Source organism: Pelmatolapia mariae, linkage group LG12, assembly GCF_036321145.2.
Source record: "Pelmatolapia mariae isolate MD_Pm_ZW linkage group LG12, Pm_UMD_F_2, whole genome shotgun sequence".
In the NCBI taxonomy this organism is placed as follows: Eukaryota; Metazoa; Chordata; class Actinopteri; order Cichliformes; family Cichlidae; genus Pelmatolapia; species Pelmatolapia mariae.
The window spans coordinates 18,874,999-19,163,356 of record NC_086237.1 but is presented as its reverse complement, the minus strand read 5'-3'; the positions used below and the strand labels follow the sequence as shown (position 1 = coordinate 19,163,356).

The 288,358-nt window shown below is 40.5% G+C and overlaps 13 protein-coding genes, 1 long non-coding RNA gene and 3 other non-coding genes across 32 annotated transcripts in view; 6 read left to right on the top strand and 11 right to left on the bottom strand.

The window, feature by feature from the left end:
* Positions 1-21,208, bottom strand: part of LOC134638595 (multiple C2 and transmembrane domain-containing protein 1-like) — a 132,181-nt gene extending 110,973 nt beyond the window's left edge. For all 4 annotated transcript variants that reach the window (XM_063489327.1, XM_063489329.1, XM_063489328.1 and 1 more), the window contains exon 1: positions 20,466-21,208. In XM_063489327.1, coding sequence (XP_063345397.1) covers positions 20,466-20,999 — 534 coding nt within the window. In that variant the 5' untranslated portion in view covers positions 21,000-21,208. The remainder of the gene's footprint in view (positions 1-20,465) is intronic.
* A 2,582-nt stretch (positions 21,209-23,790) lies between these two features.
* Positions 23,791-25,050, bottom strand: LOC134639544 (uncharacterized). Its single transcript, XR_010095364.1, has 3 exons — positions 24,854-25,050; positions 23,969-24,017; positions 23,791-23,803 (listed from the first exon to the last, which is right to left on the bottom strand). It is a non-coding gene; the product is annotated as an uncharacterized LOC134639544 (long non-coding RNA).
* A 1,390-nt stretch (positions 25,051-26,440) lies between these two features.
* Positions 26,441-38,611, top strand: fam81b (family with sequence similarity 81 member B). The gene is made up of 8 exons (XM_063488762.1): positions 26,441-26,478; positions 26,985-27,192; positions 28,246-28,364; positions 29,740-29,869; positions 31,964-32,070; positions 34,228-34,363; positions 37,054-37,255; positions 38,481-38,611. The coding sequence occupies exons 1-8, from the start codon at positions 26,441-26,443 to the stop codon at positions 38,609-38,611; spliced, it is 1,071 nt and encodes a 356-aa protein (XP_063344832.1).
* Positions 38,612-39,167: 556 nt separating this feature from the next.
* trnaf-gaa (transfer RNA phenylalanine (anticodon GAA)) lies at positions 39,168-39,240 on the bottom strand. The gene has a single exon. It is a non-coding gene; the product is annotated as a tRNA-Phe (tRNA).
* Positions 39,241-39,581: 341 nt separating this feature from the next.
* On the bottom strand, positions 39,582-39,655 carry trnai-aau (transfer RNA isoleucine (anticodon AAU)). Its single transcript has one exon. It is a non-coding gene; the product is annotated as a tRNA-Ile (tRNA).
* A 41-nt stretch (positions 39,656-39,696) lies between these two features.
* On the top strand, positions 39,697-45,208 carry LOC134638240 (uncharacterized). Its single transcript, XM_063488760.1, has 3 exons — positions 39,697-39,770; positions 40,308-41,018; positions 44,436-45,208. Exons 2-3 carry the CDS (start codon positions 40,351-40,353, stop codon positions 45,115-45,117), a joined length of 1,350 nt encoding a protein of 449 aa, XP_063344830.1. The 5' UTR covers positions 39,697-39,770; positions 40,308-40,350; the 3' UTR covers positions 45,118-45,208.
* Positions 43,630-43,703, bottom strand: trnai-aau (transfer RNA isoleucine (anticodon AAU)). The gene has a single exon. It is a non-coding gene; the product is annotated as a tRNA-Ile (tRNA).
* A 124-nt stretch (positions 45,209-45,332) lies between the features above and the next one.
* Positions 45,333-60,741, bottom strand: skic3 (SKI3 subunit of superkiller complex). Its single transcript, XM_063489504.1, has 41 exons — positions 60,710-60,741; positions 58,875-58,971; positions 58,613-58,756; positions 58,269-58,360; positions 58,031-58,106; positions 57,789-57,935; positions 57,447-57,545; positions 57,188-57,296; positions 56,949-57,089; positions 56,735-56,833; positions 56,467-56,591; positions 56,202-56,288; positions 55,962-56,065; positions 55,686-55,812; positions 55,377-55,556; positions 55,112-55,236; positions 54,775-55,025; positions 54,531-54,633; positions 53,940-54,122; positions 53,660-53,798; positions 53,497-53,575; positions 52,922-52,983; positions 52,779-52,835; positions 52,616-52,684; positions 52,215-52,289; positions 51,845-51,986; positions 51,627-51,720; positions 51,422-51,499; positions 51,195-51,319; positions 50,975-51,098; positions 50,148-50,372; positions 49,862-49,934; positions 49,692-49,745; positions 49,357-49,468; positions 48,866-48,994; positions 48,642-48,766; positions 48,305-48,469; positions 47,561-47,713; positions 46,918-47,048; positions 45,795-45,918; positions 45,333-45,635 (listed from the first exon to the last, which is right to left on the bottom strand). Exons 2-41 carry the CDS (start codon positions 58,962-58,964, stop codon positions 45,558-45,560), a joined length of 4,695 nt encoding a protein of 1,564 aa, XP_063345574.1. The 5' UTR covers positions 58,965-58,971; positions 60,710-60,741; the 3' UTR covers positions 45,333-45,557.
* A 346-nt stretch (positions 60,742-61,087) lies between these two features.
* arsk (arylsulfatase family, member K) lies at positions 61,088-65,448 on the bottom strand. Of its 2 annotated transcripts, none has more exons than XM_063489707.1 (8): positions 65,195-65,448; positions 64,858-64,987; positions 64,603-64,762; positions 64,070-64,355; positions 63,798-63,969; positions 63,237-63,461; positions 62,622-62,837; positions 61,088-62,316 (listed from the first exon to the last, which is right to left on the bottom strand). In XM_063489707.1, the coding sequence occupies exons 1-8, from the start codon at positions 65,360-65,362 to the stop codon at positions 62,045-62,047; spliced, it is 1,629 nt and encodes a 542-aa protein (XP_063345777.1). In that variant the 5' UTR covers positions 65,363-65,448; the 3' UTR covers positions 61,088-62,044. The 2 variants fall into 2 exon arrangements, with proteins under 2 accessions (XP_063345777.1, XP_063345778.1); XM_063489708.1 differs by having other exon boundaries at positions 64,858-64,958.
* Positions 65,449-66,845: 1,397 nt separating this feature from the next.
* arrdc3a (arrestin domain containing 3a) lies at positions 66,846-74,645 on the top strand. 2 transcript variants are annotated; one of them, XM_063489006.1, is made up of 8 exons: positions 66,846-67,359; positions 69,263-69,344; positions 69,461-69,608; positions 69,912-70,014; positions 70,175-70,431; positions 71,033-71,189; positions 71,288-71,430; positions 71,528-74,645. In XM_063489006.1, exons 1-8 carry the CDS (start codon positions 67,080-67,082, stop codon positions 71,594-71,596), a joined length of 1,239 nt encoding a protein of 412 aa, XP_063345076.1. In that variant the 5' UTR covers positions 66,846-67,079; the 3' UTR covers positions 71,597-74,645. The 2 variants fall into 2 exon arrangements, with proteins under 2 accessions (XP_063345076.1, XP_063345077.1); XM_063489007.1 differs by having other exon boundaries at positions 67,248-67,359; positions 69,192-69,344.
* Positions 74,646-91,044: 16,399 nt separating this feature from the next.
* Positions 91,045-203,274, bottom strand: adgrv1 (adhesion G protein-coupled receptor V1). Of its 4 annotated transcripts, XM_063488944.1 has the most exons (96): positions 202,927-203,274; positions 190,417-190,604; positions 189,549-189,698; positions 187,091-187,186; positions 186,533-186,637; positions 186,116-186,229; positions 185,680-185,910; positions 185,196-185,533; positions 184,218-184,488; positions 182,799-183,125; positions 182,164-182,340; positions 181,772-181,995; positions 180,509-180,635; positions 179,692-179,877; positions 179,341-179,521; positions 178,798-178,961; positions 178,599-178,722; positions 178,242-178,502; positions 176,930-177,056; positions 176,522-176,745; positions 175,615-176,343; positions 172,508-172,881; positions 171,618-171,788; positions 170,511-170,691; positions 170,090-170,283; positions 169,858-169,987; positions 169,493-169,573; positions 168,834-168,973; positions 168,379-168,744; positions 167,968-168,211; positions 167,646-167,861; positions 167,336-167,551; positions 166,987-167,231; positions 166,690-166,871; positions 166,090-166,588; positions 165,643-165,949; positions 165,267-165,476; positions 164,714-164,844; positions 164,486-164,585; positions 164,186-164,365; positions 163,857-164,020; positions 163,504-163,591; positions 163,239-163,262; positions 162,431-162,509; positions 162,212-162,350; positions 161,911-162,052; positions 160,820-161,085; positions 160,463-160,638; positions 160,224-160,351; positions 159,901-160,082; positions 159,650-159,796; positions 159,462-159,542; positions 159,061-159,325; positions 158,266-158,388; positions 156,592-156,814; positions 156,250-156,454; positions 155,951-156,097; positions 155,595-155,850; positions 154,868-155,070; positions 154,213-154,389; positions 153,778-153,963; positions 153,512-153,691; positions 153,233-153,397; positions 152,997-153,117; positions 152,796-152,919; positions 152,569-152,707; positions 152,251-152,436; positions 151,925-152,160; positions 151,590-151,738; positions 151,260-151,458; positions 150,889-151,108; positions 150,560-150,799; positions 150,238-150,387; positions 149,902-150,122; positions 149,537-149,816; positions 149,261-149,404; positions 148,575-148,746; positions 148,164-148,305; positions 147,512-148,080; positions 147,125-147,388; positions 146,901-147,018; positions 146,624-146,795; positions 146,289-146,531; positions 144,621-145,028; positions 143,949-144,121; positions 143,565-143,811; positions 143,251-143,390; positions 142,225-142,385; positions 141,986-142,086; positions 122,750-122,866; positions 116,194-116,372; positions 111,142-111,299; positions 105,200-105,321; positions 98,361-98,546; positions 95,198-95,375; positions 91,045-91,475 (listed from the first exon to the last, which is right to left on the bottom strand). In XM_063488944.1, the coding sequence occupies exons 2-96, from the start codon at positions 190,600-190,602 to the stop codon at positions 91,357-91,359; spliced, it is 18,633 nt and encodes a 6,210-aa protein (XP_063345014.1). In that variant the 5' UTR covers positions 190,603-190,604; positions 202,927-203,274; the 3' UTR covers positions 91,045-91,356. The 4 variants fall into 4 exon arrangements, with proteins under 4 accessions (XP_063345014.1, XP_063345015.1, XP_063345016.1 ...); XM_063488945.1 differs by lacking the exon at positions 163,239-163,262; XM_063488946.1 differs by lacking the exon at positions 169,493-169,573 and having other exon boundaries at positions 202,927-203,273.
* Positions 203,275-205,364: 2,090 nt separating this feature from the next.
* On the top strand, positions 205,365-207,912 carry lysmd3 (LysM, putative peptidoglycan-binding, domain containing 3). Of its 2 annotated transcripts, none has more exons than XM_063489902.1 (3): positions 205,365-205,412; positions 206,401-206,676; positions 207,204-207,912. In XM_063489902.1, the coding sequence occupies exons 2-3, from the start codon at positions 206,410-206,412 to the stop codon at positions 207,903-207,905; spliced, it is 969 nt and encodes a 322-aa protein (XP_063345972.1). In that variant the 5' UTR covers positions 205,365-205,412; positions 206,401-206,409; the 3' UTR covers positions 207,906-207,912. The 2 variants fall into 2 exon arrangements, with proteins under 2 accessions (XP_063345972.1, XP_063345971.1); XM_063489901.1 differs by having other exon boundaries at positions 205,376-205,516.
* Positions 207,913-208,995: 1,083 nt separating this feature from the next.
* polr3g (polymerase (RNA) III (DNA directed) polypeptide G) lies at positions 208,996-213,138 on the bottom strand. Of its 3 annotated transcripts, XM_063489906.1 has the most exons (9): positions 212,659-212,804; positions 212,546-212,569; positions 212,246-212,377; positions 211,364-211,493; positions 209,686-209,751; positions 209,547-209,606; positions 209,396-209,457; positions 209,199-209,315; positions 208,996-209,105 (listed from the first exon to the last, which is right to left on the bottom strand). In XM_063489906.1, exons 3-9 carry the CDS (start codon positions 212,354-212,356, stop codon positions 209,016-209,018), a joined length of 636 nt encoding a protein of 211 aa, XP_063345976.1. In that variant the 5' UTR covers positions 212,357-212,377; positions 212,546-212,569; positions 212,659-212,804; the 3' UTR covers positions 208,996-209,015. The 3 variants fall into 3 exon arrangements, with proteins under 3 accessions (XP_063345976.1, XP_063345974.1, XP_063345975.1); XM_063489904.1 differs by lacking the exons at positions 212,546-212,569; positions 212,659-212,804 and adding an exon at positions 213,036-213,138; XM_063489905.1 differs by lacking the exon at positions 212,546-212,569.
* Positions 213,088-216,204, top strand: mblac2 (metallo-beta-lactamase domain containing 2). The gene is made up of 3 exons (XM_063489903.1): positions 213,088-213,529; positions 214,954-215,168; positions 215,453-216,204. Exons 1-3 carry the CDS (start codon positions 213,088-213,090, stop codon positions 215,624-215,626), a joined length of 831 nt encoding a protein of 276 aa, XP_063345973.1. The 3' UTR covers positions 215,627-216,204.
* Positions 216,205-216,563: 359 nt separating this feature from the next.
* Positions 216,564-271,387, bottom strand: rtkna (rhotekin a). 5 transcript variants are annotated; one of them, XM_063489568.1, is made up of 12 exons: positions 270,963-271,387; positions 227,781-228,042; positions 225,975-226,028; positions 223,524-223,641; positions 222,666-222,890; positions 222,409-222,503; positions 221,734-221,840; positions 221,407-221,541; positions 220,296-220,461; positions 220,057-220,161; positions 219,357-219,453; positions 218,943-219,052 (listed from the first exon to the last, which is right to left on the bottom strand). In XM_063489568.1, the coding sequence occupies exons 1-12, from the start codon at positions 271,071-271,073 to the stop codon at positions 219,046-219,048; spliced, it is 1,482 nt and encodes a 493-aa protein (XP_063345638.1). In that variant the 5' UTR covers positions 271,074-271,387; the 3' UTR covers positions 218,943-219,045. The 5 variants fall into 5 exon arrangements, with proteins under 5 accessions (XP_063345634.1, XP_063345635.1, XP_063345636.1 ...); XM_063489564.1 differs by lacking the exon at positions 219,357-219,453 and having other exon boundaries at positions 216,564-219,052; XM_063489565.1 differs by lacking the exon at positions 219,357-219,453 and having other exon boundaries at positions 216,565-219,052; positions 221,407-221,538; positions 270,963-271,386.
* Positions 271,388-275,138: 3,751 nt separating this feature from the next.
* smn1 (survival of motor neuron 1, telomeric) lies at positions 275,139-281,230 on the bottom strand. Its single transcript, XM_063489571.1, has 8 exons — positions 281,102-281,230; positions 280,307-280,378; positions 280,107-280,226; positions 278,263-278,454; positions 277,534-277,710; positions 275,820-275,894; positions 275,525-275,632; positions 275,139-275,287 (listed from the first exon to the last, which is right to left on the bottom strand). Exons 1-8 carry the CDS (start codon positions 281,147-281,149, stop codon positions 275,231-275,233), a joined length of 849 nt encoding a protein of 282 aa, XP_063345641.1. The 5' UTR covers positions 281,150-281,230; the 3' UTR covers positions 275,139-275,230.
* A 15-nt stretch (positions 281,231-281,245) lies between these two features.
* On the top strand, positions 281,246-287,473 carry hspb11 (heat shock protein, alpha-crystallin-related, b11). Its single transcript, XM_063489573.1, has 5 exons — positions 281,246-281,472; positions 284,010-284,116; positions 286,306-286,374; positions 286,458-286,501; positions 286,596-287,473. Exons 1-5 carry the CDS (start codon positions 281,381-281,383, stop codon positions 286,686-286,688), a joined length of 405 nt encoding a protein of 134 aa, XP_063345643.1. The 5' UTR covers positions 281,246-281,380; the 3' UTR covers positions 286,689-287,473.
* Positions 287,474-288,358: the final 885 nt, after the last annotated feature.

The window sequence follows — 288,358 nt, the reverse complement described above, 5'->3', positions numbered from 1 at the left end:
TAAATCCAAGGGGGAAATCCAGCATACGAAAATCAAGTAGGGAGAAAGAGAGAGAGAGATTTAAGTCACGACACAGGAAGGGCAGTAATGTTGCAAAGGGCATAGTCTAGCAAGCTAAGTTGAGTAGCCCCTGAGGCTGCCAACAAAGGAGGTTATCACACTGGGAGCCAGGCCAGGCACGATATATCCCCCCCAAGGGAAACTCTGTCTGCCCTGGATATACAGTAGATAGATTGGATTCATCATCTGTTTACTTTTGTCCTATCCGTGTCTTTGTCTGTCTTTCTCTGTCCTCCTGTGTGACTCCTTGACATTGCTCGGTTCATCACTTGCTGCTAACTCCTGCCGCCCTCCCGACTATGCCGATGTCGATTAGGTGCCAAACCTTCTGCCCCCCCACCCCCCACCCCACTGTCTCCGTTTTTTCTTTGAGCTGATCGTATCCTTGGACAGCATCTGTCACAGTCAGACATCTACATTTTTATTCAATACCAGAGAAATGTAAAGCCAAACTAACAGAAACTAGTCATTTGTTCACCCAAATTAGGAAACACAGGAGAAGGAAAACCCTGACCTTTGGATAAGTGGTTAAATCGCTTTATTTCCTACTCTAATGAAATCACATCATTTGAAATTGGGTTACTGATTATATACACAAAATGAATACACAATACTGTGTCACATGTTTAGGCACTAAAACATTAGTGTTAGAGTTACAATTAAAAATACAGTGTAATTTTAATGAAAGCTCTTTGCTCCTGGCAAAATTGTTTAATTTAGTCAACATTATAATGCATTTTCAAATAGTCTGATTAATTCAGCTTATGTACAGTGGGGGAAATAATTATTTGATCCTCTGCTGAATTTGTAAGTTTGCAAATAAATGAACAGTCTCTAATTTTTATGGTAAGTTCATTTTAATGGAGAGAGACAGAATATCAACTCAAAAATCCAGAATAAAAAGCACATGTTATGAATAATATTTGATCCCCAAGCAAAACATGACTTAGTACTTGTTGGAGAAATCTTTGTTGGCAAGCAGAGCAGTGAGATGTTTCTCGTAGTTGATCGCCAGGTTTGTACTCTTTTGGCCCACTCCTCTTTACAGAAACTCAGTAAATGGTTTAGGTTTCTTGGTTGCTACTTGGCAACTCAAAGCTTCAGCTTCTTCCACAGACTTTCTACGGGATTGAGGTCTGGAGACTGTTTAGGCCACTCCATGACCTTAACGTGCTTCTTCTTTAAGTATTCCTTTATTGCCTCTTTGGTATTTTTTGGGTCATTGCTGTGCTGGAAAAGGCTGTAGGGGATCAAATACTTATTTCACTCAACGACACATAAATCAATTCATAACAAATATGTAATATCTTTTTTTTAATGTTTGGTTGATATTCTGTCTCTCTCACCATTAAAATAAAACTGCCATAAAATAGATGTTTTCTGAACTTACAAATTTAGCATATTTTGACTAGAGATGCCCATTTTAATGCTAAAATCATGTGTTTGAACAGGCAATGTGTTTTCAGGGTAGCAGCATCTATTTGTTTTGTACAATTCATGTAAAGCTTAGCTCTGACGTGCTCAGAATCCTTGGTGCAAAGACTCCATTAATGAAAAGCTTTCATCCATTCATCCATCCATCTTCTACCACTTATCTGGGTTTGGGTCATGGGGGCAGCAGTCCAACAATCAAAATCAAGAAGTGGTGGGATGCCCATCCTCAACACTGTCAACAATGGCTGAGAAGAAACTGCTCTTGGCTGTCAATAAATGTGATCAGTGTTCAAGAAGACCTGAAAATGAATTTGGTTTCATACACTGCTTGTGGACACAGAACCTAACACTGTACTTTGGTAGCTCAATTGATTCTATCATGTAATATAAAATAGCTTATAATTACAATTCCTTTCTTCATCATTTCCTAAAAATCTTACAAAAATCTAAGCTATATTTGCATCATTCAGTCACTGTCGCATATTCCTCTCATACAGTATTACACACACAAACCGACACATTAAATAAACCTTGACATTAGAAGCAAAAGCAGGCAGAACAAAGAGCAGTGAAGTTGGCTTGGCATTACATGATACAAACTACAGAATGACTTTTGAAAAAGAAAGTCTCCTCCCAAACTCAAAAGTAATCTCTCTTGCATTTTCTTTCTCTATATTATCAAAACTATCTCGGCAATACTGTCCCTCATTGTTTCCATGTGTTTTTATGCAGTTGCCTGATGTTTCACATTTAAAGTGTGCAGAGACAATAGGTAACAAAGGTGAAGTTGTACCTTTCATGTTTTTGTGAGTCATATTTGAATTAATAAACAGGCAGCAGCGTGAGGCAACATGCTAAAATTCACATAAAGGCCACCGTTGTCATCACTAACAAACGTTTTGCTGAACGTTACATAGTGAACCTTTAAAAACAACTTTTTAAAAAAAGTTAAATGGTGCGAGCAGCTGAGCTGTCTGTGATTTTGAATCTGTCTGTGACTTGAGGGACTACTGGAATATAAAGTGTACCAGTTCACAATACAAATGGAAATAAAGGAATTTATTTTTCACAGATTTCCGAAAAGAGTCCTAAATTTAATTGAGGTAGTCCATGAATGAATTTCATGGCAAATAACAGATTTTATGTCTTGCTGAACTCTTTGTTCATGTTTCACTCTGAAACATTCTGTTCCCTTTGGGTGATTTCTAGTTTCTGCAGATACATCGTGACTGAGCTTTGTACATCCAGGTAAGACTGTACAGGCCACATGTTGCAAAGCACTGGTGTGTGGGTGAAATGCCTTTTCCTTATGTTCAATGTATGTATTTAATCTGAGGCTTCTCTTAATTTATCCACCTGTGGCTTTGCGTGGCTTGCAATGCCACTGCAGGTGAGATGGACGCACCTGCAAAAGCATCTACAATTGAGCCATCTCAAAAGCTGTAATGGGTCCTGTCTTGAGTGTTGTTGTTGGTATATTGAGCTGCCAGAGGGAGAGCTGCAGCTGCGTGTTGTAACTGCAACCGTATAAATAGTGTGTGAATAAACGATCCTGCAAAGCATGTTCATGTCGTTGGATCTGCCGTGGTCATTTACAGTGGTGCCAAAACCCAGGATGGGGGGCGCGGCAGACCGGGTGACATTTCAATGCTCTTCAGCATGCTTTATTTCACAGTTGCTGTTAAACATACACGAACGGCCCAGGATCACCATAAGACAGTCAGGATGCAGTTGCCTATTGTAAACAGTGCTATAAAAACTAAAAATACTAGTCCAGAAGGCAGCAAGCTTAGAACAGGACCAAAAAAGATGGCCAAGAGTACCGTCCACAAGTTTACATTTATCACATTTGGGGGAAACACTAGGAAAAATCTTGTTCAATTTGGTTTTGGAATAGTGCAACCTATGGACTACCTTAAATTGAATTAACTGAAGCCGGGCATTAACAGAGCACAGTTTTATCCGGCTTAACGCTTCAGCCCATAAATCGTCAGAGATATCCAAACCAGTGTCCCTTGTCCAAGCCTCTTTAATATGGCAAGAGGAGGTTGCCGAAGAAAAAAGGTTAACAAGCCGAGAGATTAAGTGTTTTGAGGTGGGAGGTTCGTTCATTATATTATAAAAGACATGCTGCATGGGGATAGTATCTAAATTCGAGAACGCTTGCTTGACATAATTCCTAATTTGTAAATACCGAAAGAAATGACTTGTAGGGAGATTGTACTTTGTCTGAAGTTGAGCAAAAGAGGCAAAATGATTGTCAATATAAAGATCTTTTATAGCAGTTAACCCTTTAACAGGCCATTGTTTGAAAGCAGCATCCATTGTACTAGGCTTAAAACTAGGATTATGGCAGATCGGGGCAAAGGTTGACAATTCCGGGAGGTTCAAGATTCTCTTAATTTGGTTCAATATTTTTACGGAGTTGCAAAGAATAAAGTCATCACATATACTAGTAGTAACCGATTTTGAAAATAAAATAGCTGGTAAGGATGCTCCAGTGTGCTCGATAGCGGTGCTAAGCTCCATTTCGAGCCATTTGGGGCTGGACCCACATCCCAAAGCATCACCAACTGTAGGCAGATTCCAAAAGACCCAGGCTCTAGCATTACAGGCCCATGTTTGAAAATTGGAAGGCCCAGACCACCCTCGTCTGTGGGCTTTTGCAAGTGAGACTTCGAGATGCGGGGGGGCTTGTAGGCCCAAACAAAAGGCATGATAATGGCATCCAATGCTTTGAAAAAGGAGGACCTGAGAAAAATAGGAACGTTCTGGAATAAGTACGTGAATTTAGGGAGCACAACCATTTTGATTATATTGATACGGCCAATCATTGAAAGTGGGAGAAGTTTCCATTTATCTATCATACACTTGAGCTCATCAATTAGAACCGAATAATTAAGCCTGAAGAGGAGTTTTGAGTTCCTAGGGATGTTAATACCCAGGTATGAAAAATAATCCTGGGAGACCTTAAAGGGCAAACTAGACAGGAAATCACGGCCCAGACCAGACGACAGCGGCATAAGAACAGACTTCTTCCAATTAATGGTGAACCCTGATAGGTGGCCAAAGCTGTCAATCAGTTTAAGAAGAGGAGGAAGGGAGATCTTTAAATCTGAAAGAGCCAATATGATATCATCTGCATACAGACCGATGGTGTACTCTGACGTACCACAATTTATACCAGAGATATGGGAATTGGCTCTGATGGCAATGGCCAGCGGCTCAAGAGCTAAAGCAAAAAGCGTTGGAGAGAGGCAACAACCCTGCCTGGTCCCACGGTGTAAGAGGAACGGGAGCGACCTCTCATGGTTGGTAAGGACCGAGGAACGAGGGCAAGCGTACAGCAACTTAACCATATTCAAAAATTTCGACCCAAAACCAAATTTGTCAAGAGTGGCAAACAAATAAGTCCATTCCACCTGATCAAAAGCCTGCTGGGCATCAAGTGAAATCACCGCAGAATTGGGCAGTGTCGTTGAGTACATTGCATCTAAGAGACATCTAGTATTTGAGAAAGAAAATCTATTGGGGATAAAACCCGATTGATCAGGATGAATTAAAGAGCCTATATGCTTATTTAACCGGTTGGTTAGGACTTTAGCGATTATTTTTTGGTCTGAGTTGAGAAGACTTAGGGGACGATAGGATGAAACGTTAGTTTCGTCTCGGTCTTTTTTCAGGAGGAGGCAAATATGGGCATCGTAGAAAGAATGAGGGAATGAGCCGTTTACCACTGAGCAATTTACCATCCGGAGCAGCAGGGGAGCAATAACATCAATATGTGTCTTATAAAACTCAATCCCAAAACCGTCCGGGCCACAAGCTTTACCGTTAGGAAAGGAGCAAACTGCAATTCTAATTTCCTCCAGCGTAAAGTCTGCATCGAGTGAGCCCCGTGCAACATCAGAAAGAGTTGGGATGTCTAAAGCATTAAGAAAATTAGTGATTTCAGTAACTGTGGCAGTGGTACCAGATGTACATAACTGACTATAAAAACTACGAAATCTGTCATTTATCTGTTTGTGATCAGACAGCAACTGGCCAGTTGAAGAGAGAATTCTGTGTATCGCCCTATCAGCTTGAATGCCCTTTAGCTGTCTGGAAAGCACCTTGTCAGCCTTTTCACCAAGCTCAAAATGCTTCTGTTTTAATCTGCGAATACAATTCATGACCTGCTCCCCTAACATGTGGTTGTAGTCATATCTCAATTTTAGAATGGTATTAAGTGTGTCATCAGCCCCAGTATCGCGATACTTCTCCTCCAACACAGCCAGCTCTGCCTCAATATTAGCACGCAACCTGAGTTTGTCCCTTTTCTGAGAAGCTTGATAAGCAATAATATGACCTCTAATAACGACTTTAAAGGACTCCCACAGAACTGAGTCCGAAACTACACCGTTATCATTGAATTGTAAAAATTCTGCAATTTTAGTAGATAGGTAATCCGTAAAAGAGACATTTAGATATAAAGAGGGGTTGAATTTCCAATTGTATTGGGAGGTGTAGAGGTTGGCATATAACCCTTTCACATAAAGCACTGACGTGAGCAACTAAACCGCACGAAAATAAAACACGAACTAAACATGACTAAACAAATATTATCAAATATTATCAAATTATCATCTAGTGGTTCAGTGGGTATATAGCTAGCAGCCTAGAAACGACATTTTCTTCTACTATGAAGACTGTATTTTTCCCCTTTAGGTTGTAAATATTCTCAGTTGCCCACTGTGATAAAAAAAAATAAAAATCCTTTCATGTCCTGGAAATAGCACACCCAAAATATTCCCAGTTTCTTTTCAGTATTATGGAACATACTTGGGGGATTTCCTGATGTAATAACTGTATATCACATTGTGATGCAGCTCAAGCCCACACATTAACCACAAATACATGCAAACAGATATATAGCAGGAAATGCAGGATATAGCGCAAAAGCTATTTTAATTTTGGGGGGGATGGGACGGGCTATTCCTCGTACAACCTGGGATTGTTCCCCCACACAGTGTGTCATCACAGCAGCCCACACTCCAGACCTGGAAAGAAGCCCACACTCCAGACCTGAGGTACTGTAGTAGCAAACCTTGCAAGTTTCAGCCAGTGATTCATCCTCCTTCATTGTAACAACACCCACATGCACACTCATACAGCCACATGGTTCTATTATAACCAGTAACTGGTCCCTTAGAAAGCTTTCTTATGATACTTAGGAATTCTTATTCAATTAAGAAAAAAAATGCTTATTCATGAACATTCCTGATGAAAACTGTCCATGCGCCAGGGTTAGGACATTATTTCTCATTGTATCCAAAATCCAGTTTCACAGAAGGCTACACGATCACTGTCTATTAGTATAGTCAGTGTAGTCAGCGTGAAAGCAATCCCAAAATATGAGATAAATTAAGATTTTGTGGGTTAATAGATAGATATGCCGGGTAAATTTCCTCCTTTAAACTAATGGTGTGTTCTGCTAATGTATTGGTTTGCAGATGAGTTTGATCATCAGGAGAGATTTCATTTTTAAAGCAGATAAAAAAGGCAGAGAGAAGGAGATGAACAGATGGCTGATGGCTGGAAAGTAACATTCCCAATTTACACACTGTGATTGACACTTCAGTAGCACTGTTAGGCAACAACAAAAAGACTTCCTCTCTCACTCTCTGCATCTACACACAGTAAATTATCACAGAGATTTCTGCCAAGTACATCTATCTTGTCACTGCACCGATTCATACACTATGGGTTTTTTTCGATGAATCTTTGTGATTCCTTTTCTATCGAATATAAATGTTTTTGTGTGTGTATTCTGCACTTTCATCGGGAAACATTTCAGTTATTTCCATATGAATTCAATTCTATGGATGAACTCGGCCTGATCGTATGCACCCAATAGCGGGCTTTGCTGTTTTCTTTTTGCAGCCTGCCTATATTATAAGACAGAACCCAACAGTATTAGATTCTGCACATAAACAGCATCATCTGTTGAGTGAACACACACAAAAGAGCTCGGTTTATGCTGTACGGCATATTGAAGGCCGACGCCAACCCATCTTGATGCGTCCATCTTTCTAAGGATGTGCGACTTTATACGCCAGGATAAAGATCACTAAGCTGGGTGGCGATGGATGCTTCATTCATGCTGAGTCATGATATTAGAGCAAAGCTGATCAATAATAAACATCCATCCACATGAACCTCAGTTAGAGGCTCTCAGGTGTGTAATTTGAAACCAGTGAACCACAGACTGTATTTAGGGAAATGTCAAACTACAAAACTCCTTTAAGTTGCATATGAGTGCAGACATCGCTCTTACAAAAAAACAAAAATGTAACCATACCCTCAAGCACTTTTTGTGTGAAGACCTCATTGAGGGCAAGTTTCACCAATACTGTAGGACCAGAAACAACTCTTGCGACTCACAATGGCACAAAACTCATCAGCCCTTCATCTGGACAAGCTAAAAATAAACGATAGAGAAGGAGTCCTAGTATTGCATTAATGCACTGAACTCACCCCTGATTTTGTGGAGCTCATGGATGAAAGAACGAGCAAACGGTCTAAAGTCTCCCACAGCAGCACAGCTCACAAAAGTTCATGGCGAGGGACAGAGAGCGGATCTGTGTGCGACTATTTGAAGATGTGTGCCAGGGTATTTGTGCTGCCCCCCCGTCCACTGTCTCAGTCAGCGTGTCAGCAGCAGTTGTGTATATAAATGGGTACAAGAATGCTCTAAGCTCATAAAGGGCATGCGGCACGCTAATGTGAGAACACTGAATTGGCACTATTGTGGATGCCAGTGTCTCACACTGAGGGTCTGCAACTGTCATGCTTCTTTTTTATACAAATTTACAAATAAGCAACAATTTCCTTAACATCTCTGATATAGTGTATACATATACAGACTAATGAGATGGCAAAGTAGAGCTTGATCAAAGGGTCAGGGAACAAAGAGTAAAATTAGATGAAAAGTATTGCTGTGGTACTGAAAGCCTTTTTTTAGTAACTGTGGGCTGTGGTCATAATCATGACTTAGAAATAGCAGCCACCTGTTGGTGCTGGAGATTCTGGCACAGCATAGAACGGCAGGCTGGTCTCTAATGGGAAACAATTTACACAATTTGTCCCATAGTGACAGAAGACCGGCAGAAATGGACAATCGCTATCATATTAAGTCTAGACATTGTAGTCCAGAGTTAGATCTATGCTGTTATTGTTCTGATTTCAATAAGTAACAACCAAAGCAAAAGTAAAACACCAGTATTAGTTAATATATTAATATTATATATTAATATTATTTTTGAAGATAAAATTATACGTATAATAGAACAACCTGCACTTTAACAAAGGACATTTGTTATTTTTATTGTTATTTGTCTAGGTTCATGACAACTGGCAAAAATGCTAGAGAACACGTTGCTAAGATCTGTCAATTTCAAATGTATACAAAAGAAAAATAGATATTTCTGAAGAAAGGTCAACTGCAGAGGTAAGTGTAAGTTATGCTTTATTCAATGGAAATGTTTATGCATCGCTAGTATTCTACAGTTTGGTGTAGAATAAAAATAATAAACTGGCATTCAATGCCAACAAATAAAGCACTCACTTGTTTTCCCTCACAGAATTTGGGATGGCGAAATCTTCAAGAAACACACGCTTGAGTTTCTCTAAACTCAGGTACTTTTTTTTGTATCTTGTTTTCAGCCAAAATCATATTTGCAAGAAAGAGCTAAATAATTACTTTATATAACCAATTCAAAAATGTAGCAATGAATCTCTGTTTTTAGTCATCGACTTTTTGTTTTCATTACTGGTCATTAGGAGAAATCCATCAGCAGCTGACAGGAGGTTCTGCATGACGTGGATCAGCACGATGGTAAAAAGACAAGTGGAGAAGCAAACTGCAGAACTGCGCAGAGAGTTTTCTCTCATGAATCAGGCCCTGAGAGAGGAGATGGCAGCTGAGCTTCAGGAACAGCTGAGAGAACTATTGTTAGAAGAAACAGACAAGACACCATTGTGCTGCAGCAAGCTGGGCTCGGACCTGAGGTTGGCATCGAGGTGGCAAAGGGAAATGGCGGGAGGATTCGAAAACACTGATGAAGACTACGAAGGTGGGGAGATACCAAAAACATTAGCCTTTTCTGAAACACACAATGACACAAACAGAATCTTCATATTGAGAAAAAGCCTGAAAGAGGAATCCTTAAAGATTTCATTGACCAGTGATTCCAGTGACACTGACTCAACAGAAAACAGAAACATCTCCAAAGATGTACAAGGGAAGCCAGACTCAGGTACATGCAAGCAACAGAAAAATCAGAGCTCTTCCTCAGATGTCACTCCTATCCGGGACAGCACCACTAATCCCTTCTGCACTACGCAAAGCTTCATTTCCAGTGAATTCAGCCATGAGAGTGAGGATGAAATGGTCCACGGAGATAGTGGAAAAGATGCTTTGATGATGGACAACCATTGGAAGGAATGGTTGGACAAGCAGGAAATGAAAGGATACAGCCACAAAAAAAAGCAAGTTAAAAGTCAAAACAATATGGAAAAACAGGGAACGGCAGCATCTGGTGTATCAGAGAAAAAAAAGGATCAAAACTTGAAAAGGGGTGACACTATGAAGAGATTTAAGACATATATCAGTGATGTCTTTAGCTCTCATTCATCGCATAAGTGGAAGAAGTTTGAAAATGAGGATGGAAGCTCATGAAAAACAAAAAACAAAAAAATAACTGATAAAAACTGAGCATACAATAAACTAACTTGTGCATTACGAGAATAGTCTCCAGCTTTGATTGATTTTTGTGTTGCAGAGCACATTAGTTTGATTTACAAGTTGGTAAGTGATAAAAAAAATGAGAGTAAACCTTTCTGGTGACCTTTTAGGCCACATAAAAGCAAAGTGCCTGCCTATAGATAACCTTTATCTGACATTCGACACCCTGAAAGGAAAACTAAACAACCTCTCACTGAATCAATAAAAGGCAACGTTATGTAAATGAATCTCTGGCCAAATGACTGCAATAAGTCTGTACTGTGATTTAACTTGATTGAAACAAAGTGGTCTTTACTGATACGTGTAAACAAACTTTTCTGTGATGAACAAGAATGCATTCATGCAGTGGATGAACTTTGAGCTGCAGATTTGCAGATATAACATAGGATAGGATGGCCCCAGTTTTTCCTTTTAGGCTAAATGAGAAAGTTTCATGACAGTTTAAATTCATTCTTATTTGTCAGATACAGTCACACAAGCACAAAACAACAGAAAATAACTTAAAGTATGCCATATATTACCTTATAATATATTATCATATATTACCTTAAAATGTTTGTTTAGTGATGTAGGTGTGCACTCCAGTGGTATTATAGTTTAGTTCAGTAAAACAGTCACAAAAGGAACAAATCAGAAAGCCATAGCAGCAGTAGTAGAAAAAACGTCTACCTTAAAAGAAAGGTTTTGTGTGTGTGAGTGTTTCTGTGTGTTTTAAGACTTTCTGCACTACAGTTTGTTACATCTACCAAGTGTATGGATTTTAACTGAGCTATTTTTTAAAGTTAGTTGTTCAGTGTCTGGCTCTTGGCTTACTTTAAGTCAGTTATTGCCCTCTATATTACCTCTTATTCACATCCTACTGCCTTCTCTGTTTTTAAATAAGAAATTTCAAGTTAGCAGTCGATATTTCACAGAGTGAGAGGAGTTCTCTTGAAATTCAAGTGTTTTCCAATATCTAAGAAGAATATTTATCAAGGGAAAAAGTTTAAATCAATCTGATAGCATCCCAGCTGCTTCAGAATTAAAACATAGAAGTGCGATACAGATTCCTTATTTGCTTTAAAAGGATACGGTACTTATACAGTCTGGAGAGTACGGACTGTAGTGATTTGTCGGTATATTTTTAGTATAATGAATTGCTTATGATCACGTGCATTCACTGAGCCAAGAAGCCTTGCTGTTCGCATGCTGTCAGTTTCCTCTTTTCTCTCCGGGGGGCCATGTCAGTTTTGTACCAGTAGGTGGCAATAAGTTACTTTCCAAGCTCCAGCAACATTTAGACGCAAGCTCAGCAAAATGAATCAGTCAGGACCTTAAATACAAACATACCCACAGGGAATTTTGACTCAAAAAATCAAAGTCAAAATGTATCTAATGCAGTAAAATTCAAGCAAAAAGTAGATATTAGCTACAGTATGTACAGCTGTTTGTGGGAGGAAAAACGTTTTCAAATCTTAGCAGAAAACCACTCAAGTAATCGCTTATTTTCCTTCCTACTTTTTATAACATTGCCAAATCATAATTAGGATGTAAGCATGTAGTGACTGGGTGGCTATTAAATGCACTAATTGTCTCAGTGAGTGTTAAGAGCTAGACAAACATAAATCTACAATTCATATCCCATTTGCTAAATATTTGTTTATTTTAAAACTACATGTGTAAATGCTTTCAGTAGGATTTCAACAAAAAATGATGTCACCATCTCTGTATAACACATTATATCTTGGTGTCACTGTTAGAGTGGCATCACTGTATGTGTGCATAACAACTGCTGGCAAGCTTTCAGTTGCCTTCAGTCATTTTCAGGAAACATCATCATCAACAACAACATCCGACCTCCTGGATTCTTTAACAGGCCCTCATGTGAAAAGAATATCTACCTCTGCTCAGCCACTATGAGATGCATCCTTCCACACCAATGTTTCAGGACAGCAGCGGTCACGTCTGTTCCATGTTGGGATGGAAACGCCAGAGCTTGAGCTGAGTTAACTTTAATCTGCTTACTTATGTTAATAAAGGAATTTTCACGTTTTCTTACTTGCTATGTTTGACCTATATGTGCCATGTAGGAAAATAGGATCGCATAGAAGTCTGCCAAGTCGAATGTTTGATCACATTCACAAAAGTGATATTGTTCTGTCGTGTGTTTTTATCTTAGGCTAAAACTCAGCCATTGCAATATTAGAAAGAAACCCCCAACAATCAGATGATCCCCCAGGAGCAAACACTTGGCAAAAGTGGGGAGGAAAAACTCCCTTTTAACAGGAAGAGACCCCTGGCAGACCCAGGCTCATCAGGTGCAGCTATCTGCCACGACCAGCTGAGGGGTTACGGTAAAGAGAAGCTAAGTGAGAGCATTAGGGAACAGGACAAAGCATTTTAAAGTGTGATTTTTCTTTAAGTATGTTCTACAAATATTAGAATAGTGAGTTTGTCAGCTACAGCACAGTACTGCAGTGTTTGAAATACTTTACATTTGCTTTGAATAAACTGAAAACCCAACACAATCTAGTGATGTATTTATGGATATTTTACAGTCCGACTACAACACTAGACTGAGGTTCTCATTTGTACTACTGCACAGCTAGTTGGCAGGTTTTCACAGCTAAAAGAGATGCAGTAAAAGTCGACAGAACAAGTTAAACTCTACATCAGCCCTTCAGTCAAGCAAATTCACTTCTATATTCTAGAGATTTTATCAAATATTGGGCCAAAAACCCCTAAAAGAGGCAGAGGCGAGGAAAAAGTGAAGTGGCTCTTTAAATAAATGACTCCCGCTGTAAATATTTTCCTGCCTCACTCTGACACTCTATTAACAGCTTTCTTTCAGTCTGTCTCTCTTGCTTTCTCTGGATCAATAAAGTGCCTTTTCAGATGATTGCAATGACTTCCCAAGAAACCCAGTGGGCAAACAAAGATGTTCTCCTAAGTTCAAGCACTGCAGATTACTTCATTCTAAAATCAGGCAATAGTCCACTCTACCTGCTCTATATTTTGTTCTTAAAGGGATTCATTATATTACTTCAGACGTATTTCAAGTGGTTTATAAATCGTTAATATGTTGCTGACATAACCCCAGTTATAGGGAGCACAAATACTCAGTATTTCAACTATTAAAATATAAATTTAAAAAAAAAAATGTCATTCTACAGTCATTTGAGAACTGCATTTATATTTCAAAATAATCATTATCATAAGGGCAATATCCACACCATGCATTAATAAGAAGGCAATCCAAACTGAAATGCCAGACACTTTTTTTTTTTTTTTACTTTATTTACTTTAGCTACTAAAGATCCAACATGGACCCTGATCAGCTGCAGAATAAAAAACACTTATGACTAGCTGACCAATGTGGCAGCTTAATCTATGCTACAAGGAAGCTCATTTACAAATATTCAATATCTCTTCCTCACCACAGAGGAAGTGGGGCCTGCATTGAGTTGCAAATAATCTGCATGTGATTAGCATGAAGAGCTGGGAAAAAAGAAATACACACACACAGCCTTTGGCCACAGTGTGTTGTTTTATCTGGTAAGAATGACCATACCCCACCTGTGTCATGTTACTGTTGTGTGCCCGCGTCTGTCCTTGCTTTCATCTTGTGCATTCAACCTTTTAAAAGCTGTCAGCTGGTAGGTTGTTAAATTTCAAAAGAGTTGAAGGTTAGAGGAAGACACATAAAGTAAGAGACACACAAGCTTTGATTGGCCTCTCAAACAAGGAAATGACTTTGATATTTTGTTAAATAAACCAAAACTTTCCAGATATTCACAAAATGGGCTATTGTGGCATGTCATGTGAAATTCGACTACCCCTACACACAAATCCCCTTCCTACACTGAACCTCTGCTTTGATCTGATGATGATTAATCTATGTGGGAGGGCATTAAGAGTTAGAAAGCTAATTCCCCAGCTCTATCCACCATTTACAGGCTGACCCGTCACTGCCTGCTCTCTCATCACTCTGATTGTCAATCATGTCTGCAACCACTTCTGGCTAATACAGTGTATATGCCAGATTACTGAATGCTACTGTACTTAAATGAGAGAGTTATTGTGAGAGAAACGCCAGAGCCACATCAATCACTTTGTCTCTCTTGTGTATTGGTGTCATTCAAGAAGGCACATCAGCACTTCTGATTCATTTAGCAGCATACACTGTTATGCTTAACCTTGTCACAAAAACACTCTGGCCTCAGAGCATTGAGCGAATGAGTGTGCATGCCTATATGTACCTGCGTTTAGTGTGTGTGTGTTCTTGTGTTTGAAACTGTGTGGCTGAGACTGCAGAGGGCAATGCTGGAGGGCAACACAGTGTCACAGCTCTGAGATCCCAGCTTGCAGTGCACAGACTGTTCTCCTGAGAAGCTGGGGTGGACTTTGAATTTGTCCTCGGAAATGTCTTGTGCTGGAAGAGTGTCGCTATCAGAGAGGATAACACTGAGGGCAGAGGAGATGAGAACTAGATCAAGGAGACAATTCAGGTAACATTATCTCTCAAGGACACAGAGAGGTGTAACAGAAGGAAAAAAAGCAGAACCAGAACAATTCTGACAGCTGCACAATACCTACATATTAATACTGAACAAACTGCTTATATTCAACCTCTAGCTGAAATGCTAAAATGCATCTTTTTAGTGTATTTTCAACTCTTCCACTCACTTTTTAATTGGTGTTGAATTTCTACTAGTATTATGAATAAATGACAAAAATATTGAAAGTCTAATAATTTACATAGCAACAAAACAAAAAATCCAACTAAAAAAGGCTACGTTGCTAACTGCATGAGCAGAAAGCAAGGAGACACCGTGCTGTCAGGTCACTGCTTCATAACGAGCGTAAGCGACAGCTAATGCTGACTCACATTCAAACATGTGGGCACTTAACACAGACAAACCTGAAGGGAAGGGCCTGGCCACAGGCTTTGGTTTCCAGTCCTTCATGAAACAATGCAAACCACTCAGCTGCACCTCAAACTCACATTAAATCTCATAAATGTTTCTTGTCTGCATATATGACCATAGTTCAGAATTTTCTGTGGCAGAAACACTAACACACTCCAGGCACTGCAAGACACTCAATCACAAAGTGGAGAAGTAAAACTCATCAACATTTCCAGATGGTGTCAGTCTTTTGTCAACGTGAAAATGTTTTGTGTTTTTTTCCCTCACTTCACAGTGCCAAGGCGTCTTTGCGGTCAGCATCAATCATGTGTCTGTTACAACCGATGATCCCCCCGGGCTGCAATGAATCCTGATTTAAGCTGCTGTCAAGACACTTTAAGAACGAGGCCATGGGCTGTTTCCAAGTGCCCGTGATTCTACTCTCACAACACTACTCAGAAGACGACCACTAGTCATGCACTTATTCCTACAGAACATCCAAACATAGCTCATTTCACAGTCGGTGCATTAGCAAATCAGGACAATAGGTAAAATTACCCCAGAGTTACAGTTTCTTATATTTCTGGACAAGATCAGTCTGCAAGATTTTGATTTTAGTTAGCTATTTGGAACAGCAAGCCAAATATCTAAAAAGATTGCCTAACTTACTTTTTAACACAACATGTAAAGTTAAGAACATTTTAAAGCACTTAAAAGATATGGTTAACATTATCTGACAGATTTCATCAATACAAATACCCGGAACATGTTTTACATCAGCTATATTAAGCAGTAAGCTGTGACGGCAGTCTCTGTGACACAAAAGCCCACTTCCATGGTTGGTAAGTGTTAAATATTTTAAAGTACTACATATGAGCTGAGCAGAGGAAAGGAGAGTGCAAAGAGAAAAAAGTCACGATGTAGTCTCTGGGTGTGACTGAGAACTGGAAGTAGAAGGAGCACTAAATCTGTGTGTCCACAAAAAGAGGCAAAGACTGTGTTTTAATGAAATATGTCTCAGTTGATCTCAGATTAACTGTTAAGTTTATATAGAGAGACTAACAAGTAAAACAAACTGACGGGAAAGCTTCAACATTTGTTTTAACCCACCACACCTGGATCACAAACTACTTTGGCCACAATACACAGAGTAACTTATTACAACTACAGTACAATACCATAGAGAGCAACACTTCAAGTGACATGAGAGATAAACATATGATGGATGCAGAATGATGGAGCTAAATGTAGTGTAAAAATAATTGTAAAAGCAACCTATGAGCAAGCATTTAGTGACCGTGGGAAGTAAGAACTCCCTTTTAATGGGAAGACACATGCAGCAGAGTTAGGCTATAGGTTGGGCAGCCATGTGCTACAACTGGTTTCGAGGGTGAGGGAAGAGAGAAGAGTAGGGAGGTCAGGATTAAAAATGTATTAGTACAAACTTGTGACATATACTTTTATCCCTACTTCACATTGAGAGCTAGTTTTCTCATAATAATACAAACAGACGGGCAAAAATTTATGATGCTTTATTTCTACAATGTCACTATGTTTTATTTTCACACAAGTGCACACTTTTAAGATTGCATTTTCCAAAGAGCTTTGTATACAAATTTCCTTTTAAATGGAAATCAAACAGCTGAATCATATGAGGACTACAAGCACTTTCTGAAAAAAAGAAATTTGGAGTAGACAAAACTAGGACGGTATCTAACTTCTTATTCTCAAAACATTAAAATGTATTCTTTGAGTTTTTAATCAGATGATTTGGGATTTTTTTTATTTGTTTCTAATTGCTCCATCTTATGTTTTACTTTCAGATCAGATTAGAGTACAATATACACAAATCCTGAGCCATACCAGTCAATATTATTATTTTGTACTTGACATCAGGCTTCTTGCCGCTCAGTCAGGTAATGAGTGAAAGGTTACTCTGCAAGACTGAAGGTTAGAAACATGGCCGCATCAGTCAAGGACTACTAAAGCAGATATCTATTAAAGGAAGGAAGAAGTTTAAAAAAAAGCGATGTAAGCACAAGTGTTTTCTGCTGTCTTTTGCTGTGACAAACAGGCAAAAGGCAGCAGAAATACCAACACGCTTGAAGTTAATGAGTTAGTTGACTTAGTGACTTAGTTAATGATGACCCATTTGCTTCAGTTCAAACACACATACATACAAGAAACATCTAAATCTATCAAACCCTATTAGGATATATACTCACTGATCCGTTCATTAGGTACAACTGCTGCACTGCTTGTTAATGCAAATATATGAATGACCAGTCACATACCAGCAACTAAGTGCATTTAGGAATGTAGACACAGTCAAGATAGAGTTTACAGAAAATGATTGAAAAGTCAACAGAAGGTCTCTGGGTAAAAACACCTTGTTGAATGAGAGGTCAGAGAAAAATGGTCACGCTGTTTCAAAGTGAAAGGCAACAGTAACTCAAATAACCACATGTTACGACCAAGGTGTGCTGACTTTTAGCTCTGAATGCACCACATGCTGAACCTTAAAGCAGATGGGCCACAGCAGCAGAAAACCACACCAAGTCACTCCAGTCAGCTAAGAACAGGAAACTGAGGCTACGGTTTGCACAGGATCCCCAAAATTAGACAACAGAAGATTAGAAAGACAGTGGCTGATCTTCATAAAAGCATTCTATCAATGGTTTAGGCTTCTGGTGGTGGTGTAATATTGAGGAGGATGTCTGAGACATTCTATGCATTTTAGTACCAGTGGAGCATCATTTAAACACCACAGCCTACCAGTGTACACACCACGTCCATTCCTTTATTACAACAATGTACCCATCTTTTCGTGGTTGCTTTCAACATATAACACACCATGTCACAGAGCTCAAATAATCTCAAGCTGGTTTCTTGTAGATAACAATGAGTTTACTGTGTTCAGCTGGTCTCCATGGCCTCCAGATCTCAATCCAATAGAGCACCTCTGTGATGTGACGAAACAGGAGTTTCACATCATGGATGTGCAGCCAACAAATCCACACCAACTGTCATGTCATGTTAATATGGACCAGAATCTCTGAGGAATGTTTGGAGCCCCATGTTGAATCTATGCCAAAAAGAATTAAGTCGATTGTGAAAGCAAAAGAGGGTCCAACCCAGTGAGTGTAGATGGAATGAAAGAGGAAAAAGTAAAATCACAACTCATAGATATGTTTAAAAAAATGTTTATGATGTAAAGGGCACTGAAACTTAATGTCACAAATATCAGTCATGTTTGACTGCAGCCACTGCGCACACATATAGAAAGACTTTCACAAACCTCTCCACTGCATTGAAAACAGCAAAGTTAAATGCACTTGAGCCAACAATGAAATTACTTACAGAGCTTGGCAGCAATCCCTTACATCTCTCACTTTCCAAATCAAATTGCAAAATGAATTTTCATGTTACACATTCTCTTATTTCATTTATGAAATGCTAGCTAGAATACTTATTCTAACAGTAAAAGTGCATGTTTTTAGTGTCACATTTTCTGTTGGCTGAGGAAACACAAATGCATCATCAAACCTGTGCAATCAGGGTGTATGCACAAAAATGCACGTGTAAATGCATGATGATGCAAAGCTAGATTATTTGTCAGTGTGTTTTTTGTTTTTAACAATTGTTCCCTCAGGTAGTAAAGAAGCAAACCTAATCCTACTTCATCTGTCCTCATCTCCTGTCTCTTCACTTGTTCCCATCTCATCTTAATCTGCTCTTTTCCCACTTCATATCATCTTATCTCATGTGGTTTCAACTCATCCCCTAGTCATGTCTCATTACCTGTAACCCCATTAGATCTGTCTTCATTACCTTTATTTCCTTTCATCACCCATCATCTCATGTTGCACTTTTTCCCATTCCTAGTTCCACTATTAGATCCAGATCATGCACTATGTACTCTATTTGGTATAGAGGTATACAGTAAAACTAATAAGACAGAACAATAATGCTGCACTATGACCTTGGAAGATTATGCCACTGCTTTCTTCTCGGGCAAAGGAAAGGGCCAACAAATGACCAAAAAAAAAACTTGGATAAAGATGGCAGCGATAGGAAGTAACTAATGCTTGAACGCGGCAACTTTATTTGGCAAAATGACATTTCTCCACATTATGTAACTGAAAGGCTTATTGACGAAGCTGTAAGATCAATTTCAATGAAGTCACTGCATTCTTTCATTTACCTCTATAGCTGATCATGGTGCACTTTTCCTATACAGATTTAATGGATAACAGAGCTTTTGCCAACCTCTGTAGGGAAAAGTGTGCTAATGTGCTTAATCACTTTCAGACAGCAATCTGGATGATGCTCAGAAAGTCTGGAGCACTTCAAAAATGATGAGATGAAAAGCTTTGGAGCAAGTGAAAGAAAATGCGCCTATATGATTTTATGCATGCTGTATCTTTAGTGTTGTTCTCATGATATTTAATATTATGACAACATAACTTGAAAATGACATTCCATTTTATTTGACTGAAACTGAAACTTAAAAACTTGAAGTTTTCTCTCTGATGTTTTGGGCTGAATGATTTTTGTGAATGCAATCGTTACTATTAGCCTTCATGCTTGCTGGCATATGGTTTCTCTTGGGGCACCCTGACTCAGCATGATGTGTGGTGTGGGAATATACCTGCCATCAATCTCCAGCAGTGCCGGTGGCTTTTGAGATGAACGTTTGACAACCAGCCACTTTTCATGAAAACAAAAAAGACAGGATGAACCTGTGAGCATGCATGGGCCTGTTGCAGCCTCTGTCTAAAGGCAAGGGCACTGAGACAGATGGTCGTGAGTCTAGGGGACAGTCCCTCTGGAAGAAACGTTTGTGCGCAGGCTAAACGAAGCCAATGGCATCAGAGCATGCTGTCTGTTTAAAAACCCTACCAGGAAAGACTTGAAACTGAAATCAGCTGATCTGCTCAACGTATATGGAGAAACTGTGATGGTAAAATGATACCAAACAAATTAGCTTGTAAGGTGGGCGGTTGTTTATGATCACCACATAAATCTACAACGAAACTGGATGTATATATCTAGCCAATACAGTCCTCGATGGTGGAGACAGTAAAGAAATCAGCGGACTGGAAACAGATGAGTGCATAGGGGCAGTGGGACATCGCATCAGCACAATCATGAAACTTGTCTCGTTTATTAAATTAGCAAATCAATAAAGTCTTGCCTGCTGTCTTCTATTTTCAGTCTTTGGGGGAAAAGAGGAAAAAGACAGTACGACAACAGAAAAGCTGCTATGTGCGTTTGGGACTACACGAGTCTTTACTCACAGAATCACTTGCGTTTTTACGCAGCTGCTCCTCCTCTCCCGTCACAGCGGCCGGGTCCACCACCAGCTTCTCGAAGCACGCTGAGCCGAGAGAGGAGCTCTTCTGCTGGTACACCATCAGCTGGGACATCGGGAGTTTTGGGCTTCCGTGCGCCGTGAGCTCTGGTTTGCTCCCCGTGGCCCCAGAAGCCGTGCCAAGAGGCTGTAGCAGAGGCTGTCCGCCGCTGCTGGTCCCAGGAACCGCATCGCTTCCGAGAGCTTTGTCTCCCTCAAAAGGTGCCGGGGTAGAGCAGCATAGGTTCGGCTGCGACGACGAAAATACCCGGTCCAGCTGTTTCTTTTTTCTCTTAAACATCCAAAGCCCCGATTCCTTCTTGCTGCCCTCCGCGCCCCCGGCACCACGACGCTCTGATCCCAGTTTCGGGCTCAGCCACGGCTTGGTTTTTTCCTGGAAATTCTTCCACATTCTCCGCTGGTAGGACAAGGACTCTTGCCCCTTGGCTGTGCTCTCGTGTTTCGGTGATTTTTGCTCCATTGTGCCTGTGCAGCAGCCAGCCAGCCTGAGCACACTCTGTGTAGTGGACGGATGTCACAGTTGGGCAGCTGCGGCTCGGGTGCACTTCCACTGATGATCAGTTTTTAGAGCGCCAAGAACGAAACGCGCTGTGCGACAATGAAGGAGGGTGTCAATCTTCCTGCGAACCTTGCAGAATGCCTCTGCAGACTACTCTGTAAATTTTTATGTCCCACTGTGCAGTGGGCTAGTTAGAAGGAAGGCAAGAATTCATGTAAGATATAAGATATCTCACCTCAGCGATGAAAGTTGGAGCACGTGCTGTGACTTCATCGCGATTGCATAAGAGATTTTAAAATTATTCGCCCGCTTTTCTTTGACTCTCGTCCACGGTGTTTAACCAGGGGTTAGGCAAACTTGCCCATTAATTATTGTATTCAAATGAAGGACGAAGGGTGCACCACGCCGCCCTCTGGCCAACCGTGTCACTTGACTGGGTAATCTGTATGCTGGTGATTGCATAACAGTACCCCACAGTGCCTCGTGGAGATGTTTATAATTTAATTGTGGGTCCCATGTCATTCCCATCTGAGTTTATATCTTTGTATTTCAGTACTTTATCATACGTGCATTTTTTTAACCCTCCACTTTTTTGACCTTGGAAAAGCAGTGCAGACAGAGACTTGATGTCCCTTTTGTCACATGAATGGTCTCGCGCTGTTTAAGCAAGTCTGGATATGTTTCACTGAATGTTATCACCCACGTGCAGCAGCGAGCAGGCATCACTGAGCAGCCTCCCCTCTCTCAGCTCTCTCTTTAGTTGCTGCGCTGATGTATAATAACTCATTACGTCTTCCACCCCCCGGCCCTTGTTTCAGCGCTGGCTGTTCTCTGCCCTCTTGTTTAACACTGTGTCCTCTCTCTCTTAGAAACAAACACACAGAGACAGTAAGAATGAAGTACACGGGTTAATCAGAAAATTATCATCAGTCTTTAGTGCTGTGCGATGAATTCGGGGATGGATTAGAGATTCAGGTTCTCTTTGCTTGAAATTTCTGTCATCTCCCAAAATGAAACATTTTCATTTACAGCTAACAGGATGGTGAAATGCTCTCAACATCTCTTTAAGTTAAGTAAATCGTGGTGTAAGCCAAACTGTCCCTTTCAGCTCCCAGGCTTTTCTATAGGGTTTCCATGGAAAACTGATGAGTCTGCTCTGAGAAGGCCTTTCCTCTTAATGACCCTGATCCCATTGATAAGAGACACACTGTGTGTGTGTAACAGAGAGGGAGAGAGATACATAGACATTTAAAAACCATGAAATATTTTATTTCATGAGTATAACTACATGTAATTCAGAGCCACTACACTGTAAAATCTAATTAGTTCCCAGAACTCAAAAAAATTATGGAAACTCGTTGCCTCAAAAAAATTGAGTAAAGCTTAGCTAAAAATGACTAAGTTAGGACAACTTATTTATTCTGAGTACTCTGTACAAGCTCATTTGTTCCCAGAACTCAAAAAAATTGGATCAAGTTTACGTAAGATGACCAAGTTAGGGCAACTTACTCATTTTGAGTACACTGTACAGCCGTGTTAGTTCCCAGAACTCAAAAAAATTATGGAAACTCGTTGCCTCAAAAAAACTAAGTAAAGCTTACTTAGGATGACTGTTAGGACAACTTATACATTGCAAGTCTGCAGTATTAAGAATAACTTGATATTTCTGACTTTCTGACAACACTAATTGTTTACCTACTGACAAACATTTCAAGTTCAACTAAATGAAAAAACAATTTGTGGTACCACGAATATGATTAAAAATAATTAACAACAATTTTTGTAATGATGTTAAAATGAGCCCAACTTTTATTTTCAAACACAACAAAGTACAACAGCCAACATACTGGACACTGTTCTGCTGAACAACAAACAATTATGTTGCCATCACTGTTATAATCTTACAATGAAACAAAGTCTCAGATGTAATTATTCTGAAAATAAGTTTAGGCCTACCACAAGTTTGTTTTGTACTTACATTACTTATATAATCAAAATAAAATATTTGTTGTTCTGTCACAAGTGCAGTCTCTAATTTAAACAACACATTTGTTTTTCATTCCAACACAGGAGCTGGAATGTTGTATTATTTTAAGGATGGCTTGTTTCCAGTCCAGGCATTACTGCCTGAATGACTGTCATGGATCGAGGTGATCCAAATGTAAGTGCAGAAGAAAGTCTTTAACTTCCCTTAAGTACAGTGGCAGTGGATGTGGGTTGGAGATGCAATGAGCTTGAACCTGCAGGCGACCATCTTCACTGACCACACCATCTGTGACGGAGGACTCATCTCTCCTGTTGTCCTGCAAGCAAACAATCATATTTTTTGGAACATGAACTTAATTGCTTTCTTAAACATTTTTTTCTGCATTTGGTATAAAACAGACTCCAATTTAGACAATCTCAGGCTCCCTCCCCACCGGAGAGGTGACATTCAATGTCTCAATTGTCAGTCTGCATAGCCGTGACCACCACCCAACATACAATAATGTCATGAAAGCATCATTTTAAAAAGGGCTATGCAAACATGGGCAATAACTTTCATTCTAATGATGTGCAAAATGATTTTGGGCACAAAACAAATTTTGCTGTTAGAAAACTTGCAGACTTCACTACATACAGTGTAGACCCTCTAAACTAAGTTTGGGGGATGTGATCTTTCAAGAAATGCAGACCAAACTGTTGTTGTTTGTTTACTTACACAGCATGTCTTGTAGAATTAACTGGAGTCACCAGCAACAGCATAGTGCAGTCATATCTCAAGTCTAATAACAGACAGGAAAAGATCAGTAAAGAAACAACTTCCCCAAACCAAAGCACAAACAAAACAATAAGTAAAACAGGCTGATCTAAAGTATGATTAAAGTTCAGCCTGATTAATATAAATGTCACTGACAGTTGCTAATATATTGGAAAACCAAAATACTTACCACTGAGTTGATGTCTTTCTGTCCAACAACAGGAGTGCTGGTCCCGAGCCTCAAAGACAGTAAGAAGCAAGCAGAGGGAGAAAAAACAGAACATATTTCAGAAACTGATTTGATCCTTAATGGCTGTGCAATCATTGTAACATAGAGTTTGCTTATGTTGTTAAATAAAGGCTAGATTTAACATTAATAGATGCAACAGATGTTCAAAAGCTGCCACAAAGCATGAAAAAATAGACGTCTCCGAAAACGTCGGAGCATTTTTGCAAATATGTGATGTCTTGATAAATCGAGCAGATATTTGAAATTCACACAGCTACATTCTTGCCTGAAAATATCTTAATATCTTATTTTGTGACCCAGAAAAAGTAATAAGTTTCTTAGCCGCGCTCCTTTTCCGCCATTGCCGCGCTTACAAGTACGCACAGGCTCCGACAACCGTGGCCGACAAATGCGATCCTCCTTTTCCCCAGACTACCCTTTCTGGGTCACAAAATAACATTTTAAGATATTTTCAGGCGAGAATGTAGCTGTGTAATGCTCAAATATCTACTTAATTTATCAAAATATCACATATTTGCAAAAGTGCTTCCACGTTTTCGGAGAGCTCTGTTATCCACACCCCACACCCACCCCACCCAGGCTGCACCTCCCAAAGAATTTTGCCTGGGCTCTTATCTCACTTATTTTTTCAAACAATCAACAGAAAATTTCACCGACATAGTTTTATGTAAGGTTTTTAAGGCTGTGGTGTTAATTTTTAAGTAACATGAGCCCAGCGGCAGCAGCAACGCTAGGCTAACACTAACTAGCTAGCAAGATTTTAAACCTGGTGCTAAACTAAGAGAAGCCACAAATCAGTTTGAATAAGAGTAAACATTTACTCACCAAGTCAGTGTATCAGGTAAAGATCCACAGCAATGACAACAATAATATCTTGAGCTGAAGCTTCTCCAGGTTTGCTCAACATATTCCATAACAAATGCACCATGAACATGCGGACTGATCCGCGAGGGAGGAGGACGGTAGTCACGTGGCATTTTCAAAACACATCTTTCATCCTTCCGCACTGAGAAGCAAAACTTCCAGCTTACTTAGTTTTTCTAAGTTAGGACAACTCAAATTAATCGAGTTTATCAGCGTTTTTGCATAAAAAGTACTGGTAACTTATTTAAATTGAGTTCTAATAACAAATTGATAAAAATTGAGTTCAGCCTATTTAATATTTTTAATTAAATACAATATTACATTTTACAGTGTACCACACTTGAAACACAGTGTATCCTGTGATTAAACGAAGCAGAGATCCGATCTGTTCACCTGAATCAAAATACTTAGTGTTAGGTTAAGCCTTTAAATTTAGTCTGTTTGCTATCATTGAGTATGCCTTGTACAAATTATCACATGTTGTGTTTCACAGGCTCAGTCTAGAACCTGACCTATCTGGTACAAGCGGTTCCTCGTTGTTGGTAGCCTCAATAAATTAAGGTTAAGTGCTTCACCGAAGAAGCCACACAGGATTGAGCTTGCTTTTTTATTTAATTTGAAGTGTTTCCAATCAAAAAAAACATGTCTGCCACCCTTGTTCCCACAGGAAAAAGCAAATCCAAACGATCCATGGGGGAGTCTGTCTTACTTATATCAGTGTAATAAAGGGATTCCGTGACTCTGGATTTTAATTAAATTACAGAGCATTTGTATTTGTACAGTCATTGCCCATCCTAAGCTTTATTTAAAGCTCTCCACGATAAGCATTTTCTGGCTTGTAGGACTAATAGAGAGGAGCTTTAATGATGCACTTTCGTGGTCCAGCGCAAAAGAGCCTGGATTAAACTGTATTTTAAACTATTAGCATAATACAGTAAGGCAAACTCCAGGGAACTGGAGTGTCAAATGCAATATTTGAAGGCAATACAAACTATCAAAGTTGTGATGAAAAATAACAGCAAAAAATTGAAAAAGGTATTAAGTTATCTCATTAACCGCTTTTTTAAAAGCTGGTGTTTTGAGGTATGTTGTCACGAGAACTGCTGCTAAGAAGGCTGACCAGTTTCTCAGCAACATTTCTACGAATTACAACTATGTTCACGCTTTCTGGTCATCAAATATTTTGCAGAGTTAAACTGCCTCGCCACATAGACAATGCATTTTTTTTTTGCAAGACTGTTCACACTGGCAGGCAGGCACACCCCCATGAAAGCAGACCACAGTTACCAAGTGACAACACAAACACATAATCTCTAAAGCTGGCTGAAGAACAGCACAGACCTGTGAGTATTCTTATATGACAAATAAAAAATTAGCAACATTTGTTTAACGTCTTTATCAAAATGATCAAAATGTCTCGTGATGCTCCCAGTGAAAGATAAAATATATAATATGCTTATTTTAGCAAAAAGAATTGATAAGGAGGATATTTGAGTGGAAACTATCACACTAATATATTTAATACATGTCTCTTTGTAGACAATAAGGATGTCTCATCATCAGTCTGACACACAGAGTCACACAAGGTAACCTTTCTCGTTCACATATCTGTATTCAGTGCATACATTCAGTATATTGCAGTCATTTACTTTTCACTTTCAATTTGTGTGGGTTGCTAATTCAGTTTAAAATCCGATCTGCGCTTAAGAGGTGAATAAGATGTGCGTCGACCGCTCGCTGATGGGATTGAATTAAGGTTGTGAACCTTTCTAACACCGCTGTGAATCAAACTGATAAAATTAATCCTTAATCCACAACAGCCTCAGACAGGTCCAACACAGCATGCACAGGGACATGAAGACAGAACCCAAGGGCATGAAAACCAGTGTACAACATTTCAATCCATCTTCATTCTCTCTCTTGGTAGATCAACTCTTTGTAGAATTGCACTTTAAAATGACTTTTTACTTCTTCAACATGACTTTGCAATATTTGCAACACATGTTTTTGCATCTTCTAAATACTAAAAACCCCAATAAAGAGCTTCTAAAACATTATAAGCTTGATATTTTTTGTTTACTTCCTGATTAAGGCCAGATGTCTTGGAAGGTCGTTTGAGGAGTCAGGATAGGCCGCTAGCTGTGCTGCTAGAACAAGCTCTCAGAATCAAAGAGGAGGTGACAGCTGGTCTGCAGTCCAGCCATGGCTCTGTCCAAATTGAGGCACTGTCCCGCAAGCTGTTGGAGAATCACATACTCACCATTACACGTATTGTTAAACAACTCAGCATGGGCATACAGGTATGCAAGGTGGTGGAAGTAAGTTGTGGAAAGTGCTGTTGCATGCATGTTTAGGTATTAAAGTATTGTGTAAGTCTTCTTCTTGTTTTGTGTGGAATATGCTGTACGTCTTATTAGGTGGGTGAAGTCAAGCGTATGTGCTGATTGTCTCCTTTTCTGGCTGTTCTCTTCTCCTTGTATCGTTTGATGTGCAGCACACCCACGCCGACTCATGCCCACAAACTCCCAGCTGATTTGATTACACCTGATAGAATGGTGCAGTGCTCAAATAAAGCCTACTTGACTTCTCGCCATCATCAGCTCATGCACATTTTGTCTGTATAAGCATAAAGTGATAATGTGCACAGTATGTGGTTAACTAAATACTCTCAAGTTTAAATTCTAACAGCTATTCTCCTGACAGTCAAGCAGAAGAACTGCAAAAGAGTACACGGATCTTAGTCTCGCGGAACAAGTGTGAGGGTGTTTGGAGTCATCTTTCACTGAGCAGAACATCAAACCACTCTCTGAGAGCTGCCTTACAGAAGTAGGGCACCGGAATGAAACATTCAGCTTCATTAGTGTATACCAAATGGGCCATTAGCATGATTAGAGGCTATCATCGTTTGAAATATTACATGAATGCCAACAAACTAATTAATCCTGCAAATCAAGAAGCAATCAACTAAGTAAAGGACTGAATACTTTGCAAAATCAAATGAAAGCCACATCACACAGTCACACTGTTTGCTTTCATGATAATGCCAGAGGGTAATCCATTTGATTTGAGGTTATTTTACACATGCAGCCTATACAGCGATCAGTCATGCAAGTGCACTGATGAAATTCTGCCAGTTTTAAGTGAGCTTTTGTAGCGAAGCACGTGTCGTTTGCATTTAATGTTTATCTTGATGGCATGGAATGCTGCATAATTAGTTCAAATCCGAAGCTTTCTGCTGGTACTTTCCAAACAAATTATGTACTTCCTCATCTGGTTTTTCACTTAATTTGCTGGGAAAACAGTCACATTTTTTTAAACAAATGTGAAACATGCTGTCTTTGTTCTGGGTAAAGGAATTAGAGAAAGAGATGGCCCAGCGGGACTCTGTCACCTCTGGAATGGCACACGCTGTTCAAAACATGGACCAGAAAAACACAGCTGGCGTCGGAGACCTGAGAGGAAGAGTAGCCAGGTAGGCACTGTGTGAGTCCTGAGTCAGACATTGTTTTCAAATGCTGAGGTAAAAACTGCACAGCAAGTGAAGGAAACAACAAGGCATTATTTAGATTCACTGGAGTGATCTGACGTCCCTCGCTGATACCCTGCGTGTTTTTCTCACTCACTAATGAAGTGAAATTGTTTAGCCTTCATTCTGTCTAGCAACTCTTCGCCATTGCATGACCTCAAATCAGTCCTGGCATACACACAGACACGCACATGCACAGATGCAATTATTTTGTTTCCACCTGGGTGAGGTTCCCAGGTTTAAATGCACTTTAGATACTGATTAGCACTTGCTCATTATTCTGTGATTCTGTGCACATCACACTTACTGCACTGGATTGCTGAAAAGTGTCTGTCATCCCACATACATTGTGATTGGCCTTTTGATGTGTAGTTGCCTAGACCTAATTATTTCTAACACTTCTGGCATCCACTGATCAGTGCATTTCATGTGTAAAGAGATAGAAGACAAAGATATGTCATTTACAAAGCAGGCATATCAGTGAGATTTCAGGGGGTGGAAATGGGGCTGATGCAGGGTCCAATAAAGAGAGAAGAAGAAAAACAACTGGTCAGTGTGATAGCCTCTTTCATGTTGTTCATAATTAATCAAGTAAGCTAAGGGCCAGTGGTTTTTGTGTTGGTTGGTACTGGTCAGTGAAGCCATTAAGAGAAGCACTGGACTGGTCTCCGGGGAAAAAACTCAAATTTCAGACCAATCGTTTATCACAAATATTTTAAAGACACGCACTCACACAGGCAGGCCCAATAAAGCCGTAAGAGAAAGCCTTAACAGGCTGACATCTTGAACCAAGCAATGAAAGGAAGGAAGCTGTACTGCCATGCTGATTAAAAGAGTTGCTGCAGTTGATACTTATCACTTCAACTGAATTCAAAGTTTGCTAAAAGCAACATTTTCCAAGTCAGAGGCTGTAAGTTGTGTTTTTGCAACGTCCTGATTGCTTTTGGTGATAAAGAGATTTCTCACTTAATTTATTCCCATAGTATTTTGGGGTGGGGGGTGTCTTCGTACCAGTGAGTCATTAGCCGATGCAAACAAGTGACCACTGAAATGTGTTCAGAGTAACTATCCTCACTGCTAAGGTTTACCAGAGCCTCTTCTTCTTATTTATTTCATAATCTCACCTTGCAAATTGATAACAGCAGCAGTGTAACATTTTTTCATTCTAATTTTGTGGTTCTAGTATAGAACTTCTTTTTTTTTTTTTTAGTCTTTTGCTCATCACTCTGTCTTCACACCTTCCCCAAACTCCCTCCAATCCCGTTTTTCTCATTCAGTGGTCTCTCACCAGCTCTCTGTTCTTCCCCACCTATTATCGCAGGTGTGATTCCAGCATTGCCAAGCTGAGCGCTGACGTGAGCTTCAGAGAGCAGCAGGTGATCAGACTGCAGAGGGAGGTTCGAGAGCTCAGCGAAGCTGTGAATGGACAGCTCAAAGAGCTGAAGGACAAGGTGGGGGAAAACGTATGCATGCTGACAAGGGTTTAGCAGAAAAGGAGTTAAGAGAGCAGTTGAGCAAAACTTTGCACTGTGTGCAAATCAGCTACTACACCAGTGCCCCAATGAGAGTTTTCACAAGTCATAAGTTAATATTGTAACAGGTATTTGCCATATTTAGGTTCTTTTTTTTGTCTCTGTGACATTCATGCCATCAAAAGCATTATTCTCCAGTACGATAGCATACTGGCGTGAACTGGCATTCATGATCATTACCCCTTGCATCTCCTCTATCTAAACACACGCTCAACACAATATTCATTCATTCATTTGAATTCTCTATTCCCAAACTAAAGGATAATGTACTGTTTTGTTATTATCATTATTATTATTTTTACATTTGTAGAGAGAGGTTGCATTTATTTGAAAGCTTGATGCATGGAAGGAATCATAATCTGGTAATTTAACAGTATTTACCCTCACTGTACACTTTATTAGGTACACCTCGCTAGTACTGGGTTGGGCCTCCTTTTGACTTCAGAGGTGCCTGAATTTTTTGTGGCATAGAAGCAAGGTGCAAGAAAACCTCCTTGGAGATTTTCGTCCATATTGACATGATAGTATTTCACGGTTGCTACAGATATGTCAGCTGCACATCCATGCTTTGAATCTCTTATTCTGCATCATACAAAAGGTGCTCTCCTGACTGTGGAGGCCAATATTCGCATAGGCTGTGGTGTCCAAACGATACTCATCTGGTACTAAGAGGCCCAAAGCAAACAAGAAAATACTTATTCATCATCACACCATCATCACCAGCAGTCTGAACTGCTGATACAAGGCGGGACAGATCCATCCTTTCATCCTGTTTGCGCCAAATGATGACCCTAACTTTTGAATACAGCAATTGCAGGTTCATCAGACCAGGCAACATCTTCAGTTGTGCAGTTTTGGTGAGTCCAGGCAAATTGTAGGTGGAGAGGTAATTGTAACTGGAGAGGTACATTTTGTGGTCTTCTGCTGCTGTAGCCCATCTGCTTCAATTTTTCATGTCCTGTGTTCAGAGATGAACTTCTGCATATCTTGGATATAGAAAGTGGTTATTTGACTTCAGGTTGCTTTCTCAGCAGCCTGAAGCTTTTAGACCATTCTCCTCTGACGCTTAGCATCAACAAGCCATTTTCACCCTAAGAACTGCCACTCACTGGATATTTTTCTCCTTTTCAGGTCATTGTAACCCTAACCCTAGAGAAGGTTGTGCAGGAAAATCCCAGTAGATCAGCAGTTTCTTAAACGACCAGGCCAACCTGGCACTAGCAATCATATCATGTTCAAAGTCGCTTAAATAACCTTTCATCCCAAATATTTAGTTTCAGCTCGTCATCTTGACCAGGTCCACATACTTAAATCCACTAAGTTAACAAGCAGTTAAACAGGTGTACCTAACAAAGTGGCCCAGTGAGTATATTTTGCTGTTTATCCGAGAGAGGATGGCTAGCTGAGCTGTGATGGGATGACATTTGGAGCTTACTGCTGCTGAGTGAGACTGACCTTATCAAACAAACTCAGAGGCTCAGTCATAACCAGAGTTTGAAAGAAAGAAATGAGATGGGAAATAAATTCAAATGGGATGTCAAGGTCGTCATAAAAAAGCTTTCACCCCACCCCCACCTACACCTCCCGCCCACACCCTACCTTTTTTGACAAGGTCAGCATTATAGAAAATATGAAAACCCTGGATTACGATAAGTATGTCACATATTATAATGCTTTTTACTTGACCTAAAGCAACCAAAAGTGCCTTCAACACTCTCGCTGATTCAGCCAGCCTTCAGTTGTGTTGGTGGTACGGGGTGGTAAATCACTGTGATGACAGCACATTAGCTGTGGGCCAGTGGTCAAGCGCCTACCATAAAAATAATTGAAAACGCATACAAAGTGGGTCACCGGTGTAACTCTCAGTCATGAGTGGCCACAGGAGTGGTGCATGGCACAGTCTGCTCAGCAAAGCAGAAAACACAAAGGGGTAAAGGTCAGAAACAAAGCTGACGATAAAAGACGCTCCAGCTTGGTATGACAGATTATGTTTGTGTGTTTTCTTGTCACCAGATTCATGTTGAGCTTAGAAGACTGGAGGCCTCACTGACAAAGTCTTCTAAGGACCTAAAACACTCGATGTCTGATCTGCGTAGACAAGTTAAGCTACTAGAAGACAAGTAAGACTGTTAATTATGCAACAAACCTAATGTTGTGGTACTAATGATTCCTGGAGACACCCAACACTGCACCAGGTCATTCCATGAATTTAGCTGCTGATCATGCATTTTCTGGCAGCTACTGTGAAAAGTTGACAACTTTCTTAGTTGATTTGCTTTTTAATAGTGTTCCTCAAAATACCAACATCAATTCTTACCTACAGCCATTCCCAACTATATTTACAGCTGCTCCAGGGCTACACATTCCCAAGCCATATTCACCCTGAAATATTAATGCAGGAGGCACAATAATGGTGAAAGCTTGTTGTCCATTTACTATTCCATCTGAGAAATAATGTCAGCTGGAAGCAATATATAAACATTTTAGAAACAGAGAGATGCGAATGATAGATATGTTCTATTTAATAATGTTGTACCTGCAATGGAAAGCAGCCCACTGATCATATTAGAGCCAAAAGAACAGATAAAAATAGGCGATTTTTGTGTTTCTGAAATGCGTCACAATAATAATGTTGAAAACAAGCAACAAAAAAAAAAGAGGCTTCCTTTATTTTATTTGGATTATAGATTTAATATATTATATATCCATCCACCCACCTAGGCTGTGCTTGACCATTGATGGATAGAGCTGAAAAAGATGAAACATACCAAGTGATGTTGTCTACACGTTACTCAACCTAATTTGTTTTTTTGTTTTTAAGTGGCCAGGTCATTTTTTGAAAGTAGGCACTGCTGATGTCAGAAAGATTTTTTTTTATTATTAATGTTCAGTCTACAAAGAGAGTTCATTAGATTTTGCATCCTGGATGTCATTGGTTCTTTTTGTTCTGACTGTCTCATGTATGACTACACTGAGCCACACTTGCTGGGAGATTTTCTTAGATGCAGTTTAGGCATTAAAGGCCTCATTAGTCTCAAGAAGGTAGTCAGTCAGGATGACCTTTGTTTTTAAAGTGATGAGATCAAGTGTCCGCTGGAGGTGGCGATGCAGGGACAGTTGGGCACTAGAGACCATGTCTGCAGATATAACAGAAAAAAACATCTGTTCTTTGAATTAAACGTGTGTTATTGTTGGCAAAAACAACAATACACCCCACAAAGATATTTTGAAATGAAATAAACATGCCAGACAAGGCCACAAGGACTTCAAATTAAAGGGCATCACAGACTGTCCCTTTACATTTACAAGCTGACTTTCAAATATGTGCAGACAAGTGCATTCTGAAAACTCATCTAACAAGAGCCAAGCCAACTGTCATGTTGTCTAGTGTCAACGTGAACGGCAGCTAGAATGATAACGGAGTGCAGTACTGTCGCATCTGTACAGAAAAAATGATTTGCAGCAGTGACACACAGGCGAGTGTCTACTGATTGTCTCAAGGACACTTTAGACAAGAGGAATAAGACTAAAGAAGGTCTCGAGGTACTTGCTTTTTGAGTCCTATAGTATTACACAGCCCACACAATATTTCATTCAGTTTGGTTGCAGCTTCCATCAGAAACATTTCAATACTGTTCATCAAATGAGAACCACATGCAGCTTTCAATGACCACCTCCCCATATATTACAAAGAGAGAAACATTTATGTGGTCCAAATACAAATACAGCATTCAGAGCTACAGAGGCACACAATGACCATCAAGCACTTTTTAACAGTTCGTGCAGATTCATGCACAAAATTTCCCACCACTGTTTTTCTCACTGCTGTTTTGGTATTTCTCAGTGGTGAGCTTGACGTGACGTTAAGCAAAACAAGAAGCACTGTTGCTGATGAAGTCTCACGTTTGATTACCAGACTGTGAAATTATGAAGACTGACTTTTTAACAGCTAAACCTAAAGCATGTTCCTTTTATAGTAAACTTACAGGTTACAAATTAGTAATTTAGTACTTTCATTCTCAATTACACAATCACACATTTTTACTTGAACGCTATTTAGTAGAAGTGGAAGTCCCAATAAAGCATTGGTTATCTAAATAGACACAAACTTTATTTCCTGTAGGGCTAAACTAGCAGAAAATAATTGCTATGTCCTTGAAAGTTGCAAGACTGTGTAAAGTTTTAGATCCTAAGACATTTATAATGAAAAGTCTTTACCTAAATGTAAAGAAGTAAAGCCTATTACAGTTCACTTTGTATTCATTGTGTCTTTGCAGGATGACAGGAGAACTTGACGAGGGCAAAGAGCAAAGAGCAAAATTGAGGACCTGGACAGAACAACAGCTCAAGAGCTCTCTCCAGTCACATGCCAAGGACAACCAGGAGCTGGTTTCACTATTACAAGACAAAATGGTGCAATATACATAATGGTTTAAAAATGTTTGACATGTACACTCACTGAAAACTTCATTAAGTACACATGTTCAATTCTACATATTTAGGTATATTGACAGAATGGGGAAGAAAGGTGATTCAGCTGACTTTGAACGTGGCGTGGTTGTCAGTGAACAGGAAATTGAGGCTACACTTTGCACAGCTCACTAAAAGCAGACAATAGGAGATTGAAAAAGTGTTGTGTGGTCTGGTGAGTCTCTCAAAGGGCCAAAAATGTGTCACACCATTGCACCACCACCACCCTGAACCACTGATACGAGACAGGATGGATATATGATTCGTGTTGTATACACCAAATTCTGCCCCATAAATCATGGATCCATCCTGTCTCGTATCAGTGGTTCAGGGTGGTGCTGGTGGTGCAATGGTGTGGCACACTTTTGGTAAACAGACATTCTGTACTCAAGTAGAAGTACAGATACCAGTGCTGAAAAATACTCCAGTAAAAGGTGAAGTTGAAGTAAGTTGAATTTTTCTAAACAAAGGTACTCAGCTTGAATCAGGTAAGTAGAACATAAGCAGAGAAAAAAGGGAAAATAAAAAATAGCTCTATTTTCTTTTGCCTAGATTGTAGAGGGTGACTTTGTCTCTAAACAGGAAAATTAGTAAGCAAGAGGTTAAAGGTAGGTTCAGTGTGTGGGAAACCCTAAAGTCAGTTGTAGTGGCTCAGCGTGGGGAAAAGAATCACAACTCACCTACAGTGGCTTGCAAAAGTATTCGGCCCCCTTGAACTTTTCCACATTTTGTCACATTACAGCCACAAACATGAATCAATTTTATTGGAATTCCACGTGAAAGACCAATACAAAGTGGTGTACACGTGAGAAGTGGAACGAAAATCATACATGATTCCAAACATTTTTTACAAATAAATAACTGCAAAGTGGGGTGTGCGTAATTATTCAGCCCCCTGACTCAATACTTTGTAGAACCACCTTTTGCTGCAATTACAGCTGCCAGTCTTTTAGGGTATGTCTCTACCAGCTTTGCACATCTAGAGAATGAAATTCTTGCCCATTCTTCTTTGTAAAACAGCTCCAGCTCAGTCAGATTAGATGGACAGCGTTTGTGAACAGCAGGTTTCAGATCTTGCAACAGATTCTCGATTGGATTTAGACACCAGACAGGTCAGGGATAAAGTTATTGAGAAATTTAAAGCAGGCTTAGGCAACAAAAAGATTTCCCAAGCCTTGAACATCCCACGGAGCACTGTTCAAGCGATCATTCAGAAATGGAAGGAGTATGGTACAACTGTAAACCTACCAAGACAAGGCCGTCCACCTAAACTCACAGGCCGAACAAGGAGAGCGCTGATCAGAAATGCAGCCAAGAGGCCCATGGTGACTCTGGACGAGCTGCAGAGATCTACAGCTCAGGTGGGGGAATCTGTCCATAGGACAACTATTAGTCGTGCACTGCACAAAGTTGGCCTTTATGGAAGAGTGGCAAGAAGAAAGCCATTGTTAACAGAAAACCATAAGAAGTCCTGTTTGCAGTTTGCCACAAGCCATGTGGGGGACACAGCAAACATGTGGAAGAAGGTGCTCTGGTCAGAGGAGACCAAAATGGAACTTTTTGGCCAAAATGCAAAACGCTATGTGTGGCGGAAAACTAACACTGCACATCACTCTGAACACACCATCCCCACTGTCAAATATGGTGGTGGCAGCATCATGCTCTGGGGGTGCTTCTCTTCAGCAGGGACAGGGAAGCTGGTCAGAGTTGATGGGAAGATGGATGGAGCCAAATACAGGGCAATCTTGGAAGAAAACCTCTTGGAGTCTGCAAAAGACTTGAGACTGGGGCGGAGCTTCACCTTCCAGCAGGACAACAACCCTAAACATAAAGCCAGGGCAACAATGGAATGGTTTAAAACAAAACATATCCATGTGTTAGAATGGCCCAGTCAAAGTCCAGATCTAAATCCAATCGAGAATCTGTGGCAAGATCTGAAAACTGCTGTTCACAAACGCTGTCCATCTAATCTGACTGAGCTGGAGCTGTTTTGCAAAGAAGAATGGGCAAGGATTTCAGTCTCTAGATGTGCAAAGCTGGTAGAGACATACCCTAAAAGACTGGCAGCTGTAATTGCAGCAAAAGGTGGTTCTACAAAGTATTGACTCAGGGGGCTGAATAATTACGCACACCCCACTTTTCAGTTATTTATTTGTAAAAAATGTTTGGAATCATGTATGATTTTCGTTCCACTTCTCACGTGTACACCACTTTGTATTGGTCTTTCACGTGGAATTCCAGTAAAACTGATTCATGTTTGTGGCTGTAATGTGACAAAATGTGGAAAAGTTCAAGGGGGCCGAATACTTTTGCAAGCTACTGTATTGAGAGCTCCAGTAGTCTATGATCAGCTGAAATGCTGCTCTTTGTGGATGGACACAACTGAATTCAACCAGATGTCAGGACGTGTTTCATGAGTTGTCCTGGCTGATTTCCATCCACTGCAGTGACAGTACACTGTTTACTCTACTTAAGTACAGTAACAAAGTATTTGTACTTTGTTACTTAATTACTTCCCACCTTTGCTATGATTTATTTATTAATTTTAGATGTTGTGGACTATAGTATGAAAATTATATAACTACGCTCCACCAAGTTTAAAAACTGAATTTTCATGTGTATGCTGCGCTTAGTTAGGGGCGGAGTCTAGATTGGCTGACTGCCTGCTTGCCCTGGAGGCACGTGTGGAGAAGTTTGACATCCAGCAGAACCAGGCTGACCGCAGTCGGCATGATCAGCTGAAACGCTCAGAAGACAAACTTAGCAGAAGAATAACCTTAGTGGAGAACAACCTTCATCAGGAGCTGCAGCTGCTCAAACAGCAGTACCACAAAGGTGGGTGATCACTGCTGGTAACTTGCTGTCATCAGAGAGCAAACACACATGTACTGCATGTTCTTCACCATGCACGTCAAGGAAAATAATGGACATGCGAGAGCAATTCACAAGAGTCTGAAAAATAGAAAGAAAAGAAAAAAGAAAAATACTTATAATAAGTAATCGTAAAATGAATGTAAGCGATTAACCCCACCAGTCAGCCAACATTTATTTTTACCACAAATGAGATGTTTATTGTTTCCTTTAATTACAGTAGTCACTGACTTGGTGTTGATATGTTAAACAGGAGTTCAGCTCGGATGCTTTCCAGCTCATCATGTGGTCTAATAATTGGCTGTACAACAGTAGCATAAAGGATCTTATCCTGCACATATGTAGTTACAACACAGCTAGTATGCTGCGAGCCAATCCACAGGAATAGGCAGTCACCTAGCTTGCCAAATACTCTAGCTCGTCTCCCTATCATGCTGCTGTTGACATCCATCCTCATCTCATTTCCCAGGATGCCTGACACTCCCTTCCTGACAGTCTCTCTCACTCCACAGCTCTTATTAAAGAGCAGACATATAGAAAAGTGCCCAAACTTCCCTCGGTAAATAAGACCATGGGTAAACTGATCTATGAATCACTACTCAGCCACTGCTAACAGCACTCCAGAGCCATTCATCCACTGTGCTATTTTAAGTGTGGGATGAAAAGAAAGAAGGAGATGGTATGAGAGAATAAATGCATAATTGATGAGAGTTGTAAATATTCGTGGCAAGAAAGACATTGAGTTATAGAGCTGGAAAGAGAAGATACTTAATATCTCAAAGGGAGCCTTTCAACCCCACAGTCTGTTACTTCCTAGAATACATTCTGTAATAAAAATGCATCAGCTCTATGTACTATTACATAATTAACTAGGTATTAAAAATATAGTAATGATTGGGAGCAATTAATCATAGAATAGGGGGGGGGGGGGGGGGGGGAGACCACAGGGACAGGAGACAGAGCAAGATGAAGGATGTCATTAAATCAAAAATAAAACACAAATATGACAGGTTGAATGCAGTACGCTTTTAGAATTAGTACTAGGATGGTTTTTAAAGACTGTTATGAGCACACAGGAGGAAAGTCCTTCCAGTACCATCATAGCACATCCCTCAATGACCTGAATTATTTTCACCTCAAATGCTTTATGTTCAGTGATGATTTATGCACCCTGCCTCTGTTTGAAAAGGGTTCCAGTCTGTGCATGATGCAATTGAATCACTGAGTCAGATATGTGACATCAAATCTCGCCTTGACAAGGAGAAGCTTGAGAAGGATATCAGCCACATCCGCAGCAAGGTGACGGAGCTCAAGTACTAGTGACATACGCTGAAAAGGAACTTGTTTTTTCTTGTCACACCTATCCTGAAGCAAAAGCTTGGATCAAAGGCTTGGAAGTAAAACCCTCTGGGTGTTACTACATTCATCTTTAAAAACAAAAAAACACTGCTGTTTTAACTGTATTTAATCTACCTGCTCTTTAAAAACCAGGTAAATGATCCAGTAAGTACTGTATATTAGCAAATCACAAAGAGCTGCTATTCACAGTAAGATACCTACCTTTTCACAACTCACTACATTTTTAACTTTGCAATGTTTTGACTGTAAAACATTTAAATACCATTGTACTTAAATGATATCACACTGATAAACCTGTGTATTTTGAATATTATTTTCGTATTATCTAATAAAGGATGTATTTTTTAAATATATAAATACCTTCTTGTTTCTGTAAACAGATGTCAGTGACTTTAATCTTTCAGACATCCTCAACTGCAAGAGTATTTATAGTATAATTATTCAGCTAGGACAGTAATGCTACAGTGTTTTGGGGTTATTGATCTCGTGATGGTGTTGAGGGACATATACAAAACATTGCCGAAACCCGGGATCGAACCAGGGACCTTTAGATCTTCAGTCTAACGCTCTCCCAACTGAGCTATTTCGGCCACACATACGCTAACAGGGAGGGGGACGCAGGGGCATTGGTGGGCCACGTGATGTGTTTGGCTAGTCATGATGTTCATTGTGCTCTTACGTTACCCTGCAATACTCCTTTATTAATCTCTAATGGTGTCACCGAACAGATATTAAAATAATGTTAAAAGCAACCATGATGAGACAGTCCGTCCTGCCTTACAGTAACTTATCGATTTTTGCTATTCTGCTCGGCCCATAACCAGGAATTTATATGAATTGATGATGTTGCGTCGGTGATCAGTCAGTGAAGCCCTCAATCTTTCAGAGGTCTGAAATCTGAAGGATAAAAAAAGAAAAGAAAAGAGGCTTGTGGCCCGTACGGGGATCGAACCCGCGACCTTGGCGTTATTAGCACCACGCTCTAACCAACTGAGCTAACCGGCCTACCGCTGATGGTAAAAAACACGTACCATTGAGTGACGTAATCAAACACCGTAAACGAAACCTACTGATCAGAAAGTTAAAGGACAAAAACAGGCAAAACTTCTCCGTATTTACGGTAAGGTTTACGTTTTTAACGTTAGTCAGCATTGAGCTAGATTGATAAAGTAGTTATGAGACAGCCTTTTTCTACATGGGGGTACATAATTATGCTGTAGAAGAAAGCTACGCTGACACGGGAGATTTAGTCTAAGAATATGAGGAAGGAATGAAGTACACTGGGAAGAGCAAGCTATGGAACGAAAAGCTATAAAAGAAATACAGCAAGATAGTCTTTAAATATACACAAAAAGAGCAAAATGTAAGGGAAGATGAAACAAAGGATGAAGAGGGCACATTAAACGTGAGAAATAATTGCACAGGTGTACAGTATGTGAATATGAACGTGAACATGAAAAATGAGAAACATTCAGGAAATGGTAGTTCTAAAAGTGTTTTAATGGAGTTCATGCTGTCATCTTTAGTTATTAGTAGTTAGTTAGCAGTGAGTTACTAGTAGTGAGCATAGTTATTAGCAGTGAGAATGATTTTTCCTTCTTCTTCTTGCTCCTTGCTCATCAAAATATACAAATTATTGCATTCTTGTGTTTCACAGCTGCAAATCTTCGTCATCCTCTGCAGGCCATTCTCATATCAGGATGTCGGTGCAATTCTATGGCTGGGAGGTGGTAGACGATGGTGCCTCTTTTACTGGTGTGTTGCTAGAGCCGTCGCAGAGACCTCAGAACCGGGGAGTCTACACTATGTACCATGGGACCAGCGTTGCCAGTGCACGTCTCATTATTGCAAATGGCTTTAATCAATCATCAAGTGGCATGCTGGGAAGGGGTGTCTATGTCAGCCGTGATAAGAAAAAAGCAGCCAGTTATCCAAAGAACTGCATCGCTTCAAACCGTGTGGTCCTCGAGCTGCGTGTACGCGTTGGCCGCGTCAAACGTATTGACAAGGACAACCATCCTATGCAGCTCACATGGCACGCACATGGCTACGACACTGCCTGGGTGCCCCCCAAATGTGGCATGATATCTGTGAAAAGCGGCATGGAGGAAGATTGTGTGTTTGATCCCAAAAGAGTGACTGTGGTGGCCATTGCAAATGCACCAGATACCATAAGGAAAGAGCTTCAGGAGCGTCTTGCAAAAACATCCAAAAAGTCTGGAAGAGGAGATGGTGATTCTGCTGATGTGTGTCCCCTTTGCAAGAGAAAGACACAGCAGGGCGCCCAACATATCAAGCAACAGTGCTGGAAGTGTGGGCAGAACCTCTGTATTCTTATGTCCAAGCACGTCTGTCCAGGAAGACCATGACAGTCCAGTAAGGTAGAAAAAACTGGATAGGCGATGTCCATGTGCCTGTTTATCAACTGATGTGTCATAGTAGGGCCAACAGCAGACAAGCTGACACAGCTGGTGCAATATTTTCCAATAGTTAATGCTGGATGTATCTTGTTTACTTTATTAAAACATAAATTTCGTATCCCGACTGTATCACTTTTACATTATTAGATTTTTATTCATGCTATTGTTATATGGAAACAAGAAAGGTGATCTGCTGTATTTACCAAAATAAAGGAAGAATTACAATAAATATCATTGTTGTCATATCAAAGTCCATAAACTGATGACTTCTAAGAATAAGAACTAGAACAGACATATTGGCTCTCTTCCACAGCATGTCTTTTATCCTACCTTCCTTCTCTCACCCCAAAAGGTTGCAGCAGATGGCCGCCCTCCCAGAGCCTGGTTCTGCCAGAGGTTTCTTCCTGTTAAAAGGGAGGTTTTCCTTCCCACTGTGGCTAAAGTGTTTGCTCATAGGGGGTCATATGGTTGTTGGGTTTTTCTCTGTATGTATTATTGTAGAGTTTTTAACTTACAATATAAAGCGACTTGAGGCGACTGTTGTTGGGATTTGGCGCTGTATAAATAAAATTGAATTGAATTGAATATTTTAAGTTTAAGTAATTTCCCATTTGTGTGTCACTAAGAGAAAGTCTTGGAAGCTGTGGCCGATAGGCAAAGCTGAAGACGTGGGGGGAAATCGTCATTTCAAGATAATAAGAAAAAACAGTTTTTCAAAGGTAAATGTCCTAACAGATGGTACAGAGCAATGAGAGTCATACAAAGTAAGAAGGAAGGAAAGGAGAAACTGCTGTACTATAGGATACTACAAGTGAAATCAACACAATATAAAAAGGTGACTTGGGTGGTTTTCTCAGATTTGCTAATCAAATCTCCACACAAGCCTCTCTGCTCTTTAATCCTCTGTTAACCTAACCTCAAATTTTCTGTAAGCTAGTGTGATTAAACATAAACTACTTTAGCAATGTACATGATGCAAACACAAAAATATGGTGCTTTTAGTGGTACATGTTCCAAAGCCATAGTGTATTTGGTCAGCAAAGTTACATAAAATACTGATCCTTCCCCATATAGTCAAGCCAACATTTATGTAACTCATATAGTTGACATAAAATATAGTACAGTAGCATTGATACAGTTATTTATAAAGAGACCAAATTGTTTAGTTTCAGAATTGTATCTAAGCAATGTACATTATCACTGGGACATTTGAGCGGAAACTCAGAAAATGTCACGTGACTCATAAAAACTAAACACCTGAGTAAGATTGACCTTCAGTGACTGTGACGGACAATTGATTATGGATAGAATTGTGGGATTGTCTAGTTTTGAGCTGGGCTCCAGATCATTGTGCTGTTTTGGGAGGAAATTTACTCCAGAGTCAAGCAGCATAAATCGAGTGGCTTTTCAAAATGGAGTGACACATTTCCTTGTTTTTACAATCACATAAGCACCACCAAACCATCACGCTTCCTTCACACTGATTAAAGATGGTCCCAGATATTTTTCTTTTTTCATAAGACAGAATCAATTTGATCAGTCTGAAATTAAATGTGGTCTAGTTGGAAATTACATGCAATCTGTTTCTGATAATAAAGTGTTGCTGTCTAAAGACAGAAATTCACATTTAACTATTACATTTGCACTCAGCAAGTTTCCTGCTCTACAAGAGTATAACCAGTAACATGTTTGGAAATTTGGCTGCATTTATAAATTAGACAGAAATTATTGGCAAACCTTTGACAATCTGTGATTGCAGCCAGCCCAAGTCAGACTGTGACTGTTTGCAGAAAGGTTGCCTCCTATTTGGCGGCCTGTGAAATTGCCTTGAGATAAAAAATAATCGTGTGTGTGTGCAACACAACAGCATTGTGACTGTGCTATTAGTTTGCTCTGAATGATCAGATACTTTGTTGAGCTAAGTGTGTGCACTGTTGGGTGGTTGATTTAATGAAACTGTACTTGGTTAAAATTATATCAGGATGGTGGTGAGCCCTCTTGGTGTCCCTGTATTGATATAATATTGCAATACTATGCTGTATTGATTCATTCCCTCTCCTTAATACGGTCACATTTTTAGTGCTGACATTAATTCAGGCTGGTGTTTTGCGGATACTGTTTAATGAAGCTGTCAGACTCCTGGGCTCTGTGGCATATGTTTCTTAATGTAGCGATAATGATGTACCTGTCTTTTTGCTCATTTACGTTATAGGGCCACCCACTTCACTTTGTATTCTAGCTAGATCCAGTTTATGCTGGTCTATTGCTGCTGCAATATTTGGATACCAAGTAACACTGGGCCCGATACTAAACCTATAACGGTATCTTATCCTATCAATCCTATCACAGTAGTATCAATCCAATACCAATACCAATGTTGGTATTAATATTGTTGATTTTTCCCCCAAACTTGGCAACAAGAAAGTTGCTCTACAAAGACTCAGTATACAAAAGCAATTTGTACTCGAGTCTAACCGTTTAAACGATAACGTAGCTAAAAATGATCATTGCTAAAAGCACTTTGAATGATTAAGAGTACAATATACGTGAAAAAGCTCGTGGCCCGTACGGGGATCGAACCCGCGACCTTGGCGTTATTAGCACCACGCTCTAACCAACTGAGCTAACCGGCCCGTGCAGGGCGTGACTTTGAGACCCTACATGACAGAACATCTGATAGGAAACTGAAAGTTAAGGGGAGGAGATTCCCTTTCTGAACCTGAACAGAAAGTGGAAGTTAAAGAGAACAGACGGCTCTTCACAAAAGGCTTTAACTTTGTGAACTTCAATCAGCCTAAACGACACAAGGTACAAATGTTTCGTTGTATTTATCGCGAGTAATCGGTACTCGGTTTTTATGACAAACCTTAAACTCCTACTGTGTTGAGTAAAAACCGGCTAACGCTAATTTAGCCAAATATTGTTTGATTTCTGCAGACAATGTTAGTTCTTTTCTGGGCATGTAAATACTCAGTACTGCCAAATTCGCTATATTATACAGTATGGTTTACAATATTAGGATACATTATGTAACTTTAACTGTAGATTTGACTTTAAGCAGCTGTCTTAAAGTCAAGGTTTGGGGGTTTTCAGCTATTTTTCCCCAATATAGACTACTTTTCGACGTAAACAAGGTACTTCTCTTGTCACATAGACTTATAAATTGAAATCTGTACAGCTAACAATGCAGTTGCTGTTGTCACAATTAACATCTGACCCAATCTGATTCACTGAGGTCAAAGTCCTGAGCTATGTGCAATAAACTGTATGCCCTGAACCTCTCCTGAATTTACTGTCATTACTGTTCATGCCTTACATGGTTTCTGGTCTTTGCAGGGCTTAAACAGCATCCATTTGTGAAGCAGGATGTCGCTACAGTTCTTTGGATGGGAGGTTACCTATGATGATGAGTCTCCCAGTGTGGAGCTGACAGCCTCCCAGGCACCCAAAGATAAGGGTGTCTACACCATGTACCATGGTACCAGCATTGCCAATGCACGTCTCATCCTTGCCAGTGGCTTTCAGCAGTCGCAGGGGGGCATGCTAGGAAAGGGTGTGTACGTCAGCCGTGATAAGAAAAAGGCAGAACGTTATCCATTGAACAACAGCCCTACAGACCGTGTGGTCCTCGAGTTACGCGTGCGTGTTGGCCGTGTCAAACGCATTGACAAGGACAACCATCCTATGCAGTACACTTGGAGCACGCAGGGATATGACACTGCTTGGGTACCCCCTAACTGTGGGATGAAAGCTGTGCCCAGCGGCCTGGAAGAGGACTGTGTGTTTGACCCCAAAAGAGTGACAGTCGTGGGCATTGCAAAGGCTCCACACAATGTGCAGACAGAACTTAAGGAGCTGGTGACTAAGAACATCAGCCATTCCAGCACAGTCCCAGGTGGAGTAGTGTATGGTGCTGCTGCTTTGGACGTGTGTTCACTATGCAAACGCAGGCAGCAGCAGTCTCCACACATCACGACACCATGCTGGGGCTGTGGGCAAAACATCTGTATTCTTATGAGCAAACATGTATGTCCAGTTAGAGTTTGAGAGTGAGTGACACGGATAGATTCACATATATGATCTGGCAGAGTGTCAGAAAAAAGCTCAAAAACTCATATGACTCAAAGTTTCTTCTGTTTCTTCCACTTTAGTGATGTCTGAATATTGTTTACAAAGTTTTATGTGAATTTTAAAAGTCACTGCTCATTCTAATTTACACTGCTGTCTTTTATAGTTTACATGCAATCAAGATGAGACAATCATTAGATATTGGGAAAATGTCTTTATTTAGCCTTGAATGTGGATGCGGTACCTGCATTTTAAGTACATTTTGAAATATGTGACAATCACAATTTCAACTTACTTATTAGATCATGTAAAGCCATTAAAGCCATAATTTAAAGACCCACTGCTAGTGGTGGTTTTTGTCTGGTGATAAACCTGCTAAGCAACTGATTTCATAAAGCATAAGGAGATGGATGCAAAGTTCAGGATGAAGAGTTGAGGACTGAATGAAACTCCAGTAATCTTTGATCTCTGTTCATTTTGGCATGTTGCAATAGGACCTGCAAAAAGAAGTGGTGGTAAACGATTACAAAGGCAAGCACACAAGAATAATCACTTTTAGTTTAACTATGTGTATGCTGTCAACATTTCCACAATCGTTTCTCCCAAACAAATGTTCCTAAGTGGTGTCTGTAGGAATGAGGTAGCTGCATGTTCACCTTCATGAGTTCCTCGTCGTTTTTGGCATGCAGGTGTCTCAGGAGATACCAACTGGCCACCTGCACCACTGTTGCTGGTATATCTTGAATGTAAACCAGCCTCTCCAGCAAGCGTCTTGTTTCCCTATAGAAGATACAGCAGACATGAACAAATGTATAACATGACTGCTATCCATTAGGCAGCCTGTTCCCATGTAAATGTTTTTCTTCCTTTTTTGGTTGCTTCCTTTACGGATCACCAAAGAGGATCATCTGCCTCCATCTTACCCTATCCCCAGCATCCTCCTCTGTTACACCAACCCTCTGCATGTCCTTCTTCACTACATTCATGAACTTTCTCTATTGTCTTCCCCTTTTTCTCCAGCCCCGCAGTTCATTATCCACACTAATGTATCCACTATCTCTACTCTGCCCATGTCCAAAGTATCTCAGCCATGCCTCTCCAACTTTGTCTCCAAAACACTCGACCTGAGCTATCCCTCTGGTGTCCATTCTGTTAAATCCCAATGAAAATCATAACATATTCAACTGCAGCTTGGACTCCTGTTTTTTTGTTGGGGCCTTTGTCCGTACATCATAGCAGGTCTAACTACTATCTGCTATCCTCGTGTCACAAATCACCCTGATACTTGTCTCCACCTGCTCCAACTTAGTCTGGCCTGATACTGTAATTATTATCTTTCTTCCATCAGTATTAACTAATATATACAACGTGAAATGAAAAGAGCTCCTGATACTGTGATTATGCTTGGCACAGAAGTTTCTGCAGCATTTCTCAAGGAATTTAGCCAGGTCATGGTTGGCATATTTGCTCAGCTCAGCATTCTCATGAATGTACTCTAATTAACTGTCCTGGCAGTCCTCTGAGGGTGACAGAATGCTATAATACTACCAGGACACAAAATGTTGCTTTGCAGTTCCAAAAGTACCAATATATTGAAAAGACAGATGGAAGCATGGATTTGAAGTTTTAAGAATCTTATGTTTCATTTAATCACTTAAGCCGTTAAATTAAACATCTACAGGGATAAAATCATTTGCATGGCTATGTGGGCTGACCAACAGCACTGCAACCTGCACCTCTATGTACGTAAATAAACTTAGCATAAGGAGCTGCACTGACCTAGCAGCCATCTTTGTCACAAACTGGAGCAGAGCCTGGAAAAGAAGGGCCACAGGGGATGAGTCCAGCTTCAAGACCTCAGTAGTAGCTTCCAGCACCAAGTCCTTCCAGTCATTTCCTGGGACACCCACCTTAGAAGTCAGATCACACATGGTTCAGAGAAAACTAGGAAAGAGAAATCTGCACAAAATAAATTCATCTAGTAAAGGTGTAATACGTCAAGCTATATTATTTCCAAACAACATGTGTAACACATGCAGTAACTTTCACAGGAGTCTTGGATACAAGCAAAAATCTCTATTTAGCAAGAGTTTCTTGTGAGCCACTTAGCCTTGGCTGCTCATCCTATGATTCATCAATCTTTTATCTCCTCTACCTTGAATCTGTCCTTACTTGACAGGGTTGTAAAAAGAGAGCCGACTCTGGCTTTTTGTGTGTATTCATGGAATTTTGGAATTTTTATGAAACACAACTGAGTCCTTATTGCTAAATGCTACCTCTGGAACAAATAAATACATTATTCCCTAAATAATGAAATATAACATTTTTTGTTTGTATTGCTACAGTATAATCCTGCTTTAATAGCTGTAATTTGACACCTTGAAATTGTAGATCCTGATTTGAATCCCAAACATATACTTACCATACAAGGCCCGAGAGCTAGCAGGGCTAGTCGAAGGAGGCTGGCTACCTGGCAGCTGTGCATGCCAAGCTGCGAGGCCAGCTGGAGACTCTGTCTGTAAGCCATGACCGCCTGAACCAGTAGGCCCTGGCTGCGATACACCTCAGCCAGCCACTGAGCAGAGGGGAGCAGAAGAACAGAGGATTCACAAAGTGAATGAAGATGATTTGGAACAGAAACAAGAATTCACTGAGTGACAGGTGGGGGACAAAATATGAGAGGATAAGCATAATTACTGTTTTAAGATACTAATATCTTCATCTAATCAAAAGATAACATGGCTAGAAGAATCCTTATAATTTTTCATTCTCCACATATATACTGTAACACGGTAGCACCAACTGCCACAATGTTCAAGGCTTTTGCTGCTACCCTGTTACTGGTAGCAACTACTTGATGTTAAGTGCAACAATTTGAGGTTTTCAAGTGAGGTAAAGAATGTTCAGTCTCAGTGAAAGCAAGAGAAAATTACAGTAGAGGAGAAAAATAACATAATTTTAGCATGAGAACAAAACTTTTTTTTCCAGTATGCTGTCTTATCTTCTTTTGACACATCTATGTGTCCATGTGAACAACATGGTTTAGCAGTATTCAAATTTACAATTAAAATACTGGCAATTGAAAGCAAAGAAGAGATCATCACTTAGTCACTCTAGCCTTGCTGGAGTACTTTAAATGGATAAGCAGGTAAATGTAAACGCTTACATGCCATGCCCCAAGGTTGGTAGGGTTCATCATCACAGCACTGCTGAGCTGCTCCAACACAGGCTCTGGGAGGACAGTACCACCATCAGTCATAAGGAGGCGCTGACACTGCACCTGCCTCAGTGATAGCATCACTGCTGCGTGCTCAGGGGACACATTCAAGACCTGTGATAAAGGTAAAACTCTGTGTCAAAGGTGGCAGAGTTAAATGGATTACCAGAATGGACAAGATTAGAAATGGCTATCTGAGGGACAGCTCAGCTCAGTGTACCTCAGAGTGTTTTGGAGACAAAGTTAGAAGTGTGCACACAGTGTGTGTGAGTCCCCAATATCCTACCTGTGTGCAAAGGACTTCTGCTTGCTCTAGCTGTCCCTCCAGCATGAGACCAGTCACTGCCTGTTGTAGTACCCATCCTTCCAGAGCCTGAGCTAGAGGCCGCTCTATTTCATCCACACTACGCACTGAGACACAAAACCGCAAAAAGGTGTTAGCTACACAGTCAAATACGCAGAGACAAGCACACAAATCGGGCGACAGTAAAAGAGCACCAGTGAGCATACCTTTCTCAGAAACCACTGACATAAGGGTCTGCTGCAGCGCTTGTCTGCGAGGAGCAGAACCAGAAAGATAACAGGAAGTGTTTTCGGTGTAACAAGCAGCCATTAATCCGGCCCACGTTGCTGGATCATCTAAAGTAGAGAGCAGAACGATGACTCAAATACGTATAAGCAAGTATTTCACACACCTGTGTTCTTCAATAAATGTCACATGCAAAACAGCCATTTTTCCGATGTGGGTAAGGTTACACTCCACAGATATAAATAAACATGAATAAACTTTCCTGGCAAGAAAAGGAAATGTATTTCTGCTCTATCCTATCAAAATATTTCCCGCATATACGACATAGTTCACTAGAACTGTACTAAATTACAGAATTTTAACAAGTTAAATGTATTTGTCATATTTTTGTATTTGTTGCATTTTCAGCTTTAAAAGACAATAAAAAGAATATCATGTTTATCATGTGTAATAAAATGATGTGTGTGTTTACCAGGACAGAGCAGCACAGCTCTCTGCATAGTCTTCAATGCATTCTTCTGACTGTCCTCTCCAGAGTGTCTGCCACTGGCCAGCTGGTTCACTCCACTGTACAACAACGCCCTCTGCAGTCACACAAGTTAAGTCAACTGTTTAACGTGCAAACAATGTGAATATATGGGTAAAATATACCTTTTGGATGTTTTGGTTGTTAAAACTTTTAAAATATATCTCTATAATGTACAAAAACTGAGGAAAATAAATTACTACTAAATTAAATGGGCCAGTTAGATTTTTTAAAAAGTTTACCGGAGAACACAACACATAAGATAAAAGTCACATTTTTACCTTTCCTTGGGTCATACTGGAGAGACAGGCAACATGGCCAGCTACTGCACCACCCTGTGAAATAAACAAGTGAAAAACATGAACCATAATGAACCAAATGTGTTTGAGCATATTTGATTTGTTAGGCTTAGCCTGCAGTGCATTATGTTTGTATATGTACACAGGCTTACATTTGCCTTTCTAGGGTAGTACTGTGGAACCACTCTGGACAGAAGCGCCCACAAAGAAGCATTTCCAGGATTGCTGTAAATAAATCAAGAAAACATGGAAAGTTGTTAAATTTATGATCTGTTGCTGCAGTGCCCAGGGTTGTTGCAGTTGTGGTTGACTGCTTTGTTTGATCACTAGAGTGTAGAATAAAATGCACATGTAACAGAGTACATACCAGCAAAATTATTTGTTTTTTGAGGTAAAGGCAAGCTTATCATTAATGCAAATTTCATTAAAGGGAAATACCTGTGCACAGCTCTTGAAACCTCTCTTGGCACTGCACTAAAATTCCCCTGCACAGCCAACAAGGTGCAGGTGAGTAGACATCGCTGCTCGATAGCACTCCCAGAGGCTGAACCTTGCTTTAGGAGCTCAGTAAGCGCAGCAGCAGCAAGTGTAGCATCACCGTTGGCCAGTCCGAGCGCACATAAACAAACCAGGGACTCTGAAATGGGTTCCTTTAACATCGAACTATGGGAACAAAAAGTAAAAACAAATAGTTTCAGCTTAAATTCAAGACTAGTACAAATATTATTTATTTCTATCTAACATTAGATGGTTTCAAAATGTTTCCCATGACATAATTAAATTGTTTTCTTGACAGTTTTCCTGAATAACAGCATATTTTAAAAGTAGACCTATCACACATATCAATTTTTGATTTATTTTTATGGTTTACACAGCCAGAGCTTATCTGTAGATACTGGGCACAGACTCCCAGTAGCGTGCAGATAAAAATAAAAAATAGGAATCATTTGTAGCAAGTCTAAACCTGAAAAATAACAGTATGTGCACAATAAAATAAGCTCTTCCAACCAAACTATACAGTACAATATAAGGAGATTCAAATGTTTTGTCCTCCAGGTTCAGCAATACTGGCAAGCAATAAGCTCTTTTTACAATCAACATTAAAACATAAAACAAAAACCAATAAAGCTTTGATCTATTTTTTTTTATACTAGAAAATATTGAAAATAAATGAACGATGGGAAAAACCAACATTATTTATTAAAATGACAGATAAATAGGACAACAAAACTAGTGCAATCCATAAAACACTCACTACAACTCACCATTTAAACAGCAGAGTCTTGGCTGAGTCTAGGTTACCCTGCTGGTGCTGCAGCAGGGCCAGAGCTGTCAGTATATAAGCCTTTTCCTTCTCACTAGAAGCCACAGCCAAGGCGCGTTCATAGGCTATAATATACACACACATGCAGCAGTTTATTCACAGCCCCTTTGACATGTAAACACATATGAAATCTCTTCACTTTGGTGTTTTCCAGTCCTTACCGCTGATGCTCTCTGAGATGAGTCCTGCCTTGCAGTAGGCCAGAGCCAACCCAACCAGGTCACTGAGCTCTTGCAGTGGAGTGGAATTATAAACATGCACAGCCTCCTCCCACTGACCTGAAGTGCTGGAAAAGCCAGAGTGGAACATAAAAAAGTGACATTTAGGATAAAAGATAAGCAATTTGAAAAAAATAGTTTAAGTATATCATAATGAGACAGCTGGTTACCACAATGCACGGCCATAGCTGCCCAGAGAAAATGCCAACTCTTCTGAAGAGGACATGGACTGAAGCAGTTCAACCGCTCTGAGGAAGCATATTGGATTGCAAAAGGTCAACTGAAAACCCAATATATATAACATTATGTTCCTTCTCGGTTATACTGCTTCATCAATTAGAAAGCAGAGACAGTCAGTGTATTTCAAATACATACCTCTGGTAAGCCTGTAAGGCCTGTCTCTTCAGCTGCAGATGCTCATTCAGATAGCCCAGCATAATGAAGGCATCAGGATCTGATTGAATCCTTTCTGAAAGAAATGCAAAAAAATATACAAATAACCAAAAAGTCTGCCAGTAACACATGCAAAGCTAAATGAAAACCACGACATCTGTGGATCCTGTGTGCAAATCAGTACGCAAGACATGATGTACCTGTGTACTTGCTGAGTGCCACCTGAGCAGCAGAGATGGCATTCATCTGCACGATGTTGTAACGGTACAGTTCTGAGTCTCTGTTGCTCTTATCCAGCAGCGTAGAGCAAACCCAGAAGGCATATCCTTTCACGCCTTCCATCTGACGGAGAAAGATGTCAGGATTGATAAGGAAAGACAGAAATGAAGGGAATATCGAGTCTGACAGAGCAAAGCAAAACATCATTTTGTGTTGTACCATGCCATCATTACTATATCCTTACAACTAAAAGGCTTGGAGCTTAAAACTAAGCACAGCGACTAAGAAAGGTGAAGCAAAGACTGTTATTATCTTGCTAATAAGTGGGTATTACAATAGCAGGTCACGCACATGTGTGCTGAGTTCAGTGGTGTGCCTGAAAAGATCCATGGTGTCATAGCTTCCCACGCGTTCTGCTATCAGCGCCTGGTAGGAGGACAAAGGATGAAACTATAATTTAGACAGATAAAGACAAAGAGGCCAAAAAAGTCACAGTGTTATGCCAGTACTTTCAGTGTAATCAAACGTTATGGAGCTCCCTCACCGAGCAATGATGTCTTTCACATTCCTTACTACTCCAAAAATACAGCCCAAGGAATAATTTTACCTCTCTCTGCTAGTTGTGGCTTTGAAAGTATATGCATTTATTAGAAATAGTATACATTCATCAGCTACAGTGAACCATTGCCTGTAATGTGATATTTTCTTGGCTTGGGGGCTTTCAAGTTATCAATAAATGCTGAGAGTGGTACCTGTCCGATCCAGCAGTTGACATAAAGTGGCTCCAAGGACTGAGCAATCTTGAAGGCCTCGTGTGCAAGCTAAAACAATGAATCCACATTTGAACAATGAAAATGTCATCCACCTATGATAAAAACAGAAGAAATATGTAGCATAAACCAAGTAATCACATACCTCTATATTTTCCTTCTTCAGATACAGGCTACCAAGGTTTGTCCAGGCCACAACATTCTGCAATGACATTTAAGAGTCACATAAAAACAGCAGAATATTTTCTAATAATTTATTAATCTCTACAGCAAATGTGCCGTATGTACATTAGGCTCAACTTGGATGGACTTGATGAAGCAATGCTGAGCCAGAGGATCGTTCTCAAGATCTGATGTGAGAAAAGAAGGAGAAAATATTTTGTTCTTTTTTGTAAAGATTGCTTAGAAGTATATAATTATTTATAATTGTAAAAAAGGAAAAGAAAGACTCTTTTAAAGTGAACTGCAAACTGCAAGGTTTTTCTTTATTATAAGAGGTTTTGTAAAAATGATTGCACCTTCCTGTAGACTAAAAATCTTGAGGTGACTTAAATGAAATGAAATTTATTTATAAGATTTGCTTTTCTTTTTTGCTTTTCTATTTTTGTAACTTAACAACATATATATCAAACTTAAGACCATTAAGTTGAGAGATCTTAGTACTCTTGTCAGAGAAATAAAGATATTTTTCAAATGCCACAACATTTTGACTCTTTTTATGTAGAAATAATAACAGGCAGAGCTTTCAACAGACTTCAGGGGGACAATGTTGTTTCATTCCTAAGTGCAAGAACAAGGGAAATAAAACAAGCTATACAGGCTTTTACTCTAAAAACATACCCGTTACCTGAGAATGTCGTTACCTTTGTTCATGGAAACAACTCCCAGGGCATTCCAGTAGCTGTGGTTGCTGCTGTCCATCATGATGGCTTTTTTTAAGCACTGCATAGAAAAAAAGACCATGAGATAGAGACCTCTTTCTGGAACAAACAATGCAAAGATGTTGTACAGGATTCGGCAAATAACCTGCTGGGACTTCTCTATGTCCATAGCTGGGGAGTTCTGGTCATTCTGTGTAAGGCTGGCCTGGTGATAATAGTTGAGCCCTAAGTCATACCAAAGACTGGCAACTTCAGGCATCAGCTTCAAAGCATGAGCATAGCACCTGTGGCAAAACATATCAGTTTCAATTTCTGCTTGGCCAACAGGGGCAGGTAGGATAAGCAATGTAAAAAAAGCACAAATATATAGTAACTGACTATTCTTATGCATTATCAGCCTTATAATGATATGATAATGGCCATACCTCTCACCGACTTTTAGTGTCTGGGCCTGGTTGAGCATTTGGCTCTCAGTGTTGGCATCTAAACCAGCAAGTAGGGCTGGCACTATAACCTTGGCTCTGTTTGGGGAGACGGTGCTAACTGCAGTGCAAGCATCGCCCAGCAGCTTCCACAAGCAGGAAAGGTCTGGTCGCAGCTGTACAGCTCTGGAGATCACAAAGTAAAGAATCTTAGAAAAAGACTAAGTGTGCTATGCATAATGTTCAGAACCACCAGATGTAGTATCGAGGAACAGCCCTACAGTAAACGCAATGGCAACACCATCCCCCGAGCTGCCCTTTCTTCTTGTTCTCAGCAATGTGTAGTGGAGCATACTGAAAGGAGCTCTTGACCAGCAACAAGATAAGTGTTGGAATAAAGTTACACTTGACAAATAATGTCAAGTGGTATAATAAATAGATTAGTCAATCAAATGTCAGTATATTCACTGCTAAAAGGACCATTACTCCACCATAGCTTCACTAGCAAGTACCTGTTTGCTGCTATAATAATATTACAGATGTCATATATAGAGCCTTTAGGGTTCGCGGGTTGAATGAGTGTGTTGTCATTACCTGAAGAGGTTCTGTATTGCTTGCTGAATGAGGTCAATGGCTCCTCCATCCCTGCAGTCCTGCATTAAACTTTTTGCCAGAGACAGCTGGCACTCCCCAAGACCTGAATAAAAGACCATGTTAAGTAAAATTAAATGCCCAGATTTAGACATATCACTCCCTGAAGGTGTGCAATAAAATGCCTAATAGATTACATTAAATCAAATAAAGTGCATCCAAAGGGTACAATGAAACATTCACTTACCTTTAAGAGCAGGGACATAGTCCTGCTTTGCTGTGATCAGCAAGTACTCTGCGACAGCCTCTTTGAACTTGCCCAGAGTCTGTTTGATTGCAGCAGCCTGGTAGACACTGTAGATGGAGCAGGGCTGAAGCTGATGGGCTTTACCAAAAGCTTTCAGAGCTGCTGTGAAGCTCCGGCGGTTTAGATATGCTTCACCTAAACACTCCCAACACACCCAGTCCTCTGGGTCTGCTCTTAAAGCGGCCTGCAGGCTAAAATTATAAATAAAATATTCAACAGCACTTATACACTTAGACCGTGGTAATAGATTTAGTTGTCTCAGATGTGTAAATCTTACTCCGCTATGGCCTGTTGATTTTCTCCAACTTTCAGGTAGTATAGGCCTCGTCTCATCCAGGCCCATTTAGCCGAGCCTGGAGTGGCTTTCTCTAACACAGACTGAAGAATGGCTAAGGCAGCGTCCTGTGTCAATCAGCAAAGAGAGAAAGAAGGCATAAAACGGGGGAAAAAACTTGTAAGGAGACTAAAGGCAATAGCAAGGAGCCAAACAAGACACCCGATTCTTAGAATTTGGTGACTTTTTCACCCCCAAGACAACTCACCATGTCTCCCTGCCCCATACTGAGATCCACCGAGGCAGCGCCAGACTCCACATCTTCACTGTCCAGCTGAAAGGCCTTTTTGTAGCAGCCTTGTGCACGGCCATAATCCTTTGCAATGTCCCTATAATAATGCCCCAGGTAGCGAAATACACAGCCAAGGTGTGGATCTAGCTTTGCAGCCTGAAAAGGGCAAACAAAGCTTTCAAACTAAAATGTCACTCACCTCTTATTTTCAAAGACTGACCCATTAGCACCTGAATTCACCTTTCCTACCACATACACAAAACTTTCAATAATAATTTCACAAACCTTCAGCAAATGTGTGTGAGCTTTGCTCCGGTCTTTACGGGTCTCTTCTCCCATGTCCCAGTAGAGCTGTCCAAGCAAAAAAAAATACTCTCCACAGTCTGGGCTCTGACTTGCAGCCTTTAGGAAACTACATAAAAAAAAAAAAAAAAAAAAACAGTTTGGTGGGATGAACCAAATTATTTTATGCCATGCAAATGGGCTCTTTTACATAAGTTTAAGACAGTAGACTTCCATAGAAAGTATGAATAAAAAAGATTTATTCGTCTTTTTTTTTACCTCTGCTCTGCCAGCTGCTTTTCACCTTTAGCCAAGTGCACCAGTCCTCTCAGAGCCAATCCTTGGGCTAGGTTTGGGTTGGAAGCCACCAGTTCTGATGACACCTATAAAGAACAGACTAGTTTAATGCAGGCCAGTTCATCATTACCAGACACATACTCCTCGTGTCCTGCAATCATAACATAACAGAAATATGTTGTTTTCATTGACAGAATCAGTAAGTATTCATTTAATTTCAACCTTAAGTGCTTGATCAGTCTGTCCTTTGTTAAGGTATGCACGTCCTTTAAGGGCTAACAGAACCGGGTCTTTTTCAGCTTCTGGAATCTAAAAAACAAACAGACACAGATGTGGCATTTCTTGTGATGTTATATCAACACTTACATCTTCTAACAATCTCCACAACAATTTTATGCACTAAATTAGACATACAAATATGCAAGAAAATTAAAAAACACTATAGCTATACAATGCTGTTTAAAGCGAGCATTTACCAACTCATTACCTGTTTAAATGTCTCCAAAGCCTGCTCTCCAGCTTTCTCTCCTCCACTTCTCACTAAAGCCTCTAGTTTTAGTCGAAGAAGTCTGATCCTCAGCTCCTTCTCTTCAGAGTCACATACATTCAAACCTAATAAAAAAGGACTCACACTGAAGTGTCTTTTTCAGGGATTAAAGACATTGATCTTTAAAGTCAGTGCTTAAGACCCTTTTTATTCACCCTCTTTTTAATTAAATACTGGTGATGTCTTGAGTGGACACAGTTAAATGTACCTTGTGAGCATGATGTAGCGCTGTCAGGGTATCTGTAAATTTTAAACTGGGCTTCAGCCAGACTGTACCATCCTGTAGTTGAGCTCATTTTCTTCAATCCTAACAAAAGTGGAGGAGACAGATAATGAATAAAAATTACCATCAAGAGCACATATTAAAGGATAAAATGTTAAGGTATGTTTTTTTTACATTGTTTGTTACTGTGACAACTCACCTTGTGTAAGGTCATCAATGGCATCTTTATACCTTCCTTCCAGCAATGCTTTTGTGCCCAGACACAAATGACCCAATCCACTGTCAGGGACCAGGTCCATGAGGCGGGAGAAAGAGCTAACTGCCTCCTCATTAAAGTTTCCTTTGGGGAAACGAGAAGAAGATACATATGACTCTGCCATTTATGAACATCCATTATGAGTACAAAAAGGCAAGGATTTTTTTATTTTTTTATTTTACCTGTTTTAAGGTAATGATGACAAAGAACCTCAAGAGGATAACTTTGGTTGGGGTAGAGGGAAATCATGGACTGACATGCTGCAGTCATTCTGGCTTCTTCTTGTGGTAGCTGCAGTAAGACCAGATTCATGATTAACAGGTCATTTTGAGAAGCATAACTACCTATAATGAGCTGGCCTTTTTGGATAAACATTTCCAGACTCTAATGATCCTCAAGTTTCTGTGATAGTTAGCTAGACATAAGAGAAGATGCACTTACTAGAGAAAGACATTTGACATAGTCAGCTGAGACCTTCCTGTGGTCCTCTCCTGGTACAGGATCGATGAGAACCAGAGCTTTCTCAAATGCTGTGATTAACTGATAAGCACAAAGACACCAAGAACAGCATTGATGTGTGTGCAGTAGGAAACACCATGAAGAATTTTGCTTCTCTTAATCAGTGGGTGGTTATGATATGTAGACGTTATGGCGAGCCAGCTGTAGCCAACCTATTACATTGGATTTTGTTAGAAGACATTGAATCTCAAGTACTGTAAAGTGTTTACATATAAAGGAAACATAATGTTGATGAGTTAAAAGTCCACATTTTGGAAGTCTTACATGCTGCTGAGTTTCACTATCCTGCTCCACCTCCTTAAGACAGTCTGAGAGGAGCTGGGTCATCTTTTGCAATAGCTGCACTAACTCCTTCTTATCCACGGGTTCTTCTTCCTTCAGCTGTATGAGTTGCAGCCAAACCCTGGCCAGCTGTTCACACACATAAACATAGTCACATGTGTTAAAAACATAAAACACACACATATGCAAAACAATCTATTTTCATTAGTCTTGAAACTGCATACCTTTAAATATTCTTTGTCAGACTCATAAATTTCTGTCAGTTTGTTGATCACCTCATAACATTTGTTTTTGTCTGAGCTGCGAATCGAGAACATGATGACAAATCAGTAACCTCATAATATTCTGCAAACTGTCACAGTGTATTAATTACTTTCAATTAGATTTTTTATTAATCATTATTTTTATCTGTTTTATATATTTATAGGAAACTTCAGGTAATATAATGTTTCCATATCTTACCTTGCATACAACTCAACAAGTTTCTGGTAGACATTAGGCAGCTCAACTTTGAAGTCCCACTGATCAGTCTTATCATATAAATTTGCCAAGCCCTTAAAGAAAAAAAAAATTTAGACTGTGCATTATTAACAGAGGACAGAGAGGAGAGAGGTATTTTATACGGGATGACATCCTGAGTAAAGATGAATCTATTTTTTAAAGAAAAAAAAATTCATAAGAGGCATGCACATTAAATCTGAAGTAATTTCAACTGGTTATTATTATCAAATTAACTGATCATAGTAGCGTAGTATTAAATGGCTAGAAAGGCCAGTTATCATTAACTAATACATTCTGTACCTTACCTGCCAAGCCAGCAGCTGCTCCGGCTCCAGCTCCACTGCCTTTTTATAGGCTGCCTGCGACTGATCCGGTTGATCCAGTTCACTGGCTGACAAGCCGATGAAGACCCAAGCATTGTAATTGTTTTTCTCAATTTTCAAAACAGTCTAAACCCACAACGCAGAGAGGAAGGTCAATTTTACATTTTTATTCCTAGTATGTCTGAGAAAAGCATATTACATTTTCAACTTACTGTTGTTTTAAAAAAAAATTGAGATACTTTACCTTGCAGTGTTTTAGAGCTTCTTTGAATTCTTTGTTTTTAATGGCCTCTCTGGCACTTTTCAGTGCAGCTTTCACTTCTTTATTAGACATCTTGTTGCTATGAAGAGACAACAAAGCAATACACCTTTCAAAAAAACAGAAAACTCTACACAATGATCAGATCTCAGTGGGGAAAAAAATCAATACAATTCAATTCAATTTTATTTATATAGAACCAAATCACTACTACAGTCACCTGTATAAGCTAGTTTTATAGATAAAGGTAAAGACCCTACAATAATACAGGGAAAACCCCAATAATTAGACAACCCACTGTGAGCAAGTACTTGGCAACAGTGGGAAGGAAAAACTCCGGTTTGACAAAAAATAATCATCTGGCAGAACCAGGCTCAGGGAGAAGCAGCCATCTGCTGGGACCGACTGGGGTTGAAGGAAGAAACACAGAAAAAGACACACTGCATTTGCAGTAATATGCATTGACTTTGCATTTCAGTCTGTGTGTATAGACACAGTGAAAAAGAAGTGAGGTCAGTGATTCGCAGAAAGCTGACCTCACTTCTGAGGTCTGCTTGCCTCCACCCCAGGGGAAAGGATCACATCTCTTGGGTCTGGGTGCCGTTTCCCTCTCTGGGGGCGAGGGTACCTGGTCCCGGGGTATAGAGTATGTTTGGGGAGTGTGATTGTGTGTACATGTCCATGTATGTCTATCCCTACGTTGGGTGAGTGCTGAGTGTTTGTATATGTGTGCATGAGGGTGGGAATGCATGTTTTTGTCTGTGTGTGCCTGTTTGTCTGTGTCTATATGTCAGGTCGGGTCTTAGACTCCACCTCCCTGGGAACACCCAGGCCCTCCAAAGTGTGGAGGCCTATCTCCCCTCACCACACTCCCTGCCGGTAACTGATGCCTTCAGGGGTTGGTGCATTGGTGGTTCTTGGTGTCCGGGGGTTGTGTTTAGTATGTTGCTTTGTTTGGTTTTTTTGCTTGTTTTCTCTTCTTTTTCTCTCAACAGGTGATCCAGGAGATTTTTTTTTCTTTGTCTTTGTAAGTGCCCTTTCTCACTGTCCCTTTTCCCTTCTGTTTTTCTTTTCCTTCCTCTCTTTCTTTCTCCCTTTCCTATCCCCCAGTCATGTCTGTCCCATCTGTAACAACTGAAAATAAAATAAATAATAACAACAAAGGTTGATCAAATGGACCAATACGGCAATGCCATGATGATCCATTTGGCAAAATAAATCCATTTGGTATCCTTGTTGGTCTTCAGACAACAATTCTGACGGCTAAAGAACCAAATGGGACAGACAAAAAAAAAAAAAGAAAAAGAAAAAGAAAAAAGAAAGCTCTTCAAAACCAACCTATATCTATTGCAGTGTAACTAAGCAAAGGCTCGGGGTCACTTGATCCAGCCCTAACTATAAGTGTTATCAAAACGTTTGAAGCATAAAATTTCTCTGCGTATTTGTATTAATATGGACTCGGTTGTGTGTTAGGAAAGAGATTATGCCACATAGTGATTCACTATATTGCAGGAGTCTGAAGTGAATTTCTATATACTGAATTTCCCAGAGGAACCTACCCAAGGGATTAATAAAGTTCTATCTATCTATCTATTTATATATATTAGTAGATGGTTGTCGGCTAATGCTGCTAGTGAGCAACATTAGCTTGAGCTGTGGGCTTGTTCCGATCATAAAATGCATATTTTAGAATGGAAGTAAATTTAGAACCATGATTTACACTTAATATTCAACTTTCTCAATTGGTCGAGTTAACTTTAACCCCTGTACCTTTTGAAAATGCGTAAAAATAAAAAAGCAATAAAAGTTGGACCACCTACTGTTTACATTGACAGCTTGCGTAGCCTTCTCCAGCTGACACGGAAATAGAAGAAAAGTAACGAGACTTGATTTTCAAAATAAAATTCAAAGCGGCGCTTCAGCTGGAAAACCTCTTCAATTGTTGAGCTTTGTTTACAGTCTGCTTTACATGCTATTGTCCACAGCCAACTACCAGTGCAGCGTGAGATTTGACTAGATTAAATAAAAGGAGAAGTAAAAGGTTCAATCATTTTTTAAGTCTGATCTGTAACTGAATAATTATTTATTAAACAATATTTTTAAAATCTCGTTTTTCAGGTTCTAGAGTATTGGTTTTTAAACTTTAAAGATGCAACTAGACAGATCTATTTTTTTTTCATGGTTTCTCATTTGTTTTTCTTTCACTGCAGAAAATGATCAAATAAAGGGTCGAATTTTTTTTTTTTACCTTTATTTTTGAAGCCTAAATTGTGCTCCAGTTGTTCTTATAGCCCAGTCATCATTGCCAGTTCACCATCACCAAATGCATGGAGTTTGAAGCAATAACAATAATAATGATAATAATATTTTTTGTCATTGCACATGTACAGTGAAATTGGATGTTATATTATCAATGCAGACATCTGAAAATGACTTACAAAAATGTCCAAAAAATTATGTAGGTATATAAAGAGTACAAATATACCTTAAAATTCACCATAAAAAAATTCTAAAAAGGTAAAGTAAACTGTACCTCATGCCACTGATACAACATGTTTTACATTCTGTGGGCAAACACTACATAGTTGATTCTCTTAGAAAAACATGCACAGTCCTAACAGCATTTAGTTTTTGGAGGAAAATTATTTATTCCTTCTGCCTGAAACTTCAGGGGAGCAGCATAGGGTAAGAGACAAGGTACACTCTGAACACCAATATGTAGGCACAACACATAAAGAGACAATCATTCACACTCACATTCAAACTTAATAGCAATTAACTGCATGTCTTTGGACTGTGCAAATTGTCCTCTGGGCTATGGACAATAATTAATTATAATTGATATTTTGGTTTAAATTACATCCTTTAAATTTAAATTTAAAGGACAATAGAAGTAATTTACACTACATTACAAAGAAAATCATGTAAAGTCCCTGAAACACTGGTGGAAATTTGTGTGAAGGGGACGATGTCAGAGATGTAGACTGAAGTGTGTCACACTGTGAGCCTAGGACATTTGTAGGTTATTCATCACTGTAACCACTGCAGTACTAACATGAGACACCGCAGAACAGATCAATGACTTACACAAAGATCCAAACTTTATCAAAGTGCAATTTCAATTTGTTCTAATAGTTACTAGACATAAAATATCACTAATAGCCATAGAGCCACTTGTCAATGGCTCTCTCATTGGCTAATGCATCTTTTTGCCAATCCACATGCCACCGGAGGTTACCAATGACTTGGCTATAGTTTCTCCCCAAGCTAAGGCGCCATGCACCGAATGCTTTTTTATTGTAGACGTGAACAGCTTCAGACACTTTTGGATAGTCCACGATGCTACGCAACAGCTTCTCCAGATTTGCTTGCACATCTGGGAATTTGTGAACCACATTGTGAAGTTCAGCCTTGTCCAGTGTAAGATCTGCAAAAGAAAAGCAGGAGAAAAAAAATTAAAGACACTGTTACGCCCCTCTGCAGCCCCTAATTGGCCACACCTAGTCAGGTGTGGATAAAAGCATACCTGAGGCGGACTTTCGAGAAACTCACTAGTCTTTGCCTTGATGGCACCAGCCATTTTAGCCAACCTGCTATGCCATTTTAAGATAAAACCTCTTCTCACTAACACTCTGGTATTCGTCTCCTTTTTTATGTTGCGGCTTTTGAGCCGGGTCGTAACAGACGCATACGAAGACAAGCTGAAGTTAGTGTTGGAAGCTTTAGGCTCACCAAAGAGTTGCGGGGAAACACTCAGGCCATCGGCGTACGTGATGTATTTCCACTGATCACTTCGCAGCATGTAAGTAGAGGCGTTGACGTTACAACCATGATATTCGCTGAATGCCCAGGCTCTCTGCTGTTGGTTAGAAAAAGCGGTGGACGTGGACAGCAGAGGAAGGAGGGACTGGCCACTTAGATTCCCTACTGCTGAAATCCCAGCAATCTCTGCAAAACATAAAAATGTGTCACAACTTTCAATTTGAAATAATCAAATCAATATTTACCACCGCTTTCATGTTGTTTTTATAGACAGTAGTCAGACAGCAGTGGCAGCACTGACAAAAAGGCAGGAGGCTGAATTGAGCACAGGTCAACTGGTTGGGAGACAAGATCAGAGAGGCAAGGCTGAGATGGTTTGGACATGTGCAGAGTGGATAAATGGAACAAAAGATCTCAAAGATGGAGCTGCTAGGTAAGGGAAAAAGAGGAAGACCACAGAGAAGGTTTGCGCATGTAGTGAAGAAGAACATGCAGAGGGCTGGTGTGAAAGAGGAGGATGTTAGGGAGAGGGTGAGATGAGGCAGAGGATCCACAACATCCTATGTTGTCTGTCTGCCTCCTTACCCAGCACAGTGGGATAGAGATCAACCAAAGATACAAGCTGGTTGACCTGCTGGCCAGAGATGAGGCCAGGCCCCATGATGAGAAGGGGAACGTGGGAACTTCCTTCAAACATCGACATCTTATAGAACTGCCGGTGCTCCATGGCCAGCTCCCCGTGGTCAGCCGTAAAGATCACGACTGTGTTGTTAAGCACGCCGGTCTCTCTCAATGCAGAAATCACTTGACCTGGTGAGACAGAGCATGTGGAAGATGGAGTAAGAGCCAATCCATTTTGGGATTTTCTGTGAATTCAATCAAAAAACTTTATTCAAACAGCAGAGAAAAGATAACAGTGCCACAGACAGTGTGTCTGTGAGGTTCATATGCTTTAACTCTCCACTTTTAAATCTTGTAAAAATTACGGTTTGTATCTTTTTTTTTTTCTACACTGCATTTGTAAGCTCAAAGAAAACACCATTCCAGGCATGTTTGGTTTTCTTCTTTAAGATCTCAAAACCATCTTTTGAGTCCAAAATAGCAGCTGTGAGACCAGACTGTAGCGAATTACTGCTGTCAACTAACCCAGCATGGCATCGGCTTCGGCACACATGGCGTAATAGAAGGCCCGAATGCTTTTGACTTCATCGTCGGTAAAAACACCGCTGCAGTTTTTGGTGACGGTGGAGTAGTAGTCAACAGGGTGCATGGCAGCCAAAGGCAACCATTTGGGAACAGAGATGAGGTCAGAATTCACCTGTGCGTAAGAAAAAAAACAAAAATTAGTTTCTCTCAGTGATTTTTTTTTTTTTGACACAAAGTGCAATAAAAAAAAAACAGAGATGGAAAAAGCATGCCTTTGTGAGCCAGTATGGCGACGTACGGAAGGTGGATCCCCCTGCAGTCGGCCCCAGGGATTCAGTCTTATACGGGTGAGGTAAATTGAGGCCAAGGTAAAGAGCGAAAGGCTCGGGTGTGGTGGACGCAGCTGTCTGGTGGATCCACTGTGTCGCCTTATCTGTGTTTTCCCAGTCTTTGCTCATGATCTTTACAGTCGACTTGTTCCCAACAAGTTCAGAAACAGGCCGGCCCTCTTGGCGCAGGAGGAACTGGACGTCTCGTGTCCATGCCTCAACTCGATTACTGCAACACATGTACAAAAACAGGAAGTGGAAAAAGGTGAAAGGCACTGTTTGGAAACAACTGCAAATGCACACAGACAGTCTGTTATTGCCACTAGCATTTTTTCCTTGTGTGATTGTGTGTGTGTGTGTGTGTGTCGGTGCATAATATTGATCTTAATTTGGGAAAAAAAAATAAGAAGAGGAAAGCAAAGGTTTTTTCCTACTGAGACCATGCTACACTTTAAACCTTACATTTACAACAGTACCTGACAGAGTGAGCCCCAGATGTATAATCCAGCTTGCCTATCATCTTGGTACGATACCCATTCTCCTTCAGCAAATCCATCCACGTGGTTGTGTTTGCATCTAAGCACTTGTAGTTGTTCCACGACTGAGTGAGGTGAACAAACTGACCGCTCCACATTGCTGAGAGCAAAGTTTAAGCAGCTGAATTACAACATGCAATTTTAAAAGAAAGTCAAAGTTGATTTTTTTTTCTAGAGGGCAAATATGTCGCTTACCTGCTCTGGAAGGGCAGCAGATGGGCGAGTTGGTGTAAGCATTAAGAAAGGTGGAGCCGAGCTGCCTGAGATAGTTTGTATATGGCAATTGTACAAGTTTGCTGCCAGGGTCAAAGGACAATCGACCATCCTCAAGAGACACACAAAGTCATATGAGGATCAAGATACACAGATGCAAGTTATACATAAAGATAACACGGAAATATTCAACCACAAAATATTAAGCATCTCTGCAATGCTGTTGAATTTTGATGGACAATACAGCTTTCTCATTCTGTTTTAACCTATTAAGAGTAACTATCTAGTAATAAAGCACTGAAATTTAAGTCATACTTACAAATGCATCACTCATCACCATCACAATGTTGGGTTTGGATGCTTTCTGGCAAATACTTTGACCACATTGCTGAGAAAGGAAAATGAAACCCAGCACTATTATGTTCATGACAGCTTCGTGTCCTCCTGAAGTTATCGACGTGAAAGAAAAGACTTGTCGGAAAAGCATCCGACTTTTATTAGTAGGCGACCACAAAGTTCCTGCTCGCCTACAAGCGCCTCAGCCTGATATGTTATACACATCCCGGTTACGCTTTCAAAATAAGAGGTTTCATTTTTGTTGACGTTCTAACTTGCATTAAAAACGGACTATTTATGCAAATATCACCGTTTTAGCGGAAAAAATCAAAAAAAAAATAAATTTAACATAAATCAAACCTACTGTCAGCAATTCTAACACCAGCAGGAGATGAGAAGAACTTAGCAGCAAGAACACAAATAATATCAACACCAATCTTACCTTAACCTGTCATTACAAAATGCCAACTGTAGAGGGCAGCATTTATCTAAGCATAAAAAGAGCTCGCCCACAAATTCGCACCACTGATGTATTCAAACTCCAAACCCCGAATTGGATAATCAAAAGATGTGTGGATGGAACTCTTAATCAAATACAATCTGTGTTTAATTAATTAGCGTCAATCTTTACAGAGACATATCGCAATTTCTGTGTAACTAACTATAACTGTAAAGGCTCTCGGAAAGATGGCTCTAGGTAGCATAACATTACGAAATGTTATCTTATACCCTGTAATTATTACTGAATTGAAATCAGAAGTTATGTCATTTGGCCCTCACTAGCTGTTGGTTGAACCAACAGTAAGTTGCAGTGACGTTCAACAGGTGATACTGCCGCCCACGCTGGGAACAACGACCGCCGCGAGGTGGCGTCTTGATCCTCAGAGTTGTTTATCTTTAAACTAGGACTTCAGCACAAGGATGATGTCTCCCGTGCCGTGGATTCATTTAATCTTTCCACAAAATAATAAGTTTGATTTACATGCGAATATATAAGAAGCTGGCTGGTATATTCACCTTAGATCTCTAGGCTAAACACTGTGAAACAATTCATACTATTCACAGTGCTGCAGGCATCATCCAACAAAATGGAGCTCTTCTTATTTTTGGTGATTGTGCACAGATGCAGACGCTGCAGTAAATCTGATAATGTGAAACTATTTGTGTGGATTACATCGCAGATGTAATGTGTGTGTGCACAGAGACCAAATGCCGATGCAGGGCTGGGGCTGTAGAGCTCTAGACCTATAAGAAGATTCATAACTGATGTATGAGCCATGAATCGTTGCTGCATCACATACCATAAAGCCAGGGCATCTGTAATTTCATTAAAATCGAAGGCCGGGAGGGTTACATTTCTTCTCTCATTCTTTGAATCAAAAGTCTAGAAATAAGTCTGGGTGATACTTTTTGTTAGATCTGTTCGTGTATTTTCAATAAATCGAATCAGATTTAAAGCCTCGCCTCTCAAACGATTTCTTTGTGTAGTCTTTCAGCTGTTTGACTTTACTTATCATCTGGTTGTGTGCCACACTTGTTCCAGAAGGCGGAAGGAGGGGGCAGTGAAGCCCCGCGCATGCGCCCAGAGGTTGTTTTTCCCCACACTGGCAGTCGTTTAAAGTGCGCTGAGCTACCGGGGTTTTCTTGTCTGACTGGAGACTAGCGAGCAGATAGGCAGATGATAACAGCATCAGTTGCTGTTACTAGATCTCAATGAACTGCCCTCGAAGAAGCCACTGATCGTGCCTGCTGCTTTTTGCAGAGGTGGTAAACTGATCAGTGTCCAGAAAAACGGCTCTATGAGATATTTCTTCATTGAGTCTTTTCTTTTTTTTAGTATTTCAAGGTCTGTGTAGCCTCTTTCCACCATGGTGCTAGGAAAGGTAAAGAGCTTCACAGTAAGCTATGACTGTCTCAATGACAGCAATGTCCCCGTTTTCTCGAGCGGGGACTGCGTCTCAGGGAGGGTGATCATCGAAGTCACCGGAGAAATCCGCGTGAAATCTCTCAAAATCCACGCGAAAGGATTTGCAAAAGTTCGTTGGACTGAATCGAGAAATGCTGGATCCAACACTGCCTACACGCAAAACTACACAGAAGAAGTGGAATATCTGAACCACAAAGACATCCTAATCGGACACGAGAGAGGTGAGAACTTGTTTTTTGATTTTATTTTCCTGCAGAAGTTCTTGCATCTCACTTGACCTGATGGGTGAGATGCTCTTAGTGGGCTCAGTGAAAGGTGTAGCTGAAGGATAACAAGAGTGATAGACACGATTAAAAAGTTGACCAACTTTCATAATGCTGCATTTTCTGACGGCGCTTGTATGTATGATGTTTTTACGCTCGTAACATACAGCTCCGTGGTTGCTTGTTTGTGTCAAGGTGTCAGAATGAATGACAGCAGCTCAGCTCGATGTATTTTTCGAAGTATTTAACGTCCAGCGTAAGATTTGTTTTGTTTTTGCTTCTCTTTATTAGCCCCAGAGAAATAAAGCACTGTTTAGAGTCTCTGTAAGTGTATTTCATTGCAGAACCACATCTTAAAGAGTGTTTCTTTGTAGCTTTTCTTAAGTTTCCCCCTATTGTTCAAAGCGGTTCAATCCTGTTCAGAAAACTGGACCGGGAGAGGCGGGGTAAAGACGCAAGCCCCTACCTCCGGCTGCCTGCCATTGGCTGCGATGTTCATCTGTGGCTGATGACATCATTACCCTGCAGACAGAAAATTCTGCAACTTTTCGGTGAAGGGGGGAAAAAAAGCTGTAAAATGTAGCTACCGGATGAAAGTACGTGCGGTTTGAAACGTATAAGGAGCTGCAGTGCTTGATACTTTGTTCCTATACTTATCCTTATGGTTAATCTCTTGGTAAACGTGTATTCTGCTGCTTATTATTTATACTAGGCGAAATGTTGTCATGTTATAGGGGTGTTTAGCGGTCTAACTGTGATTAACCAGCGGTCATATCTGTACTTTTATTTAGTGCATTTTTTCAAAAAAGGGGGAGGAAACCCAGACAGTTAAGGAAGGTAACATTTATACTGTTACGATAATAATAATAAAATATATATACTAGCTCAGCCCTTAAGCAAACATGATAACTCATAAAAATGATAGCGATAAAAAATAATTTTAATAAAATCTAAAGATTGTCGTTTAAAGTGGGGAAATTGCTGCAGTTGTTGTTCGGAGTAGGCTCTTTCATACGTTGTTGCCGTGTAGTAGGTAGGTACTGCGGCGTCGCACAGTGAATGCGTAATGAAGGCTGGGTGGCTGTGGGAAGCTGCTCGCTCCGGTTTAGGCCGGTCTCCTCCTGCTGGAGTCTGCCGTTTGAGTGACAGCTCTGCACTTGTTTACCACACGGCTGCTGCTGCTGCTTGGAGGGAGGAGGGAGGGAGTGCTGAGCTGGCAGAAGCGCACCCTAGCTGTCCACCTAGGTCTTTACAAAAAGCACTCTTTGTGTTTTAACTGAAAAAATATATATATATTCATGTATTGAAAAAAAAAGAAAATGCAGTTCGAGACTCGAAATTGTACAACCCTATCGAAAACTACATTTCATTCTTCTGCTGGGCAGTGAAATCCTAACACCGTTTCCTGTACTTGTGCCCGATTTAAAAAAAAAAAAGAAGTATTATTTATTTATTTTTAAAGCGCAGATTTAAGATTTTTGTCGAACCTCCACACAGCCCATAATAGCCTCAATGTATTAGCATCATACATTGGATCTCTTTGATTCACTTCTTTGTTCCTGGGAATAACACTAGAAGAAGGAAGGGAAAAGGGCTCCGTTTCTGACACCACCAAACAATCAACTTCTTTTACTTTCCTCTAAATATTGGTGTACTGTTTATCTCTCAATACATTAACATAATTTTTAAATCGGCCAGATATTATAGTAAATTCCTTTTTATTCTCTTTTTTCTCCCCCACCCTGTGTTTTTTTTTTGTTTTTGTTTTTTTTTTCTGGTATGACTTTCAGATGCCTTCGTAGAGCATTTTACGCAGGTATGGTATATATGTGTTTGGACTATTGTCCTCCTTGTTTTTCAGACGATGATAACTCTGAGGAAGGACTCACCACTATCCATTCAGGAAGACATGAGTATGCATTCAGCCTTGAGCTTCCACAGACGTAAGTGTTTCATAAATATTAGGAGACCTGCAGTTATTTTATTTTGGGTTTTTTTGGCTGTACTGTGATTATAACATTATTTCTCCCTTCTCTCCTGCTCTGCTCTTTTCCTGCAGACCTCTGGCTACCTCTTTCGAAGGGAAACATGGCAGCGTGCGCTATTGGGTAAAGGCGGAACTCCACAGGCCATGGCTCCTACCCATGAAGACCAAGAAAGAATTTACAGTCTTTGAGCACATTGACATCAACACTCCATTATTGCTGGTAAGCTCACGACTCAATTCGCTTGAACAGTGAATGAGCTTTTTAGCTGGTGATGGCACTGAATGAAGGAAATAAAAACGTAGTATGAGTCACTTAGGGCATAATTTTCCTAATTATGGGGAATTTCAGCAGGTTACACTGTACACACCCTGAATCATGGAAAAATAAATACAGAACAAGTGTTGAAAACATTTAGCTGCTATTCATTGTTATAACTATGGAGTAGCTGGTGTTTGATTGTCAATCTAGCTTTTATTGTGGCAAAAAATAATGTCTTTATTTTTTTCCCCCCACCTTCCCCAGTCACCACAGGCCGGCACAAAAGATAAGACACTTTGCTGTTGGTTCTGCACCTCAGGTCCTATTTCCCTAAGTGCCAAAATTGAGAGGAAAGGATACACCCCAGGTAAGAATAAGTGAATAATTAATAACTTTCTTAGCTATCTCGTAACCAGATAAGCAAGTGGAAGTCCCTGCAGCTTGTGCATTGATTAGCAAAAACACACCTGATAAATAAATGTAGATAAACTTCAGCTAACCTGCTTCCTGTCCTTTTAACTCCATAGGGGAGTCAATCCAGATTTTTGCTGAGATCGAGAACTGCTCATCACGCATGGTCGTGCCAAAGGCGGCCATCTACCAGACGCAGACCTTCTACGCCAAAGGGAAGATGAAGGAGGTCAAGCAGCTGGTGGCTAACCTGCGGGGAGAATCTCTGTCCTCCGGCAAAACAGAGACCTGGAACGGAAAGATGCTGAAGATCCCGCCAGTCTCCCCCTCCATCCTGGACTGCAGCATTATCAGAGTGGAGTACTCTCTCATGGTGAGCACAATAATGAGGCGTTTAGAGCACTTCCACATAATCTTTCAGTGTATATCCAGATATTGTAGATTTGGAAGCACAAGTCTTGCTACTTCCAATACACTCCCCTGACATAACCACCATTATTACTTGTTTTAAGTGCCATTCTGTTGTAGAAGTTATATTTCCTACTAAGTCAATATCTCTTCTGGTAAAGCACCTGGCTGACTCAGCTCACATTGCCAAAACTAGGCCTTGGATTGTACCAGTTGTTATCTCCACATGCAGCTAAGAGCATTAGCCCAGAATATCTGTGGCAGCACCTGCCATCAGGGTGCTTATACCTGCTTTACACCATGAACAGAAATGCTAGGTTGCTTATACCTTGTGTAAGCGACTGACCTCATGACTGTGACCCACATATTGTCAAACTAGTGCCTAACCCAGTCCTGGTTCGAGTACTTCTGAGAAGATAAAGGAGCCATATCATTTTGTGCTGACTGCTCAGCTCCAGAGCCTTTTATTAGCCCATTTACATTTTTTATAACCCTGTATGACATGTTATTTTATTTTATTTTTTGCATATGCTAAACTGTTGTGGTGTTCTCATGTCTGTGCTCAGGTGTATGTGGACATACCTGGGGCGATCAACCTGTCCCTGAACCTGCCTCTTGTCATCGGAACCATCCCTCTTCACCCATTTGGTTCCCGCACCTCCAGCGTCAGCAGCCAGTGCAGCATGAGCTGGCTGGGCATGGGTCTGCCTGAAAGGCCGGAAGGTACGTTTGATCTCATTGTCATGAAGCATCTTTTTCTATTTTAATCAAGGGATCATAATCGCAAGAATGCTGAAGTGTTGTTTCGTCTTCATTTGCAGCTCCTCCAAGCTACGCTGAAATTGTGACAGAAGAGCAGAGGCAGAACTGTCTGGATGTCCCAGCAGCCCGCGAGGAGCTGGACGGACCTCTCTTTGCCTATATTCATGAGTTCCGCTTCCAGCCCCCTCCTCTGTACTCTGAGGTAAGCACCAAATGGCAAATGACCTTCCTTTAGAGTCTCAAAAACAGTTTGTTTCCTTGAATAAACACCTTTTTTCCCCTCTTTTCCCCCATTCTAGATTGATCCTAACCCAGATCATGCCAGCCGTACAGAGGAGCGCAGACTTGATGCCTGCCCATCACGCTGAGGATATCCCAGCAATTCCCCTGAGATGTTTGGGGAAACTCAAAGAAGCCTAGCTGTAAGGCTCAGCTTTGATTATTTTCTCAGCTGACAGCATTCACAAAATGCTGTCGACAATAAGAGGAAAAACAAGAATATCCAACCAAAAAAACCAAACAAAAACGCGTGAGTCGGGTTGGACGAATCTGTTCCTGCCTTCCCTCAGCAAGAGAAATGGGAGTCACCAGTTCCGGGTGTCTTTCCTTTCCTGTGTCAGCTTGCTGAGGGTGACATATGTACAGATGAACATGTATCCATTCTGTATGCGAAGAGGGCGGGGTAAAAAAAAAAAAACCTCTAGTAGCGCGAGCCCTGGTGATGGTATTGACAATGACAATGACGATGACGAGGAAGAACCGCCACGGCTCAGCCTGCCAAGCTCCTCTTCACCCCTGACTCTTCTGTACCTGTGGCACATAAGGACTTAGCTCCTCTCACAAAGGACAGAACTTGTCATGTCCGTTCATCAGCAGAACTCACCTTAAGGAAATGGGATGAAGAGAAAAAGGTGTCACCACCGTAGTCCTGAAAGTAAGCTTTCAGCAGCAGCATCAGTCATCAAAAAAAAGCAAATACTAGGTCCTTCTGCCTCATTTATGGATTTGTTTTGCACATCTTGTTCTTTACTTGAGTTGTGTGGCCCTGTTTAATGAGAGTTTAAAAAATAATCACTAATAGTTTAGTTTCAGCCTTGCAACGCACCAGACTATGAGACTATAAGACTTTGATCTGCATCACTCTGAGCATCGCTGAGAGTAGGATTTGTTTTAAAAAAGAAAAAGAAAAAACAAAGACTGAAAAGTACAAGAACAATGCACTGAAATTGTTTAAGTTGTTTAAGAATTTTCATTTTCTTGTGACTAACAACAACCAGACAGTACTTGTACAACAGCTGCAGCACACTTAATCTCCATGTGGGAGCTTTCTTCTTTTCTCTCTCTCTCTCTCTCTCTTTTTTTTTTTTTTTTTAACTACGTTGCCTCCTAAGCTTGAATCTGTGGTTTCCCTCCTCTTGAGTTGAGCTTTTCTTGTTATTCTGTTCTTGTATTCGCTCCAGTCACAGAAAAGCTTGCAACAATTTTAGTTTTGTGGTGGCTCTGGATTTGGACTAGCAGGGTTGCAGACTTTTGCCACTCAATTTGAAGCTGACGGGAAAAGCGCTTGCTTGCGTGGGTGTGTGTGTATGTGTATAATTTGTGTGTGTGTGAGACATAAAGTGGTGCCCTATTGAGGGACTCACCCTAATTGTTTGCAGCCCCTCTACTCCTAATCTCAGGGCAAGCCAGGCTTGCATAACTGCCCGAATAGCACTGTCTCAGGTGGTCTTCTCACTTGTTAAAAGGGGGAAAAAGAGAGAGAAGATAATGTTTTGAGGTTTTTGTTTTAATTGCACTGCTTAGAAAAAATAATGAAGTTTTTGTTCACTACCAAAATGAGAGGCAGACCTGTAGAGGAGCGAGGCAGCTTTTTCTTTTTGAGACGAATCACATTCCCTTTTTGTCCTGCTGCACTTTCCCACTTCATCCATTACAGACTTTACCAGACCAGTGAAGCCAGGATGCTAATTCCAAAAAAAGAAGAAAAAGAAGGAAAAATGTTTTTGAAATAAGAAAGTAAAGCCGGCACAAATGAAATGCTGGGAATGTTGCTGAACTTCTGTTCATGCTGGTCAGAGCAAGTAGTAGTAGTCGTAGCAGTAGTAGTAGTAGTAAATTGAAATGAGTAATACATTGGTTTCCTAACTCATTCATGATAAAAGACCAGCTGTAACAGAGGTTCAGCATATTCAGGAAAAGATGACAAGCAGCACTTTAAAAAAAAAAAAAGAAAGAAAAAAAACACTAAATAAGAAAAAAATGTAGCATTCAGTGGTGAAGGTCTGGATTTAATAACTACTTGGTATTAACCATGTGTTAGAGGATTTTTAAGTAAAGTGGTGTTGTGTAGGACGCAAATGCATTATTCAGTCTTTTTAAGATTAGTAACTCTTTTTTTTTTCTTTCCCTAAGTTTACATTTCAAAACGTAGCTAAGGCAACTTTGTGTGTGTGCTCGGTGTGTGCATGCTCTTATCAAGATCCTGCTGGCAACTAACCATACAGCTTCTGACAGTGCTCAGCGAACTGCAGATTATTAAAGTGATCTTATCTTAGTGGCCTTGACACAGAAAGGACTTGATCATGATGCTTCATTTTTCAATGTCTCTGCAACTCTTGTTCTCGTTTCTCTTTGTTTAACACTTGTATGTTTTCAGACCTTTCCGTGGGTTTTTTTTTGTTGTTGAAATGGACAAAAAGGGAAGTGAGAAAAAAGACATTTAAAGCAAGGGTTGTTTTAAACAAAGAAACAAAAAAAAAAAAGACATCTTGGACAGGCCTTGATTGTGTCATATTTTTTTTTTCCTGAAGCTGATGAGGGTTGACTATTATCTTTTTCCATGTATTTCTGGGCATTGATAGGTTGGTTTTTATAATTTTAACAAACAACCTTTTGGGTTGGTCTCCCTGACCTGTCTGATCCCCTTCAGGCCAGGGAGTGGCAGCTGTTGATCAGCACCCTTCTCCCTTCAAGAAACATTTATGTAACCTGGGACAAAACACTTTCTTTTTGTGGTAACTAATGTACTTGTTTTGCGATTCTTTGTTGGGGGTTTTATCTTAGGGAAACTGAATCAAGCTACGCGGTAATGAATAAGCTTACATATTTGTTTCAGGTGGGTCAATTCCATAGTCCATTTGCTTGGGCCTCAGAGTAGTCCAGTGTCAAAACTAAGCTAAATTCCTGACCTGAAGAAGGCAGGAACTGAAATGTTCAGAGAGATGGGATGTAGGAGATGGGATCTGAAACATTTTAGAAACAAAGTGCAATATTACGCAAAGAATTTTCTTCATTTTCATTTTTTTTCCATCATGATGATGTATTGATATTCTATGAATATACTATGTTCTGAATGCTTTAACCTTTCGTCTAGTTCTTCCTCTTGATTTGAATAAACATTTGTTCTAAATTACACAACTGTGGTTCCTGTGTGTGTTTTCCCTCCAAAGCTGTACACGCAATAAGTGTAGGTCAATTGCACACTTGTTCACCTTTGCTGCGTTTCACTGACTGCCATCATATACAACTGATCACAACAAAGCATCCTCTAAATACAAAAGCAAATGTTGTTTAAATGACTAATCATTATCCAGTGCTTTACTTAAAAACAAAAATCTATACAAATGGGTCACAAGAGAATTACAAGCACACAGGCAGCCAACGTGCTGGATGCAGATCATCTCTTGAAAAGTAGTACAACACTGCCCCTAGAGGTGGTTTGAAGATAGCGCTGATCCTTGCTGGCAAAAGATGCAAGGTACTAAGAAGGACACTGAATGGCTCTTGATCACAAGTACTAAGATATTGGACGATGCACACATTTTGTGTTAAAACCAAAAACATTTGTGTTGATACAACTTCAAATTCCCTGTAATTTTTTATTTATTTATTTTTTATAAATACTGCAGTATTTGTTTGTTTGTTTTTTAGCCCAGTCTGTTCTGAAATAAGACATCAGTGTTAAAGTTTGCCAACATTAACTGGGCCTAGTTGTTTAAACTCAGGTAAATGTTTAACTTGTACAACTTGCAGCTTTCTAACTTTATAGAGCTGCTCTCTTGGTGGTTTGTCTACACATGACCTCTTTATTATGTTTAACAGTCTCTTTGCAGACCAGTAAGTCAATTTCATCCGTAATGTATCGACTTGCATTTTACGTCAGCCCAGTTTTTTACTGATTGATTTTTCTTTACAAACTATGTGCATGTGTGCACAAGTGAGCTCAGCAAATTCGATCCCGCCGGATGTGAAAGGATGTGTTGTAGGGCCTATTGTATTTGTCGCAAATCCAGCTGGAACAAGATGCACAAAAGATCTCACCGACACCAAGAACGTCGATGCTGTTGCAGAACTGGACCTCACAGTTTCTGATACTTCAAAGCTCTGTGACGCGCAGTAGAAACGGAGGAATGAAGGAACCGCTTTCAATTTTCTTTCCCAAAATTAACAAGGCAAATTCGAAGAGACAGCTCATCAACTTTTACTGGAAATGTTTGCAAAGTATTAGTTCAAGCCAGCCTCAGTGATGACTCAGCAGCCTGGCCAGCTTTGACCCAGGACTTCAGTTTTCTCTTTGTCTCCTCTTCTCAACCCTCAATCCCCCCTGGCCCCTTTTGACTTTTGTGGGCCCGGGCCTTTGTGGGTTTGTGACCCCTGTAGACTGGGGAGAAAAAAAGGAGGAGGGGATTACTAAGGGAAACCATAGATTGTGGCAGTGTGCATGCATGTGTGTGTGGTGAGAGTGTTGATTAGCAATTGCTGACACTACACAGGCCTCAGCTGTTTCCTCTCACAGGATAATCCCGCTACCCAGAAGCCCCCGTGTGATCCAGAGGTTCTCGGCAACCTGGTGTGACTAGGCATGTTCAGCGTGGACAGGGATGTTCGGGCTGAGGCCCCTGTAAGCCTGCCTGCCAGTGTCACATCATCATTGTGACATAATAGAAATGCAAACACACACACACACACGCTGGGGGGACTGGAACACGGCAGTGATGTGAACTCACACATTCTTATGAAACAATTGGACAGCCAGCATAGCCACAGGTCTGATAATGCAATGAAAGCACAGATCTGGGAATAGGCGTAAATGTATCTGAGAAACTCAAAATTGTGACCACTGTTTTTATAAAATGAGAGAGGTATTTCAGCATGATCCACACATTGATTTAGTATATTACAGACATGTATAATCTAAGCCATACGGTCTGACCTCTTGATGACACAGCCTGACCTCTGCAGCTGACAGATAGAACTGAGCTACTGTGTAGTTATCATTAAAGTGTACGCTTTTCTCTTAAGACAAACCCATTTTGCTACAGATAGACTCACAAATTCTGGCCTTTCTATATCACATTTGTAACTAGATAACCTTATTTGCTAAACTAGTTGCCATGTCACTGAACCATGCTCACATGAAGATTAAAACAGTACATTTTTCAGTGACAGAGGGATGCAGATATTCTGGAAGGATATAGAATTTTTAAAAGTATTTAGACGATACAGCCTGCATGAAAGTGAACATTAGCCAGCAGCTGTGATCTTAATCTAAATTCAGCCAGATCTCCACCTGCTTTTATTACTGGGCACAAAGAACGTAGCAAAGAAAGAGCTAGAAAGCCAGACTATTTTTCCACTTTACCTTCACAGAATGTGCTACATCAGACAGCCAAAAGCGAAGCAGCCACACGGTAGGACAAAGCTCTTAATTTCCTCGTTTACTATGCTGAGATTTTGCTTGATACAGCTCCAACATTAAAACAACCTGCCTACTTTTGGGCAGACCCACTTTGATGCTGTGAAAGCATCTCTGATACGCTGGATCTTGGTCATCTGTCTGGCAGTCCAGCATTGCCAGAGGATCTTTTGGATCCAGTTTGTCTCAGGGTCCATGGATTGGGGTTTTCCCAGGAGATTCACTCCACAGATTCCAGTCAAGTCTAGAAGCTTGACTGGGCTGGAATCTGTGCGGTTTGGAAAGGCAGCTGTCTTCAGGGAGTGCCGTTGCCATGGTGGATGTGTGCTTGGCTTGTAACTACATTTAGGTAGGAAGCCAGCACGTTAAAGTAACATTCACAGAAATGCGGGGAACAGAGTTTTGCTAGCAGAACTTTGCATTTTAACAGCACGACCAGACTTATCTGCTTCACCTGTCAGCAGGTTTAATCTTGTGGCAGATTGGTGAATATTAGGCTAAACCTCATGGGGACCTTTAGTCCTTGCATGAATGACATCAGTAAATGGATATTAAAAATTGCATGTATGTCAGCAGCAGCAGCTGCTGCGATTAAACAGTACATGTCAGTTGTCAGTTTTTAGCCTGATTGACTAAGTTAGTTGCTCCATGAAAGACAGATGTCAGATTCCTCGGCTAATCTCAGCCTCGAGTCTCCAGAGTCTGTTCTCACCTCACTGATCTGTCTGTTTATAGTAAGAAAACATAATTGTATTTTTTTTTTTTTTTTTTAAAGAATGAGCTGAAATTGACTGTGTCTGTGGCACCTCGGCCTTGACACATAGACCACAAATAATTTAAGATGATGGTGCTAATTGAAAATCCTTTTAAATGTTCTCAGTGGAGCTGCGTGGGCTGTTGTGGGTCTCCATGTTTAGTAAGGACAGGAACATGATAGCCAGAATTACAGTGGGCTATGTTCTTATGCCAAGACTCCCATCCCTGCCATACCAAAGTCCCAGCATGGTCAGCATTCCACCTCCAACCATCCTTCACACATACAGACACACACACACTGCACCCCAGTCCCCTGGCATGTTTGCAACTCATGTGCAGCGCCACAACTTTGCCATGCCATTAAGTAGGAAAGGTCCTGCACACTTTGTGCATCTCTTTGCCAGCACATCCTCAGAACTAATCATCAAAACAGGCTGATTATGAGTGACTCCCAAAAAGCTTTTTGTGGCAGCAATAGCTGAAATCACCAAAAAGTAGAGATCAAGTTCAGTGTGCTAAAGATTGACTGTGTCATTTTAATTGTGCCAACAGATAGTCTATGACCTAAAGAAGGGATTTTGAATCTATATATGCACTTGTGAATCCAGTTGTAAAGTGTCTTTTATATCAAGATGCTCAAATGACAGCTTGATTGCAGACTGCAGAAGAATAACAAAGCCAGTAGTGTTGGCCAGGTCACGAGGGGGAAAGAGTGACCCAGGGTTCATTTTGGACAGATTGTACTTGAACAAGTTCCCCTCCCCCGCTCTTTCTGTTTTTTTCCCAGCTTTTTGTGCATCCACGCTGTTTTCTTTCACTCTCGTAGTTTCCATTTTGAGTCTTAGCTCAACACCAGATGTGTTTGAAGTATTTGAAGAGGCCGTGACCGTCTGCAGAGGCCCAGACGGTCACGGCAACACTACATGAGATGGTACGATAACCATGTCGGAATGATTGATGACTTAGGGCACTCTACATGAAACTGAGGAGAAAAACAAAGTGAGCCTGACTTGAAATGCACTGCACAACATAAACTGAAGAGCTATACCACACAGGTCACATTGCTAAATTTTATCACCATGGTGAGCAATGCCGGGTGCTCTGCACTATTCTGGAGGCTTAAGCGGACTTCACCAGTGACACTCTACCCCCTCTGTTATGTCACCTAACACAGAGCGAGTGAAATTCTACTGTAGCCTGTAAAAGAACACTAAAAGGTTGCCATAAAACCAGCGACGATACTAGAGTTTATATCTTTGCATTAGGTGAAATGATGACATGTCTCTAATTTGCTGCTTAATAAAAAAGGAAATATCTGTAATCTCTTTCATAACTGTATTCAGTCAGGGAGGAAGCATAGAAGCATAAGATCTTTCTCAATAAAGCTGTTTTAACATCCTTTTTAATGTCTGATATGAAGTGCTGGTTAGTAAATCTGTAACATATAAAATGTGACTAATAGTACGCCACATCAAGCAGGAATTATGCAAGTTGAAATACAACTTCTTTCCGAAAGTCCTTGGCCCCCTTATGTTCTGTTTCAAGGGGGATGAGAGGTCAGGCTGAGGAGTGCTGTTTCACCACTTGTCTTATTTTACCCAGCTGGTCCCCCGGTGGAAGTTGCTCAGCTTCCTTTTTTAGCCACGGCTGACTCATAGCACAGCTCCCATCCCCCTTCTCTGCTCTTGTGCAAAGTCCCTGCTCAGCTTCATCTCTCTCTCTCTCTCTCCTCTCCCCACCCTCCTGTGTGTGTCTTGCTCCTAAAAAACAACAGGTACATCAGGGCACAGAGAAGGCGGGGCTGTCTGGTGGGCAGCCTGTCCGAGCCTTCCAGTCACTTCTCCATGTTATTCCACCCCTCTGCCTCCAAACATCCAATCTGTCACCTCTTCCCTACCCTTTGCCTCCCTCACCCCGTCTGTCCATCCCAGCACTTCTGTCCCTGCGCTGCCTGCTCCTCCTCTGCTCCTCTAATCTCCAACTTCTGCTGCCCTCCTCTTCACTGGATTCACATTCTTTCCAGGCAAATTATAAGCTGTCCTTTAAAATCCCGCCTGCAAAGCAAAAATGCTTGCCATGGTGATGACCTTTTATTTAAAAATAGCTTAAATGATACAGTCACCTCCCCAATTCTCTTTTTCTTTCTACCCCCTTTGTCCACTACTGCATACTATAACACTTTTATTGTGTGATATTTGCATACTGCATGGCGTCAGTTGTGTTGCTGTGTGCTTTATAAAATGTCACACTTAAGTGCTCTCCAACGTGGTGATAAAGCATGTGTTTGTGGATCAAAAGGCTCGAGCCTTTTTGGTTTGTTCTAGGCCACTCGTAACGTTGGGAACACAGTAGTATCCAAACATCGTGTGGCCTTTTTTTTCCTCTAACTGTACATACAGTGTATCCATCCATTTAGGACCCACTAGGTGATAGCTCAGTGATGTCCATAAAAGTCCTTATCAATGCTGTAAACAGGGCGAGTCTTACAATACATCTCCACAGGGGAAACTACAGATGTTTATAAGTCTGCAAGGGGCTTTCGAGTGGGTTTGTGGCTTGCAGATATACACAAAATGTATCAACTGAGGAGCTGTAGCGAAAAAGAACTAATATTGTATAAAAGTATGTCAGCTGGGCATTGAAAAATCTGTTTACTTCTAACACAGGCTATTGTTTCTTGGGCCAGCATTTCTATGTCCGGAGTAAAAGTTTCCAAGGATGCTGATAAGCTTGAAGTGCAAAGTTGCCTTGATGTTTTGAATCTATACTCACACACACACTTAAGACATCCTGCTGCACTCAAAAGATCATCATGGAGCTGTACTTCTAGAACAAAACAAGACACTCTTAACAACCCTCAGGATGAATATTCAACATATTAGCAGAAAAATACAATTATAAAACAGAGGCTTTTTTCATAAAGAGCTGGCCAATACTTCAACAGTTCAACAGTTTTATAAATCCCTCTGCCTGTCTTGTTGTAGAGAATAAACTAGTTCTTTAGAGGAGCTGCTTATTTGTTGTATTCTCTGCTGAGGGTTAACAGAGCTGCTTCCTGACACCTTGCAGGGATCAAGATGCTATTAATGGTGCACAACATCAAAAATCGCAGGACTTAAATTTCTTGTCCTTAAATTTGTTGCCAGGTATCCCGGGACTCCAGCTCGTGTTCCAGAAGTTTCCATCTGTCTGGTCTGAACTGGACTGGACAGTTGGCATTTCCCGAACCCATATTTTACTCCTCGGGTCAGACGGACAGACATGTACACAACATTGCCTGTCAGCCCAGCTGGTGTCTGTAAAGCTAAATCCAGGAGAACGGATAGGAATGGCCAGGTGGCTCAGACAGCCACACTGACACACACAGCCTTACACAAATGCAAGCAAAACACGTGCGTCATCATAAGAACGAGTGCATCCAAATTGTCCTCTAGCAACACTTTTGGCTGTGTCCAAATTACAATTTGATGAAAGCCACAAAGGATATCAATCATAACAAAGTGCGAGTTGATGAAATGTTAATGGGGTTTGAGCTGGCTCTATAATAACAAGGAACAGACCGGTGTCACATAACAGATAAATGACCTACAAGAAGTCATGATTATTAAACTTTTCCCCTCCCTGTTGCTGCTGTTGCACAAACATATTTATGCAGTGCCTTTTCTCCCTTACAGAGAAAGAAAAGCATTGCATACCTGTCCTTCAGAGATTCAGCAGCAGCAGCAGCAGTAGGCAGAAAACAACAAGTAAGGCTCTCGTTCTAATTATCATTTGAGATGATGTGAAATGATTGAGAGCTAAGCTAAATCTCCAGACAGAACCGTGAGGAGATGAGGGAGGATGCGGCTAAACTAATTCCTATAACTTTCTGAGATCTGTCAAACTTATGGAAGCTACTTTTCTTGTTGTGATTTATTAAGGCGGCGTATTGTATCCCGGCAAAATCCCATGATCTCAGTGGGTGCTCCTGTTAAAATAAAGATAAATCTCTGTTGACTTTCTTTCTCTTCTCCTCTGAACCAGAAACCACCGCTAAGGCATGAGGGTCCAGAGCTGGGCTATGGCTCCATGGTTCAGCCGACAGACCTCAGCCAATAGGATAAAGGGGACAAACAGCACTTACTTTTTTTTAAAATTTTTTAGCCATGCTGCCTCCTTCTTAAACATCTGGTTGCACACACACACACACACACACACACACACACACACACACACACACACACACACACACACACACACACACCCTGTTGTTCTTTCATGGCACAAATTAACCCCTGTGGATGGTGTGATTTATCTTTACTTTCAAGAAGTCAGCCTCACTAACTCTTTTTTTCTTGTTTTGTTTTGTATGGTTGCCTCAGAAGTGTGAAGTTAGATATTAGATTTCTTAAAGCAAAAAAAAGATTTTGCTTCTCTGTGCTCTAACTTTTTCTTCCTATAAGAGACAGGCACACACACACTACACACACACTCACATAAGAGTCACTTTAGGACAAGAGCAGCCTGGTCTGGTCTGCACCAGTTCCATGACTCATTTAATCATTTGGAGCGACTGCCCAGTGAAGAAAAAAAAAAAAAAACAGGGAAAACTAAAAGGTCTCTCTCATTTCATCTGAGTCAGTTTTTGGCAACTGAACGAGCGGAGCTGCAGTAGTCATTGCTGCAGAGAGCTTCGTTTATCATGACTGTGAGCTGAGCAGACAGGCAGGAATGTGTAGCACATAAGTCTGACCTCTGATCAGGTCACTCTCTGCTCGGCCCGTCCTGGTACCCGCTCCTGAGCGATGAGAATATCTGATACGGATCATTTATGAGGCGAGTCGTATTGTGTTGCTGTCCAACTTTTAAAACGCCCCGACACTGTAGCCACAATCTTCACAAACCTATTTCTGTATATGTTGTGGGAGTGCAACTGGGTCAGTGCAACACGAGAAAAGGTTATGTAACTGTCTACTAGCACAAGAGTTAAGCATCAGGTGAACTAAACACTCACTTCGCTTGCACAGTTCGTTAGCTGACTTGTCTTATCATAGGAATGACTTGAAAGTTGCTTCTGTTCTCAGCTACGGTCAGTGAAAATCAGTGAGGTGTGTAAGTGGATGGTTGTTAGCGCTGTCACCTCACAGAAAGAAGGCTCTGGGCTTGGATCCACAGGCTGGCCGGGGCCTTTCTGTGTCGGGTTTGATTGTTCTCCCAGTTTTCTCTGGGCGCTCCTCTCACAGTCTCACTAACATTTGCATGTTAGGTGTAAACTGGCCGTAGTTGTGAGTGTGAATGGTTGTCTGTCTCTTTGGGTTAAATCTGTAAATAGACTGTTGACCTGTCCATGGTGGATCGGATCTCTCGCCCTGTGACAGGAGGGATAGGCTGCAACCCCACTGTTATCCTAAGTGGAAGAAAATTGCTTTATGGATGGCCGCTGTAAGCAGACTGGGTGAAACTAACTGGGACTGCATATAAACGCCTGCAGCAACTGAGCAAAAGATTAATGAGACACACATAAGCTGATAAAGGGACTGAGCTGCTGAGGTAGTAAATGATTATTAAGAGACCAGCACCTTCATCTCGTAACCATGAAGATATGACAATATTTAGCTTACTGCTTAACACTGTTTACACAAACAGGAAGCGAATGAGTCGGGACGAGAATCAGAATAGTTCCGGTGGCAACAGTCTAACCAGCGGCACCAGCACCTGTTATTTTCTCATTTTATCGTTTTTATACAGTTTATGTAATAAGAACAATTTACATGCAAAAAAAGAAGAACAAGATAGCAAGAAGAACAACACATTTCTGATTAATTGTCCGCACAACAGACTGTCATCCTACCAAAATGACACTTTGCGTGAAGTTCTCTCTGTTGTTCTCAGTGCCTGCCAGCATGAAACAACAGGTGGGTGACTGCAAAAATGGTGACCCCCAAAGCATGCGGCATATAAAAAGATCGTCTTAACACGGAGTAAAACTTCCTGGTAAAGATGTTCGTGGTACCAGTCAAATATGTAACACCCACGTGACAGAGTTTGTGCTGGTTGATCTAGAGGACAGATCTTGGACTAAGAGCGTGTCGCTGAGTGCGAGTGACAGAACCAGAGGGACATACGGGCTGAATGGGAATAATAAAAAAGTTAACTTCTGTTCTGATTATGCCATTCCCTCTTATAACACTAACTCTGTTGTGTAACTCGGTCAGTCGGCTTCCTCCTCAATAAACCCTCGCGTCTTGCCCCGGCCGCCGTGAATCTGACATTTCACCACTGACGGGCAACAACAAACAATATTATTCTTGTGTGCAGTTGGAGCGTAACTGGGCTGGAGCAGCAACATGGCATGATACAGAACAGCCGGATCAAACCAGCTGAGTCTGGCTGGACACACACAGAGTTACACTGTGCCTGTCTCTCTGATGTGTGACTTCCGTTGGTTTCTAAAGGTCATTTGTCTCACACTCGGGTCACCACTAGTTTCCCTCGACGTCCCTTCATTCCAGCAGCTTTCTCTGTGCTTCTTCTCTGCTTTTCACGCAGTCTCCATCCTCTTACAGTCTAATATCAGTCAGGCGTGCCAACCTGGAAGCCCAAATTTCCCCTTATTGTATCTAGAATGTGATATTTATAGAGCGCTCACACGCTCACCGCTGAGGTCAGAAAATGCTCTTCCACCCTAGGCAAACTAGAATTGCTCGTTTCGGTGGCAAGGCCGTTTATCCTGATTAAGTCTCGACTGCCCTGGGATGAAATTAAAAACCTAGGAGGCTGGCATCATGTGTACTCTTTCTCTCCTTTGCTTCTGAAACGAGAAAAGTTGCCAACCTTATCACGTTTCTAGGCCAAAACTACAGCCAATCAGAGAGCCTCATGTGGAATGTTTGTGCTAGTCTGGATCAAATGGAGGACTTTAATGAGCACCCGGTTTGTGAAAATGTGAGCACAGTGGCCCTGATGTATTGTGAGTATGAGAGGAGTTACGAGAGTCAATGTGCTGACTTTTATATGGATGTCAACATGGATAAAAACATGCCTACGCACCCAGATCCCAGATATCGTGGCAGCCAAACAGCACAGTGAGAACAAGACAGAGTGACATGATATGAGAGTCCGGTTGGCTGTATACAGGCTCTGCCTTTACAACCACTTAATGGACACGATACCATGGACACTGTTAATAATAGCTATACAATAAAAAGTGATCAGAAACAGAAGCTGTGAAGTCTCCCCTGCTCTGAGCCACACAGCTTCTTTCAATCCGCCTGCTGTGGGAGTTTGCGGATGGGAGGTGTCGAGCCACGTCTCCTCTTTTGGCCGTTATTTTTCGGACTCCCTTAAAATACCACTTGCATTGAGCTGCTCACCAAACTAAGGGTGGTTGAAGAATTTTCCAAAAAGAGTGATCGCACCTTTGCTTCTTCTATTTTTGAAGGTTTCATCCAGCTTTTTTTTTTTCTTGGTTTGGATTGCTAAAAAAATGCCAGCAATATAACAGGAAGCATACTGTCTCAATATTGTAAAAAAATTACTTCAGATGTTTTCTTGTGGGTTGAGATATATCAGTAAGCTTGTACTTATCTGTATATACAATTTGACTTGCCTGACACCAGTTCCCACAGAGCTGCTGCCCTGGGCGCTTCCCATACATGCCAAATTGGAGCCAAAACTTTAAAGAATCACAAACAGACTGCTTGGTATCGTCGAGGCGTACTAGATTAATTTATTATCAGTCAAATACAGTTCTTGTCAGCCTTTTAGCTTGTTAGCTCATCGATTTTACTCCTGATTCCTTCTCCCTGCTGGCTTTTAAGATACTCACTGCAGAATTTTGGTGAAGCAATTACACAACGTTTAGGTACTGTTAGTGTTATTAATCCATCACAATTATGTCAGCAAACCGAGTAAAGCATTTCATAACGTTTCATTACAAGTTTCATGTAGCCAAGAGCTTAATGTTGTGTCTAGAAGATAAAGATTGATAGTGATTTTGTTGCCATATCTTCTGATGTTGATGCGGGCTGTGCTCCGTGGCTTGCTAATATTTGAAATGATTGAATACTCTAAGTTTTTTTTTTAAAAATCCTTCGAAACTAATCTACAAAACATTGCCACTGAATCCTTTTATTATAATGTACTGCGAATCTTATATAAAGGCAGTCTATTTACTTCAAGACTCGGCTGGAGAAGGTCAAAGTCTTCATCCAGGCGCCCAAGAATAAACACATACTCAAAGTTTTCAATCTCTGTGACACTGCTGGCACAGATGAGGCCACCGGATATCCTCCAGGAGCGGTTGATGATGTCAGAAACACCAGCGCCATGGTGTTGAGTGCCATGTAATTGACGGTACATGACAAGATGGTTTAAATCACTTCGGCTTGTTGATGAACAGAAAGAGAATCATGTTCTGATCTCGTTAAGGAAAAGGTCATTATTTTCCATCCTGCACGCGTGCACACATCCATGCGAATTGATGCAAGTGCTTGTTTGACTACTATCCTCATTGAGCTCATTGTCCGTTTCCTCCCACGGACACGTGCTGAGATGGATAGATAGCTTAAACATATGCAAACACGTGTGCTACAAGATCAGCGTGTCCTCGAGAGACATGTTTACGTTCAGCCTTGTGTGACTAACCGTGTGTCTTCTCTCCTTAAATGCAACTTTCCGTCGATGAGAAACTTCCGCTGACTCTGTTCTCTCCCTGTTTATCCTCTGTGGTGTGTTTCAGGGAAGGCTGACAGGAGCATGGGGAATGTGGTGGGAGAACAAGCCCCATGTGCGTAATACACAGATTCACACATGATTACTAACGGCATAAATCATCTGCAGCTGAACTCGTCTGGATTTTGAGGTTAGCGATGCAGGCAGTTGTGCTGGCTCTGCGTCTTCTCTGCCGAAAACTGAAAAAAGGGTCTGGGTTGAATCTTTTAGATGCTCTTATTATGAAGAGAAAACTTATGTTAACCCATCTGCTTCTTAACTTGATCCCATGTTGACTGCCTTACCTCTATAATCAACTTTCACAACTTTCAAATTACCTCTAAGCGAGTTATTGATTATCCAACAGACATCACTGTTGATTGAATTACACCTAAGACATAATATCTTAGGGATGCTTACAGCGATTAGATGTAATCTGACACTTTAAGACTTTCAGTGCACAGTTGTAGTAGACACAACAACTGTGCACTGTGGATTATGAGTTTTCCCTGCATGAACCTTAAATAATGACACAGCAGGTCATTTTAAGGGTAAAACCGGTGGCACAGGTCGACTTTGTGTGTTTTTTACTCCTCTGCTGTCTTCTCCTTTCACTCTCCCCACACTGTATTGTCTGGCTGCACTGATTTAAGCACCAGAGACTCTACTGTGAGGCTTTACTGTATGGGTGGGACTGGGTCATTATCCCATTGAAGTCTGATCTCAGGTGTTGCATGTACCAGTAAAATGTCAGACTTGATTATTCTCACCTGAACACCATATTTGTTCAGAGACCACAAAAGTGAGGAAACACGTGATGGAGGCACTGACGTTTATCATGTAGAGAAAAGAACAAAGAAAAGAGGTTAAAAACTGAAAGATCATGTTTCAGAAGTTTAAACCCTTCTCACTGAAATTAAAGATTACTGTTATTCCTAAGGACCGTTGCCATAACAAACGTTCGTCATTCAGAGCATATAAATACACACCACGCCATGTCCTATTGTCTGGTGATATAACTGTCCCGTGTCTTTTCTTTAGAAGGATATTGTGATATAGACTGTAGACAAAGGATGAATACACTCACTCTGATGTCACTCACTGGTTTGTGGAGTTGCATTTAAGCAGCTTTATGAAGTCACTATCATTTTATTTTTTGCAGGCAGAATTGACCATATTTGGAGGATGGGGTGGGGTGGTAAGTTATCAGGTAAAGCTCACAAGCCTGTTTAGTGAGGTGGATCCATACGCTGGATCACATAGACATGTATGCCTGCTGATTAGTGCTAACAAATTCAAGAATTTCACTCATTATTACTGGGTTACAGATAAGTGTGCCAAAAAAGAATTCCCCGACACTGTTGGCAGGAGGGATCCTTGTTTTCATGTTGTGTGTGCCAAATTCTGATCATACGTGAATGCTGTATCAGAAATTGAGATTCATCTGACCAAGCATATAAAACATTGTAATTCATACTAAATTAAGTATTCACAAAAGTTGAATTAACCATTTAATAAAGAGGATTACAAACATCATCCAAAACTTCCCGAATTCCTCATGTACAAGTCTCGAATAATGAGACAACATCTTATCTCAAAGCTCTCATAGTACCATATCAGCCCAATAGAGCACTTTGCTGTCAGACTGCTGGCTTGCCTGTGGTTCCTACAGTATTTAAAAGTAGAATGGGAGGCAGAGCCTTCAGGTTTCAGGTCCCTCTTCAGTGGAACCAGTTCCCAGTTTGGATTCAGGAGACAGACACCTTCTCTACTCTTAAGATTAGGCTTAAAACTTTCCTTTTTTACTCTATTTGTTTATACACCTCTCTGCATTTAATCATTAATTATTTTTAAACTCTGGCTTTCTTCCACAGTGTGTCTTTAGCCCTGTCTCCCTCCCATCAGGCCCAATCAAATGGTGCCTTTCCCTGAGGCTGGTTGTGCCAGAGGTTTCTGCCAGTTAACAGGGAGTTTCTCCTTCCCACTGTCGCCAAGTGTTTGCTTATAGGGCGTTGTCTGATTGTTGGGGTCTTCTTTGTAATTTTGTCTATTATTGTAGGGTCTTTACCTTGCAATATAAAGCACCTTGAAGTGAATGTTGTTGTGATTTAGCATTAAATACACAAAACTTAATTTGAATCTGTTAGTAAAATTAACTGCATTAACTGTATTAATAATACAATAGGAACTAGTAGGTGCCAACACCAAAAACATTGCCAAGAGGTCTAGTTCAGTGCCACATTAGCTGCCTGCTTCTTCCACCTGTCACTTTAAGTGGTCACACTTTAAGCCCTGAGTGAGTTATACAGTTGCATACCCCTGTACAGTTCTGCTGAAGATTTATAAACCATTTTCCCCTCTGCTATGCTCTAAACATGTTTATTGCATCTATATGTTATATTAACATGGGAATTTGCAAACAGACTCGCTTTCAGAGCAAGCCTCATGTGGCCATGTGTGGAATTGCATTTTTTGCTGCCAGTAAAGAAGAACTGAAGAAGCTTCTCGGATGAGAGGTGAAACGTCTTCAAGCAACTTAAAGAAGTCCAGACGCTTTTCTTTCCAAGCTCCTTAGACTATGATGACCTGGATGACTGAGAACCTTTACAGACATTTTGCTGCTAGTGGCTTCATTTTCCAGTGCAGGAAATTACCGATTGATACCGTGAAAGGCAGTTTTCTCCAGTTGTGACAGACCTTCCTTTGAGGATGCGGTGACTCACTGAGAGCTAAAGTCCCAATTCACCACTGGGGCATACATAGAGACAGACTGCAAGCGATCTGTGAATCAGCTGTTGCCTAGTTATCTGCTATCTAAAGACCAGAGGCTCAGGGGTGAGAAGAGACCAAGGACTCCAACATAAACATGTTTGTCTGCAGTCTGGCTGGTGGGTTGGGACATCATGCTGTCTGCTGTGGCTGTTTAATTACTTCCTCCCCCAGTTAAGCTCTGCTCATCTAATCTCAGACTCTGTGAAGCAGGCTTTTGGCAGCAAACTTATTACTTTTTATGGGGCACCAAATCAGCGCCTTACGAATCTGAAAATGTCTTGAGACATCCTGTGCTCAGGAACAAGCAACTCCACACTAACACATTTAATCAGCCTGAGCCTGAGCTACGGTTTTATGTCTAAAATCAGCACATGTACATGTAATCATATATTTAAAAATACTACAAAATATGCTATGTGCACTGGGACCGGAGTTACATCATTAGTATTTGTTGTAGCCTCCATAGCCCTAACATGCTCTTTCTTGTTTTGCTCACACTCTACCTCTCCAAGTATCACGAAATGTGGTAATCTTTGCATCTCTCTTGATGTTGCTAACAGGCAAACAATGCAGCTTACAGGACATATATTGGAAATATGTAATGTCAAATGTAAGCCAGGCAGCAATAATGCATGAATGGGTTGCATGTTAGACGCTTCCCTTAGAAGGGGGGGAAACAATAAAACAGGCCGATGGAAATGTAGATGACAATTAAAAGTTAACGGCACTATTACAGACTCAGCTGCTGCGGGAGAAAGCGATCCCCCAGAGCCACTGCCATTAAACTGCAGAGTACCATCTTGTTAAATGAAGCAATGACTTTTTTGCTCATTACAACGTGTTCCTTCAAATCCCACGAGTAAAGCCTCTCACTAATGTGAGAGGATCAATCTAAAGCACACGCCATGGGAAGAAAAGCAAAAAACAGAAAAAGCAATCAATAATAAAAAATATTGTCTTTCAAGTGAAAATGTCTGAGAAAACTTTTCCACCCATCATTATTGGAAACATTTGTTCACTTCTTTTCCCTCTGGGTCAAAATGCCACGGGGTTTCCAGCCATGCCATCTCACTCCAACAAGGAAAGCTGTACCAGCAGATATCATTTATAGATACCACAGTCACTTCCTGAATAAGGTAAACTATTTCATCAACACCAAGCTATCAGTTACTGTCAAGGTGGGACTTTATCTGGGAAGCTCATTAAGGTCAAAAGATGCACACTTCTTATTGCTGAAGCTCTCCTCTTATCAGCTGGGATCATGGCCACAATCAAGCTCCACCCATCCTGGAAGTTGTAATGAAGAAGGTGGATTGATGATTGTCACATTGTTCAAAATCCAAGCGTGTCTGCTGTCTCTTCTTTGTTTCCTCTTGCGAATCTCACACTTGTGCACTCCTATTTTGTAGTAACAGTCTCTTGTGCTGCCAACTTCCAAGAGCTAGGTTTAAACGTTGCGCTGATGAAGGACAAAAAAAGATTAAAAGGCAGAGCGAAGGTCAGGTAGATGACGGTTTCCAAGAAGTTGCCTGAATGTGGAGTATGTCTTTGTAGATTTACACTCACTGACTCTTTAGGGAGTATAGTTCGCACATTAGATTCAAATGTGACTGAATAGCTTGCATAGCTCAACCGTTACAGTACTGTGGATATTTGCTGCCTCATATTTTCACACACTCATTCTTCACTCAGTGCAGATACAAGCAGATCTCCCGAAGGTGTGGGATGAGTTTGTGAAATTCCTGCAGGGAGTTACATAATGACACAAATCCTTCCTTGTGAGAACGTGACCCCTGGGACCCCATAGTGAAAGACCCGCTCACTGGTAGCAAGCTGTCTCTTAGTGTTAAGTTATGAGACGTAAAAAGGAAATCAGAACATGCAAATACAATTCATGTGGTACATTATTTATTAACAAAGTTACACAGTCTACATTCTCTATCTTTGCCTAGGTCTCTACAGAAAAAATCCCCAAAACAAAATATACATTCAGAAATCAAGAGCGTTTAAAAAATAAATTTAGTAAAACATTTATTTGTATTTGTGAACACATGTACAGTAAAAATCCCATACAGTATCAAACATCTATATGAAAACAATCTATTCAAAAACTGTTTTAGTGCAAAGGATTTTACAATATAAAAATACTGTCTTGTAATCTTTATTTGTGATATGAAAAACAGAGGGACGTGGGATCTGTGTGAGGTGTGAAGGTTAGAGGTGTGTGTCGGCGATGGGGATACGCCGAAGCTCAACTATCTGGGAGTTGGTTACGCTCCCTCCGTCGTGGCTTCCTGGTATGGACTCGTTATCGCTGACATTAAGGCCAGTCCCTAAAAAGAAACAAAAACATTGCATTTTTTATCAAAAATACGATAAGCTGTATTTTTTTATGCATTCTATTCTGCAGTATATTCACATGCATTTTTCTTCTTATAGCGCTTAGTAAGTTAGAACGCCTAATACCCACTATAATCGGTCCTTATAGCGCAAATGATCTATTTTGCTCTATTATAAAATCATCCCTGCATGTCATGAACTCTGGGATATCAAGTCTGATCAGTCATGGTAATGAGACGTGAAGGGAACAGACTAACAGGCTTGGACTGGAAGCAGGTAGAGAAACAAAATAATTCATTATATGTTAATGGGTAAACAACGTAACTGCATGTTGGTAAAACATAATCAAAAATATGTTAATGATAAACAGATGCTTTTTAAAAATGCAAAACTGGACTTGTTTTTTTATAAACACTTGGGCTGCTACAGATTTTATCTGAATAAAAAACGTCATCAGACTTGTTCTTTTGTGCTTTGGTGACTTCTGGATGCTTTCAGCTTGACATACTTGAGAAGAGTTGGATAATGAGCGCCAATGTTGCTGGATTTGCACTGAAACTCACCTAGCGATGATTGCAAAATAAGATCCTTCAAACCTCCATCCTATGCCGTGTTAATGATCAGCTCTAAGTTGTACAAAACAGCACCGGGCGCAGGTGTGGAGATAAGAGAGTGCACCTCGATACGTGCTTAATGGTTCACGATCAAACAAAGTGCGAAGACCCAGATTACTGCAATACTTGCTGACCCCTGTCAGCTGGTACCCTATTATGTAATTATAATAAGAAAATTATCTTTACTGCTGACTGAGTGCTTGAGATTAGCCCAGGTTATAAGTTCAGCACGGCTGGTACGGGCAAAGAGAAGGTCAGGGAAAGTATGAAATCAAAGAATGTCCTTTGTGACTGGTGGAGCAAAAAATGATGATTTAATGGCAGAGTTAAAATGTAAACAGATAACATCAGCGCAGTATCGAGTTTCACGAAAACATCTTTTAACAGAATCAAAGTTTCAGATTTACGCTTCATCTTCCACACAGCAAAGATCAACTACAGGAACTTTTATTTACTTTTATTTTCTTGAGGCCATGCCAAAGATCTGGATAGAGCCAAACGCTTTGACTTAATTAAACCTTGCAAACTTCCCTCCTTACCACACTGAATAATATGACAGATTACTTCATAGACTGAGTTTGCTAAGGGGACCAATAAATTCCCTTTCATGTCTCTTGCATCCCGGAGGTTATTCAAAGTCAAACATCACAACAAATCAGGACAGCAGGTACTCTTCGAGAAACAGAGAGAGTGAAATGGAGAGTGACACAGACACAGTGGCTCTGCTTCACCCTGTCACCACACAAACAATAAGAGGATAAGAACCTCTCTCTCTGTCTAAGTTTTTAACTTTCACATAAATGCATTTATCAACGTGCCTGCTTTTAATTTGACTCTCCACAGCTACAAGTTTTGCTTTTAAGGGGTTTCTTCAGTATAGTGAAGTCTGGTGTGTTTTTCGAGACTGAAAAGTCAGGTATTGTATGACCCAAACAGAACAACCTTTCTCGCAAAGTCAGATAAAACTGCAGGACTGTAGCTTGCAATGCCGTGAAAGCTGCCAAAAGCCTGGCTTGTTGAAGAACTGTTAATGATTACTGTACTTCCTCTGAAAACTATTTCTCTTTCCCTGAACCCCAAGAGATTACCTGTGAAATTCAGTGTGACCTGCCACAGTCCCATTAACTTTGGAGTCTTATCAGGTTGGTCTATCTCGACCATGTATTTCTTATCCCTTCCAGAGTAATCGCGATTTAGAGGACCAGCCACTTATTCTTTCCATGACGTGACACCAAAGCTGTGAGAGATATTCTTGCTGCTGAAATAGTTAGCTGCTCATCAAGAGTCATTGTTATAGGTTGGGAATAACAATGACTGACGATGAGCTGAAAATGCAGATGGAACAGCCATATAGTTTTTCACCTCAACCAGAAGATTGTGAATCATTTGTGTGTTACTATAGTCTTTCTGCTGTATTTACTTTGCAATATAAGACACTGAAACAGTAGGTTTTTTACCTGTTAAATGGGTAACATATAGCTGACATATAGCCATACCATTTTGTAATGTCTTTTATATTACTGAGATTTAACACTAGCAGTTGACTGCATGATGTACACAAACTAAATTATTTCTCAGCTAAGACTTAGAAAAGCATCTAATACAATAATGACTATACAAATATACTTTTATATATATATTTCAGTCACGACTATCAGACTGTCTGCAGTGGATGACCTTGATTCATCAGACTGCCGATTTTTCAGGTGTGTGAAAATGGCTCATTTGGACACTGTGAAGCAAAGTCTCAATGATTTGAATAGCGTCTGTGTGTTTACACGAGCTGGTTGTGTATTGATGAGCAGGCTAGGCCCTCGGTTCATTAAACATGGATGGCAATAGAGGAAAAATGACAGCTGAGAGACTTAAGGTCAACAAATGAATGACAAAGCAGAAGTGATACTGGTGGATTAATGGATGCATTAGGCACTGTTAGATGCTTTATGTATGTACAGGGTATAATAATCACAAACACATGTACACACAGACACACACAGACACTCAAACACACCACACACACTGTGGCATTTAATCACAGGCTGATTTTTATCATCTCTCGTTCTCTGTTATCGTTCAATCTAAATTTTAGGAAGTCATAACATCTTTTTCTGCTTTTAGGCTACGGTCACACTTGGGGAAAGAAATGGTTGGCTACTGTTGCACAACCAAAATTATGGCGACTGTGTGCAATCAATTTTTGATCTCTATGCTTTTGAAATGGTTCCTTCAAAGATGTGGACCAGGTCTGAGTATGCTTGCAGTCAGACGCCATCTCCAAACTGACTTTGATGCATCAAGATGGTGATAAAACAGGGATATAATGGCAATAAGGTGGAGTCAGACTGCTATCAGTTTTAGACTAAACTGGGTCAAACTGGGTCAAACTGTTTTTGAAAAAAACAAAAAACAAAACAATTTTAACTGTGATCATTCTTAAATCTGCTGCTGTCTACATCAGAAATACAATGCTGTACCGGGCCCAGGGATGGATTTAGGCAGAATCTACGCATCAGGTGTGGCTATGTCAGCCACAGACTGGACCAGATGTAAACAGATGGTAATTTATAATTTATAAACTTATAAACACATAGATGTAAGCAACTGCAGGTTGGGGGTGCTGCATGCTTGGCCTCTGGCAAACCAGTTGCTAGAACTACCTGCAAGCACTCCCGGACATCAAAAAACTGGATCCAATCACTCCCCAGCCGTTAATTTTATCCTGGTCACACAGAGGCTGTTGTCCTGTTTTTACTGTAGTCTGACTGAGACCTACCACACAACTGGTGAAATTGGATTTATTTCTCAAGCATACTGTGTTTGTCCTTTTATGTCAAAATATTTAGTGCAGCAAAAACATGCCCTGCGCTGTGGTCACCTTTTGCACAGTTATGCATTTTATGTTTTTATAGAAAGTCCCTCCACAAATATGTTGACAGTGTTTTACACACTGAGCTGGAGCAAAAGTTTCTGACAAACCCAGCATGCTTAAGGTGAGGTCTGAAAACAGCTGATACCCAAAGGAATATTCAGTATCAAATTGTGTTTCTGACACTTGCTTCCTGTGTAATCTGTTGAAAGGTATGTAGTATAGTTCTCCTCACCTGTTTTTAAGGCAAATATAAGGTCGTCAAACTCCTGTGAATCCTCATCTGCAGTGACCAGGTTGGTGTTGATGAAGCCTCCCTCGGTGGTGTACGTCTCCATCACAGGACTGGGCTTAAACACACTGCTGGGCTGAATGCTAGGCCGCAGTGACGTTCGCTCCCAGTCTGCTGAAACCTGATAGATAAATGTGTATTTAAACAGACAAGCCCAAAAATCACAAAATATAACATAGAGTCCAAATAAGTTGGGATGCTGTGAAAATGCAAATAAAAACAGAAAGAAATAATTAGAAATTCTCAGAAATTGATATTTTATTCTTACTAAACATATCAAATGTTTAATCTGAGAAACTGTACAATTGGGTGATTTTTGAACACACACATAAAAAAGAGTTGGATCCCTCTTTTTTTAAACAACAACCTAACTGAGGAGACCAGGAGCTGGACCTTCGAGAGAGGAGTGTTGTCCCACTCTTGCTGCTCAACAGTCCTGGATCTATTTTGTCACAGTTTTCCTTTTATTGATGTTTTAAATGTTTTCAGGTTTGGACTGCAGACAGGCAAGTTCAGCACCTGGACTCTTCTACTATGAAGCCACGTTGTAATACGTGCAGTATGCAGTTTAGCATTGTCTTGGTGAAATAGGCCTAACATGAACATCTGGATGGAAGCATTAAAACCTGTATATACCTTTCAGCATTGTTGGTGCCTTTCTAGATACCAATGCCAAATCCACAGGCAATGCTGCATCCCAATACCATCAGAGAAGCAGAGTTTCCAGTGAGTGTTGACAAAAAGCTGGATGGTTCCTCTCCTCTTTAGTCTGGAGGATGCAGTGTCCGTGTTTTCCAAAAAGAATTTCCATTCGTCCGACCATTTGTTTTCTATGTTGCCTCAGTCCATTTTAAATGAGTTTTAGCCCAGACAAGAGGACACCCTTTCTAGATCATGCTCACATATTCTTCTTTATGACAGAGTTTTAACCTGCATTTGTGAATGGCACAGTGAACTGTGTTCACAGAAAATGATTAGCGGAACTGTTCCTGAGCCCAGGGCAGGGATTGCAGGGATTTCCATGACAGAATAAAACCTTTTTTTTAATGAAGTGTTGCCCGAGGCCCCAAAAATCACAGGAATCCAGTATTGATTTTTGGCCTTTTCTCTCATGGACAGAAATTCCTCCAGATTGATGATGAGATATCGACATCTTTTTCAGCAATTACCTGCAATACCTTAAACAGTTTTTTTTGCAGATTGGTGAACATCTGCCCGTCTTTACTTCTGAGAAACTCTGCCTCTCTAAGATGCTCTTTTTATACCCAGTTATTTCACAGACCTGTAGTCAGTTAACCTTATTAGCTGCAAATTGATCCTCCAGCTGTTTCTGTTTAGTACCACTTACATTTCCAGGTTTTTGTAGTGCCCATCCCATCTTTGAAGACATATTCCTGCAATCAAAGTCAAGTTAATCTAATATTATGCCTAAAATGGTACATTTTCTCAGTTTAAACATTTGATATGGTTTCTGTAGTGTTTTGTGAATAAAGTTTATGAAAGTTTATGAGCTGTAAAAAAACATGAATCTTTAAAGTAACAAAAAAAACAAAAAAAACCCAGGATAAACTGAGGTCAAACATATACTCACATATGCAAACAGTAATCATGACTGCGATGAATTTGGGTTATGTAGAGTGCATGGTGTCAAAGCACCCCAAAGAATTAAAGTCATCCCACAGGGTCAGAGTGGGTGCAAGGGGTGAAAGTGAGGTCAGTGTAGAGTTTCTTACTGAATCATACTAACAGCTAGACAAATGGCATCTTTGTCTGTATATATAGAGGGTTTTTTCGAGATGAATGTCCGTGCATTAACACAACAAATCACAGAAGTTACTAGAAAGAACAAAAGAAATGCAAAAGAGAGGAACCAGAAGATCTCTCTTCTATTTTGACCTGAAGAACCAGATTATTCCATTATCTCATCGTGTTTTCCATTGTATTAATTCATTATGAATGTCTCATCTGTCCATGGAAGTGCATAAACGTGCGTATGTGTTGTACAAGCTTCTCAGGCTTGCTGTGACCAGTACAGAGTGTACCGGTGAGGTGAATTAAGCACCACCAGGCACTTCAAATCTGTCACATCCACTTTGGAGGGCTGTAGTGATTAGATGAGGCCAATATGCTAGTCAGCACCTGCAATCTGTGTTCTTATACTTGTTACCTACTTTTTTTCCTTTTCTAATTTCCTTTCAAGCGGTCCATTTCACACACACACACACACACAAAAAATCCAGAATCTACCCCTAGTGCTGCTTTTCTCAGGGGTCTCTAACTGCACCTTTCTTTCTTGGGCTGTAACCAAATCTTTAAGAGGCGAGAGTGTGCTCTCATGAATAAAACAAGATTACTGGATTCCTACGTGTGGAGAGAGAGATCGAGAAAGAGAAAGGGAGGGTGGATTTCCCAGGGGAAAAGAAGCCCCCCCCCCACAACACCGACCCATCGCCACCCTTGTTTTTTTTTTTTCTCTGTCTTTCCCTCACACCAGCTCAGTCCTTATAGGGTATTCTCCAGAGTACGACAGGCAGAACTAGTGTAGCAGTGTGTTTGCGTAAAGCATGTTTTCTGTGCTTGCAAGCAATGCGCAAGTCTAACAGAAGGGTCACAAAATGAGTTGATGGGGCTGTTAGCAGGAGAATCAGTCTGAAAAATCTAAGTGAATGAGTATGAATGTGCTAGAAATGTAAACTAGACAACGGAGAATGGGCAAAAGAGCCGTGGGAAACAGAGTTACAGAAGAAAAAGCAGAAATAAGTTTAGTCTTAAAAACTAAATTTCACAGTAGTATGACACAGAAGTGTAATCCATGGTTGTGACTATGGTTTCTTCTCGTCATCACCACATCTGCCATTCAAATGCAAGATTTCTACACATTTCTGACAAACTCAACCACAAACTGTAATGGATGTGTGGTCAGAATGGGAGTTAAAGTCATCATCAGACCTCAACAGTCAGGATGGGGAGCAAAATCTTTTCAAAAGAGATGCCTGAAATGGGGATTTCTTAATCAGTAAATCTGTGTAACCAACTATTCCCATATGTCAGCCTTTGATTGCATAAGCGTGTCAATGTGATGACAATGTAAGCTCTGTATGTGTACCTCTTCCATGGCACTGATGAGATTTTGAGTTGATTTGCTGATGTCGCCTCCCACAGGGGTGGGTCCCATTCCCTGGTACATAGAATCTGGCCCATCCTGTCCACTCATCTCAACTGTGTAACTTGCTTTAGTTGGCCAACACAGCTGGTTGTGCATGATGAAGTACACAGCAAACACATACAAGCCCTGTAGAGAAAGCAGTGGGAAAAAAAATTCAACATTAGGAATAAGTTATGGCTCTGCTCTTCAGTATGATTAATCTGAAATCTGTAATACTGCTGGCTCAATCAATCTGCAGTGGCAGGCTTGGAGGCCGGCTAAGGGTAAAAGAACCAAATGAACCAAAAAAAGTGCGTCACAAATTCATTAGACCACCTATCATAAAAGCAAAAAGACATAAATATTTTAGAAATCTGTCAAAAGATAAAAAATTCTATAGCTATTCCTTTAACCCATTTTCTAAGAACACTCACAACATACTCATCAAACAAACCTAATTTTTCTATTCAAGAATGCAAGTAAATAACTGTACTTTTGGAGCTTAATTAAAAATAATAATGTACTTTACTATTTTTTTTCCAACTGTTTTGTAAAATAGTAAATTTGAAAATGCATGAATAATAAAATTAAATAGATTTTAGCATAAAAATATCATTTGGATTAAAGAGCTTGCACACACTGGTGGATTAACCATTACAGAGACATAAAAAATGATTTCAGTAATTACCAGAACTGTTGATTTAGATCAGCTGTGGATTAAACCTCACACTCAGTGGTAGTCTAATAGATTTGTTAAGCACTGTACATATTACATAAACATATGTGATATTAAATAATACTATACTCATTATTATTTTTGTGCAGCGTGTTGCTGTTGCATTCCGAATTAAACTTCTTTCACTTCTTTCAGCATGATTACTGAAGCATCACTTCACCACTGGGGCAGTGACATCATTGGCATACTGGTATTTCTGCCTCCTCCACTTCTTCATCATTACCAAATCTGCTTGGTCAACAGCACCAGGATGCGAATTACCCCAAAACACCAGGGCGTCAAATACCACGAATCCAGCCCACATTTCACAACACCCATCATCGGGCGATGATGGCAGCCACAGACAGAGACGGAACGCACAAGAGCGCAAACCACAAGCGTGTGTGAATACAGGCCAACACAGATCTATTAAAGACGTTTACACATGGGGAGAGAAAGTAAGTTTTTTGACACCATGGTAGAAAATAATGACTACAGTAATAAAATATGTTTAGGCAAAACCTGACGGACTGATTGTTTTATTGATAAAACCAAATGTAAACACTTTGCTTTTTTGTGAAAATAAATATCAATCTGTCAGTGTGTGTGTGTGTGTGCGTGTGTGTGTGTGTGTGCAACTCCCCAACTTATTCAAATCCTTAAATCAAACTTTGTGACATGAGGTTTGTGTCTGTAATTAAGCTTCAACTTTCCTGGCAGAGTAATCAACGTTACTCATGTATCTACAGTTTATTGACAGAACGGGATTATAAGCAGCCTGGATGGCCACAGTAAACATTAATAGGAAGGGAGCAGGAACAGTAAATCAGAACTGTGTGTTTATGGGGGCACTATAAAACTGGAATATCCAGATTATGAGAAGGAAAGAAAGCCTGCTTATAAGCTCACTGGAGACCTTGCAGGTTAAAAACAGTGCAGTATACTCTGCTGTTTTCTGACACAGTGACTTAAACAGATTGGTGAATCGTACACTGTGTTCCCATAAATTAGTGTGCCTTGTAGGTAATTGTGCATGAATTGCAAAATGAGAGCTTTAAACCATGTTCTTTAGTAAATGGCACACTTCATGGCTAGGAGCTAAGTTCAGTGTTATGTAAAGTCATAATGATGTCATGACCTTTTATTTGGATTTTCTGCGTATCACTTGAAGAAGGTAATTAGTCTTCCTTTGTGTGTTCACATGTAACATGGAACAGAAAGCAGCCAGGTGTGTATTCATATATGGGTGTGTGTGTCTCTATCCATGAGCATTTCTCCATTACAACAGCACTGTGGGTGATTAGCACAGATCATTAGCAAGCTGTGTGGCCTGAGGAACAGGCTTAACAGCCATAGGCAAGTTATGTAAGTGTTCCCTGATCGCTGAGTCCATGTCTTTGGAGATCGAAGGCAAAGTCCAAAATAGGACACTAAGGACGGGAAGGTGTTGTTGGGATGTGAGATGGACCGTGAGAAGGAGCATTTGATTGTGTTGGATTACAACCCTGTTTCAAAATCAGTTGGGGTGCTGAGCAAAATGTACATATGAAAGCAATGATTTGTATGACTGAAATCATAATGACCTTGACATTTAAAAGAAGACAAAGACAACATGGACAACAAAAACTCTTTAAATTGAAATATTTTCCCATTTTTAGGTGGAGGATTTAAGCTGTTCAACAGTTTGGTGCTCTCTTCACTGCATTGTTGTTTCATAATGTGCCAGCTTTTTTTCAATAGGTAACAGACCTGGACTGCAGGCAGGCTATTTTACAAAAGGGCCACACTGTTGTAATACAAATGTAGTTTGGTGGTGTCTTGTTGAAAGAAAACAGTTGCTGGATGGTAGCGTACATTAAGAGTTCCTTCAGATACTGGTAACTTATTCATGCTAGGTGCATTAACACCCTCATGCTGGCTTTTGAAATGTGTGCTGATAACAAAGTTGATGGTCCCTTTGTGTTCATCCTGGAGGAAGTGCAGGCATTCACAAAAAGAATCTCACATCACTGCCATTTGTGCCATTTTTGGCCTTCTCCTTTGTGTACAGAGATACCTTTGATATGCATAAAAAGGAGATGACAAAATCCTCAAATTCTTTTTAATTTCATATTTAGAAAGTTTATTCTCAATTTTTCAAATTATTTGCAGGGTTTATTTAAGCTGCTTCTCTTTTATGGTCTGTTTCCTAACATTTTCAAAACATGTTGCCCGCATCAACCTTAAAATGAATCAAAAACAATAAAATCTCATAGTTTGACATGTTGCCTTTGTGCTACTTTAAATTAATTATGGTGTTTAAATAATTTGCAAAGTTTTGAGTACAATTTTACACAGCATTCTCTTTTGGTCTTTTTAAGTATGGCGTTTAAAAGTAACAATAGCAACTAGCTAAAGAAATGTACTGCTTGTCAGGGGTAAGACAAAGGGAAAGATGATAAAATTAGAAAACTGAGTTAATTAAAAAAATAGCTCTCGAGTTTTCTGACTTCTTTCAAAGTGATTAAATATACTAAACTGCATCAACTGCAAAAAGTGCTGTGTCCACAGATTTTTCTGTGCTTTCTGTGCTAAAAGAAAAAGTGCTGTTTGGCTGTTGACCGAAACCCTAAATACTTCCAGGCTTCACACAGCTAATTGCCTACCGCCTTCTTTTCCATAAAAATATACACATATCCTGTGTCCTATTTTTAGCCAGTGCCAAGGTTGAATGTGCAAGTGGGGGTTGGATTGAATTGTAATGAAGCATGGTCCTGCTTCACAGCTGTGAGGCTTCTGACAGCACGGATACAGTGACGTAGTGTTTATCGGTACATCGAACGTGCGGGAGGAGATAATGAGGGGTTGTGCTGTTGTGATTTGATTATTGTCTTCTATTTCAGCATGATGTGACTGACAGCTGTATTATGTAAAAGGATGGATCAAAGGCTTGTAGAGAGAAAAGAAAACCCTGTGGCCTGTTGGCTAAAAAGTCACATTTTCCACAGTATAACTGCAAACATGTGATGTGTTTCACAGCTTGATTTTAACAAATACCCGGCTGGCAACAACAGGTTGTTTTTACAGCACCTAACCTAAGAGCAATGTGGGCTCTGCAACACACACTTGTGCACAGCTGTAACATCTGCAGCTGTTTAATGGTGTTCAGTAATCAGCAGTTAACATCAACAACACCAATGAGGTAAATATGGAAAATTCTCCTAATGGAAAATTCGCGGCATGAAGGAAACAAAAAAACAAAAAAACAAGTCTACTTGACTTTGCAGCAGAGATGCACAGCCTAACAAATTCCAAGCTCACGGCATTGAAAACCTATGGGAAGGATAAGATGTTCAAAAATGCACTGGAATAATAATACTGGCAGAATAAGGCAGTCCTGTAGCACCGTGTCCTGAAAAATATCTCAGTTTAATTTCTTTAGTTAACCTAAAAATATTCCATATGGGTATGACTTCACAAAATCATGAAACAAAAGTAATATTACTCTAGTTACCAAGTCATATCTGTTAAGAAATGTGACAATCATCATATTTTGTTAAATCTTGCTGTTGGAGTGTTTGTGACAGAGACATTTTTAGTCTTGTGTGTTAGTATCACATTTGCTTTCTTTAAACTTTACTTTCTTTTTTCGATTTAGTCCCTAATGGAAGTTCTGCAGTGACACAAAATGATCAATGAGTCCTCTCACAGCAACGCTTTTCCTCCATCAGCGCTAAACAAATTAAATGTGCTTTAAAAAAACACATAACCCAAATCTTGCATACAAATAAATATGATTACAGCCATGCTTGGTACATGGTTACAGCATCCTGACCTTTCTTTAGTGATGCTTTGTAGAAAGTGGGTCAGATGAGTTTGTTTACGCCTAATCAATATCCTTGGACACAATGTACCTTTGGGACTCCTTACCCGTTCCACTTTGATAAATCCCTACTTCTGGTACTTTTGGTGCAGACCCCAGAGGCTGCTGTTTTGGCTGGAACTTTGTATGAGGCACGACTGAAAATCAATTGCAGCAGTTCTTTTTTTTCAGATGATACAAAGTTTGATAGAACTTGTCCTATCTGAAGTCAAAGTTAAGCTACATGTAAGTTGCTGAAATACAAATAGGGTAGCACGAAGCTCTTTTTAGCTGTACTGTACGTCCCCACCAAAAAGCCCAAAAGTCCTCATTTAGAGAGCAAAAGTGTTATCAAACTACTAGTCATCTGCCAATTAGCGTAAAGAGGAGATTTTTTTGTACTATTGTGTGAACGCATGTATGTTTGTGTGACAGCAGACACTGGAGGATTGGATGCTAAGAACTTTGATACCTCAAGGGCCTAATGAAACCCAAGAACAAATCAAAGTATTGAGAGAGGAAACAAAGGCTATTAGTCTGAAATGTTTCTAAGTGAGAGGATTTTTACCCAGGTTAAAAGAAAAATAATCAGAAAAGCTTTTTAACGTAACACAAGCAGAACTGAGGAAATGTATTTAAAAACTTGTGCATGTAATTTAACAATCACAAGTTCATTTTAAATAAAATTAAACTAGCTATGTGATGTCACAGGGATGGACAAACTATTGCTGCTCATGAAGAAGTGTCGAGTGCGACAATGACCATTGCTGCTGACATCACTTCACTTCAGTCACTGGACTAACAGGAGATGTTTACTTTTGTTAAGCGCTGTTGTCTTTAGCATGTAGATGCTACATATCAACATTGGTTGTCACAGACCTCTTGTGGCACATGTTACAGGCACATGACATCTACCCGATCACTGCAAACATTTAGGGACTAGACAAGACAGAAAACAATCAATTGTGCAAAACTAAGCACAACTGATTCAGAAAGCTTCGTGGGCATCTTCTTAAAAAAACACATTATGCATTAAACACTTCTACAAAACTAAATCTTTGTGCCAGAAAATGTATGATTTAGTAGGTTAAGTAAAATTGACAGAAGACAATTTAAAGCCAAGTAATAAAACTACTGATTTGATGGAGCCACAGCTAAATCCTTAGTAACCAGAAGACAAAAGTTTTTTAAAAAATGTCTCAGTTACATGAGTAAGCATGCGTTTCCCTCACTAAGGACATAACTGAAGGCAGAAAAATCCACAAAAACTTGCACAATGTGTTCCAGAGTTCACGATGATATTGTTGCACAGGTTTTATATTTGATCATTAATGACAGTCCTCATTTTGTCCAGTTTCTTTTGAACAGGTGGAAATTGGTTATAGGGACTATATTTTTATTAAGCCTCTATATTGAAGCTCAGCATCTACACTTCCCATCCTTATTTCTTTTTTTGGAATCCGTAGTGGCGTGATGCAGAGGCATGCTTGTGAAAATGATCTCACTGTGCAAATATTTAAATATGTACTCGACTGCATTTAGTGGTAGAGTAATCTATCTTGCATTTGAAATATCTTTACTTAGCTACACTGACATCTGAAATACAGAACTGAGAGAAATAGAGGGAGTAAATAAACTATAAAAAGATACAAACAAAGGGACCAAGAAAAGACAAAAATACAAATGGAAAGTGGAGAGATGGACAAACATAGCAGTGAGAGGCTTTGGTGAGATCTGACACAGTGATAACCCTGCCTCTCTCTCTCCACGCCTGAGGCACTTCTTACTCTGCCTGTCAGATACAACAAAGCTGGCCTTCAAAGTGAATGGACTTCCCTTCATCATACCTCTCCACCCCTCAACCCACACACACACAAAGACACTTCCAGAAAAAGTTCCTAATGGAACCATTGAAATTAAAAACAACAACACTAAATAAACCTATGCATATTTATTCAAATATTGACATTCATATACTCTTACCGACTCTGCAGCATTCTCGAATTTTCAGCTACAGCAACATTTAGCTCAGAGAGTAGCTGAGATTAGAGATTAGATAGGTAAAAACAATATCTTTCATAAGAAAAATCAAACCTGGAGAAAGAGTACACATCAAGCTTGAAGATATAAAAAGAAGTGCTTTAACTTTATAACTTTTAACTGTACTCCAATTACAACAAGAAGAAAACATATGCACAAACAGGAAACAAACAAAAAAACAAACAGAAAAGTAAATGATCTCACCAGCAGGCAGTTAAAGATGACGTAGAGGATGAGCATCCACAGGTACCTGTAGCCCATATGGAGTCCTGCCCACAACCAAACGAGGGAGACGAGCAGAAACAGGTAGAGGACCAGCGGCACCTCTGGAGCACAAGATAACAACAGGAACAGAATGAAAACAATATCAGCACTGTTGTTCAAATATATATAAGCCAATACAATACATTATACATTACAGCTGAACTGAGATTCTAGAAAATATTTTATCTATATGACATTCATGCACTTATTAATTTGAAGATTATGTTAAAATGCATATTGCAGAATAACTACATGTACCGTACATTACATAGTAATTGATGGAGAATTAATATAGCTGCTGGTGTGTTATCATTTCTGTTTAGATTCTCTAGTTTCTTGATATGAAACTATATATGTTGTGGTGTAATACTCATTCTTCCAAAGCAAGGTCTGGTAAAAGAGGAGGAAGGGGATATGATTCAGGAGCTGTCTAATGAACCACATTTTACAACCCTAATACAACACTGATGCAGCGTTTCTGCTCCAACAGTTCTCTGACTTCCTGTGGTTTGCATGTGGATTTACGTGGACTCAGATTAGAGACTCAAGCAACAGCAAGGAGACATATAAGGGAGGGTAAAAAGCCACACTCTCATACTTGAGTATGCCAATAAGCACGCACGCACACAGGCTATCAGAGCTGTACTCTCTATCCAGGGCTTCATCCATTCAGCATTTGTGATGCCACTAATGCATTTAGGTGCCTAAGAAGGGCTGAAAATGATCTAAGAGACAGTGTGCACAATTCTTTTCTTTGTGCAAACAGGCAGCTGGTGTGTCAACATCTTCAGGCACATCAGATGTACTTTATATTTTAAGGGTGCAAAATAGATAGTCAAAATGGAGAAACATACGAATACTCGTCCTCATACGGAGGTCGAACATCACACATTCACCAAAGGGGGAACTATAGCTTCTGATATTTTATTTTAAACTGAACCAAACAAAAAACAACCCCCAAGTTCTGAGAGTCCCACTTTGACAAACCCTGTAACAACTGTACATTGACACAAAGTGTACTGATCTCACCAATACGACTAAAAAGTGCATATTTTTAAAGGTCTTCTTAGCATTTACTGCTTTTAGACTATAGCAGCTAGTCAACCTGCAGCCCACTAAGAGGAATACATCCTGTCACCTCAGACTTCAGGATGTGACAATTCAAGAGAAAAAAAAACACTGAAGTAGGGACAGACTTAAGATAATTAAGTAAGTATCCAGGGGTCCTTACAAAGCAGAGAACATTTTACAAAGGGAGTGCACTTCATTATTACTTGCACAAATAATTCTCTTAACCTGCTTGTTCTTGCTGTACAAAAATGGGAGGATATCTGTTAGCCTGCTAACCAACACAAGTGCAATGCACTAGTCAAATTTGGATGCTGTCAAAAGAATATTCAAAACATATCCACATTACCAGCACCACACCCATCCTGGCTGCTAAGTATGTTGCAAATGTGGGACCTCAAATAAATACACTAGGAGTGCTACCACCATGAAATTAAGAGTATTGCACCATAGTGATGAGTTTTGCTTTGTTCAGGCAAATACTAGCCTGACTCCTATTAATACTAGCTAATATGCTAAGATAAATGTCTTGAAGTAATTAAAACAGTGGAGGGATTAAAGCAGGGTGTGACAAGTGAGTACTGAGAAACTTAAGCCTGTAGTCAAATCATCAGCAGCTTGCAGTTGGCAAACAATACCGATTTACAGATATACAGATATATACAGATTTTTAGCTAAAATATGGCTATAACACATAAAGTACAGGGTTATTCAGTAAAGTCAAAGTCAGATTTATTCATATACCACATTTAAAAAAAACAACTGTTGACCAAAGTGCTGTACATTTAAAATAATCAAAGGAGATAAAAACACTGTCACTGTCACTGTCAACACATAGGAAGACATGACAAAATTTAAGAAAAGAAGCATAAAATGAGAAGATCTGAGTCAGAAAAAAGACAAATAAAAGTAGTACAAACTCATTCTGATTTAAAAGCAAAGGAATAAAGTGGGTTAACAAAAACAATGGGTTTTTAAACTGTCTAATGTTGGGGAGGTCCTGATGTGAGGGGGCAGTTTGTTTCACAGTTTAGGAGCAGTCACAGCAAAGGCCCGATCTCCTCTGTGCTTCAATCTGGACTTTAGGACAGCTAGGAGCATTTGATCCGCAGACCTCAATGATCTTGGAGGAGTGTACCAGTTCAAAAGATCAGAAAGGTATGAGGGTGCTAACCTGTGCAATGCCTTAAAAACGAATAATGAAATCTTAAAATCAATTTGAAAACTGACTGGAAGCCAGTGTAAGGATGCTAGTATGGGAGATATGTGGTCTCGCTTGCTCTGCCAGTTAGTAATCGTGCTGCAGTCGGCTAACTGATGACAGACTGACGTCTGAGTAAACACTCAGGTGTCAACAAAAATCGAGGCGAGATGAAATGAAGGCACGGCTAGCTCTCTCAAAGTCTCTGAAACAGAAGAATGGCTTCACTTTTGCAAGTAGCCGGAGATGAAAGAAACTGGTTTTGATTACAGTACTGATCTGTTTATGAAACATTAGATTAATAACTAACTCCACATTGCATTTTCAAAGAATGTAAAAGACATTTTCATTAGGCTCACAATACCTTTGATGCTGTGTATGTGTGTGTGTGTGTGTGTGTGTGTGTGTGTGTGTGTGTGTGTGTGTGTGTGTGTGTGTGTGTCTTGAAGTGAAAAGTGCAGGGTCACAGAAGATAAACATAATAAATTTTACAGCTACATGAGGCGTAAAAGCTGTTTTTACGATGATCTGAAGGGAACATCAGATTCAAAATTACACTGTTGAGTCACTCTCCTTACAGTCTGCATGAAAGGTGTTATGTAGGACAGAGTGTACAGTTCTCTTCACAAGTAGGATGGAAACACAGGACACGGGCCCAGGTTTGCACAAAAACCCCTCACTTAGGTGCCACATCCACCACACTGTCATTTCCACCCTGCTCTAACTTCTGCTCCTTATCACACAGTATTTTTATTTATTTAGCTCTATCATACTTTTTTAGTGCTTTCTTCGCTGTCGGCCTTGGTCACGGCCTCTGATGCATTATTATTTCACACTTCATCTCGGTTTGCCTTATGTGGACAAACTGTCTACAAACACGTGTAGGTTAAATAACAACTTTTTTCTATCTTCCGTCTATCAATTTCTATCATCTATCTTTCCCATTTCTTTCTTTCTCTCTCTCTCTGGCTTTAGTGTGTCTTGCACATCTGTCTCCATCTCCTCCCTCCCTGGTTAGACTTTTTCCAACCATGTAAGCACATTCCTGTCTGTGGACAGGGCAGAGCTCCCACAGTAAGAACAGGTTCCCAGAGCCGAGTTGAGACTAACTGCAAAATGCTGACTGACTGTTTGGCTTTGTACCACTAAGTAGAAGCAAAGAGCCTGTGTGGCTGTGCGTGTGTGTGTGTGTGTGTTCATATTATGTATAAGCAGACATGAATTCATATGCAATCCTCTGCAAAAGCTTTGTGTTTCAGTGAAGCTCGATGATGTCATGGCTATCTTTCTTTCTGTACAACAAACACACGCTGCTTTCCTCCACAGGCAAGCAGACAGGCTCAAGTTCAAATTTGACCAGAGCAGCGTTCTTGGTGTGAGAAGACAAACTGAGAAGTGAGCATGCACAGAAGGAAAACAACCAGAAAGAAACTCGAGATCGTGCTGACATTAAGGTCACAGAGAAGTCACCAGCTGTAATAACAACAAGCAGGAGTAAGCATGTGTTGAGTGCATCTAGTTACAGCTAGGAGTAACGACCAAAGGAAAAAAATAATACTAAAAACAAGACGATAAAAACAATCAGCTGTTAAAGTACAATGTCTAAATAAGGATGTGCATTTCAAGGCCATTACTAATGAAGATATAACAAATATAAGCACGTGTCTAGCATACAAATAAAGCAGCAACACAGACTCAAACACACAAAGTAAATAAAACAATATTAAGTAATTAAACATTATCCATCATTTATTTGTGTTTCCACGCTGCTGACCAATCAATGCTAAAAGTGGAGCCAGGGAACATTAAGTGCCATAAAACTGGAACAATAATAGTTATTCATTCAACCTAAAGTCTGGTCACTTGCGCAACACAAGAACATAAAGTCTTTCTAACACAAGATAAGGGTTCACTGTTGTGCTTCTGATATGCACTGTTGTACCTTTAGTTCGTTTATTATTATTCGCTGCCCTGCATTGGCAGAACTCCAGACTTTCTCAAATCTGTTGATTGGGAGGAACATAAATGAAAGCCCACCGACGCACTTCCTTGATTTCACTGACGTCAGAAGTTCTGCTATATTTCACACAACCCTGTGAATTTTACATGTGCGGTTCTCATAATCTTGCATGCACGCGCGCAGGCACGCAGGCACACAAACACACAGACAGACACAGATTAGCTGTTAGCTTATCTCATCAGTTGTTGCTTCACTAAGGAATTTGAAAACATGCACATGGCGTTCATTGTCAAAATAGCATCAGCAGTCCAGCAGGTTCTGCACGAATCTCAGCTGGCTGGGAAAGTCAAGGTTGAGTTTACTCTAAGTGCTTAATATGAATAGTTATTATTTGGATTACTGCAGAAGCACACACAGAGCCTGCAAGCAGTGGACAAATAATAGGGATAATTATTGATTGTCATGATTGTCATGCTGCTGCATAGTGCAGGGTTCAGTTCCTGTTGTTTTAAGTCAACTCATACAACCTTTAAGTAATTCCAGGAAATGAGCAGAAGGATAGCCTGTGTTTACAGCAATAAATATATTCTCCCATAATTGTTTTATTCTTCTTTGGACTTTAGACATGACAACAGTGGATGACACTGCAAACACTGCACAATGTGCACTAAAGTGTGTTTGTGTGCATGTTATGTTTATATGTGCATGTAGATATGTACAATTGTGTATGTATGTATATTATAGGTCAAAAGTTTAGGCTATTGTGAATCATCACACATTACAGTATCATATTTCAAACATAAATGTTTGTCCGATTTACTCTATTTTCTTTCGCTTTCCTCACAAAAAACTGCTCATGTGAAGTACAAATCCTACAGGCTGGCCTTTTGCCTCAGCCTGGTTTGTGAATGAGAAAGTACTGTTCCTTTTTGAATAATGCACACATACCTGCAACTCAGTAAAGCATCTACACTGCCTCAACACTCCTGCACAGTGTACAGGGCAAGCTGCTTGCCGGCTTTGTCACCGGAGAGCCTTGACTGAGCAAAACAAGCTAAAGCCTGCTGATTCCCACTGATGGCCATTGATTGCAGCCCCGATGATCAGCAAGTAAAGTGGTTTGGCTGGATCTTCATGTGTGGCCAAAGGGACTAACTGCACTGTATAAACAGAGCTGATTCATGCGGGTCATAAATCCATGATGGATGTGTGTGTGCAAACAAGAATTCAGAATAATCTACAAGTTGGAAATGTACAAGTTTGCATGCGTATTACTACACTGTACTGATGGGTGTTTTTGTGTGTGTTAGATAACTGAAAGTTTGCACTTTCTGCAAAAGCCCTGAATCAGTTTTTGTCTCCAGCAGACAGAGACAACAGCAGGGAGAGACAGCAAACTGGAAAATAGGGGATGAAAACTTCTGCCCAAAATAAGGGTATGTTGTTTGTAGTTTTGTTCCAGAGCGACATCCTAGTGGTGTTTGTACATGTCCACGAAAGAAAGAAATTGGGTGTGACTGAGTGTAAATGCAGATGTAACTCTCATGATCTCTTTGTGGTAAAAGCAAGTGGTAAAATAATCAAATCTCTGCTTATGCATACATTAATATATTTGTGTGTGTTTGTGTGCGTAGTCACATATTTGATTTCTACCTGTGCTGTTAGTCCGTCCGCGGTAAATGTCATCGTAGGCCTTCCACTGCTCAGTAACTTGGTAGACGTGGATGAATACAACCACCACAGCAACAAGACAGATGAGAGGCACCAGCACTGCCGTGCACAGAGCTACATAGATGTTTGGGATAAAGCACCTAGAAGATAAGAAAAATAAGATGAAAGAGATGAAAGACAGACTTACAAAACTTGTGATAAGCCATCTTGCAACTAGGAAAAAATCTGTAGTTGTCTGATGATTGCACTGAATTATTTTTACATTCTGTAAACAACTTCAAGTACTTGCAGCAACAAGCAGGTTCCCCAGAGGTTGAACATGCAACACTCTCAACCTATGAGCTGTTTCTTTTGACTGCAAGGTGACTGCACGGGTTATCTGGTGGGAGGCAACTTATCTGCAAACAGTCAGGGTCCAAATCACACCAACTGCAATTACTCTCAGACAGATTAGTGAAGGTTTGCAAATAACTGCTGTCTAATTTATAAAAGCAGACAGACTGGCGACATGTTGCAATTAACCTGAGTCAGTCTTTTCTAAGTACAACTTCTCTGCAACACATCTCTTTGGAGTGGGGGACTTGACATAGCTGGTTACCATCTGGTTGTATTGTAGTTATAGTCCTGTATAAGAGCAAAATGTTTCTCGTTTTGCAGTTAAATCATCATTTTGCAGCAACTATGTCACTATTTGTTATTTCTGTTTCTGTTGTGAGGTTCTGACTAGACTCTGAATATAAGCAGTTAATAAATATTTCTGTTTAATCTGAAATTCTGTGTTCATAGGTGGCAACAGATGCACATTTGTTTGCTTTTTTGTTTCTTATTTATAACAGTTCAGTGCTGTATTATGAAAAAGATTGCATTAAATTGCCAGCTTGACCCCATTCAGTTGCAAATTGCTGGCACACTGACTCTGTCATTCTGTCATTCAGTCTTCTTGCCATTTTATTCCCATTTTGACTCAGCAAAGTTGCTTTGAAGACAAAAATTGACTTCAAGTGGTTACTGACCTGGTCCGCATCTTTAAAGCAACTACTTCAAAGGTAAGACTGAGTGAGATTGCAAGTTCATTGCACACGGCTGCAATAATTTTGGCTGCTATTTCCAAACAGTGTTCCTTTGTGTCACCATAGCATAAAGAACACATCTATCTCACAGATAACTTCTGGAAAAACTGAACATATTAAACTGCTCTATATTTAATTTAATTTAATCATAACGCAACTCTTCTTTATACTTTGTTGCTTTGTGACACATCGGACACAACCACCGATAAATCCATCGGCAATTATAAGAATATATATCCATAGGGGTCATGTGATTTCCACTGTTCATCCTGTATAACAGGTAAAGAAGAACTTTCTTTGGAGAATTAGTAATACAATTTTTTTTTTAAATGTCAATAAAAAGTTGGTATTGTCAGTATTATTGTAAGTTATTTATTCACCAGGATATAGTTATGTATATTACTTCGTTAGAGTTATCCGATACTATGTCTTGCACTTTCCTTCTGTATATTACTGTACACTATTCTTATTGTATATATTGTATATCTTATATCTTATTCATCTGTTCCTCTGTCTCTCCTGCTGCTTTGAGCATGTACATGACAAAAGAATTTCCCTCGGGATAAATAAAGTTGTTCTTATTCTTATTATTCTTATTCTTATTATACAGTCTATCTCTATGCTGTTTTCCCGGTGAACCTCTTGAACTACCGTCTCAGGATCTTTCAGGCATGTTTATCTTTATTAAAGAAAACTGCGATTTTCCTCTGGGAAAATCAACATCCTTGATATTTGTTGCCAAACAACTAGAAAAACACTGATGTGACCTCAACCTTTTCACAAAACATATTCACGCTCTGGTTTGGTGGGAGCATCAAATCAGACAGGACTTCCGCATGTTTAAGTGATTACAGAAAAATAATTGGACCTATGCTAGTCACAACATAAGATGAGCTATGCCAAATAAAGCGCTGGATCACCCTGTCACAAAAAGACAGCCAGGCCCCTAGTCTAAATACAGTGGAAAATGGACAGCTGTACTGTTGGGGCCTTGTTAGGGGGATGACCTCTAACTATAGTGAAAGTCTCACAAGGCTGGGAAATCCCAGGGATTCCTGAATTGAATGAAAAAAACATTACCCAGGGGTCTAACTCACACATTTCTTGGCTTGAGGGAAAAGAAAGAAAGTGAATCATGCCTTTTATGGAGGGTTTTCATCCAAACGCTGCTGGGATTTTCTTTTAAATGTATACCACAGTAAGATCCTATGTTACCACTCTATGATAACAGTTTTACTTAAATCATGTGATCACAAGACCCAAAGTTTCGACGATGAAACTTGAGACTATAAAAGGGTCAAAATATTCATGAGTGTAATCAGTCTCAAACAAGACTCATTTAAAACAAAATTTAATGCTTTTGCTGAGCAGTTGTCCATGGGTGGTGAGAGAGGATTCAATGTTAAATTTGGCTTTTTGTTTTCTTCCTTTTAATCTAAAGATGCACCACATATGTCCCACAATGAAGATTAAAAAAACCACAGTGACATTACATTCACTCACTGCCTCATAATGTGATAACCATTAGAAGAGGGAATCCCTTAATATGCTCAATGCACATAGCTGGGGTTAAGTATAAACTGGTCTATATGAAAGATACAGTGGCTTGCAAAAGTATTCGGCCCCCTTGAACGTTTCCACATTTTGTCACATTACAGCCACAAACATGAATCAATTTTATTGGAATTCCACGTGAAAGACCAATACAAAGTGGTGTACACGTGAGAAGTGGAACGAAAATCATACATGATTCCAAACATTTTTTACAAATAAATAACTGCAAAGTGGGGTGTGCGTAATTATTCAGCCCCCTGAGTCAATACTTTGTAGAACCACCTTTTGCTGCAATTACAGCTGCCAGTCTTTTAGGGTATGTCTCTACCAGCTTTGCACATCTACAGACTGAAATCCTTTCCCATTCTTCTTTGCAAAACAGCTCCAGCTCAGTCAGATTAGATGGACAGCGTTTGTGAACAGCAGTTTCAGGACAACTATTAGTCGTGCACTGCACAAAGTTGGCCTTTATGGAAGAGCGGCAAGAAGAAAGCCATTGTTAACAGAAAACCATAAGAAGTCCCGTTTTCAGTTTGCCACAAGCCATGTGGGGGACACAGCAAACATGTGGAAGAAGGTGCTCTGGTCAGATGAGACCAAAATGGAACTTTTTGGCCAGAATGCAAAACGCTATGTGTGGCGGAAAACTAACACTGCACATCACTCTGAACACACCATCCCCACTGTCAAATATGGTGGTGGCAGCATCATGCTCTGGGGGTGCTTCTCTTCAGCAGGGACAGGGAAGCTGGTCAGAGTTGATGGGAAGATGAATGTGAGCCAAATACAGGGCAATCTTGGAAGAAAACCTCTTGGAGTCTGCAAAAGACGTGAGACTGGGGCGGAGGTTCACCTTCCAGCAGGACAACGACCCTAAACATAAAGCCAGGGCAACAATGGAATGGTTTAAAACAAAACATATCCATGTGTTAGAATGGCCCAGTCAAAGTCCAGATCTAAATCCAATCGAGAATCTGTGGCAAGATCTGAAAACTGCTGTTCACAAACGCTGTCCATCTAATCTGACTGAGCTGGAGCTGTTTTGCAAAGAAGAATGGGGAAGAATTTCAGTCGCTAGATGTGCAAAGCTGGTAGAGACATACCCTAAAAGACTGGCAGCTGTAATTGCAGCAAAAGGTGGTTCTACAAAGTATTGACTCAGGGGGCTGAATAATTACCCACACCCCACTTTTCAGGTATTTATTTGTAAAAAATGTTTGGAATCATGTATGATTTTCGTTCCACTTCTCAAGTGTACACCACTTTGTGTTGGTCTTTCACGTGGAATTGCAATAAAATTGATTCATGTTTGTGGCTGTAATGTGACAAAATGTGGAAAAGTTCAAGGGGGCCAAATACTTTTGCAAGCCACTGTATGTCCCAGCACAACGGTCACGATAGAGGCATGGAAATGGTAATGCAGTACTTTACACCGTTCTACACTTATTTATCCATAAATCTTCATATCTCTCTACTACAGCGTAAGTATAGTAGTGAAAAGCAAAAAGACAGAGTAAAAAAATGTGCTCCCATAAGCAATTAATATAAGAATGCAGTCTAAAAGATACAAAGTCTATTGACACAAGGTGTGAGCTTAACACTTTTGTATGCAAGCAAGGCGGAACTGAAACAAGTAGAGTGGTGAGAAAACAAGAGACTAGCTGTTAACACCGAAGAGGAGAGAGTGAAGGAGAGAAACAGAGCGAGAGAAGGAAAAGAAGTGAAAAGCTGCCTTATTTCCTCAAAGAGGAAGGTGTGCTCCTGGGAAACTGAATACTCCTCTATGTCCTTAAATCTCTCCTGTATGCACTCACTGTTTCACACTCCCATCCACAGGAAACACCCACAGATACTTGATCCCAAGGATAACAGGCACACCTTAGACCACTGACTTATTATAGATGTGGTTTAGGAGTTTCAGCTTCATACTTCTTTGACTATTATTGAACATTTGTTCACAAATGAAAGAGTGGAAGACGGATGCACATAAGAACACAGGCAACTCACCTGCGTTGGGACCTTTGTACGTGTTTTTTGTACACAGTGATTTCTTCTATTGTTTCTGTGCTTTAGGTAATTTAAGGGAAACAGCTATATAAGGCTCTGTATGGCGTGATTTCTCAAAGACTCCACCTCCGAGACTGAAGTTTTTCAGTGTGGGGAGAGGCATGCAAACAAACATGAGACGTGCATTTATTCAGTCATTTGATTGGGCAGGCTCACTGACTCTGTTTGCTCTACCTAGTCTGAAGTGGAATTTCCCTAAGCTTAAAAAAGAAACTGAAATCACTGTAAATGACTCATACCAGTTTAACAAATACTCTCCTAAGTGTACTTACAATTCACTGGATACATGCCATCAGTTCAAAAAGACCACTTGTGTGTGTATTTACATGTGTTGCTAACTCACACATCGCCTTGCACCAGTCCATATACTTCATGTATGGTCCATCCAAAGCCACCAAGTAACACGATGACCAGGACGATGATGACCAAAGCAGGAAGTCCCCACCCCAGGAGGAAGTAGAGCAGGTATCGGCGTTCTGTGTGCTCGTCATTCATCACGAGCACTTGCCAGAAGTTCACCGCCTGAGAAAACAGTTTGAGAAAACAACTTATTCACAGGGATATAAAAATAAAAAAGTAACTTTTACAGACTATGAAATGTATCTTAAACTTATCGCAGCACAATAAATAAAAGGGGGAGAAAAGGCTCAACATCTTCCCCTTTGATGATTTTTAAACCTTCCTCGGTTGTGTGCACATTTGGTCTTTATAGTCAGTAAAACACAAAAACACACAAGTATATCCATCTGCATATCACACCCAAAAATATCTATGTTTGCTTAGTTATCTAGAAGGCTTTCATAGTCGCATCTATCTGGTTTACTAAGCCATCCACTGTTGCATAACCGGCTTATGTGAACACCTGTTGACAGCAAGCAGACAATGTCTTATCCTCATGTGAAGCACACTAACACTTCATTTTCTCTTTCACATTTCGCTCATATATGGTGTGTTACGAACTGTTTTACAAGGTTTTTGCCATCTAACATACATAAAAAACAAAAGTCTATAAAGTATTACATTTGAACATGAAAAAAAGGAAATGCTATTAAAATTTATGCAACAGGTCAACAGCTGTAATGAATAACAGCTGATAATGTCTATCTGTTTGCAAGCACTCAAGCAGGACATTTGCACAGAGGAAGATGTGATGCAACTAATGACACAAGGTCAAATGATGTTGACCTCTCCCTATGATTACTCTGCTCAACCTCTACCGTAACAATATTGTATAATCACTGACCCAAAATGACCTTGCTTCATAACCACACCAACATGAACACAAACCCACAGACACAGATGCAGCAGATGCAGCAAACAAGACTGTAGGGTTCCCGTTGTGTAACAGCTCGACTCCCCTGAGATAATACAATGATGTCAGTCAGATTCAAGAAGTGTTATTCACTGGCTGTGAGAAAACTGCAGTCATTGTGGTACAGTAAAGGGATTATGGGCAACTTTGTGCTGAGCTGTTGTTTTGCAGTGGCTATATCACTCATGGAGCCACAATAATAGGTTGGCTCAATCTCACCGCAGAAAAAATGCAGTATTTTTTAAATATTTACTTCCAGTTATGTTTGATTGTGCAGATCATGTTGGGACTACTTCACCAAGCTTTGCGATATGAGCTATATTTAGTTTTCGCAGTGCAAATAAAGCCAAACCACTAGTTACCACTGAAGGTAAATACCAGTTGTAAATTGGGTTAAATAAGTCAAATGAACCATTGGTGTTGTATTAAAAGTCCCAAATGACTGGATGACTAATTGGCGAGGAAACAGGACAGGCATTATCACATAAAGATATTATTTAGCAAGCTAGAAATGTGTCATCCTGGCTGGCTGTTGGCTTCACTAGCTAGCTCAGGAAAAATCCCAGAAATCCTAATCCTGATGCCTTTAAGACTTTGTACACTTATTTAATAATGTGCAGATTTTTAGTAAGCTGATGTTAACTGCAAACCTCTGCATTCAACACATAGCTGCTCTGGACAGTGACCACATTATTGTGTGTTTTCTGGCTTTATGCCAGTGCATATTCCCCTGATCAGGTTTTGGACATGCCCGTTCTCACTACTCTCAATTACACACACTCACACTGCTGTTATTGATTCAGGTCTTTGTCATGCCCTGAGATGGGCTGCTGGCGCCCACTCATATCAGCCACTTATCTGAAAGCAGCTACCTGATATGAGGGAAACTTGAGTGGTGAGACATCACTGGGGTCAATACAGAGATGTTGGTGAGGATGGAAGGGTCTCAGTTCCCCGCATCAGTGAAAGCCAAGGTGGCGGTAATATTTTTCTTGTCAGCTACATTCACAGTTAGAGTTGACATTTATGAAATAACAAGATATTTTTTGAAGGGGTGTTAAAGAACAATGCCATGGTCTTGGCCTTTACGTTGTATTACTTTTCCTTCCTCTCTTCCTTTTGTCCTGCTTTGTTTGCCCGTCTTTTTTGAAATTGTGCTTCTAATGAATAACACTTCCTTACCTTTGTAACATACCTGCCTTTTCTATCACACATTCTGACTCTCTATTTAAATTCAACCTTAACGAACAGGGCATGTTATGAAAAAAACAAATCTGTGAGTGAGTATATAAATAAAACAACAAAAGCCTAAGTGTTTTTTCTTCATGCTTCATTAATCCTCCTGTTTGAATTCTTTACAGGGTGAATCACTGTTTGTGTCCTTCACTAGATCCAGTCAGCTGTTACCCTACTAACTACTACCATGTGTGTCTAAAACCAGCTTGCACGTCACAACCAATTTTATTTGAGCTCCAGATCTGCCCATCCAAATTCTAACACCGCTTAAGCCACATGAAAGCCTTCGGCCTGAGACTTTATCCCTTAAAATCTCCCAGAAGTCATAGTAAACAATCAGATATGAGAAAAAGCCCACTGCGTCCAACACGTACGCCGCTGCATGGTTCCAGTATTACCCTGCTGTGGTCAGCTTATTCCACAGCTAATCTTATAATACTTTACCAATAACATTATTACATGTTATGTTCTCTGTGTAAACACTGGTTATGTTCACGTACACATGTCACATGTTATAAAAGGTTGAAGACTGATGAGAACAAGGCAAATGTTATGCAAGAGAAGGACAACAGGTGGGAAAAGATGGGTAGATGGGGAAACTTTTACAGATGTTACCTATTGGTAACATGTGTCTTATGTGACGGTTTTTGTTACTGTGAATTCAGTTTGACTCATAATAGCATAAATTGTGATTCATGATGGTGATAAATCCCATTTCCCTTCTTAAAAAAACAAAAAATGACAACAACTGAGCCTGAGTCTTCAGCACACTCGTTATAGCGAGGACTGTCATCAAGTGGATTTAAGATTGTTTGGAAGAATTACACAACAAATACATATGTATGGCACAAACAAATAATATAGATAAAATTATTGTCTAATGTCTGTCAAATCTATTTAATCAGGTTATATTTCAAAAATTACAAATAAATAAACAAACATCCAAGGATTTCCTATATTACGCAACTACCTTTGTTTCTTTGCAGTTCAGGACTCGTTAGGAGGAGGATTACTTAGGAAAAGGGTTTATCACTGCAGCAGCAGCACTAAAGCTGCTGATGAAACCTCTCCCTGCATTCCTTTGCTATTGCAGCAGGTCATAAGTCATCAATAAACTTAAATTACAATTACAGTAGGTTAAGTTTTAATGCTGCAGGTTTCATACACCTTTCTATGCTTTGGCACAGATGTATGTTTACAGTCTTCATGTTCCTAAAAATCCTGGGTGGCTTTGGTGTTGACCAATATAATGCAAAGAAAGAAAAAAGAGAATAAGAAGGTCTTGTTAAGATGGAGCTGTTTAGGGTCCAGATGGGGTAAGGTATTATAAGGTGATCCTGGGCAAAGGGCATGCCAGTGCAGTGTACTGGTAACTTTATGACTGCCCCAGTAGATGTGGTAAAACAATCAGATTTCACTGCCTGTTCCACATAAACCAAATGCCATATGTATGAAATAAAAAGAAAGAATAGGAACCTTGGCAATGCCAAATTATGAGATAAAATAAGCAGGAGGAAGGTGGAGAATCATATTTAAACAGACAGCACAGAAGTCCCAAAGCACCTAAGCTCGGTCATTCTCAACCACAATTGGTTGCATGTCCCATTTTGACCTCGGCACTTCCAGGCAGTACTCGTGGCACAGATGTTTCTATATGCTATACCGGCAACTTGGTTATGGCATCCCATGCATACCCTGCCTGCTAGCATCTTTCACACTGCTGTTATGTGCTGGATTGCCTCAGGGGCATCTTTTTACAGCCTGCATCTGGGGTCTTGCTTGGTGTGGTAGATCCCAACTTCTATTTATGTTGTGCTCCGAGCTTGTTCCTGTGCTGCGATGATTAGTGCTTCTGTGCTGTCTTTCAGTCCAGCTTTGTCCAGCCACTGGTAGGATCTCTGGATCCAGCCACTTCTCCTTCTTCTATCTGCTGGTACATACTGTGCAGGGGCCTGTCCTTCCATGATGGTTATTCTCCTTCTCCACTTCTTTCTTTTGTTTCTACTGCCTGAGGTATTCACTAAGCACATGGTCTGTTGTGGACATTTTCCTGATGTACTTGTGGACGTTTGTTGTCTCATCTTGGACTGTGGTTCTGACACTGACTAGTCCTGGGCCTTCTTCCTTTTGCTTAGCGTAAAGTCTCACAGTGCAGGATCTGGGGTGAAACCCACCATATGTGGTCAGGAGCCTCCTTGTCTTCATGTCAGTGGCTTCTATTGCCTCCTTTGGCCAGTTTATTGTCCCAGCAGGGTATCTGATCATGGGCAGGGCATAGGTGTTGTTCTTCCCATTCAGCGGACTCCTCAGGACTCGCCTTACCCTCTGCAGGTACTTGGTGGTTACAGCTTTCTTAGGCGCCTCTTCGTGGTTCCCATTTGCCTGTGGGATTCCCAGGTACTTGTAGCTGTCCTCAGTGTCTGCAATGTTGCCTTCTGGTAGTGAGATCCCCTCAGTTCTGAGTATGTTCCATCTCCTTGTTACCATCTGCCTACACTCCAGTCCAAATGACATTCACATTCACATGTTATTACTATAGATCCTAGTGTTGTGGATCAGTGAATCGATGTGTCGTTCACTATTGGCATACAGCTTGATGTTATCCATGGCGCCTGATGATTGTTCTATTCCGTAGTGGGTATCTGTAGCCAATCTTGTCAATGATTGGGGGTTCAGGCTTATGCAGCACTAGTAGACACTTGATGGTGACATGTGCTATAGGCTTGAAGTTGGCCTCTAGTGTTGTTCACCACATCCCCATTGAGTTCCTGATGAAGGCTCCAAATTGTTTTGCCAATCTGGTATTCCTTGCCAATTCCTTTTTGTGCCCAGTTTATGTATTGAGCCATGTGCCACTATGATGTCTGACGTGAGCTTCCACATGGTACTGAGGCAGGTAGTTTGATGGGACTGGTCCTTTCTGGAGATCCTTGGGGATTAGGACTGTTTGGCCTTCGGTTAGCTATTCTGGGTGTCTCTCGTCAATTAGCAGAGTATGCCTTGGTTCTTTGGAGTGGTTTATTCCCCTGGCTTCTGTCTCTCTGGTATACCTCTTCAAGTGAGGTCAGCTGCTCTCGCACCTAACGCTCCTTCAGTCATACTTGGTACCCAGTCTTGGGTGACCTGACGTCCTTTCTCCCCCTTGCCGTAGCACATGTGTTGTACCTCATCAATCTTCAGTTGTAATAGCAGTCGCTTCTTCCAAATGTTGTTTACACAAATGCAAAAGGCAGTTACAGAAAGATACTTTTTTTTCCACTTGTCAGAAATCAAAAGTGTTATATATTTTTTTCTCCTCACATGTATCTAGTAGGGGTGCAACAATACTCGTATCAATATTGAACCGTTCGATACAGTGCTTTCGGTTCGGTACGCATGTGTATCGAACAATACAAAATTTTTAATTTATTTTATCAACTTTTCTTCTGACGATGCTGTCTGTGTTGAGAGCTCAGTGGATCTGCGTTCGACTTATCCGCCTAGGCTGCACTGTCGAGCGCAGATCCACTGAGTGCAGCGCAAGCTAGCGAGACAGAACATGGCAAATTGAACCTCCCCCACCCTCATTCAGATCTGGCGTTTGGAACTATCTTGGTTTTCATGTGAAGCATGACCTTGATGGTAAGCCCGTCATGGACAAAAGTAAAACAGTATGTCGGATGTGCCACGCAATGCTCAGTTACATTGGTGGGAACTACTGCGTTAGCACAGTTTGCTTGTTAACGTGTTGACGCCGTCCAGCCCCACGCACAGGGCGATCCGCGGTAGCTTGTTAATGGAGATTTGCCGTGTTGTGGCGTTAACGTCATTTCAACGAGATTAACGCTGACAGCACTAGTGGGAACACAATGAATATGACTGCACATTTACGCCGACATCATCCTAGTGCAAAGACAAGTGGAAGCAGACAAAAACAACAAGCACGCATGCTACAAACTTTACCCAAGTCATTTAGACAGCCGTTAGCACATGATTCTCCTTATGGGGACCTGATATGTTTAATATGCTGCTGAGAATATACCCCAGAAGAAGCGTATAGTATAGCTTTTATTTTGGAAAGAGCCATTTGTCTGTAATAAACTCTCTTTTCCAAAGATGAGTGATTTCTCGATCAGATAGATTTATTTTTTTATTACTTTGTTGTTTCAGCAACATTAAATTTAAAAACTGTACTTTTGAGTTAAAATATATATTTATAATTTTAATAAATGACAAATTAAAAAGGTATGAACATTTTTTGTATCGAAAAAATATCAAACTGTGACACCAAAGTATCGAACCGAACCAAACCGTGAATTTTGTGTATCGTTGCACCCCTAGTATCTAGTGTTCACTGTGAACCTATCATTACCTGTATGAGCATCCAGAAGAACTGACTGAGATGGAAATAATGAGAGAAAAGCGCCAGAGTAGCACAGCTGTCCTCTAAAAACACTTGGCCACGGAAAGCTGACACCAGGAAACAAATCTGCAGACAAACATGAAAAAAAGAGAAACACACATTTGAAATAGTTTAGTATTGTCTTTAACTCAACTTTTCATCCTTGTGACTATAAAGACAAAGCAACAAGTTTTCATTTCAGCTACTGCATATGCAGATTTTGCACAACACAGTCAGATTTTGCATGCCTGCCAAACTGACACCCACACAGGTTGAGTGCAGTGTCAGCAGTCCACATTGTGCATGAGGCCATTTATTGCCTGTTATATAGTGTATACATTTTTAAAGAAGACTGCAGGACTCTGATACGCACACCTCCCAAAGAGAGATATCCCATCCTGCAGACCTGTTACATCACCTTGCAGCAAGCTCTGAAGGCGGAAGGAAAAGTAAAAGCATCTACAACACTGATAAATATGTTTTGTCATATCGTCCCTTCATCCCACACGCACACAAAGAATGCAAAAATGTGTGGGTGATGCACGTTAAAAAAACAGCTTGTGGAAAGTGTGCATATGTGTGTGTGTGTGAGAGAGAGAGAGCAAGAGAAGGCAAAAGAGACAGCAGCAAAGGAGAGCGAGTTTCATAAGCATGAATGCATTGGGGCTAAAAATGCAATCTATATGATTAGAGGCAGGATTGTGTCGAAAACCCATGAGGGCAGCACAAAATACTGCTGCTCTGTTGTCCATCAGAAAGTTTTATTAACCTCTAGTGCCAAAGCAACCGGGTGATTGTTACATAACCTGCAGCCTGTCGGATCACTGCCAGTGCCATGGACTAGATAGGGGGTGAATGGACGACAGCAGGAGTTGAGAGTTGTGGGAAGAATGATAACTTGGTCTCAAGTGTTGCCTACATTTTACTCATTATTGTCAACAAACAAGTAGCAAAAACGGCTTTAGGTAATAAGAAAGGTGTCTGCTGAATAAATTTCAATTTTAACTAGCATCTAATCTTTGAGTAATTAGGTCTGACTTTAACAGTCACACTTTTTACAGATCGGATACCAGATACAGATATCTACCTCTCTGAAACACCTCAGTCTATACTGATACTACAATATGCATTATATATAGACTGTGAGCTTTAGTAAGCCAGTAGCACTCTGTGGTTTCATTGATTTTATCACGTCAGTCTGTACAGTTACCGTTTAAGCATGGTGAAACCTGTTTTCCAAACTCATCGACCCACAGCTTATACTTGTTGCCTTTTAGATGACACCACAAATACTGCATGTTTAAATAGGCTGATGTCATGCAGTCACTTCTCGAATGTCTATTCTTTATAGGTTTTCCACTGAAATTTTGGTAGGTCATATTTTCTAACTTTTTGTTAACCTAGGAAATCCCAAAATGTCTATTTCTGGATTTTCCAGCACTTCCCAACCCTGTCTGCATCCTCTTGCTGAGCGAGAGGAAAAGTCAGTCCCTATTTTAAGGAAACTAAGAATCATAAGTCACTTTCTCATTGGTACTCCAAGCCCTGGAGGGTGTGTATGTGGATAGGATGGCATAGGAAGGAAATTCGTGCATGAGCTACCTGGAATCATGCCTGAATCAACAAGCTGTTTGGGTAGCTTATGGGAAAAAACAGGGTTAGGTATTTTTAGCAGAGTTATGCTTATGTCGCCTAAAAGCAAAATGATGGGGGGAAATTACCAAATGCTTAAAATCTGCAAGATATAAAATCATGAGCCAACGTGATGTAGATATACACATTTGCAAACACACCAAGATTATAACCTTGAAAAACAAAGCAGAGTAACAATAAATACAAAACATTCTCTTTAATGTGTACTTCAGTTGATCAGCAGCTGTGATAGCACAGGTAATATTGTTTTCAAATTGAGTGTGTGAATTTGTATGCATCATCATGGCAAAATTGGAATAGATAACTTTTTTTTTTGTAAATAATTTAGCAGGTGTTTACATGTTGAGACATTGGAGCTGTGATTGTGTAGCTAAGATGCTGCTTTCACCATTTGTGTGGACAAATGATGGTTCAAGAGACACCACAGAGGTGATTCGAATATCTGGGAGAAAACTGCAAACATGCAAGATAAAGTCACAAAACTTCACAAGTACGTAGCTGGAATCGAAATAAACAACCTGCTGGGAGATGGGTGTGGCCTGACCATAGGTACTAAGCAAAAAGTGCCAGAGCAAGAAGGGCAAGAGTGACTAGAAAGTATAGTTACCTCATGTAATAACGTGAGGCCCAAGGCCTCACTGGCATCTTGGCTATGTTCATAGAGTTTCATGATTTTTTAGATCAGATTCTGTGTCCGTTTCATGCAATAATACAGCTTTGACCAATGAATCCACACAAGTTTACCATAGCCTTTTGTGAAATAGCTTAATAGTCGCAGGAAGTGAACCTAATGGCAGGCAGTGACAAAATGACAGGTACAGAGAAACAGCTATGTATGGGGGGAAAGGCAAAGGACTGAAATGAACATATGCAGTGCTTTGAACATGTAACTGCCTCTTAGAAATGCACGAGGCTCTGTGTTTGTGTTCTGTTCTTGTTCTCAACAACAGAAGCGAGGTAAAAGCAACCACTCTGAATAAGTTAAAGATTTGATTTGATTAGAACTCGTCTGTTTTTTATCTGCCTTGTCCAACAGGCATTCAGTAGGTAGTAGTATGGACAGATACACACAAGCACATGAAGAGCAGGCTCTCTTTTCTTGCTTTTGTTCTCACTCTATTGTTACCACTCAACAGGGACATAATAATACATCACACTTCATATCATGTGGTTGACAACTAACTTTTATGTAGGGCACTGAATCAAAGTTAGTTAAATCTGTCACGACTTGCTGTGGTTTTGAGTTTCTGAGGTGAGTTTTGATTCAATTTTGAGGCTCATATGTTTGAGTTTTGCTCCTTTTGTATCATCTGTTGTACTGCTGATAAATTTCCTTTATCTTCCTGGTCTGTGTATCTTCATTAAGTAATATTTATTTAATTCCCTTTTGTGTTCTGGTCTCATCTCTGTGTTTTTTGTCCTTCTGTACCACCTGTGTGAAGTTCGTCTCGCCTCCCCTTTCAGTTGTGTCTGTCTTCCTCTTTTATTTTGGTGATTATTGTTCTCCGTGTTTTTGTGTTAGGTTTCACTTCCTTCGGCTCGTTTTCCCGATTAGTATCAACTGTCCTTACACCTGTTTCATCTCCCCTCGTTACCTGTGTATGCGTATCTTGTCTGAGTCTCCCCTTGTCCTTTGTTTCATAATCTCTAGTGCTTGTGTGTTTTCTAGTTCCATGTTTCCCAGGAGATTCTTCGCGTTTGAATTGTCTGCGCCTGCTTAGCCACTGTCTATTTTGTATTTTAGGTGAAGAGTTCAGCATTAAAGCTGCTTTTTGAGTTCATGTTCTTTCTCCCAAGTCCTGCATTTGAATCCACATCTTGCCTCCCACACAGCCGCACCCTGATGCTTACAGTGTTTTAATCATTATGATTACTCCCCTTATTATGTGGCCAAAGAAGTTTTATTAAACTTGATGAGAGGAGTGATCATTTGGGTAGTAGTCACTGTTCAGATGGAAATCTTATAATGGGATTATAGCCAACTGTCAGAATGGTAATGAATCACTGGTTACATTAAACACAAACTATATTTATATTTTTTAATAGGATGCCTCTGTTACAGGGCTCAGTTTGTCATGGATAGCTATAACTAATTAGCTAAAGTTAGCAAAGAAGGTATGAATGTCATTGTTCAGTCCACTCGCAGTGTGACCTACCAATATGGAATAGGTTGGCAGAGTAAGGGGAAGTGACAGGTGTGGACGTGAAGTTTATCAGGTAGTTTATAAGCTACCGCTCTGCTTTTTGTCTCCAGGCTCTTTTTTTCCCTATTGTGTAACACACTGGGAGTCAACCTGTCTAGACCCTCAGGCTATAGACTTATTCACAGCCGACACTGGGAGGTGATACAGGACTCTAAATACAAGTCCTGTCAGTGAAGTCTGTGTTATATGTGTGCTTGCATGTTCTTGTGTCTGATAAAACAGGAATCACCAAAGCTCACACACATCCAGCTGTCCTGGTAATCGGTTGCCCCAGTATACAAAGATACAATTCAGGCATGCAGTTTTTTTCCACAACATAACTGAAAACAAGTAATATGAAAGAAAATTAGACAGAAAATAATACAGAAGCAGCTCTTCATCCACAGACTTTGTCATCAGACCAATGACGTTGAGCTTCAATAACTATTCATTCATCGCTTTGGCTAAATTTCCAAGAAATGTCAGAAAGCTCCCATTTGTTTTGTGGCCTAGAAGCACCCCATTCACTGCTGTTATTGTGCTTTGTTTTGTTCCTACTGTCTTGGGAATAATTTTACTTTCACTGGACAAGATGTAACCACATTTTTGTATTGTATAGGGGGCGATCGTGGCTCATGAGTTGGCAGTTCATCTTGTAATCAGAAGGTTGCCGGTTCGAGCCCCGGCTCCGACAGTCTCGGTCGTTGTGTCCTTGGGCAAGACACTTCACCCGTTGCCTACTGGTGGTGGTCAGAGGGCCCGGTGGCGCCAGTGTCCGGCAGCCTCGCCTCTGTCAGTGCGCCCCAGGGCAGCTGTGGCGCACTTTACACATTGGTGTAAAGCGCTTTGGGGTCCTTAGGGACTAAGTAAAACGCTATACAAATACAGGCCATTTACCATATTGTAACAAACTGGCATAAAAAAATAACTAAATGCCCTTTTTCATGAACTTTTCCTGGCAGTCTAAATGATACCGACAGCAACATCGTCAAGATAATGACAAAAGAACACATAATATACAGTGCAAAATGCCACCAAAAACACATATTTACTTGTTAACACGACAAAGGAGAAATCCTACAACATCAAACTGCACAGAGGCAAAATATTTAGGTGTTGTTGGCTGCAGCTCTAATACTCGCAGTGAGTGTGCAGCTGATCGATCGCCCTGTATGCTGAGCTAAGTGTACTAGGATGGCTAAAAATAGAATCTGCCATATGCATTACATCACTGATGGAGTGGGGTCTAAGCTGTCTGCCAGAGTATCCATCTCATACTGTGTCCCGAAACACTTAACCTCTGCGTTCCCCTGCTCCTCCACCTCCAGCTTTCCTCATCACATCTTTTTTTTTCCTTCTTCCCCCTTCTCCCACCCCATCTGCTGCTCCACCCTTCATCTCATCTCCCCCTCCTCTTCTCTCGCCTCCCTTCTCCTTCACCACCCCCTACTCTCTAACAGCTACCGGTCTGATCTAGCTGGCTCCAGCATCAGCCTGCACCCTGGGTGTTTCCTCTTATGCCTTTGTTCAGAAAGAGCTTAAAAAAAACAAAAGGGGAAAAGAAATATATAACGTTACCACTTCACTCTCATTTCCGTCATAATTTTCTCACTTACCGTGGACCAGTTTTATTTCTCTAATCGCAATCATTCATACCTCCTCATCTCACAAACACCTCAGAAACACCTTTCTAGAATATGCAGAATTGCATCAGAGTCTTTGCATGCTGCAGCCCCTCAATTCATGCACATGTGTTCTTTTAATGTGCTTATACATATAGTGCAGCCAGTTGCAAGAAACAGGTGACACAAAAGTGGCTGAGAGGTGGGTTAGTGGGCCAGTGTGTGTTGCAAAGAAGAAGAAGCAATTGAGCATTTGCTGACATGACACAGATTTATCAAAATACTGAAAATGATTCCTCCTACTGTCACATTTTCAGAGTAGCACTCTTGCTTTTTTTAAAAAAAAAAGAAACTATTTAAGTATTTTTGCAACTTAAAGCGTCTGTATGCAACTCACAAAATCACATATGCTCCCAACATATCTGATAATGATCAGCTATTTCAAGTGTGTTCGTGGCATGTCCAGTTGCTTAAGGTCTGAGGGAAAATTAAAGTTCACAGGTGTTTTGGGTTGAATCTTTGGTTGGGACATACTTGCTGAGCCAGCTGTTAGCAAATAAACACCCACCCTCTTTGTTCTGTTTCACATCCAAACAGCCACAACGCTGCAGCTACTTTTGCTTACGTGAGGACACACTGCAGTGCTGTAATTGGGTGTATGTGCTTGCACGAAACAGGAAGGGATGATATCAGGAGCGTCCACCGTGTATTTTGGGATCAACTGATATACTGTATTTCCAGAATAAACAATAGTCTGAGAGCCTGCAGGTCTCAGGCTTTCAGAGGCAGAGGTGATTCAGCAATAGGGGACAAACTCAAAAGCTGTCAACAAATTCACAGTGTCATTAGGGTCATTATTTAAAGTCTGGGGAATGTGGAAATCCAGGCTTATTTATGTTGTCTCTATGACTTTATGAAGCCTCACTCACACTACTCACACAGCTACCAGCAATAATGCTAACTCCTCCATACAGAGGACTCAATAGTACCACCCACATGAAGCAGTTTTAGCTGCATTCCTAACAGGCCTCCTCTTTCTTCTATTTAGTCTTCAGTCAAAGAGCCTCAGTACTGCTGGAAACTGAAGCTGCTTTTGATCTCAACAGGGCTACTTTAAAGAAGTCTCTTGAATTTGTTTCTTCAACATCTGGTGAGAGGAAATCTGGAGACCAGACAGAAAACTCTCTGCAAGCAATGGGACACACACACACACACACACACACACACACACACACACACACACACACACACACACACACACACATATTCATACACAGCTATAAAAACATTGTAACCAGCTGTTCAAGGTCAGCTCCCTAAGCTCACACACTCAATGGGTCTACTTTGCCCTACCACAAACCTCTGTGTGTCCCACAGTGCATTCATGATGTGGGTGTGATTCAGCCCTCAAACTGACTTCTTCAGTTTACTGCCATGGTTTGACCAGTAAAGACATTTGCTTTATGTTATTCAGCATAAACAGATGAAATGTCATACAGCAAAACATCAAGGAGGCTAAAATACAGGTCAAGTTGTGTTCTAGTCACAAATGTTGAGAAATTCTCTGTGTCGCACAAAGTCTACTACAATCATTCACATCTGATTATGACAACCCCACCATGAACAGTCTTTCCACGCTTACCTGCTTCTTCCAGATTAGCAATATTTCTATGGTTGGGGATAATTGCAAGTCTAACTACAGTGATCACAAAGCCTGCAGAAACCTACGCTGACCTTCTTAAGCTGTTTCATTCATTTCTGTCTAACAAGCCATTGATTAAGAAAACTGATTGATCTGGAGCAGTCCTCAGTGTGTGGCAATGGCTGGCTGTAAAGCCAATCAATTTGTGAAAACTCTGGATAAGATATTGCTTGCTCTATTCATGCTACTCCTGCCAGCATATCTATCATATACTCTGCTTTGGTGTCTCCCTTTGTAATTTAGACTTAATAAGACCAACTGCTGTGACATCATTCATTTAATAAAGTCTCAATTGGCCCTTTCTATCTAACTCAATAAATTATGACTAAACAGGTTGCTTGGACCTTCAACTTAATCTTCTAGTTGTAATTTAACTGGGGCCTCTTGCAATTTTTGCAAGGTACTTGCAGATTGCTAGGATATAAACAATATCTTGACTACACACTTTTTAACTGGCAGTTAAAATTCTGCCTAATGAGGAAAATTGTTTACAACTTACATTCCACAACAGGTGAATTCATTCAAAGAAAACTGAGATGAAAATGTGAGTCAAACATGTTCCCTCCTGTGCCTGTGAAGGATTTTCTGTGGGCTTCAAAAAGCTCTAGTCATAAAAATGAGCAGAGCTCAGGGAAGTCATTGATCAGAAACTTCATTCACCGCTGCTGTTGAACTTGGCTCTCATCATGGAGCTATAGTGACCCCTACAGGTTATTGTGATGAGGGTTTGGTTGCTCAGCCAAAGTTTGTAAGTCAGGGGTTATGTGTGCATATTGGGGGGGATTGGGTTAAATGAGTGGGTCACTTCTTAACAAGATTGCAAACATTTGTGTTTACATCACGTACGCCTGTCTGACCATTTCCATGATCCATGGACCATGGAACCCTTTTTTTTTTCCTTTCTTTTTTTTTAATAATATGAGTTTTCATCATTTAAAGCTCAAGTTATTAAATCATGTTCAGGAAAATACTGCAATTAGACACACATTACAAACAAACTGCCAAGGCAGACTGATTACAATCTCCTGGTAACCCAAGAACAAAAGGCCTTTATATAGATATGTCTCAGTCTTTTCAGGAAATATGCCGTTTCCTTCCTCAGTTCATTATTTTATGATTCACTGAGGAAGTTGGGTGGCTCACATTTTCTATTTCAGTCCATTGAGTTAGCAAAACAGAGCTTAGACTATCTATCACTATCTCTGTGTCTAGTTTCATTGCAGTTTGTAAAATCTACGACAGCTTTAAAGGACTCACAAAAATGTGCACTGTACAACGTGGCAGTGGCAGAACCATTACTGCAAGTATTATGTGCTATACGTGACAACAACAGGGAGACATCCTGCTCAACTCAACCTAGAAAACGTGTGCAAACATCATGCTGGAATGGCCTCAACAGTTTCGGTGTAAACGCTTCTCTAAACTTCCAATGTTCACTCAACTCAACATACAAAGCTCTGCCAAGACAAGCTGTCAAATTCCAAAAATAGAACAGGATATTGGGGACTTTGACAACTGTAGGCTCCCACTTTGTTTATCATTCACAGTGTCAACAGTCCTGATGGCAAACTGAATGACTCCACATAATCAGGTTAAAGGTGACTGGAGAGTTTAGCAAGTACATTTCTAATCATTGCATTTTAAATCAGCTTGCATTCACAACACTTTGGCCTTAAATTTAAAAGGAGCTTGCGTGACAGAAAAACATATTTACAGAAATGACAGTAACTGCAGAATAAAACAGGCCCTTGACTTACCTTGCCACAAGAGAGTCTATGCACAGACAGTTTATATAATACCTTTAACTGTTAAAGCAGGTAATGAATGTAAGTTTTAGGCAAGAAAGTTTTTAGAACTCAGTTTTACAGTTGTCCATAAGAATATGCTTCCAGGACTTATCACAATTATTTATCACAGTTTTTCAAAAAAAATAAAAAATAAATAAATCATATCCCATCACCTCAGAAATAACTGCTTTTGGGACTTGCTCTTGGATGCATCCCCTTTTTCACAGCTACCAGGCAGGCAACTGTAGAAAATGATCTACTGTGACTTTTAGCTTTATGTGTAAAAAATAGAAGTTCAGATGCTTCTAAGGTCACCATAGCCCACTTTCAGAAAAGAATTATATGTAACTTTCAGAGGCTACAAAGGTTAGACTCTCTGAACACAACATATGGTTAAACAACCACTAGAATTAATCAATTTGCAGTGCTACATATTAACAAATAAACAGGCACACATGCAGCTAGAAGATCAAAAACACAGATATGTAACGTCTATTAAACATATGCAAATGAAAAGTTAGTAGTACTTCTGCAGTGTAAATACAAACGAGCAGTAAGCTGTCTAGAGTGCAGTTTACTTTATCTGCACAAAAAGTCATCAGTGATGAAGATAATCAGGCTACAATACACAGCGGTGTGAAAAAGTGTTTGCCCCCTTCCTGATTTCCTGATTTACATATTTGTCACACTTACATGTTTCAGATCATCAAACTAATTTTAATGTTAGACAAAGATAACCTGGCTAAATACTAAATGCAGTTTTTAAATGATGATTTCATTGATTACGAGAGAAAAGTTATCCAAACTTAACCTGTCTCATTAAGTTTAAATCATTAAATCATGAATTAACTGTGACTAAGTTCAGCTTCAGTGAAAACACTCTGGCCTGATTACTGGCAGACCTGTTGAATCAAGTCCCAAATCCCTTAAATAGAACCTGTCTGACAAAATGAAGCAGGATAAAGGATCTCAAACAGCAACACATCCCCAATCTAAAGAAACGCCTGAGAAACAAAGTCACTGACATCTGTCAGTTTGGAAAGGGTTACAATGCAATATCTAAGGCTTTGGAACTCCAGTGAACCATGATGGGAGCCATTATACATAAATGGAAAAAACTTGGAACAGTGATGAAGCTTCCCAGGAATGACCGGCCGACCAAAATTACTCCAAGAGCACATCAACAACTTATCCAGGAGGTCAAAAAAGAACCCAGAACAACATTAAGCTTCTACATGTCTCACTTAAAGTCAGAGTTTATGATTCATCAATAAGAAAGAGACTGGGCAACAATGGCAGCCATGGGAGAGTTCAAGACAAAAACCACTGCTGACCAAAAGAGACACAAAGGCTCGTCTTACATTTGCTAAAAACATCTTGATCATCCACATTTTTGGGGGAAAATATTCTGTGAACTGTCGAGACAAAAGCTGAACTTTTTGGAAGGTTTGAGTCGCGTTGCATCTAGCATAAGAATAATATAGCATTTATATAACACATCCTACTAACAGTAAAATATGGTAGGTGGTAGAGTGGGAATGTTTTGCTGCCTCGGGACCTGGAAGACTTGTTGTGGTAAATCTAACCATGAATTCTGCTGTCTACCAAAACATCCTGAAGGAGAATTTCTGACTATCTGTTCATGAGCTCAAGCTGAAGCACACTTGGGTTCTGCAGCAGGACAATGATCCAAAACACACTTGCAAGTCCACCTCTGAATGGCTTAAGAAAAAAAAAGAAGAGTTCAGAGTGCCTTACTCAAACTTCTGACCTGAATCCAATTGAGATGCTGTGGCATGACCTTAAAAAGCTAGTTGATGCTCAAAAATTTTGCAAAGAAAATGCAGGAAAGAAAATAGACTGACGTCATTCATTTAAACAGGGCTGATTTTCATACTGTGGTGGCAGAAGGGAGATTTAGCCTGCGTGTTTCAGAGCCAGGGATAGAGAGTCTAATTATCACAAGTGGTTTATGTCTGAGAATCACTCACTCTTCTTTATCTGCAGTAGTGTGCTCGAATATAAACCCTAAGGAACAACATGTCAGCAGAAGTGTTGCATATCTGCTTAACCTTTGGGTTATTGTACAGGTGAGCTGAGCCTGTGTGCATTCTCATTAGCTTGTGTTTAATTTGCTGTTGTGGTAAAAATAAATGTTGTCTCCTGTGTGTACTCGGTACTCTGTCTTGAGGGTAATCCACAGCCTGCAGACTGTTTTGCTACATCTACATATACTGTCACTGTTTAAACTGATGAGTCACACCAGTTACACCCAGCCACCTTTAGAGGGTTAGACAGAAGAGACGGAGACAGAGTGAAACAGCCTTTTGCTGGTAATGTCACAGCTCCCAGCAAAGGCTACCAGCTGCCAGAATGATAAAGGGGACAAAGAACAGAAGAAGGGACACGACTCAGTATTTTGTCATGTAAAAGCGGTGAAAGAAGGGGAAAAAAATCAGAGAAACAGAAAAAACAGATGAACATAAGGAAATGAAGGTAAGAGAAAGTCAGGCAGTTGGCTATTACTGTACAATGTAGGCTCATTTTTCAATAACAGGTAAAGAGACACGGACACAATGAATAGTGAGCGTGTAGAAGAAAAATGCTGCTGACTTTAACAATAGATGGAAGAAATTAAGATAAGAGGAGCTAGGGAAACAAAGGCACAAGGTGTTCAAGTAGAGTATCTCCCAAAAGGCCTTCCTTACCCCTCCACTGTTCTGTCATGCACGCACACACACACACACAGGTACACACATACACACCGCGGCTCCTGCAACATGAGCATTTCCTGGAACCCATACACAAACGGTGACACAGGCCTCAGCTACTGACACTTATACCCTTAAATACCTTGTGTGCCATTTGCTCAACTTTGAGACAGTAATGCCTTTAATAGGGACACGCTGTGTTTTAACCTGTTATTGACTTTTTAATAACTGCACGTAACAATAACACCCTAAGATTTAGATATAAACTGTAAAAAATCAGAAACATTTGTCTGAGAGGGACAGGCTGGTAACCATTATGTTTTCTTGCTATTTTCCTTCTTTTGTGTTCTGATTTATAAACTCTTGTGGGTTTAAACACACAACAGGACAAGCTAGGCATGTACTCTGACGTCAACCAGAGAATCAGACCCTAAAAGACATTCAAAAACCCCCCAATGTTTACTGATTTAATGCTTAGTTGTTCATGACGGGAACAGATAAATTTCCTCAGGAAAAACAGAGTCTCAGAAATACTCATGCTGATCTTATGTTCTGTACAAAACCACGTCTTCCACTGCACATTTCATACGTCTCCCCTCCCTGAACACCTGAGAAACTGCATGCATTTGTTCAAACCCTACCCCTGCCCTCTCCCTCACCACATGCACATACACAGTGACGACAGACGGGAACTTTTAGGAATCTTGTCAGCAAGCACACAACTTCTGTATTCTCCTCAGAGATGGGAAATGACAGCAGTGGTTGTTGTGCAAGAGGAAAAAGAGTTAACGTAGTGTTTATGTGTGTGTGACTTTGTGCATGTGGATACAAGGGCAGACTTCTGAATGCTGGATTTGGTCCCAGAGCTAACAGGAAATCCTTTATAACCAGAAGTAAGAGTCACCTAAACACCTCCCATGTACTGGAATAAAGCAATGGCAACACAGGGGTAAACACTTTACTGAATGTGTGTGGGAATGTCTGTCTGAGACGTGGCGGTGGGCTGTTTAACCTCAAAGGAAGAGTAATTTAATAGTATTTTGTTTATATATATACACACACACACACACACATATATATACATATATATATATATATATATATATATATATATATATATATATATATATAGATAGATAGATAGATAGATAGATAGATAGTGAGAGATTTATTTTCCCGCATACAAAAACTGGTCGTGTGTTCAAGCATGCACACTTTTCCATTCCATTGTGTTTTTGACAAGTAAATATATATATCTAATATAAAAATTGATATTTTTGTCAATAATAGATAAATAAAATATAATTAAAAAAATTATGGGTTAATATCATAAATTAAAAAAAACTTGGGAATGTGAAATATCACTATTTAGTTACTTTAACTACAATGTATTGAAAGTAATTCTTAACCATCTTGGTCTTTAATTCAGATGGCCAAAGTTGTCCATTTCAGTAACATACAGTGCATGTGGAAACTGATGCTTTCAATATCATATCATGTCCTGTTTGGAAATAATCATAGTTTTAAGAAAGACTTTTTTGGCAACAGGAAAGAGAAAATGAGAAGCTGAAAGATGGGAAAAGGAGTGAAATGTGAAACAACCAACACCAATCTGGTTGTGCATTGCACAGTTTCCACCAAAACTTTCTGTTTCTACAGTTACTGACTTTTGTTTTAGCAAACTACTGACAGCAAGATACTTTTTTTTTTAAACAAATACACATTTCTGTAGTTTTACTACCGTATAAAACCACAGTGGATTTTAAATTGAACAATAAAAGTGTGACTGAAGTGCAGATTAAACAAAACTCAAATTTTTCATTTTAACTAACTATTTAAGAAGTACAGCATTGGTCCCCGTGTTTAGATGCTCGTAAATAAGTGGACAACACCAAACAATCATTATGCTTTCATTACATTGAGTATAAGAATTATTTTTAATATTTGGATTAAAAACCTTTGCATTTAATCACTGCCTAAAGTCTAGAACCCATGGACATCATCACCTATTGTGTTTCCTCTCTTGAGATGTTCAGCCACCTTCAGTTGCTGTTTGTTTTTGGATCTTCAGTTATGTATTTATATTTATGTATTTAACTGGAAAATAGGTTCTTGTTTAATTGCTGACACTGTCGGTAATAAGATCTGCTTAGAAAGAATATACAATTGATCAGGAATAGCCATGAAAACATACATATATTTTCACATTCTATTGCACAGAATGTACTTTATAATTATAGTTGTTCATTTAATTTCATTTTTGAAAGTCATTATCTATCATACTATCAGGATAAGACAAACTCCTAAACAAGTCTAACCATAGGGTAACAGGTCTTTCTCCATTTCTGCCCCGATCCTATGATAATCTCTTTCAAAATAAAATAAAGGACCAAAAAGTGCATATTCCAAAGCAAACAAAACCCTGAAAATTTCACTTTTCCTATTTAATGCCATTTAGTTTTCTTACTATTTATTTCATTTTTCCATCTCTAAGCATCTGGGCAATATCTGTCAATGTAAAAAAAAAAAATTGTGCATATACAACCAGTACTTATGTAGCACACTGTTAAATTTACACTCAGACAAAAACAGATAGACAGGCCGACACACCTACAGCGGATGTGACAAATTTTTATTTTCTTCTCAGTAGGAGTCCTGACGCAGTGGCCTTGACAGTGGCCACTGCCTGCAGGTGTCTTATTACTGACCCAGATAAGTTCCAACCTGTCTGACTATAAAACACCTTCAGCAAGATTTTGTGTCTGCAGTACTGCTGGATGAGTCCTCTTACCAACCCTATATATCTAAACGTATACAGTCTGAGCTTTATACATTTGAAAAAACCTCCCAGAAGATTAAGAAACACATATTAGGACACACATTACTCAAGATGTGATGCAGTAGTTTGTAGAAATCTGACTGACATTTTCTTCTCCTTTGAGATGGTAAACATCACATCACACAATCTGGATATAATATCATAGTAAACTTAAAAGTTTGTGCAATCTTCTCTTTTGTCTCAGTCCTGTTTGCTTCATCATCTGCCTCTCTTGCTTGTACCAGCACTGCTGTCTTAGTTTTCATGGTGATTTAGCAATTAAATGTCCTACCTCTGGTGCCCTTGGGTCTTTGGCATTTTCTAACTAAATACTAAAGAGGTAAAAAGCACGACAGCAAAAATACTGAGACAGTAATACAATTAAACTACACAAACTGAACCAGAAGGCTCCACTTTCTCATTTAGAAATATAATTTTGTTATTTGGCGTCACTAAACCTAATAACTTCAGTTGTGCAAGGCAGTGCCCCTCAGTGAGGTAAGACAACCCTGTACTTCCTGAATCTAGCTATATGCTCACACAAACAGGTCCAGAAGTCTTATAAATACAATGCAAATACAATTTTCTATAGTATATCATTGTCATATTATTAACACACAAGCTGCTAATTACTATAATTTGTCTAAATTCTGGCTTTATTTGATAGTGTTACGCTCCCTCTAGTGGTCACTGTTGGGTGACATAAGTTCAAATTCAGTCTTAGATGCTGGTGAAATGCAGCGAGTGTGCAATTAAGCATTTTTCTCTCAGTAAAGTTTAAAAAATATATTGTTGTGACTGTAAAATAAATTAATGCATTAACTATTAATGGTGGCTAGCACTGTGGTGTGGTGGTTAGCACTGTTGCTTCACACAGCAAGAAGGTCCAGAGTTCCACTCCACCATCTGGCCACCATCCGAGGACTTTCTGTGTGGGGTTTGCATGTTCTCCCACAGTCCAAAGACATCAAAGTAGTGGGGTTAGGTTAACTGGTAATTCTAAATTGTCCAAAGATGTGAATGTGCATGGTTATATGTGTTAGCCCTGCGTCAGATTGGCAACCTGTCCAGGGTGTACCCCGCCTCTCGCCCTATGAAAGCTCAGATATTCTCTAGCGCCCCCCTGAAAAGGATAAGGTTAAGCAAAGAGAATGGATGATGGATGGATGGATGGATGGATGGTTCTTTTGTAAATTGTTTTCTTGATTTAAAAGATTTGAATATGTTTAAGAAACTATCCTGCTTGCTCATGCTAGGTTGTTTGTATAGTTACAGTAAAAGGAAAAAAAGAACATCTTTTACATGTTTAGACAAGCACACCTAAACAACCAACAGATTTTCAGCCCCCAAAAATCTGTAAAGTAGAAAAATTAAACCCAATTAAAAATGATTGAGTTCATAAAGGAAACCGATCCAGTATTAAATATTTGTGAGGGAGAAAAGAATGGGACACTTAAACGAAACTAACCACTAAATGGTTCAGATAAGGGCTGATCATTCCTGCACGTTAAGTTGGAGTAAGCTTTGCCAATATTAATCATATGCTCATATCCCCCTAAACTCTGGAATGAGGAATGTACATGAGGTGGCTTTCCTCCCTACTGTGTGCTTCAAATCCCTCCAAAACATTTATTTTGGAGAAGGGTTACAACTTTGATCTCACGTTTGCTACATACTATCTTTATCCTTCTTCTCTGGCCATTCTTTGGTATGATACCTTACTCACTTAATGATTACAAGCCACCGTGGCCCAGATGCAGCAAAACAGACTTTCTTCTTACAGCCGCACAATTGTTTAGAAGTAATTAGGCGCTCCTTTATGGCCTCCCAGACTATTACACGCATCATTCTTATTGTGATCTTTGTTGTTTCAACTCTTCTTGTGAGGGTAGCAATAGTATTACATTAACTTGATTAGTACACAGTCTTTCTGACGGTATGATGGAGGAGGTCGAAATCTTCAGAAATGGTTCTGCAAACCTTTTCAGTCTCAAGATAATCAATTAACATTTTTCTGAAGTGCTTTCAAATCAAACCCATGATTCATTTTCTTGATTGTGTTATGAAGTTCAGACTTTCCGGAACATTCCAAAGATTTCCAAAGTCTAATATTTTTGACACATTTGGTTTACTTAGCTTTCTTTATCTTATTTTGTATCTTGTATCATAAAATAATGAAAAAGGTCAGTTGATATTTTAACTGATATTTATGTAGATATACAGAATATCTCAAAGTAGTCACAGACTTTTCTTCTGCAGCTGCTTTCTTCTACTGTGGCTGCTTATTTATTCATGTGATCAGTTGCATTTGATATCTTCTACTTGGACACACATGGTTTAGTTGTTTTAAAGTTTTTACAGTTTATTACACAATAAAGTTGATAGAATTTTCATGGAGAATGTACAATTTATCTTTTAAATTAATACATACTTACTGAAGTGTACCTGTAATATTAAAAGAGGTAGATACCAAACAGGTTTTTATTTCTATTCTGGGCTTAAACTGTATATTTAAGTCAAGTGTCAAGTCTTTATTTGGTCGCTCATGTTAGCTATCTGTCGAGTTTATACTGACTTGTCAGAGAAGCACTGAGAAACACGAGTAAATCTGACTCTAATTACAACAGAGTATTTCATTTAATGAATGTATTTCTTAGATTCATTCTCAATGTGTACATGAAAATTTCAGAAATATGCTAAAACCTTTGCCAAACAAATAAAAAAAACATTTAAAATCATGATTTTAAACAATGAAAATGATTACTTGCAAATCTTAAAAGATCAGCACAAGATTCTTTTGATACGCAGAGGATTAGAGAACAGTGGAATGGCTTTGAAATTGCTTGTGATAAGGAAAGCTAGATCCACCCAGTGCAACTGATTGGTCAGCAGATGGTAGTTTTATAAGCACTGGTCTGCTCCTAACTGCTACCTTGAAAAGCCAGGGTTGCCTCGCTAACCCCAAATCCTGCTTCGTCACTCAACTTACAGACTGTTTAAGAGAGGTGAAGTATTATGTAAGTTCTCTTCAGTGTACGGTAGCAGTTGCAGAGAGAAATTCATCAAACTGGCAGCTCAAATTTTCTCCACAGAGAGGGCAAACTCAGTGAATGATTACAGCCAACACAGATGGCATACCCTGCCTGCCAGAGGTGGTTGGAGTTGGATATGATCCTTCAAATCAGTGGTGAGGTGTGAGCTACAACCCACAAATATGGGAGACATTTGTGTTACTAATAACATCTGGCATCTATTCTGATATATATAAAAAGAAGAAAAATAGCACTGTCACTGTATCAGTTATAGCCACAGCTTGACCAAGAAAAGTTGAATATGAGCTTGCAAGAACAAAGCATCTCTCTCATTCTTTAAATGACAAGTTTGCAGAAGGATTAGATGAATGCAATTAACATTCTTGATTGACAGGTAGTATTTTGAACAAAAACAAACAGAAAAACAGAGTCCTCTTTGTGAATATGCAACATTCACAAAGAGTCCTCTTTGTGAATATGCAACATTTTCAAGACATTAAGTGGTAAATATTCTGACAGAACAATTATAAAAAGGACCCTCCTGGCAAATTGTTGAGGTAATTTGTTTATGTCCAAATACATGTGTCATCCAGTTTGTTGATAATTATTTAAAAATAACTCTAAAAGAAAAGAAAGAAAGAAAGAAATCAGACTGTCTAAAGAAATCTGCTCCAAGTGATTTATATAAGAAAAAGAGTTTTTTCAGCAAGCCACTTGACATACAAGATAAACTGAATAAGTGAAGACAAGATGTCGCTTGATCTATTTCAATTCAGCACATCCCACCCATCATTATCTCCGAAATACTTCAAGCACTAACAAAAGACCGCTTAAAGGCTACATTTTAACATCAGAACCTACAATCAGATAGGCCTTCAGCAAGCTTTTCACAGCTGGCTTTGTCTAAAAGGCTAGAAAAATGCAAACATTTCGAATCCCTAGACCAAAGTTAGACACACGCACTATCAAGGAAGAAGGCATTAATATACAGTAACATACAAACTAGGAAAGAGAACAGGGTGGAATTTTCCATCCAAAACCCTTTTAGGTTCAGGGGCTCTGCCTGGGCCATAAACGGGTCTACTCCAAGGTGGCTAGCCCCCAGGGACCTCTTTAGAAATGACTTGTGTTTGTCAACCAAAGAGAGGGGGACCAGTGGAAAATTACCAGTCCCGCACTCAGTCACGCAAGCACACATGCACACACACAAACACACACACTTGATCAGGACCACCTGTAGCCGCATATCTATCTCTCTCAATGGTTATGTGACAGCTTGCGTTTTTAATGGGTGAGGGTGCGGGGGGCATGGTTGCGTTGTCAGGACGCACCAACCCGCAAACTACGCAAACGATGACACTGGATGATGTTCGCATCCATGCACATTTCCAAGAAAATATCTGCGACATGTCTAGCGTGCGACATGTGACTGTGGGTGTGTGAGTGAGTGCACAGTGAGCAGCTTTAAAATGCTCTAAGCAAATGAATCCATGTATGAGTGCTGTGTTAACGTTCGCAACCCACATATATCTAATATGCTGGTCTACTGGAGCACAGAGAGATGGATGCCTCAACAATGATTCCCAGAGCTACCCTGTCATCTACATTTGCACCTGATGCAAAGCGATGAGAATGCCAAAGAAACTAATGCTGCATTCAGAGTTTAAAAGCAGAACAAGATCCAAACTAATGCATTACCTGAGTTCCAAGGCAGCTCACCAGCATGTGAGTGAGCAGTTTGGCAGCAAACATGGGGAAACGGGAGCACAGCACATGGGATATTATGGCCAATGCAAAGCCTGTAGACAGAGAAGTCAGCATTAATGATACTTAATCAAGTGATTTATTTGAATCCATTTATACAAGTGGGGATGTACATATGGAAACTTCACAAGGTGGGTAAGAAGATGAGAACTCAAGGGGAGAGTGTGTTGTACCTGAGATACAGATAAATCCTGAGGCAAAGAAGGCTTCATTGTAGGATGCAAGCATTGCAAACTCAGCGTGGGCTGCGTAGATGGACAGGTGGGTGCATGCACATTCAACATAATTCCCACTTTCTTCCACAACCCTGCAGTATTGACCATTTGATGACCAGCTAGAGGTGAGACAAAAAGAGACAATAAGAGACGAGACACTACAACAGAATATAACAAAATATGAGCAAAGTAAATGCAAAGAGCAATGAGTCTAACCATGCCCATGATTCTGTGCTATTTGTTCTCTGACATTTTGGCTTCTTTGAGTTTGTTTTATTATTATCTACGGTAACCTTTACTTTGCAAAGAATGTGTGAGACAAACCAGAGCATAACCGTGTTTGTGTTAGATTCACTGTTACTGTGATTCTGACTCTCTCTCTCTCCATATTTTGCTCTCTCTTGGTATCACTTGTATAATAAATTTTGCTTCCTGGGGTACGTCCTCCAAGTAGCTGCTCTGTCCAAACCAAACCTGCCAAAAACACTGTGTTCCTGCCAAGTCCAATTTCAATCCCCAGGAATGTCCTCAACAAAGTAACTCAATGTGGGATGATTCAGCGTGCAGGAGACTGAATGTGTAGATATAAAGTAGAAAGATACAGTATCAGCCACAGATAGGCCTTATTGAGAGGCCAAACTTGGAACTCTGCCCTTTATTTAGCAAACTATTACCCAAAATAAGTATACGGATGACAAACAGAGGTCTTCTTTAGATGCTAATCAATGCATGTGTAGTCTTAAATCAGGAAAACAGTACACTGGTTGAGATAAATTACATCCAGTAAAAAATAAATTAGTAGGCAGATACTAGAATTAGAAAAAACCTCAGCAACTGATATTATCATGTAACAAAAATAAATGGACATATTTGTATATAAATAAAAATATACATCTTATATTTTTGCATATAATGTGCACGTTCTATTTTTAGTCTACCTGAGGAACAGTTAAGCTTGAATCTCATTTAATGTGTTTTTGTTACCTTCCAGTGGTCTGGTTCCAGAGAAGGCACTGAGACTGGCCTGGTTTAACCTGCTGACCGGGGCTGTGGATACGATACACCACCTCGTTGCCATCTTCCAGAGGTCGTGACCCTCTGCCCTGGAGACTGGCTGAGAATACCTACGTATAACCAGATACAACAGAAGAGGGTTCAGTTGCAGAGCAACCACCAGATTAATGGCTGCTTTATATCAGAGCCATACTGCCACCTGCTGTTTAAAAAAAGAAAAGGAGATTTTGACATTTTAACAATTGCTCATGCTTTTTAAATGAAGTCAGTGTCCTAGCACCTACTTTCCCATTGAGAGCAGTAGCTGTATCACTGGTGAGAAACCAATGTTCAGTTCTAAACTCGGTCATCTGAATCCTGCTGAGGTTGCCGCAGTCTGCAGTTAAAACTGCTGGTACTGGCAGCAGGGTATTTGGGAGCTGGAAGAAGTCTGCATTACGGCCCCTGATCGTGTGTCCATTAATTTCTGTGGGGTACCACTGAAAGGCAGAGATGGTCATATATGGACAAGTTTCCAGGACTGTATCCTTTCTGGAGAAAAATTTTACAAAGAAGAAATTGTAAATCCAAGCACGATTTAACATTAATTTGTAAGGTAATGTTCATCTGTATTACAATAAGGTGTATCATGCAACTCTTCACTCATTTAGAACATTTAGGACACTCACTTCTCACACTGACTATGTTTAAGGAGGGAGAATGCAAATCGCTCCGCCACCTCAGCAAGGTGGCTGAGACCTCGAGTGTCGACTCGACTGGGATTGGCCAAGGCACACAACAGGTGATAGGTCAAATTCCGGCTGTTGTTCTGTAAAGGAGCTCTTTCTGCCTCTGCAAGCACCTGGCTCAGAAGACAGAAAGGATGAGAAAGACTGAGGAGCTCTGAGTAAACTTTAGTGCTGTTATTCACACATCCAAAGCACTCATCTGAGTTACTTTCTTTAGTTTGACCTTCAGGGTCATGCGCATTGTGTGTGCTCAGAATGCATTTTTCTCTGTAGTCCCTACTTCTTATTTACTCTTTCTAAACATGGCCCTGTATATTCTGTTTATTCTTTTATGCAGCTGGTTAAGAAGATGCAATAAATAGATTCTAATTTCAACTTCATGATAGCAGCAATCTTATTAAGTGAGAACTAATGAATGACAGACTGGTCCACAGAGCTATCAAAGTAGCTCATGGGAGGTGATGTATGCCCTTTAACTAAGCCGACAGACACAAACAACTACACTGACTCACAGTCACATGCAATCACATTGATTATCCAATATTTTATACACTTATGCAGTAATTAAAAAAAATAATTTGCTTGGTGTAAAAACCAGATGATTGGGCTTACCTTCCCCAGACCTTCAAACACAGCGATCATCTGCTCATTATTGAGAGGTGGACTGACTTTATTTATTAGTCCCTCCAGCACCAGGTTCAATGTAGGAGGGTCAAGGGGTTGATGCAACTGGTCCAGTAAGACCCAGACAGCTTCACTTGCTGCATTTGACACCAGAGTCACATTAGCCAGGCCAAACTGGGAGTGTACTGTGGCACCTCCTGTAGGATTGTATAGCTCCACTTGGAAGCGCTTAGGTGTGGGTAAGGATGAGGCACCTTCAGGTGTTAGGTAAATCTCCAGTGATGTGTTACGTTTGCCCACATCAAAAGTCAGCTGGCCCTCCTGCTTAGGGAAGTCCATCCCTGCTTTAGCAGGCCAGATTGTAGATGGACCCACCACCTCTTCTCTGGAAAGCTCCTAGAAGAAGAAAAAGAAAAAAAAACCATGCTAAACTCTGCTGGACTTTATAAAAGGAGCAAGTGAAGAATGGAGTTATATAACCACCATCATATTTAAAGAAATGTATGAAAAGTGACACAACATATAAAGTTTTCAGCTGAAAACAATGAACAAATCATACATTAAACTTGTAAAGGCACAACTTCCATTTGGTATACAATGGTCTAAATGCAAATAAAGCCCTGTGAAGTTGCCCATGTCATGATAATTAGGCTGAAAGCAACCAAAATGTGAACCAAATGGGGACTGGGTTTTTATTATTCAGCAAACCTGGTGTCTCACAAAATGCTTTGAGAGATGAAAGCGGATGACCCAGCCGTGTGAGGTTTTTGATTTTTTAGAGTGCACTCAACAATCTTTCATCTCCACTTTCAAAAAGTACAAGCACCAGTAGATACTTTATGCCTTGGGGCTATGTGCAGACATCTTTAATCATAATCCCTCATAGAGAAGGAGGGCGATGATGGGATTAAAGAGGTGAGGAGAGGGGGAAAACTTTGGTCTCTGTCTGTGTACTTCATCAATAAACCATTACTTGTATTAAAATATATAAAAAGCATTCATGACAGACAAAATAAGAGGCAACAAACCAAAATGTATTTTTGTAGTTCTGAAAAAAAGCTTAGATAAAAGCTTATAATAACAAACCCATGCAGAAGACTGAAAAAAATTTAAATAATAAGTCTTGGTGCTTAATTGCTCAAAATGGCTTAAATAATAAAAAAATAGATCTGTACACTATGAGACGTCTATTAAAGCCAAGGTCTTAAAGTCAGCTTAACTGGTCCAGAAATAAACAGTTAAACATTTTTTCGGTGTTACGATTTCATTTCAGTAGGTAAATAGTGTAAAACATATTTGCTTATATAGGAAATATCTGTTACACAGAGTGGTGATAGCATGACACATTCAAGGTAACAGTGAATGAGCAACAACTGGACTTAAATACATAAATAACCCTTTTCCCTTTTTGAACTAGAAGTCATAGTCATACATTTCATTCACACCCAAATGCATTGGAGACAATCTAAGGTTCAGTATCTTGCCCTTTGACGTGTGGACTGATAGCATTGGGGACTGAAGCACTGATTAGTACACAAAGCCACAGCTGCCAAACATAAATGATTCCATGTTGGTTAAAGACCAAATAAATCAGCTGCATATACCCCAGTTCTACCTGTGCTTAATTTCTACATAAAGCATGTCGTTGTCTCTTACCAGTGTCCGATACTGTACAGACATGGCAGAAGCTGTGCTTGCTTGTCTGTAAACTTGGAGGATGAGGCTTGTTGTTGTCAGGGTGGCGATGGGGAGTCTGTGGCCCACAGCAAAGTACACAACGCCATTTGGGTTGTCGCTCTCTGCTAAGGTGATGTTGGCAAAACGGGTGGTCTCATTAATGGTAGCTCCAGCACCCACTTGATAAATCTCCACTAGGAACCATGCCTGGTATTCTGGTTCCTACAGTAGAATAGATTAGCACATTTCAAGGCTAGAAATAAAGGACAAATGCTATAACATCTACAAGTGTCTACATTCATTGCCTGCCTTACATCATCATTCACAACCTCCAGAGTGAGAGTGCAAATTATCTCGCCTCTCCTACAGATCGCTGTTCCTGAGGTCCGAACAAGCTGTGTAGTTAGGTTGACTCCATTATTGATAAGAGCTAGCGATGTCTTGTTGAAGGTCGCTCTCCAGAAGACCTGCAGATCCTCAAAAGCTCTGAGCGGAGGGAAAAATGGCATAAGGAAAAAACACATAATGGAGATATGTTTTTATCAACGCCACTTGTTAAGCAGAAATGAGAAAAAAAGTGTGTTTCATTACCTGTTTTCCTGTCTCTGCAGAGAGAGCAGAGCAGTTCGATTCTCTGAATCTTCATCCAAAACCTTTCCCATCAGAGAATTAAGGCTAAATCCTACAATGCCGTTATGGAAGTCACTCCCTGGTGTGAAAGGAAAGAAACAGAGAAAACAAAACAATTAAAACAGAGGAATACACATTACATAGTTATTAGAACGTATACCATAAAGCCTCTTTCATGCATTTACCAAGAATAGTGATTTTGGCAAAAGCTCCAAATCCCTGGAGTGAAGTGTTTGTGATCTGCGCTCCTCCCTCTGGATCACTGAGGTAAACATAGAATACTTCCTGTCCCTCAGGCTCTGAGTCATCCAGGATGAAGAGGATAACCTCTGTCTCATTCTCACCAGCCTGCAGGGACACTATAGGGGACACCAAGCGGAAGTCCTGCTCTTCCTTTGCAAGGTTCCCAACAGGTTTTAGATTGATGGGTAGCTGAGTTGCACTTCCATCTAAAAGAAAAAAAAACACAACAAAAGTTAGAGAAAATTTTTACACATTACACTAAATAACACAATGCGCTATCCCACAACATAGATGTAAAAGACATGCAGCAAAACAAAACAAACACACACCTCCATAGGCTTGGACTCGAACCCGCACAGATCCATCAAAACCGGCAGACCTACGCACCCTCAGAACTACTCTGCGCTGCTGCTGGGTTTCCTCATCTCTGTCCTCTTGTACCTGGATCAGATCAGGTCCAATGCTCAGTATTCCACCAGTTGCATCACTAGCCAGGATGGTGACAGTGGCAGCACTGTACTGAGGGTTAAGGCGAGGAGAGGTATGTGCCCACGCTAAGTCCTGATTAAGTACTTGAACATCTGTCAGGTTTACATGGAAGTACTCATCAGGTTCAGAAAGGGAGTCATCAAGCACTGAAAGGCTTAATGAAGCGTTGGTTTGGTGGGGTGAGCTGAAGACTAAACGGCCATCTGGTACAGCCAAAAAGTCCTCTCCTGCTGTTGCGCTCCCTGCTGTTGTTCTAAAGGACAGGTAGGTGGTATTGCTACGAGAACCGTAAAGTTTCTGAATATAAAGTGTAATAGTCTGGATGTCTTCTGCAATAACAATCTGGCGGGAATCAGGGGAAAACTGGTAGATCCCCAGTGGCTCCACCTCTGCCACTGTAAAACCTGACCTGTGCAGGGAGAGGAATCAGAGTGAGGTCACATGTGAAATTCAATGAGTAAGTAGCAGTCCAATATTCAGTGTACCAACTACCTGAACTTGACAGCACCAGTTCCAGCAGAGCTGGAGGCAGCAGCGGTGAGGTGTATAGCATAAGAAGCTGGATCCAATGAATCAGCAACTGCTGTTAGCGATATGGCTTTACTCCTTTCTCCATGGGCCAGGGTTAGTGAACCTAAATATAAAGAAGGAGCTCACTATCAACTGTTAGAAGAGGACGTGCAGCGTTTAGTGCGCAGAAACACTAAGATGGGAGATGAAGCTCAGAGTGGCATACTGCCAACAAAGGACAAATAATTTATATTCATGGCTGATCAAATAGAGAGGCAAAAATATTCTATATGAATATGTTCAACTATTACACCTTGAAAATTTTAGTGAAAAAAATACTACACAACTTAAGCGTTTCAGAGCTCAATCCTTGTCTCTTTCTCACTGTGTTACCTGAGTTTGGGATGATAGCTCCGGCTTTAAAGCCAGGCAGAGTCTCTCCTAAAGGATACCCAGCCTTCCATTGCACCCTGATGTCTCCAAACAGCCCTTTTCGTGTCACATTTGCCACACAAATCCCAGTTTCCACACTTGAAACCTGCAGAGCCAGTGAAGCAAAGCCAACCTACAGAACATATATGATGGAGGACAGTTAATAGTGGTGTTACTTTGCTGCCCTCACAAAAAGTAGAAGGGTTATACTTAATGGTTATGTGTAAGATGTCATGTAAATTTAATATCTAACGACACAATGTTCAGATACTTGTATTAAAAACAGATAAATGTACACAAAGTAATCAATGACTCATCAATGCCTCACTTTGAAAGTTTTTCTTCAAATTTTAAATGATCTGAAAACCTATGCGGAGAGGAGTCAGATGAATACAGGTTTGTCATCAAATGACTAATAAACTGATATTTATTAATCAATTTTTTGTCAATATCTGTGTAAATTACTCTACCCTGACTCAGAAAAAACTGACACATAATTCCATATTTATAATGGAAAGAAATACCTGCAAACGCACACAGTGAGCGTATCTCCAGGAGTGTCTTTCTCAGTAGCAGCTCTGATAACTGGCAACAGTTTCTGTCTAACAGGTAAGCCATTTAAATATAGAAAAAAAATTACAATTCACCTCTGAGTTAGCAGCATCTTCAGGTACAATCACTGTAGCAACTCTGGCCTCGTGAAGAAGGCGTGGCAAAGAGCCAAGGACGGCACTGACAAGTCTAACATCAGTGAGCTCTGCAGTGATGCTTGCACCCACTGACAAAAATGCCTACGGTGGGAAAAAACAGGTGAAATAAACAAGGGATTCAAGATATTATAAACTATTCTATTGTAGAAGGTGTGTTCACTTTGTGTAAGGGTAATTCTCTATACACGAGTTACTAAACATGCTTTTTCTCACCTGGCTGCTGATGGGTAGAGAAATAGCACTGAAGCTCTGTCCCTCTTTTAAGAGCAGTCGTCCTTCAGCTTTTCCACCCAGTATCTCTGAAATGTCCATCACTTCATCTACCCCACCTGTGATCCTGTAGCCTACACTAGCATTGCCAAATAGCCCAGCAAGCCGTGTCACATTTATAACCATAGCTCTGCTGACCTCTGACCCCAAGCCTGTGACTACTATAAACTGCTGCTTGGAGTTCAAAGAAAAAACCCCATGAGGCTCATCATTAGCAGGCACCCTATGGGAGAGAGAGGAATAGTCATTTTAAGGTCATTTAGTCTTTGATTTTTCTACTACCATTTCTAACTGATCAAATAACAAACCTGATGCGAGCTCTGATCAGATTCGGGTTGGCATCCAGAGTACCCCCACCCTCCACAGATGTGAGTTGGAGAATGTAGAGCTCCTCTAGCTCTGGCACTGTATCGGGCATCAGCTTAAGGACGATTTCTGCTTCTCTTTGGCCTTCCCGAATCATCACTGAGCCAGTTAAGGCTAGAAAGTCACCTGCAGTATCTGAGCCACTCTGTATTCGCCAGTGCACCTGAGGATACGATATGGTTGTGTTTACAAAAGTAAAAGTATTATATTTTTAGTTTAAGCAGGAATACTGGATATTATTAGTAAACAGTAAATGTATATTTAGGATATGACCATACCGTGATGTTACCCATGACACCCTCTCTACGCATAATCAGATAGGAAATGTTCAGTGGGCCCTCTGCTTCTGTGGATTCATTGTAGACACGCTCTCGAAGCGCATCCTCAGTAAACTGGACGATACCATTGGGATCACCAAACTTCTCTATCTAACAGACGAAAACATTAGGAGAACAGGAATGATTGCGGTGCCGGGCTTAATTCCAGTACAACTTGCCTTCAGCGAAAAAAGTGCTCTGAAAGAGAAACTGTGCCCAACAATATGAGCAAACTGATTAATGGTGGTGAAATCAAGTTTGCAGTCATTACATGGTGAAATACCTTCAGTGTTATGGAACTAGCCTGAGGATCAACATCCATCTCTCCAGACAGAATACTGAGCTCTATAACAAATGTCTCTTCCACCTCTACTTCCCCATGAGGAAGAATCCGCAGCTCTATGGTGTGCATGCTTTTCTCTCCATCCTTGAAGAAGAGGGACCCGTTCACAGGTCCTCTAATGTCAGTATTGATGAGGGGAAGAGCCTCTCTACTGTTAGGGCCAAGGATTATCCAAGCAACCTGTGAAAAGAGACGGCTAGTTTGAACTGTATGATGTCACCATGGAAATGCAATGATGTGATTTATTTTTATAGCATTGTTCCTCATACCGTTGCATTGCCCACAAGGCCGCCTGATCTCTCCAAAACCAGACTGAGTTTCAGAGTGGAGTTAGGATTGGCCACGGTGATTAGGCTTTCATTGAGGAAACGGACAACCCCGCTTGGAGAGTCACTCTTACCGATGGTTACCCTCACAACATTTTGGGAGCCTAGAACGGCACCCTCTGTAGCTCCAACCAGCACGACCTCAAATACCTCTGCATATTCACTGGGGGAGGAGATTTACAGTAGTTGTAGAATGAAATAATGTCTTTTTTGTTAACTGGGTGTTTTCATATAGGTGTGTATCTGTGTGTGGAATAAATATACTGTATACTTTAAGGTAGACTTGTAGATATTTTTTTAGTTATTCTTCTCACCTGTCCAGATCATCTATGATAGTGACATTAATGTAGCTGGTATTCTGTCCATGCACAAATGTCACTGAGCCATTATACAGGATATAGTCGAGATTAGGTGCTGCAGTCAAGCTTCTTGAAAAAAACTGAGCAGAGACTCGCCCGTATGTGCCCAGTCTTCTCACCACTGGGATCAACAGGGTACCAACATCCTCTTCAACTGGAAGCAAGAAAGGCATGATAAAAAATGATTATTTATACAGAAATAAACTTATAATTAAGTCAAACAGTTTGTAGCAAATTGTGCAACTTCAGCATTTTACAAGACAAAAAACTGCTTGCTTTTGTTACCTGTAATGTTAACATAGTCCTGCCTGAACTCCAGGATACCTTCAACATTATCATTCTGTAGTATGATGACAGCAAGAGAAGAGATGCTGCCTACGGCTGGAGGCTGGTCCAGTCGTAGACCTGACTCTCTCACAGTGTAGTCAACATTGCTGGCCACAAGAGGGAGACACAGAACAACTAGTTGCCTATGAACTCTTTCATATCAGCAGATATTTTAGGTCACTGGTAAGCATGGATTGTTTCTATTTGCATCCTTGCAATCAGCAATATCTATGGAATAACAGCACCGTCTCAACAAGATTATAAATCTAATGCACCTTCTTAACCTTTCTTACCTGATATTGACTAGTGCCACTGCAGTGATGTTAACAAAAAACACCTCAGGCCCCTCTGGAAGACTGTCATCCAGGATACGCAAGGCCACTTGTTGCAACTTCTGGCCAGGGGTGAATAGCAGCTGCCCTGAAGCTGGAGCAAAGTCCAATCCACTGAGTGCTGTGCTACTTGATGACTCATAGGTCACCAACACACTGCCCTCATTGCCAAAGGAGCGAATGATACTCACATTAACCTGAAGAAAAGAAATTAAATTATATTGCCGTGGGTTATGAAACTACACCAGATGATATATCATGTACCAGGGTATTTTTTATGACTTTACCATTCCCTCCTTCTCAGTTGTATTGATCTGGTTTTGGGTGAAAGAGAAAAGGCCATAAGGGTTGTCGCTTGCTGCCATAATAATTCTGGCATGCCTGGCCATGGGACTTATGTCCAGTCCTGCAGTAGCAGGGGTCAGTGTAAGCTGATACTCACGGCGCGTCTCAGGAAGTTCATCATCCAAGACCTAACATCAGAAAAGATGTGACTGTGATAATTTTATGGAAATCCCTTGTCATCACGTTATTATGCTGCTTTTTGTCCTCAAATAAACAGATAGAGACAATGCCACAATTTTCCAATGAACACTGCTCAATACCTTAATAGTAATGGTAGCAGTAGACTGTCCATCTCTCATAGTCACAGTGCCAAAGATTGCTTCAAACTCAGAAACTGCAGCTGGAGTGATATTCCAGTACACCTGTACTTCTCCAAACACACCTGGCCCTCGCACAAGGCTGGAAGAAGGAAACACATTGCATGACAAGTTTTCCAATTGAGAGCTCTTGTTTGTCTTCACATGTTGAAGCAGGACAATTATCTCACCTGACTCTGGCACTCCCATTGTAATTCCCCTGAGGTTCTCCAATGATGATGCTCCTAGAGGACTCTACTATCCCAATAATCCCCAGGGCAGCTTTGTCACCCCTGATAGTGATGGTGGCCATACCTATAGAGGACTAGATCGATGATTACTGAATTCAAAATGTGCACCTGCATTTTGACATTTTATTTTCACATACTAACCATTTAAGGGGTCTATGACAGCACCACTATCTGCAGGAAAGAGCTGTACAGTGAAACGCTCTTCTCCTTCCACTACAGTGTCAGCAAGGGCTCTGATCACAAATGACTTCATAGATTCAGTCTGAAACGTAAAGGAGAATTAAAGAAGAAACTTACTACCCAGTATATATGCATAACATGTCAGATTGAGACTACAAACTGGTGGATACTTGAAGTCGCCTTTTTTTCTACTGTACCTCATTGAAGACGAGAGTTCCATTTAAAGGTGAGAGGTCCCCCGCAGCGCGGACTTCCAGCTGCCACACCAGTGTCACTGCACCCACACCTGCCATACTGCGCAGCACTGTTAGTGTTGCCACAGCAGATGGATCATCCACAAACTCTGGTTCACTGACGGCAACCTTGGAGAGGATTAGGCAAGATGATTATTCATGTTGTTTACTCTACACTGAATAGAACAATAACAGTCAGTTTTAAGTTTGAAATTGATGCCAACAGAGATGTTTTAGTTTCACCTCTCGTTTCTGAAATCCAAATCGTCCGAGTGGCGAGTCATTTGATGGAATATTTACAGTCGCTGAGGTCACTTTTCCGAGTCGAGCACCACCAATCACACGCAGCAAATTCACTGTGAAGGTCTCCAAAGGCTCCACCTGTTCATCGTCTATGATGGTGATAGCAATTGTGGCTTCTCTCTAGAAATAGTTGAGCAGCCTCATATAGTGACTTCATGTGATATTTATTGTGAATTAATTTCAACATGTGACCAATATTAACTCACTTGCCCATCCTGAAAGGTGATGTTTCCAGAAAGGGGGCTGAAGTCATTAAGATTAGCAGTGACTGGTTGAGCTTCCCAGTAGACAAGAAGTCTTCCAACTGTACCGGCGAGTCGCAAAACTGATAGTAGGAGAACATTGTCTGGTGGTGGTATCTCATAGGCCAGGATGACACTTCCAGCTATATCCTAGACAAGAAATTCAGAAGAAATTTTCAATGACTAAGAAATATAATTTTTGAATGAAACATCTTTAAGGATGTTACTGTTTATTATTAATTTAGATTTTTTTTGATGTTTCACAGTTGTATTACTTACTTATTTCTTTATCACAAGCTTTTTAAAAAAGCCCTCTATGTATCAAACTGGAGGTTTCCCAACAACCTCAATAATTCAGTGTCAAGCTCACCTCTCTGTAATGTCCTATGCTCACCTCACCTCAGAAACATTGAACTGGAGAATCCCTCGGGGATCATCATTCTCCTGGATCGTGATCTCTGCTACCTCCATACCAGGTCTCTTCACACTGGGCTGCCCTGCTCCAACTGACCCACTAACAAGCTCCACCTTAGTGATATTTACGAGGAAACTCTCTGCCAGCTCTGGGATATCATCCTTAGAAAAAAAAAATGCATACATGAAAACATTAAATAATAGAAAGCCATTACTCAAATTCACAATGATTTTTATAAAACTTAAGATTCGAAAACAACAGTAACCTCAAACTGTGCAAATTTAATACAAATTTAAATAAGGAAGGCTAAGAGAAGCGACAATTTAATGAGGATTAATGGTTATTTCTTCCCTGATTGAATATTCCTTTAGTGATTGCTCAGCATTTAAAGTCTAGTCTTTAGATAGACACAGGTCTGTTCTCTGAATGGTTGTCAGTGCAGAAATTGTAAGATAAAGAATCTGATTAATATTTTCAACTATTTAAGTAAGCATGCTCACAGTTTTTTTCATTATAATAACAATATTTTGGTCCTATTTGCTACCAAAGGACTGTTGACAGAAGCTAAACTATATCCTGTTTCTTCTCTACTTATGTGGAATTAATAAACCTTTCTATTGCTCAACAGCACATCCTTACCGGTAGGATTGTAACAGTAACAAGGGCCGTGGTAGCACCATTTATCATGATGATGGTGTCATCTTTGGAAACGTAGTCTTTTCCTGCGGTGGCTTGGTCGGAGGGGGGGTTGTATAGAGCTGGCCTGGTTGTGTAATAGATTGCCACCTCACCTGAGGAGCCCTGCTCCCTCACAATGGAGAGAGTCACATTGGTTGGAACCCCTGCAGGTTGAAAAGAAATTGCGTTGTGGTAAATAAGTCGGTGATAAAACACAACAGAAATAATTACAAATCCATTCTATATACTGTATAAATGTATAGAAGACCTGTCATATCATTAAAGATGAAAATAGCAACCAGGCAACAAGAATAGTAAGAAGCAGTAAAAAAAAAAATCCCAGGTAGGTTAAGAATATTTCAAAGACTTTTACTCTACGATTCAGGCTTCCCTGGCATGGCTGGAAATCGCACCAAATCTCTTTTACTGTAAATCTCAGTGTGATTACTGTAAACTGACCACAAAAGTAAAAACTTGGTATTCTGTGATTTTTCAAGAAACTCTCAAACACAGCAAGCTAAATTAACAGAAGCTGCGACTGAGGAATGTATTTAGTTAACAATAATTTATCTAAAGTTAATTACACTACATCAAACCTCTTTCACTGAGGTCCAATAAAAATCCACATTTACCGACTGAGCCTCGTTCAATAATCCACCCATCCATTTATTTTCACAGAAATTCTTACTCTGTGGTTCTTGTGTTAGTGTAAACTGGGAGTCGAGATGCCATCCAATCACTCCATAGGGAGAACCATTTGGTAAGATGGTGAGTTGAGCTTGAGCCCGTCGCTGGTCAATGACTGCAGCCTGTTGTAGGTCTTGAAGTCCCACAGTGGTGACATCACGGAGGGTGATTGTGACATACTCCTGTAACTCTGGGACACCATCTGCTATAACAGCCAGTGATATGATAGCTACTGTTTGGCCCTCTGAAAAAGTAACCTGTGATAGAAAATAACGTTTTACATTAAATTACATTAAATTTCCAACATGTTGTCAATATGTCATGTGTCTTATGTATAACAGAGGAAGTGTTGCCCACCACTCCTGAAGTTGGATAAATGTCTGCCAAACTGCCATTGGCAGCCCAGTGAACAGTGAGTCTGCCAAAACTCCCTCTTCTTCTCTCCACACTTAGAGAAATTTGATTATTTTGCTCCAACTCCTCCAACTCCATAGACAGAGAGTTCTGTAGAGATGCAATAACAAATACTTCTAGATTGCAATAAAACATATTTTATGTATTCAGTATATTGCAAATAAATAATTTGAGACAATAACATGATAGACATGTTGGGCAAATGCACAAGCCGTCTAATATCAAAAGGTTTATCCTTTTACCTTAGCAAAACCGATGACTCCGTAGGCATCATCGTTGGTTGGGACAATTACTTTCACCTGACCACCAAATCCAATCTCAGCTCCACCTTTTGGATTCTTCAGCCTGACCAGGAACTGCTCCTGCACCTCAGGGATGTCATCATCTATGATGTTCACGGCTATCTCCAGCTCACTATCACCTGGCGCAAAGTGCAACTCCCCAAAACTGAATGTGAGAAAGTAAAGGAAACACAACAAGCATTTCAGAACTCTCTTTGATGATTTGTTTCTTTTTTTCTGAACAAAAACTACTCTGTTTTCACCTTGTATAGTAAAATGTACAACTTCACACAATCTGAATACCTGGGTATGAAATCAGATTGATTGGAGACCGAAGTAAATTCATAAACAGTGGAGCTTTTGTCCTTGGAAGAAGCCAAGAGGATCTTTGTGATATTGAAGTATGGAACCATGAGAGAGGTGAAACTAATGGCTGGAGGGGCCCTCAGGATCATGGCGAACAGCTTTATATCAGGCCTCCAGGAGTAGAGCGTTGAACCATTTCTACCAGCTAGCAGAGCATAAGCTGTGAAAAAGAGAAAAGTCTTTAAGGTGTTTGAATGCCACATAGAACACAGTTTTTCAAACCTCAGACTTTAAGTGAGTTTACATTATTATTGAAAAAACTGTGTACAGGATTCTATACTAGTGTTGCCAACTCCCTGAAAAATAAATAAGGGACACCTCATGGCCAGGGCTTGGCGACCCGATTGTCTTCACCCTTCCCAGTGTGGGGAATTTCTTAGCTCTTTTTTTTGTGTGAAATTATTTTTTTAATCATTTGACAAAGTGCGTCCCTTTTCAGCTCAATACTTTTGTTTCTAAATATGGAACGATTCCGTTTTTCAAGGGACGGTTGGCAACCCTATTCTATACAGTGCTGTGGAGAAGTACACACCATGAGTCAGTAGTTTGTGGAGCTACCTTTAGCAGCAAAAACTTGAAGTAATCATTTTCTGCATGACTTTATCAGTCTTGTATCCTTGTGGAGGAATCTTGGCTTACTATTCTTTACAACATTGCTTCAGTTCATTGAGGTTTGTGGGCATTTATTTATGGACAGTATCTCAAACATGGCACTGTGCATTATGGCCAATTTGGTCTTGTTTATCCAAAGGACATTGTTCTAGAAGTCTTGTGGTTTGCTCAGAGGCAACTGAACAAACCACAATGGTGCCATATTCTTTTCAAAGAGAGGAGGCTTTCTCCTGGCAACCCCTCCAGGCAAGCTAATTGGACTGTCATGAACGTTAACATTTAACAAGCTAACTGAGGCCCTTAGAGTCTGACATGTAGCTCTTAGGTTTTTTGCAATTTCTCTGAGCAGTGCACGGTGTTTTTGCTGAGACATCCACTCCTGGGAAGATTTTCGCATTGTGTTTACATGCATCTCAATGCTAAAATGCTAAAGACAAAACCTGCGCTTTCATGCTAGCTAATGGTCAGTTGATTATTTGCATCTGATTAGCATCACACTTACTGCTTCCATAGGAATTTAGAGGGTAGATAGCAGTCAGTATCTACTCTCTTAACGCCTATGGAAGCAGTAAACGTGTAGTTATTATTTCAAAAGACTTCATACGTAAAATAACTTAGTGTCAAAGTTTATAGATTTACATTGACAGTCAGCTGATGATTTGCATCTTTTGCTGGGATATGGATGCCTTCTCTCCCTGTGCTGCAGCACACCTTTAGTTTTTGCTCATTGTGTGGTCTCTCTTCAGAGTCTGAGTTTCCAAAAATGAAATGCATAATTAACTAAGATGAGATTTTGACCCAGTCCGTCAAGGCTAAGTCAGGCATCTTCACCTTAAAAAGGGTTAATTGTTTCTTTGTGTGTTGCTGTATTTTTAGTATCATTATCCTAGTGAATGAGGAACTGTCATCCTATGAGTACTGTCCAACACAAGACTGTTCTCCAGATATTTACAGACAACACTGTATCATCACACGGCAGTTTGTGACAGTTGTGCTTACCGATTCCAGAGGGATCAGTGAAGGAATGAATAGATGTGAGGCCAGGGTGAGGAATAGACTGATGGAGTTGTGGTGAAGCCTGCTCTGAGCTCCATTGTAACACCTCACAGGATGGAAACAGACCTGAAAAAATACAGGCACATGAAAACAAATACAGACTTAAGTTCTTTCACACTAGAATAGCATGTTTGTGTAAAAAGAAACCACTGGCCTCGCTGACACACCCAGGACTGACAAATTACAAACTCTGGGCCAATGTGTGGCTCTGCTCTGCTCCACACTAAGGCATTTCCCATAAACCCACAAGGGGTCTGAACCAAAAACACTCGCCGCTTTTTTTAGACTCTGAAGGATTATGTCTCGTCAAAATATACAGAGCATAGTATAAATACATGGCCTGGTCGACATGGTAAATTTTGCAAATTTAACTGAGACAACAGAACAATGTAATAGATACAAATATTTCTGTTTTCCTTCTGGAGTATCAGCAGTTTGTTTGTACTAAGCTAACCAAGATCTAACCGCTGCCCAATACACATAAACACTGCAACCAGAAAAAATCTCATTGCTTCAAAAACCAAACCATCATTTTGGCATACTGCAGATTACACGCACTTGATTAAATGTGGTAAATATGCAATCTCTGCACCAGTGTTTTAGGAATTTATGTGTATTTTATTCCAATTTTGCTTAATTCTTCTGGTCACCTATCTTCAAATATGGATATACCTGAATTTAAATTCAAGATAAAACTTGCACCATTCACACATATCATGCCAAAGCAAGAAAGATCACCTTCAACAGCAACCAACAGAAGAATGTCCTCAGTTCTTCTGTTGATTTTCTCCACCTGACTTGCTCTGCCAGAAAGCGGGAGAGGCTGTGGATTCTGAAATCTTCCACTGGTCCACCGAAGCAGGAAGCAGCTCGCATTCTGTCTGTCTATGCACACCAGCAAGTAGGGAGTGTCTGCACGAGTAAATGTAGTTGCACTGAGGATGTCCTGTTTGAAGTCAAGAGTCTGGTGAAGTGTAAAAGAGCCTCCAGTCCAAATGAAAATCTGCAGCATCAAGGAGATGAAAGTAATTTCAGTCATAAAAGGTTCTGAATACCTTACACGAGGAGCATCTGCATATTTGTAATAATTTTGACATTAAAGTAAATAATTAAAAGTCTGTTTCAGTGGTCATCGTCACCTGGCTTGACGCTATCAGATAATCTCTGCCTTCAGTGGAGAAGTGTTTCACATCCAGGGCTTCAACACCCAAGACTTGTTCCTAAAGAAATCAAATTATGCAGACATAATGCAAGAAGATACCAAAGTGTTATAGTAATGTAAGAAAACTTGATAGAGGTGTTGTATTATTATTGGGTTCAGAATTACCAATGTAATATTGAGATCCTTCTGCAATTTAAAGATGCTGAGGTTGGCAGCAGGGGAGAAAGGAAGGCCACTATGTGTAATGCCTATGTAGGTGGAACCATTTATTGCAAACCCAACACATCTGCCTGGGTCCTCAATCGTAACAGACTGTAACAACAAAAAGACAAAGAGATTTTTAAGCTAACAATGGAGGTGCTGCTTAATTGTACCAGGACCACCACGCTGTTTTAGATACAGTGTTGCTAACATACCTCTACTGGCACGAAAACACCCTGCCATTGATACAAAGTGGCCAAGGTGTGAGAGGATCCAACAGTGGGCCTCATATCTAGCCTCACAGCCAGCAAGGAAGGTCCCTCAGGAAGTGAGCACCAAGCAGAGGTTGGACTGTCTTCAAAGGTCTGATACACGCCTATGACTGGCACGTAACCCCCTTAAAGTAAAGAGAAAAAAGGAATCATAAAAAAATAACAAACAATGGAACAAAATAAAGGAGCCAGAATAGAAAAGAGAGGAATTTAAGAGACTTTGGTAGGTTGGGGTGGCTTTAAATTTAAACTTTTATTGGTCTGACCTGAGGCAACAGCTGTGCCAGACTGAAGCTCCCATTCCACACTGACTGCTGACTCCAAACCATTACTGCGAGACACAGTGAGGAAGACCGCTCTGCCACCTTCCTCTGCAAGAATTTCAGTGCTAGTTCTGTACAGATAACACAAAATGAATAGGACTAAGTATATAAAAGAGTGTCTGAGCACACTCAGAAACATCTTTTCAAAGTTTATGATGGTTTTAATGCATCTGTTCTCAGACCTGTTGAGAGAAGGTCCAATTCGAAACAGGCCAGAAGGAGCTAAGTTCTCCAGGACGGTGATGAAAGTTTGGAGCTGGTCACCGAGCCGTGCACCTCCTGTTGGGCTTGACAGGGTCACTCTGAAGGTTTCATTTCCTTCAGGTTCAGCATCAAGCACTACGCTAATCTCCAGCATCTGAAACAGCACAAATGTGAGTCATCATTAATCAGAAAAGGCACACCACACAATTCTGAAATGATAAATTGATAATTATTGTAATTACAGATGACTACTATAAGGTGCAATTTTAAGGCTTGGAATGGAAAATAAAAGGAAAAATGACACACGTGTATGGATGTTTTCTCATTTTGTTCACCTTAAATCTGACTCCATCCTCCAGGACCACAAACCCGTGTGTAGGTATCAAATCGCCCTCTGCTTGGGTGCCGTTGGCATCAGTGATGGTAAACTGAACAGATACGGTGCCAAATGTGCCTTCCACTGGGTTTCGAACCACATATAGGTTGGCCACACTCTCACTCAGCCCTGACAGAGAGGTGGGCTCTCTCAACAGGAAATGCTTGGTGGTGTTAAAAGAAATTACACCATGTCCATCATCACTGGCCAGTATAGTTACAGTTGCTATAAGAAAAGAAATAAGTAGTATTATATTGATCAAATCTGGCACACAGGCACATCTTAGAGCCTCAAAGATTCTTATCTATCGGACATGATGATGTCATCATGTTACCAAGCCACCTACTACCAATTGGCTAAAATGACCTGTTTTTAGCATTTATGCACCTATAACATGTTATTAAAATCATTTCAAGTTAACAACAAGAACATCTCATTTATATTCACAAATGCTGATTTACTATAACGCCATAACATCGCGTAGCAAAAGCCTAGCAACAGGCACAATATTTTTTCTCCATATGAGTGCACTAAGTATATCAGTTTACCAGCAACACAAACAGACCAAACAATACTGTTGCATGGACATGTATTGATTTAATAAATATAAATAATAATAATAATAATACCAAACCAGGTGTCTTTAGTATACATTTCTATATCTAATGCAATGTAAATAACTTTAAGCTTAATAAGCTTATTTGAAGCTTATTTGTAGTGACTTTAACAAATACTTATCAGTTAACTGCAATATTAAATGCTTGAAGATAACTTTATGTTGGTATAGTCACCATTTTCAATATAAAACTATTCACTGACTTGAGATGGCCTGATACACATTTTTAAAATTGTACAATTTCTGTAAATCCTGCCACCAAATCAGTAACAAGTATTAGCTATCGTCATGGTTTACACTTTTATATCAAATTTTAAACTGAAAGTCTTGACTTTTTTTTTTTTTTTTTTAATTTTTTTAATTGAATATGGCCTATAAGCTGCCTTAGGTTGCTGAGTTAAAAAAAAAAAATCACAGCATTTTATTTTACATACCCGTGGTATTGGTGCCCAACTGCAGCCCGGGAGAAGGCTTGGACAGGATGAGCTGGAATCTCTCAGCACCCTCTGGAATAGCATCATCAGTAATCTGCACTTCTACAAACTTATACCTTTCACCATCAGCAAAATGGATCACCTTGGTGGAGAGAGGGCACCTTAGTTTAGAAACTTGTTCATCGTGGTCAGAACTGAGAATCACTTTTAGATGAAAGGCAATTAAAGATATTCCAGTTTCATTCAATTATGTCCTCGTTAATACTCAAATATTTCTCCAGGTCGCTGATGCTGTACTTACCGTTTCACTCGTATTGTAGTCCAGCTCCTTTTGAGCTTCCAGGTTCTGAGCGACGAAGGAAAGAGAAACATTTCCATGTGTTCCCTTATTCCTGTAGACAACTAGAGTCAGAGACCCTATTGTTTCATTCACTTCAAACCTGAAAACCAAAACACATTTTTTATTAGAGCATCTACAAATCAGTGTAACATCTGAGTTATTTCTGGATGCTTGTCTTACACAGTGTTTGTCCATTCAATGACTCCTCTGATTCCATCATTAGCAGCAATGCTGACTTCTGCCACCAAACCCTGTGTGTCTGGGAAAGACACCACATCATAGACGGAATGAATGACGACCTTAAGGTTGTCATGTTTACCGTGGTAAATAGCAGTGATTTCTTTGGGCTGTAACTACAGCGCAAGCACCAAGAGCAAAGGAGTGTATTGAGAAAGCAGTAGAAGATCTATCTTCTGTCATGCTACATTTAAGAGAAGGATTATAGCTAAGAAGCACCTCTTGTAAGTGCCTTGTGAGTCTGATGAGCTAAGTCTTTGGGGTGGACTGATTTATGACCTCTTGAAGAGTCGTTTCCCATTGACTCTGTGGCCAAGACACTGGGAGGCCAGCTACGGGTTTAGTTTGGCTTTCTCTTTCCTCACCACACAGGGCTACTCGGCTCCCTCCAAATCCCCAGGCTTCCTCAATCATGGAAAGCATCAATCTCACCATCCAACCCACATAATGATTGCTGCCAAAAGAGCTGCCGTGTGTTTACAGTGCGTCTCCAGGCAGAAGGCTGATAGTATTCTGAGAACCTCCAAGTGCTATTCTGCCTGTAGTATTCTGTCAAGTCATCACTTTCTAAACTTACTCATTCATAAATTGGCCTGAGGTTTGGATTATGCAGAAGCAGTAGCAATAACTACCAAGCTCTTTCATGGTGCATTTTAAAAATAACTATAATGTTGAGATTCAATGTACCATACACTATTATTGTGCATCAGTTACTATTAGATTTTGGGCATTGTGAGCATTTTATTTTTACCTGACAATGTGCAATACACAACCTCTACTCATCAGACAGAGCAAGAGAAATTATGGAAAAGAAAAGAGGGAAAGCGATTTTGTGAAATTACGCAAATGATATTTTGGACAAGAGCGGTAAAATCTAAAAGAAAGAAAATAGCAAAACTTTTTTTAATGTAATTTGACAAAGAAGTTATAACATTGTATTTTATGGTCAAAGTTAAGGATAAGTTAACATAACTAAAACTCAGCAGTGACTGGAGCACTCTCACAGTTTTCCATACCTAGCTGGGGAACAGTTGCGAGAGTCGTGATGAGCACTGCTGATGTTATGTTGACCAGGAAGAATTCCTGCAACTCTGGAATGTCATCCTAATAAAACAAAAAAATGTGAACTTACAAATCAAAACTAATCTGCTCCAAAAAAGGGAATTAGATCTTATTTTATCATCTTGTCGAGCCAGTTCAGCATTGCAAATATTATGCACATACACCTAACAACAATGAGAAGAAAGTTCAAAGGGTATATAATTACTGAGGCACAGTGGGAAGATTTCACGGTGGTGAGTTGCAAAACAATGCTGTCAAGTTTGATGAATAGAAATATCGCATTATGGAAGGCAGTCACAGTTTTTACCTCCAGTATGGTAACAGGGATGGCAACAGAAGTCTGTCCCTCCTGAAGAATTACGTAACCGGTACCAGAGATGAAGTCTTGTCCCGGCTCAGCTAGAGCCCCTTCTACCTGGGATAGGTTTTGCACAGAACCTCTTATAACCTCATAGGTGATATTCACTGCCCCTGTACACACAAAAATAAGGTTTATCTGTAATAAAGTAAAGGATAAAAGTGGATACAAAACTTTAAGAGGTATGCAGGAATTAATTTGTAAATTTGTTAAAATGGAAGCCATGAAATAATGCTTTATTTTCTCCTTTTTTTAAAATTCATAGTTGAACCACTGACCAGAGGCTCCAAACTCTCTGTTGATGTAGATCTTTATAATCTTTTCTTGTTCCTCTGTGGTCACTCTAAGGGATGTTGGCGCAATAGTCAGCAGGCCATAGGGCTTATCGCTGGTGTCCACAGTAATCACTGCCTCACTGCCTTGAGCATCAAGGGCAGCATGGCCCGTCACCACAACACCTGTGTAGAAGTCATTTTGATTAAGTCTGCAGGGAAGAGTTATTTTTGGTATTTATGGTTTGCACACAAAGATACGCCACACAATTATCAATCAAATAGATACTAAGTTGAGTTTGTTACCAAAGGTTTGTATGTTGGACAATGAAACTCTGTATTCATCTTTGTTCTCTGGTGTGGCATCATCAAGAAGCTGAAGGACTATGGTATCATTCAATTCTCCCTATAAAAGACATGCACAGAACATACAATTACTCCTCGAGGTGCCAAATTACAGATGGTAATTACAGATTTGTGCTTTAACTGTGAAATAAACATGGTTGACTATGATTCTGCCATAAAACTATTTACCTTGGTAAAGAACAGGGATCCTGAAGTTTGGGTGAAGGTTCGGTGTACAAGCGGCCCTTGTATAGTCCAATCCACAGTAACATTACCCAGACCTGGAGCTGTTCTCAACACTAAGAGGGACAGCTTTTCGCCTGTAAGGTAAAACATAATGTCTCTAACGTTTGCAATCAAGTGTAACCTGAGTGTAACCTTTTTTTTAATGATATGCCCTTATTTCCAATGTTTAGCAAATTCGATGCAAGCCACAAATGAGAAACTTTAAATTTCAAATCAGTCTGAAACATGCATTTATCTTATAGATGTATGTAGATGAAAATGATCAGAGTTCAAGTACAGGTTTTGAACACGGTTAGATTTATGGACTTCTGAATTGAATATTATTATACTTGTTTTAGTTGTATGGAAATCTCAGTTGATCATGTTTCTAACAAAGTCAATATATAAACAGAAAACCGGCAGCATGCTGTGTACTCTCTGATTCCTAAATAAATATAAATAATAATATGGGGCGGACATGGTACACAGACCCTAAGCACATTTGCAAGACACCCACCTTCTCTGGCGATGACAGAGCGGGAGCCTGAATGGAATCCTACTATCCCAGCCACGTTGTCATTGGCCAGTATCACAATGGTTACAGTGTCAGAGCTGGGCAGGATTCGACTTCCTCCAGCCGTATTTACAAGTCCAATCATTAGGCTCTCATTGTCCTCGGGTACAGCATCATCTCTGATTACAATCTCTACCATCTTCTTTAAAGAACCTGCAGACAGACAGGAAAAAAGACAAGCCACATAGCCTAAGTGTCAGATGTTCTTCTAATCCACCAGATTATTAGGTCTGATCAGGACCTGACACTGGACCACTGGATACCCATTTAATAGAAAGCTGTCCTAAAACTATTACTCATTGTTGAGTAATGCACATACCATCAAAGACCAGAGTTCCTCCAGTCCCCGTGAAGTCGGCATCTGGTGAAGCCTCTCCTCCAACAAAGCTCCATTCTACAGTGACTGTGCCCAGATTCCCTCCTCTCCTCTCTATAACCAGAGGCACAACCATAGGCTCCTCTCGAACTTCGAGATAGAGCCCCTGATTAGTGGTGTTGGGACTGAGGCTGTAGATCAAAAATACCCCAAATGCATCTCCATTCACCCCTATAGTGACTACTGCTTTGTCCGGTTGACCAACTGAGGGCAAGTTCTTCTGTGGTACGGTCAAATTTATCAGCTCGACCTTCAAACAACACATGATAAAGAGTTTTAATTTTTACAGTTTCCCATAAAACTCTAATGACAGCAAATACAGAATTTATTCCAAAGAAGTTAAACCATCATTAATGTAGAATAAACATACAGCATATGATTGATTTTTACCTTTAATATCTGAATGGAGAAGCTCTCATCCATTTCAGGGAAAGAATCAGTCAAAATCAGGACTGTGAGGTTTGCAACCACTGATCCATCATCCATGAAGGCTCTTTGAGCTGTCACAGGGGTGTAATCACTTCCTGCCACAGCCTGGGAACTGAACAAGACAGGAGCTGCAGTCATGTTTTTTACATAAGTCATAACTTGGGACTGAGAGGTCAATTGGTCAGCCCCTGATGGCACCCAAGTGCAAGAAGATGGGGTCCCACTTGATGACAGAGAGAAGGCCTGGCATGCACGCTCTCTCAGACAAGCAGCAGCACATGCAGCCATGATGTCTCTCTGACCGGTGAGGTTAAATGTCTTAAGGAGTGCAGCAGCTGGAATGCCTGGTTTTGGAACATTGTAGTACATCGACAGATTCTGGCCTTTATCCTGAGCTATGCCAACAATGTCAATCTCAGAGGTGCTGTATATGATCTCCAAGCGACCAAAGTGACCACCCCTGTAATAAAGACAATGGTGATGACAACAGAACGACAGCAGAGAGGAATAGGTTGTTCAATGTGAATGTAGTGACACAGAAATCATAAAATAAAAAAATACCTCCTGCGAACAGTGATATTGGCTCTATAAACTCCCTCAAGTGGCTCCTGGACACGGTACGTAGAGTGTTCAAAGTGCACTGTTCCATACGGGTTGTCATTGGCAGGCACTATTATATTAACAGATGTATCAGCTCCCAAGTTTCCTCCATTACTGGCATCAATTATTTCTACCTTAATTGTCTAGAAAAGACAGAAAGAAAGTGACAAAGATAACAAATAATAAGTAATAAAAATACTTCTAATAATGTATCATTTGACATAATTCACAATGACATTTCCACCCACAGCTCCTTACCTCAGTAATTTCAGGTACATCGTCAGCTAGAATCTCCACACTGAGTGTCTTCATGGTGTCTCCAGGAGCAAACGTTACCTCTCCTGATGTGGGCCTAATGTCCCCTACTGCCAGTTTACCATTGACAGTGGCCTGCCATTTAACTGTCACTGTGCCAATAGTGCCAGCATTACGCACAATAGGTAATGTGACAACAGTAGAGTTAGTGTCTGGCTCCTCTATTGTAACTGGAATAGCCTTGAAGACTAGATAGATTTAAAAAAAAAAAAGGGGGGAAGAAGTTGGTAAACAATGACAAACTGTGAATAGAAAGAAAGGTTAAAAATGATCCTGTATATGGGCTACTAACCAAAGGCACCAAAAGGGTCATCAGAAGGCAGTATGGTGATGATGGCACGTGTAACCTCTCCCAGAAGAGCTCCTCCTGTCGTCTGGTTGATGAGCTCAATGAGGAACGTCTCCTCCAACTCAGGGATCACATCATTAATAACATAGATTGGTACTGATTTACTGGACTCCCCTTCTAGGAGGACAACATCAGTTGAGGCTACGCTGTAGTCTTCACCTACAAAGTTGAACATATTGAAAACACAATGACAAGCCTTGTTGCTCATACATATACTGTAGAGAAAAAGAGTCACCTCTATAGTCATACTTACTGACTCTAGCGGTCAAAGGCACTGCTCTGAACTTGACAGATACATCAGCAAAAATGCCCCCAACACGGGTGACGTTGATTATGGGCCCAACGTAGTGTTCAGCCACACTGACAGCAGATGCTGACAGCTGGAGGATTCCAAAAGCATCATCACTGGCCTCCACAATCACCTGAGCTACAATATTACTCCTGGCACCCAGAGAAGGGGAATTGGAAACTGAAAGAATCATATCATATCATATCATATCATATCATATCATATCATATCATATCATATCATATCATATCATATGTTAAGTATTTTTTCCATGTCTTCATCTTACCAAGCCTCTCCTGTTCTCCTCTGATGAGATGAGCACTGATTAACTTCACAAACACCGACTCATCCCTTTCTGGATCTTCATCATCCAAAACTCTGAGGGTGATGTTTGCTTCTCTCTGATTGGCCAAGAATACAACAGAATTGAGCAGAGGAATAAAATCCCGCCCCTCAGTGGCTCGGCCAACCCCAGGGGTCCTGTAGGGTTCTGGGTCTTTCTCATTTAGTGTCCCATATGTGACTCGCACCTAGATGAAATAAAAACGGAAAACAATATATAATTTGATACATGATACCACAAGTTGAAATCTGTCAATCCAAGCTATTTATATATTTAAAAGTCAAAAAACAGAAGCTTAACTGGATTTATTTTCTAAGGTTTCTATTAAGTTTCTAAATCTTCTGCAGATCACACCTGACCCATCAGGCCTCTCTGTCGCTGGATGGCAAGGGAGACAGTTGAGTCAGCTTCAGGAAGTCGAACCGACTTTGATACATTAGCGAATACAAAAACGCCATATGGATCATCGCTGGCGAGCACAGTCAGATTAGCAGATGTCCTGACACCCAGACGACCATGTGACACTTTAACCAAGGACACAGTGAAGCTCTTGTCCAACTCGGGCATCTCATCCTCGACCACAGTGATGATGATGTTCTGTGAAGTCTGGCCTACACCAAAGGTGATGTTTCCAAACCTGCTTAGAAGCTCCCTCTCAGAACTGGGATCAGCTTCCCAGTACACAGTTACATTGGAAAGGTCACCAAAGGACCTATCCACCTGGGAAAGAAAAAATTAGAACAAAGAACATAAGATAAATAAACAATCACTGGGAAGGTCCTAATTTTTCAATAGTGTTGTACACTGACCTTCAGAAGCACAGAACTATGTCCATCCGCTGGCTCTGTCCCATTAACAGACAGCGACTCAGGACTAAACTGAAACACTCCATGGGCATCATCAGATGCAGCAATGGTGACTGTAATGCGAGATGCAACTCCCAAGCTGGCTGCACAGAAAATATCAAATGTATTTTACTAACAATTAATCCATTCTGGTTGCATTTTAGGAGTTTGATCCTAAAGCGAATGAAATGTACCCAATGTCCAGAGAAAAGTATCAATCAAGCAGTTAAAACAGACCAATGATAATACAAGTCTCCAGTTAATAAAGTAATATTAATATTACTAGTATCCTGAAGAGCATCAGATTAAAATACAAGCTTTATACATTATGTGGAGATTACTTCACAGTATGTGGTAGTGGTATGTAACAGCTCACATTAATTACTTTAATTTTCTAGCTCCATGAAAGGGTGTTTGCTTTTCCCACATAAATCTCCCTGAGCTCCTTCTCACAGAGGCTCACAGCTTAATGTAAATACCACACACATTATAGCAAACATGTATATGCACACACACACACACGCTTGCAAATGTATGAGTGTGTATATGCATCGCAGACCATTGTGGGGAAGAAGAAGCAGAGACTAAAAGCAGTTTGAAGGGGAAAAGGAGGGGCTACTTACCATGGTGGCGATAGGATGGAAGGAGCAATTGATAGTCACTCTCCCCACTACCACTCCCTTCACTATGCAGAAAATGATCCACTGATGGATCAAACATGAGAATCAGGGAAGTGTCACACCAGAAGAGCAAAGATTGAAGGGCGAATGGGAAGGAGCGTAGGTTGGTAGCCACATGTGAAGGTATTGGGAAACACACAGGAGGTGACCACACATAGAATACAGAAAAACAGCAGTGCAGAATACAGGGTCAGTTCAGTTCTAAATAAAAAAGGTAAAGACAGCTAAGAAAGATGTGCAATAAAGAGCTACTTAAGATAAAAACTGAGAAAAAAAAACATGCTGATCATACAGCTAAGAATTCCCACCTCCTCCATCGGCATTGTAGAGCTCCACTCTAAAAATCTTTTCCAGTTCAGGGACAGGATTGTCTATGATGGTGACATTTATGAACTTTAACCTTTCCCCTGGAAGAAAGTCCAACATGCCCTCTGAGTCCTGCCGGGAGCATATGGAAAAATAGGAAACCAGTGAGCAGCCAAAACATATTTTCCCTTCACCTATTTGCTTGTTCATCAATACATCATCAGTGAAACCAACCTCATAGTCTTCAGGGCTGGATGCTGTGAAGGGGGTTGTTCTATATCCCACCATGATCCTACCCAAAATGCCTTGAGCTCTGGCCACCAGCAAACTAATCTCTCCATCTTCTTCGTTTACAGTGATGTGAGCAGGTTCCAACGCTGGAGAGATCAAACCCTCTCCTGGAGGACTGGGCTGAAACTGCAGCAGCCCTGCATAAGGATGTTCATGTGTTTAGTGACAGCAATAAGGAGGATGTAATAAGAAGGAGGCAAAAGGCATGATGAAAGTAGTAAGACAGAGACAAGAAGAGGGAAAACTGTACTGATATTTTAGCTCCCTAATAAACCACTTGCAGCAAAATAAACATACTTGTGCTTATGCACTAAGCAACACTGAGAGAAAAATAGTGTTGTTTTTGGGGAATGGTAGTAAATACCATAGGGATGGTCACTAGCTGTGACAGTGATGGTGTTAACAGAGTTATTGGGGTCAATGCTTGCTCCACTTGTGGGGGTCGAGCCTGGCTTCCCATCACCGGACTCTGCAGACACCAGCACAACCTGAAAGGACTCTGCAAGCTCCGGGAGGTTATCATCCAACACCAGCAGGTTCAGTACCTAACAGAAAGATGAAAAAAAGCTTATTTTGACAAAAGTCATGTTGTTTAGACCCAGTAGCACCAGCAGCACCACCTTTGTCCACCTTTCCTCTCCAGCCCCATATGAGAAATTGATTATTACAAATTCAGGTTTGAAAATGGATTCTGCTCTAAAGTTCGACTCTCATTTGAACACAGTGGTAAAATCCTGCATGTTTCCAGTTGAGACTGCTGTTAAAAAATCAACCCTCTTCTCTCCAAATGCAACCTTCAAATATTAATACATCATTTTATAACGTCATCTCAATTAAAGCAATGCACTTTTTATTGGAATTAGCTAGACCTCCATTGCTCGCTTCACCAGCTTCCAGTTCATTTACAAATTAATTTAAAATCCTTTTAATTGTTTTTAAGTCTCTTAATGGTTGTGGCCCATTTTGTCTGAACTGCTGCTTTTAGTTCTTTTAGTTATTCCAAGACGCCCTGGCCTTCGACCCAGTCTGTGATGCTAACTGTGATTTTAAGTTATTTTTTATGTATGCCTTTATGATTTAACTTCCACAGCTCTTTTGCATTTCTTTTATGTTTGGTGTTATTGTACAGCACTGGTGGTACTGGTCAGCCCTGTTATTGTTTTTAAAAGTGCTTTATGAATTAAGTGGTATGATATGGTATTTTTAGATTGCATTACACTTTTGAAAATAATCTATATTTATGCCACTTCCAAGTGGTCAGTTTCAGCAAACACCTGTTATTTTATCCAAAAACCTGCAGCCAACCAACCAACCACTAGGCGGGGCTGGTTATCAATAAACACTACAATTGGGTGAATCTGAAAGACAGCAATGGGTAGCTGCTTTAACGTTTGATTGTACGCAGTGAGTGACTACAGTCTTTGTCATCCTGCATAAATTCACAGGGGCTTTCCCCAACTCTCACACAAACCTGAGAAGGCTCTCCAGGCGTGAAAAGCACAGCTCCAGTTGCATTAAGAAAATCTTGATTGGCCGGTGTGTCGCTGTCCAGTTGGGTTACAGTGTAGTTGACATAAACATGGTCCAGCAATCCCCGCATACGCTCAATCACACAGGATATAGTGGAGCCCTCTGCGGTGGTCTTTGGGGACAAAGAAATAAAAACATTAATGAATTCAGAACCAAAGGAGGACTTGATCAAAACTAAATGCATCTTCATCACTTATTACAATTTGTTAGATTCAGTTGCGCTAGCCTTATTAATTATGGCCCAATCTAATTCCAGCATACTAATAATGTGATTTAGAGTGCGATCATTTGATAGCCCACATGTTCCTTTGCCTTTAATTTTCTAGCGGTAGGAGATACAGTAATGGAGACGCACTGGTTCTGATGGAATGCCATCAGCAGCTCTGCCACCTGTTATATTGATTGAAATGGGGAACAAGATCTCTCATTTCTAGCAAAGGAACTCCTGATCCTCTACTATAGGAATGCCCTCACCGACAGACCTGCTCTTGCCTCACCAGCTGTCACTCTACCTGATATGACCCAAGACGAGAGCCCACTCATCCAATCCAGCTACTAAGAGAAAGCATGCTCTCTCTGCAGCCGAGCATGGAGACTAATAAAAAATGCAGCAGGACAGGGGCTGACAATCAAATGGGTTTACATTACATCTGCTTCTATGCATATGTTTACTGTGTAGAGACAAGTGAGTGATGACATTAAGCACAATATTAATGACACTGTGGTCATGCAAACCACATAATTAATTTAGTAATCTGATTTACTTTCTTGTTTAATTGCTTGAAAGACTTTCATGAAGCAGCTTGACTATCGATAACAACAGACACTTACATCAGGTATGCAGGACCCAGTGAATCCAAAAAGCCCATTGGCATTGTCACTCTTCAAGACTCGCAAAATTGCAGTGGGTCTGGGGAGGGGGAGGCGTGCTCCACCGCGCACTGCAACCAACTGTAGGTAGAATACCTCCTCTCCTTCCTCCTCAGTGTCATCTCTCGCCTCCACCACAAATGACTTCTGCCTCTCGTCCTGCTGGTATCGCAGGTAACCAGAGATGGTACGCAGGTCTGCTTTAGGGGGCTGAGTGTGGAGCTCGTGGATATGGCTGCGGTTCAGCTTAGTGTGGTACAAGCGGACATCCTGGAGAAGGCCAGTGTAACGCTGTTTACCCTCAAGATCTGACCCGATGAACATTGAAGCAGGTCCTGGGGTAGAAAAAAATGACCCAAAAAACACTGAACAATATTTTCTAATATTTAATGCATAGTGTTTAAGATATACAAGCAAAAAAAATTGATACATAAAAACCAGTAATTTAAATTTAAATTTAAATTTGATGTCATAATGATGTCACATGATCATATACATTGAACAGGTTTTGTGAAATTACTTCCCTTCCTGATTTCTTTCTTTTTTTGCATCTTTGTCTCATTTACATGTTTCGGAGCAGAACAGATTTTTTATATTAGACGAAGATAACCAGGCTGAGTAATGCATCTTTTACATTCCTGTAAAAGATGGATTACCAATTATTGTCCCATTCTTCTTTACAGAATTCTTTTTGGTCAGGCACATTGGAGGGTTTATGTTGAGACTTTTACTAGGCCACTACAAAACCTTCTTTTTGCTTTGTTTTTTTGGCTTTTTTGTTTTTAGCCATTCAAAGACAGACTTGCAAGTGTGTTTCACATTATCCAAATTATTGTCCTGCTGTATAACCTAATTGTAGTTTTTATGAAATGCTGTGATAGTTTTACACATATGTAACAGGACTCAAACCTCACAAAAGTTCAACTTTTGACTCACCAGTCTACAGAATATTTTCCCTGAAGTCTTGGATCACCAAGATGCTTTTTTGGAAAGTGCGAGATGAGCATTTGCTTTCATTTTGGTCAACAGTGGTTAAGCCCTGGGACTCTTACATGGATGCCATTTTTGCCCATTTTTTATTGTTGAATCATGAACTCTTACCTTAACTGAGACAAGTGAGGCCTGCAGTTCTTTAGATGTTGTTCAGGGTTATTTTGTGACCTCTTGGTCAAAACTGTTCCGAATTTTCTCTTAAAACTGGCTTTGTAACCCTTTTGAGACTTATAGAGATCGATGACTTTTCTGTTTCTCAGCTTTTTTTTTTTTTTTTACCTTGTAGCATGATATGTGGCTAGTGAAATTGAACTCAGCCTTTGAAGTTAATTCATAATTTAATAAGAGGAGAGAGAATTACTATTTCACATTTGGCCAAATAGGAAGGATAGCTTTAATCCCTTTAGCAATTAAATCATCACTGAAAAGCTGCTCTGGTTATCTTTGTTTGTCCTTGTCTGATTTTAAATTTTGTTTGATGATACATGTAAATGTGACAAATACAAAAACAAAAATCACGAGGAAGGGGGAAAATACACAGTACTGTAGTTTCTAGTAATATTTCCTAGAATCTCTCATTTACAGTGTTTGCCATGCTGTCATATTGTTTGTCTGATTTACCAGTCACAGTCACAGCCACAGACTTTTTTTTTTACTCCAGTGCAATTGTGTGTTATTTAACACAAACATATTTAACTTAAGACTTGGTGAGATCAAAGCAATTGAATACTAATTGCATCATTTTCACACTAATTATTGAGCCTCCTTTGCGGTGTTGTGTACCAGTAACATAATGAGGGTCATTACTCCAGGGACCAGAAACAGAATCTTGATTAAGGTATACAAATGCCTAGGTCTAGCTCTTTCTCATTACTCATTTATACACTTACACCTCATGCGCCTATCACTTTGTGAACTTGCACAAAATGAGACAAATGCAGGAAATCTGCTACAGTGACCAAGTACAAAGCCCTGACACAAAGCACTCCATGTATAGGTTGAGTTACCAGAAGAAAACAATGGCACAACATGACTGATGATTATGGATAAATCCACTGTGACTGGAGTAAGCCACAGAGGCGTCAGAATATTTCCCCTATGGGAGCTTTTGGTCAAATGCCGGCTATTGTGCCCATTAATTAGAGAGAATAGGAAAAAAAGAAGATGCCAACCGATTCCCTTCAGCAGTAACAATGTGCAGCACTGCTGAGGGTAAGTGGTCACTCAAGCATTGGGAAGTCCCAGTACAGTACTCCTGAACAATGAGGAAGCAGCAGAGCATGTGAAGGTGCACATGCCTTTTATCTTTATGTAAGAACTTAAGACTCTGAACAATTTGAAAACTGTTTCCTACATAGTTTGGACCTTGGACAACATTTTGACACTGAAAACGAAAACTTTTTTACAACTCTTAAATGACAATTGAACAGTCTGTTACTTGTCCAGATCGGAAACAGTCTTTCTCTTCAAGATTCAATTCGATTTCTTTTTCAACACTTGTAAATATCAAAAGTTACTGACGCAAAGAAAAACAGATTATCTTTTTACCAAATGAATAGCGTTACTCTTAGCAGCAACAGGCATGGAAAAGGAGAGGAGTACGGATGAAAAGATGCAGAAGAATGCAGAGGATGGTTATGACATGCATGCAGTTCCTTCCACTGTTACACCTCACAAGACAACATTAGAGGTGAGGATGATGAAAATATGTGGAGCAACAGGTGGTCCCAGTACTGTTTGCTAGTTTGTTACTGTAATATAGTAATGCAGATACTAACTGCTGGTTTGCTTTAGAAAGCACAATGTCAAATCTTGTATTCTTTAAATCACCATCGGAAGAATATTAACTATGATAGGCAATACAGTTGGGTATCCTGGTTGTACAATGCTAAACTACTTCTTACTGATTCACTGACTTTCGTTTTGACACATGAATCAAATATTTTTTCGGTGAGTTAGAGCTTTTTGTAATTTAACTATAGTGATTGTATGAGCTATTTATAAAGAGTGATTTTACCTTTGCAAGAAATGTGTCAAAATAATTGAAAATAAATGAAATGAACAATGAAGCTTACCGTCACGGATGCCCTCTCCTTTGATGCTTTTCAGTCCCCCAGGAATAGGTCTGCCATCCAAGAAGAATTCAATAATCCCATCATCAACTGTTATGATGACATGTAGCCATGTATCTGCAGAAAACTTTTCTGCAGAGGCCCGGGCCACTTGGGTACTGTTTGAACCTATTACTGTATAATATAGCATCACAGTGACATGAGACTCATTGGTGTGGATCTTCACTCCATAGTACAAGCTTCCATTTGTTCCTTTGGACGCTATGAAGCCGTCAGTATCTAGTCTGGGTAAAAGCCAAGCAGAAAAGGTGAAGTTGCTAATGGCCGCAGGCCCATCGTCAGGTGAGATGGTACCATAAGCTCCAGGAAGCCCGGAGAAAAACCAAGTGTCCGTGGCTGAGTGGTGTCTCCTTGCATGAGGCCTGAGCTCAACCTCATCTGGAAAGGAAGCTACCAGGAGCAGATCATCCATCTGAGGAAGGCCCTGTGGGAAGTGACCAGAAACAATTTCCCAGGACACCCTTACATCACCAAAAGTGCCCTGCTTACGGAGGATGGTGAAAGAAGTCACATCAGCCATATCATCTTCAGAGAGTACATCTTCAGCTACTTCTTGGTCCATGTTGTGCTCAGCAATGGCAAAGACACCAAATGGGTCATCATTGAACGGGATGAAAACAGAGGCATTTAGAGCACTCTTAGCCAGTCGTCCGCCCTCGCCGGGGTAACCGCCTTAGAGAAATAATGGTCAAGTGTCAGCGTTTTCCAAACGAAAATTAAATCTGCAGTTACTGATGATTCAAGAAAAAGTAATTTCATCTCATTTTCTCTCTGCTTTGTGAAATTTCTTCTCATATCTGTCTTAAGTGTCTTATATCAGTTTTATTTTATGATTTTCTTTTAAACTCACCTGAGATATTTACCAGCCTGAGGATGTAGAACTCATTGAACTCTGGAAGTTTATCAGAGATGGCTTCCAGAACAATAGGCTTGGTATTTTCCCCTGTAGTGAAGGTGACTGATCCACTTGTGTTTGTAAAGTCCTGGTTTTCTTCCAGAGGAGTTAAAGAATCGTTGGCAAACAGCTGCCAGAAGACTGTAACATTCCCAAAATGGCCCCTCGCACGTAGTACACTGAGGGAAAAAAGAGAAAATATTTCAGTAACAGAACATAGGTAATTGTCTAAAATATCAACTCTAGCGTTTTGACAGTACTTGGAGATTATAAACTACTGCTTCTGACAGAATCATAAATTAAATACAAATAAAAAAAAATAAGAAATTTCAAGTGAAGTAATATTAACCAAATGTTACTCACTAAAAATTATTGTTTTTTCCCTCTTCAACTGGTTTTTCTATAGGTTCCAAGGAGAAAATCCCGTTGGCATCATCATTGGCCTCAATCACCACACTAGCTGTGGCTGCTCCATACACAACTGCATCACCTGTGGACACATGCACATTATTGATGCTGAAATCAGATAATTAAGGAAAGGCAGACACATAGAGTGCTGGCCATATTGTTATTGCCATGTTAAATTTCACGCAATAGGAGGAGGCTGTCTCATTAACATAGTGCACTATTACTATGGTAACCAAGCCTAGGAGGATAAGGTGGGTGATTTGTGAATAAGCTAAATTCCAAACAAAGGATTCTCTCTGCAGATGACTTAAAGTGAATATCACCAAGAACTAAACCAGAACTATTGTATTTGAAAGTTTAAAAATTTGGAAAAAGTGCAGCTATAGCAGCACCAGAAGTGCAATATCCTCTCACAAGCACATACTTCAAGTTGCCGGACAACGAGTACCCTGAAACAAGCATGCAAATCTGTTTGTGATTAAGCAGACAAGGTAAAGAGTGTGAAGACGCCAGTATGAGTTTAGCTTACTTCTAACATTGGGATTATTGACTTTTAGCACAATCCATGCCAGCACAGCCCTCCGATATAAAGAAGAGGCTAACCCTTTCTTGATTCTACTCCATGTCAATCAGTAAACAGAAAGACGTCAAAGGAATGTTTGTCTTTGTCTCTTAGACCGTCTGGAGTTTGGTTATCAAGTTCCTGTTTTGTCCCACTGGCCTACCGTTCCCATCCATGAAAAACAATATAGGACCATGAGAGCCTTTAGTCTTATCACAGACACTGCTAAATACCTCTGCTGCATCTCTTAGTACGTACAGGATACAGACAGAAATAATAAACAGAGCAGAAGATGTTAATTTCAGATGAATTGCTTGATTCATTTGAGCCACATTGAAAGAAAATGATAGGGACAACTGACTTTGAGTGGAAATGCAAATATCAGAGTTAATTGTATTTTAACTTATAGATAGAATCAGTCACCGATCAATTTGCAACAGACTAATGACCTGTCCAGCGTGTACTGGAGAGAATGTACCTTCCTCTTGTCCAAAGGCAGGTAACCAAAAGAAAATACATGAAAAATATGGTTTACTCTAAACCAATAACAAAAAACCCCCTCTTTATTACAAGAGAACGACATTTACATTATAAAGAAATGCTATATAAGCATATAATACCTGCCATAAACACATATATCATTGTAATGCATGTTGCTACATTTTTGTTCTCATCACTTTTTTAAGAAAACAAGCACATACTTACCAGTGGCATTGTAGAGAACAATGTAAAAAGGCTCATCAGTCTCCGGTATGTCGTCATCTTTTACAGCCACAGAGATGTTCTTCGTCCATTCACCCACAGCATATACCAGCACTGTGTCATTACTTAGCAAGAAGAGGTCATCTGGTGATGCATCATTGTACTCTACTCGGTACATCACTGTAGCCACGAAGTCTGCCCGTCCTGCCCTCACAACTGTAAAGTTGGCCACACCGCCTTCTTGAAGCCGCACAGCAACAGGTTCTAAGATGAGCGTGCGAAAATGAAGGAAAGGGAAGGATGTCAGAGAGGGAGGACAAGCTAGAAAACACATGTATTATTATGTAATCAAATCTTTACCTGAGAAATAAATGGGGTCATCATTCTTATTAATCCATAAGTTGGAACTGACTATGTTTCCCAGTCTTGCTCCACCTGTCGCATTTAACAGTGTGATGGTGAAATTCTCCATTTCTTCTGGAATCTTAAAAAAAAAAGAAATTTAAACAAAGAAATGATGATGGATGATGTGCTCTTTAAGGTTTAGTTTACATTTTACCTCATCAGGTACAGAGAAGAGAGTGAGATTTTTCTGGTACTCCCCCTCTTCGAAGGTGATGTTTCCTCGAACGGGGCGGACGTCTCCAGACAGTGCTGGCTCCAAGACCCACAAAACTGACACTTTGCCAAAGTGACCCCTGTTCCTCATCACAGGGTACAAAGCTGAAGGAGAAACGGGGCACACAGACATGATCAATTTAGATATTGAATGTTTTTTTTCTCACAGATAAACTACATTTGATTTTAGCTGTACAGCCATTCTGAAATGAAACAGTAGGTGAACAGCTGTACACATGTTTATTTATAGCAAATACAGGTGATACAGGCCATTCACTAGAGGAACTACTTTATCCCCATTAACATGTCCTCATGTTTTACACAAAAACACAGACAGCCTTTGTTTTCCTTAACAATCACATGAAAGTTGGACACTCTAATTTTCTGTGATTCACTCCTCTTAGATCCATTTTAAGTGTCAATGAGGTACCACTTGACCTGGAAAAGTATTACTATTATCTAAAGGACTGCTACTTCAAGTTACCCTGGCGCGTCTCGTTTCCTTTGCTCTCATTGATGGCCACTGTCAGTCCTGACTGGCTGAACTCAATGACTCCGTAGGGGTCATCATTTTTCCGAACGGTGATGTTGACCTCCCGGTGGTTGCCAAGACGACTAGGTGGAGTGCTGTGGCTGCTAAGTACCACAGAAAAAGTCTCGTCCAGCTGTACGCACACACATAACAAAATAAACAAATACAGTAATCACCCTGAAAAAGTTTTAAAACATTAACTTCATAGCTTATTAAATGGGAAAGTAGGAAGGAATTACAGTGCAGCACTGTGTAAAATACAGAAAATAAATAAGTAAATATTAATATCTTGCCATTTCTTACCTCTGGCACCCCATCAGGCCGTGCCACCAGTGCCACCACCACCTCTCTCTCTCCGGGTTTAAACTCCAGAATGCCTGTAGCGCCGTAGAATTCGTTGTTGCCCGAGGGCATAACAGCATATCGTATCAGCTGTTTCAGAAGCTGTCCCTGGGCTCTGACCACATGCAATTCAACCGCCTCACCCTCCTAGGTTAGAAGAGACAAGCTTCAGAGCAAAGAAGCTAAGAATATATTCAGTTGAACCTTTAAGTCAATTTTAACTCATTTTTCAAAAATACATTTTCCCAGCAACCATTCTGAAATTATTATTATTATTACTGTTATTACTGTTATTATTATTATAAAGGTTGTATTCAGGTAGAGACCTTTAATTAATGAAATCAGCAACACCTGCATTTGAATACTATTTCATGGTAATAAAGCTGCTACAAAAGATGAATTTCTATTTCTAACGTCACAATGCACAGGAAAAAGCTAAATTATCAAGGCAAAACTTGGACTCTACATGTGTAACACACATTAGGGAATTATTTCAAAGTCCTATCACTAGGTTAGAGTAATTGTCAGTTATTGTGAGTCAATTGTGAGTCAGAAAACACCTAAACTGACCAGTAAATTCTAAAAATTGTCAAGTGTAGCTATACCAATTTTGACTCAAAAAAGCAAAACAATAACATACAGATTTTAAATTTATAAGCAGGAGGTCTTTGACTGAATGTGCAACAGTTTGGGCCACATCCAAGGTGGTCAAATACAACACATACTAATGGAAATAAACTCTATTTCTTTTTGGGGCAGCTTTAAAACTGTGGCTTACATTGATAACCCATGGACCTCTGGATAACGGGGAGAACTCAAAGACTCCCCCCGGATCGTCATTCTCCATGATGATAATCTCTCGGCTGGTGAAGCCGGCTTTCAGGATCTGATTTTCAACGTTACTCCTGAGACGTGCACACAGAAATGCATATATAAGCACATACACTATTATTATTACAACTAAACACAAAAGAACAAGAAAAAAAGACATGCCATTACATCGTCTTTAATGAGGAATTGTGGAGCTGCATTAACATGGAGCTGCTTTAAGGCAGATATGTGCCAGTTTCATGCTGAGTATAGCTCTGAAATGTCTGCTTATTGTACTTTTGCTATGTTGTGTGTTTATGTAACACGTGCAACAATAATAACAATGACTAAGTAGCTTAACTTAAACTTCTCAAAGCATTCTTTGTATTGTGTGATGCTCATTCATTATTGACTCTATATGCTGAAGCCCCGCTGTTTAGCCCACTTTTAATAACAATGTCAATCAACTGCCTGCCTGCCTCTTTATTTCTCAGCAGGGGAGTAAGTATATGTGTATGTGCTGGGAAAATTGAACCCAAGCAAGCATAACATAATGGGAATAACAAAGACACGACAGGATGAAGCACTCAAAACAGTCACAGTCAAGGCACTGCATGCATACAAACACTTGCATCTTTAAATGGTACATAATCAAGTCTGGTTAAATTAGTGCAAGAACATATAAAGAAGATTCTCAATTTTCTTCCAACAATCCTTTTCTTTTGGAATTACGTTTTTTCACACCATCACAAAATCCCCCACCGTGTCCCAGACCCCCTCATCCCCACATTGACCAAAGACCTCCAGAAAGCCTGAAGTAGGCCCTTCTGTGAAAAACAAAGACGTGATTCACGCCACACAAAAGCCCCAGGTTCACTCCACTCTCCACTTACCCAAAGTACACTATAAAGCGTGCAGTCTCCACCCTGCAGGGGACGAGTGGGAGGGAGAGAAAGCTGTCGTTCTCATCCAAATGTAGACTAACAGATTAACCCCCAATACACATGCACCTCAAAACAAGCTAAGGAGGAACGGGAAGAATCAGGACCTAGTCAGCTCCTCCTATCCTATTGGACTCAAGTGGTGCATAAGCTGACTTTAAACCATTACAGATAACCTCAAAAAGTGAATGTATTATAGTTATTGCATGCCAAGACTGATTTGATAATGACTAAAATAAACACTTAAAATAAATATAACGATGAATGTCAATTAACTTTAATGGTCCTACCTATCGAGAGTGAGTAGTAAGGTCTCGTTGACTTCTGGGATGTTGTCAGCCAGGATAGTGAAATTGATGGAGGCATCGCTCTGCCCAGAGAGGAAGATGACAGAACCACCAAAAGGGTTCAGGTCATTAGCAGTAACATCCCCACGATTGGCTCCAGTTGGCTTAAGACTCCAGAACACTTCAGCCCGACCGTCGGTCCCATCACGCCGCAGAGGGAGGCTGACCTACGACAATTATCAGAATCAGCCTCTTACACTTAGACACAGTCTGTATAAATTATTCACACTCCGAACATTGTCGTTTTTTTTTTTCACTGAATGCTTATGAAGCACTGAACTATGAAAGTGAACAAAGGCAAGCTTCACAAAACTGATAGTCTTTGTATATCTTACTGTGCTGGTATTGCTGTCCTCTGGTTCATAAACCACCACTGTGGTGTTGCTTGTAAAGCCAATTTCCCCATTTGCAATGTCAGGGGTGACAGTCAAGGTCAGGTTTAGTGATCCTCCAAACCTTGGGCTGTTTGATGGAATTGAGGGACTTATGTCAATCAGCTCCAGTGCATTCAACTACAAAAAATAGAACAGAAAAATAGAAGGCTAGATACATATTCATCAGACAGAAAACAACAAATTACACTCAAATACGACTATATTGTCAGTTTGTAGTTGATGCTCCCCTCAGTCCATGTATATTTGTACACATATGTGTTTGTATTGAACCTGAAAGCGTGTGAAGTAATTAAGCATCTACAGAATGTGAAGAAGGCTTTTCTAGTACTTTTTTGCCAGCTTTAAGGGTTAGGTGATGTTGTTAGTTTGGACAGCTGGGTAAATCCCATAGCAACATGCCAGATTTGAGTGCCAATGTAAAACCATTCACACATCCAAATGAGGCACTTAAACCTTGAATAGTACCAATTTGGCCAGAGGTACAGACAGAAACAGAAGGAATGCATTTGGTGATGTGAATGTGAAATGTCGCAGCTAAATTACAACTTAAATTACCTTGTTTCCAGTGGTATTACCTGTATTAAGAAATGAGCTCCATTCTGCAGAAAGGCATCATTCCTGATCGGCAGTATGATGTGGACCATCCGCTCACGGGCAAAAACCACATTAATGGTCCCGCTAACATTCAGGACATGGTCACGGGCCCGTGCTGGGTCTATGGGACCCGCAGGAATGTAGAGGGCACTGAAGGCCATAGACACGTTACCCCGTGTACCACCACTCCGCAGAAAATTCAGAGACAGGAAACGGCCCTCAGGTTGGCTCTGGATGTTCTGCTCTTTGGCTGGGTCAAACCGAAAAAGGCCGTAGACATCGTCACTGTCCTGAATGTAGAAAACCATCTGAGGAAATTGTGGGAGAAAAAAAATTACCAGGAAGAAGGAGACATATGGAACATTTTGAATGATGAAGGAATGATGTCTTTTAGAAAACACAAATTGCCCCTCTATTCATAGTTTCACTGCTAACAAGGGTTAACAGTCCCCGTATGGAGCGAGATAACAGGTCTCAAATCTATGCGAGAGTAATAGCAATGAAGCCTGGGTGTACCATCAATTACAGTGAAGGATTTTGTGGAGTATCCTGTTTTTATGTTACTAAGATTGTATCTTGATCATAAGAAAGAGAGGTGAGGAACAGAGAGAGTGAAGAAAATAAGCAAGACTGAGAGTAGTAAAACAGAGCCCTGAGCTAACTTTAGCAGGGGCATCCTCTTTAATTAAGTGTGCTAAGACTGTTAAGAGTAGTTTCCACGAGCATTAAACTGTGGTTCAGTCATGGAACCTACACTTGTCAGATGCACTGTCTGGCACGCTCGCTGATTTAAAGCACAGTGTAATGTGCATATTTCCGTTTTTGGAGTGTGATACAGGATCTGCAACTTCACTGACAGCAGTCATGAACTTTCTTTTATAGTTGTTTGTTTATGCATCGAGAAAATTCTTCTGAGCAAACTTGTTCTGCACACATGGCAAACAGGCCCTATAGTCCCATCTAATGCCTTGAACATAAACAAGTCTTGGATCTGCCCACTGCTTTCACACGTAGCCAAGAGGCTTGGACAAAGATGGAAGCAATAAAAACTTGTCACCATTTCATCTATGCTTAAAAAAAAACACAGAAACACCCCACTCAGAGTGTGCCGCCTGTTTCGACTTTGTTTTGATTCAGCCACATTAAGGGAACACCCACAGAGCAAAGTTACACACTAAGGGGTCGACTTTTGCAGCATGTGCCAAGTTTGCCACTGTGCCTTACAGTAGGTCACACACATGCAAAACACATGCAACATGTGGATGTGTTCCCTAACAAGTGCAGCTAATTTTTTCTTACATACCCCAATATAATCCTAATAAATAATAATATAAATAATCCATAATCCTAAAAAATTAAATTAATTAATTAATTTAAAAAAATATGTCTTTTAAACTCACCTCCATGGGTTCATCAACCTCAGCATTTCCAGTTACTGTACTAGGCAGCAATTTGAAAACGAAGGCCTCTGCTTCTTCAGGTTGATCATCTGCTACAATGTTTATTGGAATAATAGCAGTCTTGTCACCGGCAGCAAATCTTACTTGCCCCACCTCAGGCCTCAAATCATGTGACACTGGTGAACGATCACTGGAGTTTCTGCTGATGGACCAGTTGGCAGACACTTCACCATAGCTGCCTCCGATTCTTACAATAACGATGCCATCATATCTGGAGGAGTGATAATCTTGGATGTAAATGGTTGATTTTATTTTTACATTAGCGTTTAGATTTAGCTAGCATATAACACAAGAGGATTTAGATCACGGATGTCAAACATAAGGCCCGGGAACCAGAATCAGCACAATCTGCCCCACTGGATAGCTTTGGAAAATCTAAAGGAGGGCTTAGACTTTCAGACTTTTAAATGTATTTTAAAACATTTTACAGCTTTTCCTACTGATAAAGATCTACTCCATTGCCATTCATGCTACACAAGATTAATTAAGTGATTAATAAACAATTTAAAAACAGAAAGGTGTTTTTTCAAAATTTACTATAGAAATTTCTTTTGTTTTTTAATACAATGGGACCAGAAAAACTGTATATTTTCTGTGAATTAACGGAAGCTACCAGATTTTTTTTCTGTAATTTTACACATGTATTTCTTAAAAAGATTTATTTCATTTTCTTACAGCACTATTCATATATGTATCATGGAAAATCTAAGACATACTATTGAAACTGCAGTTCTTTTCTTATATTAAGCTATCTTAGGGATTAAATTCGTAGTTAAACTTCTTTACACTTCAATGGTCCAGCCCACTTTAGGCCAAAGTGGGCTGTTTTTGGCCCTCGATATAAGATGAGTTTGACATCCATGATTTAGATTATACAACAAATTTTATAGTACCCATTTATAGAGAAAACAATGCTACCTCTGTGTCAGATCTTCATTGATGCTGATTGGCTGAACCAGTGCACTGCTGCTGATTGAGAGGACACCATGAGGTTTATCATTGGGCTCGATGGTCACCTGCACAGAGTTAGGCGATACTAGCACAGCATCTCCTCTGATCGTGTCCTCCAGCAGGACCAGATGGAAGGACTCTGCAAGTTCTGGCACATTATCATCACTGATGTTGAACAGCAGGCTAGTTTTATAGACAAATGGAGGGAATGTAACTCTTCTGACTGGCTGTAGATCGAAGAAATCCACAGCTGGTGTGGCACTGCCCAGGCCTTCACCACTCACCACCATGTAATCTACAGAAACCTAAAGACAGTAGAGTCCAGATGTTTCATACAAATTGGACAAATGCTTTTTGTTTTCTCTACATATAAGTTGTTGATTGTGTGCATATGAGTGCTTTTGCAGTAAAAGACTATGTAAACATGAAAACTAGGTTTAAAGAACACAACCTCAGTGTCAACAGAGCCAATGAGTGGCCCATCCTCAATCAATCGACCTCTGGTCACATTGAGGGCAATGACTGCCGCAGACTCTGGTACTGCCATGACAGTGTGGGAGAACCGCAGAGGGCTGTCATTACGCAGGATTCTCAGCCGAACACTGCTGGCGTTGGGCTTGAGGAGAGCTCCCCCTGCTACACCAGTTAGTCTTACTGAAAACACTTCATCATCCTCTGGGACCTGGTACACAGAGAAAGCAAAACACATACCATTCAAAGCTCTAAACATGTATGTAGCAAAAAAGATGAGGAAAAATGCTGTACACTTTATTTTACAGTTAAAAGAAATTCAAAACTTCAAACTTTTGCCAGTGCAGTAAAAAAATTTTATAGAGACAGATTTTTAAGAAACTTAATTGGTCCAGTGTAATCAATCAGTTCAATACCTGGTCATCCCGAATAAGTACACTGAAGTGCACTACAGCCTGGCCTACAGGAATAGTGATGTTTCCACTGTCGGGACTGAGATCCTCACTGGCAGGGTTGGGACCATCAGCGATCTATGAAGACAGGAAGGAGAATAACCCCAGTGATATTCCTACTTTGACAACCCATGAGCTCAACATGAATGTGAATTTATCCTTACTATGAAACACATAGCAGTTGCATTATTTATTAAACATAGATGTTACTATTTGTATCTAAATCATCTAAACTCTTGAATCCACAAGTGTCTTTAAGGCAGTGGGGTTCATTTATAAAAGCATCTAACAAGCTACATGCAACACTGATTTGTTAGACACTGTTAGTTCTTGAAACACAAAAGTCACTTAGGTATGCTAATATTATGCACATGATCTCACCTCAAAATTTACAGTCACAGTACCATATGTTCCCTTTTCTCTAATTAGAGTTAAAGGCACATAACGGTTCCCTCCTCTGGGTTCATCAACTATGATCTCCTCAGTCTGAGATAAAAAGAAAGAAAACATGAAAACAGAACTTTAATCAGCTTACATTCTATTTCATTCATTGACAATTAGAACCATCCAAATTAAGAATAAATGAAAATGTAACATTTGCAGCAGCAAACAAAAACAGGTAATACATTTCATTTGAACTGAACCCCAATCTGGCAGTGGAAGCGAGCAAAATGCCTCTTTACACATGTAACAAGATAACCAAGAGAACATTTACATTTAATTTAAATTATTGTATTTGATTTTGAGATATCCATACTCTTTTTTACGTTTTTTTTTAAAGATACTTGTCGTTATTTTTATTAGCAAACAAGTAATTTATTAAGTCACTGTATTTGAAGTGCTTAAATCCTTTGGTTTCCAGTTTTGTTTTAGTTTTTTTAAGTTTGTAAATTGGTGAACCAGCAAAGACAGGATGAAGGTGGATGGAAAGTTTCTTACTGAGTTGAAGGCAATTATTCCAAAGGCGTTATCATTGGACAGTATGGTGATGGTTGCCTTTTTTGGTGTCCCCAGTGTAACACCATTTGAGGAACTCTGAAAAGTCAGGAGAATAGAAATGATTAGATAAAGCAAAGATTATAGCGTATTTACATTAACACTCCTTTATCTTCCCCCCCTACCAAAGGTAATCCTGATCCTCATGTGGACAGCCAGACCGACTGCCTTATCTAAGAGCTACACTACATTCCTGTGTTCCCACCGAGAAGCCCTGGTGAGAGGGCACAAAGACAGGAAGTACTGGTTTCAGACCAGTTGATTTGTCAGGTTAGCTCTCTGCAGGAAACCTTTTTAGGACTTGTACCCTTCTCTCTGATTCAGTGCTAGACCAGAAAGACTTAACATCCCAGCAGGCCTAAAATCACACCATGAGTTAACAGGGCTTGCACCTAAGTGTTTACTGATGATCTGCAAGGTTTTATTCTTTTCCAAGACAGGATTCAAAAGAAAAAAACAACAACACACTTTTACATGGTGTTTCCAGGGTTTCCATTAGCGAGCTTAAATATGTTTTTACAAGACCCAACAGTTCTGACATCCACCAAAACTTCAAAATTCCCTTTACAACTTTCAACCATCTGGATATGCACTCACTGCAGGTATTTTGGAAAATGACCAACTATATTACATTCTTGTCATAGTATTATAAACAGAAACACACGTTTCTCCACTAAAGCATGTGTTATATATCTTTAAGTTTTCTCAGCCAAACAAAGTGCATTTGAAACTTCTTATCAAAACCACTACATGTTTCGGTCTCCACATGTAAAGGTGAGAGCAAGCCAAGGCAAAAAAAAACAAAAAACAACAACACAAAAAAGTACTTAAGCCTCTTGCATTCGTCTCTTTATTCAAATGGGGCTTTTTTTAGACTCTAACATTCTTTCTTATGCTGAGCCCTTGTAGCAGGTCAGCTCACAGACAACAAATCCACACGCTTTTCCCAATCCAAGCCACTGAGCATGCCAGGAAACTGCTCACAAACACATACCCACACACATATGGACACACTCACGTAAAGAAAAAATCACTTTAGAAACTTAAAAAACAACATTGTTGAAAGAATGGTGCTGTAAATCAACCATGCCAAGTCTTTTATGCCATGATCCGCTATGTGTTTCTGTAATTTTGTGCTGTGCTGCTAGGTTGCACCTGCTCTGATCTGCAACGACTCAACACTGTTTCTGCAAAAACAAATCTTTTCCTGTCATAGTCAACCCGCAATGTAACACATTTTACACACTGAACCGTAAGAGATGATAACTATGGCCCTGATTTACCCTTTATTTTCTTGTGTTTAATCCATGACACCTTTTGTGGCGCATACTTGTACTCCAGACATAACTCCAGTAAGCTGATAGGCTTGTATTTGGCCAAAGCTTTGTCTCATTGTAGTGTAAATAGAAGGGCTAAAAGTGGTCGCCTCATTTGGTCTTTCACTCTAGTAGCAGGCTAAAAATGGAGTTTTGCTACCGAATGTTAACCAGATGTCACAGAAATGCAGCGTCAAATCGAGAACGATTGATGTGAAGAAAGCCACTCTTGCTGACAGATGTTTAGAATTGTTGCTGTTCTCTTAATTTAGACTACAGTGCTCACAATCTGGGGTGTTTCCCCTACAATTGCCTTAGGAGAGGGAGCCAAAAGGAAAAAAAACCCCACATGGAATAAATTATCAATTAATTAATTAATTAATTAACTTATTTCAGCTTATTTATGTACACTCATTGCATTTCACAGCAATGTAGGAATCTCTACTGTGCTTTGCTTCCATTGTTGCGTCTCTACCCTCAGCTTTAGTGTGTGTGTGTGTGTGTGTTAGTTTCACTCCCATACACAGAGAAAAGAAAAGGAAGGTAACTTTATGAGACAGCTTGTTGTGTTAAGTGCAATAAGAGTAACCTAACAATAATAAATCCATCTAAAATGAAAGGGTATAAAAATTATTTTAGGATTTGTCTTTTTTTTAAAAAAAAGAAAGCCGAGCCGACAGGGAAAAGCGGGATAGTCATCCCCACAACCAGCCAAACGCAGGGGATTCAAAACGACCTTTATCTCTAAGTGAGAGACAAGATGGGCAGACAACAAGACCAGCCAAAGCCAGCCCATCAATCAAACTTGACAACTAAAGGCTACATGAAACCATGGAGATAGTCTCCAGGCTTAAGTCATCCAGAACTGTGACGGCAATTGGTTTGAAAAAGATTTGTAATTTGTACCATTTAAGATCATTTTCACATCTTTCACAAAATCTGACACTGACGTAGCCATGCTTTTCAAGCCATGTGTTCACCTTATTTTTCATCTTAGATGAATTAAGTAGCACACTGAAGCGCAGTACTGAGGGACGAGAAGAAAGTGACACGCACCAACTCGCAGAGAAGCAATGGGCTCTTACCTGTAACATGAGGTTGAACGTAAACGTCTCATCGGCTTCAGGCAAGTCGTCATCTTTCACAGCAATAAAGATGGTCTTACTGGACTCACTGGACAGCAGGAAGGCTGCAGCATTAATGGCTTCAAAGTCCCCGGTGTTAGCTCCCTCTAGCTGAATGAAACATGACAACACATTTTAACTTCACTTTTTTTCAGTTTACATATATTTTTATATTCATGTCAAAGTGTGCCAATAAGATGCTCCAGGCCTGAACATTTTGCATGTCTCAGTTCAGAAAATTCATTTATACTTGAACTTGCTTGAGCATGAGTTTCTTGAGCATCTATTTCTGTTAGTTGCTGGAAGGAAGTCTGACATTATACAGTATTTTAACCAGCAATGAGGCTCTTGGTATAAAAATTAATGTAACAAGAAATATGGTAAAGATATCAAGAGTCACAAAAAAAACCCTAAAACTACTCTTCATCGCACCGCCAGTTCGTATTTCCAGACACCAACTGTGAGCAGCTGACACTGGGCTACATGTAGACCACGTAAAGCCAAAATCCATTCATTTCCAACTGAGTTTCTGCTGACACAGTGGGACTTTTATATCATCAGCGTTGTTTGTTATAGACAAAACAGTTACTGATTCTGAAGTTCACCTGATGTGAAGGTCAACTTTCCCAGAATAAGGACACTTATATGTTTAACTTTACAGACAGAACAGGCTGAATGATTCAACAGGCTGCAGAATTGTTCAGTAATTTTCACTCAGTGCTGTGAACTGTTGTGAATTTCTATATTATTTGTAAGTTCACAGCACCAACAGTTGCTAACCTATGCAAATATTAGAAACGTATCACAAGACGAAAGCTTCATATCCTACCAGAACCAAAGCTGTCACATTGACTGGGTCTCCCACTCTCTCTATGACCAGGCGGACCACAGCTGTACTGCTCTCGTTGACAACAAAGTCAGTCTGCCCCAGGAACCGCAGCGTGGCTGACTCTGACGTAGTGCCAGGGATGGACAGAGCCAGAATCAACCCAGCTAGCAGGAAGGCAGGGAGCATTCCTGCCAGCACATGGAAGAAAATATTGAGAAAAATGCAGCAAATCAGATAAAATATGTGCAGTGAAAGAAATAAGAGTTTTACATGTAAAGAAGTTAATAATAATAATAATATAATACTTAATAACACACAAACATACTTCAGATTTAGTACATAATGCTGGTATGTTCTCTACAGGACCAATTCTGAATAAACAATCATCACATCAAAATTTGTCATTAGTGAGAAAGTGATTCACATATCGAGGAAACATAGAATACACAGATAAGTTTCTTCAGATCAAAAATCCTTATTCATAGACACTCATGATACAAAAACAACTCTAAAAACAAATACAGAGTTTACAAAAATAAACATTTTTTACATTAAACATTACTGATGTTAAAATGTAAACATACACACTCATTACAACTGTTATGTGCTATAGGCAATACTGAATAGCCAGATGTTCAGAAGGCCTGCTGGCTTTTATAATGTGGAGCCTGGCAGGCTTTTTGGTCATTGTGGTCTGAATGATTCACAACAGTATCCCATAAGTCCAATGCCTGTTGTCCTCATGTTGTCATAACTGCTAAAGCAGTTGCATTTGAGTTTACAGTTCTTCACCACATGAATCAAAAGTCATGCCCTGCAATCCGTGCAATTCTGCATTACCACCTCTGTCTTCTCTCCCTCTCTCTAATTATTTTGCGACTCCCCTGCTTCCTCCAGTAATCCTCACATCTTAGTTTGTGTCCTCCACACCCCTCTGCTCTCCACTTCTCTCATCTTGTCATGTTTTCTCATCTCTCCTCTCTGTCACCCCCTGCTTAGCTCTCTCACACAGAATAATCCTGAAGCTGGATGGAGCTGCTGAGACAGTTGTCATGGTTAACAAAACAAAACAACACAGCATGACGCGTGGGGCGGAGCCAACCTAAAGCCAGATAGTGTCCTCCTTGTTGCCTTTTACCCATCCCATTCATAATCTGCACCACACAGCCTGGCTAACAGTATGAACACGTAAGGTCTTTTAAAAAATATTTGCTCTTAATTACAAGGTTGAAAAAGAACATCAGCAACTAGAGTGGATGAAGTCATGCTGTTTGGGGTTTTTTTTTTCATACACAGAAATCATTTAGGAAAGTTGGGCATTGAAAATACCCCACTTTTCATTTGTTCCATTACTGTTAAATCAATCGGAGTAATTCTCAGTACAGGAGGATGTTTAAATGGAGACCATCGATCAGTCATTATGTCAACTTCAATGGGAGAAATCACTGTAACAGCATTAAAAGTTATCGACTGATGAATACACTCAGAATAAACTGGTGCAAATTTTATGTTGTGACAAATACAACAAATACTGCACGTTTTAAGAGTTTGTGTTTTGTGTCTGTGTGCGGGGGGTGTTGCATATATCACACACATGCCAGGAAGGGAGAGATGGCTGGAAAATCCATCAAAAAGGGATTTAAAGCTGGTGGGTCACAAAGCTGGACAGTGGGGAACAGAGAGTAAGGCTAAGGGGGAACAGAGGTGAGTGTGTTGCTGGACAAAGAGGGGCCCGGGTTGAATAAATCCTCTTATTTGCCGTGCTCTCGTTCCTGGGGTTGGAAACCAATTGAATTACTAACCGAAAGTTTGAGTAAAACACCATAAACCTCATTGGTTGTATCATCTCACTGAAATTGACTTGTAAGTGCGCGTGTGTGTGTGTCTGTGTGTGTGTGCAATTGTATCCACTTGCCTGCCTAATTAAGTTATATGAGACAGTAAAGTCACCAAATGTCTAGTTTGGTCTGGCCACAGGTTGTAAACTTTGTAGAAAATCTTCAAAGTGTTATTGTAGAGAATGCAACATACCGTAGTCAGTCTCAGTCTTCCAATGTTATATTGCTTTCAGTTCTCAAATAGTCTGAGATCCCACATCTTTGCTCAATCGTTATGCACCAAAACCTCATTTCCAACCTTCCCAATGATTGCCTCACATTATTTAAACCATCATTTTTGATGGATGTTAGCAAGCATCCAACCCTCTACCCTCCTAGCAACCCCACGTCAAAACAGAGGGCAGCCCTTTCACATCCACTGACCCAGATGCCGCACTTCCTTCAAAGGGCCTAATACAAAGCAGATGCTGTGTGGATGGCACAGGTCTGTTCTATAAGCAGCAGGGCAGTTTTTGTGCTGGCATCACGCATTGTGCCAATTCTGACCCCAGGGGTTTAAGGGGCCCCGAGGATCTGTCTGTCACAGCTAAAGGCGGCATGGAGTGCCTGGCGCAGACCTTTGACATTGATAAGACTGGGAGTCACAGTTCATGTAGAGAGGTGCGCAGAGACACAGTTTCTTTCTTGCAAACACACACACACACACAAACCAGTTTTCATATATTGATGCATTTGGCAGAGCAGCCTAAATCAGCATGCATCCATAAAGCTCGGTCTGAAAGCTCAGATAGCTAGCTGGGTGACAGTCCAGGACACGGGAGAGAAAACACACTGTCCATCACAAATATCTTGGACCCAACTTCTGAAAAGATGACAGCTGAGCTGAGGGCTCTTAAATCTGACAGATAAAGCCACAGAAAGCCCCACAACTAAAGAGACCGTACAATGTGAACATCCAAATTTGCTTTTATTGACTTACCCCATGATCCTGACTACACTCTACTCACTTACTTTCCTTCCTACTGCATTACTTTACTTCCTGGAACACAAACTGCACCAAGTAAATAGGTAGCGCTGCAGTATGTAATATTTTCTAAACGGTAAAGCACAATGTTGCACTAATAAGCTAAAGTAAAAAATTAACCTTTGGCCTGGAACAATGCAGAATAATTCTTTTAAAAAAACAATTCAAATTCCTAAACCTGTTGTTCACTGTAATCATTTCTGAGCAGTGTATAATACTTCCAGATTACTTTTACATAAGCAGGCTTTGCCAGGAAAGTATCTTAGTATGTGGACATTGAGCTACAACATTGCTTAGCACTCAAAAGTTAAGCTCAGATCAAAGGCAAATGGAACAACACACATAAGCTCTACTGTATACGGGGCATGAGTTCACTATCCAATCACTCAGTATTCACTCACTTTTTCATTATTTCTCATCTTTTTCTGTGATACATCTCATGAGTTCATTTTTCATGGAGACAAACTTTGTTTTAGTTATCTCAGTAATGCATACATCATCACCTGATAGCCAAATAAACACGCTCAAACATAAAAAGCGCCATGATGAATCACAGCTACAATATCTGTGATAGGATGTGGTATTCTGGCCCCAACACCTCTCAGCCCTTCTTACAAAAAAAACAAAAAGTAAAAAACTGGTGGCAACCTGGTGTTACGAGCCCAGTTCATAAAAAACTGTTACATCGGATCATTTGCAGTCAGACACACACACACACACACACACACACACACACACACACACACACTGAGTGATCTATTGGATATCCCTATCAGAGGTGCTGAGGAGGTGTCTGGTTGCAGGGCTGCTCCTGGGGTCAGAGCTTGTTGCTGATATCTCTAGAGTTTCTCCTGACAGTGGCCTCAGCGTTGTAATCTTAAACATCAATTATTCATTATAAGCCTAAGACTTTACAGCGGTAGTAAGCGTGACAGTGCAAGATTCACCGTGTGTCAGCTGCAGTAAGTCAGGTGACTGAGTTAAAGAAATAAATGCTGTCAAATGTTATGTCAAATGACTTCTGTTTGCAATGGTTTGTTAGGGCAGTGCAGATTAGTTGGGCTCCAAAATATTCCTTCCCTTGGACCCTACAGGCGCGTGTTCAGGGTGTGGAGGGGTTGAACCAGCAGGCAGCAGTGAGGGTCAGATGGGACATTCTGGAGCTGAAACAGACGGCCAAATTTGGAGGGTGTGATTGATATCTGACACAAGGTACATGAAGCTTGCAGGCTTCAATTCAAGTAGTTTTTCAGTGTTCTTACAGACTCTAATGTTTGACAGTGACTGAGTTAAATTTTTCTCTATGTTCATATAGGAAATTTGTCTTTTTTCACTTATCAAAGACAGCATCTGTCAACCCTTTTCGCTACTGGAAGCTTAGTAAAGAAAAAAATCCTAGCCTCTGAAACCACAATCAAGCACTCTGCTTTTCCTCTCATCATTTAGAGGAGACTACTTAGTACTGCAAGTTGTAAAAGTGGAAAGCAATACCCTTACTTCCTTTTTGGTTGAGGATATTGTGGGATAACAGTCTGTAGAGTTTTAATCAAGGGCTTTCCCATGCAGCATCCCTGCCCCGAGGCTTCCCTGAGACGCCCATGGTGACATGGTGAAGGCTATGTGGTTGTATATATATATATATATATATATATATATATATATATATATATACATACATATATGCCTGCTCACTAAACGCACAAATGGATACACACACATATGCTAACACAAAGCCGTCTAGAGCGTTCTGACACAAGGAGGCTTGTGGTAGGATCTCATTCATCAATCTTACAGCTCGGGTTGGTGATCTGGAGTCAGTCTGGCCACAAAAAGAAACTGCTCTGTCATTAACATCAACTAATATAACAGTGTTCCTGGAATGCTTGTGTGTCTGCTCAGTAAAAATTCACACTAAAGACAGACCACGCAAATAGACCGAATAAATGATACTAATCAAGATAAACAGATAAAGTAAACAGCAACAAACAGACAGATGGTTTGGGAGAAAAAGAGGCATACAAAAAGAGCTGATATTAAGCCTTTATGTGTACTGCTCTTTATTTATAGCCTGCTAAACCAATCATTCAGTGTTGTAAACACTGGAAAGTGGAAGTGCCCTGTGGACAGATCGAGCAATTTATTATTCAGAGGTTATGCAAAATACGAGCAACTCATAATTTAAGCTTTAATAAGCAGAGATGGGTTACAAATGAGCTGCCAAAATTCATATAAGGCTACCACCTTTAACACAAAATTAAACAAACCAAAAACAGAATAAAAAACCTATTAATAATATCACCATTTAATTTAATTCATATACATAAGCAGGATATTCCTTTTAATAGAGTAGCTGATGTAAAATGCTAGTTTGCATTTGTTATGTATTTAGCCCCAAACCATAGAGTCTCCTCTGATCTGTTTATTGGTTTGGTCTCTGTTGGAGTTGTTCTCCACACTAAGTGATGCCACCAGGCCAGTGTGTGTCGGGCCGAATGTCAGAAACCACCCACCGTCCATTCTCAGCCCAGCGTAGCCGCGGCTGTCATTCCCGGTCAACTCACAAGCCCATAATTGCACTTCACATGTACTTTCTGCCTCTGGTATTTTTAGATCAGTGAATGTTCTCGCCATACGGAGAGGTTGGGGTGAGGAAATTAAGAAACTTAATAAGCGAGTAGAGTTAAAACATACATCATTAAATCTAACAAAAACTCGGCATTACTCACTGGGCTTATTTTGGAGGGCTCTACGCAAAAGAAAAAAAAGAATCCTATTTATTTGAAAGGGGAAAAACAGAAAACTTAAAATTAGTCCAACAAGAATGGAGAAAGTGTTTTTTGTGAAGTCAGGATGGGCTGATTTGCAACAAAATTATGCCATTCCACATTAGAGGACTTAGAAAACTGTTCAATGAATACTTTTCTAAAGAACAAAAATGCATGAGGTCAGCCCTCCAGCTATTGTCAGACGATACTTTTCAAACCCGGCATTTCTCCTTCAGGGGCAAGAGACTGCCAATCAAGTGCATTTTGCTGTGAAAAAGGAAACACAGAGAGGGAGAAATCTCCTGAGGTATTGTCCATATGGCCGTGGTCGGCTGCTCTTAAGTGGAGCCAATGGCATCTTGCGTCCCCAACCAAAAACAAGAGATTTTTCTTTTTCTTAGTGGGAAGGAAAGGATATAGAAAAAAAGAAAGTGGTTCCAATTGAGTAGGGACCAGTGCGCAAGCAGTTTAGTGGGCTTTCCAGTTTGAGCATTGGCTGACTGATTAGCCTGTATGACAGACAGTGCTGGAGGCAGACAGAAAAACACTTTCAGAGGATTAAACAAGGTTGCGCTCTCCATAGCTTCACAGACCAAAGGGCCAAATTAGAAAGGGTATTACTTCCTTGCATGTAACCGGTTGGGCCTGGATGAAATGCTAATTGCATTTCAAAAGAGTTCACAAAACAGAGAGGCAACCCAGAACGGGGGTGTATTTTCATTGGAGAAGAAGCGGGACTTTACGATTCACTGACCAGCACACAATTTTAAGGAGCAAGGCTTTTGTTCACTCATGCTCCTTTTTGTGTTCTATGTGCATTTCTGACATTGCCACAGTTCTCTATTTTTTTGTTTCTCCCACTTTTTGGCATGCTAGCCTCCTCTCCTGCAGAATCCAAATCTTCCCATTCAGACTCCCTTCTATTCTCCCAGCTCTCCTCTATCACTTTTAAATAAGGACACACACACTATACACATCCTTACTACAGTAGGTGTGGGACAGCCCCTTTTTCAGGCTGTTGTGGCCTCTTGAAAACTAAGGGCCAGACGGTGAGGCTGAAGCAAATTCCTGAACAACTTGGGTCAAGAAATTTCATTTATTAGAGAAAAATACCAAAACCAGTAAAAATAAATGGTGATCATGGCTCAAATTAAGCTGTGAATCAACTTTGTTGTGATTCAAAACAACCAACGTATTATGTAATAGTGAATTTGAGATGGTGCACATGTTCATGTTTGCGGGTCCTGTCCAGTGTCCACACAACAAAACATGACAATTTTCTGGCTTTTTTTAAAACGTTTTTTTTTAAACATATACCCAGACAGTGAGAGAAAGTGGATGTGCACATCTTTTTACATAAATAAACACACCCACCACATTCTCGGGCACGCTTGGATCAACCACACAAACATACGAGGAATTCCTCTGACGTGATGAACAGCGGCACAATGAGAGCAGTGAGAGATAAACAAAGAAGGAAAGTTTGTGCAAATGAAATGTAAAATGATGGGACTTACACAGAAACTAGGGGGTTAGTGGATAAATAAAGAAAAAAAACTCTATGGAATCACCACACTTGGAGGATGTTCATTCAAAAAAAAGATAAAAAGGACTTCATTAATGAAAAGCAACACTGTGTATCAAGCTAGCACGGATACTATTTGACAGATTAAAGCGTGCCATGTACCAAATCTATTTTATATTGACAGAATGAGACAAGTGTCCAAAATGTGTGCATGTGTATCTCTCTTAGTCTTTTATTTCACATACAAGTCTGCTTATTTTCCTCAGGCAGTCATTGTTATGTTTCACTGGAATAACACCAGACTAAAGTCCCAGCATAATCTCCTTGGCCAGTGCAGACTTGTAATTCATAACTAAACATCGACTTCAATCAAACCAATCAAACGCAGTCTTTGATCACTTCCCTGTAGCCCGCTGTAACCTTGTTTTCTTCTGTTTAGGTGGTAATGCTGGTTTTAGTTTCACTTTTCTGTATGTAAATCCCATTTCATTCAGCCCATTTCAGGTATATGACAAACAAACAAACGTGTTTCTCCCCATTTGCTTTTCATCAGTTTTCTTGTGCATTTTCAAGACATACAGTATTGCTTTGAGTTTTCTCTCCTGATGCTGTGACATCTTCCGTCTACTAGTATATTTTCCTTTTATAATGTTCCCATACTTTTTAGACATTTTAGACACGGGTGACTGGGAACAGCCAACATTATTTTGCATAATTTCTGTCAGATTGATCTGGAAAAAATGTCATTAATCTTAAAAACAACTGACCTGTTTTACATGAATTTTCCAGAATCTTCAGCTATCAAACAAAAGTAGTTTTTATATCATTTCTGTGGTCTGTGTATGTGCTTCAAAGTAAAAAACTTAAGAGCGGTGATGCCAAACGTTTTTCCAGGAGTTGTAGATGTAAAACGTTGGTGACCTACTTCGATAGGTTTGTTTTATATGGACAGGACACTGCTTTTCTGAAGCTCATTATTTTTCACGCTCTTTCAGACTCAGACACACATAACACAAGTAAAGTCATTAGAAAGGGGAAGTGGTGGTTACAAAAAAGAAACAGTATAAGGTTAGATACCCATGATGTCCTTCCAGCCAAGTGTGAGGCTGTGAGCAACTCAACCTGCACCACGGGTGGAGGGCATCACAGGATGCTTTCCACATGGCTCCACGTGGATTTTAACATGTGTGGATTTATCGCCAGACAAAGGGATCCAGGTGGGGGTCTTCATGTTTAAAAGAATGGAATAAATAACGAACAACCAAAGATGTAATCATCAAATAAATCTGTGGAGCTTTGGAATAACACATTATTCGATGACTGGTGAAAAGAAAATGTTTTCAGTACTCTTTAAAACGCCATTTAACTTGTACAAAGTCTAGCCAAGCTAATGTGAAACAAAGGACACAGCCTTCCAGAATGTTCTTGTACTTTTCCCTATGTTTTGATATCTGAGGAAATTTTGCTGTGCACAGATTTTCCATGCTGTTTGCTAGATAAAAAGAAACAGACCAGCTTGAACTTGCAAGAACAGAAATGTAGATAAAATTGAATGCAGTGTAAATACTACAAACTGAAACTGATATTTTGTATTGATAATTCTGTAACATTTTAGAAGAACTGGTCATGCATCAGAGTTAGAACAGCAGGTAGTAAAGGCTCTGAAATATATCTGATTTACCATAAAAAAGGTCAGGTTCAAGTTTAGTCCTGTAATGGAGATGGTCAACAGATGAACAAGTACAAGGTCTCCTTTTCGCTCCTAGAGAAGACACTATAACAATGACTGTAAAAGTACAAGTGTGTGTGTGTGTGTGTGTCTGTGTGTATGTAATGAGCTTGTGGTTGTGAAATGTGACGTAGAGGTCACAGCCGAGAGCTCACGGCAGTGACCGTACTAGAATCCTCTCACTGGGAACAATATGTGGTTGGTTAGGCCTGCTAAAGAGACCTCAGGATTGCTGGACATCACTGAAAGGCCACCGCTTTCCTGTGTCTTTGCTCCAAAGACAACAGCTACTAAACCATGATCCTGTTTCCCGTGTGTAAGCACCAACTGTCAAATTACTTTTTAAAAACAAAGTACAAAACAGTAAAACAGAGAGAGAACATTTCAAGAGAATTATTCATGGCTTGAATTTGTCAGTTTAGAAAATCTTAAGCTTGCTTCACCAGACCAGGCAATGAAGTATTAGACATAATGATCAAAGTTCAGATAAAAAGCAGGGCGACATTTTAAGTTAGCATAGCTCCAGTCTCACTTGTTGCTGAGGAGCCAGAAGGAGCATGCTGAATGTTAATTAGACAACAGGACATACAACAAGATCTCAACATCAAAAATGAATTATTCTCCACTCAGAAATATGAACGGTACAGATTACTTTATTTACTTTTTTTAATCAAATACTGTCCTGCATTTTTATGTTCTCTGTACCTTTTCAATGTCTCCTAAGGGAGATGAAAAACCTATTAAAACGATCTTCCCAAAGCAGCCTTGTTTCCCCACAGTGTCAGCTGTTGTGTAATCGATATGAAACACACTGGAATAATATCAAAAACTGAAAGAGTTCAATTTGAAATAACTCCTGCTTGAGGACATTCACCCCAAAGGGTCAGAAATTGTCCCTATTCATTACTGTAATCCAGTCACTATACACAATACAGAAAAAGATTAAATCCAAAAAGTCATGTCTTTGATTGTTAGTGGAAACATTGTTAAATCGAGCTGCATGTCTTTTGGATATTTTTGATACTAAAGGTATGGAGAACAGACACTATCTCTACTTTCAAGATTAGGCTTAAAACTTTCCTTTTTGCTAAAGCATATAGTTAGGGCTGGACCAGGTGACCCTGAATCCTCCCTTAGTTAAGCTGCAATAGACGTAGGCTGCCGGGGATTCCCATGATGCATTGAGTTTTTCCTTTCCAGTCACCTTTCTCACTCAGTATGTGTTAATAGACCTCTCTGCATTGAATCATATCTGTTATTAACCTCTGTCTGTCTTCCACAGCATGTCTTTCATCCTGTTTTCCTTCTCTCACCCCAACCGGTCGCAGCAGATGGCCGCCCCTCCCTGAGCCTGGTTCTGCCGGAGGTTTCTTCCTGTTAAAAGGGAGTTTTTCCTTCCCACTGTCGCCAAAGTGCTTGCTCATAGGGGGTCATATGATTGTTGGGTTTTTCTCTGTACCTATGAAGCGCCTTGAGGCGACTTTTGTTGTGATTTGGCGCTATATAAATAAAATTGAATTGAAAAATTGAATTGAGAAACCTTTCGCATTTTAGCTTTAAATTTACCCAAAAACATTTACTCTAACAACTGTTTCAGGAATTTGTTTTCATGTTTCACACCAGATCCTTGCATAACACCAAGTTCAATGTGAAGAATAAGAATCTGCCTCAAAGACATGATCATTTCAGAGTCAGTGCCCTTTCAAGGTGATGAAATGACAACCTGACCATAAAACTATAGTTTTATCTTATACTGACTGAATCCAGTCTTTTTCTCTGAGTTTTCCTGTATTGCTCCAAATGGCCGTTACTATCCTGTGTTTTTACCATGCAAAAAGATGCTTTAGTAAAGCACAAAACTGTGGATGAAAACAAAATACCTTTTTTTATACCGTCTGCTTATAAAAGCAAACAAAAAGATCACAGGCAACTGTTCACAGATAGTAGCCTTCACGTCATGCATTGTTCTAATTAAACTTCACAAATTTCATTCAATTAAAGACAGATAGATAAAAGATGTGCTTCACATATCTTGTGAAGCAAGTGATTCAATGGGGGTGGGGGTGGGGGGGGGGTAGCCTGTTGCATGGTGCCTTCATCCACTCTTTCACTCTATCCCCACACACTAAAACGAGAGTACCTCTCATCCCCACAAAATATCGGTCTCATCCTTTCTGCATCGTGTGACAGTCCAACACCTTTCATCAATGAATAGTCTGTTTATGGCACTGCCCCTCTTTGTACCGTGCAGCCATTAGGGAGGTGAGACAGAAGGAAAGAGAGGCGAGCAGTAAAACAGTTTCCGCCCAGTGAATCACATTCAGCCCCTTCCACAGGCGAATGGGGGCTGACCCCTGCCAGGCAATGACATAAACACCGACAAACAAAGGACCTGACCTCTGAGCAAGTGAGGATCTTAGAGAACCCCAATCTGCAAAAACAAACTCACTCTGACATATGACTTTCTAATGATGAGAATGGAGAGAGGAGGTTAAAAAGAATAAAACTGTGAACCCCCTGTCAACTTCTGCTTCTTTGTAAAAAAAGAGGGAACAAATTGATTAAATCATTTTACTAATTTCTACAAAGATTCACAGAAGAAACAGCTGATGGAGAGCAGGTGTAGACGCTGAATGGATACAGAAACAGCTCCCCACCCTTCCTCCCCAGTGAGAAAAAAGGATTTAACTCTGCTGGCCACACCACAGAGGAGGCAACAAAAGAGATTTGCAAAGGACGCACGAAGATGACATCATGTCAAATCAATTAGAGATCAGGAGGAGATGTTCAATTATTTAAGGTCTGCAAACCCCACCCCACGAAATGGTGTAAATTATGGAGCCATCTGCGTAAAATAACCCCCAAAAAAGAAGCAGCATCACAATGGGGCTAAAGGCGCCGCTCGTTTCTTTAACAGTAGCAGCACATGTGCGCAACTCAAAGTATGCCAAGATTACTTATGGCCCGAGTAAGCCTATAGATTAGTCAGCGGAGTCTTTATGAGAAGGTCCCCCGGCTCACCATGTGTGGCAGTTGTTGTTTTATTTCAGTGGGAGAGCGAAAACCCACACAAAGCGGAGTAATCACACTGGAGATCCTGGATGTAACCATGGAAGCGTTTGTCTCCGTCCTCAATGGGCTACTCGGCCATTCATCTACTGATTGCGCTGAATCAATATTTAAGCTTTTCAATTTTATTAGCTGCACCGAGGGGTATTTTTGGCACAGGGCAAAAAGAAATTAGCAGCGGCCAACCACTTTTAATCGTTTTCTTATAGTCTTACACAATGCGTCTGCTTGAGCTGTCTGGCATAATTGATGAGGGGTATCGCTACTCATTTGTTTCCTTTATCCTTCCCACTATTAATCCACCGCTGACTCTAGCGGCTGGAGGAACCAGTCATTTCTCACTGGCTTACTGAGAAATAAATCCAAGACGGCTGCATTGTCCTGACAGACTGTAATACAAGAGTGTCACGAAACCACATCGGACGCATCTTCAGCTCTTTGTGAAATTAATCCTGTAAAGTTTTGCTGGTCGCCACTCATCCTCGTTCTTAACTCACAAATCACACTGACAGACAGAAAAATCTTAGTAAAAGCACACAACACGAATCGTGTTAACTTACCTGACACCGTGCTTGACCTCTCAGTCCAAAATATTGTGCTCTATAATGTTTATTTCTGTGGATAACATCAGTGTGCGCTCCGAAGATCTTCGGCTCCACGTCTTCTCAAACAGCAGCCGGTAACTGCATCGTTTCGTGTTGTCTGACACTGAACCTTCCCCTCCGCAGCTTTTAGCTCTCCGTGAACAACGTGGGTAGAAGCGCGTCTGTCATGTAACGGGACTGGAGCTGGCTGAAATAGCCGAGACGGACACGGCTCTCTGAGACCTGCTCCTCTCTACACACAACTCCGGGCTCCTGCGGCCATGTGGCAGCTGTAGCTGTTGTTACTGTACAAACACGGCCTGCTGTCCGAGCAGAAAGCTTACTTTACAGCTACTCCGAGACTCGAGCTCGTCTCCCGGTCGCTGCTAATGAGACAAGATGTTTTAATCCCATTTGTCTCTGAAGGGTGCACACTACCGTGCACACGCTGTGCTGGCCGACAGCTCCACCTTGTGAGCTGAGCAGGCATGGAGAGCCGCTCTCCTCTTCGCTGTCGTCTGCCACTTATACTCTGCACAAACTTTGCAAATTAGCACCTGAGGAATTTCATTTACAGCTGGTCCCAGTTCACACAATTTTATACAATAATATATACAGTACTGTGCAAAAGTCTTGAGCTACACCTCGTTTTTTAAATTTTATGCGCTTTATTCTGGTTAACTTATCTTATTTAGTTCATTTATTTATTTTCTCAGTAGCAAGCCAAACCAAATTTCATTGCGCTATGTGTAATGATAATAGAAACCATTCATTCATTGCTATTCATTACTAATTATTTTAAGTACTCTTGAGCAATAGTTCTCCAGCTTTTCTAAAGATCTTTCAAAGTTTTTCTTTGGGCATTGGCTGCTTTTCCACCCATTTTCAGCCCAGTCCTTGTACATTGTCCATGTTCTAGGAATTATATTTGATAAGCCATTTAATACTGATTTATGAATCATTCAAGCTTAAATCAGGCAACTAACTCAAAGGAGGAAGCAGTGTTGTCTTTACACGTAACGGATAAAAATAAATAAATAAATAAAATTCTATCTTTAGCCAATATTTGAGGAAAATGAACAAGTGGCAAAGCTAAAAAAAACTATCAACAGCAGATGAACAGTATCTGAAAATCATATCCTTAAGAAATAGACAAATAAATCCAGCAAAGACGTAACATAGGGCATTCGAGATGGATCTGGCCCGTAGGTTGATCCATCTTTTGCTTACTAAAGCCTCATCAGAAATGGTCTGTGGAAAAGGTGGCTGTCAAGAAGTCACGAGGAAGGAAAACAAGGAGAAAAAGCTGAGGTATGCCAAATTACACAAGAACGGGACTGAAAATCAGTGGCAACAGGTCTTGCGGAGTGATTAATCCAAACATTTTGGTTTGGATTTTTGGTTCAAATCATTTTCAGTATGTATAGAGTCCAGCCATCTGTAAAACACAGTGGAGGCTCTGTCGTTATTTTGAGCTGCATTTAAGCCACATGGTGTTGGGGAACTTGGCAAAATTTATGGAGTTATGAACTGCTGTCAGAATTTGAGGCACCATGCAACACCAGAAAGAGTGCGAAAAGAGTGTTTCTGGCACCAGCTTTATTTTTTTTAGTGTGATGATGATACCAAACACACTCCCCATGCAGTAAACGCACACCCGGAACAAAAAAAAACACACACAGAAAACATCAAAAGAAGAGCTTTGAATGTCTTTCAAGAATCTTAGAGAACTATTCCTGGAGGCTACTTTAAGAAATTACAAGAAAGCTTGTCTAAGACAGTCCAGGCTATGTTGAAGAAATGTGGTCATACCAAATATCGACTTTCAGACTTATTAGAATTGTGCAAAATACAGCACTCAAAAAATGTGTGCTGTATTTCCATGTATGTTTGCACTCATCTGCAGTTTCTGCAATCACTGCACATATTTTCTTTCTTTATGCGTAGTCTCTTAGACTTTTTTTTTAGCAGTACTGTATATCCTAGGGTCAGCAGTGGTAACCAACAGGTACGTAATTCAGAATAGAAATGATACAGTTTACTCTGTATTTAAGTAGAGTAAACTGTATTAACTATATCCTGTTCATAGTGACAGAGGTTAAGACAAAACGGAATCTGGCTGGCTTAAGGTTAATCTAGCTGTTTACAGACACGTTTCGCAGGGTTTAGCCCCCATAAAGCCTCAGTGTTCACAGCCAACAGTACAGTGTTGTACTTTTATAAACAAAGCCGTTAGTTTAACCTCGCAGCTACTATCAATACACGGGTGTAAACTGAGAAAATAAAACAACTCTATCATTTCGATTCAAAATTAAGTTACTTTACACGCAGTTTTACTTGACGTTGGGCGCCACCTCGCGGCAAAAAAATAAAGGTTGCCCTACGGTCGCGTGTGGTAGCGTCATTACGTAAATATTGTGTTGACGTGGCGTGAGCGGTAGCAGTTCAATAGCGGTTAGCAGGTACGTAACAAACAGACTACAGGGAGAGACCAAGGAGAATCCAGTGGAAGTATGGACAGTAGAAAGAACAATTGAGGGATCGGGATTCACTTTATCAGGCAAAGGTAGTTGTAAACGATTTCCTAAAGACATTTTAATCAACTGCTGATCAACGGGACACAAAGCTCATTAGCGGTGGCGACATAATAAATGTGGACTCCAGTTAGCACTAGCCTAGCCCGTGGAGATGGGTTTCTGTTCGGTTGTACATGTCGCTTCTTGTTGGAGAGGATCTGGAAAGTCTGTTTAAGACTGTAGTTTAATGGCTTAAAGAAAGTGTTTCTTAACTTACGCGGTTATTTCTGAAATATAATCGTCCCACACCTCACTGTTGTTTTACGAGAAAAGCGAGAGTGTAGCAGCATTGTGCTGTTCGTAGACAACAACGTAGCTAAATAGTTGCTAACCTTAAATTTTAGCCACCATATCACTTTACGAGCTTGGTTAGTTAATCACATGCCTGCGTACTTGAATAAGAAGATGATTGCTGGTGTGCCCGTTGTTTAAACCATTCAGCACTACATGCTGCTTACATAGCACTCGTTGTCTGGCCTTACATTGGTCCAAAAATAGACGGCTTCTTGTTTAAACTGATAACATAGTATTGCCTTGCGGTTATTTCACAGTTGTGATATGGTGGACCTTTATCTGATCTGACTGAGCCTTTTTGAGAGCTGACTAGCCTGATCATATAGCATGATCATAGTGGTATAGGTTGAGTATAAAACATTCAGTGTAATCAGTCTTATCTGTCAGATCATAGCAGGATTAATGTGTTTTCTGTATATACTGCCAAAATGTTAATGCCTATTCTGTTGAACTACAGTAGCACATGTTAAGTAAGTTGGATAGCCCATAGATTTTAAGATGCACACTCTATTAAGTTTTTTTTCTTGATTCAGTCTATCAGCCTGTGCTCTAAGCCATTTTTTTCTTCTGCCTAAAACAGTGAAGAAAAATGTCCAGCAGAAGCCAGCACTATGGATTCCAGTCAGCCACCATGGTGCAGCCTGCCAATGGCGGGCATGCCTATCTGTTCGGAAACAACAGCTCAGAAAATGATATGTCAGAAGAGGATGGGGAAAGCTATGAGCTGCGGCCTCGTGGCAGAGAGAGACTCCGGAGGAGCACCTCTAAAGAGAGAATGGATGACATTATCTATTTGACCAGAGATATCCAGGAGGGAGACACTCTGAACAGCATTGCCCTTCAGTACCATTGCTCAGTATGTGTTTGCTTAGACTTGTGTGTTTGTCTTACCGCTCCTTTGCAGCATGGACTGAAATCCTCATTTGTATGTTTTTGTATACCTGCACTTTTCTCTTTACGTAGGAAACATACAGAAACATGCTTTGTTGCTTTATATGTTTAGGAAAGCAGGTGAGTTGTAGATAAGCTGTTGTTGCTCACTTTATTTTATGATGATAGTGGTTATTAATTTCTGAAATTGAAAGTGCTTGCTAAACAAAGAATTGGAAGCAACCTAACACCTTCAGATTGAATATTTGTAGTTTTCACTACAATGTTTCAAAATGATTTCTTACTATATGTAAAGCAGCACTTTCTTAGAAAAGATATGTGAGATTGACAAACATCTGTGGAAAGTTTATTATAATTAGTGTTTTTTATATATGCATGTAAAGAGTTCAGGTACAATTCAGTGGTTGGCTCTAAAGGTTCAACAGATGGCAAATTGTAAGTGGCTTATTAATTACTTCTTATAATTTTTTTTTTTTCCCCTGTGAATCCCAGGTGGCGGACATCAAGCGTGCCAACAACCTTTTGACAGAGCAGGACTTTTTTGCCCTGCGTTCAGTTAAGATTCCTGTGAGGCGCTTTAGTGTCCTCACTGAGACTCATAACGCTGCTACTCTCAAATCTGCCTCGCCCACAGGCACTAGACATCTGCCTCAGGTCTCGCACATTACTTCTCTCCCTTCTGAATCCTCCATGGACTCCTGTTCTTCCACTGACAGCGTGGAAGGATTCCTGATGGAGAAGGACAAGGACATTGAGCGGCTGGTGAAATCCACAGGACCATCTCGGAGCGGCCTCAGTGAGGTTGTTTCCTCTTTAACGCAGCAACAGCAGCAGCCATTACTAGGAGAAGCTGGATATAAACCAGTACAGAGGAAGGATCCTTATTATGGGGCAGACTGGGGCATGGGATGGTGGACTGCTGTGGCAATCATGCTTTTTGTCGGCATTGTCACACCCATCTTTTATCTGTTGTACTATGAAGTTCTTTTGAAAGCTAACGTCAGCCATCATGGTATGCCTGGTACACAAACTCACAACGGCTTGTCTTATGAGTCTCAAAAAGGCAACGGTTTGATCGGGATTAAAGACATTCCTGGAGATGCTCAACTTAAGCATGCAGTTAAAGGAGATCAGGAGGGACGGGTTGCGGACAAAGCAGGAGACGGTGGAGATAGAGAAAATGAGAAAACATAGCAAGGAATTTCCACCTAAAATGTGTTGCTAACTCAGAGAACTAATAGAACTATGCTGATGTTCCCATTTACAGATAACTTTTAAAACATCACTCTAATCTATCTGGCTGAACTATACAGGAGACAATAACTTTGGAGGATTGAAACATTAAGTTGTGGCCACAATCATAACTTGTGTCTCTCCATTTGCATACAGTTGACAGACTGAATGTGGGTCCAACTCTTTGCAAGATTTATATCTGGTTTGATAGACCAATGTTGTGCTGCTTCAACCTTTTTAAAAGTGACTGCATTTCATAGTTGGTCTGAGTGTCTCCTGTAAACTCGAGATGGTGTCTTTGCAGTCAGCTATGCTGGAGAATTTTTAGCCGGTTACACACAAATGCTGCCCAGGGAGTTACAGACAGCAGCACTGCAGAATAAACTATTCGATTAAAATGGTTCAGTGGGCTCGCTCATCTGTGGATTTGTTTAAAAGACGTTTGAGCTGTAACTTTTGCCATGTTAGTTACATTGTACTTTCCAATGGTACTTGTTGGAAAAGTTAGGATTGCTGCCACTGTGTGTAATTAAAATTAATTTATTTGAAGACTGAACATCAGTCTTTATGTACACTAACAGTATTGATCATCAGTTGGAGTTAAAATGAAATTTTCTTGAATCTCCATCCTGCTTGAAAGAACTGTTTTTTTTTCCCCAATTAAGAAACAAAAATATAAATAAGAGCATGGTGAGGAAAATGCACAATATTCCCACAATAACTCATTTGTAATTATGTACAATTTTTAGACTTGTTATGTAGCCCTTTTATTTTATCACTGTGTTCAGTTGATATTCTATGACAGAGCATTTTGTGTTCTTAACAGTATGTGCCTTTCAACCTGTGAAACCTGTCTACAGGATGAAAAATAAATAAATCTATTTTGAATAAATTATTGCCATGTGCACATATTTCAGCATTTCTTATTTACATTAGTCTTTAACGAAAGCTTGATCAGAAAAAGAAATCGCTCCACTCTACTGAATAGCGTTCCCAACTTATGTGCAATATTTAACCAAAAGAAGCAGTCACGTTATGTTTAACTTCAGCACGTCCTTGCTTGAGAGATGCTCAGTATGTTGCTTCGCCATCCATATTATCGTCACTGTCCGCAGCGAAATCTTCACCGTTGTCGAAGTAGCTTTCTATGTAGTCGTTTTCCTACACAGAACGAATAAAAAGCAATGTTAGATCTAGTTTGTACATATTGATCATTATGTGTAACACATTTTGCAGTACATCTTGGAATCACACCTCTTCAATATCCTCTTCATATTCTTCCTCTTCAATTTCCTCTTCTTCATCCTCATTTCCTGGCTTCTTTTCAGTCTCCTCATCTGATTTTTCAGGGTCATCTTTGTTTGTCAGTTCCTGACATTAATATCAAATTACTCATGTGAAACACCAAAGATGTGGAGAGAGAATTGACAGTAAATTTAAATGAAGCTTACATCTAATTTGGTCAGAATGTTCTCTGCGTCCTTGCGTGATATCTTTGCACTTTTCTTTGTGCCTGTTGGAGTTAAACATTGGGTCTTTATTCTTATAGTAACAAAGAAAGTAAAAAGAAATGTCATTTCATACATATTGTGTTTAATGTACCCGTTTTAGCTCGAGGTCGTTTTCTTCTGGGCATCAGTTCTTTTGGAAAAAGGTTCCAGTCTAAAATATCAAGAAAAATGTTATCATCGTCCTCTTTTTTTGTGTTCCACCTAATCCCATGATGATGTGTTACACGTACCTGGAGTCCATTCATTGTCATCAATCTGGCTTTGCTTCAGGTATCTCTCGGTGTATCTCTCCACTTCTGTTTTCATGTAAACAAAAGAAAGGTCATACTCTTAAAAACACTTAGACTCTATTGTGCGTCAACACAAACTGCAGTGTTACTCTTGATCCTCACCACACATTGTCATGGTCAGTAGTTTACATACAGTCAATGGCATGAATGTCATGGTAATTTGGGGCTTTAATGATTTCTTTGAACTGTTATTTTTATAGAGTGGAAGGACTGTACAGCATGCATCATTAATGCCTCTAAAAACAAAACAAAACCCAAAGAATTTGTTACACAAGCTTGGATTAATTTTGGCGATTCTTGAAGGATGAAAGGATTGATAACACTAAATGGCGCCCACCCAGACGGCCCCGACTTTTAAGCATAGTCCACAAATTTTCAATAACATTGAGGCTGTGGTTTTGGGAAAGCCAGAATCTTAATGTTGGTCTTGCTTTGTCCAATCCAAAACCAGTTTTGATGTGCATTTGGGAACACCATCCTGTTTGAACACCCAGTTGTGTCCAAAATTTCAACCGTCTAGCTGTGGATTTAAGGTGAATTTGAAGTTGTTGATTTTTTTCCAGACGAGAATTTGGCCATGTAGGCAGCTGCAAATTTCAGTTGAAATTGAAGTTGTTGATTTTGGAGCAGGGTATTCTTTTGTGGTCGACAAAAGAATTAAAACTCGCTTCAACGGCTGGTCTTTGAGTGATTTCGATTTCACGGTAGACTTGAGACCCGGTTGTTCTTTGGTTGTTTGTGAACATCCTAACCAATTTTCTCTCATCTGAGGGTAACAGTTCGGCTCTTCTTGCAGAAAATGGAAAACTTGGAATCTGATATTGTTTAAAAATAGCTCAAATAGACTTTTCCAAATTATGTAAATTATCAATTCTCCTTCTTGGATCTTCACAGAGTTCCTTCAACTCTCCCATTGTGCGTCAATCCAATGAGCCCTGTCAAACAAATCCTTCTTTTTTTCCTGTCAAAGACAGACTAGTTGTTTTCAATGATGATCACTGATGAGAAGTTAATAGGCCTTGGCCTCATCAAGCTAAAAGACATTTAATATTTGTTCTGCTCTACGGCCCATCAACCAGCTCTTTTTACTGCAGGTTTTGGATGGAGTACAATGTCTAACAGCTATCTAAGACAGTGGAGGTGGTGCCCAACCATGGGATGAGAGTCTTGCTGAAGAGGCTGTAGATACGAAGCAGCAGCTGCTTCTCTGTTTATCGGTCATGATGTGTGTATATTTGCTTTTGCACAGAAGAACTGGGTGCACCTTCTTTTCACAGATAATTTCCCTATAGTCATGTTCACCACAGACCCCCTGTTGAATAAGCAATCCCCCCTTCCCCCTATAAAATACACTGACTTCTTTACATGGTTACATTTAGCTAACTTTGAAACAGGAGAGTTTTAAAAAGCCAGTAATCCAGACAAAAGAAATCTGTGGTTTCGTAAGACATCTGTAACTCAATATTCTGTCATTAATCTGCATCTCTCCCTTTCCCAGATATGACCTTAACTGAAAGTCTTTGTTCCTAAAAGTTGCATTATCTTCCCCCACAGCAGACAACTGTCTTACAGCGTCATTTCAGCTGATGTCAGGTTTCTAATGCACCGCTTTCCTCACCTGCTTTATTGGATTGAGGTTTGATGTTGTATGGCAGCCGTTGCATTGTTCCCCTCATCTCTTGTTTTAAGGCCAGCATGTAGTCCTCATCCTCGCCAGCTTTCAGTGGAACTGGTTTAAAATCCGTGCTCTGGAGAAGTATGGATGATGTAATGCCGATATTAATAAAGTTCAAGTGCAAATAAATTTCAAATCTAACTGAAATTCAGACTGCCGTGTAAAGGTGTTCAACTTTTTCAGTATGAATAGTCAAAATATACTACATTGTAAGCACAGTCCAAACTATGTTTAAAAGAAAAAAGCATCCAGGCAGAATCCAAGAGGCATGTAAATATCTGCCATATTCTTTGGGAATACACACGGCCAAATTAGAAAACCTGGCCATGAATTTTACATAAGCACATACATTATTGCCCTTTACCCCCTTTGTGCTTATTTGTGAACCCTGTGAGAGACACTCATTGGGTCAGAACTCTTAAACACATGTTGGCCATGAGCACGATGAATATACTTTCATCTGCCTTCATTTAAATACAAATGCAGTAAAATGTTTTGTAAATTTTATTACAAAGAATAAACCTAAACTTATTATAAGTAAACCTCCACTGTATATAGTCTGCTATTCAAATTCCATGCAAATTTCACCTACCTCTTTCAAAAAGGTCTCTCCTAAAGTCACTCCAGTAAAGTTTGACCTCAACCCTTTTGAGCATTAGAGGTTAGAGTATTTGAGTATTTGTTTAGAGTATTTGTTATACTGAAATGCAATCTGTCATCCTGCTGGTGCTGGTGCTGGTGTGTGTGTGTGTGTGTGTGTGTGTGTGTGTGTGTGTGTGTGTGTGTGTGTGTGTGTGTGTGTAAAAGACTGTGTTCAGTACTTACTGGAAACAGAGGACTGGGCCCCACCCTGGCTTCTGGCATGTTGCCCCTGCCGATGCCCAGAGCGTCAATATTGAAGGTAAAAGCACCCACTCCACGACCCTTGCCTGCCATGGCTGCAGGTCTCCTCTGTTCCTGCACACGCACACACACACACACACGTCCACATATCTCCAGTCAACACGTGTTGATGAAAGTTAATGTACTACAGCTTCCATCGCCTTTAGCGTGACTCTGCCAGCGATGAAGCATTAGTCAGCATCAGAGACACACTCTACGTGTAAAGTATGTTGAAATACTTACTAGAAGCCTGTTAGTATACTGCGCCTAATGTAAAAAAGCACAAAGTCTACTTCAGAGCTGGACAGCGATATTTAGCTCTTACTGGATCCACATGTTTCAGTTTTTTAATGTACCTCTCTGGCCGGTTTTATCTGTCCCTCGGCAACTCCTTAAAAATCACATACATTTCAGCTGAACCTAATGAAGATACTGCTTAGACTTTATACTGCTTAGCTAGCACCGGCTTGGGAAACCTGCACACGCCATACGCCACTGTCAGCATGCGTAAATGTGGCTTTAACTCGCTCCTCCTCTGCGTGACGACAGAGGAGGCGTGGTTTGCGTATAGCCAATTGCAACCCACGTTAATCTGCCGTCGTTGATCGGTTTGCCCAGTGAGCTTAGTATCCTCCTACAAGGGTGTGTCTGCGGCCACCATCGCATTAACCTCAATGAAAACATATCATCAGTAGCTGGAAGGCTAGTTACACCTCTCCCCCCAATAAATCACCTGACAGCACGACACCATACTGAACCCTACTTCGACAAGCGAATGAACTGGGATGTCTGCAGTCGACTGGTACGCTCACAAATCGCTCGGAGACGGAATTTTCTGGATCCAGGAGCGATTCTACCAGTCGGAGAACCGAGCCAACATCTGGTTGCTGCGCGGCACACACCAGGACGTGGTGATAGACACGGGTCTGGGCTTAAGGAGCTTACCTGAATACATCGACGCCAAAGGCCTGCTGGGAAAAGACCCGCAGAGGAAGAACCCGCTGCTTGCCATCGCCACCCACGCCCACTTCGACCACTCCGGTGGTCTGCATCAGTTCCAACAGGTGGGCGTCCACAGCGCGGAGGTCGATGCCCTGGCCAACGGAGACAACTTCGAGACGGTCACTTGGCTCAGCGACAGGGAGATAGCCGAGGCTCCCAGCCCGGGATGGAGGGCAAGGCACTACAAAGTCAAGGCTGTGCAGCCCACACACATACTGCAGGAGGGTAGGTAGGAGATACAGCCCTTGCAGATTTGATTTAGGCTAGAGGGATGGATCTGTGATCAAATACCAGCATGGTCTAAAAGCATTCACTTAGTGACAAGCACCATAATCGATACAGTAATGGGCTTGATGGATGCACCAGGCCTAGTGTGAGCACAGTATGCTCTACAGAGTCGTTTCCAGCCTCAGATTCTGCACAGCGATTTGGCAGAAGACCAACAATGACTTGCTAGCTCACACATCGACACATATTACATATGTAATGGAGGTAGTGGGGATGAGACAAGGGGTCGGTCTGCCCGTAATTTTTACAGTTACAAAGTAGGTAGGCTAGAGGAACCAGTTCAATGCAGCAACATGAGGCCAGGGCTGGTGATTACACAGGTGCAATTATCCCATTACATAAAACAGGATATTCTATCCAAGGAATGCAGGTACAGACAATTTCTCCCTATTAGAAGTGTATGGGTTAAAAACAACAACAACAAAAAACTCCATCGGTAGCAACTATATGCTCATTCTCTATATCTGCAGAGCTGTTCTATTTTAAGCCAGTGTGATGGCTTTGATGTATTCTCTTGCTTCCAAGAAAGAAGAAGAGCATACAGAGACTGGTGTCACACTTAATGAAAGCATCCCACAGCGCGAAGTAACAATCACACAGTCTTCTCTTTTCTTAAACAATTTTTTTTTTGTAGTAGAATAGAATAGAATAGAATTCAACTTTATTGTCATTGCACATGTTACAGGTACAAGGCAACGAAATGCAGTTTGCATCCATCCAGAAGTTCTTTAGCCATAATATAGATATATTACAAATATATATTAGCAATAATATAGATATGTAAGTATATTACAGAAATGGGTCTATTATGGTATGTTATAATGTACACGGTGTGTTATGAATATGCTATAACTATAAGTATGTACAGGCTGTAGTGAGTACAAGCTATGTACAGGCTATGAACAGGATATAAATATGAAAAACTATACAGAAATATGAGATATACAGCTATACAGAAATGTGAACTATGCAAGTTATAAACAGTTGTAGAATTAATACTGCAAAATGCAGTATTGTAGAGTAACTTGTTCTGCTGTGTCAGAGCCACTACTGCAGTGCAGCTGATATATCTCATTCCCTGATGTATCAACTTCACCCTTTTTGCCAGTGCAACTCATAACTGGCCTCAACCAAATCGATGATATACTGAATGTCACAGAATCTGTGTGACTCAGTGACATGTGGAAAGCACAAACATAACTCTGACGTGAGTCAGCCAGAATATGAGTTATCATTTAGTTTATATATAAGTCTAAGATTTTAAATGCATAGTCGCCGGTGATTACGGTTCATGCCATGTTTGTATGTGTGAATAATTATCAAAACCTAATGCCTTCTCAACCTCTCTTTCTCCTGCCTAGGTGATGTCATCAATCTTGGTGACAGACAGCTGACTGTGCTTCACATGCCTGGACACTCTCGGGGAAGCATTTGCCTTCATGACCGGGACAATAAGTTGCTTTTCAGTGGCGATGTTGTGTATGACGGCGCAATGATTGACTGGCTTCCCTACAGCCGTGTCAGTGACTACATCAGCAGCTGTGAGCGCCTGGTTGGGCTGGTGGACAGCGAACAGGTAACTCTAAAGCCCACTAGAGAGCAGCCTCACAATTTCAGTACACAGTTCCACTTTTTTTTTTCCAGGGGTATTTATCCCAAAGCACCTTATATCAACATTTCATAGATTTATAATGAAAATGTCATGTTGCTCTGCTGAAATTTGGCATACCAGTATCTATTAGCCTACATATACAAGCTGTGTTTTCTGTGCTAATACTTAAAACAATATACTTTAACATGCACTAAACATTATTTGTTAAATAAAATACATGTTTATTGGCTTTAAAATTGATTTAACAGGTCGACCAAGTCCTCCCAGGGCACTACAACGCATTCGGTGCGAAGCGGCTCCATCGGCTTGCCTCCACGTACATCAGCAGGGCTGAAACATGCCCTGCAAAGTTCTCCACGTTTGCCTGGAGGAGTCTGGCTGGGGTGGCGCTGCGGGTGTGCAACCCACGGTGTGCCTGCTAATGAGAGTGGGTCATTGAGCTGCAGGAAGCAAGTGCACAAAGAGAGATGTTTTAGTATGGAGGACATGGAAGAGTGTGAGGACGGAAAGGGTGGGGGCGGGGTTACCTCTGTTTTATCTGCAACTTAATGTAACGCTGTCCATTTACTTATGTAATCCAGCTGAAAATCAAGTAATTGCCAAACTTTGTGTGAAATGTCCCTACTGGGTTACAGAAGTCAATAATCAGCACCATATGAAGCCTATTATAAAAAATATTTACTGGTCTTATATGCTGATGAATATGTATATGTTGGTGTTAATATAATTCAGTGTTTGATTTTTATACTTTAAGCATATGTGAAGTTACAATAGCACAACAATAGCACAACTCTGCACTACAAACAGAACAGGGCGCTTTGGGTTTTCCTGAGACATTTGAAACAAAGTCATTATGGCCATAGTGTTCTCTATGCATATTACAATGCTCAGTGAAGACTCAGTGTCGACTACCTCCGATGTTTGTAATTGTGCTTTGTACTATTGACTAATCTACGGCTTTGCTATCGAAACATAGACAATAAAAGTCTCTGTTCTACCTACTTTTTGAGTCTTTTGCAGCACAGATTGCGGCGGCTTCTAAGTGGATTTGCTTCTCCAGGGGGAACTCAAATGGGATTTGTTGCAAGAGAGAGAAAAAGGGGCAGAACAGAAGTGGATGGAATATGATCCAACACATGTTCAAAGGATAGAGAACTTAAAGTCATTGTCTGATCTGATGGAAACCTTTCTCAATGCATGGAAAGGGTTTAATTTGGGGGGCTTTTAGTGTACAAAATTAAGAAAAGTAGCATGATTTAACCTTCTAACAGAAATATCAGATTTTATTTTTAAGTTCAATGCATTACTAAAGAATTTCACCATAAAAATATACACAAAAATATTTATAGAACATGTTAATTTGGATACATAAGAAAAGAAGACAATTTTTAATTCATAAAACATTTATTTAATGTTATATTATTTAAACACGAGATTTCCACATTTCTCGTTTTCAGTTCACCTCCGAGGATGGCATACATGCAGAACACGAAGCCTGTCAACACGGGAAACTCCGCCAAGGTTATAACATTCAATGTTATCTGTGACAGTTAAAAGATCTGCACGTTATCTAATATTATGATCATCAAATATCAACACAGCTGCATTTATAACAAATTCAGTAATGTAACAAAAAAACAAAACAAAAAACAAATACAGGAGGTTTATTTGTTAACTTATAAAAATTAATTTACAGTAACAAATGCTGTCGTTCAGCGTACGACAGATCTTAGTAAAAATGGTTCGAGTTCTGAGTCCCCAAGAGGGCAACGGCTTCCAGAGTCCACAATAAACACGGAAATGGGGAAAAAAAGAGGCAAAGCTTTACTGCACTGACAACACCGACCCTCCTATAAGGTTTTCTGTAAGAAGAAGTAACTACACTGAGCTGGTTAACTAGCAAAAATGTAACAAGAAATTGGCGGCAGTGTTAACAAATCATTAAAAAGGTGACTGACTAGAGTTCATGTAAGCACACACTTTTTTTTTTTAGAATGTTTTTTAGAATTTCGCCAAGATTAAATCAGTTTTCTTTCTTTGTTGCGTGATAACAAATCGCTGGACGGCAGGATTGGAAACTGAAAACAAACAATGCTGCAGATTAGTATGGCTTGGGTTTTCAATAATAATTGAGCTTTGGTTATAATCAGTTTGCTTAAGAGTTGCACTGTGTGCATACAAATCTATTACTTAGTCTGATGGCAACCTGTCAATAGTGTGCAGATAAGAGCAGAGCACAGATTTTTTACCCTGAAGAGATCACAGTCATAACTACAGTAAGTATGAGCACTTGCAGAGTCATTTGAAATGATCTGACGAAGAAATATTTTAACTGCAAGTCAAAACATGCATGAAAACAAAAATGGTGCATAGTCGTTCTGGGAGACCCCACAAATAGCATGAATAATAAGTAGACTGAAACAAGTATCACAGTACAGGCGACAAATAACCCTTCCCTCTACACATAGCAGTCTTTAATATTGGAAAATTCTTGACTGGCTTTACCTGTTCGTCTTGTGTGTTCATATTACCTCATGCTAACTGGCTTCTATACTGCAAACACTGCAAACTTTTCGAACATAACAGGAAACATCCAGTCAAAATACGACTAGTGCATTAACAGACATGGCCATGTTTGAGTGGCTAGGATCACTGGCCACTCAAAATGTGTGGTTTTTTTTAGTTTGTTTTTATTTTTTCCAGTTTCAAAATCAGATTTTCAAAGACAGAAAGTAGACCTAGTGTGGCATGAATTTGAGCATGCCCTTATCTGTTAGCATCACCTTCTTCCAAGCAGCATTACCATCAATTCTCAAAGCAAGCAGAGTACCTCCCAAATACTTTTGGACTGTTTTGAAACACTGTGGCAACCGAGCAAATGTCAGAGACTCCTGCAGTGATTGTCACCTGTCTTTTGTGTTAGAAGACATTCCAGTTCGCCCAAGAAGGGTCTTCCATGGCTCGTCCTCCACCAAGAGGCAGGCTGGAGGGATCCTTCTCAGGGCTGTGCATGTGGCATCGTAGATTGCCTGAGTTTGGTTCACGTGTGTTAAGCTAGTTAAACCGTGGTTTAATAAGCAGTGTTGCCTTTAGGCAAGCAAAAAAAAAAAAAAACACCACTGTCAGAAATGAAGTTTACACCTGACTCTGGAGCCAGTTGCGAGGATCAAGTCTGGCCCTGAGGTTTCTTAGGCTGCGTCGAGCTGGGGAGGGCCTAGAGAAGGGGCCTCCCTCTGATGACTCTGGGCTGTGGCTGCCCTCACTGTTGCTGGAGCTGTTGCTTGAGGTGGAGCTGGAGCAGGATAGCGTGGTTTGTGTGCTGTGCTGTGACCGGGGGGAGCGACTGGAGATGGGGAGAGGAGCAAGCAGGGACGAGGGAGGCGGCTGGCAGGAACACTGGAAGGTCCCTCCACCTCCGTACCCTCTCCCTCGAAGGGTGCTGAGCTTAGCATCCAGAGAAAGAGTGCGTGGCCTCAGACGCGAGGGGGAAGATGACAAAAGAGAGTAGCTGGAAGTAGGTTCAGGCCAGCCGTGGTGGTGAGAGCAGGGACTGGTGCTACAGTGGCTGTCGCTATCTGAGGTCAGACTTGCGTCTGAAGACAGCAGGCCGAGCTGTGGGCAGCGGTGAGGACTCACAGGACTCCGAGGCAGTCGATGAGGGGTGCAGGGGCTGTGGCCAGACATGCGAGTACAGTGACGAGAGCGGCCAGTACATCTGGCATTGCTCTCCTCAAACGCAGACATCCAGGTGGGAGAGGTGCCTAGCTGGCTACGGAGCTCCAGCTCCTGCATTCTCCGAGCCAGGATGTCTGACACGGTACTGCTGAGGTCATCAGATGACTCAATAACTGCAAGAGAAAAGCAGCAAATCTTATTAGTATGCTGCCATGGAGTAAACCTGAGACCAGTTTTACAGACTGATCAGTTTTTCCTGGGATTAAATCTAAATTGCAAGGTTTTTTTTAGAACAAGTGCTAAAGATAGCTATTACTGTAGGATATTTTTAACATTTTGAGTGTATTCATGACATCTTTCCAATTCATGCAGATTACAATACTGCATAAATCTATTCAGAATGCAGAGTCCAGCCTCTTGGGATTGCAACATTCACCACAAACCAATTCATGTTGAGTCCTAGTCCTGTTACTTCACCTGTCGTTGTAATAGGATGAGAGCAGAGCACGAATCTCAGCAGACACAGCGTTATCCTGCAGCAGAAGACCCTCACAGGAGGGTGTGGCAAGAGGAGCTGCCAGGGTTAGGAAAATCAACAGGGAAGTTGGTGAGAGAGATGGGATAGAGCAGAGAGGGGGATGAGGGAAAGTTGGTAGTTTGGCATTTTTAATGGACATGACAAAAAAAGGAAAAGGATGCATGCTCATTCAAACAGGAGTGATGGGGAAACAAAGAAAGATTTCATTCATGCATCAAGATAATTCAACCATTACAATGAACGGTGAAAGTTCATGAAAAGTGTGATGAAATGAATTTTACGTTATTTCACATGGAAATAAGGAAAATGCAGAACAGGAAATGGCGAGGAAGGATAGATATGACATACAAAGGAACGTGAAAAGGAAAAAGAGGAACAGAGAAACAGAAGACAAGTTAGTCAGCACGTCAGAGATAAGAACCCTTCTATTTAGAGCACAGAGAAGTGAAGCAGAGAGTGAGTTTGAGAAATCGGATAGGAAAATGTAATCGACAGCATCTTTGATGCACGTGCACTCAAGAAACAGAAATTCAACACAGCCACATGCAATGCAGGCACAGTGTTTTGATTCCCTGCTTTATTTTTCACATTAGGTCATAAGTGACCAAAAAACACATTTGATACAAGGAGAATTCTTACCCATTTCATGATACAAAGAGCCTTGTTTTGGTGTGATAGGAGCTGGTTTTCGTGGCGACGGAAGTTCAATTTTCATTAAGTCATCACAGCATTGTTTCCACTGGCCTGTACATTGGAGACAAACGTCACCATCAACAAATCAAGCAGCAGATGGAGAATATACGGCACTATGTGCTGTCCTTTAAAACATATGTTAAACGACCACATGTTGTGGGTTTAAATGACACATAAGGACCTACTCATATCGTAGAAATGTTGCCAAAAGGCTTCCATCCAGCGGTGTGTCTCCTCGCGGCTGTCTGTGGTCACAGTGTGCGTAACCTCCTCCCCTCCGTAATGGTTGCTGATGCAGATATTCTGAACTTTACTGAGAGGGTCTTTCTCTGATGCACGTATTCTGGTCTCCTGAAACACAGGAGTGACAAAGAATACAATCATCTACCGCAAAAATGTCTACAGCAGGGAATGAATGGCAGTACAGTGTGGTTGAATGAATAAGTCTCCACTGAAAATAAGCCCTCATTAATAAAGTCACCAATTAGTGCTCTTCCAAACCATTTCCCTCCAGCAATTATCCAACAAAAGGATGCTGACTCCCAATTCCCATAACTTGCTGTACTCTAAATATGGCTAGGTATGGCTATGACCACTAGATGGCAGTGTTGTCCTGTTCATGCCTTTGCCATGCTGCGCTCCCTCTTTCTGTCTCCCCTAATGTGAGCCGCACAAAAGATCATACAGACCTGATCTGATTGACTTGGCTTTAGGTTATCAGCGTGCTCAAGGTCAGAGGACACAAAAGACTGAGTGCGTCACTACAGAAAGATTGTGAAGCAGTCTAGGAATCGACTCTTAAAGACACAGGAAATGAGATGATTCAGAGCGTGACTGGCCAGCTGACTGATCTTTATTTGATGCAGGGAAAAATGATGGCATGAGAGAATTATGACTTCCAATTGGATAGAGGGGTCTCCCTGTGTATACAAAGCTTTGAGCAGTAGAAATGTGCCTTTACAGGCCTGATGAACGTTTCTACAGTCACACCTCAAAGGTAACAAACACAACCGCAGTTTGGTACTCATGAACTCAATGGAGCTCGATTCTGACAGCTCTGGGCGGCTTTTTAAAATAAACCTTGAGAACCGCTGCAAAGAAAAGAGCTAAATTTTCTCTTTAGGCTCAGAGTCTACCAGTGAGCTTGTTATTTAAACGTGTGGTAATCCACAAGCCTGTTTTCTTACCATCTATTCTGATGCCTTAGGTGTTACCAAAAATATGCAGCTACTGCTTCTCTAAGGCTGGATCGAGCTCAAAGAGATAATATACTGCCGTTCAGATTTCTCTGCTGACCTTGTTGATGCCAATAGTGAAAGCTGGCTCAACGTTAGCCTCCACATCTTCTTGCCGGTAGTAGCAGAAAAGGCTTGTTCCTTTGAGAACGGCGTGAACTTTTGTCCAACTCTGAGGGTCACCTCCACACTGCTGCTAGGTAAAGAAAAAATGGAATAAAGGAAAAAAAAATACGCACACAAAGAGAGAAGACAACATGAGATTAAGAGAACAGGAATGTGGTAGGGGAGAAAAAGAAAAAAAAGTGTGGACATATGCCAAAAAATCTAGCACAACCCTTGGAGGAATAGTTCGCAGCAATGCACATTTGCAGGCTTGCCAGCTTACCTTAACTTTCAAGCACCCGCTCATCATCTGTTGGGTCATACAGTGAGGCTGAGCTGCGAGGCGGGAACACATACTGCCATAGAGTGGCAGCCAGTACGAACACTCTTCTGCAGGGAGGGAATAGATGGATGGGGAAAAAATAAACACTATAAATAAATAAAAATATTCCCATGCCATTAAAATTCCACACAGAAACATGCATCCACACACACAAACCGACACACACTGCATCCTCACGTCACACCGTCCCCCCTTTAGCACACACTGGGGTATAAAAGGATGGCAGCTGCAGGGAGTGTCATGCAGTTTGGCAGTGAAACTTTACAGCAGGCTGAAGGGCCAATGAATAAAACACTAGAGGCCTGTCTGTGTTAGGGTCTGGACCCTTGTTATCCAGCATCATTACAGCTTTACACAGCAGTCACCTCACTAGCGTAGCCTTTATTACTGTGACCTTGACAATGGCTGCCTGTCAGAGAAAGTGGGAGGACAGAGGAGGAAAAGAGGAGGAGGCATAGCTGCACCATATGCTGGTGTAAAGGAAATGATCAGAATGCTGGGCGAAGAAGTGAGGCGGTGACGAGTGAGAGAAAGACGAAAAATAGACAGATGGCCGATTTGGCAGAGGAAGCAGAAAGATGGCGAGGACACAGATTGATGGTGGCTGCCACTCACCGTTGCCTGAAATGATGAGGTCATGCGTGCGAAAGCTGTCCTGGACGTGTGACAGTGACAGTGTGGTGTGGGCTAAGAGGTGGTACTTCGGGCCCCTGTCAACACACAAGAGAAGAATTTAATTTGGTGTTTGAGTATGCATGTTTGCAGTGAGCGATGGTCTCAATAAATATCTGCTCTCTGAAATTACAAGTTATTTCCAATCCATTTTCTGTTTTTGTATAAAAACTATAGATATTAAATGAAGCTAAACTTACGGTACAGAGGGGACTGGCAGCAGGAGAGGGGCTCCCCCTCCGTTGCTTACGGGACTACACGGTCCAGGCTCCATGGCTGCCCGGAGTTTCTTCCCAGCTGATCGACCCAGTGAAGAGCTCAGCTTGCTGGCCAGTTTCCTTGGTGTGCTGCCTGCAGAATAGTCGTCCTCTGAGCAGCAGCTATACAACTCAACCCGTAGCTCAAAACCCGGGCTGGCTTCACTACTGCAAGAGAAAATGCTCATCATCACCATCTCTGTAAGGGTCATTTTAAAAGAGTAACTAAGTGCATCCACTCGAGTACAGTCCTTACTTTCACATACCCACGTGCTTCATGTTTGCTATTTTATACCTCTCTTGTATAATATTTTGGGCAAAAATGTTGTACAGTATTCATGAGCCTGGTTCTGCTGGAGGTTTCTTCATGTTAAAAGGCAGTTTTTCCTTCCCACCGTTGCCAAGTGCTTGCTCGTAGGGGGAGATCTGATTATTGGGGTTTTCTCTGTATTATTGTAGGGTCTTTAGGTCTCTAGGGTATTGTAGGATACTACATAAATAAAATTGAACTGGCAAAACGATTGTAGTTTGTACTGTATTACACTTTCAGTTACTTGCCAACTAAATTTATTTGAATTCTAAATACCGAACATAAAATTGGCTCAACAATCAGGTGTTATAGATAGCCCTCTCATTGGTACTTACAGTGTATCAAACAGTGTATTTACTAATTGTTCAACTTTGGATGTACAACATTACAAAACCATATTAATACAATATTAGACTACTGGTTTTACTACAGTCTCTGTGATCGTGACAGATTATATGGCTGTTTGGTTATAGGACTGACAGGTGACTTACAATACGATAGTGTTGTCAAAGCAAATATCGGTGAGTGTCCGGTCTACTATCACCATGTCTGTATCAAAGATTTCTTCTCCCAGCTGCAACAGGCAGAACACCGCACATCGATGAAGCTCTACGAATGAAAATGTAGAAAGTCAGAGGAGAAGAAGAGGAAACACTTCTACATAACAGTGCATTTTTGAAACACTTCAGCAGCTTTCATTCACTTGCATCACTTTAAAATTCAGAGCCAAAATGGCAATGCAGCAAACATTAAACTGTTGGTTTCAGTTTAATGGTCAGCTGTGCTAAGAATTCCTGGGAAATACTGAACAGTATTTTGAAACTAAACTACAGGAGTCTTTGTGTATGTGAAGATTATATTTTAGGGCAGGTTTCACTGTGATTATAGATAAACCCTGAAATCTTTGTGTCTAAGAAAACCATCATTTCCATAACACCAGTGAGAAATTATGAAAGAAACTACAACAGATGGTGCAGACAGACTCGGGGCAGACAGGCCTAATCTCTTCTTCTCGAGCAGTTTGATTAGAAAGTTCCAGGAATCTACCCATAAAAATCAAAATTTGACCAATCTCCATTTAAAGGTCACCTTCTTGTACACTGCTACACTCAGTGTTGCCACTATTTTGAGACGGAACAGTTTGTTGTTTTGAATGATCGCCTAAGATCAGCGAGACCAAACAGTAGTTTTCTGTAAGAAAAGAAGTGCCGAATTATTTCAAGAGTAGCACATGAGTGTTTTGTTTTTTTTTTGTCAAATTCTTAAGGGCTGTGTCCACTGAGGCGTCTGAGCGATGTCCACATTTCAAAAATAAGATTCAAGTGGATGGGTTGCCGCTCTTACACACTAGAGGAGATCCAGTGTGCACCGAAGAGGCACGAGTGCCTCTGGGAACAAAACGAGCTTACACGAAACAATTTAAAAATAGCAGCAGCACTGAAATTGGTCTAGAGGTGAGCAAGGACTTGACATTAAAGAAAAGATTGGAAAATTTGAATTTCCCAAGATTCCCAGAACCCTATGATCGCACCTTCACCCCACAACCTCATATTGGGGATAATCTTGTATTTCTTCCTCATAAAACACTTTATAACTGGCACTGGTATGTTCTACTCGCGCTTCCATGTGTACGGCACATTGACACCTAATGTCCCACACTTCATTGCGCAATTACTATTCCAAGTATGAAATCAACACTCCTCACTAAAATCTGACTGGACAAACGAGAAAGGAACACACTTTGCTCCTCCTTGCCTCAGTTTATGTCTCTGTGTGCTTAATGACCTTGACTTACAGCCTCATTAAGCTTTGTTAAGAGACTACTACCTGTCTCAAGAGTTCATTTCCATGCACAGGTCATGCAGATTAATTTCATTCGAGTTGCCAAGGGAGAGGCTGAGCACTGAGACTATTATAATGACGGTATGGAGGTTAACACACATTAAATTTATCTAGAGCAGGTGGGATAGAAAATGGCCAATATAAAAAAATTTCCATTGTTAGATTCTCAGCGCTCTATTGAATTTTATCACAAAGACAATTTAATACGAGCAGGTTCACAGGAATATTCCATAAGACAGAAAACTAGAGTGGATCCTTAAACGCACCACAGATTTTATTTGTTTTTGGCTTACAGGTCTCCCATCCTTACTAAGAATGAAGCGCTTCATTGCCTTCGTGATTCTTTGTAATAGCCAGGAGGCAAAGCAATCTAGACAGGACAGTGGGTCAAGTTGTGCTTCCAGGAGTAAAATAGAGAGATAAAGCCAAAAAACAAAAAAGCTCCCAATGACTGTGAAGATCATCTCTAACAGCTGCAACTAAAGTCGTTTTCGCACATGCATTGCAGCCCTGAATGTTTCTAGGCAATATTAAATGAATCAGTTGAATTGGAAATTAAACAGCCTTCACTGTGTGAACTCCCTCAGTAAGTAGTCTAGTAATTAATGTCTGATTGAACCCATGTGAGAACTGGGTAGATCACTGACTAGAGAAATCACAGTGAGTGAGTGTGTGGTCCATACCCAACCCATTGAGTAAAGCAGCAAATAGAATATTTCTAGTGCTGAGAATTCATCTGACACAGAGCCTCCTGTTGTGTGCTGGATGTGAGAAAGGGCAACTTTGTACAGATGGATTTTTGCCACACTGTCTGGAGTCTGGGGTGTAAAAATGGGTACAGAGCAGAGAAAATGTCACGCCGCAATCCGTCCATGTAAGCGTTTTCACCCGAAAGCGAGAAATAAAAGGTAATTTTCATTCTAGAGTCTCAATGAATCTCACATCTCCCCGCCCCGTTATTTCAAGGATTTCAGATACAACCGCGGAAGCAACCGAGGGCTACTTTCCACAGAAGCTTATTATTAATAAATACTGGAAGTATAAATCATTCATAAGCCATCAATGACTTTCTTCACACACTCACAGACGTGACTTCTCACCTCCTTTGTTCTTGAAGTACTCCGTGTCTTTCCACATGAGAGGGATCCGAAGATCTGTAAAGGCAACAGGCTGAAGATTAGACAACACAAATGCTGATCACCTGATATGTGTATCTCTGTGTGTCACTGTGTTTTTATTCATGCCTGTTCTCTTTTCAGTCCCTGGCAAAAGGAACCACAGATATTCACTGATTGTGTGTGTTTAGCATGGTCTCCAGCTGGGAACCAGACATGCCACAGAGCAGACACACATATAATATCAGTCTCACATCTTATTACAGAGGACCAATTATGCCTTTCTTTATAGTCATGTGAAAAAGAAAGCTTTAACAGGACCCTCAATAGTCCCGTGAAAAATAAAGTATAGCCTTACTGCTTTCATAGGAATTAGGAGGATAAGTAGCAGTCAGGTGCTGCTAATCAAATGCACTTGATTAGTTAACCATCAGCAAGTGTAGATGCCTCTATGAAAACACAAGTTTAGACAGTTTGCAGGTCTGGAGCCTTCGGGTGTGTGCTAACACACAACCACTGTCTTCCCAGGACTGCACGTCCCAGCAAATTCACCCCAAGGTCAGAGTATGCAATGATGATAGAAACTGGAAAACACCTAAGAGCTGCATCTCAGACTCAACAGGCCACAGTTAACATCTTAAATGTCAAAGTTCATAACCTTAAAATTAGAGAAAGACTGAACAGGTATAGCTCATTTGGAAGTGTTGTCAGGAGAAAAACACATAGCTGTATAACACAGAATAGGATTGCTAAAAGTGATTCCACAAGCTACTGAATCATGGGAGTTTCTTTGCCACATGACTGTAAATATCCTGCAATAACAACGGATGCTCATATTAACCAAGTTGCAAACAAGGCGCCAATCACTAGTGCAAACTTCAGGTTGCACTAAGCGCTCAGCTGCAGACAAGTTTTTGGGTCTAAATGACATAAAAGAAAGAGGATGTCGCTAATGCGGTCATCTCACAGTTCCAAACGTGCACAGAAAATTCGCCTGCTGTTCAAATCTTCCACTTATGAGGGACTGCCAGTTGGAATAATGTGGAATTTTATGGCAGGGAGCCTTAAAGCGACAAGAGCTAAAATAACTTGTTCCAGACAGAACTGAACTGATGAACCGAGGGGCTGCATGAAGCCCCGGTTTACTGGGAATAATGCAGATTTATTGTCACAGAGTTTAAGAGTAAAAATATGGAGGATTTTTATTCTTAAGAATCTCAATAAGCTTCTTTTGGCTGCTCCCTTATTCACAAAGGGTCACCACAGCAGGTAGCACCGCATGCTTGATTTGGCAGATTTTTACCCTTCCTGATGCAACTGCAAAGGCATTTGTGCCACATCCCGTGACTGTACCACGGATCATTCGCTTGCTGGGTGAATGTGTAAATCATTACAATAATGTCTTTGTTTACTTACATTGCATTCTACAAGTAGACAAAATGACAGTAAAATTTGATCTGACTGTCTTGATCTCCAGAGTGATCTTTCATCAATGTGGTGGACAGCAGCAAGTCAGAAAGTACAAAGTAATTTAAAAATGAAACATCCGCTATTAAAGGCTGATGAGAGCAGCTCGGCATTAAATTACAGCAATAAGAGGAAGCTTAAATTTGATCCATTTCCTCCTTTTACTGCTGGTCACAGTCTCTTGGCAACAACAGTGCCACATTTAAATGATAAAATAACGTTAAAAGCTTTCTCAAAATCTTCCAAAATGCTGGGGAAATTTCCGCCCTGAACCTTCTCCAATCACTTTTCTCTCAGAAATAAATGCTTTTGTTTATTTCTCACCTGAGATGGCGACTTTTCCTTTACATGGGAGCCTGTCGTCCATCGGCCCTGCATCTGATGATCTGCGTGTGGCTTTCTGCATGACCTGAGCCTCCTTCATCCTCTGCAGTTCTGACATGTAGGCCATGATACGCGTGCTGCATGTCTGTAGACTCTTTGCCGCTTCCAAAGCCTGGTCTTTTTGGGAGCAGGCAGCCAGCAGCTTGCAGGCTCCATCACGCATTCGTATCTCATGATCAATCTTCTTCTGAATGTCGCTGTCCTGCAAAGACGAGAGCAGGGGCAAGAGCGGGACAACAGGCATTTATGAGTAATGAAGACCCATTTGAAAGTGAGGTACACAATAGATTCACTTCTCACTGATAGACATTTTAAAAAATGATGTTTTTGGGAGAAATAAAGGCACAAAAAGGGTTAGAAATGACAATTTCAAGCAAAGAGTCTGTTTGCATTAGTTTGTGTATGTGTGTGCATGGCCTTTAGCCCTCTTAACAATGAGCCCACACCCCTGCTGAGCAGACACGTCCATGTTGAATCATTTAGTGCAAAGTCACTTGGCATACACTCACACAGACGGAGCGGTAACTCTCAAGTTGGGAGATAAAGAATGAAGCCATCAAACACTGAAAGTTTGTGTCCCGAATGAAAACCCCCAGATACTCAAATGTGCACATATGTACTTTGCAATTTTAAACTGATTTCAAAAAGATTTCCCAAAGAAAAAACAGTACTGCGCTATCAAAATAAACCCCCAAACTTTAACTTTGCTCAGAAATGAAAACACAATGTAGATGTACAGTAGTTGCAAGTATTCACAAACACAAAAATAAACGCAGGAATCAAACGAAGCTCAAGAAAAAGAAAAGTTTGACTAAGCTTAAGGGTTCATGCTAATCCACCCTGCCTGCAAAAGCATTTGTGTAAATTCCAGTTAAGTATAGAACTGTAAGGTTATCTTTAAATTGAAAACAATCTGTTATTATTATTATTATTATTGTTAAGCAGATAGTGTTCAACCTCTCCCTGACTGCTGAAGCAGGTGTGTGAGAGCGTGTCTGCTCGCCATCTCCCGCGATACATTAACAAGAATCCGCTGTCCTCAAATATAACCTCTAATGCTCCGAGCCCTCTCTCTGCCTGATAAATGCCTCGTCCTTTCTCCGCTACTCCAATATTACTCATTTATCTTCTCTCTCTGTCTGATTCCTATGAATTTTTTATTCTTTTCATTTAAGCCTTTCTACATTCACCTCCTCTTACACCCCATCCGTTCCACTCCACCGTCCTCAATCGGCTTTTCTTTCTTGTCCTCCACATGCTCTTTCTCCTTTCTACCTGGCTCTCTCTCTCTCTTTCTCTCTTTAAGAATGAGTCACTTTTGTTCAGCAGAGAGCCAGCAGGAGGGGAATGAATTTGATTTCAATGGGAAAGTTCACATTTGGACGCAGATTCTCGCTGGACTGCACTACAACCTGAGGTTTTGTGTAATTAACCGCTGCACTGAAATAAATGCTTCTTAGGATATGACCACATTGTTTCTGCATGGTGGTGAAAGCTATACTAGAAATTATAAATCATACATGAATTAAATAACTCCTTGCCTAGAAGAAACCACCAAAAACACTGTCTGTCATAAGCACTCCAGCAGAACTTGCTCCTTACTTGCTACAATAACAGGATATCACATTAAAAAGGGATGAATGTGAGATTTATCCACAGAAACACTCTAACAGAAGAATTATCAGGCACAGCAGTGAGATAATTATCACTCTAGAGTCGTGCACAATCTACACTGCAGCTGTTAAACACAACGTGGCTAAACAAATAGCCCCCATCATTAAATAAACGCTTTCACTGCCCCAAAAACAATTACAGCACTCTTGACTGCAAAAATCAAGGTGATCAAATTATAACAACAGTATAAACATAACAGATACCTACTGGATGACTATGAGGTACAAGAGGAAATTTTAATTTTCAAGGTCAAGCACTGTTTGATGAGCATTTACTTTGCAGCAGTTTAGGCAATAATGGCTGTGTGCTGAATTATTTAGAGGGGACAGCAAATTTACACTGTTATACAAGCTGTACACTGACTACTTTACATTGTACTAAAGTGTCATATCTTCAATGTTGTCCCATGAAAAGATATAACAAAATATTAACATTGAAAATTGATTGAAAATAAACAAATAGCTGAAAGAACTATTACCCAGGACCACTATAAAAAGGGAGTGGCTCAAGACATTTGCACAGTAGTATACATGGCATTAAAATGCATGTGAAAAACAAAAGAATTTGCAGTAAAATGTGAAATTTTATGCCAAACTTTCCATGATACCAAGCTACATGTAACAGAATGTTCTTGATGCTTGAGATGCCTAACGTAGACATTTCACTTATTTATCATGTGCTACAGGTTACAGGTTATATGTGAATGCAGGCAATGAGTAAGTTAGTGATAAAATTACTGGATCTTTTTTTTATGTTATATGGGTAAAGCAAGAGTGAAAGCCCAATGTCCTTGTTAGCAGTAATGCCACAAACCACACATGCAGCACTAGATGTAAGCCTGCCTGGACAACTCTCAAGAATGCATACACTCCCATAAAAAACACACACTCACACATACATAGGGAGCAAAGAAATTGTCATCATAGTCCAGGTCGGTGCAGTAGGTCTTAGAGTGACCTGCTGGGAGGAAGTCCTGTATTTATAGCTGCTAATTTAACAGGCTTTTCCTTCTGGGGATCTCAGAATAGAATTCACGCAGCCTAGATCCACGTCTAATCCAGAAGTCTGGCTCTACGTCAGGCCAGTAGGGTACAAAAAACAGACTGATTTCAACACTTAACAACACAGACATACACATGCCATAACAAATCGACATTAAACTCATTTTCTTTTCATGATCTTTCATAAATACTCAGAGGCGTGGACAAACACAACCTTGCAAACTCACACACCCTGTGTGTTCAGAGCGGCAGGTGTTAGACCAGTGGGCATTTCTGACTGCCTGTGATGATGGCAGCATGGACAGAAGAAAGAACGAAGATGAAGGAAGGGTGGTTAGGCGACAGGGATGCAGGGCATGCTGAGTATCAAGCAGAGACACAGACGGGAAGCGGAGCTGTCAGAGGAAACAGGGAGAATCTTGAGGAAAACAGCAGAAAAGAGGAACAGAGACAAAAGGAGGAGATACGTGTTGACAGGGTGAAATGTGTGGGTGGAGAACGAGAGGAGAAGAGAGGAAACTGTGAAGGGGAAGAATTGAGAAAAGAAAGAACAAAAGTAACAAAAAATTTGATTAGATTTTTAAAAGGTTAGGTACAAAGGATCGCGGTGAGGAAGATGAGCAAGAATGACGAAAAACTGAAGGGTTGATGGAAAACAAAAGTGGCAGCTAAAGAGACAAAGATTTGGCAAGAGGAAAAAGGTGCTTGTTTATATAACAACTCTGCTGTAGAGGTAATTAAGCAGAAAGCTCTGTAAATGAGCAGGGGTGAAGAGGGAAAAAGAAGAAACATGAATGAAGACATGAGTCTTTTCAAAGCTTAATGGTTAAAGGAAGAAAATCGCATAATTAAGAGGTTGGCCATTTAGATGTTGTAAAGGTATGTGTAGCAACAATGTTAGAAGCTCTGTGAGGTTTAGTGGTGCTTAGGGCTAAATGCTACCAGCATGCCAACCCTAAGAAAGCATAAAGTTTGCTGTGTAATGCATCTCAATTTAAGACGCTCATATTTGCTGATGTGCGGGGAGGAAAAGACAAAGAGCCTGATGCAAAGCAAAGCTGAAACAGATGGGAAATCATTTAGTGTTATAGTATTTAGTCAAACTGAGTACATAAATAGGAATTTTTACTTGTTATACACCCCAGACAAAACATCAAGGGAATCACCAGAGTGATTAAAAATTACCCCAAGGGAGAAATAAATATGCGCACCAGAATTATGTATCCAGCCACACAAAGCTGCTGGCTCTAGTGGGTGACACATTTTTCTCAAAACCACAGAAATCAATCTGATTGCGGTATTAGAGGAAAACACTCTCCGTGTTCAAAACAACAGGATTCATCATGAATGTGCTAATCTGTCCTCCAGATGATAAGACATTTAATAAAGGCAAGAGTAAAGTGTGACCTGCTGCTAGCCCTTTGTAGATAGATTTGGTTATCAGTGATGTTTACAGGGTTCATCAAATCATCTGTGCCAAATTTCATGGCAGTCCTTCCTGTCTAAATATTTCATTTAAACCACAAATTGTTTTTCCTCAGATTGTAACTCTGCTGGGTTGCAGATAATTGTTCGATAATGGAACTATTTAAAAAGCGTCATTATGGCACACACAGTATATGCATAATGCTAATGTAACCTTTCAGCAGGTAATTTGATGCCTCAGTGGCTACCAGATGGTCACTTTCTGTCACCTCTCTGTCCCCGTCTGGCTGTGTTGATCCTCACTTGCGTGTCTGTGGGTGTGATCACAGAGACACCAACACGCACACCTACACAAACAAGCACAGACACACGCGCTGCTCTGGGATTTGACGCCGCTGCAGATGGTGTGTAATGGTTTGTTTACGATGTGCTGTTCTGCATGAATAGCCTTTCCTGTTCAGATCGCTGACCCTTGACCTCTAACCTCTATCTCTACACAGGCCAGACGGCCGTAGTTAAAGCGTGGGATTAGACCTAGGGGTTAGGGTTATTACATAATAATAATAGCCTGTGGGTGAAAGTCACGCAGGGCAGGATGAACAGTTAATACTAGGTCGGGAAGAATGTTCACAGGTAACAGGATGAATCCCTCTGCTTAATTATCCTAAAACGCTACACACATATGTTGAGCATATCTAACGGTCAGTGTAAGCATGTTAGAGCGCTAATATTCTAATATTCAGTGACCGCTCTGCCCACGCGTAGACTCACAGAGCTGACAGCGTGGCTGCAGTGTGGACCCTGTAGTCTTGTTACATTACTGCGTCCCTAGCATGTTCACAGTGAAGCGTGGGATGTCTGAAACATGTAGTATATACCACAGAAATCAATGATGATACCAGCAGTAAATATTGTCCTCCTGCTCGCCTCACCCTGTAAGGGGATAAGAGTACACAAAGGCGATTGTGTAAACTGGGATGGAACGAGTATCCTTCACCAGTACAAAGAATGATTTCTCTTAAGACCACTGAACCATACAACCTTTTCTTTCTTTGCTGACTCTTAACTCCTTGTGAACGAACACCACAGCTGACTGGCCAAAGAAAAAAAAGGTTAGCAGAAAAGGGAAAGAGGCAGATTTAAAAGAGGTGGTGGTGGTGATGATGATGATGATGATAACTGTGAACAATAGCATCAGCAGGACTGAAACACACACAAAAACAGGGAAATGGTCTTGCGCAGGCACTCACAAAAACACCCACAATCTGTCAATCTTTATGGCCACAGACTTTCAGACTGACACAAATGTGCTCTGGATTTATTACACACACACACACACACACACACACACACACACACACACACACACACACACACACACACACACACACACACACACACACACACACATCCACACAAAACCCAGGCTAGCAAATTCCTGACCACTCCCATACGTTGGGACTTTACTGACCAAACTGCTGGCTTTCAATTAGCCAGCCACAACTATGTGCCTCGCCTTCCTCTCCACCCTCTTCCGCTACTTTCCCTCTTGCTTACCCTCTTCCTCTCCCACACCCAGAGCATGGCTGTAAGCTATGCTAAGGATGGAGAGAGCTGACAGGGTTAAAAAAAAAGAAGAAAAAAGTAAGAGATGAATGAAGAGAAGTAAAAAAAAAAATCAATAGCAAATCAGTTGAGAGAATGAAAAATGAGAAGGAAGATACAGACATAGGGAGAAAGGAGTTTAAAAAATTGAGGAAGCAGAATGGCTAGACTGTGGATAAATGCATAAAAGGAAGTGTGTTGGGATGTTAGGGAACCAGAAGGCAGTAACAGCAGACTCCACTGTTATACTTGTGTACAGACAAATACCAGTGCACATGAAAAATGCATTCCATGCACATATGTATGACTGTTTACATAACATGTAGACTGGAGTAAGATTAGGAGCAGACAGGAAAAAAAAACCCTCCAAAAAACAATCCCAAAACCAAACCTAAACCACTGAAAAACAATGACTGCATTCATCAGACAATATCCCTACAGTCTTTCAGAGTCTAGCTGGTGCAGAGAAGCCAGAGCACAACAACACTGAAGGGAACTGGTTTGGTACTGGTCGTGAAAGATAGCAGAGAAGCAGAAATGGGTGGAGTGTATGCTGCTTTTATGACAGCGAAGCTGGCTACAAAGCAGTCCAAGCCTGTTCCATTGGCAGGACGCACTTAACACTTACTCACTCCCTGGGCCCTCACTTGAGGCAAAATGCGCCAGTGTATGCAGGTCTAGGTGCCAACATGCTGATGTCATCACAGAGGTGATTTGTTATGGGGTTGCTCTTATAGCTTAATCACCACGAACTCCCTCTCTTCCCAAAAGCTTATGCATTCAATTATTTGCCAAACAGCAGAGACCGTTTCATCTCTGCTCGCACGGAAAACTACATGCGTATCTGCGTGAGCACTGCGTCTGTGTGTGAGAGCGTGTCCAAGTGACTTTGCAGCCAGCTGTTCTCACACAAAGGCAGTATGTTATACTGCAGCTGGGTCCCTGCGCAGACTGGGTGGAGCCAGAGAAGAAAGTGCTAAAGAAAGAAATGATATGCATACGCCTGTGTCCTAAATCACGCTTTAAGGTGCAGGGATATGCCTGCTTTGTATGCAAAGAACCAAATGCAGGCGCATCAGTGTGTATTTGTTCTATCGGTGCATTCTTTACTTGCAAGTGTACTTGTTTTTTTGGCAACCTGCCCTAAGGAGAACAACGGTGGAGTGAATTTTGGGCTATAAAACAAATTTGTTTGGAAGTTCAAGAGAGTGCAGGGAGCTAAGAGTCTGCCAAGCAGTGATCATTCAGCAATTTATAGAGACTCTAGAGGTTGACTGCTCTTACATGGCTGCGCACACTAAACCCGGGTTTGCATTATTTAAAAGTCAGCATATAGGTGGTGATAACAGCTGGATATATATGTGCACCTGCATTTCGGACAGTGTATCTACAGCATGCGTGTGTGTGTGGTCTCCCAGCATGTAAGTAACAGGCCTGCACAGTATAGATTTATGAAAAACCTCACACAGTTTCCAGACCAGACTCGTAAATAACCGCAGGCTGGAAAAACAGATATACATTCATCACGCGGGGTACTTTGTTATGAATATCGGCAGCACAAGAACACTAATAACAGCAGCACCCCCTCCTGCTTCTCTTCTATTTCACTTCGCCAGGACCAGAGGGAACAAAGTGGGGCGCATTCAAAACACGAAATAATGCCATGTCCCGACACAAATGAGCGGATTGTAAATCCTTTTAGATTCATAAGCCCGAATCTAAAAGCAGTGCTACAAAAACATTACGAAAAAACTTCTGTAAGAAATGTTAGGGTAATAATCATATTCTTGGGTAGTGCTTCAATAAAATGAAGAAAACACAATCTGCATATTTAGAATTAGGAGAATTAGGGGACAGAGCAAGCAGCCTTCTTTCCGATCAAACAGTCACAGAGGAACCCTAATGATAGTAATTGGCTGACTGAACTGTCTGGCAGCTGCAGGAAGCAGTTAACAAATTACAAAAAAGCACACACACTCAGCAAAAATTGTAACTGCATCAGGGACACCTTATCAACACAGCAAGTGTTGTGCACTGCATGTTGAAACAGCCACTGACTATTAAGTTGACACATTATTATTAACCGATTAGCTGGCTTTTCCTGTAAACCAAAGACCCGGGCAGAGAATGAGGAAAAAAAGGGGGTTGGAAAGAGGAATTGGTATGAAGCAGGTCTTTTTAAGCTGATGATCAAAGACCACTCTGATGTCTTTCAACGAGAGGACTCTGCCAGTACATATCGAAGTGGGGTGATACAGGAAAAGGGATTTAATCCCTTTAACAGACCCACATGAGGCAAAAGAAAAAAAAAAGAACGACGTGACATTTTAATCCGCACCGTGCAGGAATTTTTCACATGTTTTCAGAGCCTGTTCGTTTCCCATCACCTGAAGTTGAGGTTTGAAGAGAAGTGTTAGTCTGTGAACGGAAGTTGGCTGTGTCACTTAGCGCTCAAGCTAATATATGGCTGTGAAGGGCCTGAACGAGGAAGGTGACACAACACTTTCCCTTGAAAAACATTCATCTGAATCTCCTAAGAACTTTGGCGTGTGCGTGCACATTTGTTATACTGACTGATGGCTCTCAGAATGACACATTACCTCACACCCCAGATGGGTGTGGGAAAAGGAGGAGGACGCAAGGACAGGACCTAGATGTGATGTTCACATTTTCAGGTTGACAGGCTAAAATATTTGCCCTCTTTTTTCACGTTTGCTTTGTCTGGTCAACAGTACTACATGATTTACTTGAATCGGGTGTTTCATTTTTTCAACCTTTCTGCGACGCCCTTCAGTCTGTCATGAGATGGAAATATTGTGCGGCTGTAATGTTTATGAGGTCACAGGATGGAGTATTAATCTGGGGGTGGGTGGGGGGCACTGGGACAAATGGCAAATGAGGAGCAGCTTAAAGGCACAAAGGGAGAGTTTAGAAGGCCAAGAGGTCACAGTAGCAGGTTACTGAAAGAGAGAGGCACCTCCTGCTGGGTCCCATACCATTAAGCTTCTTTTCATCCTCAGCGTGGGTGAGGGGTGACTAGTTATCTCACTATTAGAAACCAATCAAAACACTCGAAGTGAATTGTGAAGCTCTCATTAGCTGACTTTTGCAAATCCCTCGAGTTTCAACAGCCTTGCACATTTTTGGAGATACACACTCAGTAATCCAGAGCTTTCCTTCTCTGAATCAGGACGAGGAAATCTGGGCTAATTAGCTGAGCTGGCCTAACTAGCATTTAAGCCTGACAAACACTTCCCCCTGTTGTCTTGCGCTCTCTTTCCTGTACAGCAGACACGCACAGAGTGATTCAGTTGAGTTTTATGCATGCGTGGCCAAGACCATACTAATGTGGGTAAATCTGAAAAGTGAATGCTTCTAGCCCTCCACTTATTTAGACTATATGCCTGCATGTGTATATAACCTCATGAGCCTGGCCCATGTGAGATCCGGTGTAGGGGAGGTGATACTTTTTATTCGCCACGTAGGTTTTATAAACTAGAAAGATAAAGAAGAAGACGTGCTAACAAGGCAGAACAAATGTGTCCTCCCGTATTTGTGTATGTGTGTCCGTGAACCACTATCGACAAGCAAGAGCTCTGAAATGAGTTCATTATAATATTCATGAAGTTGCTGGATTACTGAGCTGACTTAGAGAAGAACTAGATATCACTGCACTGACCCTGGCTCTTTGCCCTGAGGGTGAAATGACCAAAAAAAAAAGGGGACAGATGAGGCTGGAAGCTGTGTGTGCATGTGTCAGTGTGCAGGGGCTGACTCTAGCTTTTAAGATGATAAAAAGAGGCATTATGATCTACCTGCCTTTACTATCTACTGTAATATATAAAAATTATATTAAAAAATAGGTTATGTTATGAGGTATCCTTAATTAACAGCATTCTGAAAGAGCCACACTCCAAGATCCAAGCGCTAAGGGAGGTATCACAGATAGTAAAAGCAGTATTTGTTTCAGTGGCTTGATTAATGAAAGTCATATCAATGTCATGGGAAACACATGTAAAGTGAGAGCCACTTACAGTCCACGAGCCTGCCTGTGCGCCACTTTACAGCACTTACAGTCTGCTCTGGTTTCTAATGGTCCACATTAACCCATGGAGTCTCCCTGTGCATGTGTGCACACAAATGTGTGTCAGTTTAGTGACAGACAGTGAGAAAATGAGTCGGGAAGGCAAGAAGGCGGATAAGGGCAACTGAGATTGAAAAGCGAAAAGAACAAGAGCATGAGGAGCATAATTAATCGCGGCAAATGCGCGCGTGTCCGCGTGCGCTTCTTATCTCTGCCGTACAGAACATCTTTAACAGACTAGTGGTGACGGCGAGGTGTTCGTATTTACATCCACACACACGAAAGAACGAAAAAACTTCCGCTCAGTCATTCACTCAAGCATTTATCTTCAAAGAGAGAATCCACAAGGAGACAGACAATTCGACAATTTATTTAGCTTGAACAGAACATTGTACGGCCTTTTTCTGCTGACATGTAAATCTACTGGAAGTAAACGCACACACACAAGTCGGGCTGGACTGTGCTTCCCAGGCTCCTGCATTAGATCTCACGTTGAATCCCATTTGTCCTCACATCCTGTCAGGAAATAAGCAGGCATTTATCTGGAAAGGTTAGGTGCACTATTCTCAATGTGCACAGACAATTCAGAAACATTTTAGCTCACTTGAAACTGATAATAATGATGTACGGAGTGTATTTATATGGTGCTTTTCCAGTCTTATTGACATCACAGAGTGCATGCTGCTGCAAGGTACATTCACACATTCTTATACACACATAATGAGCCGGTGATCAGACCACTACTCGGTGGACAACCTGCTCTACATCATGAGCCACAGCTGCCAGAAAAAGAGGACGTGGCCACGCTCACTGCTTAAAGACCTTTGATAAAATATCGGACAGCCACTTGTGCTGGTATTCATCCAAGTTAAAGAAAAAGTGATGGAAGTTCCTTAGTAACTACTGCAATTGGTTTCAACTGTAAATTGCTCACAGATCTCCATCTGAGAAAGGTTTCCTGTCTTGTTTAGAGTAAAATATGGTTTTAAACACTGAAACGTAAACATTAACTTGATAATTCAAACTTAGGGAACATGCTTGGCTATTGGCCCAGTATATCTAAAAATATCAGAACTGGTTAAGCTGTAAAAAGACAGAGGTCACGGGTCACTCACTGCTCAAGGCTAAAGTATTTATGGAGGCTCTACTCCAGTCCACAGAAACCCTCGTACAGAGAGACAAATACATGCACTTAAATACATTACACAGCTGATAAGAGCAGGACATTTCAAAATTAGTAAGCATGTGTGCCCATCCTTTTTCCATATTACTTGCTGAGCAAAATCCAATATTTTCTATCCTCTATCACACGTGTGAGGCACACAGACACAACATGTCTGCAAGATTTCATCGTAGCTCGCAATATCTTGTGAGCGACACGATGTGTGGGGAGAATGTGTTTACTTTTTGTGAGCGAGGGAGTCTAAATCTTTCATATTATTATTACTATTGATTCTATACAGCCATGCTAGCATTTCATCAGAGGCTCATGGGAACGGGTTGAAAGATGGATTATCCATCGCATGTGATCTCCACATATCTATTGTGTATGATGGTGCTCATTTTGCGGTCCCATCAGCACCACAAGAGCAATTCCTCTGAGCAAACATAACCAAAAAGTTGACTGACTGCGTAGATGCAGAGAAAAAAGAAGACAAACAAACCTGATAAGACAAGCTTGTCTTCTCCCATGAATCATCAAGGTCTTATTCTCAACTTAGTTAAGTGACCTCTGTGTACATGTATCTGTGAGCATCACTATTTCGCAATGAGGCTCCGTACACAGTAAGATGCCATTTTGCACCTTCAGGTACATAATTTATACCTGGTTATGGTATGCCATTAGCGAGCTATAATGGTGAAAGCAAACTGCTGCTCTACTGAAAACATGCTGCCTCTGCATAAAAGACAGACAGGCTGTGTTTGCTCAGAATATCGAGCTTCTCTCAATATAAATGACTGACTCTAAGGGGGAAAAAAGATAAATTAATTGGCTACAAGCTGTTATTATATTGGCATATGAAAATCCATTGGTTTACCTCTAGTAGCAGGAAGAAGATGGCCTGTCAGGTAGGGATGTGTAAACGGCTGACAGATCAGCATCTGTTTCCTTAGACAGACGTGATAGATGGACGTGGATTGAGCCTGACTGTGATCCACTTGTCTGATGAGCTTGTCTGATGAGCTGTCTGGGATTTAGCTCTTTCCTCAATGACCATCAATCCTCTGACAATCTCTTTCTGCATCGTGTGGTTATCACCCTTCCTTAATTGTCTGTCTCTTTGTTTACCTGCCTTACTTATGATTGTCCATCACACTTGTCCTCATCTACTTCATCTGCATCATCACACTGAACCACCTGTCTATTGTGTAACAAAAATACACGCCTTCCAGTGTGATTCTTAGACTACACGGGTATGTCACTGTGGCTCAATCTAGTCTGATCTATTTTCTTGCTTTTGCCTCTTCTTCTTTCATTCTGGGGCACTTGTGAAGAAATTAAATTTGTAATGAAATTTACTAAGAGAGTGCTGCCATGGCACGTTGAGCCAGTTTTAGAAGTTGCTTTGTTTAGCGTTCGTTTGGGCAATGAAGCCAGAATGCGAAAGCCAGAGAGGAGGACTGAAGCTGGCAAGAAGACTGTGGGAAAGTAAGAAACCCCAGGGGGGGGAGAGAAAGGGTGTATATGAATGAGTTGGAGTTAAAAGATCTATAATTGGGTGGGCGGCAAGGCAATATTGTGGTGGAGTATGGTATAAGTGGCTCATTTTTCTTACAATTTCTTAGACAAGAAGCTCAATGAGAGAGGTTTACTCTCTCATACACACACAGACACACACACACACTACTCCACAACTGCTGTCGTACTATGGAGTACACAGAGTAATGGGCTGCAGTTCCCCCCTGTGTTTCTCTCTTGCAGCCCCACCTCCTATAGCGAAAAAGCAATGGACAATATCAGCACTGGAAACCGAATGACCTCTATCCAGCAATCCAGAGACAGGCCAGCAAGGAAATAACACGTGACTGCAAAGGTGAATGAGGACTGGGGAGGGAAGTGGAAAAGGAAAGGCAGGCAGATACAACCAGAAGAGACACTGGAGATTCACATCTCGATAGAGACAGCGAGAGAGGGAGATATAGAAGGCTGTGGACAGGCAGAGATTTGACTGCAGAGAGCTCCTCTGCAGTAAGTGGTTATTGATCGTAAGACAAGGGCCCAAAGATTCCTCGGCTAGGGAAATGGCACAGGATGCTGAATTTTTTCCTCCTTGTATAATAGCAAAGGCGCTGAAATGCACAACACGATATGCACTTAAAAGCAAGAAGAATCTGTTTAAGATCAGCATATAAAACTGTACATCAAATAGCAACATCCCTAAAAGATTAACAACATTATTTACAACATTAATAACAATAATGAAACAATCAGCATGAACACTGTGCATTGACGGTGCCATGCGGTCTCACTAAGGAAGAACTCTGACATATCTGTGACCTTTTCAGTGCTAATGATCAGAGATGGCTGTGGCTGTAACAGTAGTCAGGACAAAGTGAACACATACTGCTTTGAGCTTTATATGCACTGCGTGTGCACAGACACACACAGAAGGACGTCAAGAGTGGAAAGATCACATCGGTCTTGTTCTTTCAATCCAGATATGAGTGATGCAGGTGACCTTTGAAATGAAAATCTAAACACACACTCTCTCTCTCTCTCACACACACACACACAGACAAAAGGAAGCAACTTTTCATGTAACCAAAGTGAGGCCATGAAGAGAGAACGATGCTGCTGTTTTGATCCGTACATTGACATCGAGTGGTCTTAGCAGTCTGTGTGTGCCTGTTAGGCACACTCAGGCTCTCTGTACTTTAAAGTATAGGATACTGAGGAAAGCTTTTTTGGTACTCATACTCCATGTGATATTTTTTTTCCCTGTGGCTTAGTCTGTGTGGAAAGCATGGTGAACTAAAACAGAAATTATATATATTATATATAAATATATATATACTGTGTATGGCATGGAGTCCACACCAGTCTTTTTTTTTAGAGATGTGAAAACATTCACATGTGAGGGCATTCTCAAAGCCCATGTTAAGTTTGTAAGTGTGGCTAATTCTGTCCTGCCAACTCGAGCCATTCAGGAAAGATTTGTTCACAAGTGAAGGGAAAAGTTGATGACTGGGAGAAGTAAGTCATTACTGCAGTCAGTCTCACAGTTGTCACGTTTCTCTCACTCTGAGAGGCTGGGTGATGCCACTGTGCTGCCACAATAATAAATTGAGTTGTCAGCCCTAGTAATAGTACACACAGTATCATTATACAAAAAAACCCCCAAATAAAAACAAGTGATGTATTGCTTTTACTAATGAACAGGTCATTGAGCCCGTGGGAAATGTTGTTATTTTAATAATAACTGTTCCCATGGCCGAACGCCTATGATCATTTGTAAACTTCTACTTACTGCCAATCACTGTTTACTTTGGTACATACAGTGTTTATTATTTCAATATTCTTCAACACGTTTAAAAGCATGGCACCAGAAAGAGCGATTTTGGAAAAGTTGTGATTTTAAGATAAAACAAAAAAAAGCTTATTGATTCAAGATAGGCTCATTCAATATTCTGATGGCATTCTGGCAGAGTAAGCACCACGTTATCAACACGGGCTTCTTCTTTAGGGCTCGTGTACGATCATGTGGGTCAAGCCAGAGTGTGACTGGGCTATACAAACAACAATTTCAATTCCATCGCAATCGCTGTCAGCCTTTCCACAGTAAGCAAAGCAGCGAACCTTACCCTTTGATTCTTTGAGTTGTTCATCCTAACCAAAGAGAAGCACTCCGCTCTCCTCCAACTCTCCAAACTGGAAGCACGGGGGCTTTACGCAACAGCAGGGTCCGTTCAGCGTGTCGCACACGCACAACGTGAAAGATCTCAACTCAGTTTTTCTCTTTGAGGGACCTCCATTTATGGGCAAGATGAAATATCCACTGAAAAGCCGAAAATAGGTACCGCTGATTGACTTTGGAAGTTTTAAGAATCCGCGCAGAAACCACAAAGCTCGCTGGTTTTGGGGGGAGAACGAATGGCGGTCATATGTTTGAGCCCGTCTGCGCCGTCTTCATTCCCGATACCGTCTTCATTGTCGCTGTCCGAGTAGCTCCGCTGCTCCAGTCGGGACTCGCGCACACACACACAACATCACCAGCACAAGGGAAGGATGAAGACTGACCGGCTGATGGACCAACCGAGAGCCGCTTCTGAGGAGGCGGGTGTGTGTGTGTGTGTGTAATCTGTGTGTAGCTGCGCGCAGAGAAAAGTGAACTGTCATTTTAAGACTCTCAATGCGGAGTCCGGGGACCTCCGCGGGTCCCTTGGGAGCAGCATCACAAGGACACTGCCATGGGGTAATGCCAAAAAACGACTTCCGGTATTTGCCCCCACCAAAAAAATAAAAATAAAAAATGATTGCGGGAATTTAAATTATTAGAAATGACTTGTTGGCCTATAAGCTGTTGGCTTATAATAATAAAAAATATATATAAATAAATCTGTCAGACATATCTCTAAAAAAAACTGTTCAGCAGTTTGTTGTCATGAAATACAGAGGCCTCTACGCAGACACGTATTTCTTTTCCAGTGGGACTCTTCCAAAATCTTACAAAATATTTAGGAGTAAGCGACAAGAGCAGGATTTTTTGGCAGCTCCAAATTTGGCCAAAAGTTGAAATGGGTTGTAAGTGTGTTCGTAAAATCTAACGTGGCTGCTTTGTGCCTACACCGCCTACACTGTGGCAAAGAGATTTTTTCTCTTTTAAGTTATGACTCAACTTTTTTTTTCACAAGCACTGTCAATATGCTGTTTTGGACTGTTGCACAGCACAGACAAAACATCCTTCTTCTCTCATGTTCTTGCTTCAGCAATTCAAATAGAGAGTGGTTATAAGAGTCAGGATACATTAATAACAGATTTTTCAAGAAAGCAAAATAAAGGAAAAAGTCACACAAATCCTTTGTTTTATTTTATGAACTGCTTGCAAACAATTCGAGGGCACGAAATTGCTGCTGCAAAACCTCCACAGAGCTGAGACATACTGACAAATGCAGCTTTTCTAGTTCAGCATATAAATGGAATGAATTTCATTTATATGCAGCAGGTCACTCTCTGATAAGAGGCACAGTCACATTTATGTATGCTATTAGAACATTATGCAATACTATTTAGTATTAAAAATAATGTACTACAGGCACTCTACTACTAGCATACTATAAATTATTGCACTAATGAGCTGCTTAATCTTAACTGTAGCTTGAATTTTTCAATAAAGGCATCACAATGTGGATAAAATAACATTAGCTGGCAGCCAACACAAGTAGACATGCATGTGTAACTCCACTGACAGAGCAACTTATCAATTTGGACAAACTAAAAAAAAATGTATGGTTCTCCCTCTGCATTTTTGTCTTTGCATGCCTGCCACTGCCTTTGCTCATTGCTTAACCCATGCAGGCAGTCTGGGAAGTTGTGGAGCAGCAGAGCGCATCACCTTGTCAGCTGATGATATATGAGTGTGATTTGCGGGCCGACGGAAATGGAAAACACAGTTGAGTCCTGGCAGAATTAGGTGTGGGAATAAAGCGAGGGGTGAGGGTGCATCGGCTAACTACTGAGTTAGGCTCCAGGAAATCCACGCTGCTAAACTAATAATAGAGCGTTCAGGATGTTTTTTATTTGTTAAAACACAAGGAGGATATTATGAAACTGTATATCTGCAGGAAATAAACAAAGATCATCAAAAGTGGCCCTAGTTTTGTTTTAATATTTTCCGAGATGCCAGAGCAGTGGATTGGATACAGTCTCGGGGAATGAAGACAAAAAAACGCAGTTGTTTTGTTATGTGTTATTTGTGGGAGGGCTGAGAAGTGGAATGAGGCATGCAGTCAGAAGATGCAGCAGATGACATGTAGGAGGATTGGGATGGAGGAAGAGAGAGTCAGTCTGTGGGCAGTCTTGGCTAATAGCAATAGAGCAACAAAGTCCATTCCAACAGGGCAATGATGCATCTGTGCATCTGGATGGGGGACTACAGCTTTTTAGCTCTAGCTGAGGACATTTGCTGTGGGAGCAGAGGACACCCCCACAAAATGCACCACGTACCAAACAAATATGCTAACATACCGATACTGTACTTAAAATTTGCCTCCAGTCCTCTCATCTCTCCGTGAGTTTAGTCTTGTGCAACAAAAACAAGATGAGCCTTGATAGCGTAACACTCAGAGCTGTAAATATCCCACAGTTAATCAGATTAAGATTTAATCAGCAACTAGCTGTGACAGGAGCCAGCCATAAAAGTTGCTGTCTGGGGCAAATTTTCACTCGCAGTTGAAAGGAAACAACAAGCATGAGTACCAGCACCAAAACAATGATGCAAAGATTTAACTCGTAAAAAAAAAAATTAAGAAAAAAACAGAGGCAGGTTAAACTGTGCATGTTTAGCAAATGGCAGTACATACACTGAGTATGGCAAAAGATAGGATGCTCACAGGGTCAGGTTCAGCTTTCTAATGTTGCATAACTCAGAGGGACCAACCGAATGAATGATAGCATTTGTGTCATTACGCCGCATTTCACAGGATGAGAGGAAATTCCTCGAGCCAGACTGGCCTCCTCAGCTCTCTCCCTCTGTGATTCAAGCACTTCCTATTGACTCTATAACAACAGCCCTCATCCCCAAACAAGTATTTCCCTTCCTTTCTGCCGCTACTGTATGTCCTCAAGCTCCTTTCCTTCCTGCCGAGAGCCTTTTATAACCGTGCATCTAATTATAGAGCATTTTTCTGGACGGTCTCGGATTGATTTGTAATCTTTTCATCAGCTTGAACTAGAATGAAATCTTAATTACAATCATGGCTTAAAGGAGGGATAGTATATGAAAAACAAAAAAGGATATTAAAATTCTGACTTTTGTTTTAGTTTCAGGCAAAGTTTCGTGACAGGTGTTTCTCTCGCCTAGATTTTAGAGCCTTTTGGTTGAGGCAGTTTTACATAGACTAACCCACAGCATCCAACCCCATGAATAAGTTTTGATTTCTTTATTGTAAGGTACCAGTAGTCACAATAAAAAAAGCAAGTTATTAGTAAGTTAGATGACGGTTTGCTTTACTGTGTCACAGTCCTTATAGTCTATCATTTACCCAAATACTACTGTTCGTGTAGCTTAAACTAAACTGTAGCATACACAACTTTGAAATAAAAGCTGCTGCTTATGCTCTATTCTACCTAAATCAAAATCACAGCTTTACTAAGTTAAGTTTTAGTTTATTAGAGAAATCAAGCATGATGAATGAATCCCAAACTTTTTTTTTTTTTTTTTAATATAGCAGGGAATTAACCAACTTCTGTTTTCAAGATGGTGAGCCTACAAGACCCCTGCTGGCCTTAAGAGAACATGACAACCTCCAGAGACAAACTGGGTCATTGATCTACTCCCAGTGTCAGGCTGCCTCAGGCACTGTATGGCTGTATGAAAGTTGTCTAACCTTTAGATAGCGCTGAGAGTAGACTAGACTCTGATAAAAGAATACATAACATAATACTCTTAACCTTGTAATGCCAAGTGATACATGAGTTTTTGAGACCTTTACATGTTCAGTGTGATATTTTTCTTTCCTGAAAAACCTGATAGATATATATAGAGTCAGACATATGCTTTCACATAAATGCCAGATGTAGACCAAATATATATAAATTAAAGCCGCATATATGCAAACTGATATTTCATTTCCTTTTCTTAATTTGTCAGAAGTTTCAGAAGACACAGATAAAATGAGAGGTGGCATTCATCTTTCATGACTGTGTATCTTAAATACAGCTGTAACAATTATGTGGAGCTTCAGCAGCCTGTAAATCTGAATTATATAAAATGTTATTTAAATTATTATTTTGTTAAAGACACAAAAATATTGACCCTGACATTCATTATCACTAAAACATCAGAAATCTAACAGCCAGCATGATAAAACACACTGCCTGGAATATTATGCAAGTTACATCAACAGTGATCGCATTCAGTTATATATACACTCGCTGTCAATCTTCATGGATTTCACAGGGACAGCTTTGGTCACCAACTGTGAGGACATCAGCTGTGTGTGTTGTTATAGGCCTAAAATAGTGCCTCAGTGAACTGACTCGTGTAGTTGTGTAATAACCCAGTGGCCGTCTGTGCACGGGGACGTGCTGACCCATGACACAGTGCTTCAGAAAAGACTGGTTTAGGCGGGGTCTTCGGCAGAGTTAACTATCTGTCTCAGCCAATCATACTGAGACATGCTCCTCTACAGAGCCAATAAGAATCCCTGTCCACCTTCTTAGTCCTGGTGAGGATAAGCTAGATTAACCTTTTCATCTCCTAAAGAAGACAAGATTAGAAACACATATTGTGACATATGGAAACTCATTACCTGCCTATAACAACACACACAGCTGATGTCCTCACAGTTGGTGACCAAAGCCGTCCCTGTGACATCAGTGTCACTGTCCACAGTGAAGTGAGTTTAACATCGCAATTAACTAAGAGGAGGAACATTGTACCACGGTACAACCTGTCAAGCATGGTGGTGGTAGCATCATGCTCTGGGGCTGTTTTGCTGCCAGTAGTACTGGTACATTGCACAAAGTGCATGGGATAATGATCAAGGAGAACCATCTCTAAATTCTTAAACTTCACCTCAAATCAAAAGCTAGATGATTGAAATTTGGACACCATTGGGTGTTCCAACAGGTCAATGATCCAAAACACACATCAAAGGTAGTTCTGGAATGGATAAAGCAGGCTGACATTAAGCTACTGGAAAGGCCTTCCCAAAGCCCTGACCGCAAATGTACTGAAAACATGTGGACTATACTAAAAGGCCGGGTCTATGCCAGAAAACCAACTGTACAAATTCTGCCAAGAACAGTGAAATATATTCAGTGATAATAAATATCCAGCCATAAAGATGCCAGAAGCTTGGCTACCAAAAGCATCTGGTCAAGGTGTGACGTGCTAAGTGACATTTAACAAAATATTAGTGCAAGTGTATGTATACATTTCACCCTGTGCAGATTAGAGAAAATCCCAAACAAATCCAAACTTGTGCACCCAATTTTGTTTTAAAGTCATTAAAAATGTATGCTGTGCAATCATTCACCCTAGAACAAGAATGGTTGAAAGAAATCATTAAAAGCCCCAAATTACCATGACATTCATGCCCATGATGAGCGGATGTAAAGCTTTGATCACAACTGTATGCATATGTGTACGTGTAAGCAGGAAGGAAAGAGATTAAAACCAAAGATTTTAGAACAACAGCTCCAGTCAAATTCATCCAGCAGGAGTATATACACCCATCCAACACACACACCCTCCTATTGTCACCCTGAGCTTTTGACCCCAACTACAAAAAAGTAGCATGACATCATCTAGCTGGAGAGTTTCTTCCAGTGAGCTCATCATGATGAGACACTGTGCTTTTTTTTTTGATCTAGTAGAGTTTGTGTGGGACGTGGCTGGGGGAGGCACACAGTTCCGCCATGCCAATCAACACCCCTCTACCACAACAAGAGGCCCCATTCAGCAGCCTTGGCCCTCAGATCTACCTCAGTCATAAGCCCCAGCTTCTGCTGTGACCCGCCTCCAAACCCTGGAATTCCCCTGTGCCTTTAGGTTTCCCTTTACAGCAGAGCCATTCATCGTCTACCCACAGAACCGAGACAAGCTGCATAAAACACAAGCTGGCCAGGTTGCTTTCTGTCATTTTACATTTGTATGAGTCAAACATTAACAATAAAGCAGCCAAGCCACAATCTATTATACTAGGTCTCACAGATGATGTGAAAATCAGAGTGCTAAATAGATCCCTCTTGTCCTTGATGAAGACAGAACTGTCACATGGTCAGACAGCAGCTCTGCAAATGCTGACAGAGTTGTTCCACCTGCCAAACACAGACACCCACCAGTGACACCGCTTCAGATGCATGCTGCAACTCAGTGGCAAAGCTTCCTGCAGTTATCAGTGATTCAATTAGGCACTTTGGACTGCTGTAGAAACACAGGGACACAAACTCATGCTGCTCCTGAAGAGACATCTTTAAGGGTTGTATATTAGTGATGCTATTCATGCTTTCTGCAGGGGAATTCACACTGGGTAATGGATTGGTTTAATGGGGGTAACTGTTCATACTTGTTCTCCATCACTTTAAGCTTCCACCTGTTTGATGGAGCTCCTATTGCATGCAAGCAATTTTAAGACAATCAAAGATCAAAAAACAGCGATGCACACGATGCAGATAAATAAACTGAACACAATCATCCACACTGCAAAGATCCCACACATACAGTACATAAACCTCATCAAAGACATAAAATAAATGGTCTGCAAGACTCATAAACTTCCACACAATAATGAACACCATGCAGACTTCGTCTCGCAAGCTTAAATTGTATCCATATGGATGCAAACACAAAAGCAACATCTACAGGCTTAATTAAACACACAACCAAATATTCTTTTTTAACGCAACGTGTGCTCCCACCATCTGATAACCAGCCTGCGCCACCAGATCCGGCACGCTCAGATGTTTTTAATTTCACATTTTACAAATGGGACACACCATTTTAAATATCTACGCTTCACACTGACTTGTGAGCTTGAATGCACAAAAAGTTAAGCAGAGATTCAAATCCAGTCCGCAGGCTTGAATCATGCCTGTAGTGGCAAGTTCAAGAAGCTCCAATTTTCTTTGGAGGATTAAAGAAAGGTGACGCTTGAGGGTTAGATAAAACACAACGTGGGGGGAAAACAAAGCGACAAAAGCTGAGGCGGTTGTGCAGACAGGAGAACAGCAGAGTGAGGCTATCAAATAGCTTCGGAGACAAATAGCAGGGATAGGAAAGTGAATGACAAAATGAGGCAGGCTTGAAAGATGCAGGGAGGCAGGTCGATGTTCCAATAACAACACCTTTTGGCATGTTGTTTTCTGCTTCTCACTCTCCTGGCTCACGCCTGCTGTTTTTCAAAGGAAGCTGGCTCAGGCTCCAGCATCTAACTGGTTCCTGCTCGCACAGAGCGCCTATTCAGACCTGTTCTGTTCCTACTAACCGCTGAATGGGGGATGCCTGGGGTGAGGACTGAGGTACACAGCACTGTGGTAATAACCATGGGGGACAGGGAATGTTGGGGTGCAAGCGTGAGGAGGGGAGCCACCTGATTTGGACTGCAGTCAGCAGGATTGACGTTAGCTGGATGGCCGCGAGTAAGGAGCTAGACGTGCTGTTCCAAGAAAGAGAAGAGGGCTCGGTGGGAAGAAATGGGTGTGTGTGTGTGATGTGATACAAAGCCCCCTTTCTCCTCTAGCTCCTACACACTGTGCTTGCTTTTGGCATACAGCACTGAAAGAACTGGAAAGTACTGTACTAATCCATGGCACAGAAGCCAAAAACACACAGCAATCAGGCTAAAACATATACATGATTATTATAAGCAAATAAGTGCGGCTATTTCCACCCATTTTAGGTTGTAGCACAACAGCAGAAAATCGCTTCAACACCTTTCATCTTAATTCAGATCAAATGAAAACAGCTAAATAACAACTTACACTGACACTGAAATCCAGGGCATTAAACCAAAGACCTCTAATTAAATAAAAGATTAAATAGCTCACAGTAGTGGATCATTACTCTTTGCAAATATTTACTTACACACATTCTTAGAAGCACAAAGATACACACACAGCAAGCAGTGGAGCGCAATCAAGTGGTCTGTTGCAGAGGAATGTGTTTTGGCTGAGACTTGACTTGTGTATCCTGTATCAAAAGTGAACAAGTGCTGTTAGCTTTAGCATACGTTCCACTTGTGTCTGCTGTAACACAGGCTACTTAAAGAGCCTCCCGGCTGAACCAACACACGTGCACACCTACAGATGCACGTGCATGCAGATTTCATCTACTGACTAGGTGCTTCATTAGAGGGGTATGGTGGGCTTGAATGCTGAAATTCATTAGACAAAAGGATGAATGAAACATATAGTGATTAAATTTATGGTGAAAATGGATATAGATCAGAAACACAAGAACAAGATGAAGGAGAATAACAACAGGGAAAAAAAAACATTAAATAGCAAAAACTATAGTCTAGGGACACCAGTGGAATGACTAGATCTGCACCATTTCTGGTGCACATTAAAAAAAAAAGAAAAAAAGATTAACCTTTGCTCTTGCTACACATTCGTCATCGGCGCATCAAACCCTCCAGTTACAGGGCCCAAGATACTGGTTTACTGTCCCAAGGCAGATACGGATTAACTGCTATCAGTCTGGCCTTTGCCCCTCCAACACCGCCTCCATTAAGAAAGCATGGCATTGGTGGGGTCTAAAGGGCTCGGAGCTAAGAAATTTCTGCTATCGGAGCGAACACTTTGTGCGTCTGTGTGTGTGGTTGAATAACTGCAGCATGTTTTCAAGCACATGACAACATGCACGCAAGGGGACAGATGAACAGACGACGAGACGTGAATATGAGCCGATGGATATTTATGGCAGAGTCCAGAATCTGTAAAAATATCTGAGGCATGGCCTCAGCTAAGTTTAGGTTTGGGAGCGTGTGACCAGTCGAATACGACTCTCGGGTAAAGCAGAGAGAAACTCCCACATGACCCCCCACCACCCCCCATATGAGCTCACAGTTAACCGGGGTTAGAGATGACTAACCATGACTGCATGACTAAAGTCACTGCTGCTCTTCAGCAGCTGTTTTTGACTTTACTTGTCTACGCTTCCACTTTGTGCTCTCCATGTTCAGCAAATGATGCTGGGTCATTTCTTCATCATATCAACATATCTAACAACTGTGGCAGAATCCAGAAAAAGGGAATCTCATTATTCTTTAATCAGACGACATCACTGGCATGAAAAGCAGCAGGAAGACAACAAACACAGAAAGAATTGTATTTTCCCAAACAATGACTGACATACAGGCTAAAGTGCTGTGCACAAATCCTCATTTTGCAACTTGAGCAAAAAAAAACGAGACCTCAGAAGCATAGCTGGAATTGTCACCATTTAACTCTGCAACCCAGAAGAAGAAGTAGACCAGAAACTAGCAATCAGTATGAAGTAAATAAGAAAAAAAAAGAAGTTATATCCGACTTAGTATGGGGGATATATGACCACTAATGTCAATGGGTTCGATGACATCATATTGTCTCTCCTGGTGGGAAACAATAATTACTCATGACCATTTCCTGTTTTCCTATCAGCTATGTCTCCTTTGGGGTAAATCCTGCATCCTGCAAGGCAAATGCTTTTAACATGTATATAGAGCTAAAGAAGAAACTACCACAACTATGGTACGGCCTCACAAAAGAGACAGAATATTGAAAACATCTGAACCACAAATGTAGCAACAGCTACTCTAACAGACTTGTTAAAACATGAAAAGGAGAAATGTTGCATCCTACTGAGCTTGAAAATAAATGTTCCTTCCTCCCTCCTAATGCTACAATTATAAATGCTTGAATAATGCCTCAGCGCCTCAGTATACCTATGTGCAATCTCCTTAATTTTTTCTTTTGAAATGCTCTCTTCACTTCTGAAATAATCAGTGAAGAAAATCTATAACAAAGAAGGACTACCTCTACATCCCTCAGATATATTGTACATATAAGTTATGTTGCCGCAGGGGGAAAAAAAAATCACATGGAGGAGAAAAGGGCTCACATGTAATAACTGCAAGCTCCGATGATCCTAAAGGACACTTATGAAAGACCCTGGAGCAAAAAACATCCATAGCTAGCTGAAATTGCAGTCAGTGTGGGCCATGCAGCGCAGCTCAGTCAAAGAATCCTTGTCTCATAAAACCACCCAGGCACAGAAGAAATTGTGGCAGGGGGGGTGGGTGAATGAATGAGCATTTGAGCAAACAAGTGAGTGTTTACCAGTCAAAAGTAAGGAGCAAGGCCATCCACCACACTGAAATTCTCACAGGTTAATGCAGAGTAAAGCCTCTCTGCAGCTGACACTTCACCTTTGAACTCCCTGTGAAGCAGGGGAAGCAACAAGAAAACTTTCCCACATGACTGAATTAGAGGCCATCATCTTGTTATTGCACACGTCTACCCTTGTAATTGCATTTACAAAAATTAAACTGGAACCGAGACGGCTCAATGCTTACAAGCACAAAGATCTTGAGACAGAAACTCCTCGTTATCTACATTCCACAGTAATGCCTTAGATTTAATAATCAGACAACGCACCATTTTCTGGTCTACGTCCAAGCAGTAAACAGCATTCTTCATCAAAAGAGCCTCTGTAGCAGCAACTAACACCCTGATTAGTGTTTGATCACCGTGTCATTAAGAACTTGTGTAGCTATTTTCAGGCGCACATACTATAAAGATATTCTTGAACAAATTGAATGATGCATTCAAAGACAGTTCAAGAATCAGAAAAACCAAAGCATCCTAGAAAAAAAGAATATACCAGGCCTCACTTAAACTGGAGTTGGCAGCAGTCTCCATGACTTCATAGCTTCTCCCCTTATGTGATGAAAAGCCAGACACCTGGCATGCTCTGTAGCACTTGGCACGGGTACACAAACAAAGAAACACTTCAAATTCAAAAACAATGCCAAAAATGCTTGTAGGTACAACATAGTATGAGTAATATCACCTCTTATATGGTTCCCATGTCACACAGTGTAAGACTTTATGGACTAGAGTTCTGTTGACATGGTGAGAAACAAACTCTCTGCTTCTGAAACCTCTGACACAGCTGCAGCACAGGCAGGCAATATTTTTTTCAGCTTATACAGACAGAAAATAAAGTATATTAGAATATCTCTTTGACATTCCTGTAGCATTTCCAATGGCCATATGTCTCTTCTGCCTTTTAAGTCTATTGAATGAAGCACTCATTCTTCAGGTATTTCCTCCAAAAAGGAAAGAGGAACAAAGACAGTGGTGATTTGCAAAATGAAGGAGGCTAGATAGTGCATGCTCAATAAAGCTTTTGTCAAATTACACATGGATTGATTCCCTTCTGTGTCTTACTCGGAGCACAATAGCACACTCTCTCTTACATACAGACATGCATGCACACTCCCACAGGGACTTGTGAGGCCCACATGTGCAGCTGTGGACTGTGTGTGAACCCCAGTTGGAAGGGGAGACACTGAGGGAGAGATGGATGGCATGCAGTGTTGTTTTCTGTTTGCTGTCAGTGAGAGCTTTGCCATCTGTAAAAAGAAGAGCCCACACCAGCGTCAGTGCAACTTGTTTGTCACATAGAAAGATTCCTCAAACAACCCCTCTGTAAACTTTGCAACAGCTGCAGACTGCAGACAGAGGATGCACTGTACTTTGGGGAGCACATATTTGAAAGTAGGATTTCATTTATCGGCCAAACTGGTTGTGCTCACAGTTGATCAATCGGGACACAAAAATTTATGAAACCCCCCCAAAACAAAACACTTTTGCTAACATACCCAACTTTGAAATGCTGTAAACTAGACACAGCAGTGCCAACAACAAACATAAAACAAGCTTGCAAAAGTCAGACAGAGGCGATTGCCAATAACAAAATTAAATCTGCTCTTTTACCTGCAAACTGAGCGCAATCTGACGAATGTACATCATATTGAGATCTTCCAGTATCCACAGTTTTTCCTCCATGTTTGCGTGCTTATCAACTGGCATCCTTTAGGCAGGTAACGAAAAGATTGACTTCTTTTTGAAGTTGTCGAGTTCAGACCCCTAACCTGCAGGAACTGGGGACACGGAGTTCATTATGGCAGTGTCCTGTTCAGTCGTCAATGATTAAGAAAAAAATCAGTGCGTAAAACAACGCGTAAAAGTTCCTCTCCGCATCCAAAACAAGCCTAGTAGGACCGGGAAAGCAGACAAGAGGTGGAGTGGATGACAGCATCGACTGCACTGTAGCAACCCTGTCCATAAAATTCCCCCAACTCGTTCACGGCGCGTATTCTTCTTCTGTACTTTTTCTCTCCGGGCGACAACGATCCTCTCAAACACCCACAGTCAACACCCAGCGGCAGCTGGAAAAGAATGGAGGCTTTTAAAATGCAGTTGTTCTCTTTGTGTCCCTGTGTCCCGACTGTGAACGCCGTCTGTCCTCTTTGACAAGAGACCTTTCCACAAAAGGGCATCGCCTCTGCGGGAATGATAGGCACAACTACTCCACTGTGTGCGCCCTCACGCTGGCCAACTCGGCGCTAAATTAACCCCTACGACGCGCCTCTGGTCTTGATAATAACTCTTAAAAAATAAGAAACGGAGAAGAGAGAGAGAGACTGCCACAGCAGAACTCACGCCCTTTTAAACAAACATAAAGCAAATACCGCACCAGCACGCAAGCACAGCGGGGCGGAGAGCTTTGTTCATCTTAATAGCCTGATAATAAATGGAGAATTATATCAGTGTCAGAGTGGAGTAAGAGTGGGAATGTACAGCGAAATATCACCGAACACCGGCTTAATTCAAGAAGAGGTGCTTCTGGGAAACATTTAAACAGTGGAAATACTCATTTTGACTCATTTTGTATGATTAACTTTTAAATAAAATATCACGTATCCCAAAAAGAGTCACTCAATATACATGAGTATGCGTGAGCACAGTTCAAAAAGACCTGCTTTGAAAACAGACTGCGCAAACCTTTCATGTATCAGTGGAAAACTGTTAACTCTCCAGGAAATTCTTACAATATCCAACAAATATTTTTGGTTCTTCAAGTCATTTTTTTTTTTGTTTTTTTGGTGTGGGGGTCCTTATCAAAGCGAGAATATTCCCTACTTTGAAAATAAAGCGCTTCTTTCCACGCCAGAAGTCGGAGTCCTTTCCAAAGATCACAGCTGACTGCAGTTTCCTGTGTTCTCAACAGAGAGAATCCCAAAGTTTTACTTCATGTGACTTTCAGCCACAAATTCTCCTGATGGCTGCGTTTATGTCTGGGAAAAGCTGTTTACAGTCAATCGGAATCTGCTCCACACAAAATACGGCGTAGAAGAAAAAAGAAAAGTCACCCCGGTCTCCTCTCCAGTGCGCTATTCCCATGCCTGCGCTGTTGTGGTGCGTGTATCCTTCCTTGTGCTGAGCAAACCACAAGCCGACCCCTCAACAGGAAACCGGCGTTACGTTGCAGGCTACTTACTCACTCAGACACATTAATTAAAAGGACACAAATTCTTCTGCTCTTTAACACTGAGGTGAGTCAGAGGTCACCAGAAAGGATTCATCACTAGTCAGATCACCCCTTAAAACAAAGTTACATGACATAGTGACAGGATGTTTTCCCACCACATTCCTCAGTTTTACAAGATATTTGGGACGACTCTTCTCTACACACATGTCCATATGGAACTCCATCACCCCGGAGCACGTCTCCTAAACTTGTGAACACATGCAAACAGTGAAAACAAAAGCGCTGATTAAGCCCTTTCACCTCAAAAGAGCAGAGCCAGGGGCGCCAGCAGTAAGCCAGGTCATTTCCCCAAGAAAAGCCTCCACCCTTAGAGTTCAAATCAGCCAGCTAATCTGCTGCAGATACCAACATATGCAGTAAGACAGGAGATTTATTGTTCCAGGGGTGGAAAAAGAAATAGTTGAGTTAAAATGCAAAGAGGTGCTTTTTGGCATCTCTTTGTGTGAGCGTGTGTGCGTCTGACTGGATACATAAATCACTCACAATCTAAAATCACATGCAGCCGATCCTCTGTGAAAGGTGACCTGGCATGCTGCTGAAATGGAAAAATGTTAATCCAACAAGACCTCAGAAATATGCTGAACACTGTACTACTGTACTAACCTGTGCTGAAACAAACCTTATAAGTCAGCTTATCTTTATATGTTTTTTTAAAAGAATGAACAAACAACAAAAGATAAAATCAAGATAAAATGTATAAACTATTCCAATATCACTTAATCTATTTAGTTTGTCCTTAAGTTCCATTACAACAGCAGCAGTTCTCTGAGGCAGAACTGGCTGCAGGTAAATCTCCCTGCAGTAAACCACAAAGACTTACATATTATGACAAATGCCTAGAGGCTGAACAAAAACAGACAGAAAACAGCTATTATCGCAATGACAGGGCATACTGACAGGCGGTTTAACCAGCTCAAACACTGCATCTTGGCCTGAAGCCACTGAGAATAGGGCAAACTCAGCTAGCCAGAGACAGCTGATTAGAGGGATGTGTAGAGGCCTGACACCTTTGGGCCTGACCGATTTTGCGATGTTAAATGGCAGTTACCTGATTGACTGTTGGATTAGCGGTGACTGTTCTTCTGACTGAAGCAGGGCCAGATGTGCTAATTGGCTGCTATGAGGGAGCCAATGTATTACACAACCAGTTAATCCCACACCAACTCTGAGGTTTAATGAAAACAGAGAAGACACACACACACACACACACACACACACACACACACACACACACACACACACACACACACACACACACACACACTGAACCTTGCATAATAGAATCAGAGAGGGTTGAACCTCTCTAAAGACAATACCCGGTGCCTCTGTTGTTCCTGAAAGGAAGTGTGGAGGAATATGGAAAACTTCCTGTCTGTACACCTAATTGGCTGGAGGAAAACACACTGGAGTCAAAGCACAGAGTGACCTGGTGGTGCTCTGCCAAACAACATTAAACAGGAAATATTATACCTGCCCTGTGCCCTGTGATGGACCAGCAGCCTGTCCAGAGTGCGCCCAGCCTCTTACCCCACGTTGGAAAAACAATTCCGAAAGATGGACGGATGAAAAGCTGTTATACCTGCTTTAACAAGTTATAAGATTGCCCCACATATCTCCACAATGTGCACTTCAAGTTTCAGCTCAGGATACCACACAGATCCTTCATTCTGCCAGGCCTATAATAAACCTGATTTTAGCTCTGCTCCAAACAGGCTGTTTCACTGTCTGTAGTTCTAATTCCAGCAGAAGTGCTGCTGCCCACGGTCCTTTCAGCTTCACGTCTGTGAGTGACAGAGCGCAGCAGCAGCACATTCAGATGACCACAGAGGAAACAGACCTGAATGAAAGATTCTGTCGCTTCCAACGTATTGTGTAAATATAGTCAAAACCACAGCACAGCTGTTGTTTTTAACTTTAGTGAGTGGTGACTTGGCAAACAGTGTCACGGTTATAAAATCAGGATTTAGAATAAAAGAGCAGCAGCTTGGAAAATGGCAGTAGGTGAGAGCTAGTTAACAGGGCGTTTTAATGGGCATGGTTCAGCCACTGTTTTGCACTTGTCCGGCTGTCTGACAGCAGAGAGACATCAACATGTAACACAAACTGGTTTTATTGGGCGCTTGGCTGTATAATATATAGAAACTGTCCGTCAGCACTGCAACTGCTCGGGACACAACTGCTTGTTTCTCACACATTTTAAAGTTTGGGTTACCATACATGAATCTAGCCGAAACAACAATGGTGGGGCTGTTCTTTTAGAATTTAACTGTGCAACTTGGACAAGTCTTTTTCTCCACTTTAACATGACACCCGTCTGTAAATCTGAATTCAGAGGTGCTTTTCAATTTAGCGAGAAAGAAAAGAAACAAGAGGTTGATGTTATTGTGTAGGACAGACATACTGGAGACACTTTGTTATGTTAGAAAAACATAACAATGCAAAACGACAGTGTGCATGTAGGTTGGAAAAAAAGGTACTTTGGCTTAAAGACAGATTTATTATTGTTTTAATCTTTAAAAACCTTCCACATGCATAAATGACAGAAAAGGCTAACTGCCAGCGGCATCCACACTGACACAATTCAAAACACCCAGTTTTCACCCAGGAGTGACCTTTTACCCTTATTTTAAACTTTCATTGCACATTTCTGTTTAAAAAAATAAAAACATTCTTGAATTTTATCACCTTGACTGTCCCTCCGCTTTTGCTTTTGCATCGTTTGGTCAAAATTATCAGCAAATATGGCATGTTAACATGCTTTACTCTCTGCAACTGTAATTTGGAGACTACAGGCACAGGAAACGTAGCATTCAGTGTATCAGACAGGTTTTTAATCAACAGATTTACCAGTTTAAGCCTGATTGCTAAAATGATTTCACTTGGAAGCAAAATCCAGGGACAGTCTGTTAAATACCAACAATGCCACATTTTCCAAAATTCAGTAACTATCCTTAATCAAATGTTTTTCAAAAGTCAAAAAGCAGAAAAAGATGTTGTAATAAAACATCATCGCCAGATCCCACAAATCTGAACACAGAGTATCCCTGTTGTTTGGACCAGCAATCCATAAATATAAAATAATATTAGGGAGATACAAAAAGAGTGTAAAGAAAATAATCATACTGTTGATTTTCAAACAAATGTAATCTTAAACTTCTAATCAGCATTAATGAGTAACTGGATTATTTCTTTATGTAAATCGATATGTGTAAAAAGTTAAATGCTGTCTTTGGTCTGAGGCACAGTGTGGCGGCAGAACAGGGCAGGGAACCGCACGAGGGCCTCAGGCAGCCGTGCCCCAAACCACAACAAAGAAGTCTGACTATCATCAAAACCAAATCTGAAATCTGAACTCCACCGCGACTCCCACTCGCTTAAATTACACACAGGGACACAGACACCAACCCACGCTTACATACACAAATGCACATCTAGACATAAATAGATATAAACAAGTTGTAACAAAAATGGTCTCCAAATTTAGACAAGTGCCTTTGATCATGCTCACAAATACTGTTGTTAAAATGAGACGGGACTGTTACAAACGTTTTTCACACGTTCAAGTAGATTTTTGGTCACACAGAAAAAAAAGACCTCCCAGACAACCAAATCAGCCGCTGTACACCAACATTTAGCACAAAAAGTTACAAAGGTGAAGTTTTTTTTTTGTTTTACATAAAGATACAATAAAAAATATTTTGTGATTGCACACAGTGAGGGAAAAAAAATGCTCTGATCAAAGTAAGAACAGGCGCACAGCAACAGAAAATCTGACTCAACAGACTGGAATATCACAAGACTTCAATTACCTGGCAGTGTTCGGGTAGGTTAAGGCAGACGCTGCTCAACACGATGACAGCCGTGCGTGATGAGCTGTGAAACCAGACATTTCATAAGGAAACCCCCTCCAGAGGTCAGTTCTCAGTTACAGAGCATGAAAAACCTGCGGCGACAGCCACAGAGTCATAACTCAGGCGCAGAGACGGTGTAATGACATTGTAAATCGCAACAACAGCCTAGCTTGTTATTAGGTGTATCGGCTTGAAGTGTGATACACTTAATAAGAAATCTGTCCAAATGATGGAGCTTCTACTTTAAGGTTAGGTAAAGGGGATGTTGTGGTGATGTGTGCAAGGCTGAAGATGAAAAGTCAGACATCCGGCTGCAAATCACGCAACAGATATTCTTCTTTCATTGGAAATCCCATACTGTAATGGATGCCTGCACCAGAACCCATGGGTTAGCATACAAGATCTGGGGGAGGAGGCTGCCTAGGTCAGGGTAGTAGGCCAGGGAGTGTTTTAAGTGCTTAGTTGGAGGGCTGATCTTATTTCTCAGTATCACCCGTTTTACTGATAGCTGTGAAAGAAAAACAGACTCTAATACAGACGACTATAGAGACAGTTCAGCAGTTCAGCGGCAGTTTGGCTGCTCCCCAGAATCATTGCTGACTTTCAGGAACGCTAGCTCAGCTGGTCACAGGAGACTGCAGCATCTCATCACTCTGAAGGACCAGACATCTCAGTGAAAGAGGAACTCTCTCGTTAGGAAATTCATCTCCATTGATTTCTTGCCTCAGGGGTGCAGGCTGTGCAATATACAAGGACATGTGTGTGGCTCAGGGAGGATGTGTACACCAAGGCAATTCATTTATGTTTTTTTTAATGTGAATGATTTTCTAAAATTAGTATTCATGACCGTAACATGAATATAAAGTGAACATTAAAAATTGTGAAGGGAAGGAGAAAAGCATGGCTCAGCAGCTGTGCAATGTGAAATGGAACAATGGCTCCCCCTGCAGATTAAGCAGCTGCAACAGCAAGATGTGCCACCGAGGGAAACACCGTTTAACAGTGCAAGTTACAGAGTACTTCACAGAGAAATAATGGTTACACACAGCCTGAAGTGAAAAAGCTTTGATGTCTGTGTAGTGCACTTAAAAGCCTCTAATCTGGGGAAGTAAAAAAACAACAACAACAAAAAAAAAAAAAAGGGAAAAGGATGTAAAAAGCTCCTGTTTGTTTCCAACTAAAACCAGACATGACAAAGATGACTTTCACAGACACGAGAAGTTCAAAAAGAAAAAGAAGTAAAGAGAACAATGTTTCCAAATATAAACAGTAAGATTATAAAAACAAAAGGTTGAAAATCTGTAGTTTTATTAGGCATGAGGTCATGCCTGCTGGACTATAAAACTTATTTTTATCACTGATTAATGCCAAGGCACTGTTTGTTTGTGGGTAAAATCCAAAGCAAGAGCCACTAATTGAAACATCTGCAGAAACAATACAAGACTAAACACCTGCAGAGGAGACATTCAGGAAACTACAAATCAAACAAACACTGCATCTTTATGCTAGGTTTAATACTTTTGCCAGCTTGGAACGAGGAGGGAGAGGACCTAATGTGGCATTTTAATCAGAAAGGTATGGAAGGCAGCATTACCTTGTACGAACTGAAGGTCTTCGTTGTTTATAAATTCCCCCCTCGATTCAGAATATTCAAAAAATAATCTTCAGCACTGGAATTAACTTCTTGATAAAAATGTTTCTTTCATATTCACATGACACCGTGCAAATTATTTATCTAGCAGCCACTAGCATTTCTTAGGTTTTCTGACTGGCTGGCTCATTGTACTCGGGGGAATTATGTAGTGAGGGCTGAGTTTGGACACAGGCACAGAAAGATAATAATGCATAATGTACCCTTTATGTAAAACCAACAACATGTTGGGTTAAATTTTTTTTATACACATCAGTGATTTTGTACTGCGTTTTTTCTTCAGTAGTGAAGTATTAATTTAACCTATCTAACTTCAGCAAATACAGTGTTTAGAAGCACATCAGATGTCAATGGGGAAAACAATCATGCCAGATAGCTATACTGATATGAACTGGGTTATGTTTTAAGAAGAAAAGGATGTCACATAATTTGAGGGAAAGGTTCATTCAACCTACGGAATTTAAAGACATGCCGGAAATCTAAGTAAAAAAATATGCTGGACATGATGCTTTCTCCACAGCTTCTCCAGACCCCTTCACATTTGCTACATATGCTCAGGGTGAATCTGCTCTCATCTGTGAAAAGCACAGGACGTTGGCGATGGACCTGCCAATGGTATTCTATGGCAAATGCCAATCGAGCTCCACGGTGCCAGGCATTGAACACAGGGAAGACTAAAGGACGTTGAGTCCTCAGGCCACCCTCATGAAGTATGTTTCTGATTGTCTGGTCAGAGACATTCATACCAGTAGCCTGCTGAAGGTTATTTTGTAGCTCTGGCCGTGCTCATGCTGGTCGTTCTGGCACAAAGGAGCAGACACCAGTCACGCCGATGGGTTAAAGACCTTCTATGGCCGTGTCCAGTTCTCCTAGAACAACTGCCGTCTCTCCTGGAATCTCTTCCATGCTCTTAGATTGTGCTGGGAGACACAGTAAACCTTCTGGCAATGACAAATATTGATGTTCTGTCCTAGAGGATTGTGTGCAACCTCTGTAGGGTCTAGATATCACCTTATGCTACCAGTAGTGACACTGACACTAGTCAAATGAAAAGATGAGGTAGGAACAAATGCCAGTAATCTTGACCTGTAAAACAATTCCTGCTTTGGGGATTGCCCTATTGTTGTTCTACTTCACCTATCGTTAACTGCAATAACACCAAAGCAGCTGAAACTGATTAACAACCCCCTCTGCTACTTAACTGACCAGATCAATATCCATGAAGTTTAACTGACTGTTTTTTTTGAATGGTGTAGTAGAATCTTCCATAAGAATTCTTCAAACTCTAAGTGCCTTCTTCAAATTACCCTGCTGTTCAAACAATGCCTCCAATTGATTTTCTTAAATTAACTATGAAACATAAAACAGCAAATCATAGCATCTGTGAAGCTGTAATTAGCAGAAAAGTTCATTTTCTGGCTAGACAATTAATCACAAGATTGATTGATTACAGTGTATTTCAGTGTGACGTACAAGAAAAGTCAAACAAAACCACGGACACTACTATAAAGGTGTATCAGATGGCTGCATGCTGTGAAATACCTTTAAGGCAGTTTTTGACTGATTTTTCCTTTGTGCTGTTATGACATTTTGAAGCCCTGATTGGCCATCCTATTTTACTGCTGTCAGACGATGCAAACTGGCATTCGATCTGCTCTACCTAATATCTTTTTGGCAATATGACTGACACTACAAGTTATTTTTCATATCGAAATGCGCCTCACATTTGATGGTATAGTCACAAAGGTATTCAGAGTATCATTCATATCTGACGGCATGCATAATTAAACATCAAAAATCCGCATGAGTGAACACCTAGAATGATCGCTTTCGTTCCTTGAGGTAGGCAATAACGAAAAAACACAGGGACAGACCACAGAAAATAAGTGCTGAGACATCAGCAAAAAACCCAACCTTACTACAACATGTGACAGTGTACCGTCTGCCACTGGGCCCAGTAAACACACACATTAAGACGCAGGCATGCTGGCAGGGACTTGTACACTGTGCAGCATGCTGGGAAAGCAGACATGCATAATAGAACCATCTGCTCTCATAAAGTCAAACACCTGCTTGGCATCAACAAAACAGAGAACATCGCTGGCGCTTGTGCCCCCTTTGCCCTCTCCTCTCCACGGTAACATTCAGAGAACTCCCCATTAGGCTGCGCTGCAACAAATTTAAGATGCGGCTGTGAATTCAGAACCAACGCCGCACTAAATTATTTGGTACAAAGAGCAACACAATACCTACCTCTGAAACATCCACAGTTTATCGGTTATTACATGCTGTTCACTGTAGGGTGCAGTCGGTCATTTACCTTGAACACATCACTTTGTATCTCAGTGAGATTACACAAAATGAAAACAATAGCCTGGATCAGTGCAGGAACGGGCATGCACAACACACCCACTTGCCCCTCTGAACATTTCTCAGTATTGATTCCTTTCACTGCGCGTTCCCCAGTATAAAAGAGAGGCCCTGACTCTATCTATTTCATATTAATGTTAGGTGGTTATAAGCCTCTGTGCAGAAAAAGAAATGAAAGACAAGACCAGAACAGAAAGAGCTGTAGAAAAAGGTGTAGCACAGTGGGCTGACATAGACATGCCCCATATCCTTCAGCCTTACTGAATGTGTGGAATTGAAGGTTAATGACTTGTCCCTGGTGAAGTTACAGGCTAAAGTTAGAATATGAAATGTTGCAATGAACCCACACAGCGTGCAAAGTGAGTTTTTTTCCTCACTGTTGCCCTCTTTGGCTTCTAGGGCCATACAAGATGTAGGAAACCTCAAACCTCGGGGGTTTTATAATTTCATAAACCCAAATTCCAAGTGCGACATACAAACGCCAACATCTACAAAGATTTCTATTTCAAGCACAGCATGTTTGTCAGAGAATGGCATTTTTCTTCATGGAGACAAAGCCGCTCATGTTTCTAAGCCCTCAGTAATAAAAGGGGCTGACGACAAGTGCCTCGGACTGTAAATGATACCGCACGTTGGAATTTGGGTGTGCATGTGTGTCTTTTTGTCAATGTTTAACAAAGCTGTACTCAGTGGGGGTCTTGTGTTAGAAGGAAGAAGATACTTCTAACATAAGACAGTCAAATGATGTTGTACAGTGTGTTTGAGCTTGGCTGAACAGGTTGGGTGAATAATAAAACATTTTTTTTTTTAAATTTAAAAAACAGAGACTAAAGCAACATAAACCAAATAGTAATCGTCTGTGGCTGTCCAGAAGTAAAGAATCTGGATCAGTAAAGTGGGTTAGCCCTGAAGTATGTGTCAAAATGGACCCATTTCCCTGTTTCATCAGGGGATCTGAGCCCGAAAGCAGTGGAGTGGCCCACATAATATGGCTCTTGGGAGAAAGAAGGTGTTAGGAATGATAGAATTAGAAGAACAAGGACTGGCAAATGGATACAGAACAAAGGGTTTACCTGCTCTACATTCCATTAAATTTACCATTTCTGTCATACAATCCAGAGGAAATCACACAGCGCTGTTCTACTACCTTATTCAGAGCCTATTCTAGTTCATTTCATATTTCTTTAATGCCATGTCGCAGCCATTCACACTGTCTACGTGAGCTTAGTTCACAACAACGGATGAACACAAATCCTTCCATTGTAACATTACCCTCTTTCCCAATATTACAGGAGGATGGAGACAAGAAGAAACTTGTATGGCAACAGGTCTGGGTTACTCTGACTCAAAAGCTTTATCCACCTCACTAACTGAGGTAGTAACTGAGTGAGACAGCTCTGATGATGCATGGAGGAAGTTTCCCATCTGGGAGAGTGGGAAAGTATCCAGTGATTAAGCCTCCAATACTTAGCTCTCTGTCTGTCTGTTAACCGAATCACTGCCAGTGACAGCCTTACACAGGGCAGCGTATGCTGGGTGAACAAAAGAGAATATGCAATGGACCTTACTCAGAGAGACACTGGTGCTTAGTCACTGTCTGTATGTGTGTGTCTGTGTATGCGTATGAGGCAGGGGACGACCGAATGATCACATGAATGACTAACAGCAAGTTTAAAACATAAGCTTTCATTCATAATACTTGTTGGTACGGTAGGCAGGGACTTCACAATGTACAGACATGTGTGAACTAGATACTGGCTGTAAGTGTGAGTCACTTCCTCTATGTGCCTATATGTATATTTTACATGCCTGTTCTGCTATCGGTCTTGTCGCCTTGTTCACAACAAAGCCCTTTAATGTGCAAAAGCACATATCAGTGTTTGGGTGGGGTTTACTTGCAACATAAGAAGCAGCAGACCCTCAGCTGTTAAACTGCACCCTGACACCAGCTGCCAAATAGAGACACTAACCACACAGCAAGACCAGAACACTTATGTCCTTACACAAAGGCAGCCTAACTTTCCATTCACAGCAGCAAGAAGCTGGAAGTAGATCACTGAACTAGAATACTGTAACAAAGCCACAATAGAGGGTAAGAAAGCAGTGCGCTAACACTGACTGACTAAAAATGAAAAGTCCCCAAAATAACCCTGAAATGTAGTTTTATCTTTTACCATCATGAGACTAACCATCTCTGCAACCCAAGCATTAAAAGTTGTATCCACCCAATGGGCCTTATAGATAAGATAAGGCTGTGAGGAAAGTGCTGCCAGCACACAAGGACATTCTGTATCTCTGAGTCTAATGATGTGTGCATGTGTGTGGGTCACAGAAACCCCAACAAACAGGTGTACTGTACATTTTGTTTTATATGTAACACAATATTTTTCCCCTTGGCAAGTGTAAAGACTCACAGCAATGATGAAATTCAAACAACTGAGTCAGTGTTGTAATGGCAATTTAGTTTATATTATACTGTCATTTACAGAGGAAGAGAAGAAAGAGCTTAAGGGCTTTTGTAGACACACCTAGACTACGAGGTGACTGTCAGCTGTTTCTTTGAATAGCTCACTCACTGAGTAAATGAATAAATTAGACTCAAATCACTATTAAGACATTAAGAATTGTTGATGTGAGTTTTCATGCCAAACAACAGATCGTTGTGTTAAATAATAAACCATAGCATAACCTTGCCTTGCTGCATGAAAATAATAGAAATTGGCGCGTGGGTTGAGTTCAACAGTGAAAGAAGTTAGAATCTATTTAATACTTTATTTGAAGAATAAAGCTTTGTTCTCACTATCACCAAACACATTAGGCAAACAGTCCAGCCATTACCACGGGGAACAATGGCAGGCCGTTGAATTTTACTCAAGGCTCGACGAAACCGAGATTAAACAATTTTAATTTGTGCGAGCTCACGGACCCGCGTGGGAAAAGTCCTCCGCAATGACGTAGCCATTAAAAAAAAGAAAAGAAAAGAACAGTTAAACATTTACTGGTTAAAACATCAAACCCAGAAAGCCTCCCAGCAGACAGCTCCAGTGGCGAAGCTTTGTTTAAGAAGAGAGGTTTCACAATGGCTAAACTTTTCCCTGGCATCTCTCCTGTACCCCTGCAGTGTTAAAAATGCCAGAAAGCCCTGAGGGTACACACGTGAAACACACACACGCACGCACACACACACACACGCACACATATCTCTATGTAGGGCAGTCTTCAAGCAGTTATTCAAGAATTCAGGAAAGCGGAGTGCATCCAGTCTTCAGAAAGCTCAGGCCTCTGAGTCCCTTCCCAGGCATTTCACGCCCCAGAACAGTGTTTAGTTTTTGGCTACAGTGCAGCGCAATAAGCCAGTTGTTTTTTGTTTTGTTTTGGTACACAGGCCTGCCTTGAATGTGAGACTTTCAGCATTCCTTCAAAGTGAGTCTTCACTCAGCGGGTGCACGGCTTGGGGTGCTTTGTCTTTGTTGGCAAAAAGTGTTTTTCCCGACAACATCTACACGACCTCTCTCCCTTCGTGTGTGCTCTCAGGCAGATATATGCTTACATAAAGAGGTCACAGTTTTCTGCCAGGCCACATGAAACACCAGAAGCGGCACTTGGAGGCCGCTGCCTCTGTGAACTATAAAACACACGTTTAAACATCTGGAGAAAACATACTGGTTTGTAACTCCAAAGTAGATCAAATATTACCAAGGTGCAACAGTTTCGACTGATAAAAGGTCATAAATGATAAAAAATAAACAAAACAAATAAACCTTTCTCTAGCTGACTAACGTGTTCTTTTTATGGTGGCCAAATGATAAGCAAACACAGTTAGTATCCAAAGTTTCACTAAAGCCACAACTATGTTCACTTTGGATACTTCCTTTAGAGAGCCTGTGGCTACACAGGGTGGAGGAGAAAATGACACCAAAGCCAACCACAACCCAAAACTGTTAAAGCTTTTTCCCAACAGAAATGGCACACTCCCAGACCTTGCCATACACTGTTGCAGGCTGGGAAAAGAGTGTGGGTGGATGGGTGCGCCATCGCGTATACCTAACCACTTCCTGGCCCTTTATAGCTGGTATTAGCCACAGCGCTGTGGACCAGTGTGGTCCATCCTTGAATCAAACATGGCACGACGGCAGAGCAATGAAATAGTGGACATTCCACCACCACCTCCATAATAACTGCACTATCCCAATCTCCCACTGCATGCCTGGCTGGCTTCAGCTGAAAGAACAGAGCGGGTGAGGATGGAGACAGTGTGTGTGTTTGTGTTTTTGTGTGTGTATAGACTGTGTACAGATATACTGGTGGCCTTGTGGATCAGAGTGAGAAAGCAGATGTGCTCTTCGCTCCCACTGAGCAGGCAGGCAAAGGATCGACGAGACGGCTGCTGTGTGGACATCTGTACAAATCACTTGTTCGCTTTCTCACTCTTCCAGCTTGTGGCCATATTACCCTGTCAATTTGTGATACAAAAACAGCAGAATGCCTCGGCTCTATGCCGCAGAAGACGCAGAGAGAGAACACTGCAAGACAGCCAGCCAGGACTTTTATGTTTCGATAATGTAGAGACACTCGAATTACATTCAAGCAGCATAAAAAAAAGCTTGCCGTGGATGTAATATATCTAAATGTCGAGCAGAGCCTGGCAATATTTTAAACATTTGAATATTTTATTTGCATAACTGATTGCACTACTTAAACAATTTATGGAAATCACCAACGTCTGCCACTGGATTTTTTTAATGCCAACAATATTAAATTACACGACATTCTGTTTTATAAAATCATGCTCTTGGCGTTATTTGCCCCCAGCTTTGGGCACAATAGCACACACTCATCGTGATGGTGAGTGCTTCCTTTTTACGCCATTTAAAGGATAAAAAATATGCAATGCAAATTCATAATTGCACTCCTGTATATCTGATGCAATATAAGGCCCTGGATTTGATAAATGGTGTGTGCGTTTCATTTGTTGATAACATGTCATTGACTTAGAAAAATTAGACACAGGCCACCTTCGCACGCACACATTTACATAAGAGAATCAAGTGCTGGCACATTCGCACAAACGTGATACTCCCTGGCACTGTGAAAACAGGGTGCTTTCACAGCGCTTCATTGAAATGCCGCAGATTGGTTCCACGGTGGCACAGAGAGAGCCCCGTAACACAGGGAGCCAGAGGAAGGTCCCAAGTTCCTGAAAGAGGATCATTAGCATTGGCAACAAAGGCAGAGACACAAATTACTCTTGTATGAGAACCAGTGGAAAGCAGATTACAGAGTTAAGGAAGTGATCATTGTTGTCGTTGTGAAAAGAAAGGAAGTTTTACCCTGATAAATAACTAATACAGAGACCGGGGGGAAGTAATGAGAATTAGAGGTGGAATATTTATGAAGCTAGCTTTGAGGCTGGTACTGCTAGTCATTTCTTATCAGTACTTCAACTGTTTTTGGTTTAATTTCCCAAAAGAATAGACAAAACAGTACAAAAATAGGTAAACACTAACCTTCACTAAAGCCCACTGGCCAAATTAATGATTACTATGTAATAAGGTTAATAACTCCTGCTCTGCACACTAAAAAGACTGTGCTATTTCCTCATTTCTCTTATAACAGTGCCTTTGAGAATGTTTGTTTATGCAATTTGTAAGCTCCTTTTTTTATTTAATGTCTGATCTTCAGCTCACACCACCTGATAGAAACCAGACAAGACATGAGATCATCCCCTCCTGTCTGTGAAGCTGTACAGACTTAACCACATTAACACCGCTGCACATCTAGTGAGTGTAACTGGCCTGTGCGGGCCTGTGTGCCAGATATAATATGGACAGGCTCCTCAGACGCCGGATCCGAGTAAATCTGACTGCGGATCAATACGATGGAGTGTGCCTCACCTCCCAGGGGTTAGTAGTGTTTTCTTGTGACATGAATTATAAACAACAGGTCAACATACAGTTGCCTGACAATGTTTATGCCTGCACACGGTTATAAAGCAAGTGAGATTCAGGGATGTAGGAGAGAGCAAATCAATACCCTGCCTTGATCGTTTGCTATATTGCACCATTAACATTCCTTATGTATCCTCTTACATCTGGGCCTCCCCCTCTCTTTGCCCACACACACTGTTTCACACGTACACATCCCCCTGTCTTACTCCTGTCTGGCAAAACAAAATCCCAATCATCAGCTTCCAGAACTGCAGATACATCTCATATGTGAGCGTACTTTTAATTGAACAGATCCAAAAACAACAAGAATGTGCTTTTGACTAAAAGCAGTTTAAAATTAACATGCAAACTAATGAGGGCTCACAGGCAAGTGTGCATGTCTGGAAGGGAGTGCAAAGAGAGGTGCACAGAGGCAAGACTTCCACCCAAACACTATTAAAGTGGATCGTGAGTAAAAATAATTAGAGGTAAGTTTGGAAGTCACTTCTAAGCCCGCCTGCTTTACTGACAAACAGTGGCTAATATGAAGCAGATGCTGACATGGGCGATTTGTAAGCAGGAAGAGGGAAAACATGCAGGAAGAATTGCAGTTCTAATCCAGTGACAAACAGCTGAGGGGGGAAAACGCAGGACTACAGCTTTGACCTAGTTCCCAACTTATCGTTGAGGATCTATTGCCCAGCAGTCAAAAGTGAAACATTTAAAAAGAATTAAAAGTGAGTTGCTTTGAGAAAGTTTGCAGATAAAATGTCAGAGAGATGTATAATGATTTAATAATGTAATACATTTAATGAAAGAAAAAGAAAAGCATCTGAAGGTTCAAGCATCATAACCAAAACTACACAATACAAGGCTGAACCTCTCGGGGATATTAAAGCCAGCATCACTGGGGAAGTTACCATAGAGACACGTTAAAGTCTCTGCGGGTACATTATTAGTTTTTATTTAGAGTCGGGTAAAGCGGTTTGGAAATGCTGCAATTAGAAGTTTAATTTGAAGACGTGAGCGCAGCAGCAACAGCAGCAGCTCTCCTGTGCAATTTAATTAAGTTTTTTTGTGTGTGTGCCGAGCAAAGCAGGCTACACTCTCGCATTTAGAGCAAGATTAAAAGTCTACCAGATATTTTGGTTTGTAGAGGGAGTGAGATCAGTCGAAGTTGTAAACAGAACATTTCTCTTCAGTGTGTGTGTGTGTGTGTTTGTGTGTGTTTGAGACGGCTGCGATAAGAGAATCGGAGAATCAGAGTCTACCTGGGATGTGTCCAGGAAAACGCTCTTTCTGAACTTCCCCCGCCGTATCTCCATTTCAAGGGCAGAGCCCCGGGCAACGGTGGCTCTCGCTGTTTGATTTCGGCAAAACATCGTTTCTGCTTTCTGGCAACTTCAGTCAGGGCAAGCCCCGTGTGGAGCGTTTTAGTTCAACTTGAATGGAGCGCAAAGCGTAAGGAGCCGCTTCGAAAACTGCCGAACAACCAAAGCGCACAAGAACCAGGTTGGCATAAAAAACAAAAAAGCCCAGAAAAATGTAGGCAACCACCCCAAAACACCGGCGATCCTTCTGATGTGAGAGGCTGAAGCAGATCTTCTGGCAGGAAAAGAGCGATTGAAGGGTCTTCCTTGTCAGCAGTTTCCCAGTTTTCACAGCACTGTCCCGAGTGCGTCCAGCAGTGACACAGTGACACCCCATGTGGTACAGCTGACTGAGACCAAACTTTGCCCTGCTCTGCATCCAGAGACCTCTACTGGTGATGAATGGCAGAGACTCACTATTGCACTTCGAAAACCCTGTTGCAGGCCCACTTTATTTCTTTTTCTTTTCTTTTTTCTTTTTCACTGAAGCGATTACTTGGAAACTCTTTCACAACACAAACTATTCAAGCATTAAGGTGTAGCATGCACCATGAAATAAATTACATATAAGCAAATAAATAAATAAGAAGGGAAAAAAGTCCAATTAGCCTTTATTTTGAGAGCTTTGTCTGCTTTTCCAGTGTTTCCTAGGCAGTGTTGTCAAAGTGTAACACATTGCTATTCTTAATCCCATTTGCATATATATTTTACTAAGCTAAAGTTTCTCTGTTGTATTAATTGCTCGTGTTCACATCACTGTGATGACAATGAAAATCGGTTTTATCGGCAGCTTTAGTTGGCAGCTGAAGGCTTTCGTAGCCACTCATAAAAGGAGGCTATAAGGATCTTTTTAAACATAATGTTTATAACAGTCATTATGTGCTCCTCTGGAATTCTCTTTTCCCTAATATCAATAATGCAGCCACTTTACGAGGCTGTAAAGATAGGGGTATGGACTTTACTTTCATGGTAAGACGTTTTATTTATGAGCATCTGCAACAGAGCATGACGACCCAGCAAGAACGTGAATCATAATTGTGACTCTGCTGGAGCTTCTGGGTGAGAAGGTAATCGAGGCTCTTTCTCGCTGACACCGAGGTCACGTCCACGAAAAGAGACAGAGGCCTTCATCCAGTTCAAAAGCATAAGAAAATAAGAAAATAAATCAGATACGCATCCCTTGGAGTTACTGTATGAACCGGTTGCCTTTGTTGCAGGTCATCAGCACAAATGTCTGATACTTTGCACGTCTTGTCTGAATGCTTCAAATTCAAAAACCCTTTTCTAGATCTGCTTTCTTTGATAAATTGAACAATTCACTTGTGATATTTCAACTATTCAAGGCAAAAGAGAAGTCTGGGCTTTGTCAGTTATCCATTTACTGCAGTCCCATATTTCAAATACTCCTTTATGCAAAAAAGACACTCAAAAGTTAAAAAGCCTAGGCTGGAAATCAGTTCAGCAAAATAAAGTCTTAGACAGGAATCAGTGTGAGTCAATGCTGGCTGTAATGATCTTATTATTTGCAGGTTAACTACTTTCATATATAATATGTAATTACCTTGGTATCATATATTGCTGTTTTTTTTTAAATTATTATTTGTTTTGTTGACTTCTGTCTGAATCATAAACAGCTGTCTGTCTGCCAATATTTAAATATTAATTTTGTGATTGTTTGCTGGCACTTCTTTGTATGTAAATATGTAAATAGCGCTGCTTTTCAAATTCTCTGTCACAGCCACTTTACTCAGGTTGGTACGCAGCCCTCACCGAGACTTTAAATCTGTGATTTAGCACATAGAGCTGAGTCTTACCAGTTCTGCTTAATAGTGCAAATTTATATTTAACTGTGTCAACAAACATTTTGTTGCGTTTGGTGTTAATGGTGTTTGTGCCACTATTTTCAAGATGTAATGTTGACTGCAGTGAATGTTTGGCGCTCTATCTTTGTGGAAAAAGGAAAAGGGGTTAGCACAGCTCCTGTTTCTCTAAAAATCCCCCAAAGTCTCTTATCTAAAAGCAGGTTGTTTGTTGATGTTGGGAACTTGGGTAAATAGCTAAAGGCACTGTAACTCATGCAGCAATGCGATCTCACTTGGATGTCTGTCTGTTTCCTAGAAGGATCTATGTGAAATGCAGATTATGTTTACATGCCTCATGTAGTTCTGGTCAGCAGGGGGTAGACAGTCACAGAGGGGAGCGGTGCTTTCCCAAGCAAGGTCTGACCCCCTTTCAACTCCTCACTGGGCTCCACTGAGCCCTTTGGGCAGCTCAGTTTGCTGCAGAGTCAGGCAAGCAATGGGCTTATGTGCAAGCCTCGCCGTGGCAGATTTTAGACCCATCTGTGGGGAAAAGATATGTCTGGTTTATCACCCCTCATTTATAGTGCATATTCTATTTGTAAATCCCACAAACTACATTTTCTCCTGTTACCGTCCCTCTTTCTTCTCCTGTTCTCTCTCTTTTGCCCCCGCACATGCACACAAAACAGCAAAAAAAAAAAGAAAAAGAAAAAAAAGACTGCTGCAGTGAGAATCAAATACAGCAGTAAACACTGGCAGTCACAGTGGGCAATAAAATGCCGACCACAGCCAGTACACAAACAAAGAGACTGCTCTTCTGTCAAGCAATGGCTATGGAGCAGCTGGAGGAAGATCACATGGTATAAAAAAAAAAACAAAACAAAAAAAAAAAGCCAGGAGACAATCATGCTGTTACAACCTATCACAAAACCATATTCTGTTGAACCTTCTCTCGCTCTCACACACAAATTGCTCACCACTTCAGAAAGAATGAGCATAAAGTAGAGGAAATATAGGAAATATGTTCATGAAATGAATGCGGGACAGCTTCAGTAGCATGATTGTGGCTGTTGCCACAGTAATTGCATGTGGTTTTCTATATTCTAAATATAAAAATGAACAAAGTATCTGCAACCATCGTCCCATTTCCTCCTCTGTTCCTACACTATTAAACCTCAAATATTCCAGCATAGTTTTCAGGACATCGGAAAGAAAGTCGCGAGCAGACCCTGAGTTGTCATTATACAAAATATTAGAGCCAAGAAAGTAATATGCCTAATTTGTGGCAAAATGGAGTTTTGAAATCTAGGTGTTCCTACTGGAAATATCTCCCAAAGAATTTGTCAAGTGCAAAAGACATTAAAAAGAAAAATTGGCAGACTAAAGAAATTGCATTAGAACTGCTTCAGTCCTCGAAACATAAGCCTTTTATTAAATATTCCCTCATTTGATGTTGATTGTGTTGGAGAGCGCCCACAGGTCCAAAATATTCCAAAGGCGTTAATTGGGTGATTGTTAAGGCTGTAGCATGTTAATATATATTTATCCACACCGTGACGCCTCCACAGGTTTTTCCCTCCATTTGTCTGTATCTGTCAGTGGTCCTAATGTCTCAGTACTTTTCTCTAATCAATCTTTATCTGCACGACTAGTTCACTGTAATACTGTCTGTAGCCGAAACTGTGCCTTCTATCAGCCTGAAATATGCGTCTATGTGATGCGAGCTGAAAAAGATTATGATGGATGTGATTCTATATCGGGCAGTGGACGAGGGAACACCTCAGGGAAAATGGGGAGCTCGTATCCAAGGAACATATTGGAAAGACTCTCTGAATTAACAGTGTGGAAATCACCAGAGGGACTAAACACAGGACTGAAGTCTGGGTTGGAATCGAATTCTAAGGATGGCAAGTGTACAGTATACAGACTAATGGTTGCATAAAATGTTCCTTTGTACGGCTGTTGTTTTGTACAGGATTTAAAAAACAGCCGATGATGTATTCATGCCACATTTTCCTATAAATACATTACACCAGTCTGACTTCTACTGGACAATATTTGCCATTACAACCATATGCTATTGAGTTCATCACATACACACGTAATATCCAGTAATCCTTTGGTTTTTTTGCCATTCTGTAAAATCAATTAGAAAATAAGTATTTTTTTAAAGTGATAAAGTGGATCTTATTAAGCAATTACACTGTACAAAAAAGTAATTTATACAGTCTTTTCTAGCATAATTGAAACTATATCCAAAAACAGGTACCCGCTGTGTTCTCATAGTCTTTATTTCATCTATTTACAAAGAATACAAAACTTTCTTCCATCACTTTATATGAACACACAGACATAACAAGCAGGGCTTCATTTGTGATGCTGTTTTGTCCAGTTGGAAGCTTCTTTGCGCCCTTGTTTCAGCCCCTATGAAAACACAATAACCCCCCAAATATTATTCATTTTATGAATCCATGACTTTTACATATGCCTAAAAATCTGAAAGGAAAAATAAAGCAACTTAACCAAAAAGGCAAAGGAAAAGCATCAACATTACCATAAACAAGTGACTACTATTTACAGCATAACAAAAGGTGAGGTATGTACAAGCTCCAAATCAATGTTATAACCTCCCAAAAAGCCAGCAGGGCTCTGTGCACGTACCAGATAGTATCCTGTGTGATATCCACTCATATACCAGGAGATGAGCATGCTGCCCAAGGCTTCATCATCCACCATGTCAGGGCTCATCGGTGGAGGTGGAGGAACCATCTAAGGTGGAGCCATCAACAGCAGAGCGAATGTTCAGGATGCAGTTGTTGGTGTTTAACGTTGCCATTTGTTAGACCCTAACATGTTATATCCTAAACTGTATCTACATTTAACCTGCTGTAGAGTAAACACTTAAAGACCCCCACTCCTTTAGCTTTGCTAAGGGTAAAAATTGATCCCAACTCACCGGTGGACCAAAAGGCATCATGGGAGGCCATGGAGGAGGTACAGGCCCATGACTACCAGATCGCTTGCTGCTCCCCTGGTGCAAGACAAAAGACACAAAGGTGGAAATCAACAGCTTGTAATATCATTACCGCATAAAGTACCCAAACTTATCTAAACTGAAGTAAGCGCAGTCTGATGTCTTCCAATTCTTTTACTCAAAATAACTTCTTCTCAACATGGACATAAATATTATGGAAATATTAGGCTTTAATTGATATCTTTGAATTGCTCTGTGAGGCAAAATCATTGCACATTGTTAAGCCTGGGGAACTGAGACCAGCCTGATAGAGGTGAGGTGGTGGTGGTGGGGAATATTAAAAAAAAGGGGTCTAGAAAAAAACAGGGCAAGGTGCATGGCCTTTTAGCTTTGGTTAGTGTCTGCCTAGGTGGTAGCTTTTCTGTGCCAAGGAAGGTTAGTTCGACAACACTAACTGGATTGATCAATACCAACGAAACATCGGACAAGACAGGAATGATTACTGTAAGCATTTCTAAACCAATGCAAATTCAAAGATAATCACAAAGTGCAGGCTTGTCATGAAACAGAAGCTGCTTAAACAACATTGTCACAGTCCAAAGTTAGTGAGGTTTTACAGAGTTATGGACCAAGTGGCTGGTGTCCAAAATCAAAACTTTCGAGCTCAAATAAAGTTTGTTGCTTCCCACATGAGAATAAAAAGCACAAAATCTTGACACAGTCATTTAAAAAAAAAAAAAAGCTGAGACACTTAAACCTCATCATGATTGTTACGCATGGTGGTGGCAGCATCATGCTGTGAGGCTGATCTACTGCCAGTTAAGTTAATATAAGTTAATGAAAGAGAAGGACTTTCCAGAATTCTTCATCATAAGCTCAAAACATCAGATAGATGTTTGAAACCTGGAAACAGTTGTGTCGTTTTGCAGGACGATGATCAAACACTCATTAAAGTTGGATAACACACAAAGCTCAGTGTAAAAATAAGGCATTTGAAATAAAATTCAATAGCTGAATACAACCATATAAAAAAGTGAAATGTGCTTAGTAAGAGCTGTGCCAGAAGACCATAAATTCAAGAATTTAACTTTTGTCAAGAAAAGTGGTAAAATATGTACATCAGGGTGCAAACAGACAACCAAAAAGGAACATTTAAGCAAATTTGTTGATGATCTGTATTTATAACTCTGATGCTTTTTGATTTCAAGTCAAAGATTAGTTAAAACTTTTTTCTTTTTAATATCCATCATTATTACAAGCATTAGTCCCCACAGTTCCAGGAAAGCACTAAAAGGCACAAATTCATGTCCATAATAAGTGTATATATGCTTTTAAACTGAACAGTCAGCATGTAGAGGCTCAAAGAAGGCTTAAGATAATGTACAATATTTTTAAAACACATTATTTCTTTTCTACTCTTTACAGTTGGGTCCACATAAAGAAATTGGGACTATTACAATCCAGTCCTGCAATAAATGTTCATATTCTATCTTTACTGTTCAGATTATAAACACTTTGCTCACGTTTCATCTTTCTGACTACAACAAACATTCAACCTCCTATCGGGAATTTAATTAATACCTGAAAATGATTTAATCACAATTTAAAAACAAAAATAAGAGGAGTAATATGCATGAAAGTAATTTTGTTGGCAGACTAATAATGAATCAGCTCCCTAAAGAGCCTTTCTTCTTACCTGTCTGAAAGCATGCATGGGAGGTGGTACTGGAGGAAATCCAGGAAAACCAGGAGCCCACATAGGAGGTGATTCTTTGTGGGTCTTGGACTTGTGGCCCTTATTAGGTGACTGTTTGTGCTGGTTTGGAGTAGCTGACCTGTCACTCTCCTCCGTTGAAGATTCTGCTTCATGCACCTATGGATAGCAAAGACTTACTGCTTTGATCTTTCTCCCCATTTTCACACCATTGGGAACAAATACAGAGAAATCCATAAACATATCTGAATTTGTTTGGGAAGCAGTAAGAAATGATCCAGACAAAAACAGAAAGAGCTAACCCATCTATCCATCCTTAGTCCTAAGTTTTAATAGACTAAGAAAGCAATCTGTTAATCGGCAGTGATTTCCACGACTCACCATTGAATAAATATTGGGTGGCGTAATTAATAATAATTTCATATTTTTTGGTCTTTGATGCCGACTGCCAAATTTCTACTGTTATATTCATTAAGTTGTGGCCTATTAAAAAACCCAAAATGACAATGGATTGCTTGCCAATTATTTAAGCCTGATTTGGTCACAATATTAGTTTTGCTATTTTAACATTCATGATGTGCATATGTGAACAATGAAGGTAAAAACTATGTGCAAATTGTGTCAGGGAACAATACTACCATTTTCTAATAACTGAATTGTTATTTGTATTGTGCTGCTGTTATGTGAATGCATTTATTTGCACTAGTTTACCTTGGTATTTGATTCCTCATCACCCTCCGAAAACTCTGACAGCAGGTCTTCAAGATTCTGCTCCTCCTCGTTGCCATAGCCTGTATAAACAACTATACAAGTGCCTCTCTTCTTGTCTATGGAGGCGATCGTGGCTGCATAGAGCTGGCCATCCTCGGACCAGTAAGCACTGCATGAGTCCCCAACCTGCCACTGTGACACAACAAAAACTGTAATTAAAGTGAAAGCGTAAACATGTGTAAACAACGCTGTTTTTGAATGTCTCTGAATTACCAACAGGGTACAGTTGTGGTCAGAAAAAATACTCATCATGGGCATGAATGTCATGGTAACATGGTGCAGAAGAGGTGCACAAGTTTAAATTAAATTTCTATGGGATCAAAAGTATACATAAGGCATATATACATATACTCTGAATAACGCGTTAAATGTCCCTGAGCAAGTCACACCTCCACCAGATGGCTTTTGGTAACCATCAACAAGCTTATGGTGTATTTCTGGTTAAATATTTGATCATTCTTCTTGGCAGAACTACTAGAGTTCATTTAAATTTGTTGGCTTCCTGCACAAACCCAGGTTTTAAGCAAAGTCCACAAATTTCAACGGGGGTGAGGTCGGGCTTTGGGTAGGTAATTCCAAAAGCTTAATGTTAGCCTGCTTTATCCATTCTAAATCCAGTTTTGATGTGTGTTTGGGATCAATGTCCTGTTGGAACACCCAGTTTTCCAACGATTGATTTGAGGTGAAATTATGTTTCAAAGCCTAAACTTTACTGCTCCAAACAGACCTTTGTCTTGTTTGATCATAAAACTTTTCTACACAAGACATTCGGCTTGTCCATGTGGGCTGCTGCAAATTTCAGGCAGGCTTGAAGATCTTTTGGTGCAGGTGCTTCTTTCTTGGTTGGCACCCTTCCACATCACGGTGATGCAAAACTTGCTTCACTGTGTACAGTGACACTGATGTTGCAGCAGTTTCCAGTTCATGGCAGACTTGAGCCTCAGCGGTTCCTGGGTTGTTCCTGAACATCCTAACCAATTTCCTCTAATCTGAGGATGTGACAGATTGGGTCTCCTTTGAGACCTTGGATGAGAGGTCACGTGTCCAAGTAACTGTTACTTGCTTACAATTGTTTAAACTGATTAACTTAAAATCTGAAGTTGTTTAGGGACAGCTCCGAGACCATCCCAACTCGTATAAATGTACGATTCTCCTTCTTAGACCTTCATAGAATAGCCTGGAGTTTCCTATTGTAACAAGCACCGGTCAATCCAATAACTGCTGCCATGCAAATCCTATTTATGATGGCAGAGAAACTATTAGTTTTAGTCAATCATGATTACTAATGACAAGTTAATAGGCCTTGCCAAGTTCTAAGTCATTGTTGAACCTTCAGCACCACTTGCTAAAATATTTAAGTGAATGTATGTATATATTTAAGCCTGCATTTATACTTTTCACTCTGTGTGGATTAGAGAAAATCCACCTCCCAAAAATTAGTTGTCCACTAAATTCTTGATTTTAAAACCCATTTAGGATGTATGCTGTGCAATCACTCCACAAAGTAAAAAGAACAGTTCAAAGAAATCATTAAAATCCTCAAATTATGATGACATTCATGCCTGTGATAAGTGTAGTTAAACTTCTGACCATAACTGTAGAAACTGTAAATGAAAGACACATTTCGACCACTGATTTGAAACACAGAATCTAAACTGACTTATGTTAAAATGTACTCTCCAGTTTGATACCTCTGACAACTTTGTAAACATCATGTGTAAATATTTAACTCTAAACCTTTTCCCCTTTCAAATGTATCTGTAGCTTTAGTTCCAGTTCCTCACCTCTTTTTCTGGTGGTGCATTGTTTCTTTTCCTACTCTGGTTCTTCTTGTTGTTCTTGCGTTTCTTTCCTGGTTGGTTTTTCTTTGAGACTTGTGGCTCATCTTCACCCTTAAGGGCAGTCTAACACGCAAATCAAGAAGAGACTTTAAAGTAGCAAACAACATTTAACATTCGCACATACTGCAATAATCCCAAGTTACCTTGAAAGATGCAACTGCCTTGTCATAAGCCTTTATCAGTGCGGTGTCATCCCAGATGTCTGAATCATCACTCTGGAAGAGAACAACAAATTTGGAGTCTTTACAATACGAACATGTATTTTTAATGGGTATAAATAAATAATGGCTAAACATTAAGTGATTTAAAAATAATAAATAATACCTGCAAACCAGATGACATTTACAGCCAATATTTATTTGCTGTGTCAAAATAATTCACTAAATAGTAAAGGACGGTGTGCTGAAGAGCAGAAAGACTTTAAAACACTTAATTTATGATGAATAATTAATCAATTTTTTTCATGGAAAACAGGATAAACAACATACAAAAAGACGAGCACATTAAATGTTGCTAAATTATTATTATTATTTTTAAATCAGTCTTAAATCCACAATTATAATGAAGCATCTTACAAGCAGTGCATGCAAAAACAGAGTCAGGACGCATAGGATTTTAGGCTTATTGTACAGTACACCTTTGTCTCCTGTGAACTGTTGCAACTCAACCTAAAACTACTTTGTAAAGCATTTTTTGTAACGCATATCCACAACGGTATATTCCAATAAAGCCACGTTTTGTTTATTGAAGCACATCTGGTATATTGTGTATTTCCGGCTTGACTTCTTTTATTCCTTTTCTCATATCTTAACTTAGCCTAACTCAACGTTGGTTTGTAGCTTTTAGCTATATAGCTCACCACCTCAAACAACTGTACAGACAGCATAGAAGCGTCATATAAGTCATGTTCCTCCGCTTAATAGTGCATTATAACTCGCCTGTCCAGTTCCGCGCGTAAAAAGCACTTCTTTGCATCCGTTCGCCATGTGAACAATTGCTGTATCCAGTGCTAGCCGCTAACTCCTAAACATCTAACTAGCAGCGTGCGTCGAAAATTGTGACGTACAACATTGCGACGTCTATATCTTGCGACGCAGTGGTTGGCTTGGTAACGGCAATTGACGACTTTCCCCCCTTAAGAATCTGTAAACAAAGCATTTGTTGTGTCCTGTTATAGAAAAACAGAAAGCCTCGGAGACTATAACATTTTCTGTGCGATGATCGAGTCCTCTTTAACTTCTTTAGGTGCGAAAGTTGTCCTCGTTGCATCCAGCGATGAAAATCACCCACCAGAAAACATTATCGACGGGTGAGTGCTGGTTCTTAAGCTGTGATTATCTCAGCAGTTTTATCTTTGTCAATTTTCATATATTCATTTAAACAAAACGAAACAAATTATGTGATTTTGCTACAAGCTGCTGCTAAAAGGCGCCTGGAGATGCAACTTAAAATTGCTTCTTTGCTAAGCTGTCTGTTGTGTTGACATAACACTGGTTCGTCCCTTCAAATTCAAAGTCAAAGTAAACTTGATTGTCATCTCAGCTAAATACAGTTCAGTATATAGAGACGAGACCACGAGGCTCCAGTTCCATACAGTGCAAAAGAACAACAAGAAATATAGGAAGAGTAAGAATAAAAAGAATAAATATATATATATATACACTTTGAGACTGAGGTAAGGGGAGTAAATATATACTTTGAGGTAAAAGGGTTAATAACAGTCTAAAATTTACAATTTACAGTTGAGATTTAAGATGACTTTGAAGTGGTTTAAAATGACCAACGTAGCAGCTTTACAGTTTACAGTGTGAAATAAAGTGACTAACATGAGCAGGATTCCTGAGAGTAGGATTCTCCATAGAGCAGCATCTGTATTTACAAAGGCAGTGGTATGTGGAGTCCGGTAGAGTCAGTTAGTGGTTTGTGTGGGTGTGTGTGATAGGGGGTGAGTGGGGGAGCTGGTAGTGAGTTCAGGAGTCTGATAGCTTGTGGGAAAAAGCTGTCTCTCAGTCTGGAGGATCAGGCCCCAATGCTGCGATAGCGTATGCCGGATGGGAGGAGGGAAAAGAGTCCATGTGAGGGGTGTGACGGGTCACGCACGATGCAGGAGGCCTTACTGATGCAGCGTTTGTGAAAGATGTCCTGTAGCAGAGGGAGAGATGTTCCAATGATCTTGGCAGCTGCTTTGACGATCCGGTGTAGCTGGCTGAGGTCACCAACTTTACAGTTTCCAAACCACACGGGGATGCAGCTGGTCAGAACACTCTCTATTGTGCCCCTGTAGAACATGGTGAGGGTGGGAGGAGGGAGGTTGGCCCGCTTCAGGCGTCTCAGGAAGTGGAGGCGGTGCTGGGCCTTTTTGGTGATGGAGGTGGTGTTGGTGGTCCAGGTGAGGTTGTCTGAGATGTGAACTCCCAGGAAATTGGTGCTGTTAACAGACTCTACTGTGGAACCGTGGATGCTGAGTGGTGTGTGAGCTTAGCGAGTCTTTCTGAAGTTGACGATCATATCCTTGGTTTTGTCCACATTTAGTGACAGGTTGTTTTCACTGCACCAGAACGCCAGCTGCTGAACCTCATCTCTGTACGCTGACTCGTCATTGCTGCTGATGGGTCCAACCACAGTTGTGTCGTCAGCGAACTTGATGATGTGGTTAGAGCTGTGTAGGGCGGTGCAGTCGTGTGTCAGGAGGGTGAACAACAGAGGGCTGAGAACACAGCCCTGAGGAGCTCCTGTGCTCAGCCTGATGGTGCTGGAGATGTTGTCGCCGATTCGGACGGACTGAGGCCTCTCTGACAGGAAATCTAGTATCCAGTTGCAGAGAGAGGTGCTCAGTCCCAACTTGCTGAGTTTGTCGAACAGTTTTTGGGGGATAATGCTGAGCTTATGTCTATGAACAGCATTCTGACATAGTTGTCTTTCTTGCCCAGGTGGGAGAGGGAAAGGTGAAGTGCAGTGGAAATAGCATCCTTGGTCGACCTATTTGGCCAGTATGCAAACTGCAGCGGGTCCAGTGAGCAGGGGAGGTTGCTCTTCACGTGCACCACGACAAGTCTCTCGAAGCACTTCAAAATGATGGGGGTCAGGGCGATGGGATGGTAGTCATTCAGGCAGGTTACAGAGGATTTCTTTGGCACCGGGATGATGGTGGTGGACTTGAAGCACGCTGGGATGATCATCTGGCTCAGTGATGAGTAGAAGATGTCTGTGAAGACATCGGCCAGCTGATCAGCGCAGTCTCTCAGCACACGACCTGGGATGTTGTCTGGTCCAGCAGCTTTCCGTGGGTTGACCTTGGTGAGAGATCTCCTCACATCGGCTGCAGGCAGAGAGATGGTCTGGTCTGTGGTGGGGGGCGTGGCTTTCTTTGCTTGTGTGTTGTTCAGGGCATCAACCCGTGCGTAGAACTTGTTCAGCTCCTCAATAAGTGTGGCATCTCCATCACAGGTGCCTGTTGCAGGCTTGTACTGTGTGATGGCCCGAATGCACTGCCATAAACTGTGAAAGTCCTTTGTGTTGTGGAAGTGGCTCTGGATCTTTTGTGCATGTGCACGCTTTGCTTGTTGGATGGCGCGAGAGAGATTTAGGTGTCTTGAATTAGGTGCTCTATTTTTTGCTTGAATGAGTCACATGATTGTGCAAATGACTGGAAAAGCGGTAGGACTATTGCTTTAGCTAACATTTTTAATATTTCAAGAAAGTCTGGCTACATGGCAGCAAAATATGAAGAAGATTTTTTTGCACAATATTGTATACCTACACAACAAAAGTTGATATCAAAATGTGATGTAAAAAGGTCTCATCAATGGTAAAATGTCATGATTTTCTGTCTTTCTTATCACTCAGAAACACTAAAACGTTTTGGATGTCCACTGGGATGTTTCCTCAAGAGTTCATCATTCACTTCCCTGAACCTACAAACATTGGCACTGTGACAGTGGACAGCTACAATGGTATGGAGGCTGTGTGCACCTTAGGTCAAACATACATGTCCAGTTCTAAAAACGTTGGGTCCATGTGTAAAATTTGATGAACTGAATATAATAATTTGCAAACCCATATTTTATTCACAATAGAACATAGAAAATTTAAAGAATTTTAAGAAAAAATAATGGTTCATTTTTAATTCAGTCGTATCAGTACGTCCCAAAAAAGTCAGGGCTGTGACTACACTGCATAGCGTCCCCTCTTCTTTTAAGAACAGTCTGTAAATGTCTGGAAACTGAGTGACCAGTTGCTGGACTTTTCTTGTCTGACATTCTAGCTGTTCAGTAGTCATGGGTCTTTGTTGTTGTTGTTGTTTTTTTTTTTTTTAGGACTGCAGGAAGGCCAGTTCAGCACCTAGACTTGTCTATTATAAAGTCAAGCTGTCGTAATAAGTGCAGTATACAGTTTAACATTGTCTTGTTGAAACATGCAAGGTCTTCCCTGAAAAAGACGTCATCTAGACAAGAGCATGTGTTGCTCTAAAACCTCTATATACTTTTGATCACTGATGTTGCCTTTCTAGATGTACAAGATGTGAGTTAAATAGGCGCTACCATACCATCAGAGAGGTTTTGAACTGAGTGCTGATAACAAAGCAGTTGATCCCTGTCCTCTAGTCTTGGGACTATGCAGTTTTTATGTCTTCCAAAAAGAATTTCCAAATACTTTTCCACCTTACCTCAGTCAATTTTAAATGAGCCTTGGCCCAGAGAAGGTGGCAGCATTTCTGGATTGTGTTCATGTATGGCATTTTCTTTGCGTGATAGAGCTTTAACCTAAGTTGAATGGATGGTACAGTGAATTGTGGTAACAGACAGTGATTTCTGAAAGTGTTCCTAAACTCATGCAGTGATTTCCATGACATAATCATGCCTGTTTTTCAGTGCTGCCTGAGGGCCTAAAGATCAAGGGTATCCATGTATTTTCAGCCTGTATTTATTTGTCCCTTGCACACAGAGATTTCTTCAGATTTCCTGAATCTTTTAAACAGAGATATTCTTTTTATACCCAGTCATGTTATTGACCTGTTGCCAGTTAACCTGACTGGCTGCAAAATGTTCCCCTAGCTGTCTCTTTTTAGTATCACTTACTTTTCCAAGCTTTTGTTGGCTCCGTCCCCACTTTTTTTGAGATATATTTCTGCCATCAAATTCAAAATGTTTATGTCAGTTTAAATATCTGATGTGTTTTCTGTGTTCTTTTGTGAAATAAGTAAGGGTTTATGAGATTTGCAAATCAATGTATTCATGTTTTATTTACATTTTACACAGCATTCCACAATCCCAGCTTTGTTTAAAATTGGGATTGTATTTTGTGTGGATTGTATGCACCCCGCTGAAGTAAACAGGCATTAAAATGATTTCATATAGCACGGCTTGAAAACATGTTTTGTAGCCACGTAGTATTGCAGATTAGCTGCTCTTCAAGGGAATTATGAGCACCTTTCCCAAAGGTTTAGCTTATGCTTTTTAAAGTAATGTGTGGGATAACAAATTCTTCGTGGTGTTATTGTAGAAATTGACCTTTTCTTTTCAGCCAACTGCAGGATATTTGCATTTATAATTTGCTGATATACACATGAATCCATTCTTGTCATTATTGTTTCCGCTCCTTCGGAGCCCCCAAAGTTTTAATCAGTACTGCACACTCAGGTGATGTGTTTTATCTCTCCACTGCTAATATTCAATACCAGGCAGCGGTATTGGTTGGGGGTTAGGGTTCTTTCTGATGACTCTTCCATGCAGACATAATCACCCCTTCATGAAACCTTCCAGCAGCTCATTTGCAGTCATGATGTTTCTGCAGTTTATTTGAAAAATTTCTTGGGCTTCCTGAGCTTTACATGGCCTCAACAAGCCCCCCTTAAGTTCCTGTCACGATATGTCAATAAAACTGTAATTAAGTGGCTCAGAAAAAGGAAAGCTGATTAATCTGTCAAACACTGGACAGTAAATGACTGGGGGGTCATTTAAAGGAAGAGAAACGTCTCAAGGATGAGGTGTAACATTGTTCCATATTTAAAATGCTTATTGTTAAATATTGTTTTCTAAACATATCTATTTTCTTTAAAGTTTGTATCTATATCTCGTGTTATTTCATGGTTTCTTTCCAATTTTTAATATCTTCTGCTGATTTCTTTCCAATTGTTTTGCAGTGAAGCACCTGAAAATAGAAAAAAACACCTCACAAAATGCTTCTCAGTTTGAGCCTGTTGCAGAGAAAGGTAATGAGGACATCCAGTCAAAGTATTAGTTTGCACCATTCACAGTGTTTTTAACTGGGATTAACAAACTCTTTGCCTTACAGAGTTTGAAAGTACAGAGGGACATCTTCAGTCAAATGCTATAATAGTAGGTTCAAATGTAAATGTAAAGTAAATGTAAAATGAATAAGTTTAAATGAGAATTAATAAAGCCATGACTTGTCTTTATTTTTCTCTTTCAGCTAAATGGCTGCAGTGCCACCCACCTTCGTTTCATCATCACCGCGGGATATGATCACTTTGTCTCAGTTCACAGAGTCAGTGTAAAAAATTAACACACATAATTAAAATTATTGTGTGTATAACATTTATGAGGTGTGATCATAAACTTATGCAGCGAAACCCATAAAATCAAAAACCATACCTTATTTAAATTTGGCCTGACTTGAATTTAATGTTGGTTACACATTTGGTTTAGCCTAGAATGTACTCAGTTGGGAACTTGGATAGCTGGAGACCCAAGAGCTGAGTAGTTATTCCTGTTATACTTCTTTAACAAGTCTGTGTGGTCACGAGAATAAAAAAAATGGCAGGCATTAAAACATCCACACAGACCCGGACTCGTGACACGGACTCGTGGATGCAGAATGTATAAAGCAGAATTTATTTTTCAGCAGAGGTAGCGCGTTTGCTGTCTGGTGATGGCCCATCTACCTGTAGCGAGTGTTGTCAAGTATGTAGTACAGGCAGTCTGTAAGCCCCTCTTGCTTGTGTTGTTGTTGGTCAGTCAGCCAGCTGCGGAAAAGAGCGAAGTTCTAAAGTTCTAAAAACAGTGAAAAGTGTCAGCTGCACCGATTGTCTGTAGTTTTTGATCTTTGAAGTTTATTTCATGGTTTCTCCTGTTCCTGTTGAACTCCACTTTACCTATTCTAGCCCACCTCTGGTTATAGAACTCCACATTGACTGCTTCAGTGCTGGCTCAGATCCAGAAGTGCACAAAAAGATGACCTTGAAGTCATGGATACTGAAATTTGAAGTGAAATCAGGCGTACTTTTTATTTTCATGGGAGTTGTGCAACGTTGTGAGCGCATCACATGTATAAAAATAATATGACCATTTCTTTTTTTCATAAACATATACAGTCAGGTCCATAAATATTTGGACAGAGATGACTTTATTCTGATTGTGATTGTGTATATTACCACAATGAATTTTAAATGAAAATACTCAGATGCAGTTGAAGTGCAGACTTTCAGCTTTAATTCATTGCTTAAAAATGTGAGCAACTAAAATGTTTTTTTTTTAAAACTCAATCTCTTCGTTCCAGGGGCTCAAACGTAGTTGGTCAAATTAAATAACTGAAAATAAAAGTTTCATTTCTAATACTTTGCTGACAATGACAGCTTGAAGTCTTAAACTCATGGACATCAGCAGATGCTGGGTTTCCTCCTTTTTAATACTGTGCCAGTCCTTTACTGCAGCAGCTTTCAGTTGCTGTTTGTTTGTGTGCCATTATCCACATCTCCATGTGGATAATGTGGATACCCTCAAATGAAGGTGGAGAGTCTCCACATTATGTCCGTGTCCATTACAGGACTATAACTGGAATATGTTTCTGTAAACGGATAAAAAAACAACGCTTGTGTCAGTGTCCAAATATATATGGACCTAACTGCATGACTTTGTGGTATTTCATTTTTAATTAAACAATAATAAAAAAAACCCATACACACATGCATTATTTGACATAGCTGGGGAACTATGAATCTTCTTGGGATATGTTTGATAGAGAAAACATTTGAATGTATTTTTAAGCCTGCCTTATGATTAGGACATTTGTGTCAATCCATTTTCACAGTTTTTGCTTATTTAATGTTATGGATTCACTAATGGGCCTTATTTTAAATCCTACATTCGACTGTTCCTGCCTATTTCACAAGCTGATAATTGGCAAAGCCTTAGAATAAAAGAGCCGGATGGTGATGAATGGTAGAATTACTTACA

Excerpts from the sequence above, each read along its gene's own strand:
- fam81b (XM_063488762.1), top strand. The coding sequence starts at position 26,441 with ATGTCTCATCATCAGTCTGACACACAGAGTCACACAAG. Across the intron at positions 29,870-31,963 it reads TCAAAGAGCTGAAGGACAAG|ATTCATGTTGAGCTTAGAAG; the intron begins GTGGGGGAAAAC and ends TCTTGTCACCAG. Across the intron at positions 37,256-38,480 it reads CAAACAGCAGTACCACAAAG|GGTTCCAGTCTGTGCATGAT; the intron begins GTGGGTGATCAC and ends CTGTTTGAAAAG.
- LOC134638240 (XM_063488760.1), top strand. The coding sequence starts at position 40,351 with ATGTCGGTGCAATTCTATGGCTGGGAGGTGGTAGACGATGGTGCCTCT. Across the intron at positions 41,019-44,435 it reads GTCTGTCCAGGAAGACCATG|GATGTCGCTACAGTTCTTTG; the intron begins ACAGTCCAGTAA and ends TTTGTGAAGCAG.
- skic3 (XM_063489504.1), bottom strand. The coding sequence starts at position 58,964 with ATGTCTAATAAAGAAGTGAAAGCTGCACTGAAAAGTGCCAGAGAGGCC. Across the intron at positions 51,320-51,421 it reads AGCTATGGCCGTGCATTGTG|CACTTCAGGTCAGTGGGAGG; the intron begins GTAACCAGCTGT and ends TGGCTTTTCCAG. Across the intron at positions 48,767-48,865 it reads GTCAGTGGTTTCTGAGAAAG|TGCGTAGTGTGGATGAAATA; the intron begins GTATGCTCACTG and ends TTTGTGTCTCAG.
- arsk (XM_063489707.1), bottom strand. The coding sequence starts at position 65,362 with ATGCTTTTCCGACAAGTCTTTTCTTTCACGTCGATAACTTCAGGAGGA. Across the intron at positions 63,462-63,797 it reads CGAAGCCGATGCCATGCTGG|GTCAAGTGATTTCTGCATTG; the intron begins GTTAGTTGACAG and ends CTGTCTCACCAG. Across the intron at positions 62,317-62,621 it reads TGTTTCCCCGCAACTCTTTG|ATCTTACACTGGACAAGGCT; the intron begins GTGAGCCTAAAG and ends TTTCTTTTGCAG.
- arrdc3a (XM_063489006.1), top strand. The coding sequence starts at position 67,080 with ATGGTGCTAGGAAAGGTAAAGAGCTTCACAGTAAGCTATGACTGTCTC. Across the intron at positions 69,609-69,911 it reads TCAACACTCCATTATTGCTG|TCACCACAGGCCGGCACAAA; the intron begins GTAAGCTCACGA and ends CACCTTCCCCAG. Across the intron at positions 71,190-71,287 it reads TCTGCCTGAAAGGCCGGAAG|CTCCTCCAAGCTACGCTGAA; the intron begins GTACGTTTGATC and ends CTTCATTTGCAG.
- adgrv1 (XM_063488944.1), bottom strand. The coding sequence starts at position 190,602 with ATGCTCCCTGCCTTCCTGCTAGCTGGGTTGATTCTGGCTCTGTCCATC. Across the intron at positions 177,057-178,241 it reads TGTTCTCTACAATGCCACTG|GTGATGCAGTTGTGTATGGA; the intron begins GTAAGTATGTGC and ends ATGTGTCCACAG. Across the intron at positions 155,851-155,950 it reads TTTATCCAACTTCAGGAGTG|GTTACTTTTTCAGAGGGCCA; the intron begins GTGGGCAACACT and ends TTTCTATCACAG.
- lysmd3 (XM_063489902.1), top strand. The coding sequence starts at position 206,410 with ATGTCCAGCAGAAGCCAGCACTATGGATTCCAGTCAGCCACCATGGTG. Across the intron at positions 206,677-207,203 it reads CCCTTCAGTACCATTGCTCA|GTGGCGGACATCAAGCGTGC; the intron begins GTATGTGTTTGC and ends TGTGAATCCCAG.
- polr3g (XM_063489904.1), bottom strand. Across the intron at positions 209,607-209,685 it reads TGACAATGAATGGACTCCAG|ACTGGAACCTTTTTCCAAAA; the intron begins GTACGTGTAACA and ends TTGATATTTTAG. Across the intron at positions 209,106-209,198 it reads ATGAAGAGGATATTGAAGAG|GAAAACGACTACATAGAAAG; the intron begins GTGTGATTCCAA and ends CGTTCTGTGTAG.
- mblac2 (XM_063489903.1), top strand. The coding sequence starts at position 213,088 with ATGTCTGCAGTCGACTGGTACGCTCACAAATCGCTCGGAGACGGAATT. Across the intron at positions 213,530-214,953 it reads CACACACATACTGCAGGAGG|GTGATGTCATCAATCTTGGT; the intron begins GTAGGTAGGAGA and ends TCTCCTGCCTAG. Across the intron at positions 215,169-215,452 it reads GGCTGGTGGACAGCGAACAG|GTCGACCAAGTCCTCCCAGG; the intron begins GTAACTCTAAAG and ends TTGATTTAACAG.
- rtkna (XM_063489564.1), bottom strand. The coding sequence starts at position 271,073 with ATGTTTTGCCGAAATCAAACAGCGAGAGCCACCGTTGCCCGGGGCTCT. Across the intron at positions 223,642-225,974 it reads GTACTTCAAGAACAAAGGAG|AGCTTCATCGATGTGCGGTG; the intron begins GTGAGAAGTCAC and ends TTTCATTCGTAG. Across the intron at positions 222,504-222,665 it reads CTGCCAGTCCCCTCTGTACC|GGGCCCGAAGTACCACCTCT; the intron begins GTAAGTTTAGCT and ends GTGTGTTGACAG.
- smn1 (XM_063489571.1), bottom strand. The coding sequence starts at position 281,149 with ATGGCGAACGGATGCAAAGAAGTGCTTTTTACGCGCGGAACTGGACAG. Across the intron at positions 278,455-280,106 it reads ATGCACCACCAGAAAAAGAG|TGGCAGGTTGGGGACTCATG; the intron begins GTGAGGAACTGG and ends GTTGTGTCACAG. Across the intron at positions 277,711-278,262 it reads ATGAGGAATCAAATACCAAG|GTGCATGAAGCAGAATCTTC; the intron begins GTAAACTAGTGC and ends TGCTATCCATAG.
- hspb11 (XM_063489573.1), top strand. The coding sequence starts at position 281,381 with ATGATCGAGTCCTCTTTAACTTCTTTAGGTGCGAAAGTTGTCCTCGTT. Across the intron at positions 284,117-286,305 it reads GACAGTGGACAGCTACAATG|TGAAGCACCTGAAAATAGAA; the intron begins GTATGGAGGCTG and ends ATTGTTTTGCAG. Across the intron at positions 286,375-286,457 it reads TGAGCCTGTTGCAGAGAAAG|AGTTTGAAAGTACAGAGGGA; the intron begins GTAATGAGGACA and ends TTTGCCTTACAG.